Source organism: Pieris rapae, chromosome 15 (assembly GCF_905147795.1).
Source record: "Pieris rapae chromosome 15, ilPieRapa1.1, whole genome shotgun sequence".
Classification (NCBI taxonomy): Eukaryota; Metazoa; Arthropoda; class Insecta; order Lepidoptera; family Pieridae; genus Pieris; species Pieris rapae.
In genome coordinates, this window is record NC_059523.1 from 6530994 (window position 1) to 6819351 (window position 288358).

The 288358-nt window shown below is 32.7% G+C and overlaps 14 protein-coding genes, 1 long non-coding RNA gene and 1 other non-coding gene across 25 annotated transcripts in view; 13 read left to right on the forward strand and 3 right to left on the reverse strand.

Moving 5' to 3' along the window:
- The first annotated feature begins 1744 nt into the window (after window positions 1-1744).
- LOC110996747 (cadherin-23) lies at window positions 1745-44928 on the forward strand. 2 transcript variants are annotated; one of them, XM_022264571.2, is made up of 29 exons: window positions 1745-1856; window positions 13929-14273; window positions 15321-15472; window positions 15916-16137; window positions 16681-16972; window positions 17099-17271; window positions 17580-17777; window positions 18576-18769; window positions 21210-21410; window positions 22359-22473; window positions 23324-23486; window positions 24438-24595; window positions 25176-25331; window positions 25856-26035; window positions 26383-26517; window positions 27169-27353; window positions 27639-27898; window positions 28071-28234; window positions 29052-29219; window positions 29938-30095; window positions 30879-31060; window positions 36127-36356; window positions 36784-36957; window positions 37256-37536; window positions 38106-38343; window positions 41308-41493; window positions 41701-42036; window positions 42673-42868; window positions 43859-44928. In XM_022264571.2, the coding sequence occupies exons 2-29, from the start codon at window positions 14087-14089 to the stop codon at window positions 44182-44184; spliced, it is 5610 nt and encodes a 1869-aa protein (XP_022120263.2). In that variant the 5' UTR covers window positions 1745-1856; window positions 13929-14086; the 3' UTR covers window positions 44185-44928. The 2 variants fall into 2 exon arrangements, with proteins under 2 accessions (XP_022120263.2, XP_022120264.2); XM_022264572.2 differs by lacking the exon at window positions 1745-1856 and adding an exon at window positions 6677-6773.
- Window positions 3862-4954, forward strand: LOC110996749 (prostaglandin reductase 1-like). The gene has a single exon (XM_045631450.1). The coding sequence runs from the start codon at window positions 3912-3914 to the stop codon at window positions 4917-4919; it is 1008 nt and encodes a 335-aa protein (XP_045487406.1). The 5' UTR covers window positions 3862-3911; the 3' UTR covers window positions 4920-4954.
- On the forward strand, window positions 34719-35659 carry LOC123689812. The gene is made up of 2 exons (XR_006750695.1): window positions 34719-34971; window positions 35035-35659. It is a non-coding gene; the product is annotated as an uncharacterized LOC123689812 (long non-coding RNA).
- Window positions 44929-46591: 1663 nt separating the features above from the next.
- Window positions 46592-49498, reverse strand: LOC110996750 (ubiquitin-conjugating enzyme E2-17 kDa). Its single transcript, XM_022264573.2, has 5 exons — window positions 49181-49498; window positions 48626-48689; window positions 48289-48320; window positions 47981-48164; window positions 46592-47906 (listed from the first exon to the last, which is right to left on the reverse strand). The coding sequence occupies exons 1-5, from the start codon at window positions 49202-49204 to the stop codon at window positions 47767-47769; spliced, it is 444 nt and encodes a 147-aa protein (XP_022120265.1). The 5' UTR covers window positions 49205-49498; the 3' UTR covers window positions 46592-47766.
- A 2971-nt stretch (window positions 49499-52469) lies between these two features.
- On the forward strand, window positions 52470-68016 carry LOC110996767 (progestin and adipoQ receptor family member 3). Its single transcript, XM_022264592.2, has 7 exons — window positions 52470-52857; window positions 52936-53159; window positions 54284-54440; window positions 58525-58677; window positions 65716-65904; window positions 66671-66739; window positions 66840-68016. Exons 1-7 carry the CDS (start codon window positions 52786-52788, stop codon window positions 67002-67004), a joined length of 1029 nt encoding a protein of 342 aa, XP_022120284.1. The 5' UTR covers window positions 52470-52785; the 3' UTR covers window positions 67005-68016.
- A 14619-nt stretch (window positions 68017-82635) lies between these two features.
- On the forward strand, window positions 82636-131241 carry LOC110996743 (pituitary homeobox homolog Ptx1). The gene is made up of 5 exons (XM_022264567.2): window positions 82636-82967; window positions 90340-90656; window positions 111256-111381; window positions 115883-116121; window positions 129311-131241. Exons 2-5 carry the CDS (start codon window positions 90461-90463, stop codon window positions 129896-129898), a joined length of 1149 nt encoding a protein of 382 aa, XP_022120259.1. The 5' UTR covers window positions 82636-82967; window positions 90340-90460; the 3' UTR covers window positions 129899-131241.
- Window positions 131242-147193: 15952 nt separating this feature from the next.
- LOC110996773 lies at window positions 147194-170815 on the forward strand. The gene is made up of 21 exons (XM_022264601.2): window positions 147194-147411; window positions 148797-148866; window positions 149400-149544; window positions 151316-151510; window positions 152651-152684; window positions 152995-153055; window positions 155972-156119; window positions 158187-158384; window positions 158706-158819; window positions 159491-159690; window positions 160842-160939; window positions 161580-161827; window positions 162590-162757; window positions 163263-163397; window positions 164330-164467; window positions 164803-165109; window positions 165852-165982; window positions 166585-166771; window positions 167260-167399; window positions 168817-168957; window positions 170495-170815. The coding sequence occupies exons 1-20, from the start codon at window positions 147363-147365 to the stop codon at window positions 168955-168957; spliced, it is 2907 nt and encodes a 968-aa protein (XP_022120293.2). The 5' UTR covers window positions 147194-147362; the 3' UTR covers window positions 170495-170815.
- A 382-nt stretch (window positions 170816-171197) lies between these two features.
- LOC110996765 (nucleoside diphosphate kinase homolog 5) lies at window positions 171198-174518 on the reverse strand. The gene is made up of 4 exons (XM_022264590.2): window positions 174115-174518; window positions 172145-172317; window positions 171819-171964; window positions 171198-171542 (listed from the first exon to the last, which is right to left on the reverse strand). Exons 1-4 carry the CDS (start codon window positions 174250-174252, stop codon window positions 171298-171300), a joined length of 702 nt encoding a protein of 233 aa, XP_022120282.2. The 5' UTR covers window positions 174253-174518; the 3' UTR covers window positions 171198-171297.
- Window positions 171635-171706, reverse strand: Trnad-guc. The gene has a single exon. It is a non-coding gene; the product is annotated as a tRNA-Asp (tRNA).
- Window positions 174519-174664: 146 nt separating the features above from the next.
- Window positions 174665-187481, forward strand: LOC110996756 (mediator of RNA polymerase II transcription subunit 15). Of its 3 annotated transcripts, none has more exons than XM_045631525.1 (10): window positions 174665-175138; window positions 176482-176643; window positions 183022-183315; window positions 183543-183805; window positions 184019-184203; window positions 184283-184366; window positions 184438-184575; window positions 184653-184867; window positions 185210-185401; window positions 186274-187481. In XM_045631525.1, the coding sequence occupies exons 1-10, from the start codon at window positions 174944-174946 to the stop codon at window positions 186625-186627; spliced, it is 2082 nt and encodes a 693-aa protein (XP_045487481.1). In that variant the 5' UTR covers window positions 174665-174943; the 3' UTR covers window positions 186628-187481. The 3 variants fall into 3 exon arrangements, with proteins under 3 accessions (XP_045487481.1, XP_045487483.1, XP_045487482.1); XM_045631527.1 differs by having other exon boundaries at window positions 184438-184551; XM_045631526.1 differs by having other exon boundaries at window positions 176485-176643.
- Window positions 187482-191223: 3742 nt separating this feature from the next.
- On the forward strand, window positions 191224-192773 carry LOC110996760. Its single transcript, XM_022264585.2, has 3 exons — window positions 191224-191437; window positions 191675-192125; window positions 192211-192773. Exons 2-3 carry the CDS (start codon window positions 191687-191689, stop codon window positions 192771-192773), a joined length of 1002 nt encoding a protein of 333 aa, XP_022120277.2. The 5' UTR covers window positions 191224-191437; window positions 191675-191686.
- A 143-nt stretch (window positions 192774-192916) lies between these two features.
- LOC110996761 lies at window positions 192917-196570 on the forward strand. Its single transcript, XM_022264586.2, has 5 exons — window positions 192917-193233; window positions 193357-193566; window positions 193646-194520; window positions 194677-194889; window positions 194960-196570. Exons 1-5 carry the CDS (start codon window positions 193104-193106, stop codon window positions 196568-196570), a joined length of 3039 nt encoding a protein of 1012 aa, XP_022120278.2. The 5' UTR covers window positions 192917-193103.
- Window positions 196571-197216: 646 nt separating this feature from the next.
- LOC123689100 (synaptic vesicle glycoprotein 2B-like) lies at window positions 197217-216790 on the forward strand. The gene is made up of 11 exons (XM_045631276.1): window positions 197217-197251; window positions 209406-209530; window positions 210722-210883; window positions 211244-211406; window positions 211798-211919; window positions 212385-212623; window positions 213216-213364; window positions 214926-215031; window positions 215306-215601; window positions 216029-216156; window positions 216377-216790. The coding sequence occupies exons 2-11, from the start codon at window positions 209443-209445 to the stop codon at window positions 216457-216459; spliced, it is 1536 nt and encodes a 511-aa protein (XP_045487232.1). The 5' UTR covers window positions 197217-197251; window positions 209406-209442; the 3' UTR covers window positions 216460-216790.
- Window positions 197227-216790, forward strand: LOC110996739 (synaptic vesicle glycoprotein 2A). Of its 3 annotated transcripts, XM_045631275.1 has the most exons (12): window positions 197227-197385; window positions 199974-200135; window positions 200343-200505; window positions 200958-201079; window positions 201492-201730; window positions 202174-202322; window positions 203055-203160; window positions 203427-203664; window positions 205689-205746; window positions 205969-206096; window positions 206197-206326; window positions 216509-216790. In XM_045631275.1, the coding sequence occupies exons 1-11, from the start codon at window positions 197298-197300 to the stop codon at window positions 206277-206279; spliced, it is 1536 nt and encodes a 511-aa protein (XP_045487231.1). In that variant the 5' UTR covers window positions 197227-197297; the 3' UTR covers window positions 206280-206326; window positions 216509-216790. The 3 variants fall into 3 exon arrangements, with proteins under 3 accessions (XP_045487231.1, XP_045487230.1, XP_022120249.2); XM_045631274.1 differs by lacking the exon at window positions 216509-216790 and having other exon boundaries at window positions 206197-206548; XM_022264557.2 differs by lacking the exons at window positions 205689-205746; window positions 205969-206096; window positions 206197-206326; window positions 216509-216790 and adding exons at window positions 203945-204072; window positions 204173-204524 and having other exon boundaries at window positions 203427-203722.
- A 1535-nt stretch (window positions 216791-218325) lies between these two features.
- LOC110996741 (WW domain-containing oxidoreductase) lies at window positions 218326-221377 on the forward strand. The gene is made up of 7 exons (XM_045631277.1): window positions 218326-218461; window positions 218585-218822; window positions 219241-219509; window positions 220079-220258; window positions 220331-220445; window positions 220692-220832; window positions 221059-221377. The coding sequence occupies exons 1-7, from the start codon at window positions 218370-218372 to the stop codon at window positions 221281-221283; spliced, it is 1260 nt and encodes a 419-aa protein (XP_045487233.1). The 5' UTR covers window positions 218326-218369; the 3' UTR covers window positions 221284-221377.
- Window positions 221378-223368: 1991 nt separating this feature from the next.
- The window catches only part of LOC110996742, a 72048-nt gene continuing 7058 nt past the window's right edge, over window positions 223369-288358 (forward strand). For 4 of the 5 annotated variants that reach the window (XR_002600299.2, XR_002600300.2, XM_022264563.2 and 1 more), the window contains exons 1-3: window positions 223369-223726; window positions 287278-287406; window positions 288081-288358. The exon at window positions 288081-288358 is cut by the window's right edge and continues 415 nt beyond it. Coding sequence is in view for 3 of the 5 variants with exons in the window: in XM_022264563.2 (XP_022120255.2) it covers window positions 223664-223726; window positions 287278-287406; window positions 288081-288358 (470 nt within the window). In the remaining 2 variants the exon portion in view is untranslated. Of the gene's footprint in view, window positions 223727-251063; window positions 251444-287277; window positions 287407-288080 lie in introns of those variants that run through there. The other variant, XM_022264564.2, reaches the window with a different exon arrangement.

A 288358-nucleotide genomic window follows, 5' to 3' on the forward strand; every position in this document is an offset into this window, starting at 1 on the left:
CAGAAATATAATACAATGACAACAAGGCTAATTGGCGGCCTTATCGCTTTCGAGCTTTTTGTCTTCCAGGCAACAACTGTAAAAATATTTTAAATTAGATAAGGTAAGCAAGGAGTGAAAACATACAGAATAAGTAGTTATTTATACAACACATACATTATACATAGTTATTTAGCAAAAACTAAAACAGGAACAAAAAACGAAACTATAAAAAGGACACGTGAAAAAGAAAAAATTTCCAGCGATTTCCAAAATTACTGTTCATGGCTTTATTTTTCGCTGACTTCTATTTCTTTTATCTTTTTTTTGGGGTGCACTCGACGTTATTTGTACCTAAAATACTAGAATAGAATAATTTGAGAGACTCAGAAATCGAAGAAGAAGCGACTTCTATAGTCTTATAGCGTGGACTATTTAAATGAGAATCAGGTATTGGTTTGCACACTATAGTTAGGTTTGAACCTGCGATTTCCAGTCCGATGATCAGTTATCATTATTTAATCTATGACTACGAAGCATATGGTTGAACGTTACGGTCAACGATCGTCCACCTCGTCCGAGGGAGCGACACGCTTGGCCGCCCGAGACCGTTCCAAATTCAAATGTAGAAATGCAGGTGAAGATGCTGTTTTACTTTTTCATTTATTATAATGTGCCAGTTTCAAAAATCATAACATTTATTAAAGGTCATTTGTGTTTTTCGTACGTAGAAAGTTTATAATGTCGAGAAAAAAGTATTTAAGACGTCATTATAGATATTCAATAATGTTAGCGTAACAGTCTCTAAACTATATTCTTAAGATACATGGTAATAATAATTATAATTGATAAATAGAAAATAAAAACATATTTAATAAGTTCGTGCCCCGTGGCAGTATCTTTAAAGATCATTTCCTCGCTATATTGCGACTGTATTATTTTATTCATTATCTGATCTATATTGTTTGTATGAAACAGATTCGGACTCTTGACTCTCTTCTTTTCTTCCTTATAATCAAATCAAATCATAATTCGTTTATTCAGTTTAGATGCGTCTTAGGGCAGGCTTATGAATGTCAAAAATTCGCGAAAGAGCAAAACTACGCCATCCATATAGTTTACAATATCAAATAAAGGTAGAAAATCGATTATAATATTTACTTATTTATATAGTTTTTTAGTATTAGTAATCTTACAGCTTATATACATATTATAAAACAAAACACTAAGACAATACAGAAAGCCAAAACAGATTACATAGATAAACAATAAATAAATAATATGTATGAAACAGAAAATAAATGAGTGCATTAAAGACAAAACGACATTACAAAAAACTAAAGAAAACTGAAATTTACCATTTGAAACAACAAATAATACCTAATATCTCAAACTACTACTGAAACAAAATGAGAGTCTTCCCGCCTCTTAAAGTACTTCCTCACTTTTTTTTATATCAATATCCTGATAATTGGTGTCATAGTTCGATAAAATCCGAATAATTGACGAATTATGCAGGTAATTCTAGTTCATACGAGGCACATGGAACAATTTCGCATAAGGAGGAGGGATTTTAAGAAAAATTAACGACCGAAAATAGGGGCCATCTATCCGGCCATGAAGATTAGCGTGTAAAAATAGCAAGTCACAAAACTTTTACACTAAAATCTAAACCTGTGAAAACATATTAAACTATTATTTACGAGTGAGAAACAAGTGTGACTAATATACAGCCTATGGGAAATGGGGATGACTGCATACAGGGCTCAGGCAGTTGCGCTTAGCCAAGTGAGGCGAAAGTACGCGGCCAGTGTTGTGAATGGGACGACTTGAATAGTAGCGTTTTTATTGAGTGCGTAGTGCAGAATATATATACCGTAAGTATATACTATAAACTAATCTTGTATTTATTAATATTATTAATAAAAAATAAATTCTACTTTCAGATAGTTATTAGTTAATTAGAGATAGTTGATGTTTATTAAATTTTTTTTATTTAGAATCTTTCAAACAATTGTTACAATATTTCTTATTATTATTATAATTATAACTGCAACCGCTACAAACGTATAAGTTCGCAACTGAATTATTAAGCTTAATAAATTATAATAGGTATTATGATAAAAAATTCATAGCGGGTACTTTATCATCCGATCCATAGACTTTTTATTAAATGAAACTGTTCTTAGTATGACTCACCATCGCGAATTTCAGTTGTTAATCGGTTAATAAATTTAAAAAAGGAATATTAATTTTCTTAGGATTTTTTAATTGAGCTAATTGTCTGTTCTAGTGTACATTAAATATCATACGTTAATTAGGTTTCCTTAATTGAAAGCCCTCTTACAAGAGTCTTTAAGATATAGCCTAACAATGGTATAGATATGTTATTACTTCTAATTTCTAGAGTCTTTGACCCTATTTTTAGTTAGGCAGGCCCAAAACATCTCATCGGATTGCGGTTTGGCAAAACTAAGAGTAAAAACTATAATATCGAAATATAATATCCAACATCAACTGTAATTGTTTCAACATGAAGAATATTTGAGATAGAAATACCTATAGATGTTATTAAGTTGGATAAAAAGGTGACAAACAATTTAATCCATGCGTCAAACTTTTACAAGCGAATTTTCGTGGTAAAATTGCAAAATAAAATTCTTTAATTATTTTTTACAACGTCTAAATCTTAGAGAAGTAATACTTACTAAAGTGTTGGTACATGATACGTAAAGAAAACATAATGTAAAACAAAATGAAGCTCTAATGAGATACAAGTCGTTTTATTCTACAGTAAATAGAATATTTTTCGTCGTATCATTTTTTATAAAATAAATAGAAGATGCCCTTAATTAAAACTTTGTCTCTTGACGTCACAAAACGATAAAGCGATTAGATTTTTACCCAGATATTTTTTATAATGTGGTACTAAAGGCACGTTACTACAGCTATAGATCAGTGAAGCCTTTGGTATATTCATAACCTTTATCTGGAAATTCTGTTACATGTGTCATCAGTATATGATTTAAAGGAAAATTTTCAAAGTCAATAGAATATATACCCTATAGCGCCACGCACAGAATTTACACACACATTCACTTTATTGCGAATACCATTAGTTTTAATCAAACAATTCATAGAACTAAGTAGATCGTGACGGATCACCGATTATGGGTCAGCCAATTTTGTATCCATAAAAATTGTTTATCATCGAAGAAAGTGTTGCCATAATCTAATGCAATAAACCGTAGTGGCCCTAATGTAATTCAGCCATTATTGAAATAGTAAATTGTGATTTAAAATAAATATTTAAGATATTTTTTTTCTTACGATTTTTACCTTATGTAAAAATGTATGCGTAGACGTACGATACCTATTCCTTTTAGTTGTCCTAAATACTGTATTACTAACAAAAGCAATTACGCCTTATCCTCTCGGAATCGACACATTTTTGAGAAACGTATTGTACTAATGTTAAATTAGTGCAATCATGGCTATCATATCGTTATCTATTATTTAATTACAAGTTATTTTAATGCCTATTAATGGAAATGGAAAATAAAAACTTAAAGGGAACGGAACTCGTACTTCTTCAAAGTATGTTACACAGCAGCGATGTCAGGCTGACTTTTTTGCCGACTTGGAAACCGTGTGAAATACGCGTTAACAATAAATTACTCACCTGGTATTTTGAATACCCAAAGAGAGTTTTGATTTAAATAATTTCTAATGGCAATCTTTCATACTCTTTCATTACTATTGTGCCAATCTTCAAAAAATTATTTTATCGATTCCTAGACAAAATCAAAGGAATTTAAAGCCATTTGATTCACCGATAAAGATATATCCGATTATTATATAGGTACCTATCGATATCAGAAACTCGATAAAATACATACCAATCGGTTGACGATAGTCACAGTCAAGGCAACATGGTGAAGGCACGAAAATATGTTGTGAAGAGACAGTTTGATGGAGTCCCGAAGAGAGATGATTTTGAGATAGTGGAATATGAACTACCATCATTACGAAATGGAGAAATTCTTGTCAAGACCGAATGGGTGAGTGTAGATCCTTACCAAAGAGCCTACAATCGGAGATATCCAACTCCCTATGACCAGTTTAGTTTCTTGGTCGGTGTCGTAGAAGATACCAAAAATCCTAAATATTCAATTGGGACAAGAGTTGTTACACATAAAGGCTGGTGTGACTATTCCATTGTCAATCCGAACGAATCCTCAACCATGATTAACATTGTGTACAAATTACCCGATCTAAAAGGTCTGTCACCCATCCACGGCTTAAGTTCTGTTGGTATGGTTGGAGCAACAGCCTACTTCGGACTACTTGAGATTTGTCAACCGAAAGCTGGAGAAACTGTTGTAGTTACTGGTGCAGCAGGAGCCGTGGGATCTCTTGTTGGGCAAATCGCTAAGATTAAGGGTTGCAGAGTGATTGGATTTGCTGGATCTGATGATAAGGTGGATTGGCTTCAAAACACCTTAGGTTTTGATAAAGCATACAACTACAAAACAGCCAACATAAGTGAAACTCTTAAGATTGCTGCTCCTAATGGAGTCGACTGCTACTTTGATAATGTGGGAGGAGAAATAAGCAGTATTATTATGAGTCATATGAATAATTTTGGTAGAGTATCAGTATGTGGCAGCATTAGCGCTTACAATGACAATGTGTCCCAGCTACCTAGAGTGCCTCTTCTGCAATTTGATATCACTATGAAGCAATTAAAGGTTGAAGGATTCCTCGTACATCGGTGGCTTACGAGATGGTCTGAGGCATTTGTCGATCTCACCAAGTGGCTTCTCGAGGGGAAATTAAAAACAAATGAACACATTACCGAAGGTTTCGATAAAATATACGACGCCTTCATCGGAATGTTAGCTGGTGAAAATACTGGCAAAGCAGTTGTAAAAATATGAATAATTATTGTAGATAATAAATTATTTATTTCTTATTTGAATTCATTATTTATAATTTTTAGATACTATTACTATTATTAACTATTATTTAACTTGATATTCAATATCAAAGATATATTCACGATAAATCGCATGTTATAATCAGTTTATCTGATATGTGAAAACTTGCCGGTAATTTTATCGTAAACACTAGGTTCACCAATTTTATAATTCTTAGAAATGGTAATTCTTTCGTAAAAATGGCCAAAGCATATCAAACCTATCAATCAACGCCTGAAATTGAAAAAATCCAACTAAACAGGAACTAGGCGCTCTAATATTAAGTTTTATTATTGAATAATTTAGGATGCTATTAAATGATGTAATTGTAACACACCTTTTAAAAAAATCCTTAAGCTTAAGCTCTGGGAGTGCAAGCTTTGCGAGAGGCTTAAAAATAATGAAGATTTAAATTAATTAAATTAAAGGTAACCTAAATAAAAGGTAAAGGATATTAGTTTACAACATTGCCCCGGAGACAGGATACCGGATACACGGCGGGCAGCGGGACTCGGGGTACGGTCGGTCGCGTCGACACGCTCTGTGCCCGCGTCACTCACCTGTGCCGGAGACCATTAGGCGAATGCCCTTGTATAGCTTTTTAAACTATTGCCCGACTTTGAAAATGAATCGTTATATGGAGGCTAAGATTACTTATCATATTTGCAGTTTAATACATTTGCTACGAATGTAGTAAGGATCATCTTGATCTAATGTCTTATAAACCCTGCCCCATGCAGAGATCATCCTCAGTGAGTCTTCGTCGGCTCTGTGCCTCATCTACAATTGAGACGACGAACGACGGTTTACTAAGGACGCGCACGCTTCCGCTTTCCTTGCGGGTCCCAATGTAGAGCCTGCTCCAGTCTATGATTGGAATCTCTTCGCAGTTTATGGCCTATCCATTGCCACGTTTGTCGCTTGATCTGCTGGCTAGTATAGGATCTACTTACCCTATTTCCTTATAGCGGCAATATGTAAATTTAGAAAAAGGTATTTTGTTTTTTACGTTATGATTTATCACCGAATAAATTTTATTTCTTTCTGATGTATGAGTATTAGTGTAACCGGTTCTTTTGTTGCTTACGAATATTTTTCTTAATTTCGGTGATTGTGTATATATTCATATTTTAATTAAGTATTTTCTAGTCGAAAAGGAACTTGCCGTTAAGCAAAATCGTTCGTGTTAAAAGTAAATGGATTTTAATATCAAATAACGACAAGATAGCCTTCAAATGTTGTATCCATTACTAAAAATCTACATTTACATATAATCAGGGTAATTTTGCGGTTAGTTTTACTATGAAAAGTGTTGAACATAAATTATGTAATTAGAGTTAAAATTCAGAAACGAGACATAGTCAATTCACTTACAAGGGAAAAAATGTTGGAAATAATATTTTTTAAAATTAGTATTATTAACAGCTAACCGGAAACAAAGATGTATATAAAATTGACATATATATATACAAACATATTTCATACTACTGTTACTAAATTCTGATTATTGTTATCGAAACGCACTTTTATTATGAATCTTACAATTTCAAATAAACCTCTCCATAACAAATCCTTCCTTAATATCTACTTAGCTTTTTAATCGATACCAGCAAAACATTTCTCATAATATAATCTAAAGGTCCGATACGAATTTAAAAAAAAACTAGACGTAGTGACATTTTACATTGGCCTTCATAATATTGTTCCTTTTATTAATTACTTATAAATATTTTATTCCTGTACATATTAAATAAAATATCAGTTCAAGTGGACGACGTCGCATATACTGTTGCTTAAGAGTGCAAATAAGAAGCGGTACGTAATTTTGTAAATTTATTGTATTCGATGCTTTGAATTACAGTCATGATTAGGCATTATGTGTTATCCCATATCAATTGATTTGAATTTATTGGTTTTCATATTTAATCTTATCTATAATGATTTTAACACAGTTGAAACTGATGACAATCTATAGTGGAAGTTCTATAAAACTAATATAAGTGTGGATCAGATAATAGGCTCGATAGAGAATAATAAAATAACAAAAATATGTACCTAATACATAAATGCGCTTAGGTTTGGAACGAAGACCTAAACTATTACATATGTACCTTGTTACTATGATATTCCATGATTGTGTTTGTATGTGTGCAAACATGCATCTTTATATTAATTTTTTTTATTTGTTTCCAGAAATTATATTATACACATAATTATTGTCTTTTTTTCTTTACATCGTTAACTTATACAATCATTCCAATTTTAATCTCAGCGAAAGTTACGTATATTTCCTACGAATTGAGCGATTGCGTGCGTATACGCAGTTACAGATGCAGTTTGTAATAGTAACATAGTCTATAGGAAGCCCTGTAATTAAGTGTAATTGTGATACTTTCGCTTATAAAAAGCGGTTCACCTGCTCTGTATCACCCGGACATTTAATTCACTGGTTTATTCTAGTTAAAAGCAGTTTAACCTTGATATAAGCATGTAATTACTATATTTTATTTATTAAATGTACTATAACAACACCCGGGCTCAATATCTAAGTAGATGTTTCTATAGAAAGCGTGTTTTCCGTCCGTTCCATAGAAAAAAATCTACTTGTTTATTTTGCGTAGGATTAGTAGGCGGCAGTAATTACGTAATCTTTAAATAAATTTACCAATAATAAGCAATTATGTATTTATTATATACCTTATTCACCTAACCAAATAATTTATAGACAGACTTCGAAGCTATATTTTTTATATATTTTATTCATCATTTTTTAATGTAAAAATACAAGAAATCTTTTAATGGTTCCTTTCGTTCCTTGACGATTACCTACTTTTTATGTAAATAACACAAATTTAATAAAGGTTTTCTCATGACGTGTTAAGCCGATTTGTGTTCTCCAATTTCAGAATACATAATCGTATTATGTATATCAAGTTCCTGCTTTACTCAAAGCTTTAGCAAACTTTATTATAATTTTTATGAATAATGTGAACTCATATCATAATATAGTTTATAATTTGTATTTCTCACAAAACATAAAACAATTCTTAATTTTCGGGACTTTTTTTGAATTGCACCAATTTTGTTCGTAACTGTAACTTATTACAAAGTTTCTCGCTGGCTCTTTTCGATAAAACAATCAATGAAAAATTATTTGTACAAAACGTATCATACTTTAATGGTTCTATAAGTATTATGGTATATTGATAATTATCGTAAAAATGGAGACCTTTAGTTCCTAACTCTCTCACACCTACCTTCGTTTGAATGCATCCTAACACACGCGATTTATAGATGGAACATGTTAGTAGTGTAATTCTATTTTTGAAATAAAAGTATTTCTTTAGTAAAACTGCCATTGCTTACAACCATTCGTTCCATATAGAAACACTAAAGGCAATAGGTCAGTGATATAAACAATTAGTGAAATTAAAATGATAAAATGTCTAATGAACTAACGGAGGGTTAGCTTTCACTCGTTTCGATGAGCGATTTGAACTCCTTTCTGCGAAAAGTAAACGTCGTTCCGCACATAGAACACAGATACACGAAATTCGTGTATTAATAAAATACTTTCTCGAATGTTAAAGGTTTAACAAATACCTTTAAAAATAACATATAAATTATATTAAATATAAATTGTATAGTTTAATATTTTTACTTGTATGCTATAGAGAAAATGGTAAGGAAGATAAAAGACAAATACGTATATGTATTAAAATATATTTTAAAGTTTACAAAACTGAACTTTTTAACAAGCATCAGCATCAAGTAGTTAGACATCGTGGAACACTACGATATAACCTAACTTAACTTATAAGTAATTTAATGTAATTTATTTACTAATAAGGATATAATATATTAAAAACAATATCAAAACTTTATTGAGCCCGCTCATTGAACCACATCAAAATTAAAAACTACATAACTCTAATGACATTTTCGAAAATTCCCATAGTGCTTAGTATAAAAGCAGGGTTCAATCTCCGCAACTCTCATTCATTTCGAACATCGGCCTTCACACCCAATGCGTCTTTTGTTTCAATCAGACAGGATTCCGACGAACTGTTACATTTCTCATCTACGCATAGATTTTAGGATTACAGAAATGCGGCGGCTGCAACAATAGCTCTTCGAATAAAACAACCGAGCAAGACTTTATTTTTATGTTAAAATAAGCAATGTTTTATGGTTCACTCATATAATTAGGTATTCTAAAGATCTCTAACTATATTGAATAAAAGATTTGTGACACGAACAAATTAAGATATAGAAAAGCCTCAACATCGCAGTAAAGTAGACGAATTTTTTAAATAAATAAATCAGTGGCGTTACATTCTATTTAGGTCTTAGCCTCAGATTTCTGAATCTGTTTCATGATCCTTTTTCCATCTTATCGTCGTTATGTCGTCGCCTTTTTTGGTCTAAGAGATGTCGGTTTCTTCACGATGTTTTCCTTCACCGTTCGAGCAAAATTTAAATTTCCAATACTCTCTACAAATGCTTTAATTTGAATTCAGATGCGTCCTGACCACTGTCTTCTAACGATAAGCTTATATACACGAAATTCATATGTAATTTATTTTACACATTTCACATACACAAAAAAGCACTATGACTAATATCGTTTTGTTCATTTTCTTAATAGATCACATCATACTTACACTTTCATAACCCTTTTCAATTATTTCACCCAGAATTCACATCACTGGTGTCAACATAATGGGGGACATAACATGAGGTCATTTTTAATTACATTTTATGTAACTCATTGTTTTGAAAGCGCGGTGCGTGCGATCCATACAAATTTCAAGCTTTTATTACTCAAAGCGTGTCTACTTGGTAAAATTGCTTATGTAATTAGACAAGCGAGTTAGAGAGGTCCTAAGCCCTGAGCAATGAGTTTATACTTTGTAGACCGTTTGTGTACCAATGTATTTTTCTGTCTATATCAACTATTAACGGAATGGAAAATTAAAAAAAAAACTGACGACTCCTTTGAATTAGCCTACCTCGAATACGGACAGCACACTGCACAATTACTAAGTAATACTAGATTAGGTGAAATAGATTATATATTTAAAAAATACAGGAGTCGATTGCTCAGCAAGCGAACGACCGCTCCGTTAATTAGTTGTAAGTAGGATAATACAATATATAAAAACATTATAAATTTATTATTTACCTACAATTTAACAAGCTCACAGCATACACTGCACGACACTTATATATTTATTCTGAGACAAACATAGGTAGACTGTAAGTAGCTAACACACCCACAGGCCGAATACACCATCGACTTGTGGATATAAGACATAAGAACTAGGGAAATAAACATCTTTATTTCTTTCTTTGAATTATATTGTATCTATGAATAACACAGTCATTATTAGTTTATCAATAAAACCTCTAAACTGGGTGCATGTAGTATTGTCTTTTATTTACATAACTTTTACACATTTAAAGAAAAACACTTTTTTAACGGATTATAGATATGTAAACGCGAAAAATCCCTCACGAAGAAATTGTTAGTTACGTAGAGGAATGTATATTCAAAAATTCGATACCAAAGGATGAGGCCGAAACTATACGGCAGGACATCTCGTGCATACTGCGATCGAGCAAACCGCCAAAAAGAAACCTCACCTTCGCTGAAACAAAGGCTCTCGCGGATCTAAAGGCGAACGAAGATTTGGTAGTACTCCGAGCTGACAAAGGGAACGCAACCGTTGTTATGGATACGTCGGAATATGAAAGCAAGATGGCTCTCCTCTTAAACGATGTCAATACTTATAAAAAAGTCGATAAAGATCCCACAAACAAGGTAATAAAACAAACATCCAGCCTTCTTACTAAATATTCTAAAACACTATCACTAGATGTTAAATCCTTAGCAACAGCCTGTGTAAAACCTCCAAAAATGTATGGATTGCCAAAAATACACAAACTCAACAATCCTTTAAGACCAATAGTCAGTCATATCGACTCACCCACATACAAATTAGCCAAACACTTAGCATCAATATTATCCCCTCTCAGGGGGCACACTAGTGCTTATGTCAAGGACTCTTACCATTTTGTGGAAACATGTAGAGATCTCAAATTACTCCACAACGAAACTATGGTGAGTTTTGACGTTGAGTCACTATTTACAAACTTACCACTAAATGACTGCCTAGATATAATTTCAAAAAGACTTAAGGAACAGAACATGTCACCAGATTATGTAGATATTGTAAAACACTGTCTTACATCAGGGTACTTAATGTGGAAAGATGAGTTCTATGTGCAGGTTGATGGAGTAGCCATGGGTTCTCCGGTGTCACCTATAGTCGCTGACATCTTCATGGAGGACTTTGAGGAGAGAGCTTTGGCCAATGCCCCGGTTAAACCTAGACTGTACAAGAGATATGTCGATGACACATTTGTAGTACTCCCCAATGACAAAATATCTACATTTCTAGCGCATTTAAATTCAATACACAAGAACATTAAATTTACTGTTGAAAAAGAAAACAACAACTGTCTGCCCTTTTTAGACATTTTAATTATACGCAAAGCAGATGGCACACTAGGTCACACAATACACAGAAAGGCAACCCACACAGATAGGTACCTCAATGGTGAATCCCACCACCACCCGTCACAACTGCTCTCTGTCGGTAAATGTTTGTTTCAGAGAGCCCAACGTCTTTGTGATGCGGCCCACCTCAAGGAGGAACTACAGCATGTCAAACAGGTGCTACACCGAAACAAGTTGCGCATCCCCCGGCTGCATCACAGAAACAAAAACAAGACACAAACAGTTCCTCGCCAGCCAGCTTACCTGCCATATGTGAAGGGAGTTACAGATAGAATTAGCCGGGTCCTAAAACGAGCTTCCATTAATACAATTTTCAAGCCGCACAAGAAGATTCAGCAATTCCTAAGACCAATCAAAAGTAACACCCCATTGCAAGATGCAGGTATATACAAACTGGATTGCGACTGTGGCCTGTCTTACATAGGGCAAACTAAACGCAATATGTCCAGCAGACTCAAGGAACACATCGCGGACATAAGACATAGACGACACACAAAATCAGCAGTCTGTGAACACACACTAGATAGGCCTAATCACTACATACGCTTTGACCAACCGAAAGTACTTGCGAAAGAAAAAAGATTCTTCCCAAGATTGGTACGCGAAGCCATTGAAATCAAAAAACACGCCAATTTCAATAGAGAGGACGGCCTAAAATTATCAAACACCTGGGATCCAATAATATCCAAATTAAAATCTCAAAATAAACAACCCGCGAAAATGGAGGACACCGTGAGCAATTTCTGCAAAAACCCTACATCTTTTAGTCGATACCAACTCCGGGGAAATAAATACAGATAACACAACATTTTTCTGCAGCTGTAATACTTTTTGACATTTAACACCTTTGTCTTCAGTCACCGTGACCACGCACGCTGTAAAGCACGCGAAACGTCGGTTTAAATTTAAAATTATGTACAAATAATTATAAGTTTAAATATAAATACATATCTATAATCCGTTAAAAAAGTGTTTTTCTTTAAATTGGGTGCATGTAAATGTCCCAATAGATTACTCGTATCACGCTCAAACTTCGCTGATGGTTTGTGTTAAGTACCTACTTTCTTTGTTGAATAAGGAATATGTTGCATCGTCTAAGCACTACAATCAATTTTAATGCCAATTATAAATCATTACTATCACTACTGTTAATTGAGATATTTTAATGTTCAACAATCACCAATTGTTACAGTAGGTTTTATGTAACTCACAAAAACATCGAAGTACATTTTATTCGTTTTATCTAAATTCGTTATGCGGAATTGGAAATGTTTTAGTGTAGCCGTAAAAGTCGTAACAGAAATCTTTTTATATTCCGTGGAAGTATTTACAAATTTGCCTAATTATTTGTATTACATCATTGACTCAATATTAACAAATATTAAATAACTTATGACTTAAGCACTGAAACGCTGACTTTTGTGAAAAATATTTATTTTATTTCTTTTAAAACTTATTGCGCTTCTAGTGTCGCTTCCATTGAAGTACCAATGACTCCTTTGAGCAATTACGTGGCGAACCTGCGCGATGCCTTTCAGATCATCCTACCACCTTGAATCTTTGATCCTATAGTACCTACTCCAGTAGGTACTATAGGATCTACTACTACTATACTATACTACTAATATTTCAAATAATGACTAGAAATGTTGCAGCGTGTGTAAGGTTTAATCTTTTGTTAAAGCCCTGGAGACTTAACTTGCCAAATCCATAGTAACCGTACAACAATTGAATCGATTTCGAAGAAAAGATAATTATTTTAGGCATTACTGCCATGTGATTGCTTCATGTAGACAAAATTGATATAATAAACATTTGTATCGGTAATTTGTTGAATAGCTCTCATCTCCGAGTTAGACAAGGTATGTGTTAACGAGACAATAAGATACGGCCAGTTAGCAGGCAGCCTTTGACATGCACTGGTTCCCATACCTTCATAACCCAATTAATCTTTTACTAATGCAGTTTCTCTCACTATATTGAGGTAGCAGAAAGCTCTTTTAAATTGTCGTAAGTTCTATATTCGTTTATTTAATTAATGGTGAGTCATCATGGTGGCAATTTATACGAAAATTATAAAGTTACTTGTGTATTGGATTCTTAAATATACCGCTGTTTCTTTAGTACCTACGTAGATATATAATTTGGTACATATGTACATAAGTATAGGTATTGTTCAGCGAGACAGAAAACCGAAATAATTGGTATCGTTTCATCTGAGTTCTATTATAAGTAACAATACTTTTGTCGAAAGTGTTTATTTCATAAGAGCAAATAAAAAATTAGTCCTATGTACTTACAGAACTGTCAAATTACCTCATAATTGTGAAATTTAGCGCGTCCAAAGCAATTAACTAACACCTTTCATTGTCACCTGTCTCTTGCAGTTGCCCGCGAATAACCCAGCACGTACAAGACATTAACAAGCCGTCAACACTTTCACCTGTACAGCACAGGCTTCCCACGGAGAAACCGTGTGAGGGAAAATTCAGGGAAAATGATCTTTTTCACAATAACATACGATATCCGATGCTGTAGGTGAACGATGTATACAAGAGCCAACAATGCAAAAACTCCACCCAGAGTTAGATTAAAAGTGCCACGATTAAGAGACATAATTATATTATTATTTCTGTGCCACGTAGTAAGAGGTAACCGGCCACCCAGATTTCTTATAGATGGACGATCGGAAATAGTTATAAGACTGAAGGAGGGACTGGACACGCCAGTGGGTGAGTCAATTTTTGATACCAACATTCCTCTGTCAAATAGGTTGAGTCAAAACTCTTTGATAATACAATTTATACCAGTATTCGAAAAGTAAATAGTTTCGTCATTTTATGCCATAATTTATGGAAAGTATCAATTATAAATATGTATAGTGTAGAACTTTAAAAAACACTTCTCAGCAAGGTTCAGAAAATAATAAACATATAAAAAAAATAAACTTTAATATAAAAATAATAATATGTGTACTTGAATAACCTGACTTAAGAACATCAACTTGCAGCTTAACCACATTAACCACAGTAATAAACTTATCGATAGATCGATAAAACATAAAAAAAGAATTGAAACTAGAGAAAAGCTTTACGCTAGTAGAGAATTTTTATTTTTAGAGAACAGGGGGCAAACGGGCAGGTGGCTCACCTGATGTTAAGTGATACCGCCGCCCATGGACACTCTCAATGCCGAAGGGCTCGCGAGTGCGTTGCCCGCCTTTTAATAATTTGTACGCTCTTTTCTTTTCGTGCTTCTTTTGCTCTATACGACCCTAAGTCGAATTGGTTCGGAAATACTTTAGTGCGCATCTGGTTCCAAAGCGCTCAGTTGTGGAACGGCTTATAATTATGTATTATCGATTTAATCCTAACTATTTCATAATATTATCAACGCCATCACAAAATGCACAAAGGCGCAATTAATAGCGCTCATTACAAAAGTTCATTGAACCTTAATGTGCATGCTAAGAGCATTTTCCAACAACATTGTGCATTAAACAAAAGTTAAGTTGAGTGTAACACGAGACAGACACCCGGAAATTGGCTTAAGGGGAACTTGTTTCCAAGACAACAAATACACAACATGGGAAGGGAAGCCCTAGTGGTACCACTTAGGGGAAACACACCGATATTATTCATCATACCTATCGAAGTACACTATTTACTTGTAGGTTCTAGTTAAACTTTTAAGTTTATACATACATACATACATTTAACATTTGCTACTGCAAATTTGCTTGGGTTGGGAAAGTTTTTATGCAAGTTTACTTTTTCTAGGTAGCCTAATATATAGACTAAGAGGAGTCGACCCGGACGGTGATGTTTTACAATTTGGTATTCGCAACCAAGTTGGTAGTGATATTTTAAAAATAGAAGCCATTTCATCCAACGAAGCAAATATTTATTTAGTTAAGGAGTTAGATAGAGAGGTAAGTGTTATATAACTCGGTTAGAAATATATAAAAAAAATAAAGGTACGTATGTCCTTTCATATCAAAAACTTTTGTCAATCTGAAAATATACGCCTTTAAGTATTTGACTTTGTTTTTTTGAATCTGTAAATGGAATGAATTGAATAATTTGCATATTTCTGTTTTCTATTATAGACGATAGTGTTAATTAAACGATTCGTTTATCTATCACTTATCGATGAACTGATAAGTCTCCTTGGTAACTAACTTAACTGAACTACTTGTCGGTACTTACACGCTCCGTATTTTAAACGAAATACTTGAAAAAATAATGGTTACATAAACACGTTTAAATGTACTCAATGAAATGAATGAATGAATAATATGGTTTACACATGTAGAATAGTAATTACAGAATATGTTGGTAAGTGTGTATAAACACTTAATAAAATATATTTCAGGCGCGTGACGAATACTCTTTCGTTCTTACCCTAACTGATGGACATTTGGGTGAGGGTAACTTTATAACGCAAAGCTTTTTATTGTTAGTGGAAGACGTAAATGACAACGAACCAATTTTTAAACCCTACCCCTCGGCATTAACAATAAAGGAAAATGATCCTCCAGGAAATGTTTTAACAACAGTTGAGGCCACTGATCTTGATGAAGGAGCCTACGGACAAGTAAGTATCATTTTGTAGTTATGAAATTCAAATAAAACAGCTTAATAATGTTCGTCATTTGTATGTGTATTTACGTTATTTAATTATCTAACTATGTACTTACCACTTTCTCGTATACTTCAAGCGTTTGGATCTTGGAATTCCCGCCAATTATTAATTTACCAAATGTCATTTTAAAATGAGTGTTGCTTGACGATCGTCGGTTAATACTTAGCACTTCAACTCGCCTGTCAATTCTTAATTCTCAAAATCATGTCATTTACCAACAACAACAACAAATATTTTAAAATATATTTTAACTTTAAAATATGTATAATAGTATTTAATATTCATTTTTATATGCCATAAAAATACTACGTACAGAATACTTATTACTTTCTATTTGCTAATTCAGATATGCTTTATTAATTTACTTTAAAACTCCAGGTATATATTTAATTATCTAATAGAAGTTATAATATCATAGAATTATAAAATATAAATAGGTTAATACATAACAAGACGCAGACTAGTAATCCACAAAAAAAAACTGTGTATTTTCAGGTTCTTTATCACTTGCAAGAACTAGATGGTGACGTGAATAATTTTTCAATACAAACAGTCAATGGAAAAGGTGTTATACGATTAATAAATAAATTGGATTATGAAAAAAAATCACTGTATCAACTTCGAGTGCTTGCTGTGGACAGGGCGAACCAGGGAAGAGTAAATACTGGAACTGCTGCTATACTTGTAAAGGTTCAGGACGTGGAAGACCAGCCTCCAGAGTTTGTTGTGGCCACACCAGTTACTCGAATAAGCGAAGATGCACCTATTGGAACATCTGTATTGCAAGGTATATTAATATGCCTTTAGTTTGAGAAACGTTGCTTCATTATTATTATTTACTATTTTATTAATTTTATTTTAATGAACTTAGGGTCATATAACCAAATATACTATTTTACTTGATTTTATATAGTCAGGGCAGTGGATGGGGACCGCGGCATTAACAACAGAATATCATATAGTGTCATATCAGGTGGAGAAGAGCATTTTGAAATCGACAGCAGCTCGGGAATTGTCTACACGGTTAGCTTATTGGATAGAGAAGACCCCAACAATAGCAATGGAGCATATATTTTGGAAATATTGGTGAGATATTAGACTATTAGTATATTTATTAAATCAATGTAATATTTAAAATAAATAGTTAATTTAAAGGTTTTTTTGCAATGTGCCTTGTTTTTAAATTTTATTTTTTGAGATATTATTTTCTAAACTTTTGATTTGAGTTCTGGATAAACACAATGTTTTAATTAGGAGATAATTAAAGTAATAACTTTCCTAGATAAAAAAAGTTGGTTTAATCCTATAAGAAAAATTAACATTGCCACAAATCTATAAATGAGTGTGCCCCATTGCTCATTATGAACTTAAACATATTCTTATTTTTAAACTAGGCTACTGAGGAATCCCACATAATATCACCTTTACCAAGTGCAACTACAGAAGTAACTATCATTGTAACTGATGTAAATGATGAAACACCAAGGTTTCGCAGTGACCGATACATTGGAGAAGTTATTGAAAATGCTCAGCAAAATACACCTATAACCTTTTTAGAGGATGCCATACCAGAAGTGTATGATTTTGACCAGGTAATAAAAATAAAAAAACATACAAAAGTCTTTGACTTATATATTATGAGTTTTCCATTAACTAACACATCAATAATGATATTTACAAAATAAAAATAAAGTAGTACTGTGATATTATAACTATAACTACCTATTTAATTATAATATAATAACTACTATTTAATTGTTTTTTATTATTACTTTGATTGTAATAGGTGTACTTTCAATACAGACATTTTAATTTATAACTAAATGATAATGAATGGGTGATGTGCTTGGGGGCCGTTCATAAAATACGTTCGCATACAAGGGGGGGGGGGTCTGGCTGAGTGTGACAAGATGTGACAAGGGGGGAAGGGGGGTATAGGGCAGCGTGACGTTCGCCGTTTATTACATGACATGAGCGCTCACAAAGGGTTTCTTTGTTTTCTGTGCTCTCGATTCAGTAACAAATGAAAATACTATTTCTCTAGAATTTATCATACTCAGCAGGGGGGGGGTTTAGTTTTTGTGACGAAATATTTCTAGGGGGGGTCACAAAAAGTGTGACACAGTGTGACAATGGGGGGGGGGGAGGGGGTCAAAAATGCTGATTTCAGTGTGACGTATTTTATGAACGGCCCCTTGCAAATAATAATACAATTTAAAATATTATATGTATATGAATTTATTATTCATATAATTAACAAATATAATAATTATCCTATGTGTAGGAAATTATATAATTGATTAATTAGTGTGTTTATAATAAACATCTAATGAATGTTATTTTTTCTTAACACTTTATTACACATATTACACTGTCTGTTCTATTTTCAGGGCAAAAATGGCACATTTGAATTATATTTAGTTGGTGATAATGGAATTTTTGATGTTACACCTTTCAAAGGTATAAATGAAGCATCATTTTTAATAAGAGTCAATAATCCACTCTATCTTGATTATGAGAAGGTAGCGGTGATGAACTTTAGTCTGGTTGCCAAGGAAATTGTTACTAAGGATGCTAAAATGAGGTTTGCATACACACAATTTGGAATTTGTATAGTGCATGTATCTTAGTTGTCCTAAGTTTGATTTGTTGTGTATTGATATTTGTTTTAGAATTCAATTACAAAAATGGAAACTCATTATTATTATTCAATACTTATTTTTTTAAAGAAAAACACTTTTTTAACGGATTATAGATATGTATTTATATTTAAACTTATAATTATTTGTACATAATTTTAAATTTAAACCGACGTTTCGCGTGCTTTACAGCGTGCGTGGTCACGGTGACTGAAGACAAAGGTGTTAAATGTCAAAAAGTATTACAGCTGCAGAAAAATGTTGTGTTATCTGTATTTATTTCCCCGGAGTTGGTATCGACTAAAAGATGTAGGGTTTTTGCAGAAATTGCTCACGGTGTCCTCCATTTTCGCGGGTTGTTTATTTTGAGATTTTAATTTGGATATTATTGGATCCCAGGTGTTTGATAATTTTAGGCCGTCCTCTCTATTGAAATTGGCGTGTTTTTTGATTTCAATGGCTTCGCGTACCAATCTTGGGAAGAATCTTTTTTCTTTCGCAAGTACTTTCGGTTGGTCAAAGCGTATGTAGTGATTAGGCCTATCTAGTGTGTGTTCACAGACTGCTGATTTTGTGTGTCGTCTATGTCTTATGTCCGCGATGTGTTCCTTGAGTCTGCTGGACATATTGCGTTTAGTTTGCCCTATGTAAGACAGGCCACAGTCGCAATCCAGTTTGTATATACCTGCATCTTGCAATGGGGTGTTACTTTTGATTGGTCTTAGGAATTGCTGAATCTTCTTGTGCGGCTTGAAAATTGTATTAATGGAAGCTCGTTTTAGGACCCGGCTAATTCTATCTGTAACTCCCTTCACATATGGCAGGTAAGCTGGCTGGCGAGGAACTGTTTGTGTCTTGTTTTTGTTTCTGTGATGCAGCCGGGGGATGCGCAACTTGTTTCGGTGTAGCACCTGTTTGACATGCTGTAGTTCCTCCTTGAGGTGGGCCGCATCACAAAGAGAAGATTCAGCAATTCCTAAGACCAATCAAAAGTAACACCCCATTGCAAGATGCAGGTATATACAAACTGGATTGCGACTGTGGCCTGTCTTACATAGGGCAAACTAAACGCAATATGTCCAGCAGACTCAAGGAACACATCGCGGACATAAGACATAGACGACACACAAAATCAGCAGTCTGTGAACACACACTAGATAGGCCTAATCACTACATACGCTTTGACCAACCGAAAGTACTTGCGAAAGAAAAAAGATTCTTCCCAAGATTGGTACGCGAAGCCATTGAAATCAAAAAACACGCCAATTTCAATAGAGAGGACGGCCTAAAATTATCAAACACCTGGGATCCAATAATATCCAAATTAAAATCTCAAAATAAACAACCCGCGAAAATGGAGGACACCGTGAGCAATTTCTGCAAAAACCCTACATCTTTTAGTCGATACCAACTCCGGGGAAATAAATACAGATAACACAACATTTTTCTGCAGCTGTAATACTTTTTGACATTTAACACCTTTGTCTTCAGTCACCGTGACCACGCACGCTGTAAAGCACGCGAAACGTCGGTTTAAATTTAAAATTATGTACAAATAATTATAAGTTTAAATATAAATACATATCTATAATCCGTTAAAAAAGTGTTTTTCTTTAAATGTGTAAAAGTTATGTAAATAAAAGACAATACTACTTATTTTTTTTACAATTCTTAGATTAAATTTCTTCATCTCAACATTTAATATGCCTATATCTTGTTATATGTAAAATAACATGAAAGCAATAAGTGCAAAACATTTAATTGCAAGTGGCCGAAGTGAATTTTTGCTACAAAGTTCAAAGCCTCTGTATCCTTGATGAGTTTTAAACAAGTAGGTGATCAGCCTTTTGTTCCTGATACATGTCTATAGGTCTTGGGTAAGATACCAAATTAAGACTTATTACTAAGCATGACTTCCTAATGTCAAAACTGTTGTATTTGACTTGAAAGTCATCTTCTTTTTTTGGTGCCTCTCCATTAGTGGAGGTTGGCCGTCAGTCTTGAAGCGTGTCTTGTCACTCGTCAGATGCAGCAAATCTTCCATATTTGCAATACCCACCTACTCTCTATGGTTGCAAAGTTAGGATTTCTTCCTTCTACCAACACGCCATTTAGCCTTGATTTTACTCAGAAGTTGAAAGTCATACTTAACATTAATTCTGAATCTTACTCTAAGGCTGGTTTGATCATTATAAGTATCCATTCGAAAACACTGGTTTAATATAAAATACCATACATCTTCACCATAGAATAAAGATAATATTAAAAACTATTTCAAAACATTGATCCGGTAGTTGGACTTCCATTGCTTACAGCGTTGAGATTTGCCTCGTAATACTAACAGTCTGAATAAAAACTTAGGATGGTATTTTTTCTACCTTTCAGTGTTGTACCAATAACAGTTCATATAAAGGATGAAAATGATAACTATCCAGAATTCACCCAACAATTATACACAGTGTCGATGCCGGAGAATTGTGCTGTGGGCAGTACTGTGGGAAGAGTGCAAGCGCTTGATCATGATTCTGGCAATTTTGGTACTATGGGGATCAGATATACCGGACTTAGTGGGAGTATAGCTCACTTGTAAGTAGTTTTAATAAAACTGTTTAACATTGCACAAAAATTATATTGAGAAAAATATTTATCTACGGCTGTACGGGATTTGAACTAAATTAGTAATTTTTGATAAGGCAATAAAAAAGACGACATCGCACTGGATCTTTTAAAGTTATAACTTTCTATGGCCAACGAAAAATCTTAATAATAATAATAATAATGCTGGAAGCAGCATCGAGTCTTCTGATGTATATCGTAAAAACACTGAAAACTGTATAATAAATAAATAATATTTTTAAACAATATATAACAAGCAGTTATCCTATATGAAAGATAACTATGTTATAATATAAATAATATGTAGTGATTGCCTGGAAGAGATCGCTCGAAAGCGATAAGGCCGCCAATTGCTCTTCTTTTCATTTAACTATGTTTACTTTATATATTGTAATGTATTGGTTACATTGTCTTAATAAATAAATAAATAAAAAAACATATAATGTGCAATTCACACATGGTAGAAGTGAAACCTTCAAAAACAAAGTTTTTATAATTAATCAAATATAAATTAATCATTTTCCACTATCTAAATGTGTGTGTTCTTTAAAAACAGTATATTTTAATGATACATTTTAATTTATAAGTTTAATATAAATCTTTAATTTGGCAAAAACTAAAACAGCGAAAGTTTGAAATTCGATCAAATGAAAAAGCGGCAGTAAATAGAGGCTGTATAATGCCTCCTATCTCATTTTCTCCCACGTTAAATCTTATGAATTGATGTTTCTGTCTCTCTTTACCGCTGCATCCGGTTTGAAATCACGACGATTCTATAGAAGTTTATCTATCTCATTTTCTCCCACGTTAAATCATATGAATAATGTTTCTGTCTCTTTTTACTGTCGCTTTTCCGTTGCATCCGGTTTGAAATCACAACGATTCTAAAGAAGTTTCACTTCAATAATAATGTTTCAGGTTAAATTTGAACCCAATATCTGGAGAAATAACAGTAAAGCAGGCAGGTGGAGGCAGCTTTGACCGGGAACTGATATCGCAACATTATATTACTGTTGAAGCTAGAGATGATTTGGTAAAGTTATATTTAATTTTATAAACCATTTACACCAGAGTTACTTAAGACATCACTTATAGCAGAATTTAAAAGACCGTACCAACTCTTAAAGGCCGGCAACGCATTTGCGAGCCTTCTGCTATTATATGTGTCCATAGATGGCCGTGATTACTTCTAATTTAAATATGTATGTCGCAGTCAACTAGATTAATAAATAAAATAAAAATTAAAAAGCCTTTTATTTCCGGTATTTAAAGTTTACACTTCTTACAATTTATTTTAGTGTTAGTTCATGTAGTTGAATCTATGTTAGTATAATTTCTCTTTCCTTTACTTAATAGTATGTGTACCTAAATTTCTATATATTTGTTACTGGAACCCCAAGTTGGGGGTAGACCTGCTCCATTTATCTCTGTCTTCAGCTACTTTCCTCCAATTTTGTACAGCTATCGCTTTAATGTCGTCTTCCCATCGTGTAATAGGTCTACCTTTTGTTCTATTGCCTAGTGGGCCTTTCCAGAAAGTTACTTTTTTAGTCCATCTATGATCAGTTTAAATTTGAACTCAATATCAATAAAGAGCGTACAAATTCTCAAAAGGCCGGCAACGCACTCGCGAGCCCTCTAACATCGAGAGTCTCCATGGGCGGCGGTATCACTTAACATCAGATGAGCCTCCTGCCCGTTTGCCTCCTGTTCTATAAAAAAAAAGTTAGCCGGACAACATGTCTTGCCCACTTCTGCCCAAGGCTGTATAGCCTTTTAACTTAACAGCGCCGTTTAACTTCCGGCCAAAAACAATTGTCTTCTTATCTATAACAAGTAAAACCTTTTTTGTGAGATTATTTGATTTATTTAATATTTTTTAGGGTAAAGGCAATAGAAACACTGCACAGCTCATAATAAATGTAGATGATGTAAATGACAATGCACCAATGTTTTTGGCAAACAAATATGAAGCAAGATTGCTCGAGAATGAACTTCAGTTTGAGAATCCGTTGGTTTTGGAAGCTAGGGATTTGGATTTAAATGGTAAGTATTAAATAAAAATTATTAAATTAATTCCACGAATATTTTAATTTTAACGATAAATAACTTAATTGAGGAAATATAGTACCAAAAAATATTACGTAGTTAAACGAAAGAACTTACAACGAACTAAACGAAAATAATTAAAACTATTAGATTACGTATTTTTTTGGTTCTTTTTGAGCATCTAGTTCTATTTTGGAACAAAAGAAAAGCCTTTATCAAAGTAAAAAAATTACAGATTTGTGATTATTATATAACATTTCATCTTTAATAAAAAACATTTGTGCAATTCATACATGGTAGAAGTGAAACCTTCAAAAACAAATATAAATTAATCATTTTCCACTATCTAAATGTGTGTGTTCTTTAAAAACAGTATATTTTAATTATACATTTTAATTTATAAGTTTAATATAAATCTTTAATTTGACAAAAACTAAAACAACGAAAGTTTGAAATTCGATCAAAAAAAAAGCGGCAGTAAATAGAGGCTGTATAATGCCTCCTATCTCATTTTCTCCCACGTTAAATCATATGATGAATTGATGTTTCTGTCTCTCTTTACCGCTGCATCCGGATTGAAATCACGACGATTCGAAAGAAGTTTATCTATCTCATTTTCTCCCACGTTAAATCATATGAATTAATGTTTCTGTCTCTTTTTACTGTCGCTTTTTCGTTGCATCCGGTTTGAAATCACAACGATTCTAAAGAAGTTTCACTTCAAAAATAATAAATTACCCATACAAAAAAGCAAATATTCAAGTTGTTTGTTAGAAAATTTAAAATTTATTATGTCAACCTGCATACCTTGCACCTTCACACAAAAAAAACTTATAAAATTGAAACATATAGATTATAGATATTAATTTGTGGCTAGCATTTGTGGCATATATTTAAGTCCAGTACATAATTTAATTTATAAGAAATTTTAGTATGTATAAATTTTAGGAACGAAAAACAGTCACATAGAGTACGCAATAGTAGGTGGAGACTACAAAAGCAACTTCTCAATAGACCCAAATTTGGGCATCATCACACCCGTCACAGGACTCGATTTTGAGCTCATACCAGGAGATAACACTAACATACGACCAATACATTTAACTGTAAGAGATTCATATTTGACCTTGATATTTTAGAAAAAAATTAGTAACATATTTAAACCTTTGTAGCAGTGTTGGCTTCGTGACTTCAACGTGCGACTCTCATCTCTGATGTCGTTGGTTCGATCCCCAATTAACTTTCTGTCTGTGCACATATGACCAATAGCAATAATCAATAATAATCTTTTATATATAAAATTCTTGTGTCACGGGGTTAGTAACCGAACTCCTCCGAAACGGCTCGACCGATTCTCATGAAATTTTGTGTGCGTATTGGGTAGATCTGAGAATCGAACATCTATTTTTCATCCTCCTAAATGTTAAGGGTGGTCCACCCCTAAATTTTTTTATTTATTTTTTAGACAAAATTTTTCGTTTTTATTTTTTTACGATACACCATACAAAAATACATGCAACCCTAAATTTTCACCCCTCTACCAATCATCCCTTATGTTTTGTTTGTTAATAATAAACTTTAATTTTTTGGCACAAAAACATGGCAAAACAACGTTTGCCGGGTCAGCTAGTAATATAATATATATATATATGTTATATTTTTTTTATGTATTATTAAAATATCTAGGTCCGTGCACGTGATTTCGGATCGCCGCCATTATCGTCGACCGCGCCCGTGACGATATACGTACAAGACGTAAACGATCACGCACCTGCCTTCACTCAAATGATGTACAAACGAGCCATACCCGAAGACATGCCCGGTGGCACTAGTGTTATTGAGGTATTTAAACCATCTATAAAGATTAGTTATATTCATGACCTTAAAATAAAAACTATACTATATACCATGTTGTTTCAGTAATTCATTTGTAAGCAATTATTTTAATTCGTGTAATTTAAACAATAAATAAATAATTTACTAAGAAAAACCGAGAACAATATTAACCGTTAAACTATTGATAAAACATTATAATGGACATCTATAACCTTATTATAGAACCAAGACTAACGGGTTCGTTGCCATGGTTACTATTGTTACGAAAACGTAATTATTGAAACAATCACGCTACTATTTGTTAGTATACGTTTTATATCAACTTTAATTATACTCTCATATTCATAAAAATCTAACAGTAATTGCGCCATTGTAACTATAATATTTATCTATCTCTTTTCATCACAGCCATATTCACTGTGTGGCAGAAAGAGACGAAATAGTAATTTAGTTATTGTGAATATAGTATACGGAAGATCGCTACAACATCCTTAACCATTGTTTCTTACCGATTTTTATATGGTTTACAGGTTAAGGCTCGCGACAACGACGGTTCATCACCAAATAACCGAATCGTGTATCGCATACAACGTGGGGCTAGTGACAAATTTGTCATTGACTCACGCACTGGAGTCATATCTGTGTCTAATGGCTCTAGTCTGGATCCAGATAAAACTGATCCTAAAGTCACGCGATATACGCTTACAGTGGTAGGTATTTTTAATATTCAAATTAATGTTAAATTCATACTACAAAAATGTAGTTTTTTGAGTGTATCTTAATTTTGCGACTAAATATTGTTTTAAATGTTGTACTTAGAATTGAATTGTCAAGTTTTTCAGAATACATATCAGTATAAATCACGTTTTGCGTCCAAATGCATAATTGACATCTTACTGTTTTATTTATAAAATATTCTTCGTCTTCAAATATAATTCTGATTTTTGTTCATACTCACTGTTTAAATATATTTATTTAAAGTTATAAATTAGTCTTTTGTTAGTCAGCTTTATAACAAAATTCAACATATTTTCGTTACGTTTTAAAAACATAATAGGTGGCATTGGACGGCGGTATCGGTGACCAACAATTAAGTGCTGCGGTTCTCGTGAACATAACAATAGTTGATGTTAATAATAAGGCACCAGTTTTACTTGAACCGGGGACTATACAAGTCATGGAGAATATGCAGGTATTACAATCATTAATTATTTACAAGAATTATACAGAAATCTTTTCCATATTTCCATATTTTTAAATATAGACTAATATAATGTATAGTCCTACTATAGCTAAAAAATACGTGAACAGTTTTATATTATAAGATCGTTTGCCTAGATCGATTTAGCGTGCTATTTTGACGTCGACGTCATGTCATAGTTACAGAAGTGAAGTGGCAGAGACATAACGATCATGTTACAAATACTAAAATCTAAGGCCCAGACCTAGAAGCGTATGGCAACACTGTTTTTTTTTTGTTTTGAGTAATTATATGTGAATTTATTTTATAAAATATTAAAAAAATCCAATTGGAGTTCCCATTGAAAATATATAATAATTGTCTATGGCAATTTATAAGTAATGTAAGCTTATAAAAAGCCGCCATCTTGTTTGTTAACTAACAAGGTGGTTTGAATTTAAAGATGTGAATCGAATTCTGTTTGTTGGTGAAAAAAATATGAAAGTAGTAGTAGTTAAGTAGTGTTTATTGGCGAGCGTAACTTTTAATGATACTTTTTTGTAAAATATTTGGGTATTCTTTACATAACGTGCACAAAAACATGTGAATGGACAACATAAGTTTTGCCTTTGAGCTATAGCAAGTTACACTTTTTAATTTAAGGTTGGCGCAATAATATTCCGCGCTTTAGCTTATGACCCAGATGACCAGCCAGTACTAAGATATTCCATAGACAAAGCAAACAGTTATGCCCGTAATGAAGATGGCGTACAAGTTCTACCCACAGACTATGACTTCCTAGCTCTATGGGATTTGAATACTGTAGATGGTTCTTTACGGATTGTAAGGTATGATAAGATTTTTCAATACTCTGTATAGCTGTACCATGTTTTTCCAATATAGACCTAATAGCTTCAGTGTCATGTGTAAGTCTCATCAGTGAGGTCATAGGCTCGAACCCCATAATCATAAATAAACTATCTATCTATGTGCATTGATCACTCTCTTCTATGGTGAAGAAAAACATCATGAGGAAACCGGGCTGTCTGACTGTTTTTATGGGTGCCCGCTTCGTTGGCTTGTTTGCCCCCCTTTTGTAATAAAACATATTAAACAATCTTTACCCATTTCAGAGTTCTTGATAGAGAAAAAGTGGAACTTATAAAACTAGTATTAACAGTAGAAGATATGGCGGCCATACAAAGTGGGCCGAGGCAGCTCGCGTCAACGACCTTAACAATCATTGTGTTGGATCAGAATGATAATAATCCGAAGTTCAGGAAACCATTCTATAAAACATCTATACCGGAGAACTCGAAAAATGGCGCCCATATTGAGACTCTGTTGGCAGACGATTTGGATAAAAATCGATCTATGACTTATATTATCGAAGGTGAATTAAGAGGCAAATTATAATTTTTTTTTAATATTTTTTTTTAATTTAAAAATAATTAAAACTAAAAAGGTTCAATAACTTATTAAATTAGTTTTTTATATTTATTTTTAAAGTCGGGTTAATGTGTATTATGAATACTACATCTATTTTTTTCTTAACGTATTAACAGGTACAAATGCATCATTAGGCCTCGTGCACATAGACAAAAAATCTGGTGAAGTTGTTGTGTCAAACAAAATTGATCACGAAATATTTCCTTGGATCAATTTGACAGTTAAGGCCACAGACGGCGGAATACCGCCGCGACATGCGATGGTGGATTTGTTTATACAGGTAAAGTTATATTTTATTATAAATTTTGTTTCCTCTTGTAAAAGGCCTCTAATCCAAATTCTGTCATCCAATATTTAGTGATAGATTATCAATTTGTTATTATGATTACCAATCTATTTGTAAGTAAATAATATCGTTATTATAACACGATGACACGTTAAAGCAAACATTATTACTGCGTTTATGTGCCCATGGTGCACTGAAAATGTTTATCAAATGAAAAACGGCTTAATGTAGAAAGTTGCCAATACTTGTTGACTGTCGAAGTAGTCTTCGTTCCTATCTTCACATCGTCGCATTCAATGGAACCACTGACAAAAGCAGTTAGCACATTCTTCTATGGCATTTTCTAACGCTTTCAGCTTCAGATCTTCTTCATTTCTCTTTAAAAGTTCAATATAGTTACGCTTATTATCTATTTGTAAATATTTCTTAGTATGGTACGCACTTTGTAAGTATGTGTGTGTGTTACATATCCATTGCCCTCCTTTTGCCCCGCATAACTAATACCGGTACCACCGGTAAATGCAACACCGTAATAAAAGAAGATGGACAACTTTATCAGGAGCTTTGATCGGACACCTCATATCGGACCGGTCAAACTTCCATTAGTATTAAGTATAATATAGATAATTGTCGCGCATCTAATATCGGGCCGACTTATTTATCATATTTAGTTAAGTTATCAATTATTGTAAAATTTAATTAAAGCATTATATCCATTTTTTTTGGGATTCACCGCTGGCCCTCACTTAACTTGTGTGTATTCAAATGATTGTTGGCTTGGTTTGTAAAGAGGTGTATTTGTAAATTATAGGTATTAGATGAGAATGACAATAATCCAGTATTCGAGGTACAGCAATTCGAGTACCGTGTGAAGGAAGATATTCAGCCCGGTACAGTTATCGCAAATATCGTAGCCAGCGATGCTGACTCCAACGAGTATGGGAAGATCACGTATTTACTCGATCGAGTATCGACGCAGGTAAAAAACCTATTTACGAACGATTATTAAAATAAATTAATTTATTCCTAAGTAATTTTAGCGGAGACAGAAAATCGTAGAAATAAAAGGAGTGGTGGTTAAGCTATTCAATCCTGGTCATGCACAAAAATAGCCTTATGTTTTTTTTAATACAAAAATATGCTATATAATGCATGCCTTTCTTATAAGTACTTAAATGCAGCTCCTTACAAACATTTTGTTAAACAAAAAGACTTGGTTATTAAAAGAGTGGAGGAGAATTAATTGCCAGTGCGTCTCATCCTTTCTACGCCTTTGATTTGAGAACTGGCAGTAAATGAAAATTTAGAAGCATTTAAAATGTATTTTTTTATTGACGTTCATAAAAGCTACCATTACACCATGTCCTATATCTTCTTTAATTATATAGGACATTTACGTATTTAAAAAAAAACACTTTTGTTGTACATTGTGTTACCTAAATTAATTGACGAATTTAAAATGTATCAGAGCTTCTTGCCAAAAATGCCTCCCAAATATTAAATCTTTAATCGTTGAGAAACCGAATTATTATTGTAGGGATTTGTGATATACAATAACTTAAGCAGGCTTTTCAATTTAAAATTATCAAACAAATTGGCACGAAGGTTCGTTTACTGCATTTTACGATAGCTTTTAGCCACTATCGACGCCAAATTTCCTTCATTAGTTTTGCTTAGCTTTGCTCATTATTTTTCAGGGAAAATTCCTAATTAACGCTGAAACAGGAGCGCTAACAGTGTCTGAATGGTTGGATAGAGAGACCCAAGCGACCTATAACCTCGTAGTTGAGGCGTGGGATAACTACCAATTCGGTTATCTCAGTGGCGAAAGCAGAAACGCATTCAAACAACTTGTGTAAGTAGAAAATAATATATTTTCTAAAACGTTTATTGTTTTTTTAATATATTTTAAGTAAAATAAAAGAAAGGGTTTATCATACAATTTCTTACTTTTTTCATAGATTAAGTGTCTTTATAGCAAACGATTTGTATTAAAAAAGGTTGTCTATATAAATTATATAAGATATCAAATTTATAGTCAAACAAACGCGTGCACACAGCGAATACGATTGTTAAATGCTTTTATTATGTTTTATGTTAATTTTTAAAGTATGTGCGTACTCATACATTGATGCATACTTAAGGTACTAATACGACTTATTTGATTAGATTTTCCTTTCCTATTTTTACAGTAAGTGAATAGTCATACAATAAAAAACTTCTTATATATAAAATTCTTGTGTCACGGGCTTAGTAACCGAACTCCTCCGAAACGGCTCGACCGATTCTCATGAAATTTTGTGTGCGTATTGGGTAGGTCTGAGAATCGAACAACATCTATTTTTCATTCCCCTAAATGTTAGGTCCACCCCTAAATTTTTTACGTTATTATTTTTTTACGATACACCATACAAAAATACATGCAACCCTAAATTTTCACCCCTCTACAATCATCCCTTATGTTTTTTTTTGTTAATTATAAACTTTAATTTTTTGGCACAAAAACATGGCAAAACAACGTTTGCCGGGTCAGCTAGTATTAATATAAAATTTAAAGTTAAAACGTAATCTATATGTCAAGAAGAACAATAAAATTCTTAAGGACGATCGAGTTATATCCTTACACTTTTTGTTTCAGTGTGACGGTGGAAGATGTGAACGATAATGCACCAGTTCTCAATTTACCAGACGACTGTACGACTATAAGTGAATTTCACAAACATAGAGAACCGATTGTATCAGTATCGGCGACGGATGCCGACGACAACAACTTGCCAAATGGGAGAGTTCAGTTCCATTTGGTTGGCGGAAAGGGACATGGTAATTATATTTTTAATAATGATATTTTCTAGAATTTGCAAAGAAACGTTTATTGCATTAAAGCAGACACATATTATATAAATAATACAAACACAATGAATTTAATCAAAAGCTATACTCTGAACAAAACAAAATTTAACTTAACAGGAATCGTAATGACAAATCCATCTGCGCCGGACGTTTGCACTGGCTGTGTTTAAATATTAAGTATTATTACTTAATAATTAATCACGAAAATTATTGTCGGACGACGGTAGTACATACATATATGTCGGCGTTCCGCCATAATTATCACGTCCAGACTCCATTATAATGAAAACACACAACTAGTATCACTTGATTTATTTATCACACGATTTTAGCACAATAACTAACTCAAAATGCGAGCTGCCATCTTATTTATACAAACCAACTGTCGTTTTAAATTTTAACGTTTAACAACTGTAAATTCATGTAATCAAAATTACTGTACAATTAATTACGAAATATAGTTTAAAAATCAACATTAATATTATAATGAATTTTACATAATTCCAAATGATTTATTTTACACAAATTACTTTACTTTACAATTTATTTTAATAACAAAACGACCATTAATAATAACAAAGTTCGTCGACAGATGGCGTTATTTACAAATATAAACATGGTAATTATTACACAGAATAATGTGTTTAGAATAACAAAACGACCATTAATAATAACAACGTTCGTCGACAGATGGCGTTATTTACAAATATAAACATGGTAATTATTACACAGAATAATGTGTTTAGAATTTACTTTGAAAGTTTCTAAAGTTATATAAAAATCAATCTAAATATTATTAACATGATTTTATATTAATTGGCGCCCATACGGCCATACTGACTCCAGCGCGTCCCTTGCGCTGTTTTAGGTTGTAACAAATTTAAACAAGGCAATTATCATTACAATTAGCCAACACATAAAGGCATTACTCATTACATCTAGCCAACACATAAGGCATCGCTTATCACGAGATCTAGCCAACACATAAGGCATCGCTCATCACGAGATCTAGCCAACACATAAGGCATCGCTCATCACGAGATCTAGCCAACACATAAGGCATCACTCATCACGAGATCTAGCCAACACATAAGGCATCACTCATCACGAGATCTAGCCAACATATAAGGCATCACTCATCACGAGATCTAGCCAACATATAAGGCATCACTCATTACGAGATCTAGCCCACACACAAGGCATCACTCATTTAGAGATCTAGCCCACACACAAGGCATCACTCATTTAGAGATCTAGCCCACACAAGGCATCACCCATCCTGGGTTCAGCCAACAAGACCAGGATCAAGGATACGCATGGTGGCCAGCCAGCGTTTTAGGAAGGATATTGGATAGGTAAAACACATTTTTATTTTTTCATAAACATGTCAATGCATATACATAAAATAATTATTACCTTTAATTAGATTAGTTATTCAGTAATTCAATGCAATTACCTAGATCCAAAAACGTCAGTAGAAGAGGTCGAGGCCTCCTCACATAAAACTCTCCGACAAATCTTCCGCCGATACGGTCAATTCGACTGAAGTATAAACTCATGGCGTTCAAAGAATTGCTCCAATTGGTTACTCAACCAACCACAACATGTAAACCGCCTCGGCCTGCTGACATCTAGACTAAGAATTATAAAGCAGTTCTTCTCAAAAGCAGTCTAATGACAGAATATACCGATACCCGTTCTCTTTAAAAAAAGATATATTAAAAATTAAAACCCACAGTAAAATGGTATCACAAAATACTTGATATATATTTTTTTGTCATCACACTATTATCACATTAGTTATTCACATCAAATTACATTCATGCACCTGATGTTCGTCAAAAATATTAGAAGGTTTAATTTTACAATTACTTTTACAGTTACATTTACAACTTAAATTCAAATCTTAATTACTCATATCTGTAACGTATGGAATGTTTCGCTTATGATGGTTGATATAAAATGCACACTTAAGTTTTTAGTAATGGGCCAAACCCAGCATAATAGAATAAGAACGAAAAGTGGGTAGAACGAATACGCAACGTACGGTAGACAAAAATCACTGCATTTTGATGTGTAGAATGTAACTGAGCTGAAGAGAAAGCGTTTTGGATTGAGTATTCATACAAAGTTGATATTTGTCATGACAACTATGAATAAAATTAAAATAAAACACGTTTATTTTGGAACATAAGATCGTCAAGGTATCACATTTTCCACGTCACCAAATTCGATCCCGTAGGCATCCCTACTCATTGGCAAAGAAGACAGGGTGTAGGCCGAGAGAAAAAGCCGACGTAAAAAACTCTCGGTAATTTTTAAAATAAAATAAGTCATCAAACAATACTACAACGCTCATAGCAAATTAATTAGAAGTAGCTTGCCCAGCACTAGTCCTAGGCCCTTTCATCAACTAGACAATCGCTGACTTTATAGTAAGCCTTTTTACACAGCTCCTCTTTTTAATACATTTCCCAAATTTATTAAAAGACAGATACAAGAGCATCTGGGATTTTATATTAAAGAAGAGAATCCCTTTTCCCAAAAAGAATTAGTAACTAAACCACTCAAATCAAATTTAATTTTTTTTTTTTTGTGAGCAGTTAACGTCTCCAAATATTTGAATGTTCAAATTTATATTTACAACTTTGATTTGGATTTTACTTTGCACTATGTGCAAAATATTAGAGAATGTTTATAATGACCGATATAAAATTCTCTTTTCACTTTCAGCGATGACGAAAAGTAAAAATACATAAATTTACCGAAAGACATACGTAAATATTAAACACAAAAGCTGTTTTTTTTTTAATAGTGTCATCTGATTAGGGAATTCCGTGAAAGCCAGATTCTATATCTAAGCATCTGTAATATCGGGCTCTGCCTAATCTCTAAATTTGGTCTGCTAATATCTCTAACCGCACTTGAATTCAACACGCAAAGATCAACGCAAAGTTGGTTCGTCCCGTTCTTTTTCTCGATTCATAAAATTCATATCTTATTATGACTTTCTCGAATTAATTGACAATTTTAATAGTTTTAAAAAGTCTTATACCTTTCTTTGAACAATTAATTACATATTTTGTTGTAGTAAGTTTAATAAATGAACAATACTTAATAGTTTAATTTAGCGAGTTACATTCGTCATTTTGACGGTAGTAGCAATTTTACTCTAGATGACCCACACAACGGCAGAAATCTCATTTAATAAACTGTGCCATGAAAACCGGTATTATTGTTACTGAATTATGACGAAATAACGTTATGCTTAGACGGATTTCTCACTTTGCAGTCCCGGTAACGCGACAACGACAAACGACCCGGTTTAAGAAAGTGAAACGAACGAATTGATCTTTTGAAGATACTATAACACGGGATCTTTGTAATATCATTATATTTACTCTACTTTCGATTTTACGCCTACGAAATATTATAAGAACTGATAAGAATTTATTTAGTGAATCAGAGGTAATTCTCAGTTACTCAGATCGAAAAAACTCAGGGTAAATACCTGTGATCACCGCAACCATTACCTCGGCGTCGGTAGCATATGGTCGAATCCTCTTAAAAAGCGTCCGTGCCATTATTAGCATACTCTGCGTAACGGCTTGCTTGGTCCGAAGTGTAGTTGCGCCATTTCTGCACGTCATCTGCGTACCGAAATTCGTTGCCAAACGTATGGATCAGCTCCTCCTTCACTTGCTCCCAGGTGGTTGAATGCAGAGACCAGGTGTCAGCCCATGTTTTGGCTCGTCCTCTTAACTGCAAAATGGCCTTCATTCGAGCTTCATGTGGAGGGACCATCAGCTTCGTGATAGTTTCGTCTACGTTAGCGCACCAGTCCCTGATGTCGTGCGATCTCTCATCAGGGTTAAACGGAGGTAGGTAGAAGTCATGGTGCCGTCGGAGGGTTGCATCATCTGCTGATAGTGTTGCTTTCACAGCGCTTGTCGCGGCAGTCTTCGTAATGGAGGTCAAGAGACCCATCACTTGTTCCATAGTGAAGGTCGTGTCGTTTGAAGAGTCCGAAGTCTCTTGGGGATGTGATCCCACCGCTGCTGTCGGCGTTCCGCCATAATTATCACGTCCAGACTCCATTATAATGAAAACACACAACTAGTATCACTTGATTTATTTATCACACGATTTTAGCACAATAACTAACTCAAAATGCGAGCTGCCATCTTATTTATACAAACCAACTGTCGTTTTAAATTTTAACGTTTAACAACTGTAAATTCATGTAATCAAAATTACTGTACAATTAATTACGAAATATAGTTTAAAAATCAACATTAATATTATAATGAATTTTACATAATTCCAAATGATTTATTTTACACAAATTACTTTACTTTACAATTTATTTTAATAACAAAACGACCATTAATAATAACAAAGTTCGTCGACAGATGGCGTTATTTACAAATATAAACATGGTAATTATTACACAGAATAATGTGTTTAGAATAACAAAACGACCATTAATAATAACAACGTTCGTCGACAGATGGCGTTATTTACAAATATAAACATGGTAATTATTACACAGAATAATGTGTTTAGAATTTACTTTGAAAGTTTCTAAAGTTATATAAAAATCAATCTAAATATTATTAACATGATTTTATATTAATTGGCGCCCATATATACTATCACAGACACAAATTTTGTAATTTTTAATCGCGTTGAATCTGCGACGTATATTAAATCCCCTTTGTGTAAGAGGAACATTACCATCTTAGTTGAATAACCTTAGAAAATGGTTTGGTTAAACCTTCGCAAGGAGATGGCCCTATAAGAAAAAGAACATTATTTGACACTACTAATTTAGTAAATATAATTCATTAATTATTAAAATATTAAAGTAAATAACGCCGAGAGTTGGGCATTTGGCTTGTAAGAACAATTTTTGCAGTATAATTCCGTGCGTTTAAATTTGTACTTATTATGACGAGGTTTGGAATGCCGAGTGTCAAAATAGAGGTAACATAAAATTATATTTAATTTATTTTTTTATTTATATTACATTCTAGATCTCTTCCGTTTCGAGCAAGTCGGTGGTGATGCGAATACAGGTCGTTTGTTCGCAAAACAGTCTTTAAAAGATAGATTTGGGAACTACAGTCTTTTGGTGGAAGCGAGGGATTTGGGCATTCCGCCGAATTCAGTTAGAGGCGAACTGAGACTGTGTGTCACAGATTATAATGACCATGCACCGATGTTTGTGCATCCACCGAATAATATTACTATCAAAGTTCCAGAGGTAAATGTTTTCCGTTAGTTCAAATTACACATCTTTAAAACATAACAAAACTCAAAGCACATATTTTTTCTATTGTTAGTGTCGTTTTTTCTAAAAAACGTAGAATAAAATTTTTGAAAAGATTTCTATCATAAGTACACACATATTTATTTTCATACTGTCAAATAGTATTTCATAATTATAATCGTTTGACAAATACTGATGCCTCGCAGTTATTGTCATAAATAGTCCATATTCCTTCCAGTCAATACTTTTAATCTAGTTTTGTCAACATTATAGCGCGTACTTTTAGACACAATATATAGATATTTGACGTTTAAACAAAAAATATACTACTAACCTTCAATAGTAAAGTTTGCTAATAAAGATTACTCAAAAGCACTAAAAATTATAATAGTCTTTAAAATCGGTAATCGGTTTTCCACAGAACGCAACAATCGGTACAATAGTTGTAACAGTAAAGGCCATAGATTCTGATATTGGCCCAAACGGGGCTGTGCGATATCGCATGAGACGAGATCCCACCTTCTCAATACATCCTAGTACCGGCTCCTTAAAGACTGTTCTGCCGCTTGACAGAGACAAACAGTCAGTTTATCAGGTATGTTAAAATTATTAATATGAATATTTAGGATAATTGTTTGGCCATGAAAAGTATTGTATATGTCGCAGTAATCTTGACGCACTTGATTGAATATCGATCTTTAATTAACTGTCTAGAGATTCAATTTATTCTCTGATTTAACTACTTTACTGCGACATATATATCACGCTGAGCTTTCAAGAGAGATAGAATAAATACAACAATATATTCTATCTCTATATATATATAATATTATTACTTTTTACTGCTGAATTTTAAAACCTTATTTAAATCATGAGTTAAATTATTTTTTTAGCTTAGAATAGAAGCATATGATCTAGGTCTACCAACTCCGCTAAGTTCGGAAATTGATCTGACAATATACGTACAGAACGTAGATAACTACAAGCCAAGGTTCCCATACAAACACGCATACATTAATATAACAGAAAATGTTGCCAACTACAGCACAATATTACCCCGAGTTATAGACAGAGATGAAATCGATAGGGGAGATGAACCAGTGTTGCCAGTTTGTTATTATATTGTTGAAGGTGATGGGGATGCCATGTTTCAGTTGGATAGGAGTACATACAGGTATGTTTTTTACATATAAAAGTTCAATAGCGAAAAGGATCTTAAAATGTTTTGATTACTGCATATTCAAGCAGTTTTAACTGTTTTTAACACGAACTTATTTACGTAACTCTATTGAATAGAATAGCTGACTCAACGAATTTAGAGGGAAAACCTAAAAATTTAGGAATTTCAAGGAAAATGCATCTGGATGTTAAAATATTATTTATATCTGGTGTTGATTTATGATAAAAGGTTTTTATTGAATAATTTACTTACTTCAGATCACACACAATTAATAGAAACAGAAATAGTCTTTGACGCCCGTATTTCAATGTATTACGACGTACGGTACGTAAGTTTTAACGTACGGTATTCATGATCACTAAATCTCGAATCTAAATCTCTCTTCACCCTCAATACTAAAAATTTCCCAAACGGCGCCATCCTTAAGATATTTTATATGATACCTTTTTTCTGGAATTCAAAATAATACAAGTATTTTTTTAAACACTTAGTTTTCGATCTGAGATTGTGGATTAATTATTGGGTTCGCGTTAAAATATATAAAATAGAAATTGCTATTTCAGGTTAGCCTCAAAACCGCTAGATAGAGAGCAAAAATCGAACTATACCCTCACAGTATTCGCGTCAGAGGACTGCTTGAACGAACCCAAATATAACGCGCAGACAGACGCGGGCAGTACATTGACCGTACATATATATGTGAATGATGTTAATGATAATTCTCCTAAATTTATGAGTAAAATATTCACGGGAGGAATCACCACGGAAGCCGATTTCGGTATCGAGTTTATGTATGTCAAGGTTAGTCACACAAATCTTTTAACTATCGCTTATATTGAATACATTTAGTTTCTCTCATTTATATAAAATAAAAAATAGTGTGACTGTGAAACATCAATTGAAGAATATTGCCACATTAACATTCAGCCGTAGTGAGCAGGGAAGTGGACGACTTAGACTATATTATACTATACTAGCTGACCCGGCGAACTTTGTTCCGCCTTAATGGCAATAAATAAGCAGTTTGGGTTTTTTTATTGGAAAAAATACAAAAAAATTAAATACCTACATTAATCATTCATTATTATTTCTGTATTTTAGTACATAGGTTGCTCTTCACTTAAGTACCTTGTGATACACATTTTTTCATTTTTTGTTTTATTATCAGGCGCAAAAACAAACAACGCTGATGGTCTTCCGACCCGTGAACATGCCACGTATAATTGACCATGGGAAAAACATGAATGTTCTAGATTTAAACCACAAACTTTTAAGGATTGGCCTTGTGATTTGTTGATGGTCATGGCAAATGCAAGACGTATCGGAAATTGAAGTCTTTTAAATTCAAACGGCATATCGGTTGGGATCATCGGGATCCTCGGAATAAGAACTTCCTCACCTTTGAATTTTCCTATCATTATCGTAGCGTAAATTACATTGTTCTTCAATTTTCTAACCACCAAACGCATACCATTATGTAGTTCAGGTCATCTACATCTTTATTCTTTTTCTTCTTTTTTATCAGTAAGCAATGTAACTCTCATGTTTGTTGTCAGCTGCAGTTTCGTCACATAGCGCCATAGATTTGACGATTTGAGGCAAGCGTTTATTTCGTCGACAGCCGTAGATCTTGGAATTACTGGCAGTATTTGGCGGAAATCGCCAGACAGTAAAATCATTGCTCCTCCAAAACATCTCGATTCATTGCGTAAATCTTTTAATGTTCGGTTAAGTGCTTCCAATGCACGTTTATGCGCCATTGTGCATTCGTCCCAGATGATGATTTTCGATGCCGCTAAAACTTTGGCCATTGCTGAGTGTTTTGCAATATTACACGTTGGTTCTCCAATAGTTTGAAGATTTAACGGTAATTTTAATTCTGAATGAGCCGTACGGCATCCTTCTTACAATGTGGCTGCTATTTCAGAAGAAGCAACTGCAACCGCTATGTTGGATCTCGCCCGAACAGTTGCTAAAACTAATGACATGAGGAATGTCTTGCCAGTTCCACCAAGGGCATCTAGGAAATATAAACCACCATTTTCATCATCGTTTGCCTTCATTAAAGTATCATAAACTTCCTTTTGTTGGTATTTCAACAGGGGTACATTCGTTTGAACTACTAAATCTAATTCCTGGTGATCATATTCACGTTCCCGTTCCAATACTCGATTAAATGCGTCATTCGACAACAACAACAAATAGAAACATTCATCATTCTTTGGATGAACTGTATACATACGACAATACCGAGTTTTATAGTTCTCTTCACTGTTTATACGAATGGGCAATAGCACTATCATTATAATTAAATTGTAAATTGTAAAAATAATTAAACGTATTTATTTAATAGAAATATTTTGAATATTGATTTCTTACAAATATCAAATTGTCATATATACGTCATTACATAGCTGTCATTATACGTCAATTACATAGCTATCATTTGCGTTTTATTATTCCAAGTCTGATTCTTATTTGTTATACCACTTTTTATAGTGACTGACGTTTCATGTCAAGTCCCACGGGAACGCTGTCGAACGGGATAAAAAGTATCCTATGTCCGTCTCCTGGCTCTAAGCTACCTCCATACCAATTTTCACTCAAATCTGTTCTTTCGTTCTTGAGTTATAAGTGGTGTAACTAACACGACTTTCTTTTATATATATAGATAATATCACTACATATTATAAAACAAAGTCGCTTTCTCTGTCCCTATGTCCCTTTGTATGCTTAAATCTTTGCAAATACGCAACGGATTTTGATGCGGTTTTTTTAATAGATAGAGTGATTCAAGAGGAAGGTTTATATGTATAATGACATCCATTAAATAGTGGAGAAGTACTGTTATTTTTGAGGTTTCTGTGTGATGTCGTAAATAATTACATTTTTTCCGCTTACATTGCAAACGCAGGCTGAACCCTACGAGTTTTATCAAAATAATGTACTAAGTATTGTACACATTGAAAAGGTCTACAGAATAGTCCGTGATGGTATATGTCTATCTCTTATGTATATATATAGATAACATAACTATAACCCACATTTTTAAATACAGCGTTCACAGATTTTCTGTAGTGTATTTAGTATCAGCATTGCACCCGTGCGAAGCCGGGGCGGGTCGCAAGTATTATATAAAATATATTATGCTAGAATAATTCGTCGTTAGTTTTGCGTTTAAACACTCGTCCTGCCCACTTCCCTGCCCTCTACGGCTGAATGTAAATGCGGTATAAAATATCGATTAATTTTTTTTTTAAGGTAAAATTATCGTATCGTATTTATTATTTTCAAAATAACAAGGGATAAAGATAAAATTTTCATTATTTTATCGGCATGAATTGCTACAGTTATTTTCTTCTTTTTATATATGCTATCGGTACTTTGATATTATACTCTGTAGATAGTCAATTGCGCCTGCGTCAAACAAATTAGTCGTCAGACATCGTTTTTCAAGTCAAAATCTTTAGATATCTATAGATTCATAGACTTGAAATCTATGAATATTGTAAAAACTCACATAAACAACTAAATTATTAAGAATGTCGCCTAATATGGTAATAGCGCGACGTAGGAATTGAACACGAATGATTGACTAACGAAAAAAGCTGAAGTAAATTTCAATTTATAAATCTAATTTAACATAATTAAGGTAAGGCTCGTAGAAAACAAAATATCAAACACGTTTTTGTGAATATAAAGATTTTATATATTAAGAGTACATATATATATATATATATATATATATATATATATATATTTCAGGCAACAGATTTAGATGAAGCAGAGAATGCTAAGGTCAATTATTATCTCGTCGGTAAAGTAAAGGAAACTCTAACCGAAGGTTTGGAAAAACTATCAGTTTCACCGTTCCTAGTAAATGTGGATACGGGAGCTGTGTCCCTTAACTTTGACCCACAAAAGGGGATGAAGGGGTACTTTGACTTCAAGGTAAATAATATAATTATGTTGATATTTTTAAGAATTTATATGATAATGTTAGTTTGTGGAGGAAGGAAGATGCTGCTCTTCCTTCGTCCTTAAGGCAGGATGATACTTTGCAAATCATACTATATAATTATTTTTGCATTGTTAGATAGACTTTTAAGATCATCTGAATAAAACAGACTAGAAAATAAAATAGATCAAAAATTACAGATATTAGCAAACGACACAGACGGCCTATCAGACGAAGCGCACGTGTTCATTTATTTATTGCGCGAAGACCAACGCGTGCGTTTCGTTTTACGTGCGCACCCGTCAGAGGTCCGTGACCGAATGAACATATTCCGCGAACATTTAGCGCTTGTGACGCAGTCAGTCGTCAACATCGACGATTTGAGGGTACACGAGAATAAAGACGGCTCAGTGGATAATACTAAGACTGACCTGTACCTGCATCTCGTGAATGGTGATGACCATTCGGTATTGGAGGTGGAGCAGGTGCTTCGCTTGGTGGATAAGAATATTGAACAATTGGATGAGTTGTTTAAGGTAAGTCGTTGTCTAGTAAGTGTATTTGATATGATCGCATCAATGTAGAATCGACTCCCGGTGGAGATATCCCAATGTTTAAAGAAAGAGTATCCGTCTCGCTCGAATGCTGGCAATACGAAAAGGGTGTCCAATAGATCCGATGGCTGCCCTTTTTTGTCGTCCCGTAGGCTCGCTTATCATATAAAAAAATGGTTGTATATGGATTTTATAACGGAAATAAGTAGGCGTACACAAGTGCACTCTACCTTACTTATTTTCAGCAATCTAAAAACTGTTTAAAATCTGATTTATGAACACGCCTTACGCAGAGTTGAAGGTGCTCCTGAGACCTAACGAGTTAGTTACACATGACAGTTATTCATTCACATGCCCATCCCACCCACTCATTCGCTCAATTGAACCCACACACTCACTCATTCACTCACATGCACCCACACACTCACGCATTCAATCATATGCACCCTCACATTAACTTATGCACTTACGCGTGTTGTACATCTAGCACATGCAATAGTTATTGTTCAATCAATCGATTTTAAACATTGCACATTTTGTAATTTAATTATTTTTTCTAAAATTTGCCTCTTCAGATCTCTGGTTTTCTGGTTCCTAAAGTTAATGAAAACATTGCAGGATTTCAACGTACTAGACACCCAACCGGCAGATTTCCAGCCCCTGACAGCTGTAGCAGCTGGCCACAATACGATCTACTGGCTTGTATGGAGCACTGTCCTTCTAGCCGCTGCTCTTGTATTGGCAATCATGACGTGTCTCTCACAACGAGCTGATTATACGAGGAAGCTCAAGGCTGCCACGGCGACTGCGTATTGTGAGTTTTTAAAATTCGTTGGATGTAGTTCAAAATGTTTTACTGTACTAGCAATTATCGCAGTACCTGTGTCAGGGTTCCCAGCTCTTCCATAGCAAACTTAATTATAAATTCCGTAATATGTATAATTTAATTACATCTTGTATTTTTTGTTTTTTCAACAGGCCTGTGTGTTTGGGTGAATGTTAGTGAATGAGTGTGTGGGTACAAGTGAGTGAGTAGGTGAGTGAACGAAAGAAATGTGTCACTACATTTAAGGTGTCTTCATAAGCCAGTCCTTTAATCGGATTTTTAGATTGTATTTAGACGACGGTGAGCGGGTAGATATTAAGCAGCCTATTTCATTTATTTTATGCAGATTCCAAAGATGTCAAATGTCAGTTCACTTTATATACCTGTTATAATATATAACCTCCAAAAATACTAGAACCTTTTTCACAAAAACTACTGAACCGATCTTGATGATCCAGTAAAAAAGACTTTAGATAAATACATTTGGAATGTTAACATTCGGTTCGCTTATCACTTAATTAGATTATTATTAACCAACTCCAAAAAGGGTCTTATCAGTTTGACCTGTATGTTATTGTTGAAATTGAATAATTCTTGAGTACGATAATCTATTTAGACTTCCAAGCGCGTGAGCTACGCCTCAATTATAGAACATCATTCGTACTTAAAACTAGTCTCAAAAGCTGTCAAACAGTTTTTTTTCTATTTGAACTTTGACAATGCTCAAGTAGAGATTGTAACCTATTTGAATACGGGCCTTATTTTCGTAAATGTATGTTATGATCCTTTCCGAAGTTATTTTACTTTAGGTACAGTGTCAAGTTTCATCGATATCGGTTCAGTAGTTTTTCAGATATAGTGTAAACAATGTTGAAATCGGATAATTTACAAAAATTACTGCTTTTAAAGTCATACTTCATATAAAATCATCTGAAACCATTCAATGTGTAAAGACAAATTTCTGTATTGCCATATTAGCATCACCGACGCCGGGCGAATCGGACATGACTCTCCGTTCAGGCGGTCGCGTACCAAACACAAACAAACACAGTTCCAAAGGCTCAAACCCAATATGGCTCCACGCCTATGAAAACGACTGGTACAAAGCCGACGACCAATTGAGCCATTCGGAAAGAGATTCCTTAGACGAGAACGCGGTTAACACGGACATGCCGAATAAACCATTTTTCATAACTAACGCTGCGTTCCCAATACAAGCGGAGGAAACAGACGGCAATTATGATTTCTATCAACAGTTGGAACAGATGAAGAACGCTAAGAATATGGAGACCACGGAATTGTAAAAAATTTAATAAAATATATTTAAAAATTTATACGATTATTATTCAATACAAAATTTGTTACTTATTGATACGTATTAATGATACATTTGTGGCAATATGTATTTCATTTGATGGCAGCAAACATACTCCGTAACGAATTTCAATCAGACTAATATTGGCATTCTAAGTAATGTCAATGTCATCCAACGATAAAAAACAATTTGGAAATATTCAATATCCGTAGCACTAATATGAATGTAATAAAACTTCATATAAGTGATACGGTAAATAATCATGTCTAACATGAATTAAGTTCTGAACAGCCATAACAGATGCTTATGGCTTTAAATTAAAATTAAATTTGTATGGCTAATACTGTCGATATCAATGACGCCCCCCGAAGGCAAAACTGTATAAGATAAGCTAGCTTAGTATGCCATATGTAGCTGAGTTCTTAATTTGATTAGCTTTAGTGTGAAATGTAAATTGTGTAATTGTAAGTTTATATAAATTATGTGCCTTGTAAATGTACCTTAATTATAAGTTATCCAGTGTGCCTAGAGGGTGTTTTTATTAATAAAATGAAGATGCGCAGTAACGTTTGTAAATGGTAATCAATATTTTTGTCTTTATACATATACCCAATTGTAAAAGGTTGAAATGGTCCTTCAGTCTTTATTAATAAATAATGATTGGGGCTCACGTGTATGCATGATATAAATTATTCTTATAAATTAGTACTTACCTAATAAACTAGCGTGAATACTTTGTCGTTTTATTTTTCGAAGCTATCGTAAAACTAAAATTACTACTACATATATATTTTGTGTGAAACCCCGCAACCCCTCCAGCCCATGGAGGCCACCATGATTTTAGTTTGTGCCATTCAAGAAAGAACTATTCTAGCAGGGATTAACCCTATGTACTGAAATCATGCGAAAACAATAAACGTTTTTTGTAGCTTATGCAATGAATTATTAATAATTTACAATGTTACGTTGTGAATCCATTTGAAGTAACATTTATGGAATAAATTCCCACAGTACAGGTTTTCTCTATGGGTATTAAGTATTTCATGTAAGCCACAAAGTTATAAAAACATGACAATATCGTCATTATGTAAGATCGATTTTCTTTTGTGACAATAGAAAAGTCGTGTCTGCTTGTATGTAATCATTGAAATTATTAATCGTTATCTTTGTTCCGCTAGAAACAATTATTAATAAAAATGTCAATTGAAACAAAAGGGCAGTAGGTTGTGCCTCTCATTATTTAAGATGCCTACAAATAGCATTGTTAATTTTTACTTGATGTACCTACTAGAATGATTTCATTAGGTCCAGTCGACGCTACACGCAAACATGACACAGGATATCTAGGGGTAAGTATAAAATGTCAAGCATCAGGCAAAATGCTGATCCAGCGTCGTGTCACTGATCTCAATCATTTATGGTTCGCCTACTTTCATTTTCATGCTAATGACGTAGAGTTCATTACCCTAAAATTGCTCAGGTAAAATCTCTATAAATATACCTTTTTGCAATGTTCATAAAAAGAATAAGGAAATTCAGCTCGCAGTTTCGTAAAACGTGTTTCTATTAATATATGGGACACCGTCCTTCAGTTCGTCATTCACGTTGTTTTCTCTGAATTTAAAATAGATTGCCGACGCCTATTGACCAATAATACGATTCATAAAAATTCAAGGAAATTTTTTATTGTAAAAATTGCATGATTTTTTGTTTTTCACCTTTCAGACGTGTTTAAACCCGATATCATATTGGTTAATAATTACAGGTATTTTAAATTTCGAAAAAATCACTAGAAACTACCGTCTTTATAAAAAAATTGGTGTTGGATATAACTACTACGATTAGTACGTAAACCATACAACAAAGTAAATATGTTAGTTTTACCCTAACGGTTAAGTGTAGATCAAACAATGAAAAAAAATCGCATCGATAAAATATTTTACCCGTTAATCGTCAAACCAACAAGAATTTTATGACTCGAGCCTGCAGCGGCCGAGAACAGCGCGTTGAACCAAACACTATTTAGTTTTATAAATTAGTACCTATAGATAGTAGGAGGTACTTTTTTTCGTTTCGTCTTATAATCCAAGCCTTTATTTTATATTCGGTTGAAGCACGTCATAAAAAATAAATCAATGGCGCTACAACCTTTTACGGTATGGACTCACATTTCCGATTCTGTTTTCTGATCATTTGTTAATCTAATAGGCAAGTAGGTGATCAGCCTTGTGACTGACGCACGCCCTCGACAAGCAATGTCATAGCACGTCTTTTATTCTTAAAACTATTAGGGTCATGAATCCAATTTCAGACTAGAAATTTGCCTAATTATGTGAAATGTGTTAACTTTACTACTATTATTATCTAAGTTATTTGGACAAAATAGAAACTCCTGATGAGATATCACATGGAACAGATTCTGTATTTTATTAAAGTGGCTATACTAACCATAATTGCTAACTTATAAATGCAGTTTCCACATTGCCATATCAAAAAAGTTTTAATGTTTTTTACAGCTGCATGACAGGGAGACACCTAAATAAATCTCACATTATTATTTACATACACAATAATTTATTGTTCTTAAATTTTAGTGAAGCTAAGATTGGATTACAATTGAAAAGCGTTATGTTACTGTTTCTCTCCCTGATAACCGAGTGAACAAAAGCTTTCTCTTGCAGCTGTAAAGTAACACATGCCACTAATGCCATTCTGTTGAACCAGCAATAACATGATCCGAGGGTTTGAGGATGGTCTTCATGGATGGGATGACTTGGAAATCAGAACGCAGCTGTCCTTACAACCACAATATATATTAGATAAAATTATAATATAAAGATCGCCATATTGAAAAAATTCTAGATTAAACATAACTTATTATCTTATGAGATACACTGTAATTTATACTGTAATGTTTAAACTATATTGGAGCATGTCAACTGCCACATTTAATATTGTGGATGAAAGAAAAGTTATCACTTTCGTAAAACATCAGTCTGTTCTGCAAATTGCTACATTACTAACTTAGCTGTTAAAAATTAATGTCTAGACTGGGTGAGCTCAATCTGTTCCTATTCTCACATGAGCCCTATTTTCTTAACATTAAAGAGCTCACTTACAAATTCATTGAACAAACCTAAAAAAAAACAGGAAAGCAACACCTCCAAACATATGGCTATTGTAGTTTACAATGTGATTTTTAGTTCTAGTTAAAGTACAAATTCTTTAGAAATTACAATATGATTTTAATGCAAATTTAACTAAGTTTAATTTTTTAACTAAATGAGTAAAAGACATCTACACATCGATGTTAGAACGGAAAGTAATTTAATTTTTCTCTTATAGAAAAGTAATGACAGAAACTATTTTATGTTCGTAATAATATTTACTAAAGATGAAATCTCAATATGATTATTATTGAAGACCATCAAAGAAACAATCATGTGAAAATGACAACATAATTGGAAAATTTTGACCAGGATATAGACAAACGGATAAAGGGTTTGAAAGGGTAGAGCCAAGGTTTTGTGGCGATGTGTTTGTATGTTTAGTTGATGTCACAATCGACTCATCACATGGCATACTTCCTAGTCCACTCTCTGGCTAATTCATTGTACTTTTCTCTGTCAGTTTTGTAGATCCTAGCAATTTCTGGTACCAAAGGATCATCAGGGTTTGGATCACATAGCAGTGAACAGATTGAGAGCAACACTGAAAGTAAAATAAATTTTAAGTTTTAACATACATACAAATAATCTAGCAAAAGTATGCAAGTCAATATTTACCTTTAGATATGGTTAGTGCCGGAGACCACTGTGAGCGCAGAATGTCGAGACAGATTGAACCATTACTGTTTATATTAGGATGGTAGATACGTGTTGTGAATGCAACTTTTGGTGGTTTAAATGGATAGTCTGTTGGAAAATGTATAGTCAAAAAGAAGACACCTCCTTGATAAGGGCTGTCGACCTGGAATGCAAAAATTCTATTCAGTATCTGTAATATTAAGGAATAACTTCGGTTTTCTTTAAAAAAAAACAGCTAATAAGTATTAAAAATTCAATAACTAGTCTTATTTCTGATAAATACTTACTGGACCCATTATTGTGGCCTGCCAGTGAAATACTGAAATAAAGAAAACATAATAAATACCATCATTTTAAACTTCTCTTTGTGCAAACAGTTCAAATATGACTCAGCTGATTGCTGTCTTTGATATTAAAAGTATAAAAAGAAAAACGTATTTTAGCCTACACTTTGAAGTGTATGGGTGTCAAATCGGGTAAATTTGATTTGTCACAAAATATAATTAAAAAAATAAAAATCCATATAACCTACATAAAAATAAGTGATCTTTATTTATAACGGGATATTAAGTAGGAGAGCTTATGACTCATTAGAAAATAGTAACGAATACATGAACTACTTACGATCTTCTCCGTGTGGACCTGCGGAGCATTGTGCTGGAGGGTCCCTACCCAGGTCTTGTAATTCCTGCACAAGACAAAACCATCTTTGTACATGATATGAAACACAATACCTAGATTCGAAACGTCAAACACATCATCAGTAACATACGGCCATTCAACTAAGATTCGCTCAAAATATACATGCCTGTTTTTAAAACAACTATTACAAATACTACTTTTAAAACTGATATATTGGACCTTTATTTAACACAGTTAGATGACAAAAAAACCTCAAAATCGTTACGATTCCGACATTTTATAGTCACAGTGTGCATTTAATTGTCACCAACATGAAACCATACAACACCCATTACTTAGTGAATACGTAAATTTTGTCAAAAAATTAACGACAATTAATTTTAAAACATCATCACACACAGAAATATCCAGAAGAAAATGTCGATAATAGGTATTCACAATGACGAAACATTCACTACGAAGTCTCCTTACATTTTAACAACACCATTTTTACATCTCATTAATAATGAAACTAATAACAACGTTACTTATACGTACCCTATTAATTCGTTTTAACGCCATTTGATTATTTTATAATGAAATAAACCGACTTTTTACTAGACAACGAAACTGTGAGCCAAGGACCTTTGATTAGAGATTGCAAGATGGCTCCCGTCTAAACGCAAAAGTGCCACTTATTTGGTTTTATACAATATTATAAAAATAATAACAAATACGACAAAAGTTCAAATACTTAAATAAAAAATAATATTAACTAATATTAAGAAATAATAAATTTTAGAACAGAGCGCAAGTTTTAACAAAATTAACACACTCGCGACAAATGGAGAACAGCAAACAGGAAAATCGACCATTTACAAAGAACGTTCGTAAGTTGATAGTATTGATGACAAATAATTTATATAACAAAAAATATTTAAAATATTAAGAAATCTATACCCAATAATATTAATAATTATTTAATGATCATAACTAACTTAACATTACAATATTGTTAATTTATATATAAGTTAACTACAAATAATCTCAACTTGGTATTACTATATTTTAAAATATGGCAACCTACAGTCCTACACTAGGACGTGACGTCATCTGAACACAAGTAGGCGCTATTTTTGGATAGATATTTAACCTTAAAATCTTTAAATATGTTGAGTTATTTTCAAACACATTTTTGCAATTTGAAACTTTTTCAAATATCTAAATTATTGATTTGTGTATTTATACAACTCTAGGCTTACTTGTATATTTATAAATTAGCTAAAAATCTAAAAGTTTAAGTACCTGAAAATCGTTTTAACTATAACAGTTATAACATTGCTAAATAAATAATGGTATTACGTGCTGTTTAATGTTAGTTTTTAATTTAAAAATGATTGTTTTAAATTCAAACAATTATGAGTTATATTATTATTCATTATAACAATATTAATTTTTGATAAACCAAATTTTCATAAATTAAGCAAATACTGTTTTATATAAACTCAGTATTCCAATTGTTTACATGTATGTAATAATAAATTAACATTGCAGACTTCACATATCATTAGCCATTAACCCCGTTAATTACTATTATAATACGCTGGAGCTTGACATCTACAAAACAATTATGTGACAAAGTTATAATTATATATAAAACTAATTTATATAATTATATAAAGTGTAATTACAAATTTAACAGGTAATTTTAACACATTTGAACGTTTATCAGGCATCAGCAGACCATAGCAGGACCAAAGCGCGACGAGAGAATATAATCTGTGCATTAAGGAAAACAATATTTTATTTATAAATATCAGTTAATAAACAGTTTTTAAATATTGTGTTTCAATGCTGTTGTATTCTCTAGATCTAATTTTATGATGAGGTGTAACGTAATTTATCTATGGATGTGACACAAAATTGCAAAACTCAAGCAAACTGCGATAATGAGAAATGTCCAAACCATTTCATAACAACATTTTACTATTTCGACAGTAGACAGAAAACATTTCATTAACTAGAAACCCCTTTTTGACTAAACAAATAGACCACAAGTAGTGCCCTTGAAGACGCTACAATATGCTTTACTGGAGTAGGTAGATGTGAGGATGTTTAAATAGTTTAACCCAAATAGGCAATATTTAGAATAAACGACGTTACATATCGGCCAAAAACAAGCAAATACCGGTTGCATGTTTTCCTTTGTTAAGACTATTTAGGAAAAAAAGTTATATTATTTCTTTGTTTTTTCTTGTTCTTTGATTTCCCTTAGAAGTCTTTAAATTTTGGTCTGATATCTCTTGTCTTAACCTATGAGTATTTATTTCGCTACTAATATTTTTACGAAATGTTGCAGTTGATTTTTTTACGGCATTTATTATATTAAAATGTCGGTAGAATTTTGAAACATACTATTTTATTTCATTTATGTATTGCTTTTACGTGAAATCAAATATGGTTTCGTACTTTGACTATATTTCGTTTTCATTTGACTTCTATTTTGATGAGTAAGTTGGTCAGTTAAGTAGAATAATTTATTGAGGCAATCTTAAAAATATTTTTAAGATTACGTTGTTGTTATCGATACAGATTATCATTACAATATAATCAATAAAGATTAGTAATATAATGACAACAAAAATTATAAAGGATTATTGATTTTATATTTTTTCGTTTCGACTTGTATGACATTGCACTTTTCAATTACACAAGAATGTTGTAAGAACCAAAATAGGCTATTTTAAAGTATGACAAATAAAGTGTTAGAGCTAGCGCGCACCGGTGACTTTTGTCAACATGACAAAAAAGTTTTTGTCGCTGTCACGTCACGCCTCCAAAGCGAGGTGCGCTCACGAAAGGTGACAGTGACAATTTTTTTTTAAAGCTTCATTTGGATTTCGACCGTCTCGGTCGTCATCTGTGAGCTTATAAGGAAACTCAAAAGAGAAAAAAAGCGAAAAGAATTTTAACCATGTTTCATAAACTTCGGGAACATCCAAAGAAATTTATTGGGTATTTTCGCATGAGTGTTAGAAGTTTTGATGAATTACTTCGCAACTTTGGACCTGCGTTGACATACGAAAATACAAACATGAGATTGTCATTATCATTATCGATATCCTCTTCATGCACTTTCACGTTTTGCGTAGACGTTGACGCCATTTTTCGTGCGCTAAAGACGACGATCCGAATGCAAATGGCGGAAGAACTACGTGTTGAGTGACAATTTTGTTGCCCGTGCGCGCGCTGCTATAAAAACCTACCGGCGCGGTGACAGTTTCGTCACGGGCTTGTCCGCCGGTCGGCGGACAAAAATGTCACCCAATTGTTACGTCGTAACGTGCGCGCACCTCCATACATACTCATAGACTTGATGTGAGTGACGAAACAGTCACGGTGACAAAAGTCACCAGTGCGCGCTAGCCCTTAGTGAGAGTCACCAATAAAACTTTTTATGGGTGAAATAATTTGTAAATATTTTTATTATGAAAAATCGTAAACAATGATTTTCACGTGTTTACAGGCGTCATCATCGGAACTGGTGCGACGACATTTTTCATAGAAATTAGAAAAGCGTTTTATAAAAAAATGATTATATAATTAATCATTCGATGTCTATGAACATTCAATGTCTATGAACGATACATTTTGATAACATAGTGTCTAAAAGCATCCAAATTTGAGAATAGAGTATAAGACCATAAAGCAAAATGACATATCAGGTATGTCATGAACCCAAATATCATTAATAATTGACATATCTGTCATCTGACGCTTTCAAAGTATTTGTTTAATGATAGTCTATGGCTTATGCACTGATCTCTAAACTGTGGTTTGTTTATTTTTTTATTTAGTTTAAACTTTAAATGTGGTTCAAACACAGTGAAGGGTAGTCGTATAACAAAATACAAAAGGTCGATAGGAAATGAAAATTTCGTGTGTTAAAAATGTTACTATTAATTGTTTCACATAACTTATAAACGAAATATGTGATCTTGTTATTTAATATTCTTACAGCGGTCAAATCGATTAAATGTTTTATTATCAGTTCAAGTTGTAGTAGCAATTAGCAAACGTTCTACGTCTTGTGTAGTATGTACATTAGTGTTAACTGAATTTGAGAACATTTTATAAAATACAGTACCACAAAGCATTCGAAAATGTCTCTTACTATGACAAAAAAGTTATGTGAGAGTCAGACAGAAACTGTACAATTTATGGCAATTGAAAAAGTAAGTTATATTTAAAATGGTCATTCATTTTAAATTACCACATTATAATTGGTTTTTAATCGTTTATCTTTTTAATAGATCCAAAAGAATTGTAATCAAGAAAAAGATTGCTGTAGTGGAAATACATTACTACGGAGAGGAAAAAAATTAGAAGACAATAATAATTTGTCAAAAGAAGACATAGAATATATTAATTACAGGCAACTTCTCAAGTTTGAACAGGCACCAGTGTATCTGCAGCATAATCCGTTTATCAGAGATGGCTACCGGAAATTGCTACCAACAAGACTCTGTTGGGAGAGGTGAGATACTTAAAATTTTTGATGTTCAAAAAACACTTAGGTCATAAATCTATTTAAATCCTCTTAAACCATTATTCTCACTATTTAATGTTAATTGTGTAATATATACTTATAGTTTATTTCTAATACATATGAATTCTAGAATTTCCAGCTACACATTTAAAGATTATATTCTTATTTTTTTAAGTAAAGTCTTGTTCAATTTACTTAACAATCTATTATTCAATTTATATGATTGAGTGTAATATAAGGCCACAATGTGATAGGGCAATTTATATTGTTATGAAGGAACTACAATACCAATGATTACTGAAGTACAAATTGCGTGTCAGTGCCTGGTTTTATATCTGTTTTTCCCAATATAGGGGTGATCTAATTTACATTATTGTATGGGAAAGATTAATCTACGTAAAAGTTTGAAAACTATAGTTAACTTGTCTGATAATATAGTTAGAGTTCCACATAGTTAAATTTATAGATAGTTGAATGTGTAATAAAAATTATAAATGCCACTTGCATCAATGACAAAGTTGCGATAGATTATTTTTATATTTTGCAAATGAAATAAAAATTAATAGAGTGAAGCATGCAATGATTTGATAAGCAATTAGTATTCTGTAAGTAATGTTGTTTTGACATAAATTGATATGAATTGAAATGAACATATCCTCTTTGTATTGAACTATAACTCAAGAGATAGGAAAAAAAGCATATTCTTTGTGTAGTTATTAAACTAAACTAATATAAATAAAGTCTGGCTATCTTTTAATCACTTAAACATATTTAAATTTAACAAGGCAAAGGCCAATTTGCACACAGTGATGAATTTCCTTATCCTAAAGTGTTATAATTTACATACAAATAATGCTTTAAAAAACATATAATCTACAGAAGCTATTATTAGTTTAATGATTAGAACAACTCAAGCAGGCATTTTTTCATATTTTCTAGTAAAACAAGATGTTTTCTTATAACCCCATGATTATTAGTAATTAAATGCGAGTAAACTTTAAAATAATATCTATTTAATAAAGCCATTCCTTTCTACTTCTAGGAGTAATTACGCCTTTGAAATCCAAAGTGGTTGTAAGGGCCACATTCAACTTCTAATAATTTTTTTTCAGCATATTCTGGTGGACGAACGAAACGATGAATATATGGACACACATATTCGGTTTCTTTCTGCTGGGGTCGTTGACAATCAACGATCTTGCTATAATAAACATACATGCAACTGTAACGGACAAGACCGTCGCTGCGATACTTTTCTCATGTTTTCTAGTGAGTACTTTCATTTTATTTATTCATAACCCATGACTATCACAGTTGAGCGCATTATATTCTTGCTTCTAATTAATTTGCTATATTTGTTTTAAATATTGTAGAATTGTTTGATGATTTGCATTTTTTTTGAAAAAAGTACCGAGAGTTTTTTACGCCGGCTTTTTCTCTCGGCCAACACCTGTCTTCTTTGCCGATGACTAGGGATGCCAACAGGTTCGAATTTAATGACGTGGAATAAGTGATACATGATCTTATATTCCTAAATAAATGTATTTTATTTTTTTTATTTTATACTTTTACCCGTAAACATTTCTGAAACATCATATAACTAGCCTATAAATAGATATAAAATAGAAAGCTCTAAAGATTTTTTTTTATGCAGTAATGTTACAAGGATACAAATCTCCTAAAAATTTAAGGGCAATTTTGCATTGAATATTCCTTAGATACAGTTTCTGGCTGACACAAGGCGATTGATTGATTGTCCTTAAAATGTTTTCATCAACTTACGGACCACTTACTTGGCGGTCGTTGTATGTAAACAGAATCTATACAGCCACAGGTTTTGACTTTATTAAGTACTTGTACAATTAAAAAAACCCTAATATACACGTTTACGAGAACATAAACGAAACTGTATTTTAAGCACATATGAACACGTAGTACGTGTTTACATACTTGACATTCTTTTGTGTAATTAATTAATACACATGAAGCAATTTCATGCATATATTTGTGATATGTACGTCATAATTGACGTATTAACCACTAATTCTTATCGCTAATATATTTTATAGACCGCCGTGCTTTATTGTTGAACTTATATGACGTATAACGGATTACGGAAGTCCTCACGACTTATATTTCGATTCCACATTTGACATTCGCTACTGTCATTTTGTAAAACCACTTAATATGTGTTTTTACAAATAATTATAGTATTGTTTATAGTTTTTTATGAACTTTAAGTGTATCTATTTGCTTTGATTTTCGATCAAAATGGATCCTCAGCCAAGTACCTACATCACAAAAAGACGTGCATATTTTCTTGTCCCCAAGAAAAAAAACGTCCACGAAAAGCTTTCACTGTCACTGAAAAAGTAATGATCCTTAATAAAATGAAGCGTCATAACTAAATTATCCGTTCAGAAATATTTAAATTCCTGATATGCTTAGTTTCTATTAAAAAAGTAGTTTTTTAAATATACTATGTACCTACTATAAACCAGAGGAATCGATCCGGAAATATCGCTTTTCCGTATCGAATAATTTAACGTCACTATTTAATACTTTTCATAACGTTGCAACACTGAAATTGTCAAATCAGGAATCGAATTAAAAGTTTTAGTATAGGGTCCATTCCAATAACAAAATCTAATAGGCAAAGTACGCAGATAGCCTCTAAAAATATAAGACTATACGAAATGGTTACCATTGGTTATGGCTCGTAGTTCGGACAAGTGCTGACTTATGTCGACATTTTGTAATCGGACCATGCAATTTACGTAAGCTAAATTATATAACACTTGGTTTCAAATTAGAGAAAAATCTTGTTTAGTCCTATTTGGTTGGTTTATGTGCTAAATACACTAGAAATAAATTATTTCAGAATAATATAAATAACAATTATCACTTCAAACATTTATTATTTATTTATACAGTCAAAATCTATTAAAATATATTATAACTATTAAACAAAGACAATTTCATATGGATTGATCTAAATGCATAATGCGATGTAGTATAAATTTAACGTAGAAGCGGCCTTCAAATATCAAACATAGTAGGTATAGTAACATGCAAAACCCGTTTCAGTAAAGTAACGGATGTTTTCGATGTGAAAACTTTGCGGAAATTAATTTTAGTACAGATTTAATTCCCAATTTTAGTAGTATGCATAAAATTTTTTGGTTACAGATGTATATATAATAAGTCACGCCAAGACTAATATTATCTATTAAAAATCATAATAATGCCACTACACACATTATCATTAGTAATAATAGTAAAAAATACTAAAAACTTTATACTTTATAACAGAAATAGGTTGTGAAAAAATTTATTTTTCTTTAGTCACATTTCGGGAGTCTCTGTGTTGAGTAATTGGTTTTTTTAATGTAATTTTTTAGCTGTTTTTCCTAATTAAATTCTTATGTTTGTTGTTTGTTTCGCGTGTGTTTTTTCGGTTATGCATTCTTGTTGATTTAAGGTCACCTGTTACACAGGTTTTTTTTTGGTAAAGTAAATAAAATAAATGAACTAAATAAACGAACAAATACGACGAACTTAAGTTCCAATAGGACCTTATTCCAGAACATCAATCAAACTTAAATCGAGTTTCATGAGCGTCAGGCCTTTTTCTGTATGATGGTTAAGTATATTTGACTGTGCTTAAGATGAGATTGTGACATGAGATACGAAATAGAAACACTCACGGTGTAGTGTACGAGTATTTTAGTTGTTTTTGTTGTTTGTACCATTTATGTCTGAATATTGAGACATTTCTACGCTGAATTCACAGATTATAAGCCTGATTATAATTGTGTGCCTGATTTTCAACGTTTATTTCCATGGAATTAATAAGCACGGGTCAAGTATGAGGTATAAATCCAAGTTAAATCGAAACAGTTAAATTAAAAATCTATGATATTAAACCTAAGGGCGTAAGTGGCAAGATGAAAGTCATGTGCCGGAAAACAAAAAGCAATAATGACGAAAGGTCAATTATAATGACAATATATAGGTAGTCTTAAGTAATTTTGAGCGGCCATTTTGATTGCGCATTACGGATGTAGATTTTGTATAATCAAACCTTGATTTACTATCTTACTTATCTTATGATTACTATCAATATTATTTCTTTATATAATTATTTCTAGAACATTTTACTATGCTACCTAATTTCCGTGCAATTTTTTATTTTTTTTCTCCTTACAAAAATCTCCATCAGAGTTCCACGAATACAAGAATTAAGAAGTCTTCTAGTCTTGTGCTTAGCAAGAAAATTTGCGATTGATTCTTATTTACAAGGATATATGTCTATTAATTTAATATACATACTAAACTATATTTAAATTTTATATTATAAAACACGCGTTCACCTCAAAGCCATAGTTTTTGTTGAAGCTTGAACAAGTCAAAGTAATATTGAAAAAATATTTCTGATTAGCCATTATTATGGATTTAGAGAATAAAAAAAATTAAAATTGTTGTCAAAATGTCCTGTGTTTCAAACCTGTATTTAGTTTAAATTGTATTTTCTTATAACTGTTTGTTTAAGTGTATTTTCCGTTTTTGGCTTTTGTATTGTGTAGCTGTGGGAATTATAAAAACTTAATACATAAACAGTGCTTAGGTATGATCAGCCCACAAAGGAATCATATCCATACAATGGATTTAATTTGTAATTTATATTTGCGCATTTTATTTTGTACTACATTTAATGTAACCATCGTGTTTAATGATATTTATTTATTAAAATAATACAACCATTAAAACATTTCCATAACAGATTTTCTTGATAAGGAAAAACCCTCTAAGACGCTGACCCCCACTTTCTTCCTGTATAGTATGTTTTTGCCTGCTTATAGATTAGTAATGGTCTTACAAAATGTCATAACTTTCCTAACATTAACTCTGGACTTTCACAGAACATGTGCTAATGGCATGATAAACGTTTGAAATCCATTTCTTGCCTTTGCCAAAATAATCATAAAATGGAAAAGATGATTTAATTTTTATAGTTTACATCTAATCAAGGAGGAAAATGCTAATTATACCTGACGCAACGGATAGCCTTAAGATATTCTGTGTTAGTAAAATCGCTTATAGAAATAAATAAGCCATATACTTCCTTCCCTTCATCTTAGCCTTAATTGAATTGATAGACTTATTATATAATTGATAATCAAGCGTCCTTTACGCATGAATATCAATTATATAATAAGTCTAAGAAGGTGGTAGGTTTTAATAATAATAAATAATAATAATAAAAACTATTTTTGTGCGAGTGTTAAAAACTAAAAATTTGGTGCACTGTAACTTTATATTATTATGCATGATTATTTTAATTTTTTTCTAGATATGCATGGCGCTATCGGCTCTATATCACACGTTCTCGTGTCGTTCAGAGACGGATTACAACACGTTCCTAATGTACGATCTCTTTGGAATCGCTCTCTCGCTGCTGGCTATATACACGTCGGGCATTTACTACGCATTCTGGTGTAATCATGTAAGTATTCGTTTACATATGGCGTAATGTACGTCTTATAATTAACTAGAGAAAGGAACGGGCATCTTAAAAACAATTGCAGTTTATTTATTAGGGCCATAGAAGCTATATAAATTGGTATTCAAATTAAACTTTCATTTCAAGAACTCGAACGCTCTAGGCAGTAGCAAACTTCATGTTGGCGACAATTCCAAATTCAAATGGAAGAAGTTAATAATGTTGGTAGTTGAACGGTCGACCTGTAGAATTATTGCTTGCCGAGGATGGTAAACTCCATACGAGGAGCATTCTTTAGGATAACATTATGTAACTTATGTCACAACCGGAATGTTGTGACACAAGGTGTCGTGCAATTGACACATTAATTAGATATGGAGAAGTTAACAGTTGATCGCGACTTGGTTAAATCCTGATTTAACATGTTATCTACGATCTCAAATGAAAATTTCTAGAACGTTTTTTTAAGGACGATTTCATAATAAATTGTAGCTTCTGTTGTCCCGGCGTAGGTGGTGGTTTCCGATAATAATAATACTCTTAATTTACTCAAAATATAGATAATACTTGCGAATAATTAATTCTAGATGTTGAGTTTATTTGTTTAAAAAATATAAAACTATTTCCTCTTTATAATATTACTATAGATTGGACTTGTTAATAATGTCATGTGTAATTAATGAATGTACTTGGAAATGTCTAAAAAGATCTAATTAGGATAAAATAAGACGTATATTGTGTTAACAACACCACCAACACCTGTTGACCTGAGATTGAGACGACGACAACGCTAACCTAATGACTATGCTATGGGAATGACATAAGCTCACGCTAGTCTGTGAAAAGTGATTTTGTCTCAAGACGCTGTTTTCACATTGTAACCTCCTTACTCATAAAAAAGAAATTATTATTATTTTCTTTGAAAGAATGGTACATTACAGCGTAAACACAACACAGAATATATTAATGATAAACTAAAGATTAACATAACATAATTAGTGGAATTGGACTGTTTTAACTATTAGTCTGTCTCTTTTCTCTACAGCGTTGATAGAAAGAGACGATATACTACTTTACCTAAGTGACGGCACTGTTTTATATGTACAAGGGCTTTTATACACTGGTACAGGTTTAGTTATAATGCACTATCTTTTAATATGTACTCACGTGTTACTACTCGAATATTGCTATACTTATTTTAACTCAAGGATTTTTGTTTGATGTATCGCAGAGAATGACGCTACATATACAATGAATAATATTAATAATTTACACTCAAATATATACTTGTGTATATACAAAACAAATAAAAAACACGCATTTTTGCATAATTAATAAATAAAATGGTTATCTGATATCACTATTTTAGGTTCCTTATGCTATAATTTATGGTCTTTTTTGTAATGTTAACTTATTTCTTACACATATATAAACATTATCCGTCCGAGCTGTGTATTTTGTCTAGCCTCATTGTATTTCTTATGTGTGACCTTTTTAGTGCGACTATAAATAAATGAATTCACTAACGTCACCTGCATAAAGGCAGGTTACCGACGTATTAAACATTTCACAAATATTTTCATCTCGGATGTCAATAAGCGCATGCTTGAATAAGTAAAAGTAGCCGATGGAAGTGAAAGTTTGTGCTTAAATCATCTCGCTTCGCTGTCAGCGTTAATATTCTATTTTGTCTTACATTTTTTCTAGTATGTTTTATCTGGACACTTAAAGTAAAGAGGTACAAACGGTTACACAAAAATCGACACCCATGGATATACAATTGCTTAATTGGTTTCCCTAAGAAACTTATTTCTTTATCTCATCAAACAATATCAAAGTACCTTATGTTAATGGAATGTATACATATGTATTGAAAAAAAATACTGGAAAAGATTGTTTATATGTTTTAGATGCAAAAAGTTTCCACAAAATGGGTATTTTCGAAAGATTTTATTGAATATAAAGAACTCAGTAAAGGTCTTTGACATTGTAATAACACAAAGTACGGAAACTTTGATTACCCTTGAACCGCCGTACATGCTATAATTTATAAGTTCCTTTTCCTGCGTTGAAACGAAGTTTGGGGAACAGAATCTAACCATGACAGAAGAGATAGAAACACGAGAGAAACCGTACAACTTTGCACATAAGTGCGCTGTGTATTCCATAAATGTTACCAAAGAAACATGACAGTTTTTGACAACTTTATACGTTTAGCGGCGAGAGGGTTCAATGACCTAAATACCAATTATATTCATAGAAAAATCAAAATGTATTAATTACAATAGGATGCCATTATGGAATGTATTATTATTGGTCAATACGTTAATTTTATTATACTATATGTAGTATGTATAGTAGTTACATAGTTAATGTTCGAAGTCGTAAGATAATTTGCCTCTGAAGTTGTGAAAGTCTCTACGTCATTTGGCTTTCATTTTTCGGAAATTGCCGCTCATAGGTTTAGGTTGTTGTGAATACTCTTGAATCATTTATAAATAACATTCAATGATAAATTATTGTTCTTAAGAATGATACAATTTAATTTATATTTATATAACTATATACTTCAGAATATCAGTAAAATAGCTATTAATTAACTCATAGCAAGATTTCACCCATAAATATTTTTGTGTTTGTTCAGCTCCTCTGTCCGTAGTCCAACTGGCGTAATCATTTGAAAAATATTTCGTAATTTGTATATAAATAAACAATGTTTTTATGTTTTGTAGTAACTTTTATTTTTAAAAAGTTTTAGCTTCCAATTCGGTCTATCATTAAATTTTATTTGACTGAACCGTTTACTTATAATTAACAATTGGGTACGGCTTTTAGGAATTTTAATTGTGCCTTAGATGGGAACTTTAAATAATAATAAAGCGATAAACAATTTGTGCATTGGATGCGCAAGAGGTTTAAAAAACGTTACTGAAGGATTTTGTTAACTCTGGTCAAGTTACGACGACGTATTTCCGGGAACACTAACGTAATTATTTAAGTAAATAGAGCCTGTTTTATATATGCAACTATTTACAAAAATGCTATTTTATGTGCCACGCGTCGTGAATGGAAAAAAACCGGCGATTTTACAAGTGATATTTAACGCAAGATATTGCGCACTAGACACACTTTGGTATTGTTTTCAAGTCATACTAAAGGCTTGCTCGGTTTTTATTGGTTACATGATTCTAATAGTTTAGTTTTATACAATTCAACTGCAAAACACTTACGGTTCATACAATTTGTACTAGACATAGATCACTGTTTACTTAGTTACTTAGAATGAATGAATGCACAGTTTATTACTTTAATCTAAATCGATTTAAACTTTTACTTAATTAGCTTTCCCTGAGAGTATTTGGGTTAACAAATTCTACCTTCTTCACCATCATCTTCATTTCATCAATGGCCTTATAGCCATATTTATATTTAGACATCGCCAATATATTTCGTTTTTGCGTTCAACTTCAAACCCCTATTGTTTCGAGGTCCTTGACAACTCCATCCCACCAACGCAGCCACGATCTACCGGTTTGTCTCTTGCAAGTTCAGTAAGCTGGGTTCTGTCGTCCGCCGTTCGGTGAACATGTCCCAACTACTTGACCCTGTTATTAAATACCGTACACAAAGCCGTTCCATGGTTTTGAGTTCGTGTATAGTCTGAAGCAGTCATGCTATTTTAATAATTTGTAAGGTTAACTCTATCGATTTAGATATAAGACCTTTTAATGTACTGAGAAATCAATCGAAACAAGGCGTTAAAATTCGTTTGGATGTTTATTGGACTTGCGGCATGCAAGTTGTCGGTTACTTGCGTCACTGGTCATCATTGCCGACAATGCCGTGTAATAAAACCAGTTCGATATCGAATTAGTACGGTGTTTAGTAACTGCATACATGCTTGCCAAACATGTTCTTGACCGTGGTCAATGTATTTGGGCCAAGGATGGGCCCTTGATTATTCGGTCCCGTATTGTATTAATATTCCTGTGATAGTCTATGGAAGATTTCACATCGTGATATAGGATTTGACTGACTTGGATAACTTTAAAAACTAGGATCGTTTTTTTTGTTTAACAAGACGAACCTAGTCTGCGCAAATTAATTCCTTGATTTTTCTTACATATACTCGTATTGGTTAGAAATATAATTAACGTGTTAATTATTGAACTGTGAAATCTACTCTCCATCTCTTTCCTGCAAATATGATCTCCAATGGTTTAAAAAGAAAGCATACTCCGCCCTCAAAGGCCGGTGTCGCAACTCGCAACCATTAAAATGGCTGCCCCATACGGGCTTATAATATAAAGTAATAGACGCAAGCCAAGCCAGCCAAGAAATTTATTCGGACTAACCTAAAGTCTTGTAAATGATATACGTTAATATGTCTATTCTTAAGATAAGATATAATTGATGTCCGAACTCCGTTGTAACCTTTGTGAAAGTTACCACGTCATAATAGCCGTGCTTAATAGCGAATCAAATAGAGAATCAAAAGACAAGTAAATGATACGTGCTTAAGAAATGTTAGGAGCAAAAATCTATATTGTAGTAAAATTATGAATCTGTTTGGTTATTTGCGTTTATATAAAAAAAATATATACCGAATGAGGATATAACGCTATTACTGATCGGAGAATTTTGGAAAGCTACCGTTGAAAGTTACTCTTTTTTTTAATCCTTTATATACGTGTTGATAACGTTTTTTATCGTAGTGAAATTAGTTCTGACACCTAAAAAGATACACTTAATTAATCTTTTGAGATAGTGAAACAAATATATTAACTAAATAAGTATAAATCTGGAACACACGATTATAATTCCAAAATATTATCGTACAAAGACTGTTGATGATTATTAGTTGACATTTGTGGTAGAAAAAAGTTTTTGAAGCGTCATATATGTCGTAGGATAATTTGATACTTCGAATCTTCGCGAAAATCCTAGGGGTTTTGAGAAAACGCGGATAATTAGACATAGGCGAAAAATTATCAAATCTTACTGGACAAAGTCAGGATTTTTGCGAAAATACTCGTTACTATAGCAATATTGCGAAACGAAACGCTGGCTGTTATGAAATAAGAACGCTGATTGGTCGGTCAGCGCGTTCAATAAGAGATCGTCTCTGATTGGTTGACGTCTTAAATGTCAATCATTTGTTGTCGCACGTTATTTGTTTACGTTTGCGTCTGAGTTAAATTGCAGAAGAGAAGGCTGATGAATGAGTGATTTTATCTCAAGACTAATTCACAAGACTGATCATTTCCATTGTTGCACTATTAAACTAATTGTTTACCTAACCAATTTCATCCAATTTATGGATTACACCCTAAAATTGGATCATTTTTTTTACTACGACTGAGATCTCCTATTGTCTGTAGAAAACAACATACATACTAAAATTTTCAATAAAAAGTTTATAAAAATCAATTTAGTGATTTTCCTTTCTCACCTATTCTAAACCTTCATAACTAACTCTATGATACAATACTTGAAGTTAATCATCGGCAAACTAGGAACCAATTAGAAGTCAGCCAGCAAAATTGTAGCCAATCAGTGTTGAGCACATCAAATCTTACTAGAACGACGAGTATTTTCGCAAAAATCCTGACTTTGTCCAGTAAGATTTGATAATTTTTCGCCTATGTCTAATTATCCGCGTTTTCGCAAAACCCCTAGGATTTTCGCGAAGATTCGAAGCATCAAATTATCCTACGACATATATACCTGATATCATTTATCTATATCCATGTACTTAGTATTTAATTTTAAACTAAATTGTTTAAAGTACCTCCACAATAAAATGATGGTCAACATTTATTTAATTATATCCATAAGTCTTTGCGTTAAAATCACGAGGATTACATAATTTTTTATGGTATAGGCTTAACTTACTATGGATGTTTAACGACTTGGTGAATGGATTTATTAAGGAAACATATTGATGGAAACTTTCTGCGAAATAATTAATATAAAACAAAGATCAATTATCACATGAAGTATATCGCTTTGGAGGTATTGTTTGCGATACGATTTCTCGGTAAGGCTTTTGTCTTCAATTATGAAACGTTAATGACTGATTGACACTAAACAACGTTCAGTGTAACACGCAGAATTACGAGAACTGTAGAAATGAAAGGGCCTATGTGTTTAAATGGGACAAAAGTATGATTAGCATTTGCTAATGGGTGTCTATGGGCTGCGCCTTTTTGGGCGTCACGTAGGCTCGTTTGTATAAAAAATATAAAAAAATCAAGTACGCCGGTTGAAAACAAATGTTTAATGTCCTCACGAGTCCCTTTGTGAACGTAAATGTCAAAGAGGTATGTCGGACATCAAAACAAGGTAAACGCCAGCTACCTAGAATGGCTAGATGCCGAGAGTTTATCGCATGAACAAACAATTAATAATTATATTTTGAGAACATCCAAACCAAGACTGAGACTGTTTGGTTGAAAATTACGAATTGGAACATTTTTAGGTTGTTCTGTGAATAAAATTTTTTTTTTTCTCTATATGTACCTCAGAGCTCATGTGATAAGCTTTTTATTAACAAATAAAAATAAGGGTTATTGTAGAGGGGTGAAAATTTAGGATTGTATGTATTTTTGTATGCCATATCATAAAAAAATAAAAACAAAAATAATTGTCTAAATAAAAAAAAATATTCGACTGGATAACATTTATCGCTTAGGGGTTTGAAAGATAGTAGCCGTTACTTAGACCTACTGAATATGCATAATAAATTTCATAAGAATCTTTCCAGCCGTTTCGGAGAACACGAGAATTTTATCTATATAGATATTTTTTTTATATAATAGGGGGCAAACGTAACCGACAAGCTGGTATGGTGAATGTCATAAAAGTGAATCGAGAGAGGTATGCCAGGACCGTAGCAAGTGGAATGGAGCCTAATAATAAAGAAATAATACTTTTAATTTTGTTGTTTGTTTATTAGTTAAACGTATGTTTTGAGCTTGATACCTGGTTCGTCGTATTGAATTAGCCGGGAGCTTGATTTGGCTATGTCAATTATTCCAGGGCCTCCAAACCTTCTACATGCTGTCTGTGACCCTTATCTTCACGGTGGCGATGCTGCTACAGGTGCCCCGTTTTGAGGTCCCTTATATTGTGAAGATGTGTGTGTTCATTGGATGGGCGGCGTATGGTGTCGTACCTACTATGCACTGGACTTATGTTATGGGCGGGTTTCATAATCCTATGGTTGAGGTAAGGAAAACAAAAATATACTACAAATGCAGGTCCTGCTAGTCAAATGTCAATGCTATAAGAGGCATTAGACAATTATCGGAACCTAAACTATAAAGTTTGAAAGGCTGTTTCGCAGGCGTCCTATTAAAAAAAATATTCAATAGCTCATCTTGTGTTTGTAATTTGTATTTTGCACACAATACACACTTGTTAATTGTAATTTACTGAATAATAAGTTCTAATAAATCTTTGTTATTTACCATTACTAAGCTGTTACATTAGTGAGTGGTATCCAAAAAGTGAGCTAAATAAAACCGTTTAAAATCGGTTTGTTAGGTACTATAATGGATTGCATAAGTAAATAAGTGTAAGTTTCGCATCAACACTTTACCGCGTTTTAAAACAGCAAAACGCCATCTATCGTAAGCCTATGTAGTTTATCCCTGACCCAGCCGCGACTACAAAAACAAACAAAGATACCTACCCCATCTTGATTGAATTTTTTTTTATTAAGTGGAACATACTTTAATAATAGTATGTTTCTCTTTTGTTATAATTTTCATTTTATCAGGCTGTAATCCTTATGTTCTAGTAAGAACCTTCTTTATATATTTGAAACAATATACGTCATGAAATCGTTAGTTGGAAGGTTACTGTATAAGTTGTTGAATTATTAATATATTTTTTTAAATACTACCAACATTATTGTTGGTAGTATTTCTTTTTACTTTTTTTACATTACTCTAAAAAACACAATTATCCAATATTCTTTTTTTAATTTCAGATGTTTTTCCCCCGTGTTATTGGAATGTACGTAATAAGTGGAACTGCTTTTGCAATTTATGCATTTAAGGTAATTAAGGCCATTTTTTAATTAAAAGTCCTATATTCCAATTAAATAATTTATACATATTTTGAAATTTTATACACGTAATGTTATTGATTCTTTCCAGATTCCCGAACGTTGGTACCCAGGAAAGGTGGATTACATCGGCCATTCTCACCAATGGTGGCATGTTCTAGTTCTAGGCGCTCTTTACTATTGGCACAACACAGCCATGATGTATGTACAATATCGTATGAACCACGGTTGCGCTAATAATATGAGAATATTCTAGTACGGACGTCCTTCATATTAGAGAATATTCCAAATACAATTCTTTATTTAAAAAATTATGTTGCGTCATTCCAATCATTCAGTATATTCATTTAAAATTTGTTTTTTTTTTAAATTTATTTATTAGCCGGATACAAAGTCCATTGGCACATTAAAATTTGTTTATTCCAATTTTTGCCACATACTAGTATTATTCACAGCTACAAAAATTTTAAATTTATAATAACTATGTTGCGACATTTCAAAATATTACAGCATACTTATATTTAAAATAATATTTGTTGCAATAATCTTGAACATTCCAAATTTAAATATTTTAATGTATTGCATTTTATAGGAAATCTGATTCGATATTGTTCTGCAAGGGGCTGCTCTATAAACATAGCCAATGATCAATGTTATATAAGATCAATTATTCATTGAACGTTAATTCTAGTTAAACAATCCAAACATCATAGTTTGACGTTAAAATATAAGAAGCTAATAATTGCTCTCAAACCAAACGTACCTTAAATTAATTAATAGAATTATTATTAAAAAAATGAAAGATCAAATATATAATATTTTGGATATTGACAACTGTCTACAGTTGTTACAATATGGCCGCAAATTGTTTATGACAGCTATTTTTAATGTCATTAGAATTATATAAATTATGAAGAATTTTGCTCAAGTGTTATTAATAATGACAAAATATTTTTATATATTATTAATTAAAATTAAATATTGAGTTTTAAATTTATTTAGACATAAGCAGCTATTTATTTGTAAATTCCATTTATTTGTCTTGTGAAATTAAATTTCATAACTGAATCAATTCCAGTACAAACATGATTGATGAATTTGTAACAAAATCTCTAAACAAATGATTCAAAAATGTTTGTGCTATTAAGATCTGATTTTTACTTCTTAGCATTTATAATGACCACCTGTGATCACTTTCTTACTTTTTAATTTTTATTGTTTTACGGGGCTGAAATTGGGTATAAATAAAAAATATTTTTATACAATGATTTTTGTTTTTAAATTTTACTTTTCTCCTAATAATGAAAATTATTAAAAGGTGTTAGTTAATAACCACCATTTTCTTGTCACAGTTTTCCAAATAAAACTACATAATTTAACCAGCTTTTAAAAGGTATAATAATAGACTTAACTAGCGCATCCGACATATGTTGTCCTGTACACACGTCCAACAAAAGGAAATAATGATCTAATTGTAAATCAAAACCATTCTCAAATGAACACAAAATCATCAAAATCGGTCCAGCCGTCAACGAGGAGTTTAATTACAAACACACAGAATATTTAAATATAAATATAATAATAGATATACTACTTTTTATAGTAGGTTTTTGAACAGATAATGTATTTTTTACAATATTAAAATATAAAAGTTTTTCTTAATGAGACAGTATTTCTTTAGGCCGGGTACATTTTAATGAGATTTTACTACGGCGTATATCAAATAAAGTTTATTGCTATCATAGTGTATTTCAATGAATTGTATAAAATTGACATTTAGAAGCGTATATAAATTTTAGTTTTGAAGTCAACAACGGAATTACCTGCCATCTTGTGTTCAGTAGTGAAATTTAAACTTGTACTATATTATAACTTGTTACAGCGCCATCTAGCCATATAAGTAAGTACCACGCACAATGAATAATTTTAAGAGATTAATACGTCAAATTTACTTTCTTTGGTAAAATAGTATCTTACCTATTCGACACAAGATGGAACTGCTAACCTATGATTTCCGCAATGATAATTATTATCATTGTTTTGTTTTTATTTTATCTTGACTATCTGCCTCGGTTTTCTAACCTTTTCAAATTTGAACTATGGAATTTTCAAATAATTAATTGAGTTTTCTTTGTATTAATAATTCATTATTAACTACGGATATGTTTCTTTAGAACTTTACGCAACTATTGCATACGACCTATTAAAGCGTTGTATTAAATACAAATTTTGCAAAATAAAAACCTATTAAACAGTGATAATGACAGTACAGTACTGTTTTTCAGTTTTATAATACATATTTTAACGAATTCCATACATTCTGTTTGAAGCGCTTAAATAAATAAATTGTATTATGAAAGCGCCAAAGCTGACGCAGCTTAGTAAGAATTAGAATATTGCGATTAGTCTAATATAGTTATAGTAGTTAACCCGTGCAACAGGCAAGTTTAAATAATACATCAAATATTTTAAACTTCTTTCCTCCTAATAACAGGACTTGTATTGTGTGAAAAATAAGTGTATAGGTCCATACGACGAAGTATAAAATATCTCTAAATTCCCATTTCCTACCAGTTTTCATGGCCGTAGGACGAACGGATTTCCAACTCTCTGTTTAGTCGCCAAGTATTATTTTACCAGGTGGCAGTGAGCGACCTGCAATCTGTGTCCAAATGACATGAAATTAAAATTCAATAAAAAGAGCCTCTAGCAGTAGTGGTCTTAGCAAAACACATAGGTACTTCATTTGCGAGACATAAAACCTTTTTATATACCTCGATATCAAATATGACGGAGACATATACATATAATCAAGAAACACCACGTTATAAATAAAACCCCAGCTCCATAAATTACCTGAGATACTTTTGTCGACAGAAAATAGCAATTCATATGAAATCGTATTAAGAGTTTTGTAAAAACAAAAGATAAATGGGCAATATTTTCATTGCATCGATGAATGGCTCTCTGTTGACTCAACGTAGTGGAAAATATATCGGCTCGAAACGGATTGACAATCCATTTCGATGAACGATGCTTTAACGTTTGATATTTTTTTCACAATTGAATTCATTCGTTTTTGCGTTGCATTTTTAATTGCTTTTGGGAATATTTTAATTGAAATTCAACATTTTTATTTAGACAACTGTTCTCTAAATTATATTGTTGGTGCATATATTACTATAATGCAATAGTACTGAATGCGAATACATAAATTATAATCAATGAGACATGTATTTGTTAAAAAACATCTACGCGTTTTCCAATAAAGTAGTTTAAATCAATATCCAGTTCAGTGAACCAATTGCAAAGTTCAAGATAAAATATCAATTTTCCACATAAGCGGAAATAGAATAAGCAGAGTGAAACAAATTAGTCCCAATATTGTCCCATGGGATGAACTGACGGATTGCGATGCGATTGCCTGCGACACTGTCACCGGCGTCACTGCATGTCATTCGGGGTGACAGCGAGAATGCTTTGTATGTGATTAGCCGATCCTTTGATCTCTTATCTAGATCTAAACTATTAAATATTCTTCTAATATAAGATATTATTATCAATAAAGTATAAGTAGATTTGCCGAATCGGATTACAAAGAAACAATTTCTTTCTACAGAATAAAAACTTTTGAGTTATTCAAAATACAAAAGCATACTAACGAGACTATAAAAAACTCCTAATCGAATGTTCAAAACATCTTGTTATATGGCTAAATACAAATAAATAACCTCTTACAGAATATTAACATTGTCCTCACTTATTCATTCCCAAGTACAAAATAAAGAATAAAATAAACAGTAAAGAATGAAATAAACAGTAGTTATACAGAGCTTGATATATTCGGTAGTGAGTGATTTTTATTTTATTTTTTACTTATGCAACTTTAATGACATTGTGGTTTATGACATTTTCCTTTCAATAATTGTAATGTAGAGGGAGGGTAAAACTTGCTGAGTTTCTGGCCCGTTCTTCTCAGAACAATGCCTCCTGGTAGTTTTGAGAACGGATGGCGTAGTTTTGCTCTTTCGCGAATTTTAAGTTTTTGACATTCATGAGTGTCATGGCCCTAAGACGCATCTAAACTGAATAAACGAATTTTGATATTGATTTTTCTCGATTTGGTTACTAACCAACAATCCGGTTCCTAATCCTAAAAAGCTTTGTTAAGCGAATACGTATTTTTAAATAGGAAATAATGTTTTTCTGTAAAATTTTAAAATAAGACCGTTATTGTCATGTATTTCAGAATAGCATATATACGGTAGAGGTAGGTACAGTATGTAGTATACATTAATAAATAAATAACTATAATAATTATAAGAAATTGGTATTGCCTCAGTTTACGGTGTTGGTTAAAAATGACTACCAATATTCTGGTGGTTTGAAACTAGTTGTTACTTCGATATTCAAACTTCGTCCAGAATGAATTAAGAAAATTAAATCAGTGTGGCTACAACCTTTATCTTCGACCTGGACCATAGATTTCTTATTCTGTTACATGGTCATCGTCAACAATTCATCAGCCTCATGTGCCTAACACCCTCCGTTGACTTTTTGGGTTTAAGGCCACCAGGGTTACTCTCGATGATTTCCTTCACCGCCAGAGCGAATAGTAAATGCGTACTTGCATAAAAAGTTCATTGGTATACAGCCGGGGATCGAACCTTAGAGATGAGGATCCGGCTGAGCTAAGCTCGCCAAACAGCCCGTGCTGAGCTGTAAAGGCCCTTAAGGCCAACAGCGAGATTCCATTCAAAAAAAAAAAAAAAAAAAAACTTAGAGATGAGAGTCGCACGGCGCAGCCACCAAGCCAACACTAGGAAAGAATGGATTAATACTTTATAATAAATTAAAAGCGAATGAAGGGTGCTAATCGTCAATCGCTAATCGCATATATTTATTATTATATCGCATAACATTTGCATAAAGTCATGCGTCTCCCGTCCACGCCCACCAGATGTCACCTTTATGTCGTATGTAAATTTTTTTTCGACAGTGGAAACTATAAAAAAACGTGGGCACGCGCTGTTAAATCACAAACATAAATCATCGTAAAAAATTTAATTAAAACCGGCTAACTGGTTTGCGGTTTTTGGTTACGTTAATATTTAGATTATGCAAAATATCCTGTAACATTTTTAAATCGCTTTAAGAGAATAGTTATGTATTAAAAGTTTACTATTGTCTTAATGTAGATATATCTCCTCATATTTATGAATAGCTAAGGAATTTATCAGTCTTTTGTTTTTGTATAGTGGACCAAGTTTTCGCGATTACTTAATGCCCGTTCGGTCCCAACATTGGTTGTGCGTAGACTTTTGATTCATAATACTACCAAATAAATATTCGAATTTTAAATTACATAACCCTATAAGTACGTAGTGTTCGCCCACATAATCTGCTCAATTATTTACAAACAATTTAGAATTTACGCTCGAGTTTTCGTAACAAATTGCAGTGACATGCATAACTAATACTTCATTATACGTTTTCACGAAATTTCGTGTAACTCGAGTCTTGTAGGTGTTTGGGGAGAAAGGGGATGATTAATCACCCAACATGAATATGTATGAGCTGTCAGGTGCGGGGGTACCTTTAAATATCAAATTAAACATGCGTTCATATATATACCAAATATTTACATATGGCGACCTTTTTATGGCATACAATTTTGAAATTAGAACAATTATTTTTGCTCCAGTGTTTTCTTCTAATTTCTGCGAATATTTTAGTGAGTTACCTGGGCAAATGTATCACGTTGATATGTCGTACTTTAATTTCATTATATTTAAACCAAAAATCTAAGGAAATCTAAAACGTAAAATAAGACGTTTAATTGATAACTTACACAGTACTGTAGTACTTCTAATTAACACTATGACACACACACACACACACATTCTATCCTAATAATCAACGCCATACAATTTTCATACAACTACAACTTTTTTAAGATTACAAGTCTCATATATGAAATTAAACTGGACGAAGTGAACGAAGTTAATTATTTACGAAATTAACGATTATAAATTTACACTATTATCCTAAATAATTTCTTTTTGTTTAATAAATCAAATAAAAGCCGATTATCGAATAGTTATAGTCGCAATTTTAACTATTTCCAGATTTCTTTTACTCCATTTCGATAATTATCTGCAAATATCTTATTTATATATGAAATATAAGAGTTTTGAATAAGCTACAACTAATGACAGAGCAAATTCAATAGTTGACCAAAACACTGTGCGATATTAAACCACTATCAAAACGGGAAATTACAACCATCTATTATAATATCTGCAGGGCATTATCATCTAAATCGCATCGCGCCACCATTTACGCTGTTTAGGTATTTGCACACTATTGTTAGTGGCGTTGTGTATAAAATAAACATTTGTTAGGGAGGGACGCGGCACAATATCGAGCCGCATATCCCCGAATTACCATTAGAATGGAAACGGTTGATGTATGGTCGCGGTATTACCTCCGGTCGGCTTTTGGATATTTTACTATTCACTCGCTAACGGTCGGCCGATGTTATTGCGTACCTTTAATATTCGCAAAAAACAAAAGAGTCCGCCACGATACGAAACTCTTTTGTTTTTTCGTATGCGAAATTTTGTTTAAAAATTCGAATTCTTGAATTCTATTTTTGAAACCTTTTCTGTTTCAATGATAGAATTCTTTCCGTTGTGCGTCAAAATTCAAATTTCGAAACGCAACGTTCCATACATCGTGTGAAAAAAATATGCTAATCGTGAATAGTGAGCTAATTCCGCATTCACAAAAGAAAGTGGCACTCGACACAATTAAATAATAATGCAATCTGGGAATCTGTTTGTTCGGTAAACGCGGGGTGATGAAATCCTAACAGGATCGTGGGTGGGATGACACGGACTTAAATGAGAGGATAGTTGTAAAATAAATAAAAGGCGTTGGGCGCTTAATACGTTGCGACAGTCGGTCGCCGGTCGCGCGTCAGCCGCTTGCAGGTCGCGTGCGCCGCTCCACACAATCTCCGATTCTCCCGGGCATTTATAATTGTAACAGGAAATATTACACGCTAATTTCCTCGTATTTGGGGAATAGATTGATTTTACGGGATTATTTACAACATTGACGAATTGTTAGCATACCTAAGGGGTGAACGTAATTTCTACGTATGGGTTTTATTATCTAAGGATATTATTTTGCTTTATTAAATCGCAAACTTATTTTGATTTGAAAATAATTTATTAATAAAGAAAAATATTTTAATAAATAAAGAATATATATTATGATTTTTAAGGTGTTTGATCTGAAACATACTGGAATGTTTAAAACAAACCTCGAAATCGCTTAGTGCAACGGAGCATAATATTTATAATACATAAATAAGCGAAATTATTTCAATATTTATGTGCTAGAGTTACGAAACATGAAATCTTAATAAATACCAAAAAGTATAAACATTCTACAACTTACAACAATTTAAACCTATATCGTTTTTAAATGTATTAAGAACGTATTTTACTCTTAATTCCTCTTTGTCAAAGACACACCCTTGATTAATAAATTTCTTAATTACACAGGAAAGTGTAATTAAGAAATTTATTAATCAAGGGAGGATTCAAAAAAAATTATTACAAAAACGAGGTTATTCTTGACATCGATTATACATTAATAATAAATAACGGTCTAATAAATATATATCTTTGTTTTATATCTCTGTGTTTTATAATTATCTTCATGGGTACTCAGCTTTTTGTCGGGTACAATATTAGAAAGATATTTAATATATTCTTACGACGTAACATAAGTATGTTAATATTCAGACTCTAAACTTATTCCTAATAAAAGTAATAATAAATTATTTATTTGCAAAGAAAGTGGTACAGTCAGCAATATAAAATTATAAAACAATCAGGCAAATGTCATATTAAGATGGCCAAACTTTTTTGAACATACGGTGATACGTTGCGCTGTCTTCTCTATGATTTTCCACCACACTTCGTCGACCACGTGAATGGTAAAATCCATATAATATACAGGATTTCTTAAGGAATACATTTATGAATCATTTTGCGTAAGGTAAATAGCAACATAAATTTATCAGCTTTACCATCACACTAATCGAACTATCACCATTAAACACCAAACTTGGCTTAATTGCAGTCTTAACCGATCCTTAAGCACGGGATACTACATAAATTCAATTGTAATTATATGTAGTGGAAGTAACTGGCTGAACTATCGTTGAGCTTTACGAGCCATGTGATTGAGTCTATTAGACAGAGACATCTATTGAAATGTAATTAAATTAAAGCTTGCATTCGAAATTTAAAATCGTAGTGCTCACTCATGCCTTTTATTACACTGTTTAAGTACTTTTTGTCTCTTCTATTTTTTTATTTAGGGTGCTTTCAGTAAGTATATATGTATGGAATAACTTAAGCAGGTAGGTATGTTACATTTGTAGGTATAGGAAGATTAGTAAGTAGTAGGACTGATTTAGGATGCTTTCTTGGAGGAAGGTTCTTCTACAGTGTCCTTTCGTATAAGGCTTCCTACCTCATTTTATCCCACGTTAAATCTTATGAATTTATGTCTTTCTCTTATTACTGTCGCTTTTTCATTTCAAATCATCAAAAGTTTAATACTACATTTAAAAAGTGTAATAAGTGTAATTTACATATCATTAATTATAAAATTTTGAACCTCTACCTTTTTTTTAAATTCTTAACTGAACTAAATTTTAAGATGAGAATGACAGATTTGTTTTTTTTTAATTTAAGAAGTTCGATTAAATAATTCAAAAAACACCAAGAGTTTACAAGATAAAATCTCAATTAGCGAATTGTATGCAAGCGGCGAACCAAGTAATTAACTTCTTAAGAGTTAAGACGCTAACGTCTGTCTGTTTTCCATCTTTTACATAAAAGATTTAAAGAAATACATCCAAATACACACATACAGTCCATATCACTCGACATATCGTCGATAAACAAAATACTGAGGAAATTATGATAATAATCTTTAATTTTTAATAACAACTTTTACTCTGTGTTTTTAATGAATGTAATCGATTTGAATTACGAAACATCGTCAATTAGATAAAGCAACAAACGTAGATACGTCAGCATTAACGTTCATATGAAGATCAGCAGACCAGTTGACCTGGCTTGAGCAACTCGCAAACCTGGTCGTGCGTTCAAATAATGGCTATTAGAATAGACTTATCTTTCTATACGCAACACTCGCTTGTACTGTGAAGGAAACCATCGTGAGAAAACCTGCAAGGCTTAGCACAGGCAGGTATTTGCCTAAAAAAATGTGAGCTGTCACGGGACGCCTGGCAGATGTGAAACATCGACATTATTTTGTAAAAGTAATATGCAGAAAAGAACAGATTGTGATAGAAACTAAATATGTCATAATGATAAAATAAAATATTACGATTTTTTTCCAGATAACGATGACTATTTGTTGAATAAACATTATTTTCTTTAAATATTTTTAATGTGAAATTTACTACTGCATTTAGACTGTATATCATATAGCGTGGCGATGCGTCGCCACGGCATGCGTCGCCACGCCAGAAATCGGTTTTACGTGCGGCTATAGATGTTTCACATCAAAAATCAAGAAACACAGAAATCTGACCTAGACATAGGACTGTTTTGTCATTTGTTTACAATCAAGGCCATAGCGGGTTACATATATACATTGAGACTGTCGATACGCAGGAATATCGTAGAGAAAATAGGAATAAATTATATAAATATACACGTTGAATTGTATTTTTTTTCATGACGGTTCAAAATAGATAAAATACCAATATCATTGTATGCATACCCCAAGATCCTTAAATACACTGTTATTGCCATCATTTATTAATTCTTTGAGTTTCTCCAAGAGTAAATTATTATATTGTATGCCACAAACATTTATAATTTTGATCAAAGTAACAAAGGAAATACAGTACTAAGAGCATTATTAAGCGACTGGTAAATATCTCACCCATTGTTGTATTTGGAATCTGCATAATTTAGCTTCATTAAAACAATGAAATGATTAATAGGAGGGATCAAAGTTTAGCAAAGGGCATATTTCCAGTATTACATAAATATGTTTTGTAGATAACTGTCGACGCAAGATCAAATACTATCAACAGTGTTTTGTGAAAACTGATAGAGACTAGACTAGTAGAACTTATTTAAATTTTTAGTAAATTGTTTTTTCTATATTAGCAAGTGTTTTGCTTAAAGGTTTCGTTGGAGTGAAATTTTTACTGGTTTTTCATAGAAATATATTTTTTCTATATTAGTTTACAGCGTATGTATGTAGAAACGTGCCCCATTTATTTATTTATTAAAAGTTTATCATACATGTACGGCATATCTTAAAAACTCTTCCATCTAAAATGTATAACAATTTAAGCAAACAAGTGCAACAATTTTTTTTAAAAATACAATTGGTATATACACATACAATAAAAAAATAAAATCCCAAAAACTTTTGGTTAAGAAAAAAAATTTTTTTAAGGTTATTAAGCTTTCAAAACCCAATATTCTGAATATGTTAAGATCGTATTAAAATACGATCTAGGGAATTAGTTTCTCACTTGATCCGTGTACGACTCTTAATTATGGGTACCTACATATTTTGGTTGCATTAAGGCGACGGCAATCTATGTGCGAAATATACTTGATGCCACGAGGAGGTCCAAGACCTTATCGGCAACATTCGTCAGGCACAGAAGGCTGATGACCGTAAAAAATGATTTTTTCAAAATAGAGACCAGGATTATATAAATGTTTTTCCTAGTTAATATTTTATTTTAATAGTTAGGGTACGTTACCTCCAGGTGAAGTTACTATATTTCGATATATGAAAGTAATATACGTTGATTGATATCTAATCGAAAATTCAGTGGCGCAGATAACAGTTTAGATTTATGACAATTTACGACTTGATAAAACGTGTTATTACGTATACTTAATCCTTTTATTACCTAAAATTTGGTATTTATCACGTGTGCATCATATGTCTCGTAACACCTTAATGGGGCATTGAGGCATGCATGTAGACCTTTACGAAATTATACTTTTTGTAATATTCCAGCTATTTGTTTAATGTTTGACATTTGAAGGAGTGTGACCCAGATTTTAAATTAGTCTTTTTTAAGTTTTGATTTTATTGACTTGTTCTGAGTGAAGTATATTTGTAAATATATATGCCATGAATTCACGATCTTAATTTATTACAAGTAAAATTACATTAGCTAAAATATTCTTCAAATTTTAATATCTTTATTCACCTTCATACCTCAACATTTGAGGTGATTGCGAGACGGAAGATTAGCACAGATTAGCTTTAAGAACTTAAGCCGATGTAGGTCAACCTAGGAGACTACGTCAAATCATAATCAAGTAATTTTCCGTAGTATGACAAATATACCATTGACTGGGGTTTCAACAAATTTAAAATGTTAAATCTTAAATAAGAAATCGTATTTAGAAGTAGTCTTATTTACTTATGCACGCCTGGTACTATCACCGTGACTTAGTTATAAGATGTTTATTTTATTTATTTATCAGACAAAAGACAAGTAAGTAGTATACTCAAAATATAGTACAAGAAAATATGACTACACAAATTTTACACACAGAACAAATTTCAAACTAGCAAGTCATACGTGAGAGGTATGACTTGCTAACACATACAATAAATCGGTGGTGCTGCAACCATTTTAGGTGGAATTACAATCGAATAGGCAAGTAGGTGATCAGCCTTTGGTGACACACATCCGACTTTTTGGGTCTAATAAAAGCCGACTTCTTTACTATCATTCACCGTCCGAGCGATAGTTAAATGCGCACATCATAGAACGTCCAGTGGTGCTCAGCCGGAGATCGAATCTACCACCTCAGGGATGACAGTCGCACGCTGAAGCCACTAGGTAAACACTGCTCTGCATGACATGTTACGGAGGTTATATCTAATGAAGATTTCAAGACATGTACATTCTACTTGTAAGCCGTTTTACACCAAACCACTTTAGTCTAGTCATCTTTTAACTAACACATCTCACTACTATTTATACAAACTCTCCTTCCTCCAATGGGTGGTTAATGGCTAGAATTAATTACTAAAAATTCAAACAAGACATGTTATTTTTGGAATCAATAAATCAATTTCGGTATCATAGTATCATTTCTCTATATTATTTTTTATAAAACAGTGGTCAAACGGACATCCGATTTTAAGTGATGTGCCCATGGACACTTGATGAAAAAGCTCTTTTCTTGAAGGACCCTGAAGTTGTATTGAAGTTGAATTTGTCCGGACTTCAGTGGGCAGCTGGTTCCACATGGTGATGGTGTGCGCCAAAAACTGCCTCGACTGAATTAGTAGGTACTGGGTTAGTTTACAATTGCAGATTGCATAATAAATGATATTATTGAAATATCATAGAAAATCTTGATGAACGGTATCAATTGAATGATTAATTATTAATTTTTCTTTCTTTTCTTTAATATTTTCTTAGTCGATGTAATACATTTCATATTTGCATCAAGTTACCAAATTTATTAATTACTATTTTGTAATATAAATCTCAGCACAAAGACATCATTTAAAACGACGATCTATCCTAATATTGTCTGATACGTAATTTAAAACTACTAAATAGGATATTAAAATAAGAAAGTGTTCAATGACACTACTTATAGTATCTATTAAGGAGAAGATACTCTGTTCTTGTGTGGCTACTATTTGTCATGCTATTTGTATATACTCGGTTAGGTATAGTATACACAACCTGGTGGTAAAAGAAAACCCGGTAGACCGAGGCTGCGTTGTTGGGTGGAGTTGTCAAGGACCTCGAGAACAATAGGGGTTCCCAATTGGACTAGATAGATCGCGATGGCGAAGTGTAATTGAGGAGGCTAAGGCCCACAAGGGGCTGTATAACCATTGATGATGATGATAAAGATGATGATTTGTGTATACTATTGTAATTGAGACTAACGTCCACTCACAGTTAGTCCCTAATTCAAATTGTTATTTTCAATCTCCTTTCCAGGCCTGTGGGATCAAGAAGTTGAATAGCCTTGACATTGACGTGTCAATTGTGCATTTATTGAAAATAAATCCAGAACTTTTTATAAATAAAAACTATAATAACTGTAATAATACCAAATCTATAACTACCATAAAGATTATTCAAGTTCACTATTGGTGAGATTCCTGAGAGACATTTTATAGTATAATTATTGACAGTTTTGTGTGACCGAACATAAACGGTCGCAAAATAATGCGGGTGGACGTTAAGAAATAAATATGACTTGTTAATTAATTATGCAATCATCCTAATCAAACCATCCCAGTCTAATGATAGCCTTCCTAATACCTATTGAGTGATACGTACAAATCTGCCTACAATAACATTAGTATTAATAGGACTTAAGAACATGGATAGTAATCAGCAGGTAATAGTGGATAATATGATTAATTAATTATGCAGGGAACAGAATATTTTGTGCATAATTACAATCGTGCTGAATTAATCAAATATTAACTGGATTTTAGCATTCATATTTATGGTAATTACATGAATTAGTTTTGTAAAAAAGTATATTTAAAATTTTTAGTAGTGTACAATTGTTTTATGAAATACAGTTTCTATAATCCAATTACGTGTTACGAACCGGTTTTTAGAAAAGAAACAATTTTTTTTTCTGTAGACGAATTTTTATTTTGATATTAAAACCTGGAAGGTTTAATTCTTTAGTGACCTCGTTCTTCAAGTTGTCGTTGCCATGCTAATTACATTGCCATAATTTAAATTTGGAAAATCATTATTTTATAATGCATGCACTACTACATTTAACTACATATGCACTCTGTAAATGAGCATTAAGTCAGTAATAATTCCTTGAAAATCTACTTCTAAATCTACTTCATGTTACCTAACTTTTAGTTAGAAGTATGTTTGTCGTTGGACCTTAGGGTTAATCAAATAATGATACAAACAATTGAATTTCGTAAAATTTTAATTGTATTTAACACATCTCTACAGAGTATAAAACAAAGTCGCTTTCTCTGTCCCTATGTCCCTTTGTATGCTTAAATCTTTGAAACTACGCAACGGATTTTGATGCAGTTTTTTTAATAGATAGAGTGATTCAAGAGGAAGGTTTATATATATAATAAAATCCATTAAATGTTGAGAAGTACTGTTATTTTTGGGGTTTCTAATGTGATGTCGTAAATAATTACATTTCCGCTTACATTGCAAACGCAGGCTGAACCCTACGAGTTTTATCAAAATAATGTACTAAGTATTGTACACATTGAAAAGGTCTACAGAAAAGTCCGTGATGGTATATGTCGCGTATATTATCGGAGCTTTCCAGGGACGGAAATAAAAATACGTAATAAAAACCTGCTTTTCATCAGCATTGCACCCTTGCGAAGCTGGGGCGGGTCACTAGCTTAGTATATTTTACACTTTTTTATTTTCGTGTGTAAGAGTTAAAAAAAGTTTTAGTTAGTAAAAGTTAAAATGATAAAAAACACAAGCATATCGTTCAATTGTTTTTAATGTCAGATTATCTATTCCTTAATATACTATTTTTATACTTATCAATAAGTAATACTAATTTTAATAAGGTAAGTAGGCTTTAACATATTACATTAATATAGCTACTTATTGATATTTAAAAAACCTCTATTGATTGCTTCACTAGCACATTATTTTTAGGTACTCATAGTTTCCTATTTCTAAACTTATCTATTTAACTGTATAATGTTCATAAATTATCATTACAATTGATCTTTACACAGCCACAAATAAATTAATTAATTACTACACTTCTATTCTCCTAGAAAAACATGTGGATGAACACAATTGTTGTAATAATTAGATTTTCATAACAACGGTAATTTACTTCCCCGTCGGCATTCGATTCTTGGGCGGCTTTCGTCTATTCGACTTTATTTACACAGATCACATTTTCACAACTCTACAAATATACGATATTAATAATTAAACTATTGGTTTGTTAGGAAAAAAGCGTGGAAAACTGTAAACAGTCGTAGCGTCAAGCCGTCGCTGTCGCATAAGGAAGTTTGGTACGCGGCCGCCATATTTGTCGCCCGTCCCACTCGCACCGCGCGCCTCCCCATTGGCGCAAACACGGCGGTGGGCGGTGCCTCCCGCTCCTAAATGTTGCCAGCTTTTTGAATAAATAATTTTAGTAATTTAAGTAATGAAGGCAATTATGGCGTTGTTTAGCTAAGTTTGCGCGGCAGCGAGTGGGAACTTTATATTTATACTCTCTTTATATACGGCGAGGCGGTTAATGCGCTCGATCTGTTTACGTTGCGATCCACTTATTTATTGCGGCTCGCTGCAGAGCGAGATTTAAACTGCAATCATTTGTTTGCTATAAGGAAAACATATTGCACGATTTAAATAAGCCCCGAAGTTCGGAGCACTCACCAATATTAATTTTCAAGCTTCTTCCAACTACGCACTTTATTGTTCACTTTATCTTTGAATATCACTGATAAATGATAAGGAAATAGTGAAATATTCGATCGTACACATTTCAATTTTGCAATATGAAAATGAAAATGGAACTCAAATTCTAATGTATGTCTACGGAAGTAAACAGTGACGTCACGAAGCGTCACAATGAACCGATAAAAAGTCGATTTTATCCGCATAAGTTCGGCCAGCTGACTGCGTCCCCCGCTCCCGTACGCACTGAAAAATCTACACGAGATTTCAGGGCGACAGAGATGGATATATGCGGGAAATGTACGCGTGTGAGGGGGATAAGTGTATTAGTGCGCGGCGGCGCGGTGGGCGGTCGCGAGCGGATGATGTATAGAGTGGTGGAGTTAGGTTCAAATTGCGTCGGGAAGTGGCCGAGATTAGAGTCAGTGCGGACGGTACCGCGCGTCGTAAGCCCACTTAAGACTGTTTTTAATACTAGTATTTTTTACGCGATCGCAAGGATTTAGCGGATTTCTGATTCGTTCGTGCGCTTTGATTTATAGCTATCGGTTTTGTGTTTACGTTAGTGGTTGACGGATTGTCGCGTGCTCATAATCCACCGGCTTCTAGCAGATTATGACGGATAACAAGAGATTTGGTGCTCAGTGATACAGGCTGAGGAGTTGACCTATTGAATTGTAACGTGTAAACAAACACATTATACTATTGGTAAGATTTTCATAGTTTAATATCCATCCTGTACGCAATTGGCTAGATGTTAACGAAGATCTGATAATTGTAGTCTAGTTTCCAGCCTGCATAGGTTATCATAGATTTATGGGTGGACAGTTAGGTTTAACAATGTGTTTAATTTAAACAGAGCACTCCAATTGGAATTGCCACATGTGCAGTGTTGTCATAGATAATTTATAACCATAGAGTCTAGATAATATCACCCAACTTTATATCTATTAGGTATTATATTATTTTTGTATAATTATTATGGCGGCTTGCTTCGGTTTGACAGTTTTAATAATGTATTTTCAAAACAGCATACAAGCAATGGTGAGAGATATAAATGAAGTAGTTTTAAAGTTTATTCCTAACAAAAATGTTAAAATATAAACCTCGTACCTAATAATATAAGAGAACCAACATAGCAGCTAATATAATTCTCAAATATGGATCGTTAATTATTAAATTTTAAATGTATTAAGTATAGTGTTCAATTGTTAGACATCATAATACCTATAGGATTTGAAAATTCTACTTACTATGTTACAATAAAAGAGATACATTTTTTGTATAATTCGTGTTAGGAAATTTTATATCTTGTATTTTTGACGTATGCTGTAAATATATAACTATTACAAGTCAGTGTTATATTTATATTATTATATAATTATATAAGTAAGACACTAAAATTCCAATATCGATAAAATATATAATTCCAATAATGTTTATCACAATCAAACGATAACGGACGGAAGCGTCGGCTAATGACTATACCTACCTGACATATAATATAAATATTATATTTAGTTTCAAATATTAAGGGTAAACTATAATGTATAAAGTTCCTTTTTTATAAAGACCATTGATCATTCCACTCCTTTATTTAAGGTTCCGTATGTCTCTTTATCACTGCTTAAAAGAAAGGGAGAAAGTATAAAACCCCAATACTTTTAGTCTTTAATATTCACAATCACACACAGATTACATAAAAATGTATCTATTACAAATAAATACTAGCGTAGTTATTTAATTATTTCAAATTCGCAGTGAATATATGTACCTATCACAAGTAATGTCCTTACATACTAAGCCAATAACTATTGAATTTCATAAGTCTGTTTTCGTTTTTGTTTAAGTTTCGAGTAAAAAACTGGCACGGCCGTACAAATATCTACTATGGTTCTCGAAACAGTTCAGGCCACTTTCTTATAAATCTGTAGAAAATAAAATTAGAAGCCTGAATTATAAATTATCAAGCCCATAAACACGGTATATTTTAAATGACATGACAGGACACTGCATCAATTTTTAACGTCTTGCGGCCAAAATTAATATGCAATCTCAATCCAATTTTAACTAAGTATCTTAGATGGACAATTCAATCTATTTCTAAAGAAAAACATGCCAATAGTCATCCCATGGATTGAGATACCAATCGTTCAGACGGTTTCAGAGATTGAAGATTGCCCTCTGTATTGCAACATTGTATCAATTGAATAAATGAAAAACATAGGTATATAAAAATTAGTACGAAATTTTCAATTCTAATAACGAGTTTATTTTTGGTACACATTCTAACCCAAAGAATATAAAAATCAGTAGCGCTACTTTTTTTTTAGGTCTGGGCTTCTATTTGTCAATTTAATATGCAAGTAGGTGATCAGCTTGTACCTGACATACCTACCGTCGACGTTTTCGGTCTAAGGCAGATCGCTTTCCTTACGATCTCTACCTTCACAGTCGCGTTCGAGCGAATGTTAAATGCGCATATAGAAAGAAAGTCCATTAATGCACAGTCACGGATCAAATCTACGACCTCAGAGATGAGAGTCACCAACACACATTCTACATTTTGATAGATACAACGATGATTCCTAATTTAACTACAGAGTTTTCTCCCGGTAGGTACACATTCTGACTTAACTGCAACGACTAATGCGTATCGTAAAAATATATATTATTTTAAACCAAAGATTTGCTTAGAAATATTATAATAACGTATTTTTATAGTATTAGTTCAATGCATAAAAATTCTCTAGAATAAAAACCAATTAACTTTGTAGTTGAAGTTATGCGCCGACGGAAAATTGATTTACAAAAAACAACATTACAAATAATAATTGATTATTAATTTTTTTAAGTACTAGTTTCTTGTTGTACTTGTACTTAGATGCAAATTTACTCCTTAGCTCTAGACTATGTACATAGTTAAATAATCTAAAATGGTACAAGATACATCATAAAACTAAATCATGCCATGCACTCTGTCTCTTTCTGTCGTATTGTATTAACGCTGTATTGAAAACAGACAGATGCTTGAGAACGTTGAATTTTTTATGAATAAAAAGGCTAGTTTGTTATAATAGCAATGTGAAAGAAAATAGTATTCAGTGATGATTAAAGAAAGTTATTTGGCTCTAATTTCAATAGCTTTCTTCACACTAACACTGCGATCAATCCTTTGTAGGTAATTTGCGTAGATTAAACAAGATTTTAACATTCAAATTATATGAGGTAAACATTGTGTTCATAATTCATATGCCAAAACGCAAGCATTGTTTGGCGAAGTGGGTGCAGCGTGCCACTCTCATGCAGAGGTCGCAAGTTCGATCCTCAGCTGCACCAATGGACTTTATTTCTAGCGAAGTAAGCAAAAATTAATATTCGCTCGAGCGGCGAAGAAAACATCGTAAGATCGCTAGCCTCAGACCAAGCCGATGGCGTGTATTAAACTCAGACGAAAAATTTAATGTAATTTAAAAATTAAAGATTTGTTCTATGTATTTTAAAGTAAATATATGCTTGATTATAAATCACTTACACGATTATTAGAATTCCGGTGCATAATTATATCAATTACATATATTATAAGTATCAGTATTTCCCATATGGATAAGAGTACCTACCTGTAGATGATTTACACGGAAAGGCAGTTTTTATTTACATATTATTTAGTAAATAGCGTTATATATTCTGTCGTCACGTGTGGTATACATATAAACATACTATTTGAATAATGATTACGTGTGTAAGAATACTTTTTCGGAGATAAATTTTAATTTGTTAGCTTTTCTTCATATCGCAGATATGATGATGTTCAGGGACTGTTGGCCTAGTGACTTCATCGTGAGACTCTCATGGACTGTCTGTCTATGTCCGTATTGGATAGAAAGTAAGGAATAAAATCAGTCCTGGTACCAGGGCTATGGGATCCGAGTGGAGCGGGGTCATAGTAACGGTGCCTACGAAACCTACTCGGATCCGTGTGAGCGTTCCGTTCATTTTTTAAACCATTGCCATCCCTAGGCTCTTGGATCCAAGTGGTCGGAATACAGCACATTGGGTGTTTTTTTATAGAAAAATAATAATAAACAGTCAAACATATTTACAAACATTAATTTTACAAAATCAAAATTCGCTAAAAGTTTTGGTTTCCGGCTATTACTTTGTATCCATTGTTTAAGCAATCAATAAACAATAAGCTTTAAACGTTTATCACTGTTACAAACCTAAAACAAAGCTGTCCTCGCAAAAATTAATCGCAAACCATTCAGCTCTTTAATAGTGACAATATAATTCTCACACTGAGTTGAAGCCACTTCTCACGAAGTTATCGCCTGCGTGTCAACATCGAAATCATAAAATCATGTTATCAATACAAGATATGAACAGATAGACACAAATATTTACCGATAAGTATCTCGACATATGTTTTACATTCATAGTTGGTTCAATTTCGTGTAATATAGATATGATTGAAGTGCATACACTAAATTAGACATTTTCTGCCATAGAATTTCGCCGAGTTGTTACTAATACATTCTTGGCTTTCTGGAGTCAAATTTATCTCTGAATGTTACTTTTGAATCAATGAAAACGAAAATAAATGTTGTCAATATATATAGTACAAATATATAAACAATTTCTATCAAATCCTGTCATTAAAGGATCTGTAACCCATAGGTCGAAAAATCCTGATTATTATAGTTTTCTTTATATACTAAAATAGTTGTTTTCTTCTAATACATTATAATATTAGGTACATATTTTTTTTTAAATCGGTGGCGCTACAACCTCTTTTAGATCTTGGCCTCAGATTTCTGAATCTGTTCCATGATCATTTTAAATCTAATAGGCAAGTAGGTGATCAGGCTCCAGTGCCTGACACACGCCGTCGACCTTTTGGGTCTAAGACATGTCGGTTCCCTCACGATGTTTTCCTTCACCGTTTGAGTAAATGTTAAATGCACACATAAAAAGAAACTCCATTGGAGCACAGCCCGGGATCGAACCTTCAACCTCAGGTATGAGAATCGCACGCTGAAGCCACTAGGCCAACACTGCTCACATATTGTTTAAGATGTGCAAAATAATAATAAAATTTGACGTGGTAATTTACATGAAAAGTAAATTTAATTTCAGCTTTATTTTGTCCTAACTGGATTTAATATTTGTAGATCGTATTTTGTTTCTTATGCTGCTGTTGGCTTAGTAGCATGCGTTTCTCATTCTTCAGGTCGTAGGTTCAAATCCTGGCTGTGAATAAATGAATTTTCTATCTACTTGCGCACATATCATTCGAAGATTCTCACGTCCTTTCAAATTTAAATTTTAACACTTAAAAATGGGAAGGCCATTGCCCGTGGGCACACAGAATCAGTTATCGTAGATCAACAAAAACAATAGCTATAATGTATATAAGTATATTGATTCTAATATAAGGCTATAAATAAATAAATAAAAATCTACTTGCGCACTTAGTTTATTTAATCAGTGTGTCAGGCACAGAAGACTGCGGTGATCTTCCTTCTGTGCCTGACCAACTTACCTATGACTCACAAATCTGAGGCCTAGACCTAAGAAGTTGTCTGACCACTGTTTTTTTTGTTTTGTTGCTCATTATTATAATTGAAACCATAACTAACTGAAAGATATTTCGTTATTGTATAAAATCTGGCAATGTTTACTGACCGAACGCTTTATCCGTAACTGTAAAACGATAGGAAGAGAATTGAAATAAAAGGATTTCGTAACGTATTCGCGCCATTTAGACTTCGTTTTAATAGAGGTACCCACTTTCGCCAACTTAAATCTTTCGGCTTAAAAAAGGCTTTATATCGGTTTAAAGGGATATCAACGGCTTCGACTCGATTGGGTTTAACTTCCAAATTACTCGCTAAGAATAATGCATTATAAGATTACTTATTGATTTTTATATGACGGCTTTTAGAGTTTTAAATAAGATTGGTTTTGTTGTTAAAAAATAGGCTATATTTATTTCTAAAATATTATATTTAGCATTTTTGCGGGTAACTTAATTCTTAAGAGCAGTAATGGCCTAGTGGCTTCAGCGTGCGACTCTCAACCCTGAGGTCATAGGTTCGAGCCCCGGCTGTGCTAAAGAACTTACATTCTATTTACGCATTCAACATTCACTTGAACGGTGAAGTTCGTGAAGGGCTTGCCTTATACCAATAAGGCAAGCCGGTGTCCTCATCGGTGTGGCACAGGAGGCTGATTACTGAGGTCCAGACCTGAAAAAAGGGTTGTTGTGCCACTGATTTTTTTATAAAAACAAAGCATTTATTTCCATTTCCTTAAGTTCATTTCAAATGTTGTTAATTGAGTTGTATTTACTTATAGCATGTAAGTAGTGGTATGTTAGTCGTCTGTGGTATGGATCTTGGGTAAATACATCCTTTTACCCTGTCTAGATGTCCCTACCTTTACCTAGGCCAATAGCCTTATTATTTATATCTTAATACATAATAAACTTTTTTGCATATACTCTATTGTTGTACGCGATGCGTAAATTAATGTAAATTAATTAAAAATTAAAAGCCCCAATAGATGATCATTAGTTTATGATCACTCCATGTATTTATATATCTGTATTCACACAGTTTATACACATTGTATACGTGCCAATGATGAATAAATAAATAAGAATTCTGCGTTTACTGCACTAGGCGTTATGGCTAAAGTTCTGATATGTAACTACTAAACGAATACATCAACCAAATCCGTGTGTCTTTTCTCGATCTCCCTTTCTCACTCTCTTTTGATCGGTCTCAATCGCTGCACCCTTCTCATTATTCGTCCAAAACGCTAAACTTCTTCGTGACATTTCATCTGTAAAAAAATTTAGGTGTTTAGGCATGGGTAATCCCTGATGCACCTAAATTCCACCTAAGTTCCACGCATTTAAAGCACCTCCCTGACCCGAAAACCGTTCATACACCTTAATCAATTCGCCAACAAATGCGCCAAATGAAAAGATAAATTGTGGATTTTTCCACATTTCCCCAGCTTTATAGGCAGACTGACAACGCTGTTTGAAATATGAAAGTTGGGTCATATATTTCCATCAACCGTTTATAGCGTTATATTTTACAATGTTTACTCCTTAAATCACGTTGATAATAGGTTGATATAGAGCCTTATTAGAAAGTTTGATAACGTTATTGGAATTTACGGAGATTGTAACGTCTGAATCTTCCATGAAAGAAAATATTTTATTATTAATGATTGCTATACATAAACTTAGAGTTCATAAAACACCACAAGACTACTAAAGGCTTAACCTTGGTGCCGGGCCGCACCACAGATAAAATTTAAATTGCTTATAAGCTTAAACAAGAAATAAATTTTATATAAAAAAACTATACGAAAAAATCATATCTTAATTTTATCCATAATACATGTATTTTTTTTCAAACCATAGTTTAAAACCTTTTAGAGATACATCTAGAGGTCCAACGGTAATTACAGCCGTCTTTTCTAATAAGATGGTTCAACTCCTACTTTTTCTAAAAAAGTATAGGTTAAGTTAAGCCATTGTTTATTCGTTGTTTTTTTAATAGATCAAGGGTAGAAAATCAAATACTCCATCAATTTATCGATTCCCTAAATTCAGTTCTTTTAGTTCAGTTATTTTACACAATCTGTATCATTTCTAAAGTTAAACAAAGAATGTTCGTGCGCTCATGAAATCCTACTTCAAGCGGATTTTCGATGTCAAATCGTAAACAACAAAACGAATTAAATTATCTATTGTTATAGATTCTATTTTTTGATACAATAATAATAACTTCTGACTCATAAGAATAAGTATATTTATTTCATTAAAATATTTAAAATGTAATTACATAAATATTTGTTTATTTTATTTATTAATTAACACTTCGTTAATTAATACAATATAAAAATTTAACATAGTTAAATGAAAAGGATAGCAACTGGCGGCCTTTACGCTTTCGGCGTAACTTCCAGGCAACCACTAAGTAAACAAGTAACTAAATACTAACAATACTAAGAAATATTAGCCTTTTTTGACAATATTTATAACCGAATAAACTGTTTCCAGGCGGAGAATGCCCAGCGCATAATTCCGTGAACTGTCAGTCGCTCGCGCGGCCTTTTCGACCCCGTCACCAGAAGGCATCATCATTCATCTCCGCGTGTACAAAGAGGCCCTGGCGGCCGGAATGGAGCCGCTAAGCGAGAATGGGCTTTGTCTCAGCGAGCTGGAGCTCCATGGTGGAGGCCACTTACACGAATCAGTGGCGGCATCTGTGGGGTCCGCCATTTCCAGCTTGATGGCGCCCTTGCATCACGAACCGCAGCATACCCCATTACACCATGCCCCGCCATTGCATCATGAGCCGTTGGAGAAGCTAAAACGTGAGTACGAAACATTTATTAGATTAATGTTTTGGTAGTGCTGGTAACCTGAGACTTAATTGATCCATGTTTCGTTTTAATTTCATATCTAATTAATAATTCTTGTAAATTACGAGATTGAGATGTTTAAGTTAAGGGTAAACTAAATATACTTTGGATATTAATAGAATATTTTTTTTAATTACAATTTGAAATGTCATATTAATTTCTTATTTTTGTACCACGAAATTAGGACAAATAAAAACTATAATACGTGGACACGACAAGTTAAAATAAACCCACTATACAAAAACTTATTAACAAACACAACAATAAAAAGCAAGTAATATACACAAACCAAATTACAAAATACACACACAGGGACTAAACTTTTTAAATTTGGCTTAACTTTGCTCCATACCTTTTTTAATGATTATTATTGTATATGTAAATAAAGAATATTGTAAGTACTATACGTATAAATGAGGAAAAAAAATAAAAAAAATTAGATTAGTTTAATTATCTTTGTACAGTGTCTTAGCTGTCAGAGAATGACAGGCCAGATATATCATAATAAGTGGTGAGTTTCTACCAACGCTATTTCGACGATTCAGGAACCCTTTAAACACTTGTCTAAAAGAAGTTGTCTGAAATGGCACGTGTATATCGATCATGGAATAAAAATTGGACGGGCGTCATAGGCAATGAGCCGTGACTAGATGTGGGTGCAATTTGACATCACTTTGTATACAAAATTAGGGATTATTCACCTCCCTCCTTTCACCATTGAAGAGAGATGACATGCAATTATATCTTTTATCGTTCTATTTGTGATAAGATACACGTGCAGTTATCAAGTATCCTTATGCTAGTTTAATCTTAAAAGAGGCCGATATATGTAGGTTTCTAACATTGATTGTTTTATCTAGATTATCAAGTACCTAATTCGATACTTTAATATAATATGTATTAGTGGGAACATAGTTTTAATGTATTTAAAAGAATCAAGCTTCTGCACATCCACGTTTACCTACATTGAATATATCGTAGCCCATATTTACTTACATAGCTGCCAATCAATAATTATAATATACTTTCAACTACTAACAGATTTAATTGCGACCCAAAAAAAAATCAATTCATACATTCGTTTATCAATCCTCTATAACAAAGATATTCAGTTCTGAAAAAAACGGTTACAGCGTATTCAGAGTATTGGTGACTGCTGGTGAAGCATATTTCGTGAACTCCACCAACTCAGGCCTCCGGGATTTGAAATGCCTTTCATTCTATCCAAAAATAAAGAAAACAGTCAGTCTGTTCTACTCCAAAATATTTATTGCAAAATATTATGTACATTTATAGCTTGCCTTATCCAAAAACAAAAGATCAATCCAGTAAACGTGCTGAATTTGCGGATATAAAGTTTAAATCCACCTGATTATGTATGGAGAACGTATAATAATAGCAACGATACAAGGGACACTAATCGGATAGTTTTTACAAACACATCAGTATCGGATTACGCGCCCCTTGCATCTTTAGTTGTACAATTAGTCGTCGCTTGAGGGTTGAATAACGCACTGAATGGTGCTCTACCTTTTTTAAATAGCACTGAATAATGCTCTATTTGTTTTTAGATATAATTTATCTTGCCGAAAAGTATAACTGTCATTTACACATTTTGACTGTTTTTAATTAATGAAAGCATTTCATATTAAAATAAATAATTATATAGTTACGACATCAAAATACTCTAAAAATATTAATTAATTATAGTTCTTATCTTATTATTGATGTGTCTTGGTTTCCAATATTAATTTATTTATATAAGTCTAATGACGATCACAATAGGCTTTTATTCTAAAAGCTTCGGGGTTGTTGCGAATCCAAATTATTGAGTACTTGAATCGGTCCACGGATGGCGAAGCTATGCTTAACACATTAATAAATTACTCGAGGTATTAATAATCTCCTCTTTCGGATTTTTTCAATTAATTTGAGTTTTTTAGGTGAAAATCTATATATATAAAAGAAAGTCGTGTTAGTTACACCACTTATAACTCAAGAACGGAAGAACAGATTTGGGTGAAAATTGGAATGGAGGTAGCTTAGAGCCAGGAGACGGACATAGGATACTTTTTATCCCGTTCGACAGCGTTCCCGAAGGACTTGACATGAAACGTCAGTCACTATAAAACGTGGTATAACAAAAAAGAATAATAAAACGCAAATGATAGCTATGTAATTGACGTATAATGACAGCTATGTAATGACGTATATATGACAATTTGATATTTGTAAGAAATCAATATTCAAAATATTTCTATTAAATAAATAATTAAATGTAATGATAGTGCCATTGCCCATTCGTATAAACAGTGAAGAGAACTATAAAACTCGATATGGTCGTATGTATACAGTTCGTCCAAAGAATGATGAATGTTTCTATTTGTTGTTGTTGTCGAAAGACGCATTTAATCGAGTATTGGAACGGGAACGTGAATATGATCACCAGGAATTAGATTTAGTAGTTCAAACGAATGTAACCCTGTTGAATTACCAACAAAAGGAAGTTTATGATACTTTAATGAAGGCAAACGATGATGAAAATGGTGGTTTATATTTCCTAGATGCCCTTGGTGGAACTGGCAAGACATTCCTCATGTCATTAGTTTTAGCAACTGTTCGGGCGAGATCCAACATAGCGGTTGCAGTTGCTTCTTCTGAAATAGCAGCCACGTTGTTAGAAGGATGCCGTACGGCTCATTCAGAATTAAAATTACCGTTAAATCTTCAAACTATTGAAGAACCAACGTGTAATATTGCAAAACACTCAGCAATGGCCAAAGTTTTAGCGGCATCGAAAATCATCATCTGGGATGAATGCACAATGGCGCATAAACGTGCATTAGAAGCACTTAACAAAACATTAACAGATTTACGCAATGACTCGAGATGTTTTGGAGGAGCAATGATTTTACTGTCTGGCGATTTCTGCTAAATACTGCCAGTAATTCCAAGATCTACGACTGCCGACGAAATAAACGCTTGCCTCAAATCGTCAAATCTATGGCGCTATGTGAAGAAACTGCAGCTGACAACAAACATGAGAGTTACATTGCTTAATGATACATCTGCTGAAGATTTCTCGGAGCAATTGCTGACTATCGGTAATGGTGAGGAAGTTCTTATTCCGAGGATCCCGATGATCCCAACCGATATGCCGTTTGAATTTAAAAGACTTCAATTTCCGATACGTCTTGCATTTGCCATGACCATCAACAAATCACAAGGCCAATCCTTAAAAGTTTGTGGTTTAAATCTAGAACATTCATGTTTTTCCCATGGTCAATTATACGTGGCATGTTCACGGGTCGGAAGACCATCTGCGTTGTTTGTTAAGTGAAGAGTAACCTATGTACTAAAATACAGAAATAATAATGAATGATTAATGTAGGTATTTAATTTTTTTGTATTTTGTTCCAATAAAAAAAAACTGCTTATTTATTGCCATTAAGGCGGAACAAAGTTCGCCGGGTCAGCTTGTATTGTATAAATAAACAAATTTTTCGATTGTCAAAAAACTGCAAAAGCAACATCGATTAACGATCCATCACTGACGCAAAAAGTCAATTTCAATAAATTATCTGTCGCAGCATCTCTTTCACACCCATGCGTCCCATCTCTTACAAAAATTACCCCCGAAGTCGACGAAGCATTATATTGCGATGATTAGGCTCGCACTTGCTCCGCCATTGAATTTAAATGGGGGATTAAAAATCCACTGCGTTTTATTTATTAAAAGCTATTGTATACGAGTTCATTAGTCAATTGCTGTCATCATTGATCACTGTTTTGTTAAAGATATTTTTATAGTTTGATTTATCTAACGAATATCTAAAGGGCAATGGGATATCACGTAAATACTCCGTTCTACATTTATTTGTTAGCCTTTTTCAGAGAAAATTCAGACTTAAGACGAATCAGCGAAGTTTTCTAGTAGTATGTCATATGGTAAAGGAAAAAATTGTCTTGAAACTGTCTTAGACCTGTGAGTCGACTATATAAGAAATTAGACGCAACGTAAAACCGTCAAAGGAAGCGGCAGAAATAGCTTTAGCACAAGTTGCCTGCAAGAGATCACTTTAATCCGTCCGTTAGTCTGGCATTAGATTTATAACAGTAATTATGTATTTTCATTTCGTGTAAGGAAGAGGAGTAAATAAATAACAAACATATTGAGGACGAAGGACATTGTGTTGAAGTTCCATTTAAGATGTATTACTTAAGTTATCGTGCCATCATTACAGGTGAGTACGATACTCAAACATGAGTTTCCGACCCAGAGAGACTGATTTAGTTTTTATAAGAAGACAAATTTGGTACAATTATTAAGCTGCCTCTTTTAAATATCTATAACTGTATAGAGAATCAATAGCCAGTAAACGAGCAGTAATGTATTTTTATAAGTTTAAATATGAGATGTGATATGCTTAACGTAAAAAAAGTCAGACAGATTGAAAAACTGGGTCATAAGAGACAAGACAAAAGTTATAGACATTACCTCCAAAATAAGAAGACTTAAATAGCGATGGGCTGGACACATGATAAGAGGTAAAGACAAATGGAGTAAGATTGTCCCACGATGGTACCCTAGGGAAGGCAAAAGGTGTAGAGGAAGACCACAAAAAGTGAGAAGACGACATCAGACGAGTGGCAGGAGTGATGTGCAACAAAGTTGCCTAAGAAAGGTATGAATGCAAAAGGTTGGAGGAGGCCTTTGCCGACTGTCAAACAGATCTGCAAAAAACCAGCAAGATACAAAAATTTGAATAGTTCATTTTTCTTAACCTTCAAATACTTAGTTTAATGTAATCTATGTTTATATCTGTACCTAAAAAACTAATATGAATAAAAGGTATTATTATTATGCGATGCAATATGAAAGTGAAGGTAAAAAGGTCGATATTATTAAATAATATACCGATCACGCGAAATCTGGGTATATCCGTCGAAGATTGTTCTCACATCCAGATTTTTATAAAATACGCGAATAACACGTTTCGTGGCTTTAATTTTAAATTGAGCTGGTTTTACGGATTCTTGCTAAAGCCTTCGTTGATTTTGTCTCCGTAGGTGTGATTTTTTCTCGTTGCCGATAACCCCATTATTATGAGGTCGGAAAAAAATCATGAAACAAATTATGGGGGCTTCAAAAGATCATAGGATTTTCGTTCATTCATTTTACTTATAAATTTGGTTGTTTTAAATTACTTAATTTTAACAATAGAATTATTCTTGAACACTTATTGCATTGAAAAAAGTTCGTCTTACAACAATGATCCCGCCGCGGTCGTAGTTTTTTTAGAAGCTTTATTTGTCCCCTCTTAAAATGATCTCTTTTCTTGAACATTTAACTACTTTGAACCTGTATTCAAATGTAAGTACCTAGTATATTCATGAACATCTTATTATATCGTTTTTGTATTACAGAACTGTTACTGAATTGAATTACTATACAAGATTTGTTACTATACTAGCGGATCCGACAGACGTTGTCCTGTCTACACGTCTTTAATTTCAAAATTTCAATTTTTAATAAGCCATTTTGATGAAAATTATTATTCAAATGTTATGACAATATCTAACGATCCAGCACATGGTCACACACGATATAACACAATGATAACAAAACTTTTTTTAAATTTCGGGACAGACTAAAATTAAAATTCGAATATTATTTAAAATTTGACACTGCGATGGTAGCGCCGTCTGTCGGATCCAATGTAAAACATTCCAAAATCAACAACAACTAATAAATTGAAAATTAATTAAAAAAACATTGTCCAGCGGACAAAATTGTGAATCTAAATCATTCCCAGATCCCCTTGAACACACACAAAAAATTTTGTCTAATAAGTCGTTTAGGAGGAGTTCAGTCACATACACACGCACACAAGAAATATATATATTAAGATTATATTTAAAGAAAACACCTTCTCAACGGATTGAAACTATGTATTATTGTAAACTTATAATTATTTTACATAATTTTAAATTTTTCCGATGTTTCGCGTGCTTTACAGCATGCGTGGTCACGGTGACTGAAGACAAAGGCGTGTTAAATGTCAAAAAGTATCACGGCTGAATGAAAAGTTTTATTATCTGTATTATCTGTTTATTACTATATATGATCAACTATTCTAAACTGAGTGCGACCTAAAGTACTTTGAGTGTTACACTATGTGAAACCAGCTACCCAACGAAGTATGTATTACCAAATCAACAGACTTGGTTAACACGTGTTTGTATCAGGTGTAATAATTGATCACTTGATTTTATTTTTTCTAAATGTCAAATGTATTGATTAACATTCATTTACAAAGCTCCGCGAATTGAAACATACAAGCTTTATTTGTTGAGCTTATCAAGTCTCGTGCTTAAACTCATTCCGGAGGCTGAGTGAGACCGTAATCCGGTACAAATATTTGTGTTCATAGTTCGTGTCGAGATTATCAACTTATCTTGGACGCCTAAATCTGACCTGTGTGATAGGGAATTTTAGGGTGTGATGTATGCAAATACACTTTGTATGCACGTGTTTTAGTAGATCTATAAATCATATTGAGGAATTTTTGGGATGTAAGGTTAAGGTTTATGTGATAGAAGCACGAAATATTATTATTAATTTTTTATTATATAATTCTCATTTAATACAAATCAAATTCACTGAAAGCTAGTGTTTGTGTTACGCTGTTAGGAGATCAGTGCTTTTGTTATGAGGATTCAGAATTATAATTCAAATATATTCATATATATTCATATATATTACAATTCATATTCAATAAATTTAAATTATTAATAATAAAATAATAATAATAAAATAAAAAGCCTTTAGTGCTGTTTGTTAATATGCCTTAATATAATACATACAATGAAAATAATTTCTAGTAGCAGACTTATATAAACTACGATCTAATAAGTTATTTTATTTGTTTAATATCACTTACTTTCTTTATATTATATTTATGTCTTAATAATATTTTACTTTTGATGATCTATGTCTAAATTCGTTAAATGGCGGTAATAGCGTACATACTTAATAATATGATTAAAAAAAGACTGACTTAGATACTAGTAGATAAACATACAGTTATCAGCGATATCTTAGTTCTCCGTAGCCATACATACAATTAATATTTGTCAAAGTTCAAAGCTTCACCTATTGCCCTAAACTCAGATTTATTACAACAAAAACTTAGTGAAAAAACGCCGCCATACAGTCTGCTGTCTCTGATCCGCCGTTACTATAAAATATTTTTTGTAACAAAAAATTGCGAACCCCGGTGTCATTTGATTGTAACATCGTTGCCGCTCTGCGTTTTTTTCTTTCTAATAAATTTGTTACTGGCCTGTTCCAAATTAAAAAAAGAAAATGTCTCGTGGTATGTGTTGCTTTTTTCTGTGTTATAGAAAAATATCACAACGATACGACATTACTACCCGTTTATGTCCCTACTATTGTATAATTGTAGTAATGAAAAATACGATATTTATACGCCATTTATAAACTACTGGAGTTGTAGTCTTAAAATAAAACGAAAGAATAGGAAGAAAGAAAGGATTTCTAGATGACTGTATTATATTTAGAAGATTAGAATTGCGGAATGGAGTAAGCACGCAGGGTAGGTACTCCAAGTTTTGCAAACATTCGCGAAAACTTACTTCTTTACAAAAAAACCTTTACATCAACGTCAATATTTTCAAAATCCTATCGAGGGCGTGACGCAGTTTCTGTACGACAGATGTCTGCATCCGCCCCGCCAAATCCAAAAAACATTCAAGTAGGCGTGGTAGCAATAAATTTTGTCAAAATACTCGACAATTCCCATAGCCGCTCTATTAGAATAACAGAACAAATCGGTTTTAATTTGTTAACAGCCGTTCAGAAATGGATGTCACATGTCGGAGTGTGAGGTATGCTAACTAATAAATCGCTTCTCTTCGCCTTCTAATTGCCGATGACAAAGTTTAATAGCTTGAGCACATGTTTATTGGTGTTCAGTGGCCGTATAGTTACTTTTATGAAAAAGCCGTATTATTGGTTTATTAAGTATAAAGTATTATAATCTTCAAACTAATAAGTATCTATATGTATAAGAACTTTTACTACGATTTTGAATAAAACATAGTCCGCCTTCGGTTCAGCGCAGTACTAAAACAAGTTTGACAAAGTTCTAAGCACTTGCCTCGTAAAATAGTTACTTATGAAAAAAATATTAAAAGCTCTCTTAAACGCTGTGTACATGTTAAATACTTTGTCAGACTCATATAACGTTATGAACGCGCTTAAGCCTAGGATTTCTCTGAGATAAATAATGGAACATTGTTTACATATATCTAAAGAAAAAAGAGTTTCTTTGGATAACTCAGTCCAGTGTTTATATTCCTTCCAAAAATGTCTGCATATTTTTTTAGTTCGATTAAAGTGAATAATGTAAATTTTACAATTTGGATCACAGTTTCTATAGACGGAAATGTTAGTTGCTAATTGAGCTTCTGTGTAAAATTGGTGACAGTGCACAGCATGGTATCGGCTGATGAATCGCTAAATAAGTAAACGGGATAAATCAGAAACACAATATTTACGGTGAAAGTGATTGATAGTGTCAGACAGATGGGTTAACCCTTTCACTGCTAACGGGACATCTGGTATACAATTATGGTCACTGAGTGTACATGAATATCTTACTAAAACAATATGTCAAAGAATTAGTTTATTGTAATGTAATTTAATATTCTTTAACAAAATTCTCAAACCCAGCTTAGTTTTAAAGTCAAACAGACCACAATTCTTTCGAGAAAAAATTGTTTAGCTAAATTTTATTTGAGCCTTAATCAATTCACTAAAGGAAGCGTAGCTTAGTACCTACAAATTAACAAATTAGTTAAATACATGTTTTGACATATGGATTTCAAAATTAAACGCGTAATTTCGAGTATGGAGTCCAGATAAGTTACTTTAGATAGTACCCACTGGTACCCCAGAACCGGTGGTTTTCTCGATCAACGAATAACTATCGCAATACAGAGAGAAAAGGCAGCTAGCGTTATAGATACACCACAGGGACCAAACTTTTTTGATTTTAATTATTTTTAGTATTACTATGTAGTTTAAGAAAATTATAAATACTGTATATTTTTGTTGAAAATAATACCGTAATGTATTATTAAAACAAAACATTGCGTAACTGTATAGACGAAAAGAGAACTTTCTCTGATGTTTACGATAATGCATTTCAAAAATAATACGACTCCTATCTCTTGTTTATATTATTTTTATTCTCGCTATAAAAGGGCAGGGTAACGGTTGCTAAAGGCGCTGCCTGTATACGTCGATGGGATAATAAATCTTTTTATTTTATGACAAATTGTTGTCTGAATGTGCCCAGTCACCCTCGCGGTAACAAAAGATCTAGAACAAATAGTAACATAATGGGCTATCATGGTCAAATACAATACAATGTGTAACATACAGAAACATAAACAAACTCATTGTTGGTTTTGGGGCAATTAATGTATCTTCTACAATTTATGGCTCAGCCGTGTGGGAATGGGAATTATTAATTATTGAAAAGAAATCTGTTAATATACGTATTTAGGTATTTTTAAACAAACGGTAGAGCTGTTTAGTTGAACTTCCAACTATGGACACTCTCTGCGTGAGCTTCATTTTATTAAATAGTATGGAAAGATAAACTTGTGGATAACAGTTAATAATTGCCCTGTTCTGTCCTGTTGTTATTACAATTACATATATATGTATATTCTGGGGAGGTCAAAGTCAAAGTAATATTCTTTCTTTATTAAATTCCTCATGAAATAAGCATTATATATTTAGAAAAATACCGGCTAAGCGACTGAACACACATTGCATTTCGCGCGTGTTCTAAAAGTGCCCGGTAATATTAGTGTTATGACTTTACAATATTCTGTGGATTACTCTCCCTTCTATATTTTCTAGATTCGGATTTAAATTAAAGTCGCAAAATACTAATAAACATTAATGTGTTTTCACCCTTAGTCATTTGGTAATCGCCATAAAATCTGTATCACTAATATATTTATGATATTATAGCACCCACTAATATTTATGCAAATTGAAAATATACAGAATGGCATCGTTTACAAACCCCAACCCTAGTGAAGGGCAAAACGACATATGCGATGTGGAATATTTCATTTTACGTTTAAAAATTTTCTAAACCAGCAAAAAGACATTAAATATAACAGATAACGTATTTTTTACAGTTAAATAATTTTTAGAATCATCTGCGCAATTAACGTTTCTCATTTAGAATATAATTTTAAATTTCGAACATAGATGTGTATTCGAAAAATTATACTGCTTTGAATAATGGTTACATGATGCGTGATCTCACTTTCATAGAAATTGGCACGTCACCTTATTTTTGTTGCTTAACGTTTAAACTTAAATTTATTTTGCCTTCTTTAAGCCATAAAAATCACAACCCTTTTATTAAAGCCAGTTTCTTCATTTGTAATAGTTATCCGACCGCACCCTATTCTACTTGTCATCGTTGATCTGCTAGCATATAGAAAAAGTAATTTGTGCCCATATGGGACCTGTGATTGCCTTCTGAACACCCTATATGACCGCTCTTTTGCCATATTTTTCCCCAATTCATTTTCTCGGATATAATGTTTGGGGTCAAGATAATATTATTATTATATTATTAACACAGACCCGGAGGTATTGTAATACCGGTATAGTTTCTATCATAAATAGAAATATACATTGGATATAACAATTGATATAAATATTATATAAAGATTAATCAGTGGCACTAAAACCTTTATAGAACTGAGCTTCAGATTTTTGTATCTGTTTCATTATCATTTGTCTTAGGTGGTGATCAGCTTCCTGTGCCTGACACACGCCGTCGACTTTTTAGTCTAAGACAGGCCAGTTACCTCACGATGTTTTCCTTCACCGTTCAAGCGAGTTTTAAATACGCACATAGAAAGTCATTTAATGCACACCCGGGGATCGAACCCATGACATCAGGGATGAGAGTCGCACGCTGAAACCACTAGGTCAATACTGCTCAAATTATATACCCCATTACAAATCGGTAAAATATATTTTTCTGATAATTGACAGGCTATACTACAATTATTGAAAAATATTTTGCCTATGATAATTACGCTGTATTTCGTTCACGTGAATTTTCTTAGACTGACAATTATAAATAATCACAAGTAAAATAAAAATCAATATTTATCACCTTTGATTCTCTTATTGTACCCATTACCTCTTCGTCTTATCCGTTGCTGGGGTAAAGTTAACTTCACTTATATTGTGGGGGCATTTTTACAAGTCTCAGGTGGTCGGTAATTTGTTTGTGGTGGAAGGGTTAGCTTGATTTATCTACGTAATGGGCGTTTTGGGAACTATTTCACCCTCTGTGTTGAACACACACTAATTCATGTAACCGCATTTTATTTTCTATTCATCTGTTTTTCTTATCTGTTTCATACTGGGACACTTTTTCTCTATCTAGTATAGATAAGATTTTATAAAAAGGAATGATTTGAATGTTTGTAACGAATTGACTCAAACATTACTGAATCTCACTTATAGGTATAATATGGCAAGAAAAAAATAAGGATATATATTCTAAACCTAAGTGAAATGTTTTTAAAAATGACCAGTTGATGTCATATACTCTGTTATCATTTTACTTTCATCAATTCCCGTACACAAAGGGAGCCAGCGATGAATTAAATTATTAAATTTAAATTCAAAAATCATGTAGGTTGCACATTACATTTACTGCCAGTTTTCAAATCAAGGGCGTAGAACGGAAGAGAAGAACTGGCAATAAACACTCCGCCACTCTTTTTAATCGCCAAAATTTTCTTTAACACAACGTACATTGTACATTGGAACATACATGGTAAATGATACATCTTTCGCGCGTTCCATTTTTAAATATCACGGTTTAAAACATCCGAGCACTGACGAAACTAGTATATAGACGAGAAACATATATTATTTATATAACTATTTATGTCAAATCATATAAATAACAAATGTCATTCGCGTTTATTTTTGAATAACGAAACATGAAAAATTTCCAGACGCCTACGTCAGACTGATAAATGGCTTCCGAAAATCCAAAAGGAAGTACAGCTTACTTGGGATTTGGTCTAGAACCTCTCACGTCCCATAACTGCTGCACTCCGCTTTATTACAATTACCGTAAGCCTCAAAGTCCCGCATTCTACAGCTGCCGGTCAGGACCTCATCGTTTTGAACCTACAAGCTAGCGGTGTAAGACTGTTATTCCCCGGGTGAAATAGAAACAGCGGCGGTAGAACTTCGCCCGCAGTTTTGAGCAACTTTGGCACTTACACTAAACATTTTAAGATACAAAATACAACGCGTGAGCGCTCTTCGCAAAAATAATGCGACGTCCGTGCCTCCCGACCGTCCGCTCTCAACATTTATGTGTACGATATGTCGACGGCTATTTGGAATACTAATTGGTCATGTCTAGGGACTTCGTAACGATCTCTATTTACTTTTTCTGCGGTATAAAGCCAGAGTGTCCATAAAATCTTATCCCTACAATAGCGTTTACGATGTGAAGAAATTGGTTGTATTATTTTCAAAGAAAATACGAAAATATTTAAGAAACAGGTATGGGATAATCAATCCTCATTCATGATACTCGCTATGAATGGAACCACTGAAACGGGAAATGATGATGAATTGTAAGAGGGTGTATAGAAAGAGAGGCCTAATATATACACAGTGAGTAACAAGGACGGATAGGGAAAATTAGCGTATGGTTCCGTGTAGCGCTTTCAATGAAGGTTCTTAACGGTAGGTAAAATAGGAATAAAATGGATCGGCCCTAATCCATCAGCCATTTATAACTCACACGCCATTAATTTGACGATAATTCGGCTTGTGCCGATTGGCTGTAGATACAGGTACCTACCGTTTCGCTATCACCGCAGTAGCATTCGATATGCTTATCTTATATCTCGTTTATAACTTCTATTCGATTTTTACGAGTCAATTACAAATGATACATTCCGCAGGTATTATGTAGTTTTGTAAAAATATAAATTTACGATTGATCATACGAAACAGTAATCATTGAATATAAATTGATTGAGCTAATTATTTGAAGTGGAGAACTGAAAATCAAAGTTTACAAAAGTGTGTCTTGGCGCCACCTACTTACTCATCGTAAGTAGCATTTTTATATTTAAGGTGGAAATTGGGTTTACGCATCTCCCGTAGCACAGAGTACGAGGGAATGTGATCTGGCTTTCTTCAGGTGAGCAATACTTAATCCTCATGGGAATATAACAACATTCACTAACATAAAAATACTATTACACATGAACATGATTAAGCATAAATTATACATTATGCTTGTTCATTAATTCTATAGAACAACATTGGGCAAGATACAAATACAGATTTAATAGTTACACAACACAAAAAACAAAAAACTACTAACAACGAAGACTAAATAAATAGTAAATAGACGTCTAATAAAAACACACAAATCCAAAATTTATCATTTTAATAAACATTGGAATCATCAAGGTGGTAAAAGTGGTCCTTATGCATAAATAATTTATACTAAACAATTCAAAGTCAAAGTCAAAATGTATTTATTAAAAAAAGAAATATTAAATGAATCTAATTTTACATTTACTGCCAGTTCTCAAATCAAGGGCGCAGAACGGAAGAGAAGAACTATAAACTCTCCGCCACTCTTTTTAATCGCCAAGTTTTTTTTACACAATGTTTGTAAGGAGCTGCAACCACTACACCATGTTCCACATGACATATTGAGTAGTAAAGAATAAAAAAATAAATTAAAAACAAAGATTTGTCCTATATCAGCAGGAGGCATGGTGAAATAGGAGTTTGAGTTATTCAAACCCAAAAGAACATAGTTGATTTAACTGCGCAGGCGCTAATTAAAGACTTGAGTTGACGCCAGGTAGATAGTATCGGTGACCCCACAGTGGTGCCGTCCTCGATCAACGAATAATAATTTTAATATAGCGAGGAAATGTTGCCAGCGGCAGGGACCCAATTTTTTAAATTTAATTTAAATTAATTATTGTTATAATTACTATGTATGTTAAGAATTGTTAACATAGCCATAATATAAAAGTCAAATAAGTTACCACACTTCCTCACACTATCAACATTGAATCACAGCTTCCTCATCAAGATCTCTTATCAGTTCCGTTGGTCACTGTGGTAGGTGAATCATAATAAACATCGGAAACGGCCACTCATAGCTTCCTAGATTATGTTATTAGGCAGACATCTCCAGCGGTGGTCCAGTTATGGATTAACACTGTTGTTTTATCTTACAAGTACTACTTAAGTATTATGTTACATGAGATTTATATTTATTATAATTTTTATAGTTAAAGTATTCGTATCATCTGAAGTAGGTTCAAACCCCGGCTTCTTCCTTTTTTTAATATAACTCCTTTTTAAAAGACACTTAAAATCATAATTTTATATATTTGAATTGGTCCAATACTATAAAATCTCTTCCAAAATACTCGTATTGTTATGACATCGAAATTATTAGATTAGTTATGACATCCAAAATACTCCGGTTTTGAAAATTTGAAAAAATTATGAACGCCCCACAATTTACATATTTATTATTTGGGTTATTTTTATTCCACTTTACATTACGATTTAATTGAAATTAAACTTTGTACTTAAATTAAAAACATAGTACTAAAATAAAGCGACCCAAAAAGTGTCTTGGCCTCCAAAATATCCAGCGACCTCGTCTAATTCCAACTCCAAATGCTGGCTTTTAGCTCCTACTCATATTCTCTATCAAACAAGCTGTACCTATGCCGACTTACTAGATGCTAGTGGTGGATAAAATAAAACGAAGTGTTAACAGAATTTCCTGAAATAAAAAACTTTCTTCAAATTGATCTTTGTTTTCATTGTAGCTCTTTATTGTAAAATAATAGCCAGTTATATATTACATACATTAATAATGCTAGCCATTGTGTCAACGCAATAAATGATATACTTAGGTGGTTAATATCTTTTGACAACTGGCATTCGGATTGATATAATGCGTTCCTTTGTTTAATGGTTATTAATATTTTCATTGTTGTATGATAATTAATTTGACGTGTATTAGGATTAAATAAGAGAAACATTAATATAATAAGCACTTCATAAAGCTTGTTTATAGCTGGCTAATATATTGGAACGTATGGATTAATTGCAATCGTTTAGTTATTTATTTTGTCGTGTCGGATCGGATTCACTGCGATTCAAAAACTCTAAAGTTAATCCATAGTCAATTCTATAAGAAATACCCAATTTAAATATTGTTAATGTACGCTATGGTATAATTTTAATATTTTATCTGTAGTACCGGATGTGTTAGCAGGTACTTTTGGCGCAATTGACAATTTCGCGGGAAATTTTATTGGTTGGTTTTATATGTGTCTATGTGTTGGAGTATGTATTGGACGTCTATAATACCGTAAAAAAACTAACTTCAAATTAAAAAAAAATAACTTTTAATTTAAACCCATTCGAAACCCTTGGTCTCGATACCAAATGGGACAAAATCATATTATAACGAAATACTAAATTATTTTGGTTCGAACCTTCAATACGTAGATTAAAAATCATCGCCATAAAAATCATTCATTCGTTTAACCTAACCCATATCGTTGATGTATTTTTTTAATTATAATACGTATTGATGTTTTTTTGTTAAAAATATGCCAATAAAGTATTATATCTGATGCGTCAGTTAGATTTAAATTTGGAATTTAGGTTCACGACTAGATATAAAACTGTAAATATCAACTAAGTGTCAGGGTCGGGTCGTAAATTATTACGATAACTTTATTTGCCTGCGCGCGTCTGTTTCGAGCAAATACAACAATTCTGTTTATACTTAACAAGAAATGTATAGAGAATTATACATTCAACTTTTAAATAAGTAGCTTTTTTTGTAGTTAGAATATTGGTGACGTAAATGAAAAACGCATCTTTCATTTGTTTTTAGTTATAAAAAGCTACATATGTCCAGAAATCGGATTTCGATGTGTAAAAAATAGGATATTTTATTTTATATGCTTGTTTTCTACATAAAACTGTAGAGTAGAAATGCAAATTATTGAGTCTAAAATCATAGTTGATGGACAGTTTTCTGTGTTAATCCTGAAAACCTCAAATTCCGACTGAAATCAATGGAGATCAACTTTCTGAGACTAACACTCTTCGTCAGCCTTTGTCTAAGACGTGTCGGTTTCTTAACGTGTTCCGGCATTCCTTGCAAAGACAAGACTTTTTTTTATAAAACAAACGGGCACATGGTACTGACCTGATCTGATGTTAAGTGTTGAGTGCCCATGGACACTCTCAATTCCAGAGGGCTCGCGAAGGCATTCCCGGCCTTTTTTAGCCGACGAGTGACTTGGTACGCTCTTTCTAGAAGGACCTTAAGTTGAACGAAGAAGACCTTTATTCGAACCTACGTTCAAGTCACTGCTCCTATATATACTAAACTTGCTTAAACACAAATGATCCCAAAAATAAGTCTGCTCCATTCCCATACATTACAAAATATATCTTCGAGACTGGAACCTTTAGATATCCTTTAGTAAGTCGCTAATGATACTCTATACAGCACTTAATGGCTAAGTAGCGTAAAATAAAATATATCTTTATAATAAATAGAAGGTAATTAGATTTTCGAAATAAAACACGTTAATAGGATCATAAAAGTTATGAACAACACGACGGATTTAGCGATACCATTTGTATGATGATTAAGTACAATCACAGACAGTATTTATTTGTAATATGCTTATCCAACTATAGGTACTTCATTTATATAACTACCACGCGTGGTAACGCATTCTGATTCCTTCTCAAGAGGCCACTTGAATCTCAGTTGAGTTGCTATTAATACCAAATTACACCAGGTTTTTTTGAGTTATTTCGTTAGACCAAAAAATAATTTCCTGGTTTGTAATTAATCGGTTAAAGCCTTTTCATAGTATTCGCTTAGTGAAATTTTCATGGCAACTATGTTTTTTTTCAGTTGCCCGCTTAGGTGGTTCACATATGTCCCTGAAGGTAGCCAACATATGGGAGTCATAGTTTATGGTCTCACCTCTAAGGGTCTGAATAGTGAGCGTTTTGGGCTTTAATTTACATTTTTACGTCAAATTAGATAAACAAACAATTTAAAAATACAACTATTCTATTTTTACTCGTTATTTCCGTTAAATCCGTGTAATCCCAAAGATTAGTTCTATCATTTAATAAGCACTTAGGATATAAATAATTTTTTTATCTGTTCAAAACCCAACAACGACGGTTACGCCGTTAAGATTCGCTACTGTGGACTTAAATCTAAACTCGAAATTGTGTTTATCGTATTAATGAAGCTTATGTTGCATTACTTTGGATTTTCGGGTTTTAAGATAAACGCCATTACAGCGTTACCGTTATTTATTTACAAGAGGACATAACGATTGTCATATCAACGTGTTATGTGAATAATGACGCGTGAAAGAGACAAAAGATCAAGAAGACAAAATTAAGGCTGGTTTCTAATGAGTAAGTAAAGGACGCAGGATTTGTTAACCTAGGAGTGATATTCAAAACACTAGTCATAATTGGTACTAATAGTTCCTTAGTTCCAAAAGCACATTTTAACAAAAAGTAACTCGTAGCATTTATGATTAGTATAGTAGGACGTAAATAGGTGCAAATATCGTTCCATGAATACTTAATAATATATACAGTATACAATCTCTGTACAAATGATTCTACATCCAAATTAATAAGAGTAAGGGATCTGGATTTTAAACGTCTTAGCTTAACGAAATTCCCAAAACATTTTAACTTCTATTATATTATTCTGGAAAAAAATCTAATATGTATACTTATAAAAATAAATATAATTTTAAAATCAATAATTAGGTAATTGTTTAAACCAGTAATTATAAAACACTTTTTTCGCGACTGTCCCACTCCGTATAGACTTTACAGCACCAATAAAACAATGTGCTTATCACACGTTATCAAAGCAGCAAACATAAAATTTATTTGTACGTGTCGTTTGTACCATACGTTTGTAGGAACCGACGTTTATTTTCTAGCACCATAATTAACTATTCTTTGAGATATAAGAAAACATGACGGCATTCATATTAGAAGTAGACAACATATAGGGCAGTCTCTCCTTGTACTCGTTAACTCATGTATGTAGGACACATTCATCCTTATTTTTTTTTATTATCATTGAGTGTGACAAAACAACCTAAATCCTAACTATTATGACGCCACGAATTTACCAAATTATTTATTAATACTTAAAAGAATTAAATAAAAAGAAGAGCAGGGCTTCTGGTAGCTATATAGCTTCGAGCGATCACTTCATGTAAATAAAATAAATGTATTTTAAGAATTTATAATAATTCATTTCATCAACTCTGGATAACGAAATTGTCAGAGACTATTAAAGATACATATTAAAAACAATTCTAGAAAAACCTAACCTAAGTATCACATAACCGGCCTATAAACAATAAGTTATTTCTTATTAAAACATTTTGATATACTTTGTATAAGTCTGATCTTCATCTATAGTCTAAAACGGCCTTCTGCGGCAAAACAAAAAATATATTTTAGCTGCAATATAATATAGAGTTTTGTATTATTCATACAATATGTTCAATGTCACGTTTTAATATTCATTAAATACAATTAAGTCATTAAAGTATTGAGAGATTACGTTTGTGTATTGCGGAAAAAACTGTTGTCTTGTTTGTTAGAAATTAAAATAATAATATAGTAAAATAGTAGTATAGTATGTGAGGAGTGCTTGCCTTGTAGTTCAACGACCGTCTTACATAGTAGGGACGTCAATTCAAACCCTGGACCAATGGTAATTAAAGCTTGCTCGTAGAAAACAATATAAATACAGAAAACATATTAAAGAAAGGCCTATAATCTGAGGACTTTTATAGTTACTTATTATTAAAAAAATGTGAACAATATTCTATTTGAGAAGGATGTAATGGATTTTGGGCGTTAATTAAGTTTTATTTTCTATAAAAGTATAGCGACTTGCACACGCGTTTTTCCGTAGGTACTAATCAAAATGATACCTTTATAAAAATAATTTTGTTTTTAAAGCGTGTTTAATTGAGGTTATTGGTTCCGCTATCTACGCTGTCTGTAAAATCTTCAAATTATACTACAAATAAATAAAAACAAATGATATTACAAAAGTTAAAAATAATCAAAAATTTCCTGCAATCTCCAAACAGTTAATTTGGCATCAATTGTCAGATCGTGACTTCTGACAAAACAATGGGATCACGCTGACAATATTAAAAAACAATAAATTCCAATAAAGTTCAACTCAGAGCAGTGTTGACATAATTCGCAGTCACAAAGTATTAATTTAATTAAATTGTGGTTGCAAAGGAAATGTTTTACAGGATTTTCTTGCGACCGTTTGGAGTCAATGAACTTTGAATTCATTTCAATTCAGTTTCTAAAATTATTGTCACGTAAAATTGCTTCAGATCTTTTTAATATTAAGTGTTTTGTATTGCTTATTATTATGGCAACGATATTTCTTTTGTTTCTTAAATCCTAAGCTAAAACAATATAAAATAAACATACATACATAGTTATGGCGACATTTAGAAAAACTATACTATCTTTAGTAAAAGAAAATATGCTATATTTGAAACTCATATGTCAAAATAAATCAAAGATTAGTAGTATATTACAACTTAAAATAATAAATAAGGGTGAACACACACGGTGTCAAGCGGCTAATTAGTTAACAAGCGTTCGGGCATTCGTAATTAACTCTTAAACGACGGGGCGTCATTTCCACTTAACAAATATGTATCCTTTTAATTATGTTCACAATATATCAGTGATGAAGTTTTAGAAACGGCATTCAAACGAATCTGTATTATCAATTTAAATTAATTTACATAAACATTACATACTATTTAACAAATCTCATTTATAGCTGAATGGTCGAATGTAGGTGACATATTTGGGCGGCCTTCGTGAATCGCTGGCGCCTACCAAAGGGACTAGACTTTAAAGACAAATTATAGCCAGTCATCTCTCCTAGGTGGTATATTGTACCATTAGATATACATTAGATTTTATCAATTGTTAAAAAAATGACCTGGTAGCTTTAGCGTGCGACTTTTATGCCCGAGAACGTAGGTTTGATTCCTGGTTGTGCACCAATGAACTTTCTTTCTATGTGTGCATATGACAATCGCTCAAACGGCGAACATACAAAGACAAAAAGACAATTACCAAGCATACCTGTGCCTGTTCGCCTACTTGCCTATTAGATTGACAGATGATCATGAAACAGATACAGAAATCTGACCGAAGTAGCTAGTAGTGATTTTTTTGAATATCTCAAGACATCGAAATTTGCTTATTAGGATATTTTCATAATTTATTAGATTTTATATTGAATACAGTGTTTTATTCCAGTATGGGCTGAAACAGGAGAGTTCCGGGACAGTGGCCACTCCTCCCTGACCTCCGGCGGGTCTGGTGTTGACCAGTCATTATATGCACCGCCAAGACCTAGAAGAGATAGAAAACATACGGATGACAGTAAGTTGTACTAAGACCATAGTGCTATACGAAAATACTCACTTATTTAAAATAAAAACAAAATTTAAAATAAATATGGTTCACAGAATTTTCTGCTTAACTGATTTGCAGTTACGAATGGTATTTTTAATAAAGAAATCGGAGCTATCAATTATCTGGAATCTATAGAAAATAAACGTAGATACTAAGTGACAACCACGAATGATCATTCCATGTTAAAAAAAGAGAAAACTTTCTTATAAAGTTAACACAATGTTTGTACTGTGCATCGTAATATATCAATTTAAGAGGGACACAAAATTTTCATCAGCATTTCAACACTCGCATTACCTACTAAAACATTTCAGCCTCTCCTGTAATGGAACCGATAATATTATTTGTGCAACAATACTTTATATATAAAACGTGTTATATATAAATTATTGTCAAGTACTGTGAGTGGGGGGCTAGAGCACCATATTTTATTTTATATAGGATTCTTATTAAGATTCTTTTTATTGAGTAAAATAGAGTCAATTTTACTTTCTTTTCTTATAGGCTCAACACTCGACTTCGTCAATACGGTTTACTCGTTATCACAAAAAGCCTCACACGATGAAAATTAAAACTACGTACACTAAGTAAAGCATTCAAATCTATCAGCAAATACATCTGTTCATTTTAAGACTTCCACAAACATCGCTCACTGGCGCCTTCTCTTATGCATATGGAAAGTAATCGATAAAAATTCGACCTTATGATATCTTCCGGACTAATTATTTCAGCTGATTTTAAGCAATTTACATAATTACGATGTGGATAATTTCATGCATTTATTTATTTTTGTTCGACTTATACATCCCATATTAATATCGACGGTATTGCATCATATAAAGACTGTGTTTATAATATATATTGTATAATTATATAATACATAAAATTGCTCATTCTCCGCTCGGCTAAAGTTTCCAGGCGCTAGGTAAGCATATTGATGCCAATCGAGAAGCGGGTGTGCACTGAAAAAATACACTTTTTGCTGTAGCTGTCTTTAAAATGCGACATCTTTAGACATCTATACTTCAGGCTAAAGCCTATTTATAGCCTCAAGTATATTTTGCCATTGCAGTCGTACTTCTTGCGTCCAACATCAAATACTATTGTTTCGAGGTCTTAGACAACTCCATTAGACCAACGAAGCTTCGGTCTATCGAGCTTTCTCTTGCTACCAGGTTGATTCAGGTCCTTCGTCTTAGGGCTCTGTCGTCCGCCATTCGATGTACACGTCCCAACCAGTTGAGTATGTGCGTTTTATGAACTAGACGATGTTGGCGTCTTTAACGATGTAATAAAGTCCTGTATTATACACTTAACTCCGTCTTCGGAAGCAGGATTTAAAATTCTCCGAAAAATCGTCCTCTAGAAAATACAGGAAGCAAGCTCTTCCTTCTTTCCAGGTTTGAGAACCATAAATGAGCAATGAGGTCGCAGTATAATTTTGTACTATTTAAATTCTGATACATAGTAAAATTCAGAGCTCATTTAAGGCAACTAGTGACGAAAAGTAAACATGATTCGATAGGTCATATATCCTTCATTAAATGAATAGGCGTATTGAAGAATAAAAAAACAAAAGGTGCAAAATTACATAAGTACTTATAGTATAGTTATCGCTGTAAGTGTTATATATATTAACTATTTAGTTACCTTGTGTCGTGTCGGCCGAACGCAAAGGTTGTTTCGAATGATGGATGGGTCGGCGAGGACTCAAAGCGCCGTGATAAGCGTTATCACTCCTATCGGTATCGACGTATCGCTGAGGTAGCCCAGCCCAACCTGAAATATTAATCCTACTTGTTCACTACGTGTATAACCTTGATTGATTATTTTCATATGTCAACGTAACACAAGGAGTATTATCAATGAATTTTAAATTTGGAACAGAATAACATTTGAAATCGCCGATAGAGGCTCAAATGACATGGCCAGTGGCAGTTTATACAGTATTTTGCTTATGACCTGAATATAATTTAACTAATATAATGAGAACATACATAAGAAAAATATACATTTTGAAGAGTGTGTTTTCTGAATTAGAGTGAATTTTCTTATTATTTGAATTGTCTTATGTGATCGTAGAAAACTTCGCATTCGTTGTTTTTATATGCAATACATTGGCAAGTATGTACTGTTATTTTTAGACTATACATATAGATAAATACATCAAATATAGCTAAACGGTGCGGAGTTTATTGGTTAATCGTTAATATAATAATTACAAATGATAGGTTAATTTAAATACATATTCCTCAATCAATATAAACATATAAATTAAATTGTCCATTATTATCTGATCGCGTACGTATTAAATCATAAACTGATGATACGAAGTGACTTACGAAACTCCAGTGGTTTTTCCAAAACTTTTATCAAGTACTTACTTTATTGCCCTGTAATATGCAGATTTCATACAAATATAATATTATTCGAAAAGTTAATCATGTATTTCTGTCGTACTTAGAAAAGCGCGTTTTATAAGAGACTAGACATAATATTACTTTAGGCACTCCTTTAGACTACAGACAAGTTATATAGGTATAGACAAGTGTAATTGTAGTTCTGGGTAATTGGAACAATTTCATACAAAAGCAACAAATAGAATGAGAATAGATCTCGGATACCAATAGATTATATATTGATGCCATAAATCTGCAATAAAACATTGTATATTGAATTAAATATTAATTTACTGAATAATACTAATAATTATTTTTGTTTGATTGATCTCCGGAAAATATAATTAAAAAAGCATACAGTCTCTGTCATTATGTTTTACTACTCGACCTCCAAAGGAGTGTTGTCTTGTATTTTCGGCACAAGTTTCCAATTCTTTCCCGTTATCTCTTTCATTCCATCTTCCTAGGTTGATTCAGTTGGTTTGGTGGGCGTCTTCTCTTTTTTCTTCCCACCGGACCATTCAACTACGGATCTTCTTGACCCATCTGTCAGTAGAGATATGCGTAATTAAATTTGGTGTTAGGACTATCTTTTGCTACCGAAGTAGTGTTGGTACAGGACATTCTCAGAAACTTAAAAGAAAAGTTAGTTCACAATTACTTTCCATATAATTTCTTATTTCACTAAACCCTTCCCTATAAATAGTAAACAATGCAATCGGTGTATTGACACAAGGCTTTAACTAAGCCCTATATACGGCCTGATTGCCATCGCGCCGTTATCAGTAACGTATTGATGTAATAACGCCATATCACTGTTCTACCTTTGAAATTTGGTAGAAATTTGAAAATCGAACTGATACTTTGCATGAAAATTTACCTACAGTATAATATAGTTGAATTACGATTTAGAGTAGTTTTACGATAAGTATTACTGCTGTAGAACCAATGCTATGTTCATTAACGGAAGTCGTCGACAATAAACACATCTAAAGAGTATTATATTAACTATACCTACGTATTAGATGATTCGTAAAACTCAAAAAAGATTTTTATATAAATTCATATTATAGGCTAACTGGGATAGGCTACCGAAAGATCTATGCACTGTCTATGAACTCTAGTCGTGTCCACATGTTTTAAGGACGACACCGCTTTTAATATTTTCGTATGCATGTTAATTTTGACATGTGTTTGTCCAAATTAAAAGAAAAACTCTTAAAAATAGGTTGGATAATTTCTCCAAATCCGCAGTTACGCTTGCTAATTATTAATTATTAGCTTATTAACCTGCTATTGTATTTATCTAAATAATGACTGATTAGGTAATCTGGAAGAAGTCCTTATAATTTATTTAAGAACTGAATGTTTCCTTTTCTATTATTATTTACTATGGAGAAGCCAAGTTCCACATTTACATCTGTTATTCTAATTCTCACGTAACCAAAAAATTTGAACAATTAATATAACAATAATTTTTATACAATGAGGATATATGAAAAAAAAATCATTATCTTAAATATAAATTATTTTATTTTACGTTGATCATTGAGAAAAAACCAAATTACAGCTGTCGTAAACTCCTGCGTCCGCGCCGTAATCCCGGTATTAGTCGGCCATACAATGATTCACAAGTTTTATGTGCGCTTTTACGCGTATTGTGATTGAATAAATTTTAGTAATTATGATTTTTCTTATTGAGTTTTTATTTTACAAAAACTAAAATAAGAAAAGTCTAGTCTGACGTGCTGTTATGCTTTTTAGGTAGGTTTAATATTATATACAATGAAGTCTTAGTAAATATTAATCTATATGATACTGTATATATATATATGCTTATTCATTGGGAGGTATGATAAAGACTGATCTAAAAACAAAATTTGACACTTACAAACATTTTACAATATCGATTGTTATAGAAAAATAAAATTCTACAGAATAAAAAACATAAAAATCATTGTCTGTACTAACTTCAACTCTTATTATTATTACAGACATGGCGCTTAAGAAACTGTAAGCCTAAAATATAAGAAGAAATTTACATTACTAAACTATATTTATTTCTTCAGATCGACCCATGACGGAAGCCACGATAAAAACTGAATCGACGACCCCCGGTGTTGGACCTGATGAGCCTATGGATGATAAAGGAGACAAGAAGAACAAGAGGCAAAGAAGGCAGAGGACGCACTTCACCAGCCAGCAGTTACAAGAGTTGGAAGCGACCTTCGCAAGAAATCGTTATCCTGATATGTCCACGAGGGAAGAGATAGCTATGTGGACGAATTTAACAGAAGCGAGAGTTAGGGTAAGGATGTCATTATAATTAATAAAATATCAGCTACTTGATATATCATGTCTATGTAAGGCCGTGTATGAATAGGGTCATCATCTTCAGATGCTTTACAACGAATAATTTATTTATCTTTATATATATATTTCTTGTGTGCGTGTGTATGTGACTGAACTCCTCCTAAACGACTGGACCAATTTTGATGAAATTTTTTGTGTGTGTTCGTGGAGATTCGAGAATGGTTTAGATTCACAATTTTGTCCGCTGGACAATGTTTTTTTTTATTAATTAGTAGTTGTTGATTTTGGAATGATTTTGCATTGGATCCGACAGACGGCGCTACCATCGCACTGTCAAATTTTAAATAATATTCGAATTTTAATTTTAGTCTGTCCCGACAGTTAGCGCTGCGATCAAATTAAAAAAAAGTTTTGTTATCATTGTGTTATTGTAGACCATGTGCTGGATCGTTAGATATTGTCATAACATTTGAATAATAATTTTCATCAAAATGGTCCAGAATGTTTTAGCTTATTAAAAAAAGTTTGAAATTTTCAAATTATTTATTTATATATACATTCTAAAACAATGTGATACATTGCTTAAGTTCAATTACATTAGAACTTAAGCAATGTATCAAAGGAACAAAAGAAACGGCCATAAAATAAACAAAAAAACAATTTATTAATAATATAAATAAAAACTAAAACTAAAAAGATAAAAATAACAGTAATAAACAAACAAAAATTCAAAATTTGAAAGCAAATAGGTATGATAGCAACACTTTTGTCAATGCAAGTATTTTTAATGTTATATTTGAAGAAGTTTATCATATACATCATGTTAGATAAAATTCTATTTACGTTTGATTGTATGGCGCCCTTGTGTCATTTCTTATATTTCACGGTGTATCAAATTGTTTTCATTACTCGCTTGATGTAATTACATCGGATTCATTACAAAAAAAATATAAGGCTTTAATTAATTTATCTATTTATGCTAAACAGATTTGGAATATTTAAAATTTCAAGTCAACAATTCTTAAGAAATTATTTATTAGTAGGATTACCTCAAATCTATAAATAAATATTAATAGTCTCTTCCCTAGACAGCTTTCCCTAAAACGTTACACATGAGGCAAAAACACGATACCTTTTTTATGGCAACACTAAGGTGCTCAATATCTGAATGTTTAGACTAATCGTTGCATCCGGCGCTCTTCGATATTTTTGTACCGCGTCGTCGGACGGAACACAAAATCCCTTAATCCATTTGGATTTCAGGCGTCTATTTTGGTCTTTTCATAATCCCCAGCTTAAATGTGATCGCATCCACACACTGTCAATAGTTTTCGAGGGCCTGTTACATTCTGTGGTTCGACTCAATTTGTATTATTTAATGTCCCGAATTCGTTAGATACCGTTCGGTTGCTTTGGGATGTAAATAATCACAGAGTAATCTCTAGGGCGTGTTGTTATGCCAAATTGAAAACCGAGAAATTGGTGATTAGACGTAGGAATTTCTACACGGGCGGGCTTTTAAGAACTTTTAACATTTATTTAATGTTTTAAACTTGGTGTTTACTAAGCTACGGTTTGATTGAATAAATGTTGATTAACATAATGAAAACAGCCTACATTTTAACTCAGTTGTACGTATAATAAGCTTTAAATATCTTCCATATATTTAAATTATCGTAGAAAATAATAAAATTACAATACTTTTAGTAGAATTAGGGCCTGTTTCACAATGGCCGGATAAGTTCCAAATAAGCTATTTATTACTTACTAGCTGACCTGGCAAACGTCGTCTTGCCAAACTTCTACCTTTAACTCAGCGCCATCTGTTAGAATTGTATTAAATAATAAACAAATGTTAATGTTATCGTAATTTTAGTAAGGATGCCTATTTTTTTGAAAATGAAATATAGCCTATGTCACTCAGGAATGATGTAGCTTTCCAACAGTGAAAGAATTTTTCAAATCTGCCAAGTAGTTTCGGAGCCTATTCAATTCATACAAACAAACAAACAAAAAATCAAACCTTTCCTCTTTATAATATTAGTATAGATTGGTAGGATAAATAGAATTTTTGCGTTTCACGACTGTCAGATAGCGCTATACGTCATGAAATTCGAAGTATCTTTTTTGGAACTTTTATCTTTCGAATAATTTATGTGTTGCATAGCTATTTGACACTTTATCCATACATTGTGAAACAGGCCCTTAGTCAAATTTGTACGGTGGTGTTGTAATTATGATTGATATTAAAATTTTGTTTGACGATATTCTTTATATAGGTATTGTTAATTAAACTATTATTTCAATGAGACGTTTTTCACTGAAATAACTACAACCTTTTTAGGTCTGACCTCAGTTTTCTGTATTTGTTTCTTTCTAAGGCACGGTTTGCTCATGATTTCCTTCACCGTTTGAGCGAATGTTAAATGCCCATATAGAAAGTCCATTCCACAGCCGGGGTTCGAAAATACGATCTCAGGAATTAGGGTCGCACGTTGAAGCCACTAGGCAAACATTGTTCTTCGATACATTAATATAACAAGGCATTTTATGTGCTTTCTAAGAAAAAAATTCCAACTTGGATATTAGCCGCATATAAATATATTATGTACGACAAAAAAACATTTTGGCACAATCGTAGCTAATTAGTAATTCAATACCTCTTTTAGACAATCGATTAGGTGTATCAGTAAATTGATATTTTCCAATCGACGCGAGCGCAAGTATTTCAAGTGCTAAGTATTCATTACATACTCGTACTCTGTACGTGTGTCTGTTTATGAGAATATGCTCTGAAACGGTCTACGTCTTCATTAAATTATTTTCCTTACAATCTGTGTTAGGGTTGTCACTGAACAATGTTTTTAATACATATAACAACAAATACGATTTTAATTAAATTAAATTAAAATTAAACGAGCTAAATTTTAATATACAACCAAGGTTCTTTTTTGCGTTTATAACTTAAAAGTTTATAAGTTATTATTATATTAAGACGTTAACATCAACCGTTTCCTCCCTGTTCTATAAAAAAAATTGAGACATACAGATTTATGCTTAGATTCAGACGAGACTTAGCGCGAACTATGACTCACGTATGTCAAAATGTATTCCGCTTTTGACTTACGAAACTCATACTTAGTCTAAAAATGCCTTAGACATGAGTATAAAGCGCTATAGTCATGAAAAGTTACAGTAATTTGAGGTCCACACCTAAAGAGGCTGTATCGACACCGATTTATTTTGATTTTTATATAACGCTATGTAATACCTACGAATTGTATATTTAGTATTACTACATGAAGTAATCGTACTAACCTAGTATTTGTATAAACTCATGTATAACCAACCCTAGCAAAGGGATTACCGCCCGTGCGTCCGCGCAACACATCGCGTCAAATAAATCTGTGAGCTCGCACACCGATAAATCGTCGAACATTATTTTTGTAACCCACTCATTAGGGTCATTGCCTGCCTATTGACTCTTAAAATATGTCCGAAGATGTTTTGTTAACCGCATATTGCAAATTGCTACTGTCATCTTTAATGTGTCCATTTATATTTTTTATCATCAAATTTCGTTCAGCTGGAACAACACGATTCCGAATTGCTCACATCTTTGCCAACTTATTGAAGGCATTAATGTAATTTTATTTTCGAACTGAGGTTACACAGTGGCTAATAAAAGTTAATACACACGAAATAATATTGATTCATTTGGTTATTGCTATTTTACTTATTCAGGCAGTTGATAAACTGCGTAGCTACGCAGTCAGACAATAATGATGATGATGATAAAATGGTTTGTAGGGCAGCTGCCCTACGCAACCGTTATTGCGTCTGACTAGACGCACAATAGCTTTTCTAAAATTATTATACCCCTCTATGTGAGATAGATAATTTTTTCGATATTAAAAAAAATAATTCAGTAAGTAATTAAGAAACTTAAATAACAGGTTTTAGGAAGCAATCACGAGCGTACCAATTTTAAAAAGGCAGGCAATGCACTCGCGAGCCCTCTGGCATTGAGAGTGTCCATGGGCGGCGGTATAACTTAACATCTGGTGAGCCTCCTGCCAGTTTACCCCCTGTTCTATAAAAAAAATATAGTACGTAAATTTTCAATACCTATGAAAAAGTCAAATTCATATTTTAAATAATGCTCATAACGATTTTTCTATATTAATTGAGTGAGATTTTTTATTTGGTTAGCTCCTTCTCAAGTCTCCTCCACGTTATGTTATATCCAGCCGATTTCGCTTGCCCCTCTTAACAGTCAAATTGACCCGTGAGGCTCTCGTTCGAAAATACTAGAACACTCTAGTGATGATAAATTTTCCTATGACAAAATTTGGTTTGAAACCTTTTTGGTTATAATTTCACTCTTATTCTTACGCGAGCACACGTACTTTGTTCTCCTTAAGTAATAAATAAAACAAGTAAAGTTGTTACTATTAATAATGACTATTCTATTAAGTGGCGACAAAATGTCTTGATTTAGTCTATATTTATTATCATATATGTCAAAGCATTCTCAGAAACAGAGGGAGGGGCCGTCAAGCCAATCGTCCGTGAAACAACTCTCGACACATTTCATTTGGCAAAACGCGCCGATAGACAGGGCATTAACGAGCCCACTAATATCTGTATTGGCTGATTGATGGATTCATTTAGAATGTTAAAAAGATTATTTTTCCTATTTCTATAGGAAAATTCCTACCAAAGTAGGAAATTAATAAAACATAATTCATGACATAGTTGTGACAAAATTGACCTAACGCTAGTCCTCACTAGGGAATGTGTTTTCCGTGGTACATGTTTGTACCTATTTTTAAAAGAAAATTCAAATTCAAAAATCATTTATTCATGTAGGTAACATAATGTTCACTTAAGAACGTCAATAAAGAAATATACATTGAATGCTTCTGATTTTACATTTACAAATATATGCTCAGAGATAATGTTCCATTATAATTATGAAAGAATTTTTCAAATCAGTCCTGTTTAGTTTATTCGTTAGAAACATGTTTACAAATCGTGCCTACTTCTTATAATTATGTATAATAACTTTAGAAGTATACAGGGTGTCCCACGGCGATGCCACACGGAGGGAAAGTACCTTAAATATTAATGATAGGATATTTTACTGAAAGAAGACATCGTTTAATTTTTAATAATAAGTAGAACTGCATTCACGGATTTTTTTAAAAATCGCCTACCTCAACCGGGAATCGAACCCGCCAAATGTGACAGTAAATTTACATGTATTTTATAATAGCGTTTGAAAGGGCTACTAATAAGCATTATTTTTTCCTTAATAACCTAGCATATTAAATGAAACTAAAAACATAAAATTTTACATTTTATTAAAAAACAATCATTATCAAATGCTCAAAATGTGATCCGTTGTTGTTGTCTGTTGTATACAAATTCTCACTCTTTTAATAATTTCTCTTGAGATTTTAAGAAATGAGATTAATAATCTTCCTGATGCAGATCGACGAAATCTCATATTCCAGCAAGATGGGGCTCCGGCTCATAACAGTAGGAGAACACCCGAGTTTCTTAATGAACATTTTCCTTCCTGGATCGGCACTTTTGGACAAATTAGACGGCCATCGAGATCCCCAGATCTAACACCACTTGATTTTTTTTATGGGGTTATGTAAAAGATTTAGTTTACAGGAACCGGTACAACAGTGTGCAGGAGTTACAAAATGAACTTAGATGTATTATTTTAAACATCCACCATGCAAAAATAAGTAAATCGACAGGGAGAGAAATTATTAAAAGAGTGAGAATTTGTATACAACAGACAACAACAACGGATCACATTTTGAGCATTTGGTAAATTATTATTTTTTAAATAAAATGTAAAATTTTATGTTTTTAGTTTCATTTAATATGCTAGGTTATTAAGGAAAAAATAATGCTTATGAGTAGCCCTTTCAAAACGCTATTATAAAATACATGAAATTTTACTGTCACATTTGGCGGGTTCGATTCCTGGTTGAGGTAGGCGATTTTCAAAAAATCCGTGAATGCAGTTCTACTTATTATTAAAAATTAAACGATGTCTTCTTTCAGTAAAATATCCTATCATTAATATTTAAGGTACTTTCCCTCCGTGTGGCATCGCCGTGGGACGCCCTGTATATGAGATGGTAATACGAACAAATAAAAATGTTATCGTTAAAATATATTATAAGCTCCGAGCTTGAATATTTTACCAATATGTAATACTTTATAAATAAATTATGTTATTTAAAAGTAAATGAAAAAATTTATCACTTAACCAGTGTTTGTGTATTATAACGTCTGTTGAAATATATAAAATAATATTTGGGAAGACTTTATGTTTGTCTTATGTGTATCTGCTTAGTAAGTAGTGAATCCTGAGGTTGTGACTCAAATACTGGCTAGGCACCACTGAATTTATTTTTCTATGTGCTCTGGTACAAGCTAATACGGAATACAAAAAGACGGCATTCAATATTCAATTAAAAAAAACAAAACACAATCAGAGAACCTGTAGTATTCTGACACCAAGGCTCATTATGCAACTGGATTAATACTAGCATTAGATGCAATAGTCTGTGGGATTATTAAAAAGTAGTGAAACTTAAAACTATATAAAGCCGATTCATTTAGGAATTTTTAAAAATAGAACTTTTGTTGATAAAGCCATCAGTGCTATTTCAAAAAAAGAATGTAACGTTTCCGACGACAGGGCGGGCGGCACGTAACATTATTTATTTTACGTGAAGCGCTTATACAGGTTTTTCAGCGCTTTTAAAGCGTCGATGCGTGCAAACAGTTTAGCCTGAACCATTTTACCTAGCACCGAATCCATAGAGTTTAGGCTTTTAGTCGTCTATGTCAACAGCGCTTTTGAATTTAAAATAGGGTGAATACCTGTTAGGAGGTTGGTTCTCAGTAATATAACTTAAATGTAATTTATTCTTGATACTTCCTACTTTATCAATGAGTCTGATAACAAATTTCCATCTAACAGACAAAGCTTGTAAACGATAATTAAATCTTTATTGATAAAAACTCAATATTTGAACTTCATCGGAACTATACAAAATATGCCATTTTGTATGGATGATTTTTGATCAGGTGTTTTGCTAATTAATATTAAATACATTAAGTATACATCAATTAAATTATGTTATATAAACTTTTTAATCAAATACATTTTTTATTAAATACGTAAGGATAAACTCATTACATTGTTGATTACATTAATTATTTTTAATTGGACATAATTATAATGTAAAAGGTGTAACTCAATTGATCACTAAGACGATTGTGATATTCAGTTTGGATTGTTTTTTTTAATTGCATTCAGTAAGAATTCTAAGTCACATATCATAAATATAACATAATATTATTTAACAAAATTGAATATTCACTAATTATAGTATAGTTACCATAATAACAGTATGTGTTACTGTATGTAATCATAAATCCTCATACACCAATACGAATCTATTAGAAAATGCCTGTCACGAAATCCCCACAAGGAAACTACTGTAAAATGTAGCCAATAATCTCACAAAGCATCACATTTGATTTCGAAACAAGATTATTGAGGAACAACGATTGCAAATTCGCGTAATACCGTGTAATACAGCCAATACATTTCCGTTACAGTAAATTGCACTATATTGCCTAGACATTAGAGTTGTTTCTCGCTAATAAAATTTTAAATCGGAGATTCAAACTGTTAGGATAGTAGATCTCTTACCGATATCCTACTTATGTTTTGATAGACCAAATGTCGAGTGTTTTGATCGTGTGAGCCTTGCATAGATTTACGGACGCGTATTCAGTGAATGAAATTTGATGTGTAATAATCTTATTAATCCATATTTATTAAGGAAAAGATTACCTCGTGGTGAGTTTGACAGTTCCCTATGTTAGGTTGAAATAGAATGAATGGGATTAGGAGTTTGGAGAAATATTGGTTGTACGTATGTTTTGTTCAGAGAAAATAGGCTAAATGACACATTGAGCTTTATTACAACTCTGTGATGACAGTTCTACTGTAAGTTAAACAAGGTATTAAATATATAACATCTACGTAAAATATTTATTAGATAACATGTCTATGTGCTCTTCTTTCAGATCTTTTGTAATGTAGTAATTAGTTGACTTAGTTTACTAAAATAGTACATAGCTTAAACTACAATAAAATTCAATAAATAAGTAACTCAATACAGCGAGAAAATGTTGCCAGCTTTAAAGGTACACTGTCGCAGGGACAAAACATTTTAAATTGGTTTTTATTCTGTATTTTTCAATTATAATTACTATAATTGTGGGTTAAGAATGCTGTATATTTGTGTGTTGGAAATATATTATCTTGGTACCTTTTTCCCTCACACTACCACTATGTGGAACCTACCCACTATTTCCGAACGAATCCGACTTAGGGTCTCTTAGAAAAGAGTGTACCGACGCACTTCTTCACAAGATGAGTCTTCAGGAAATATAGACCAGTGTCGATAATTTTTGAAACCAAAAAAAAATTACAGTAGGATGAAACCCATTAGAAATGCAGGGGAATATGATCAAAATGAAAGGAAAAATAAATTACGGTCGATCCGAGTTCGGGAAGTGGGAGGGGGGTGACTTTTAAGGGGGAAAAATTGTTTATCTTGATTTCCGGCGAAACTACCAGTCCTATCGAAAAAAGTTAAATGGCAAAGTTGTAGGTCATAAAAAGATCTACAACTTTGTAATTTACAATTTTTTCACATAACCTCAAAATTTAGGTGAAAAATTCAAAAAACCAAGTTTGAAGGCTTCGGCACTGGTCTAATATGAGTGTTCGCGTATCAATTAACATAACGCACGTGAGCCTTTTGCCCAGTTGTCTATTATTACATAAAAAATAAACCATTTTTGATGAAATTATATTCATTCACCGTCTTTGTCTGGGCACAATGATTGAGACCGATACTTGCACTTAAATTAACTCAAAAAGGATATAAAATTACGAAAGCTTGGAAGAGTTTAATAACATTTCACTAGTACTGAGGGTTATATTAGCAATTTGACGAAATGTGACTGATACGATCCCACTAACATTTTTCTTAGCCACCATTCAGAGGCAGCTTAGCTCCACGGGGTGCATTTAATAATAATCTACTCGATATAAGGGGTGTCTCAGTGGTCTAACGCGAACAAATATTCCTTGAACAGCTTTAGATAAGATTTCTAATATATTTTGTACGTATTCGCATTTAGTAGAATCGTTCGCAGTTCGAATAGTTCGCAGATTTAGTAGAAAACCTACCTTTTCAAGCTGTTTAAATTCCTGTCACCGGTGCCCCCTTTTGATGTTCAATCATGTCTTTTGTAATTATAATTCATATTTTTTTTCTAATTCGTGATTCATGACTTTTAAGTAGTCTTAAAATCGAATGATTTTAGTTCTTTTTTAAATTAAGTTTTGCTCTTAGTATTCCTTTTTATTTTTCCTTACTAGAGGGTGTCTGGATGAGATCGCTTGTTAGTGAAAGAACTGCATAAATATGTATATGTACCAAGTATGAATTGCAATAAAGTGGTAATTAATAATTAAATACTAACTGTTTAATATGTTTATACTTTTATTAATTCGACGTTCATGAATTGAGACTTCAATAAGTTTTTTTTACAATTAATATTTATTAAATTGAATTGGAATTTTAAGAAGAAGAATTGGAAATTCTAATTTAATTTTATAATCACTAAATGTACAAATTGAAAAAAATATACATTTATGTTTAATGAAATTACGTCCACCAAATTTATACAACCTAATTTATATAGAAACTGTGGACGTTATCAGTTAAAGAGATTCATCAATGTCACAATATATTCAACTGAGTACCTTAAGTAGATTTCTTCTCATTGGATTATTTATTTAATGTTTACATAATCAGACAAATAATTACAATAGATGGAAACAAACTGGACACAGATTTTCTGTCCACCAGATCGTCGACTAGATTTACAACTTACACACTAAGACCAGGTAAATATAAATTGACTAGTACTCCGTGGTTTAACTTGCGTTCCGTCTTTTATATGTTGTTGTTTATACGTAGTATTTTACAACGGTGCTATTAGTATATTGCATAAAATGGCAAATGGAGTATGAAACCCAATGATTTCAAACAACACTCAAAACCGTTTACGATGACATCGTTTATAACAACATACCGGTTATATTAACCAAAATCAAAGCTCCCGGCTGAATTCTATTGTAGGTATTTAATAACAACGTCATCGGATCTTAGGACTATCGCTTACGACCAAATATGAGTAGACCCTTCGATGTCGTTAAAATAGATTTTGACTGTATTACTGTTTCCTTTCTGAAACGCGTGCATAAGCCTATTTTCTTTTCAATTTACTCAATGAAATGAGTTTCCTTTGCCTATCCAATATCACTAGTCGTATTTCAAATAAACACTATATTGGCACAGCCCTACACTTCGCACGTGTCAAATCCTAGTTCATATACATTTATACGATCCGAAATGTTTATTTGACTTGTGGGTGTCAAATAAACCAATTCAGTCTATATTCCTATTGTAGTACAGACTATAATCCCTTAACCGAAACTGTGCGAAGACTCCGATAGACCGTCATTTGATTGATGGTAGTAATAAAACTGTGATTCTAGTTTAATTTAAATTTAAGGCAATTTAGTCCTGCTCTGGTTGACCGTAAAATAGGTTTATTATTACAGGGGGTCATCCGTATTAGTCAACAATTACATGAATATATTTGGGTGATTAGATTAAAATCATTACCGTGAGGGCTACAACTATATGAGTATATGAAAATACATTATTACAACTTCACAAAGATATGATTACATTTACAAGAACATCAATTGTAATAAAACAATAAAAAACTAATTTTAGTTAATTCTAATATAAAAAAATTAGTGGCGCTACAACCTCTTTGATCATTTTTTAAAATCTAATAGGCAAGTAGGTGATCAGCCTCCAGTGTCTGACTCTCGTCGACTTTTTGGGTCTAAGACATATCGGTTTCCTCACGATGTTATCCTTCACTGTTCTCGTAAATGTTAAATGTGCACATAGAAAGAAAGTCCACTGGTGCACAGCCGGGGATCGAACCTACGACCTCAGGTATGAGAGTCGCACGCTAAAGCCACTAGTCCAACACTGCAACTCTAATATACCTAATAATAACCATAATAACCATAACCATAAAATGTAATAATTAAAAAAAAATATTAAAAGGAGTCCCTTTAGGCATGGTTCCGAAGATAGTGGCAGCGTTCCCCCTTTGAATAGCTAGGCAAATTATTTGTCCGAGGTAGCTGCGGAGTACCTATACTTATACTTCACAAAGTATAAGTAGGTACTCTGATGCTTAAATATTTGACCTTTATTTTTTAAAAAATGTTACAGAGGCCATATTTATCTGGTAGATGAATCATGAAATGCATAAGCGTAAAAGCGCCAATTTAAACCAAACATTCGAAATTCAAATTTCGTATTGTGCGTCTTTTGTCCTATTTCGCCCTAACAAAATACAAAGCGGTGGTATTCATCTCGTAGAGCATCGTTTATCGTGAAAATAGCGTAGATTGTAAGACACAGGCGCTGTCAGGGCCGATGAAGGTTTCCGCTGTGATGGCTCGCATTAATCTTGCCGTACACGTCCCGCATGATAACAGAACAATCAGCCCCAACCCCTCATACGAATTAGGTATAATCTCTGAATTACTTTAAAACATGAAGTTTATAAAAGCTAACAACTAATTGACATTTATGATGCTTTGCCAATGCGTGCCCAATTTCTGTTTATTTCGTTCCTAATTTAAAATAAGATATATAATCCGTCCAGTTTAAAATATTCATTAATAAATATTGAACTGGACGGATTATATTTTTATAGGACCAGTTTTAGTAAGGAATAGTTATATTCTATGCCGTTTCTTCCAATTGTTTAGAACAACATTAAGAAAAACATTTCTTATTTGGATCTTAAAGTTTATTGTACGGAGAATATTAATAATGATGAGTAAACTATTTTATATGCCCGTAAAAGCATATTTAAAAGGATTGTTTCTTTTTCTTAACTTTTTAGCGTAAACTTTTAGAAAGCTTAATAGCTGTAAGACTATTAAAATAGGCAGACATTAGCATTGATTACGGTTAAATAAAAATTATCACGAAACTCCCTTCGCTTGACGGAGGTAGGGAAGCGTCCTACAATAATATATTTAAAGGATTAGCCTCGCGTCGCAATAACGCGACCCTCCTACACCCCGCTGCGCTGGCCGCTATTCAAATAATGGAAATTATTTCCACATATGTGCACCTAAATAAATATCATTCTGTTGTCATTATTGAACACCCCAACCTTTCTGTGGAGCTATTTTCACCCGTTTATTCGCGGTTACCGGATTTCAACCGAAAAATTATAACCTTCGAATGTATCTCTTAGTGATATATTTAAAATAACATACCTCAAATGAAATTAGCTAACATTTACCTGCCTACGAGTCCACGTGAATTTGCAAAATTTATGTTTCGAAAAATAAACGCTCGTATATGGGGTGGAAACGACCGTTTATGTTCACTTAACCGAGGAAAGAGGGTATTATTTACCGTTTCGGCTGGGTGAATACGCCACAGTGAGTGAGACAAATACCGCTGCCGGCGCAATATTTATTGCAGTCGCTTCGTGGATTGCGCAATTTATCCCGGAGGTGTCGTCGGCGATCGATCGCTCACTGACGGACGTGCCCATACATCAGCGAGAACGTTATCTGTGCTCACGGCGACTTATCGGCCTCACTCCGCCTACGGGCTTTCCTAAATAACAACATCGATTCAAAGGCTTCGCGGCGTGTCCTGAGAGCCGATCGTTTATTGCGGCCGGAGAATTCGCATCGGTGTGGAGATGTTCCGTCCAATCGCGTCGCTCGTTTATCTTCATTTCGCGGCCGCAATTAGACGGGTCGTTGCCTGCGACCGGGCGGGGCCGTCGCCTCCGCTATTACTACGTGGCTCGAATACCCCGCTTCGCTCTGTCAACTTTGTAATGAGTAAAGTTAATAGGCACCCAACATACCCCGCCTTCAGAATAAGTTAAACTTTTAAATACACTTCAGAATATGAACGAAATTTGTCTTGTTACAGGTGTGGTTCAAAAACCGGAGAGCGAAATGGAGGAAACGCGAAAGAAACGCAATGAACGCAGCGGCGGCTGCGGCGGCGGACTTCAAGAACGGCTTTAGTACGCAATTTAATGGTTTAATGCAGCCGTTCCCAGATACGGAAGCTCTATACTCATCATATCCCTACAACAACTGGGCAGCAAAAGTACCAAGCCCGCTCGGCACGAAGAGTTTTCCGTGGCCCGTGAACCCTTTGGGATCCGTAGTACCGGCGAGTCATCATCAGGGCTCCGTGAATTGCTTTAACACGGCAACGTCTATGGGTGGCGTTGGCAGTGGTTCCATGGCTGTTGCCGGGCCAGCCAGTGTGGGGGGTGGCGTAGCACCGTGCCCTTACACGGCTGCACCGAATCCGTACAGCATGTACCGTGCCGAACCGTGTCCGGCAATGTCGTCGTCCATCGCGTCCCTGCGTTTGAAAGCGAAGCAGCATTCATCGAGTTTTAGCAGTGGTTACGGGACGGTGTCTCCGGTGTCCCGTGCCGGGTCTGCCCCGTTGTCCGCGTGTCAATACGCAGCGGGTGGTGTAGTGTCGGATCGTGTGCTTTGAGAGGAGGCCCGCGGCCGCGAGGATTCGCGCTCGCCGGGGCCTTTGCTCGCAGTCGCGCGCGCTTCCTAGTGTCCGCCACCGCGCGCGCAATCAAACGCCGCGCATGGACTGTATTGCCACTTATGGGATTGGTTCGACTGATTATCAGACGAATTCAAATTGTAACTTCAAAGATTATTAAGACGTTAAATACGTAAGTTCCTATGTTACAATAGTATTGTCTTGAATTGCAATAGATTTTCATTGGAAGAAACAACTCCCATAGTGAGCGATTAAAACTGTGAAACTTCAGGCAATAAATTAAACGATTATAGATGTTTTGTAAATATGTAGCTATGTACTTACGTATACCAAAGCGAAGTGTGCAATTTTATAAGCTTACGTAGATATTCGATATTTTATATTTTGACTAATATCGACTGTTGTAAATATTATATAATTAGGTTATTTATTTACGTTTGTTTAATTATAAATTCATCAAGCATTTAAATGTAAATTATTGTAAAATAATATTATACTTAATTGTAGGTATTTTATCTACAAGCATTTGTTTAACATTGTTTTATGTAATGATTATTCTAAAGTACAGTATTGGTAAAACATGAACTATAATGACTAGGGAATTATAAGTGATTGAAGCTTTGTTTTTAATAATTCAGTAATGTAAAATAAAAACTAAATCAGTTGAATTGTAATAATTACTTTTTTCTAAAGGTCTGATCATGTCAACAAAGTATAAACACGGATTTGCTAAAAATTTTAAATATTACTGATTTAGTTTTTATGGATAGGGGAGTAGATGTCTTAAAATTCTCATTGGTATCGGCACGTATCTTGGTATTTTACACAAAAATTGCGATTTAGTTTAGTAGCAAAAACATTAATAACTGGGCCGAGAAAAATTAAAAAAATGTTATTTCAAAAAATATCACGCATAATTGAAACAATTTTAAAAGTCTTCTATAGTAATTACTTATTTCCAGTAGTACTGTGAAAATTGTTATAAAGGAACGCCTTTAAATGAGATTAATGTAACCAGGATCTCATTACTGATACGAGTAATATATTACAATTATATATATTTAACTGTACATAAATGTATTTATAACGGTTTAACGTTTACTATTAGTTCAGTGTAATTAGTTAAATTTTAGAACCCACATCCGTGTGCCTAATGATGATGAAAACCGTGTACCATAGTTGTATATAAAACGAGTGTGAAGGTTTTCATTTTATACATATCAAACGAAATAGCGGTCGGATTATTTTGTAAATGTATTCAACGAAACACTGATTGTTTTTGTAACTTAAACCTCTAGTCATAATAAAAAATTACAGAGAAATTATACTCGTTTTATTTGGTTCTTGTTTCATTCTCCGTTTTATTAAATTTTAATTAATATAAAAAAATCGTTTATTTTTGTTCTATTTTGTAGGTATTACAAAATAGAACAAAAATCTGTGTGCATAGGTTTTTTTCTAGTAGTTCAGTAGTTTTACTTAAAACAATAGAAAATTATATTTATAAAAAGAACACCAAGATTTGCTTTTTAATACAACGAAAATTCTAGATTTCTAAAATATTTCTTTTTAGATTGTTTTAAAGAATAGAATAGAATAAGCCTACGGAACTCCCAAAAAGGGCAATCATTGCAGCCTATAGTCACCCATTTTAATAAATGCGTTGCCGGCCTATTGGAGGACGTATCTCTCAGGAAAACACGTTTCATTATTTAGAGTAACAAATAACCGTTTATTTTAATTCTTTACAAATGTTGACAATACACAGTTTAGATTTGTTAAGTATATATATTTTGTTACTCGATGCTCTTAATCAGATCTTCAGGATCAGTGGCCACCTCCAGCCTTTTCAAAATGCCTCTTATGAGTTTCTTTCTCTATTTGCTTCCTAATATATCTATATATTCTATCCAACTCCTTACCTAGAGCAACGAAGACTGTACGAATGTACTGGTCGTCCATCCAAGCGAAGCCGTGACGGAATATAAGTAAAATCGGAAAATCTTGGGAAGGAAAATCGGAGTAGATTTATAATATTGACATATTCTGTTGTGGCTTGCAACTTCTGTGTTTTTTGTAGCCACGTCTACGACCGTACCCTACAGACTACATACGCTACGAAAAGGATTATCCCTTCATTGTGTGGCTTGAATTAACAGAAATTTGATTTATTATTAATAAATTTGATTACCGTTTACACTCCCCATTTCGGAGACACTCTTCTTCTCCTAAGCTAGCATCGAAACACTGGGCATTGACATATTTAATGACCTTCAGTCTGCGGTCATTTGGAAGGTACGGCTAAATTAGCTTCTAATCAGCTTGGTGTGCTCAGTAAGGCGAGATCTTCACTCCGGGCCACCGCCTGCGGCGCAAGCATTTCCGATCTTATTCGACTTAAGGTCCCTTTATAAAAAAAGAGAGTACTAGTACTTAAAAGGCCGGGAACGAACATGTAACACAAGAAAAGCCTTCTGCCCGTTTCACCCCTTGTATATGTAAAAACAAATGTATTTATAGATAAAGTTGGTATAATTGGATTGAATCCTTATGCTATTTACATTCTTGCTAGTTAAACTTATATGGTTGTGATAAAATTCGGTGCAGCGCTGCACGAGATGTGCATTAAATTGAAATGGAAATAAATTCAACTGTATAAGCTATTTTATAGCGACGCGACTGGCAAGAGATAGATTGCGGTGTCAACGATATTGCCATTACTGGAAATTCAAGTAAAATCGAATATTTTTAATGTTCGACGGTAACATTTATTCATTGTAGGTGCAATATACAGGATATTATGATATTTTGTGTTTAAAGAACTTTATTTCTCATTACAAAAATATATATTTTATTTATATGAGAAACTTAATATGTATATACGAGCGAGATACACGTCGCCATTAGCCGTCTCAATTTTAGTCAACTGTGTTCACTCTAACATGCAATGCATTTTAAAAAGGTTATGACTGTACATGGACTAAATAATAAACAAACCGAAAGGTTTGGTAATTTATTTTATTTATTTATTGTATTCATAATCTTAAATAGAAAAGAAATTGCTGTGGTGAAAACACAAACTGGAGTCTGGACACAGTTTTTCTGTCTACCGGGAGGAACATATTTAAATAATTAGTGCCATAAACACTATAACATTTTTACCATTAAAATTGCACAATGTTCTTAATTTCTAATCTATGCAATACACAGGCAAATAATATTAAAATATAGTTGTCGCTACAACATTTTTAGGTTTTGAGATTTCTGTATGTTTTTTGAAGATCATTTGTTTATCTTAGGCAATGAGGCGACACACGCCGTCGACTTGTATCTAAGACAAGCCGGTTTAATTACGATGTTTTCCTTCACCGTTCGAGAAAATGTTAAATCCGCACATAGAAAATGCAGTTATTCACAAAAAAATCAGTAGCGCTACAACCTCTTTAGTTCTTGGCCTCAGATTTCATTTTTAAATCTAATAGGCAAGTAGGTGAACAGCCTCCAGTGCCTGACACACGTCGTCGACGTCGTCGTCGTTTAGGTTATGCAGTTATGCACAGCCGGAGATCAAACCTGCGACATCAGAAGTTAAGGTCGTACGCTGTAACCACACATCACTGCTCTACAGGAAATGACATACACAAGTCTAAATCAAGCATCAAAAAATCGTAACCCATTGATTGGCGAACTCCGTTGACCTTACGCGTAAAGTATACAATAATCCAACAAATGATTATCAAGGTACGGGCTACCCGGCGGGCGCAAACACACAGTTTCCAGGTGCTTCAATCCAAGCGCTTTAAGGATTTAGTCGAGGATTTGCTTTCAATATTAGCCGTCGGCCGCCGAGGGCAAGCCCATTCCGTTCCGGTCGTACCTTTTTTATTATTTTGTCGCATCGTTTTGGCTCCAAATGGAATCATTCCGCCATCTACATTTTTATTTTTCAATTGCTCACCGATTAGTGGGATTAGCCGGTATCGCTTTCCGATTCTTTGCTTCTTTTGGTGGGAGCTTTCGCGGACTATTGCCGGCCGGCTAATTACTTATGCTGATGTTTTATCATGGTATTATCAGGGAGGCAATTTAGTTCTTATTTGTCGAGTGTAATTACGTATTTGCTTTTTGGTCATGTACTTAACATGTGGTGGCGAGGTATGGGCCATGCGCGTCACGCGTTATCTTTATGGCAGCAAACACTAATGTTGTTTTTTATTTTATCAAGGATTGCTTTAGTCACTGAGGTCTGGGTCTTCGTGTGCCACGTACATGAGATATGGTATCATACCCGTGTTATATTATATTTGCTCTTAACTAACACGCCGGGCGGGTAAACGCTTTCTGGACTGCGCCATCAAAAATGTCCTTTGTATATATTCATAGAAATATGTACGTTCGTGATTACGTACATACGAACATTAAATTATAAAACGCTAATTAATTGTTATAAATGCTCTGTTTCTCCTTAACATCTGGATTTTGTATTAAAAATTAGCAAATAAATAGTAACCGTTGTTCCTATGCCGTAGTTTGTAGACACTCAAAAACATAAAATATACTTACTTACCAACTTAACCAATACTCTTCTTAAGCACATAATAACAATATATTACTAAATTTGAGAACAAAAGAAGATCTGAGGGACGTATGGAGTAGGAATCGTATTAATACAACCATAGTATCTAATTAATTAAAATGAATACAAACCCGAAGGTATGGGATTCTATATCAATAGTTAACCGAACGACGACGAGGGCAAGGTTTGGGTGGAAAGGATCAAATCGGGATTAGAGGAACGACAACCAATCAAGGGTAACTGGACTGGTATACCTACACGAAATAAATGCGGCACATAAAACTTTAAAATTATCATACGAATGTGATCCCAAGCGTTATGGCATAGGGTCGGATTTGGCGTGCATTCCGGAGTTTATTGATGTTTTGTTTCGTAGGGAGGGTAGATGGATGCGGGCGAGGGAGCGATGCAGCCTCCGCAGACAATCTTACAAGTTAATTGTGTTCCGTGCCTGAAGCTGCTTGACTACGAAATAATATCTCCCAGAGTACGTTGTTACGTTGATATTCTGTCCGTTCGTTCAAATAAGCTTTTTAAAATAAGAAATATGTCACTGTTTATATAAAAATGGATGGTCAAATAAAAAATGCTACATCTCCTATTTACAACCTATCTCAGTATGACAAATCAATTTTAGTTGTAGATTATCTTTTTAATAAGGATGTAAATGACGTCAATTGAATTGTCTGTGGAATGGATTTTAAAGGGAAAGATATATGTGGTATTTGCATCTATATTGTGTACAGAGTATTACAATATATAATAAAAATGTTTAATATTTATTAAATGTCTTCGTGATAAGTTTAAAATGTATGCTCGGAATTCGATACTTCCCAAGAAGAAAATACTCATTTATAATTAACGAAAAAAAGATTTAAATTAACTTAGAACTAGTAAAATACACATTATGACTGACACCCTAATCGTTATGAGTATAATTATTGGTCTGTGAAAAGTTGCAGGCACATCAAGCCAGTGTGACAATAATTGAAACAAAAAAAATTCAGATCATTAAAAGATTTAATATCAATACTTGTAATGCGTACACCCTGACTCGAGTAAAAAGTTCAACAAGAACAACATACGTTTTGCATGATATTGTTTTTCATACAACGTTCTCTAACTCTTACAAATTAGTACGTGCTTTAAGACGTAATTAAATGTCCGGTATATCACCGTTCGACTTAGCTTAAGATTCTAAGCATTTCACTGGGTTCTATTCCTAGCGTATGAACGTTATTTAATTGCATCCAATAATTAATCCACAATCTCAGATTGAAACCAATCTGAGATGAGACCGTGACAGTCGATCGATCTTCTATCTGCATCCCAATAACCAAACCCTACGAAGACAATCCATTTTTGGCAACGGATAGAATACAATCTCTTCGCTCTTTACACTCATATTTGATAATCAATATAAACAAAATAAAATAAACAAAACCGTACATACAATATACGTGATTTGATAGAGACGCTCTATTTTTAATAATTAAAAAAAAACTGATGTAAGTCAATTTCATACAAAGATCTATCCACATACACCGATCCAACCTACCATGGGTAGCTTGTATCGACAGATGGCTATTGCAATCCGTCGATTAGTTATTGGCACACTTTTATAAATATTTGGATTAGGATGTCTATCTCAGATGGTCATGATGGATTGAGATAGGTTATTGGGTTTGGGAGTAAAACGAAATTAGTATCCGTTACATAGACACTGTGAATAGATGACAAAATTGCTTTTAAAGTAAGGAAAGAAATACAAAAATCTGAAACCATGCGTAACACCAAGGTAACTTGTATTTCATTTGTTTTTGTTTTGTAGCAACAGCACACATTAACCTCTCAAGTTTATAAATACAAATCATTATTACATATGATATATATTCGAGTGGAGGGCGCTGAAAATCAAGGAGGGTGGGAGGGAATGAAGATTTACGAGCGGAGCATAACGAGGACTAGATGAGGCGTAAAGAACCTCAATACGTCTATATAAATTCGTATATTTTAGTAATTTTTACTCAATTTCATTTTTATAGCTTCAAGGATCAACTGAAGGTATTCGCTTATACGTTAAGTAACGATATTTAAGTTTTAATAAATATAACCTAATCGAATACAAGATATTTTTAATATAACACAGTTTTGCACACTCGCTTTTTGAATTTGTATCCTTTATATAACGAAGATTTTAAATTTTTAATCTAGCGTTTACATTATTTTATTGTTATTTTGCCATTGTGCAACAACTTAACGGAGAAAAATACTACTATTGCCAAAATTACAACATTTAAAACGCAGGTGAAGTAGTAATCTAAATCTAAATCTTAGTATCGACACACCAACATATGGAAAATTAGAAGAGACTATATATGGTAACAGTAACTAAAAGAAAAGAAGATTAAATAATACAGTAAACAACAACAATATATTATATAAAACGAATTAATTTAACAATTTACACAGAAATCTATAATTTATTGTCAGTCAAACATTTGTTTAACATAAACATTTATTTCGTCCGTCAATCCACAGGCTATATGGCTGTGGCTGTGTGACTAATAAAGTACGAAGTGATTATTATTTTATTGTAGTTGTATTGTTAAAATAATAGAAACCTTTTAAAAACTATTTTCTAGCCTTTGTAACTAACAATTGTACCGACCTAAAAAAACTCCAAAGCACTTGTGCCAACCACTGGCACTAACATACACATACATTGTAACATGTTTACTCCTACAAAAAGACAATCCAATAATCCATAATTAACCACTCCCAGCTGAAACGGTAACGGCACACGCAGAGCCCAAACGGGCCATTGCGGGCACAATTTTGAAACAATTACCTTCAGCTCGATATAGTAAGATTAAGAAAGTCCAGGCTTGGAATTAGGATCGAGCGAGGCTTCTTAACAGCCCGACTCCACAAATTGCAAACCTTAACGAGGACATAAAACTCGGCGCGTACTACGAAGACGCCGCAGATTCTACTCAGACTTAGTTCAGGATTAATGGTGTAGAAAACAGATTATCATTGGCCGGATTTCCATTAGTGGAGACCCCTGCCACCGGCGCGTGAAAAGACCTCCGATACCAGCCACTCGATGTTATTATTTTCCACACAACAGAGCTCCCAATTTAATTCTATTACGTTCTGTCGCGTTTGAACGACAGCACAATAAACTTGTTTGAGACGCGACGTGCTGCCGAATTTACTGTATCTGTAAAATGAGGTTATCGGAAATGTTATATTCTCTTTTTGAAACTGATTTGCGTGTTTGGAATACGTAAACTTTTTGAAAATTAATAATAATACTCATAGCATATTTTATTAAAAAATAATATTAAATATTAAAATTTGTAGAACGTTACACCCGTTCCATCGGTACGAATCGAATATAATAAAAAAAATTTTTTTTGTTTTTATAATGTGGAGAAATTTTGATATAGTCCAGTGGCTCTTTTACAATAGTAATCGCGCAAAAGACATGAAAGACTTTTACTAGAATAAAGGAAAAACGTGGAACCGGCACTCGAGTGAATCTAGAAACTACGATTTACAAACCATAGTAACTCAATATTAACAAATCAATCGTCCATTCTATAGACGTTCAAACATCGAAGTAAATAGAGCACGGAGACACGACATCATCAAATCAACATTTGCAGATTCGCAAGCTTTTCTTGCGAGATTTAGAGGTGGAAGGAAAATAAAAAAGTTCGTCGAGGAATCCCGGTTGATCCCTGTTGCCTTTATGGTAATGCCGGGATGCGTGTATTCGACTATTCAATTTATATTTTTTTCCCTTTCGCCTTATTTATCCAATACGAAATTATCCATCGAATTTCTCACTGTATTGTACGCTGTTTGCGAATAAGGTTCCGGTTTGAAAATATCACGGATAACCACGGATTGGCTTTGTTCGACTTCAAAGAAGTTCTTTCAGAAATATTTGTATATAAATTCTCTCTAGCTGAATACAAACTTGGAATATTGCACTAGATACTTTAAATTTATGGCTGCAATGTGGACATGTTTTAAATGTAAATTGTATTTAGGAACCAGTGTTGGTTTATCGCTTTGATATATTCATTTAAAATTACGCATTATCAATTATACTACTGCGTTTTATGATGCATGATACACTTAAATTAATCAATTACCGAATTTTTAACGAGTGTAATTATAGAATTACGTTTTTTTAAAATGCGTTTCATATCGTCAAGTTCGGTCACGGGTTAATGTTATTAAAACTTTGAAATTTTAAAAGTAATTAAGGTTAATCAACTAATTTAAGTCAAGATTTTTTCAAAATATGTACCTATAGGAGAAACATATTCTGCCACAGATAAACAGTTCGTAGTGAAATATTTTTCTGTGGAGTTTTGTAAACGCCAAGACGCATAGGTACTGTGCTGCAATTTTAAAGTGGCCTCATCCGCCAACCTGGAGATTTGTTCGCAAGAGCTCTAACCTTATAAACATACTCTACTGTTACTGTATATATATGTTTGTAAAAAATAAGGTCCCGCACCAAAACATTCTACTTCAAATATAATTTTTAATATTGAGTTTATTTATATAAATAAGAAAACTCGCGTATCAGTGGCAATTTGCTGCCTCTTAATTGATATCAAATTTGTACACCAATAAATCTCTTCGAAAAACAAATTACTTTAAAGCGCTTGGCATTTCATAGTAAAACGGGCCGGTACAAGTAAGCATTCTCAAAATTTAGCGTTGTTCCGCCTCATGAATAAATCATAAGAAATAAGCGGGGCGGACGCCATTATAATTCTACGTAATACATTAAAACGGTACAGATTGCCTGCTCTTAATAATATAAACTTAATGGGAATTAGCACACGAAGGTCTCCCCGTATATTTAACATACAATACATTATGTATGCCGTCTTTGTCTTTGTTAAAGGAAATGTAACTTCACGAAAGCAATGCTTAATTAAAATTTGATCACCAAAACAGTTACAATACTAAATATTGAACTAAGAACTTCTATTGTGATGTGATCTTTGGACTTTCAGTTACAGTTTTCAATATTATGAATAGTTTGATTCCTTTCGAGTTAATCGCTTTTATAATGTTTGAAAAGTTTTCTTTTTATTTGGTCGTACGTACTCGAAGCTCATTGCAGCGGGAACGAGTCCTAAACTTCTAATAGCTTATAATTAATCGCTTAAAATTAAATATCATTAAATTTACATTAATGATACAATCATTAAAAAGATCATTTAACTAAATCAAAGTTGAGTATTCAATTGGTTCCGCAATAGCTAAGTACTGAGGATGCCCTAATCTTGAATAATGGCTTCCATTTATCTTTGTGGCTGTTCACGTGAAATTGAACATTCACCGTTCATTAAATTCCGTATTCGCACGTGTTTTAATGATTCTTTTTTAATGATTCGGCTATCGTGTCCTGGCTTTTTGAAGTTGAATAATGATGAGGATCGGAAAAGCCTAATAATTAACCAGAAAATTATTTGATTGTCGGATGGTCTCGTTTACATTTGCTTAATCTAAATATTAATGAATACACTATGAAGTGTCTCTAACTTTAAGTGAAGGTTTATTATATATTGATAAATAGCAGAGCCGTGTCTGTGGCTTCAGCCTGTCACTCTCATCGTCGTAGGTTTGTCCTTAAAAATGACGACGTGTGTCAGGCACTATTAGATTGACAAATGAATATGATATCTGAGGCCCAGACCTTTGGTTAAACCAAAGGTTGTAGCGGCACTGATTTATTTTTATAAATTTACATATTTCTCTTAGTCAAGTTATTCTAACAGTAGTGAATGAAGAAAGTTGAAAACTAAATTTGTATGAAAAAACGACACGAACTGTCATTTTCATACAAATTTAGTTTTCGAGGATAGTTATTGTTGTAATATACACGTAAATTATATAAAATGCTCAAAGAAACTAAATTTCCAAACAAATAACAGAAAAATAAATGCTTTTCGAAACGTCGTAGGTTCATCTAAAAGCGATTTAGCGTTGAATCTTTTAAATATATCGAGTATTTCAGTGCAATACAGGGTTGTTTACAGTAGTGGGGGTGACTCAGGAGGCAAGATGGCGGCGTTACCATGGCAACGATGCACTGCTTCCTTAATCGACCGTGGCTGCCTCGCGACCCTCGGGGACTCGTTTATGTAATATTGTATTGCACTCCTGAAAACGAATTGAGTTCCACCATCTTGCTTCGCCGCTCCCTAATCCTTTAAATTTTCTATATTTGGATGACTACTGAATTTGCGATAGATGTTTTGTTCAATTATATTGTATGAATAATATTTAGCCTAGGATAAATATGGTATTTAAAAAGTTATACAGAACTTAAGATGCCAGGTATAATGATACTGAGTGCTAGAAAAAGATGGATATAATACAAATGAATCACAAACTTAATAATTATTAGTAATTTAGTAAATGTTAGTTCAAACAATTTTATAAGTATTCTACGCTCGTTATCTATTTTATCGACATAGTATTTGAGCACTCAAAAGTTTTATTTAGTATCTTAACTAGTCATAAAATCTGTTTATTTTATAACAGTGTTTTGTTACTTTGTACGATTAGGGAACTAAGTAGTAGGAAATCATTACACAACTAAACTGAGAATGATAACTATTACTTTATTTCCATCGTAACACAAAACTTAAGAAAAAAAAGAACACAAAAAGTATAAGTACGTGGTCAGACATCGCTAAATGTTTATTTCTTCTAAAATTAATAGTAGTACCAATTCTTAAAAGGCCGGCAACGCACTCGTGAGCCCTCTGGCATTGAGAGTGTCCATGGGCGGCGGTATCATTTAACATCAGGTGAGCCTCCTGCCAGTTTGCCCCCTGTTCTATAAAAAAAAATATTGTAATATCAATTTAACAACACACATGTTCATCACATGCGCTATCATATCTGTCAAAATGTTTCGAAATCTTAAATTTTTTAAATTCTTTTAAATCTTTCACAACGCTGAATTTGGTTTATCGGTGAAAAAAAAAATACCGCTAAAAGGCGTTTTGGTTATAAAAATAACAATATATTCCAACCTTTTAGGTGTGAACATCAGATTCCTTTGTCTATTTCGTAATCATTTATTTTCCTAATAGTATAGACGCAGACGAATTTTTTGCGTAGCATACCGGTTTTCTCAAGATGTTTTCCCTCACCGCGCGTACGTATTAAATGTTAATGCCGGAGATTGCACCTAGGACCTCAGGCATAAAAGCCGCACGCTGAAGCTACTAAGCCATTGTTCTCGGATTTTGGTAAAGGCGGTAGTTGTAGCATTAGTTTTTTTGTTGATAAACGCTTCCCAGTAGTACTAAAATATTAACTAGGGTCTATTATGTTAAGGTTCGTAATACAAAGGTTCATTAGGGTGACCATGGAAGCCGAGGCTAAACCTGACAAAGATATGATTAGTGATTAATTCCTTATTCAATTCGTGTCACTTTGAAAGTAAACACACATATTTACTAAACTACAAACAGTTTGAATTGTATTTTAATAGACAAACCAACTTCGACAACTATGTTGTTCTCTTTGGTGTAGATAATCTTGGACCGTGTAGTCGACGTGCACATGCGCCAATAACAGATTTCAGTTGGCGCCAGGTAGATGGTACCAGTGACCCTGGGGTGATGCTTTCCTCACTTAACAAATAATATGTATAAATAAGTAGGTACCACAACACACACTGCAACCACAGACCGACTTTTTTACATTCTTTAATATTTGTGTGTAATAATAACAATTAATTTATTTTAAAACTTTAAAACTGTCTTATTCACTTTTCATTTATAGCAAAGTAATATTAATTATATGCCAAAAAAGCCTTTAAATTGGTAAACAATTAGTTTAGCGATTTATAGGTACACCTAGTTCCCGCTTTTAAGATCATTTTATCGTCGAAGAGTTAGATCAGTTAGGCCACCGTAATCCAGCGACCGTGCACCGGCGGCCAATAAAAAAGAGTTATAGTTGAGACGAAAAGGAAAGTCTGCGTCTCAGAGACCGTTAGTTAGGGATCAAGGGCTCAGCTCTCGGCGAGCGATAATCATAATTTTTACTTACAAGTAGCATTAGTTGGCGGACGCGACAAATCTTTCCTAACTGCGGGCAACTTCGCGACACGTCGGTCGTAGATTATAGTAGAATGTTGCGTGCAATTGTAAATTTAGAGTGCTAAAGGTATAAAGGGTTTTTGAACTTGAGAACTGCTTTTACATATATTAAATATATACATACTAAGATTTATAACCTTAGTAATTTATATAAACCTCAGTATTCGAAGAAAGTCGTTCTTCAACTATAATATAATAAGGTTTTTTTACATTCACTTATTGTAAATGTTATAGGGGTGGTGAACAGTTAAATTCACGACATGCAAAATAGGATATGGTGAATTAAATTGGAATTGTACTTAAACAATTAATTTACATGTGTATTATAAAAGATAAAGCGATGTTGAACTAGTAGGCTTCAGCTTGCGAGTCTCATTGATGAGATCGTAGTTTCGTACAACAATAAATAGACTTTCTTTGATGTGCGCATTTAGGATTTGCTCGAACGGTGAAGGAAATCTTCGTGATGGTCAATATCAGACCCAAAAAGTCGACGGCTGTGGCAAACACAGGAGGCTGATAAACTACTTTTAAATTGACGGATGATCATTAAACACATAAAGAAATCTAAGGCCCAGACCTAACAAGGTTGTAGTGCCCTTGTTTTTTTTATTGTTAACATCAACCCCAACCGACAAAGGGATATCCTACACATGTTTGTGTGTTTCAATCGAAAAATGCTGATCTTTAATTTTTGAAACTGAGTACTTATGTTATAATAAGTATAAGTTTAAATTGTTTTCCTTAACTCTCTGGTAAAGTCTATTAAAAATATTTAAGTACTAGCTGGTGCCCGTGACTTCATCTGCGCAGGATTAGTATTTTGAGTAGCTTATATTAGTATGGCGTAGAAACTACTGACTATTTAAGATATAACGTAACGTGTAACTCTAGCGGTTTTGGTAGCACACGCCAGAATAGCTGACGGATGGTAGATTTTTCCTACTTAATTGAAATTTTAGACAATTCACATAATATCTTTATAAATTGTAGCCTGTGTTATTCTGATGTATAAGTTGTATTTGTAAACTTTTGTTTCAATTCATTCAGTAGTTTTAACGTTAAAAAGTAACAAACATCCACCCATACTTATATAATATTAGTAGGATGCAGAAACCTATGATTAACCGCTTGAAAATGTCTAATGATACAATTATGTATAAAACTACGTATTTTTATACGAATAAATACTATCAATATTCAATATATATTTTGTACACAAAAGATCTTATATTCCAGTACAAAAGCATGTCACGTGGTTGTATGAACACAAACAGCTATGTCAGTGCTTTAGGACGAGCTATTCAAGTGTTATTCAGAATATGGACGACGGATACGTGAACGAGAAACTATGGAGACTTCATTCGCGCTAGTTTTTATACCTACCTTAAAGTATTAATACTAGGCATAGATATAGGTGACCTAACTGAGTAAAGGATGAATTTTAAATAAAGCTTAGCTAATGGATGTGACCACCAAGTGTCTGGTTTAGTTATCCAGGGATTTAATATTGTCTGTGAACCAAGTACTTATCGATAGAAACTTGTCACGAAATAGCGGCTACAAAATGATTATTTATAAAATAATTTTTGTAAAATATTTTATTATTATTATTGCACAAAATATATTTTTGAGCACTATAGACATATCTGCATCTATTTCATTAATAAGGTAGTAATAAATAACCATTCAGTGGCACAACAAGAATAAATTCTTAACAACAAAAGCAAAACAATAATGCTGAGAGTAACAAATACTGTCATACCTATCAGCAAATTTTACAAGTATTTGCAAATTAAACTACTAAACTCATGTTAAAACTTCTTTTAAAACCTGTGGCTGTATAAATTCATTGCTGGTGTGGGACATAGAGCATATAAAACCAGCCTTATTACTAAATGCTTTTTTAGTCCTAAGCGATGCTATAGGCATATAGTTTAATATAAGTGCTATGTAATATCCCACGAGCTTTATATGCAAATTGTTTTAAAACAATATTTTTATTAGACAACGTCAACGTGCCAAGTGTACTCGAGCCGACTTAAATGGATGAGACGGTGGCAAGATACCATCAGACCATTCAGAAACACTGGCCCCTTGCCATCTACATGGAACCGAGAACAGAGCTGGTACGGCTTGATGCGGCTGAAAAAGCTAAAGCCTGCAAATACAGGCCCCGAATATGATTTTGCCCCATTCGGTGTCGAGAACCTTGGTCCGTGGGGTCCTAACGCTTTAAGGTTTTTTAGTGAAATTACAAAAAGGTCAGACAACATCACAGGATGCCAAAGAGCTGGCAGCTACCTCAGACAAAGAATTAGTCTAGCTATTCACAGGCCAGTATCTGCGGAACCTTGCCTAAAGGTACTCGTTTTAATAAAATATTTTAGTTATTACATTTTAAATGTTAGTTACATTAGAATAATTTAGAAATAAATTATAAGCGGCTCCATGACTTTCCTATGGCGCCCAGAGGCCTGCGAGCGGATTTGTTTTATGCCCGAAGGTTTCGACTTACCGCGACCGAGCTCCGGCGTCTCTTAATTTTATTACGACCCGCTCCTTCCTCGGGGAAACCTAATTGTAGAACAAAAAATATATTCTCTTAGATTTTTTGTTTTTCTCTTTGCAGATATATATAGTAAATAGAGTACGATTGTTGCGTAATATTATTGAAACCAACCTTGATATCGCTAATATTAAAATAATACACTTAATATAGTAAAATAGGTTTATGCTATGTCAGAGTCGTAAGGTAACAATCAAACTCATACTGAAACTCAAAATATCTTTATTCATATAGGTAAACATGTACCTACACTTATGAACGTCAAAAACTTTAATTAATTGTAAATTTACATTTACTAGCAAGTAAAGGGCGTAGAGCATGCAAGAAGAACTCGCAAGAAACTTTCCGCCACTCTTTTCAATCGTCAAGTTTTTAATACAAATTGTTTGAACTGGAGCAAATCAACCCCAAGGATTAGGATCATTTAAGTATTCGTCACATTTATAAAAAGCTTTATTGATTAATTTACTTTTAACGAGGGCTTTGAATTTATTGTAATATTTCTCTAATTTCGTTTCTTTTGTTGTAAAAAATGAACACAATTTCCATATAAGGAGTGGATTATCTTCTGGAACCTGGTTGGTCGTACAGACAAATTAGTGCTATTCCGCGTATTATACTGGTGAAAGTCACCATTTGTTTTAAAATCGTTTACATTTTTTTGTACCTATAAGATGGCTCTAAGAATATATTGACCGGATAATTTCATAATATTAAGTTCCCTAAACTTATTCCGTACCGACTTCCTCGGAGAAATACAACAAATTCCCCGAACAGCCCGCTTCAGCAACACAAATACCTATGATACTTAGCGTACGACATAACGCTGTGAAGGTAGCTATGGTACACAATTTTATCCGTATCCTTATCAGTAAGGTGTCGGATTTTCTTTACTGCATATGCTGCAGTGGTCAGCCTATTCGAAAGAGTCTCTATGTGTGGGCCCCACTGGAGTTTACTATCTATTATTATGCCTAGGAAAACAGTTTTGTCAACAAAGTTTACTTCACTGTCCTTAACTTTCAGGTTACCAATATCTCGCTTTACGCTATTAGTTTTATTCTCATTAACGAGTAAGTTATTTACGTTCAACCAGAGCAACGACGAGCAATATAATTTTTTACATCGCTCAATAATATGTTTTTCCTCATATGCAACCTAGAATTTTACTGACATTTTCTGTTTTAGATAAAGAAAATAATCGAATAACCTATATTTAACCTAGGCTTGACTCGGAAAGTATATAATAAAATGCTGCGCGAGTATTAATAAATACACGCATTTAACTAGTTAATAAAAGTAATAACTACCGGTTATGTACAAGAGTAGGGAGTATTTTATAATTTCTAATAAGTAACTTGAGATTTCAGCCCTGCTGAATATTATATTCATTGTATTTGTGTTGTACGAGATTATACACCTATGATGATTACATTACGAGACGCATACGGATTTTTTTCTTTATAATTAAGTTGCACCACGCTGATTCAAATTATGAAAGAGAAGACTTCCAAAGATCTTAACGATAAAAAAGTTTTTAACGAGGATATTAATTAAATATTCATACATTCATCATCAATACATTCTTAAACAAGTAACTATTAACCTAAGGGTTTGTGCCACCTAGCGATGAGTAGAAAAACTTCTTTTGTTGTTCGTGTTTAGCGCTATCTAGTGAGCAGTGTAGTACAAAGTACGTATTTTATATTTCTGAGGCTACCTTGACAAAACATTATTTTCTTCTTAAACATTATTTAAAAGAGTTTTGAGAATTTTGCAAAACAGTTTTATACAGATTTAATTTTTCGTTTCATTCTTGAAATAGATGCTAAAAAGTAGTTTTGAAATTTATAATCTACTTTTTCTGTGGTTAACAAATTTTTTACGGCAAGTGGCAACTGCCAACTTCAAAGTTCAAACTTCACTCATTATGATTCTGTCATATTTGTGTTTACTCAATCAGTGTCACGAATTTTCACTTTTCAGTTATCCATGATCTGTGCTGTTGTTAGCTAGTGACTTGACAACTTATTGAGCCAAAACGCAATAAACTTTTAACACAAGTGAAAATTTTTAAGTAAATTGCTACCCCATGTAAAGCTAGAAAATTCGTCGAAGAGATCACAACGCACCCTCATCATGGCAAACACCATTGCTGTTTGTCTTTCAATATCTCTTTTTTTAGTTGGTAAGTATTGTTTTATTATTCCTAAGTTAATCGGATCATGTTATTATTGTTGTTGCCCTTGTTGATTTTTCTTTGGCGTAATACAATTTTAGTAGTTACCTATATGCGTGTACAATTATGATTAAGATAATGAAAGTGGTTCTTTTAGAATATTCTAGAAATAAAACTAATATTTTTATAGGAGGGTATTCTAGACTGTGTAATCTCATAAAATACGAGAAATATGCAAGAGAAAGTTGCTTGCTTTTAATATTACAAGAAAGAAAATATTATGCTTAACTTGCTAATTAAAAAAAGGATAATATGCAACAAACGTTTTGAGAGATAATGAATAATAATTTTTATCATGCCAAGTTTGAGTGTAGCATGTTTCTTTGTTAATTACTGGAACAATACTGTTGCTACTTCTAATGTTATTTAATGAATCATATATTAACTACCTATGATTGAAGCACTCTGATTTCCTGTATTTGTAAAATTTTGGCATTATTTTAAATATTACAGAAGTAGTTTATTTACAAATTAATGTTAGTCTATAATAAAACAGTTTAAACATGTGTTTTAGAAAGAGAAAAAGAAAAACAATGCACTTATTAAGTATTTATACATGAGCCTTAAAATATTGTGTTTATAATCTTTGATCATTTAAAAGTAAAGTGTACATCAGTAAATATTTTCAACTAAGTTTAAAGATATTATTTATCTTGTGTAAACAAGTCATTCCTCTATGTATTATTCTTACAAACTATTATTTCATCATTTTTGATTGTCTCTTAAGTATTTAACTGTTTTTATAGAACAGGGGGCAAAAAGGGTCCATGTGTTTGCTCATATGTGAAATAATATAGTGTCCATGGGCGGCAATATCACTTAACATCAGATGAGCCACCTGCCCGTTTGCCCCCTGTTCTATAAAAAAATAAGTTATGTTGTCATATTTCATTTCAAGTTGTCATATTAGATATGGATCTTTATAATATATGATAATTTTTACTCTTTATTGAGTGACATACCACCTTTTATTTTAAAACAATATTTGTTTATTTAGTATATCTTATGTATATTTATAGTCAATGAATTTCAATTTATGGAAATTATGGAACTTTGTATGTTGTGATTTTATGATAACTGATACAGTATGAGTAAATAGCCATATTGTATATTATATTTTTATAAAGTTCATAGAATCTAAACATTTATACTTTTGCTTTCCTAAAAGAATAATTTATTGTTCAGAAATGTAGTGCCTTTTAAATTACTTTTAAGAAGACTGCAAACTTATTAAATGAATATTCTGTTTAAGAATGCTCAAAGCAAGGGAGTAGTAGTATATATATGTAGATTTATAATTGTTTAAGAAAGTGCTAATCTCTTTGTTTTTACAGGTCTGTCTACGGCTAGACAAATTCCCAAAGAATGCTCCAAAGGACCAGAATATTGGTGTACAGATTTAAAGTGAGTGGTTTCAGAAATGATTTAAGTTCTTAATAAATCACAAGTAAACAATCTGGCATTAAAAGTCAACACATTAGTGATTTAACACAACAAATAAGACAAAGAATTATAAATTGCCATTACTAATAGTTCAATAACATAATACACACACTATTAAATTATCTTTTAATGCTTACACTAAGTTATATTTTTAACATTGTCAACCCTCTGTCTTTGCTGATGAGTAGGGATGCCTACAAGTTTGAATTGATTGACATGGAATAAGTGATACCTAGAAGATCTTATGTTCCAAAATAAACGTATATTTTTTTTTTTTCAATCCAACTTAATAAGAATAACATACCTAATACAGTTTGTGATGTTTATGACTTTTTTATTATTTTAATCTGTAAATACAATTAAGACAGTGTCAACTAAATCCAATTGCTTTTTGCACTTTGTGTTTTTGTATATGGGGGTTGTGTTAAAAAAATGTTTAGAATGCCATGCCAACAAATTTTAACTTAAGTTTATAATTTGTTTTCAATTAACAGGACAGCCTCAGACTGCGGTGCAGTGGGTCACTGCATTAGTACAGTTTGGGAGCAACAGAAAACATCTTACGAATTAAACGAAGCCTCCGAGAAAATTGTACGCCTCTTCCGGCAGTTGAAGGATGTTAAGGACCTCATTAATGAGGTGAGTAAATAGTTCTTATCTTATCAGAGGTAGTAAATTCCTTTTCACATTCTACTTGCAAGGTTTAGACTAAATTTTTTATTAAATTTACACCTTTTATATACTTGAATTATATGATTACAATTTCTTTGCGTAAGTACTAGAAAATGACACGATTTGTTTGGGCCCACGATTTCTTATGAAAACATCTCGAAAGCGAAAGTTATTAGTTTACTATATTAAAAATCTTTAATTATTTTGAATTTAATAAACAAATATTTTATCATTTTAGTAAATGAAATGTAAAACACAATTTAAACTAATTCGTTTATTGAGATTCAATCGGATAAAATGCATTTTCTTTTAAGAGTTCATAAAAAATCCTTGGGATCAATCGCGGGGTTAGTTATTATGTATGAGTCATAAATGTTTTGTTTAGCCAATGATTTCCTGGTGCTTGTGGTTTTATCGCCGGAAACAGGTTCATATCTTATACAATAATATAGCTGACGAAGACTTGTTTTCAAAATCAACTATATTGTTTCAATATCATTGAATACATTGGCGTAAGGCGATATTTATTCAGCTGTAGATATTTTCAAGTTATGATAGCGTTTTAATACGTATAATCTTTATACAATGATATTGTGTAGCTTTAAAATGTTACGGCGATAAATGAAATGCAATAATCGTCGGTTGATTTTTCTTATAAATAATAAATGAGTTGAGTAGTGTTATTCTAGTGGGTTCAGCTTGCGACTCTAATCGCTGAGTCGTAAGTTCGATGCCCGGCGCACCAATGGACTGTTCAGTCAATATGCGTATTTGGCACTGGCTCATTAAGTAAAACATCGCGAGGAAACCGGCATGCCTTAGACCTAAAATTAAACGACCTGCTCGAAGGTTGATATCCTACTTGCCTATTTGAATAACGAAACAGATTTTATAGAATTATGAGGCCCAGATCACTAATTGTTTCTCTCCTAATAAAATTAGTGGGCTGTGAGCCATTTCAATAGTTTAACGCCGTTTAGACTGATTTTAGTTTGTAATTGTTGCTTGGATGCATTTTTAAAAATATATTTCCTATAAGTTAAAAATATATTTGAAAACCTCAGGGATATGTAAGATTTAATGGTGAAATTAGAAACTCTTATAATTTTAGTATACACCCATAGCTTCAGAAAAAATCACTTTACGATTGGCGTAATGACATTAGTACTTTCTCATGTGGCCAATACGTCTCAAGGTCCTGACATATAAACAAATATGAATATAATGTTTAATTGGTTTACTATTGACCTATGCATTATAATATACATTTATTTACTATTTCTATAATATTAAACTATCTTGCGTTTTTATCTGAGTATGATAAGGATAACGAATGTCGTTTTAACGTAGCCCCAAAATAGTATCAAAATTAGTTCTGTACTGTGAATGATAAAGCTGTGGTTTAGGAAATTTTTAGATTTTGTTCATTTTGAATCAAAATAACGTTTTATGATGATAAATACTGGAATGCCTCTTAGGAGTAGGTTACCTACGAACATTGCATACAAGAAATTTTCCTATTAAGCCAAAATACACAGAAAATTCGCCACCTTGATGAGATATTTTTGAAATGTAAATATAAAAAAATAAAAATAAAATACGTATATTTTGAAACATAAGATCATTAAGGTATCACTTATTCCACGTTATTAAGTTTGAACCTAACCTAACCTATATGTCAACAACTAGTTCATACAGATATTGAAACGGTTTATGAAGAAATATATTCTTCCCACAGGATTACCTTGCAGCAAGAGTTAACACAGCGTGCCGTGATATATCTAATGCGGCTGTGTCACGTTTATGCAAGAGCAATACCGATGGGCTCGAGGGCTACATAAGCCATGTTCTGAAGTCCGACACCACTCCGGAGATGATGTGTGTGGTTATTGGTATGTGCGGGAATGCGAAAGTGGACAGTTTTCTTCATACGGTAAGTTTAGTATACAGTTGGGGACAACACGGTACCTATATATCGCGATTTCCATATAACATCCATTTCCATATAACGCGGAAATTTGCCAAGTCCTTAGTATGTTTTGCGTGTTCCTTGTTTTTGAATTAAAATCAAATAATTTGTTCGTGTAGGTAACACAATGTACACTTTTGAAAGTCAAAAATCAAAAAAATTGTTCGAATAAACGGTCTCACGATAATACTCATACAACGCCATTCCCTTCGGCTTACCGCGACCCTTAGGTCAACCACGTTATAGGGGGAAAGTTCAACGTTTATATTACATATTATTGTACCTACATGCTGTGAGGTACTTGGATCCAACATAAATCAACATTAAAAATAATAAAATTAAATTTAAGTACTTTTCATTTGAATACATTTATATATTTGTATAATCTTATTAGTGCTCTCTCACGAAAGGCCTCACCGAAATTCCGCCATTTCTGTTTGCACAGATCCTAAGTTAAAGTCGATTCTTAATTCGAACCATTCGGCTATAAATCAGAAAAATAAAATGTTATTGACAGTAATCTGTGTAAAACATGTCTTTATAACTGCGTTACTGCGTGTATGAATTACTTCAAAATAATTTATCAAAAAATGAAAAATTAGATTTCTATTCATCTGTTACGCGATATAAAACATTTTTTTTAATGAAATATAAATTAGAATTAAAACATTTTTCTTTTTTCAATCTTATTTGACTATACACATTTTAAAAAGTAAGTTTGGTTTACCCATTGGTTTCGCGGGAAAACTAACAGTTCATACGGTTTGAACTTCTTGAATAACCCAAATGTCTAGAGCTATGATTAACGGGCATATCGCTTTCTATACTATATTACGACTTAATTAAACTGTAGGATTTCATTATAAAGAAAGGTCTTGGCCGGAATTCTATACGAAGCCATACTCTTTCCTTTAGAGCGGCTTATTTCAGGCACTGAATTGGCAAACAAGTCTACAAGTCTTACAAATTAATTCAATGTAATCAAATAAATGTTAATTTGGATTTTAATTAGTTTTTTTAGACATTAATTAGTTGTTTTTCATTTGGTACTAAATTAATAAATTATCATGTGTTTTTTTTATTAATTAAGGCATTTTTTTTTAGAAAAAAGCGCCCGCAGAACCCAAAGGACACAAGCGTGAGTATTTGAGTGATTTTTTTATTTATACTGATGCGTTATTGAAATTGCATTTTTTTTTATCTGGAAATGTTACGAAGCTATTCTAAGTTTCATTAATAACGCAAGTAAATAAATTCTTTTGCGAACTAGTGAACTATGGAATCGACTCCCAGTGGGGGTCTTCCGTGGGAGATAACCTCCAATTGTTTAAAAAAACTGTATACGCAAAGGTATACTGCCTTTTTTGGGCGTCCCATAGAATCGTTTGAAAATAAATTTAGTTAATGATCTCGGAATGATTTTTTTATAACACTTATCTTTATTTCAGCTCTGTTAGTTGGTAGCGAGAAATGCACTTGGGGTCCATCTTACTGGTGCAGCAACTTTAGGTAATATTTTTTTTCTAAGAATCAACTTTACTTCCAGGATTAATGAGATGTGCGATTATTAATTATTAATAATTACTTTCACCGCCAATTCTTTTAATTCTATCATGTGTGCAGTCGATAGCCCCTATCACGCATCTCAATCCATTTTCGACCATCTGAGATAAACATTTTAATCCAAATATTAATAAAATGTGCCAATAACCAATCGCGGATTGTAATAGCCACTTTACACATATTTACTTTATTTGGTTTATATTGACTATCAAATATGAAAGTAACGAGCTAAGAATCTCTTCGCATTCTATCCGTCGCGAAAAATGAATTGTGTTCGTAGGGTTTGGTTATTGGGATGCAGATAGGAGATCGATCGACTGTCACGGCCTGACAATTCACAATCTGAGAATGTGGATTAATTGTTGGGTTCGGGCGTTAAAGATTTGAACCCTGCAGATACTTCTTACTTACGGATGTTGCAGACATTTTTATAAATTAATGATTTCTCCTAGCGCAAGATTAATAAGATTTTATAAAAATTAGATCAGATGATTTTGCTCTTTGCGCCATTTTGGTTTATACATCCGTTAAACTAGGCCTCTACGTTTTTTAAACATTGTTCAAGTCTTCATACAAACCCAACACTTGTTATAACACTGCAAATTCAGGAATTAAGTATTAGTATATATTTTTTATTATAACATTTTATTAGTAAGAATGTACATGTATAGTGTAATCGTATATGCCATTAGTAAAGGAATATTTGTCACGTTTGTTTGACACGATAAGGGCAAGATATGTTTTAGGCCAGTTTCATTTCTAATTATAGGTATATGAATGCGTATGTGTAAGAAAAAAAACTTAATGGGTTTTGACATAGTTTCCTCTAGGACTGTCTTAGAAAGTCCACGTGATTTTTTGTCTTCTATGTTCTCATCGCTTCTGTGCATTGTATGGGCAAAATCACTACATAGTATAAAACAAAGTCGCTTTCTCTGTCCCTATGTCCCTTTGTATGCTTAAATCTTTGAAACTACGCAACGGATTTTGATGCGGTTTTTTTAATAGATAGAGTGATTCAAGAGGAAGGTTTATATGTATAACAACATCCATTAAATAGTGGAGAAGTACTGATATTTTTGAGGTTTCTAATGTGATGTCGTAAATAATTACATTTTTTCCGCTTACCTACATTGCAAACGCAGGCTGAACCCACGAGTTTTATCAAAATAATGTACTGAGTATTGTACACATTAAAAAGGTCTACAGAAAAGTCCGTGATGGTATATGTCTATCTCTTATTGATAACCCACATTTTTATATACAACGTTCACAGATTTTCTCTAGTGTATTTAGTATCAGCTTTGCACCCATGCAAAGCCGGGGCGGTCGCGAATATAATTCGTTGTCGGATAGAGAATATTGGAGTCTTTAATACTAGTAGGACTTCTATATATCATACACATTACACAAATATACTTATTTAATTTACATATAAATAATGCAGAAATAACAAGTGAGACATTCGGTGTGTGATTCATAATAAATCGCCCCTCGGTACAATGAGGAAAAATGATTACATAAAGACAAGTTACGGCGCGCGCGATTGTCTATTGAGGTCGATTCGCAATTTGATATTGATTTGTTTCCCTTTCAATTTGCTTATTGAATGTAATATGACACTAATGTTATGAAAATAATAGAATATCATTAAAGAATGTTAAACTTGGCTTCAACGTTAATCTTAAAATATTAATTTTAAACAACAAAGGAATTTAGTCTAAACCAAATTCAAAACGGCCGTGAATGTCCGCTTCTTTGTTTGGTGTCTTAGCGGTTTGACTGTTTTCTCCGCCGTTTTTATTTTATTTTTAATAAATAGGTGCTATTTATTAAAAATAAATTCTTATTAAAACCTCCATACTTAATTACACTTTTGTCTCTGTGTTTCTGCTGTGATAAAAGGAAACCAAATACTTTCGTTATTAAGTTAAAATAAGACATATTTTTTACTAAAATTAGGGGTCCTGGTATACAAAAATTAAACCCTAATTTAAAGTAACCTAAGTTAAACAAAGTAAAACATCATCAGTATCATTTTTAATTAAGAACCCTGATCGCTTTTGTATGGTAAATCTAGTTATACTAATTTAAGTGTAAAGTTAAATTTCTTTATCTGACGTTCCACCTATATTCGTTGTTACTTAATAAAGCGCATGAGAAAACGCAATGCTTGATTGCAGTTTGAGAACTAGCCCATTGTTGTTAATGTAATGTAAAAAGATTAAATAGAATTCGTTCCTATTTGTTTTTGTTTATATCGCTGAGACGGAAACAGGTCTTGTGTGGGAAGGAAAAATCTTTCTTATATAGTTATTATTGTTTATACTCTAAATAATGAGATTAAACTTATATAAATTGAAACGGTTGCTTAGTAATATTGAACTAATGAATTCGTCATCGCAGCGAGTTACCTACGCCGGGATTAAAATACGATTCGTAGAATTTAAAATTATACTATAAGTTTAAGTTCATTAAGGATTACATTAAGTTTATGTTATTTTTGTACTTAATATTAGTAGTATACGACCTCCGACGAAGACCTCTAAATTCTTTCATTTATCTCTCATCCTGGCTAATATTTTCAATATTTTCTCGCATCTCTTATTTCCCCTTTCCAAGTTTCTGTTGGGCGTCCTGTGTTTTTCCTTCTCTTCTTCCCTTTAAACAAATCTAGTATTTGTATATTAATTTAATATATTTGATTGATGTCAACGAATGCGATATTTGAAAAGACGTAAAAGTAAAAGTACTGTGTGTTAAAGTACATATCGTCGTCCATATAAATAAAGTAATTATTTTAAATTACTGACTACCAGCACTCCATTGCCCCCTATCTGACCAATCATTTGATATTTACAGTACTGGCCGAGAATGCAAAGCCACACACCATTGCGTGCAACGTGTATGGTCCCGAATGACCTTCCCACAGGATGACGATGGCATCTGTAAGATTTGCAAGGACATGGTGAAGCAGGCGCGTGATCAGCTGCAAAGCAATGAAACACAGGTATATTTAACACCCTTCACTTAGTTATTTTTTATTCTATTTAATAAATAATATAATATATCACAGTATTTTACATTAGAAAGTCGCTGGTTTGTATTAATGTAACCATAGCAGTCTTGATAGGAGCGCGACAAATGCATATAAAAGTAGTTTTTTTTTAATTTAGAGTTTTAGGTGGTAAGCGTTAGGTAAATTCTACCGTGGCTACTTAGACCGTGATTGATGACAGACTCGCAAAGCATTACTATAGTAATAATATGGTTTATTATGGATTTTATATATAATTAAATTCAAATAAATTGTGTACACATAAGTGTAGATAACTGTCTGTGATGTCCTTCTTATTTCGAGTAGAAGTTGATGTAGCCAAGATGAGACTTGCTGCGGGCTCAGATGAATTTCCTCAATATCCCTTATGTCTTTCATCTAAAGATTTGTTATGGGAATATACACGTTAGTATGTAGTTTGGTTTAGTTATTTTCTTATCTGTGGTTAAGTAATATAGTTGACAATACATACAATTTGTAAATTTTTGCGATCACGTGTTTGAACCATGTCGAAAAAGTTTTCCAAGGAGATTCAATTTGACAAAATATGTTCTGAAATTAAAGACATCATCGTAAATATTCTCTTTGTATTTAACAGTATAAGCGATAAATTTTATTTTCTTTGTTTGTTTTGACCCAAAGGTCACTTGTGCCGACGACCGATAGTGGACAATGACACAGAAATCAACATTTATTATTCTTTATATATTTGCTTAGAATTCAATGTCGGATAAAGAGTTATCTAATTCCTACAATAATAATATTAGCTTACAATTTTCCGCTATAAACAACAAAATATTACATATATATAATATACAGTAAACTTATGAAGGGTAATTTATATTTACATGTACAGTCAGTTCTTAAGTTAAGGACGATAACGATAGATAGAACGAATATGGACATGCAGTTTTTTGAACTAAACTAGAGAGAGTTTTTATTATGCGTAGAATGGACTGTATATAAACTCTGCCACTATTTAACTCGCCAAGTTAAATTGATAGATTAGTAAAACTAAAAATATCTGTTATAATATAGATTTGTTACAATACGTATTAGTTTACATAGTTCTTGTGTCTTTTAAACATATAAGATGCTACATACTTATCTTGTAATTGTGGTATGGTATGATATTGGTGGTATACGATGACACATAAAATCATCTTGTTGTTTCATGTAAATTTAATTAATAATAATGAAGCCCGTTTATCGCTCATATTTATAAATGTTAACAATATATACATTTGTTATATAAATTATTTTTTCTTGTTACAAAATATTCTCGATAATAAAAAAAATGATATTTGCGTGTCGAATATTCAAATACATTTAAGTTATTGTATTGTTATTTACAAAATATCTAATATCCAGAACCAATAGCTATAATTAGTATTAAGTGACGTATCCCGTATTTTCAATAACAGCACTGCAAGGATGTGGGATTGATTCAATTAATTTCATATATTTTTCTTGGGGGATTGAATTCCATGATTCAACAAAGGCTTCATATACATATATTGAATGTATCCGCGATCGCGATTAATTCAAAAACTACCAGAACAGATTGACCAATCGATAATGTCTTTTCTTCTGTCTTAAGGCTTTTTTGTTGAAGATGTCGTAAACATTCCTCTCAAATCTACGGACGAATAATATTTTCCGCCAGCACCACAGTTGGCTTGCAAGCTAATACTAAGCATAAAAAATGTCTTTGGCTATTTCACTCTTAAATGTTGCAGCAAAAATTACAATTTTAAAATGTTTTCTAATTAATATATGTATATCAAATTGATATCAGAAATGCATTGATGATTATATCTGAAATTTATAAGGTTTTTCTTAATTTAATAATGCTTTACATTGGATACACATATGGGTTGATAGCGTCTGTGTGCTTTCTATTCTATACTAACGCCACTGATTTTAGGTCCTTGTTTACTATTGATTTAACAAGATCATATCCTATTATTGAAAAGCAAAAAACAGGAAATTCTCATGTATTTCATTTATTTTGTTTAGGAGGAGCTTAAAGAAGTCTTCGAAGGTGAATGTAAATTGATTCCAATCAAGATCGTGACAAAGGAATGCATCAAACTGGCGGACGACTTCGTTCCAGAATTGGTTGAGACTCTCTCATCGCAAATGAATCCTGACCAGGTGTGTTCTGTGGCTGGATTGTGTAACAACGCCAGGATCGACCGGCTCCTTGAAGATTACGTAAGTATTTAATAATAAAGTCATATTACAGATATAAAAATCAATGTCAAAATGTATTTTTTTCTATTCCTAATACGTAATACAAAGATAATACAAAAAGTACACTAAGTTAACATAGTTAAGTAAATAAATAAGTTAATAAGTAATTTTGTTATTAATACCGATTTGATTTTACCCATTATTCATTAGTTATATTCAGATTGTCTAAATTATTCTTCCATAGAACCAAAAATATCAGGCCTAAAAGTTTTTTTTGACAACTGTTTTGTTATTAAAATATATAAGCAAAAATGAGTATGAAATGTAAATAATTTATTTCAGAATGCTACATTGAAGCTCCACGAAGGTTGTACCAACTGTCACAGGACTATAGGCGTGCTAAGAAAACGGTTCGACGTTACTAGCTATGAAGATTTCCTTGTGAAGCTCTTACAGGTAAACAATGTTTATATGACCCACACGAAACAACTGAACAAATATGAACAATTTGTTTTGTAAAATATTGTTATGATATTGTATAATATAGAAAAAAGGATTGTGTGGTTTTATGAAACCACGGTAATAGTGGCGCATTATAGACATTTAACTAAAAAAATTTGGAATAATATTCCATTAAGGGTATAAAATCGCTTTATCAATCTTAATTTTATACTTAGAAAATTGGAATGATAATGGGACTAATAAAAGTACACTAAGTCTCCAACTAATATTTTTATTGAATTCTGTGTCTTAGAGAGTACGACATACATAAGACTTAACAATTATTTAGATTATATACACTACACGGTCAGCTGCTGCAAACTATGTGCGCCGCCATATTGGCTTTGGTTGCTATGACGAGCGCCTTTCACTTTATCCCTACTTCGCGGCCGAACGTCACGCGACATGCGCCACACAGACCAAAAAGTTTGAGACGATACATCGTCATAAAAGTTTCACTTTAAAAAGTTTAGTTTGGGGATTTCATGCTTTTCGAAATTCTTCTGTAAAGAAAAAGTGAATGATGATCTTCATAGGCAAATGTTAGCCTACTAAACTGTTTGGATTACTATACATTGTAACACATCAGAATCCATACTAATAATTAATGTATCTAAACTGTACAGGTCTGTCAACAAGTCGGTTCTCTATCGGACTCCTGCTCGATGCTGGTATTCCAATACTACGAGAACATTCTAGAAGCAATTAAGAAGGACTTCACGCCGCAGGGAGTGTGTCACGTTAGCGGCCAGTGCACACACAGATACCACTCACACGATCTTTACACGTTCAAAAATGATGATCTGTCTGACGTCAAGGCGACCGAGTAAGAAATTAAGCGTTATATATATTTTTTTTTTTATTCATTTAAGTTGGTACATTCTTCTTTTTATAGTGTAAGATTTGGGAACCCTTTTAAGTAAATATACCTGTGTTAGGGTTCCCAGCTCTAAATCTAAATCTAAAGCGTTATATTTTCCATCTCTTTTCCTCATATGAATCTGTATATCGTACTGTTGCACCAACTCAACGATCGTTTCGATCAGTCAGTTTTTGTTCAATAGTTAAATGTATATTTTAGTTCCGACCACGGGCAGCTTTTATTGTTAGTTTAATTAAATTATATTCCAACGTTGGTCGTTCCCACGGATTTAATGTTTTTATTTAGTTTATTTGTTCATTATGAACAAACAAAAAAAAAGTACCGAGAGTTTTTTACGCCGGCTTTTTCTCTCGGCCAACACCCTCTGCCTTCTTTGCCGATGAGTCAACATTGATGCCAACATGCTCGAAGTTAATGACGTGGAATAAGTGATACCATGATGATCTTATGTTCCAAAATAAACTTTTTTTTAATGTATTTTGTGATATCTCAGATTAAAGCAGCGTTTTCAAAAGCATGAACAACGATGGCAAAGGCGTGTATTTATTAAAAAAGTGACTGTATTTTGAATACCTTATACACAAAGACAATAATATAATTATAACAATTCAGTAAAGTCTACAATGGTTCTAAGTAAGATTTCACTCCGGTCTGTATCTGGCCAACCTCAGCCAAACTAGACCCGCTATCTATAGTTTCCTATTTTGATATAATAATAATAAAAGCCTTTATTGCTGTATTTACATATTAGGTACATAAAAGTATGAAAAAACATTAACACTTAAAAATAAAAAATAAATACTAATAATTAATCGACCAGCCCGGTGGTTATACAACTTGTCCTTAGACATAGGCCTTCACTAAGGACTTCCACTCTTCTCTGTTTCGGGCTTTACGGATCCAATAAAGGCCAGCTACTCTTCGCAAATCATCTTCCCATCTTTTCATTTGTCTTCCTCGTTTTCTTCTGACAGTGCGAGGACACTATTCCGTCACTTTCTTAGATTAAGACCGCAACCCTCTACTTTGATATAGATAACATTAAATCTCAGTTGTCATTTGTCAATTTCTATAGAAATGTATATTTATTATAGTGATGTGCCGTGTGAATTCTGCGAACAGGTGATCAAGCATATGCGCAACACACTTGTCGCTAATACCACAGAAGTCGAGTTCCACAGAGTACTTACTGGTAAGTCTTTGACGTATCGACATAATGAATTGCATTGATTTTTCGTGGAATAGGAAGATTGAAAAAGATGAAGGGTAACAAACACGCTAATTGAACACTTGTTGATATATTAATGTGTTATTAGACGAGTGTATTGTACGGTTGACCTAGTGGCTTCAGCGTTTCTCATCATTGATGTCATTGAATTCCGGCTGCATCAATGAACTTTCATTATATGTGCGCGTTTAAACCCTTGCTCGTACGCGAAAGGTAAACATCGCGAGGAAACCGGCATATCTTAAACCCATAAAGTCGAGTGAGTGTAAAAAATGATGACAAAACTACCCATGTCGATTTATGGTATTGTTTTTTATTGTGTTACCTGTTTAATAAAAACTCAAATTACGATTGATTTTTTTAAATATTTTTTGTGTAAAAACAAAACAGCATCAATTTGAAATCGGTTCAGTTGTTTTTCAGCGTTTTCCTAATATACCAAAACCAATTGTTACTCTCAATATTAGTATGTATTAAGAGCCAATGCCGTCTGCCATTACACAATTTTACAAATTACTACTATACTACGTACATTTTACTAGCTTTTGGGTTCAGTATCTTCCGTTTTGTGGTGATAATAACATCTTACAAAAATTACTTTCAGGTCTCTGCAAAAGCACCGGCAAATTCAAGTCCGAATGCCTTCAATTGGTTGAGCAGTATCACTCGACCATATACTACTTCCTCGTGTCTGAACTCAAAGAAGACAAGATCTGCAGCTTCATCGGCATCTGTGGGAAGCCCAGTGATGGACCTGTGGCTCCTTTACTTCCGAAGGAAATGGCCATCAAAGCTATCACCATGTCACCCAAGTTGATCGGCCAAGATGAGGCCGAAAGTTATAAAACAAATGTAAGTTTTTTTTTTATTTCTGGTCATTAAACATTGGTTTTATGCGAACAAATATCCGGCTTCGCAAGGCTGAACTAATTTTTTTATGATTTGAAGTATGTATATGTGGCCGTATAAGTATTGCCTATGCAGATATCCTGCAATTTATATCCCCCCACCTCTTTATGACGTTCATAAGTGTACATTATGTTACCAATATGAATAAATGATTTTTGAATTTTCTTGTCAGCGAAAGTAAGCAAAGCTCTCAAAAATAATAGTACATAAACGTATAAATTTTTTGTAGGAATCCACGAAAATGCATGTCAACCATAGACAATGTCTGGGTAATATCTGTAAAAAAGTAAACAATTACTATTGACCTAATCACCAAATAAGAATATCAATAATATCTTTCTCTTCATAGGATAATTCTTTCAAAAAATCTTGGACTAAATTTGAATTCAGCCCAAGAAATTTCGTATTATATAAGCAGTGTACCAATCGCGTTTCTAACCGTAAAATCATGGATTTATTTCCAACCAATAACCAACCGTCCACTGAACTATTTCCCAACCCATTTGATTTCCTTGAGGGTCCTTCAAGAAAAGATCGTATGAATTTTTAAAAGACCGGCAGTGCGCTTGCGAGCCTTCTGCTGGTGTGAGTGTCCATGGGCGGCTATCACATCAGGTGATCCTTCTGCCCGTTTTAAAAAAAAGTTTTATTTTGAAATGTGTTACAAATAAAATATTTGTATGCATTATTTTGGTAATTTTTCAGCCGGTCCCAGTACAAAACAAGCAAGTCAACGTAAAAATAGTTGGTAGTGAGGCCGTACTACCAATCGAGCGGATGTTTGTGACTTATCCCAAAAACGACGCTGTCTGCTCATTCTGCCAGTACTTCCTTCATTATTTGCAAGTGGAATTGAGCGATGACAACACTGAGGTAAGTGTTATTAAACAGAAGAGGAAAAATGTCAATGTTTTATTTTGCCTATTTAAGTCTTAAGAGTGCAGTTGGGACATAATGAATGCCATGTCAAAAAAGTTTTAGATTTTTACATATTTAGGCACTGGAGGCTGATCACCTACTTGCCTATTAGATTTTAATATGATCATGAAACAGATTCAGAAATCTCAGGACAAGACTTAAGGCTGTAGTGCCACTGATTTATTTATTTTACATATTAAGTTATATTTTTTTTAAATATTAAATAAAAAACCATACAAATATGTATAAACTTAGCCTACAGATACATAAATACCTGTAATTTTTTCTCTTGTAAGTAAAACAATTGAATGTAAAATGATTACAATTCTTATTTATTTAGATTTATAAATCCAAATGTGACATCGGAAATAAGTGCAACGAACGTCATACCCTTTAAAATAGATTTTAAAAACTTTTGTAAACTATAGATTATAATATAATTAATAAAACCTTTTTTTAGGAAGCAATAAAGAAAACAGTGGAAGAAGCGTGCGATGTCCTACCACAATCGATTAACTCTGAATGTCGCCAGTTTGTTACCGAGTACGGGCCAGCCGTTATAGCTCTGCTTGTCCAGGAAATCGATCCTGCAAGCGTAAGTTAAAAATTCTGTATTTTCTTTTAATTATAGCGTTTTTTTTTAAGTTAAATTAGTGTTTTTCGTACCCATAGTCTCTTTCCAATTGTTTAAATGAAATCTTAATATATATATTTCTTGTGTGCGTGTGTATGTGACTGAACTCCTCCTAAACGACTGGACCGATTTAGACGAAATTTTTTGTGTGTGTTCAAGGGGATCTGGGAATGGTTTAGATTCACAATTTTGTCCGCTGGACAATGTTTTTTTTAATTAATTTTCAATTTATTAGTTGTTGTTGATTTTGGAATGTTTTACATTGGATCCGACAGACGGCGCTACCATCGCAGTGTCAAATTTTAAATAATATTCGAATTTTAATTTTAGTCTGTCCCGAAATTTAAAAAAAGTTTTGTTATCATTGTGTTATATCGTGTGTGACCATGTGCTGGATCGTTAGATATTGTCATAACATTTGAATAATAATTTTCATCAAAATGGCTTATTAAAAATAGAAATTTTGAAATTAAAGACGTGTAGACAGGACAACGTCTGTCCGATCCGCTAGTATTATATAAATATCAGGTAACATGACAGATTCTTATTCTTTAATATGTACAATAGTCTTACGTAGATTTGAAGGGCAACTCAAATCATGAGTGCGAAGGAAGTTGGACCAGGTATACACTTCACTTATGTATATTGTTCGAGATATGGGACCAGCAGATACGATTTGGAACAGAAAGCAAACAGGAGTATGACAGTAAAATCTCAGCTCTTAGCAGACCTCGTTCCGATCGTATCTGCTGCAGTTTCTATGTCAGGTATCAAAAGCTGACGCAAGCCAATATGGTGTTTGGTTATAAAAAACTCACCGCCGTTTTGTTAAGCTAGGGGTTTTTAAACTATAATACATTTATATATATTTATAATACTTATATCATTGCCAGGTTTGCCCGGCCCTGAACTTATGTACGTCGACAACAGAGGTGCGCCGTGTGGCCATAAACTCTGACAAATCGAATTGCCCGCTCTGCTTATTTGCGGTGGAACAACTTGAGATTATGCTCAAAGATAATCGTACTGAGGTAAGTTATTTTTTTTCTTTTACAAAAAATTTGGACATTAAAGCATAAGTTATAGATTTGTCTTATTTTTGTTCAATGTCACGAACACGAGTGCGTGCACGCGTACGTGATAGCGTGCTTTTAATTTATTTAAATAGCATGACCCCAATGTATATTTGCTATTCTTAAGTATTTATTAAGATAAAATATATATTATATAGAAAAATATATTATTAATACACATTTTAACCTAACGAAAACAAATACGCCCACTATAAGTGTGTTTTTGATATAAACAATGTAACTACACCGCCAAAATTGATGTTAATTTTTCTTTAACTTGTTGAAATTTTTAGCAAAGCATAGAAAAGGCTCTAGACGGCCTCTGCAACCATCTCTCAGCGAAACTTCGCACCGAATGTGTTGATTTCGTCGAAGCCTACTCCAAACAATTGGTAGAAATGCTTCTAGCCGATCTTAATGCCCAGGAAATCTGCGTTTACCTCAAATTGTGTAAAGATGACGCCAGAAAAACCGATCCCTTTAAATTAACCGGTATTGACAAGTTCCATAAGAAACCAGAGTTGAGAGGTGATAGGAACAATATGAGGCGGCCTATGCTACCGAAGTACATGTTAGAGAAGGATAATGGCGGTGATATAAGTAAGTACATTTGTCTGTTAAATGGCAATCTGTGTCTTTAATTTCAAGGCTTTTCTAAAATCTAATAAATACTTTTTTCTAATATTCAAGCAGATCAAGGTCTTGTGAACTATTCTTCGTATAGCGCCATATTTTTCGACGCTTAGCGATTACTACATATACCGTATATGGTTGCAATAATTTTCTGTTACGCCCTTCTGGACAATCATTTGTTGCTTCGACCAAACCGCACTTAGATTATCTTCATTAACTTTCATATTTCTTACACACTGAACTATTGATGAAATTACGTAATCATTAAGAACAGTGAAATTTATATTTATTACACATATATGTCCTTGTCCTTTAGACTTAAATTTTACGCTTATTTTCTAATAATTTTTATATATTTTTTAAGATTTTAAATTAATTTTTAACTGACACAACGAGGTAACAGCCATATAAAAATAGACATGCAAATTACGTATGAATCATCATCATTGAATCATCTACTCTTGAAATAATTAGATGGTAATAATCTTACTTTTGGGAAGGTGATAAAATATTTTCATACCCTGGAATATGGTCAACAGCTTACCCACACCCATAATAACCCTAATAGTTTTTTTTCGACTAAAAAAAGACTTAATTCATTGATTACCGATGGCCCTATATAACGATACCATAGAGGCAATATAGCAATTATAAGCAATAGTTTTTTGATTGTTATATAACTATAATTCTTTTAATTGGTATTTTTCAGTGACCAACGAGATTCCAGACCATACGGCAAATGGCCGACCAGTGTCTGAGTCAAAACAAAAAACTGTTTGCGTTGTTTGTGAATTTGTGCTCAAGGAAATCGACGATCAGATCAAGGACAAGCATAATGATGTGAGTTTAGTTTAATATGGAATTTACATTATTGAAGAAAAAATATATGTCGGAAAAATATTGTCACTATATCATTGAGTGTAAGATATTGATGTCATTAGCGACTAGCATATGACACGAATAGTTGTCGTACAAAAACACTTGCTTAAATTTAAAAAAAAAGTGGCTTCACTGATCTTTCTTTTAGTCACAATCTACTAGATCCCACTAGGTCCAACCTCTCATCCCTACAATGATGCACTGAATACTCAATCAGTTCTATCTCCAGTGATGCCAATTCCTACCAAATGTTCCCCCTAGGGCCAACTTCAAATACTCCTAAATGTCGATCAAAACCCCTAAAGTTTTTGTTGTACACTTTAGTTTGAGAGGTGATTTCAAATATTTGTTAAAAATACGTTGAAGTAGTAAAAAATACCTGTTTTAATTATGTGAATACATTACAATGATAATAACAATGAGACGAAGCGATTCTTATTTTTTTATTTCCTAACTTTCTTCTATATATTATTCTAACATATATATTGACTTTGTGTCTTCAAAACCACACCCACGAAAGTTGTATGTTAATTTTTATTAATAATATTCTATTCATATTTCAGGATGAAATCAAGAAGATAGTTCTAGGTGTATGCAAGCACATGCCAAAATCTGTACGCTCGGAATGCAATCAGTTCGTTGAGAAGTACGCGGACTTGGTCATCAGTCTTTTGGCCCAAGAGTTGGACGCCGATGAAGTCTGCCGGGAGCTGAAGTTGTGTGACCCCACATCTATGGAGACTGCCAAGAGTAAGTCTTGAACTACAACTTTGAGGTTTAAGTAGCAAAAAGAAAAATAAATTTTGAAACCATATTCATTTGTATTTGAATATTGTATGTTATTCTTAATAGGCCGGCAACGCACTCTCGAGTGTGAGTGGCAATGAGTGTACATGGGCATCGGTTTCACTTAAGAACAGGGTACCCTTATGCTCTACTAATTCCAGAATCCCAGAAGTCTCCTGAGCACGAAAACACCTTAAATTTTACATTTTATTTTATTTATTCCACTACATTTTTCTATCTTAACAGTTACTACTAATTCGATAGAACTCCAAAATAATTCCCACACCAATTATCCTACATAAAAAACATTAAAAAATTAAACTTATATTCCTAAATCTTATAACTAACAATATAGCAAGCAACTCTTGTGAACTCAGCCATTGTACAAAGAAATAGGTCTACCTCAATAGAAATTTTATATATACATAATTTAATACATATTTCTTTTTCAGCCGAAATACTGGATTGTGCAGTGTGCGAGACCGTTGTGATGGCCGTGAAGAAAGTCCTCAATAATGACAAAGTTGATCGCAACATCGTCCATATCGTTGAGAAATCGTGTAACATGCTGCCCGCTAAATATTATAACAGGGTGACTATATTTTACGTATATATGGATATTTTATATTTTTTCCTATACTTCTTGTATACAGGGCGTCCCACGGCGATGCCACACGGAGGGAAAGTACCTTAAATATTAATGATAGGATATTTTACTGAAAGAAGACATCGTTTAATTTTTAATAATAAGTAGAACTGCATTCACGGATTTTTTGAAAATCGCCTACCTCAACCAGGAATCGAACCCGCCAAATGTGACAGTAAAATTTCATGTATTTTATAATAGCGTTTGAAAGGGCTACTCATAAGCATTATTTTTTCCTTAATAACCTAGCATATTAAATGAAACTAAAAACATAAAATTTTACATTTTATTTAAAAAAAAATAATTTACCAAATGCTCAAAATGTGATCCGTTGTTGTTGTCTGTTGTATACAAATTCTCAGTCTTTTAATAATTTCTCTCCCGGTCGATTTACTTATTTTTGCATGGTGGATGTTTAAAATAATACATCTAAGTTCATTTTGTAACTCCTCCTGCACACTGTTGTACCGGTTCCTGTAAACTAAATCTTTTACTTAACTCCATAAAAAAAATCAAGTGGGGTTAGATCTGGGGATCTCGATGGCCATCTAATTTGTCCAAAAGTGCCGATCCAGGAAGGAAAATGTTCATTAAGAAACTCGGGTGTTCTCCTACTGTTATGAGCCGGAGCCCCATCTTGCTGGAATATGAGATTTCGTCGATCTGCATCAGGAAGATTATTAATCTCATTTCTTAAAATCTCAAGAGAAATTATTAAAAGAGTGAGAATTTGTATACAACAGACAACAACAACGGATCACATTTTGAGCATTTGATAATTATTGTTTTTTAATAAAATGTAAAATTTTATGTTTTTAGTTTCATTTAATATGCTAGGTTGTCAAGGAAAAAATAATGCTTATTAGTAGCCCTTTCAAACGCTATTATAAAATACATGTAAATTTACTGTCACATTTGGCGGGTTCGATTCCCGGTTGAGGTAGGCGATTTTTAAAAAAATCCGTGAATGCAGTTCTACTTATTATTAAAAATTAAACGATGTCTTCTTTCAGTAAAATATCCTATCATTAATATTTAAGGCACTTTCCCTCCGTGTGGCATCGCCGTGGGACACCCTGTATATTTCCAAAGTAAAGCATTTATTTTGGCAATATATAGGAGAAAACGATAATGTATAATGACGTCACTTTTGTTATCAGTGATTAGATATTCATTGTATCATAGTATTATTTTGTTTTATAATTACAGTTTGATGTTGTCATTAAAGTTTGTTATAATCGCTATGTAGACAGACATTGTAGAATCACTTTATACAGATCTGTTTCCGCAGAGATAATTTTAGAGACTTTAATGACGTCAAAAGCTATAACATATAGCTATATATTGATTTTTTTTATTTCAGTGTCACACTATGTTAGAGATTTACGGTGACAGCATAATTCATCTGATCGAAGAAATGGGTACGAAGGGCATCTGCCAGAAGATCGGCCTGTGTAGCACTTCAGATGCTGCGTTTGTCAAAATGTATAAGGGCAAGCATTAAGTGAGTGTTGCCGTATTTAAAAATTGAAAACTTAACGACAAAAATATATCCTTAAATATAAGCCGATACAATCTCAAACCTTTACCCAAGTACTGTTTATTTTAATAGGTGTGACACATAATATATTTATTTATTTCGTAATCCTACAGTTAACAATAAATTATATATAATTATAAACAAATACACTGAATATATAGCCAAAGATGGAATACATCATACATTTAACTAAGGGCCTGTTTCACAATGTATGGATAAGGGCCTGTTTCACAATGTATGGATAATTGATGCCAAATAGCTATGCAACACATAAATTATTTGAAAGATAAAAGTTCCAAATAAGATACTTTGAATTTCATGACGTATAGCGCTATCTGACAGTCGTGAAACGCAAAAATACTATTTATCATACCAATTAGTAACAAATAGCTTATTTGGAACTTATCCGGACATTGTGAAACAGGCCCTTAGTCTATTAAATTTATTTAAATAAGCCTAATTTGGCTGTGTTGTATGATGGTGTGAAAGTGAGGGTATGTACGTGATGGTGTGTATTGTGTATAATAACCGTATTTGTTTTTACTAAAGATTTAAATGATACAGTACAGGGTGTCCTATAATATACGTCTAGCTGAAATCGAGTGAAGATACCCATGGGTAACTTCTTCATTCTTAACACTTTTTATATTTTATATATACTTTTAACTTTACAAGTACTTAAGTATCCAAAATACGCGTCCAGTAAATAAGATTTCAGAACAGAAATCCAACTGGAATATAAATGATAAAAATCTCACCTCTCAGCAGAAAAGTACTCTCGATCGTTTCTATGAAAGGTATTTAAAGCAACCCGATATGGTAGCAAATGAAACAGTGTTTGTCTAAATAAAGTTTCCAGCGGTTTGAAAGCTTGAAGGTGTAAGGGTACACTTAATATATATTAATAAAAGAGATATATATATACCTATATCAGAAATAAAAAAGATAAACTAAAATATATCTATAAAGTGTTAAATAAAAAAGGTATATAATTATACATCTTTTATTTGCTAGCTTGGATCAAATCAAGACGATTTGATATTGATAAATTAAAGACACTTTTAATTATCAATCACGTCTTGAAACACTAAATTATATAAATTTTCTTATATAATTTAAATTTAAGAATGTAATCAAATATATGTGGAGTCTAAGGAGACAAGCATGAAATTAAAAAAAAACTTTGTCTGAAATATTACCTATTATATACTATTATTAAAAATACTACAAATTAATCTTTTTATCTGTTTAATCACATGAATAGTTTGATACGAGGAAACTATAGGACTATATCATATAATCTAGAAACGACCTTATAAAGATTTGGATAAAATAAAGATAATAAAAATACTTTGTCACGGTGTGTTGCTATTTTCAAGGTGATTTGAATAATCAAAATATATTAGAAATAATAAAAAAGTTGTTCTACAGTGTTACTGAAAACTTCAACCATAGCAGAATATACTAGTGATCCAAACTATACTTTAATATTTTTTTTCAGGTTAGCACCACGTTATATACCTTCGTAATCTCTTCAAAATAATTTTAGGTTAAAATGTTTTAGAGAATAAATTTTTGTTTTGTGTTTAATGACATTACTCCAACTAATATTAAGCTTTACGAATTATCTTTAATTTTAATTGAATTTAAAAAAAGAACTTAAATTCCATTATGAAAAAGTTCATATTTTATCTTTTTTTAATTATAAACACGATATTGTTTATAACATTTCAGTGATTTCGTTTTTTTAACATGATTAATTAGTCTGTGATAGATAAATCTTTTGTAAACTTGTATGTATAATTAAAGATGGGTTAAAATATTAAGCTGTTTTATTTTACCTTTTTCTACTCATAAGCCAAAAAAATGCATCCACGAGACATTCATATTCTGTGATGTGTTCCCTCTTCATACTTAAAATAAAAATCTATTGAAGCCTTTATTCTAATAGTACTTTAACCTGGGTTCAACATGGTTAAAAAATGTATAGCATGGCAACAAATACTGTAGTAACCTGGTTTAAGTCATTTTTTAAGACTTAAATTTTTATAAAATAAATCCACTGCTGCTTTGCTCTAATTGATTTCATTAAATAATCCTTTTTTGTGTTATTTATATTATTTAAAAGTATTTTAAAATAAATTACGTATTTTGTGAATGTAAATATTATTATAATTGTCTTTATCTATGCTATATAGACGTTATCGTCATCAGTAACAGTAGAAGAGATTCTACATCCAAGTCTGCCTTTCACAGACGTGTGTTTGGAATTAAAATAATATAGTCTGTTAGATAAGTAAGAACTTATTTGTCAGATTCCTCGGAGGGCACTGGCGTTTGACAGCGCACGTCTTCTCGCATTTCCCGCGCTTGAGGCGCTAACTCTGGCGCGTTGGGGTTGTGCCTATGTAAGTGATCAGCGAGCCATAATATTGGTTCAGCGGGTCGTTCTTGTGCCAATGCAGTTAAAGCAGGAAGTAATGTTGGCGTGATGTACTTTTGTATGTAATCGTTCACCTGGCCTCCACGAAGTATGGGACCGACAATCACTGAAAATATTTTAAATAATCATTATGTTGTTTATTTTGCACTAAACATTTATATAAATAACAATGTGCCTCCGAAAAAAATAAAAAAGTTACTCCACGGCGGGGAATCGAACCCCGGTCTCCCGCGTGACAGGCGGGGATACTGACCACTATACTACCGAGGATTGTGACAGTGAATTCGAAATTTTGATTGCTAATATTTTTGCGGTTGTAATATTACATGAAATATAATTTTTATAGATACATTTTACCAATTTAAATTATTTTGAATCTTACTCGTAGGAAAAAAGAAATGTATTTCTCTGATAGCTTCAGCCAGGTTGGCACTGCCGTGGAGCCCATTAAAATAGTCTCCATATTTAGTGCGACGCCCGTAGCAAGCTCGAAGGCTGTCTGGCCAATAAGCTTGAGCTTCCACGACTCTAAAAATATTATTTAACTAACCTCCAAAATAAAAAAAATGCCATATCATGTTCGTTTAAAATAGCTGACCCTCGAATTGACGAATTTACTTACAAACTCCGACCGTATAGGATGTAATATAGTAGGTACATTCAGTATTATTATGAATGGTCGAAATGGAAAAAGATTTTTATTCGTACCTGGCTGGTCCCATAAGGGTTTTCCATCTATTAATGCAGTTTCTAGCTGCAAGTACCATTGCTATTACAGGCCCACTTGACATATGCGCCACTAAATGTGGAAAGTGATGTCTCCCATAGTGACCTTTGTATAGTTCCGCAGCATGTTCTGGTGTAAGCCGAACTTCTCGCCTCTGAAATAAAAATATGATAATATTTAACGATGTCTTAGAATTAAGTTTCCCATATACCGTTTCGTTCTCCCAGTGTGTAGTAAAAATATATCTGTTTAATAATTACTTTTTTCATAGCATACTGTACTTCGAGTGAATTGTCAAAAAAGATCACACGCATGCTAAAGATACAGGTTAAGTTTAATTTATATGGAGTTTGCCATGTCTCTATTTTGTCAAATTATATGAATAGGAAAAATATATTAAACAGGACGAAAAGTCAATACGAATCGTGATTATTTTTTTATGGTTTCCATTTCATAGATAACAAGACTGACCGCTGAGAGGGGGCGCAAAGCAGCATCGCACAGGGCTGTCATGTTTTTATATAAAGTGATAATTAGTTTTAGTTATATATTTAAGTATATTCATTTCAGTTGAAATTTTGGTTTGAAATACAATACCGATACCGTTCGTACTCTAGAGTGTACCTGGGTACCAAACATATAATTTAAACTTGCCCTAGCCTAGAGAACGACTTTAGTTATGGAAATAGTCGTAAGCATCTATCTATCATTAAATGATAAAAGGATTTTACTGTGTTTAAATAATTTGATAATTTTATAGCTGAATATTTTTTTGATGCAATTTAAATGTTATACACAGCCCTATTTAGTTAAAAGGGTCGGTCGCTGTCGGTGACTTAAAATAATGAGTGCACCCCTTGCTGACGTCAATTTTGCATACAACCCTTTCTATCTACTCCGGCCTTCCCTTTGATTTAGCACATCTATGTTTGTAAATGACCTTCGATGCCATTGCAACATACTAAATGTTGAATTTAAATTAAAACTCATACTTATCAATATCTACTCGGATTATATATTTACTATCACAAGTAAATATATAATCCCAAAAAAAAAAAATTACGATAAAACTAATATTTAAAATTTTATACTAACACAAACCGAAATTGTAAGCTTTTGATATAAATTTAAATCCACAACTACATCGAAAATATTCATACTTTTAATTTGCATATTAATTATCAGATATGACATATCTACGTAAATTATTACATTTCTTCATGTTTATATGTAAGGGTGGCGTCATTTGTTCAAAGTGAGTCATTTTAATGGTGCGATAGAGCTCTATGATAGATAAACCCCATTATTTCATGTCCTACATTGTCACGATATCGACTGTGTTGTGTACTAGGGAACCGAGTCAGATTGTGCTACAGAAATATTAAGTTAAATAATACTTATATAATGGGTACTGATATTAAGCACTCATAGTGAAGATTTATGTTTCTACTTTAATAAGTTTTTAATCGTTTAACAAGTTTTATCTTAATGTTAATAGTACTATAAAATATATTTTGTTATATATATATATAAAATTCATAATGTTATTTAGTGGGAATCGAAAATTTTATTAATTTACTTATATTTTCGACTTTATATGCAGACGCAACGGGAACGAAGAAATAAGAACACAATTTCCCCCAAAACTCTTTATTCTAACAACATGGTAGTCATGGAAACACAAAAAAATATATCATGCCAAAATAATTATTTAAAATGCCGTAGGTAAAAAGGAGCAGATTTCTGAGAATTATTTATATTCCTGGGATGTCATTTTTATAGTAATCTCTTATTAAAGTATCCTTAAACAATACAATTTTTAGGTTTTAATCGTGAACAGTGGTTATAAATTTCTTGTATTCACTAGTCATACCTACTATATACTAATCATTCTAAAGAATCCTTTACCACTTCCAAACTAAAAATCATGAACTAAGAATGTAATTCTTACCGCGAGAATCATAAATCCATTACTGCGTATATGTCCCTCAATATCTTCAGCGTTTTCATGAGCTTCAGGCTTTATTATCGCGAGTGTTCGCTCTGAATAGGCTTGGCCGGTAATCGAATCGGTCGAAATGGCGGACATATTTACTTAGTTTATAAATATTCCTTAGTATTTGTGTAAATTTACATATAATCAATATAATGGTTAAGTTTTTTGTGAAACAACTTGATGGAAATACTTTTAATAAAACGAGATGGACAGGAGATAATTTGACATATTGTCAAAAAATTGTGCCTCATTTTTGGCATAAGTGAAAAAACTCCTTGACCCCGTGACGCGACCTGGAGTAATATATACGTAAGTAAAAATCAAGGACAATAGAAAAATAGTTTGAAAAACCATTTTAAAAATCTTTTACTCATTAGATTTCTAAATAAACCTTTATAGTTTTTTAAGTTTTAATTATCTAAATTTGTTAAAAATAAAACTATATTTATTTCATCGTAATATAATTTACATGATAGTTTGCGGATTTAATTTAAAAACTTAATCTACATACTGTCATGTTCACCTCTAATTTTAGTTGACCTATTTTAAAGCTGTTCGGTCCACCTCTGAATTAAGATGTCATAATCAATACAATTATCAATTGCAGACGTGAGACGGGGAAAAACACGCATTTTCCCCGCCACCGGGAGAGGGGTGTGAGGGGTCGACGGGCGAGGGGGGGGCGCGCCGGGCGCCGGGCCCAGTGCCCCCCGAACGCAGTGGCGGCGTGACGCCTCCCCGAGCGATGAGCTAACTCCCGCCACCCGTCGCTACCACCGCATTCATGGACAACTCCTGCCTCCTCGACCTCCTCATCCGGTGCTTCGCGATGACCGAGCCCGAGGACCTCAACTTCACCGCGTTCACGGACCTCTGCCGCCTCTGCTCGCTCAAGAGCGGACCTCGTCTCCACATCTTCGACAAGGAGGCTGAGCAGAGGCAGATACTATTCAAACTTCGCACTTGTCTACCCACTATGGTGAGTACCAGGCACCTAAATACCACTTTAAACTAACCATTTACTAATTTAGCATTCTTAAAGGCATTCGCATACCACTAGACCAGCTTATATCGTAGCATAATAAAGGATTGTGATTTAAGAACGGCACTACTTTATGTAGAGACGGCCGTAGAGAGTCGAGTGCGGTTACCTCGATCGTAGGCGCCTGCGCGCTACGATGCTACGATAAAGAGCTTAGAAGTTATAGATACGTTCTTCATACCTGTTGATTTAAGGTTGCACTTTTTTTTTTTAAAGAAAAAATACCTTTCAAAATTTTGATTATAAAAATATGAATAGTCACTATTGTTAAGAAAACTGTTTAGGAACATGCTGATAAATTATGTTATTATTTAAATCTCTTAAAGTACTCCATTTCGCAATATTTGTTTTTTTTTATGGTAACATGCAACAAACAAATAAACAAAAACTTAATCTATACGAACCACTTCCTCTATTGTTATGGACGTAAGTATAATAAATAAATTTGGATGAATCGTCAATATTAAATTTATTTTTATTTTTCAAATATTTTTTTTAATATGATAATAATTTAAATGCCTGGGCAAGCTTCTAATTGATGAAACGTTTTATTCTATCCATAGTGATATAGCATAGTTCTATATAAATAAGATTTTATTAAACTCTGTATTTTACGCAAACAGGGGTAAGCAATGGTTTAAATGGCGGAAATAATTAAATTTTACCAAACAATAGACATGTTGATCCCAAGGGAAATTACAATTTGTTGTATAACTCATACTTATTAACTTTTATGAGAAACAATCTTTACCTACAAACTAACAAATCTTTAGCTTACACATTTAAAATTTTGTTTACTTTGTATGTTCAAATTTTTTTCCAACTGCTCAGCACAACTATAACTATATAACTAATATGTAAATTATACAAATATTGTTCACAACCTAAGTATTATAAATTTACTGTTTTCTCTAAAACTAAACTAAAAACTAAAACTTTAACTGCAACCCAGTGATTGTATTATTATTATTTAATAACTCAAATACAATGAAATTGTCACACATTGAACGAACGCTGAACGCTAATTTTATACCAAATGGGTTTGTAAAATTTTGTACAAATACCTGTATTTTAACAGTATATTGAAATTAATATGTAAATTATTTGTATTGTACACAAGGATTTTTTTAACTGGGGCAACCCTCAAAAACTCTGATTTGTGACGATTAACATTTAAATAAGTTTGAGTAATGATATTAAAACAACTGTACGTAAAACTAACATATTGATTAATTAAATGTGTATATATGTCTGTTAATTTAATAGTAACGAATCTTTAGCAGATATCGAAAGATGACTTCTTGCCGAAGAAGATTTGTGAAAGGTGTGTCACGAGGCTGGAACAACTCTACGAATGGCGGCAAAGTTGTCTCAACACGGATTCCGTGCTGAGGAATTACGCTGAGTCCATGAGAATCGTCACATCGACTATCAACTTTCAGGTATGGCTTCAAAATGTAATTCGAAATTATCTTTAAATCTGCTAAAACTATACCCGCTCTACGCCCTTGACTTTTTTTGTTCATTTGTTGTTAATTCGTTTTTTTGACGTTCATAAGTGTACATGTTTACCTATATGCATAAAGATATTTTGAGTTTGAGTTTAAAAACGTTTCAATTATAAAAATTCAGTTATGAGTTTTATGGTAAAGATTTATTGTTTGCAAATTTTTTTACAGATATGATATTATTCCTCTTTCATATTATAAATATAGCATTAACAAGTAAATAATATTAAACCAAATTGTCCTTGACATCATTTGATTTCAAATAATATCTTCTATCATAGTTTTAAAACAGCTTTGCACGCACGGGTTTTAAATGAATTCATCAAAAACCGCGAGAAACTGCTAGAATATTACTACCAATTGAATTGTTATGGGTCCATTATTGTTCTGTACATAAAAACCGTTGTACCACGAGTATCAAACTTATTAAATACCCGATCGATACCGTTATCAACTAAGTAAAAAATTGATAAGAATCGGGCTACCGATTACATTTAAGTCCCAATATACACGCCTTTAAATGACAAATAACATGCGAATAAAGTAATAGCTAAAAAGTCAACTGAACTAGATTGAAAACTATATCTTCTATCTATATCCTCAACAAAAAACTTTCACGATCGAGAATATATTAAAAATCCAAATAAAGCATCTTTTTTCATTAATTTCAAACTTTCAGACAAATTAAAAAATCCTTTTGATGCTTACTTCAATCATCACTTTGCATTTAGAATTCATTCGACAAAGAGATTCCCATTTCAAAGAGTTCAAAGACAGTAACTCTTTGCATCAAGATAAAATGAGAAACATCGATAAATTAGACTGCATTGATGTTGAAGCATTGTCGGCCCAAAGAATTCCTATAGCTTGTTATGGCGTGTGCCGGCACGCAGTAATGCACGGTCGGCCCTCTATCGATCTGCAGCGCCCGGCGCTTATCGACCCAACTACCACCCAAGCGACAAATAACCAAATTTCAACCCTATATCATAACCATTACAAACTACATTACCTTCACAGACTCGTACTAACAAAGACAAACGATTTCGAACTCAATAAAAACACATTACGACTCTTTATTGAATACACTCCTCTTGTCTTTAAGAGAAATAGACTATCTACTTTAATAAGGCAGTCGTAAGGTTTTCCGAAACAGCGATACGATTTCGTTTACTGTTGCTACGCATGTCCAGAATGTTTTGTCTTTATTGACTTTTGTATCTTATTACGGCTAAATATAACCGAGTTGTTCGATACGATATATTTCAACGTTCCGTTTTAGGCGCGTTTTGATACAGATTAAGTTCAATAAGGCTATATTGTTAAACTTGGAACGTTTGTCTAATTTGATATGAAACGCGTTGGGTTGGGTGGTATGCAGGCGGTGCAATATACGCATCGGCTCGAAGGTCGAAGGCAGCCGGCTCGGGGGTACATTTAACCCTGACCTAGCGGGTGAAGGATATTCCTACTACGGCCTCCCGCCACCCGACGGGGTCCGCAGCACCCCTGAGCATCACTTGCACTGCGCTTCCACACTCCTAAATGGAGATCAAAAATATACCTATTATGGCTGTATCAGCGAAGGTTGTGCTAAGTAGGTTTCGCGTTTTGGCACCTACTTTGTAAAATAATGTTAGCTATTTTGAAGTAACAGCTTTGACATGTTCCCGTTTACTCACTCATCTTTTGTGATTCTTCATTTATCAAAGATCTGGGTCAGTTTCATGATTAATACATAGTTGAAGTTGGATTTGATTCCAATATCTCGCGCTCTATACTCCAGTGTAACAATGTAAATTAAATATGTATTATTCGTTAGTGAAACAAAGCTGCAGTTCCCTTGAACTTTTAGCCTACACTTTTGAATATTTAATGAGGCTTAAGGGTTTTCTTGGTTAGCTCAGCGATGTTTATTCATAACGCTGAAAATAATACTGTACTGCTGTATTTTTTAAATAAATTTAATGTACTGAAAGAACTGCTGTCTAATGCATTATTTTCACATTAGGCTACGTGATTTTTTGTTTGGTACATTTATAGATGACTATTGGGTAGGATTAATATGGACTTAAATTTGATAATAGCACATCTATTTAACGTATGTAACATTTTTGTCATCAAAAAGCAATTGACTTATACGTAGCTATCGAATTTGAGAAAGTCTACGCCGTAGACGCCGTGCCAAGAAAGCTAAGATTTTAGGGATCCCCTCACACAAAATGCGTAGAGTAAGTGCAGTCGACCGTTGCAAAGGGCAACCTACACTTACCACTTAGAAAGCAACGAGGGTGGCCGTCTTGGGGCCAACATGTTTAAACCATAGTGCATTTCCTTAATAAATAAACAACGTATAAATGTCGTTATTACTTGCATGGGATTTTAGTGCTGTATTACGTTAGTGAACATGGCTGCAGCAGCGTACGAGTATAGCGATTTCCTTATTTGGGTTCGTATATTTTTATATTTAGGACGCTTATATTGCCTTTGATTTAGACGAGTAGGATTACAAAGCATTCGAAACTTCGCACATGTAAATAATGTTTTAAATTCGCGTTTACATACGTTAAAGATGTTTTATTTAAATTTAAAATGACATTTATATTTTGTGTAGGTGTTTAATTTTTATAGTTGTACATACCTTTCGGATTTAACGCACATTGCCCGGTTGTTAACATATATTTTTTTGTTCTGTATGTTTACTAACACATATGAAAAGGCGGAGAAATATACACAAAAATGATAGTTATAATTAATAGGGAAAAACACTTAAAATCACGTGGCGCGCCTTCGGCCACGGCAGCATATGCAGACCCTTGGGGTAGTTTGCTTTTAATCAGTGCGAGATTGATAAGGGCCAGATTCGCCCCCTTTCATATCTATGAAGGGTGGACCCCTAAACAAAGGATTTGCGAATTCTGATCGTTAGAGTGTCCTTCATAATGAGATACTTATGCGTAGGCAGCGTTTTGCATAATATGAAGGGAAGTTTATACAAGAAAAGTATGCGTGTGGAGATATATTGATCATGATCATAAAAAAATTTTCAGTTTGTATTTTCAGTAAATGTAAGATTATAAGCATTTAGCATTGATATATATTTCTTTATTGAAGTTAATAAGTGTACGTTCTGTTGTCCAAATGAAAAAATTATTTGAAATACGTATAGTGTCTATAGAAAACTCATTATTGAACTGGGCAATATACTTGTAATATAATAATATTTTATAAAATTACTTGATTAATAAATGTAGGATATTTAAAGTTCGAGATCATGCCAACTTTTAATCATAAATAAATAAAACTACCTTAGCATATAAAATCATCATAAATTTGTGATTATATCTACGAAAGAAGTTTATTTTTGTACGTTTTTATGGACAAGAAATCTTTAATTTTGCATTTGGTACCTTGCCTATCCATCTAACATGCCCACCCGTTTAGCTATAGATAATAGAAGTGAGCAAATAAATCGATCAATATTGTTGCTTTTAAACATTTATTCATTTAAAATCCGACCAAATCCAGCATTTTATGTCGACAAACTTACTCAAAATTCAACCATACCAATGCAGTATAAAAAATATCCTAAATATTTTTTTTTTTTCAATTATATTTGTAATAACATTGACAGTGTCTAGACAATTTTTCATTAATTTTGAATACAGTTCCATAATTTCCTTCACAACAAAACATTAGAAGCCGTTTCCCTATTTTCTAGGAGTGCATTGAACCCATCCCTTGCCGAATTTAGGCAATTAAACGTAGGGTGTTCAATCGTGTCATGGAATGAAAGTAGGCAGGGGGTTGTTCTCACTTTCTGGGGTGAATGCACTGAGGGTGGTCCCTCCGAACGCATCAAAGACGTTAGGTGGCGGGTAGGAAGGTGCGTAGGCGGAAATAAAAAAGTTGTGGGGGTTTTGCAATGCAATGATAAAAGTGAAATTATGATTCCATATTTCATCATGTATATTCATTCATATTACTTTATTTATGTATATTTACTTTCCATATACGTCGCATATACATTCTAATAATTAATTACGGAAGCGGTATCGGAATGATACGCATCGCGAGATATTGGAACTCCACATTGTCGTATTGGCATAGACTGTAAAGATATTGTTTGTATGTTTGAAATAAATAAATAAATTTAAAAAAAAACATGCAAAGAAAAACACTTTTTTAACGGATTATAGATATGTATTATTATATTTAAACTTATAATTATTTGTACATAATTTTAAATTTAAACCGACGTTTCGCGTGCTTTACAGCGTGCGTGGTCACGGTGACTGAAGACAAAGGTGTTAAATGTCAAAAAGTATTACAGCTGCAGAAAAATGTTGTGTTATCTGTATTTATTTCCCCGGAGTTGGTATCGACTAAAAGATGTAGGGTTTTTGCAGAAATTGCTCACGGTGTCCTCCATTTTCGCGGGTTGTTTATTTTGAGATTTTAATTTGGATATTATTGGATCCCAGGTGTTTGATAATTTTAGGCCGTCCTCTCTATTGAAATTGGCGTGTTTTTTGATTTCAATGGCTTCGCGTACCAATCTTGGGAAGAATCTTTTTTCTTTCGCAAGTACTTTCGGTTGGTCAAAGCGTATGTAGTGATTAGGCCTATCTAGTGTGTGTTCACAGACTGCTGATTTTGTGTGTCGTCTATGTCTTATGTCCGCGATGTGTTCCTTGAGTCTGCTGGACATATTGCGTTTAGTTTGCCCTATGTAAGACAGGCCACAGTCGCAATCCAGTTTGTATATACCTGCATCTTGCAATGGGGTGTTACTTTTGATTGGTCTTAGGAATTGCTGAATCTTCTTGTGCGGCTTGAAAATTGTATTAATGGAAGCTCGTTTTAGGACCCGGCTAATTCTATCTGTAACTCCCTTCACATATGGCAGGTAAGCTGGCTGGCGAGGAACTGTTTGTGTCTTGTTTTTGTTTCTGTGATGCAGCCGGGGGATGCGCAACTTGTTTCGGTGTAGCACCTGTTTGACATGCTGTAGTTCCTCCTTGAGGTGGGCCGCATCACAAAGACGTTGGGCTCTCTGAAACAAACATTTACCGACAGAGAGCAGTTGTGACGGGTGGTGGTGGGATTCACCATTGAGGTACCTATCTGTGTGGGTTGCCTTTCTGTGTATTGTGTGACCTAGTGTGCCATCTGCTTTGCGTATAATTAAAATGTCTAAAAAGGGCAGACCCTGTCTGCCCTTTTTAGACATTTTAATATGTCCAGCAGACTCAAGGAACACATCGCGGACATAAGACATAGACGACACACAAAATCAGCAGTCTGTGAACACACACTAGATAGGCCTAATCACTACATACGCTTTGACCAACCGAAAGTACTTGCGAAAGAAAAAAGATTCTTCCCAAGATTGGTACGCGAAGCCATTGAAATCAAAAAACACGCCAATTTCAATAGAGAGGACGGCCTAAAATTATCAAACACCTGGGATCCAATAATATCCAAATTAAAATCTCAAAATAAACAACCCGCGAAAATGGAGGACACCGTGAGCAATTTCTGCAAAAACCCTACATCTTTTAGTCGATACCAACTCCGGGGAAATAAATACAGATAACACAACATTTTTCTGCAGCTGTAATACTTTTTGACATTTAACACCTTTGTCTTCAGTCACCGTGACCACGCACGCTGTAAAGCACGCGAAACGTCGGTTTAAATTTAAAATTATGTACAAATAATTATAAGTTTAAATATAATAATACATATCTATAATCCGTTAAAAAAGTGTTTTTCTTTAAATGTGTAAAAGTTATGTAAATAAAAGACAATACTAAAAAACATGCAATTATTTTTTCTATAAATAAAATAAAGTATCGCAATTTAAAAAGGTAAAAGACGTATACAATACTTGAATATTACTAGGTCAATGAGTTTAAGCAATTTTGTTATTGTTTCTCTGTATATTATTATAAATAGTTTTGATTTTTGAAACCAAAATCATTAAAATATAATGAAGGATTTTTTTTATTTCAAGCGCATTACATTAAACATAGTTCACACATTTATTTAATACAAAGATCTCAGCTTGCTTGACAACTTACAGTGAATAATTTGTGCAATTCATCAATACTTGCATGTTTTGATGATTTTGTTGATAAAACTTATTCAATTGGTACACATCGATAATGTTATATAAGAAAGTATATACTGATAAGTTTAGAACATGCATTAATTTTACTGATTTATTTTATTACTTAATACCAAAAAAATCACATATACAATAAAAAACAAAAAATCATATTTCAATGTTCTTAACTATTTTTGTAGGACGGCACCGTTAATATGGATAAAATGACAGAAGCACAAAAAACGGCATATTTAGAAGCACATGTAGCAGTTCAACAGCATATGGCCCAAGCTGCTGCTGCCGCTCGCCGTGAGCAACAACAACAGCAACAACAGCAGCAGCAGCAGCAGCAGCAACAGCAGCAGCAACAGCAACAGCAGCAACAACAACAGCAACAACAACAGCAACAGCAACAACAACAGCACCAACAGCATCAGCAACAGCAGCAACAGAATACTACATCAAATAACAATCGACACCACCAAGAAATGCAGGTAACTTTTTTTAATAACATATATTATAAGATAATTTTAAATACACGCTATGTAAAACGCTTAAAATTTTTAACGTTACAAACAATGCATAATTTAATACAGTTATACTCTCATCACGCAAATAAGTAATTAATTTAATAAAATTTATTATGTTGTAAATTCCTACCAAACTAAATAACGAACATGATTAAATTAATTATATTTTAAACATAGTTAATTATTCACAGCAACAACAACAACAACAGCAGCAACAGCAGCAACAACAACAGCAACAACAACAACAAGCACAAAGTGCTAGTACTCATCCAGGTCATCCATCACCACCAACAGTTAGCTCCACACAACATCATTACACTACAATAAATTCTCCAATAAAAGTTCCACAAGTGAGTTCCAGTACTGGTGGCCCAGATTCTACATTTACAGTACCAGATGATGTGGGAATGGGATTTGAAGGAGGAGTTCGTGTCCTACAAAGCCTTGGAAATTGGTAATTATATTCATATCATTACATACACCTGCTTATTTAATTATGGCTTTACCATTTAGTAAATTACCTAGTCTTTACTGAAATAACTTTGAAACTTAATATCAAAGGTAGTAATTAAATAAATAGGTTTTTAATGTAAAGCCAATTATATAGAATATTGCTTAATCATTATTTAGCTCTCCATTATATATTATAATTAATAGACGCTTTTAGTTACGACATCGTCTACAGGTCGCCGGAAGTAACAAATACAATTCCAAGACCGAATTTAATACCATTTACGGAACCATATACTGAAGGTGGATCTATGCACCCTGGTACACGACTTAAAGCCTTACAAGGATCGTCTGTTGTGAGAAAACACCCCACAATCAAACCTACAAGTTCAACGAGTGAAAGTAATATACTAAGTTATATTCATGATTATCTTAGATTTGGGCCAACCCTAGGGACTAATTTTCTATGTGATCGTTTCAGGTAGCAAAGCTTTTGAATGTACAGTATGTGGAAAAGGACTGGCTCGTAAAGACAAATTAACAATCCATATGAGAATACACACAGGTAATATACATAACAATACATTTGAGTAAAATTATAATGTAGGTAACTAACAATAAATTTCTTCATTATAGGTGAAAAACCATACGTTTGCGAAGTGTGTAATAAAGCATTTGCGAGAAGGGACAAGCTGGTACTTCACATGAATAAACTAAAGCACATAACGCCGTCCAATATAGCTCCACTAGGTAAACGAACTATAACTATACCGCGTAAGTAAATGTGACCGAAATACCACTCCTCTTCATGTTATTTATTGGTGAAAGTTAATTTATGTTTTCGTTTACAGCTTTAAAGTTAGATGACGTAAAGCCTCAATTAACAAAACAAGAAGATACAAAACCTAGCCAAGCTGAAATTGCAGCTGCTGCTGTAGCTCAACAGCAGCAGCAACAGCAACAACAACAACAGCAGCAACAACAACAACAGCAGCAGCAGCAACAGCAACAACATTCCCATCAGCAGCCTATACAGGTCTGCCAGGTACCTGGACACAACTTTACGGTAAATCCCAATGAGAATTCATGGCATGGAGAAATTTACGTTCAGTAGAAAATCATGTAGTCTAAATGTTGGCATGACTTCTCTTCTTTTTTTAAATCTTTCTTTGTCACTGTTACTATTCTTACAAAGTAATAAAAAATTATGCAGATGTTTCTTTCCGTTTTTATATCTTGATAATCCTGCCAAATCACGCAGGCTCCGCATGTCAATTGTCAAACACTGTGTTTTTTTATACAATTATATAATTATAATTTTGTATACAATTACATATAAATATAAAAGTTTCAAATTATTTTGAATAATAGGTATTGTTATACGATTTTAATTGTTGCAAAATTGCAGAATACAAATCTAGTCCACACAAGCGCGGCCAGCGCCGCCGTGGCGGCTGCCACAGCCGGCATGGTAGTATCTTGGTCCTGTGAGCTATGTGGTAGACTTTTTGCTACTAGAGAAGAGTGGACCGCTCATGCAAAATCACATTTACCGGACAACAAGCTCTTACAGGACAAGATGCAAGCGACACAACATCAGGTACTATTTTATTAACCAATAAATATGATTTCCTTGATTTCTAGCACGATACAGCTATTTAGATTACTCCACGCTATTGCGTACTCATCCTATTTCTAATTACAGTCTATGTAAAGGACAAATAAATATTAATAACATTGATAACATTTTCCTCTAGATAATTGATGTCGGTCAATGTCTGCTGATATTTCTTAATTGTATTAATCTAGGAAAATAAAGTTGTACTACGCCTGCACGGTCATAGATTGATAATGTGGAAGTGATATAGGAAGTTGTAAATCAAAGTAGATGTCTGGCGTGCTGAGCTAATTAGAAAACTACATAATATTTGTTATTATCGTTGTTTATTTTTTTCCTCTTGACAATAAAGGTTAAACTGGCCACTTAGGTAACATCAAATCTTATTAATAATTAAGACGATTGCAATTTTTAATCCAGTAATTAATTATATTTTAATTCAGAGAATTTTTATTTTATCTGCTTATCCATATCACAGGTTCTTACCTAGTTTGGAAACCAGTCTCCCAATACTGTCACTGTATTATTAATTATTATTGTTAGTGTTAAAGGGAGAAAAATAAATAAATTATTATTATTATTCGAAAGGTTTTAAACACATAGAGCAGGGCCTAGTGGCTTTAGCGTGCGACCCCCATTCCTGAGTTTTATCCCCGGCTGAACACCAATGGACTTTCTATTGTGCTCGGTTAACCTATACGCGAACAGTAAAGGAAAAATCGTGTGTCAGACACAGAAGGCTGATCACCTACTTGCCTATTAGATAGAAAATGATCGTGACTAAACTCGGATTCCTGCGGTTACGCCTCTTGACTCCATCTTAACTTTAACTCATTCGATATCTTATATTTCAGCAACAAGAAAAAGTTCATCTAACGAACCAGGAAAAACTACAGTTGCTGCACCATCACAACCAGAATCAACAGATATTGAATGGGCACGGCATTGCGTCGGCTTCCGTGTCCACAGCAACAGTGGTTAATGAAAATAGTGGTGGGACTTATTTCACGCATGGTCATACACACTATGCACCAGAGAGGCAGCATACACAAGCACATCACTTGTGTCTGATGTGTCGGCAGGAATTCGCGGGTAAAGCCGAGTTTATGTTCCACGTGAGAGGACATTTTGAAGGTAAAGTGAGTGATATAGCGGCGGCCGATGTTCTGGCCAGATCGCTAGTGGATAATTCCGGACTGTGTACCTGAAACGGGTCCACGCCCGTCGGTGCATTTCAATCAGATGTTTACGGGAAGGGCGTGGTACAAGACGACACGATAATGTTAAAATTTTAAATTTAGAATACGTGTCTTAGTAAAGTGCTTATTTATTTCGAAGCCGGAAGTGGTCGTTTATTTCGTCGATACTTTAGAAATCTACGTAAAAAACATAAATTGAATAAAAATATTGGCAAGGCAATTAGAGTATATCTACATTTTGTAATAAAAACGTGAACAATAGAATAACAGAGTTCCTTAATAAGATACATTCGTTTAAATTGTACTGTTAAATTAAATAAAGCTAAGTATAAATATAAGGGGTTTGTTAAAATGCGTAGATTACTTAACAAATAATTTATTAAGGGTAAGATTCAGCATCGAGAATTAGAATCTTATCCAGTATTCGCACTTATAGCGAATCTTACCTTTAATCCTAGAGTGCCCACATTCAACAAACATCTGTTATAAAAGAAATAGCCATGAATACGTGTAGTATGTAAATATATTAAACATGTAAATAATTAACACCTTATCAGTAGAATGTAAATTCTTAGCTTAATCTTGTATTAGTAACGCATTAAAATAATTAGTGTGTTAAATGAAGCAGTAGAGTTTCAATTATTAATGAAAACGTTGAAGAAATTGTTCCAAATAATACAACGAATTTTGACCAAATTATTCGTCTTTACTTATTCAAATTAAACATAATAGTCTCGGCAAATAAATTGTCCAGGAGATATTTATTGCGTTGTTAGTATTTTAACATCGTAGGAGACTGACAAAATTATTTGACACACAATTTTCGTAATAAAAAAAAACATGTACAAAAAGTCATCACATGTTTTGGCGCATAATATATATTTAGTTGATATATAACTTATTAAGTAAAAATATTAAAGTCACACTCATAAAATTTAAAAATCAATTATTCTTATTAATAAATAGTATTATGGATATAATGTAAATATATTTTCTAGTTATCTAGTCAAAAACGATGAGTGCATCTAGTCATTTGTAAATAGTCGACTGCGGTCGTAAAACTAACATAATTAAATTTAGTTATGTAAATAGTTTATAAGTAAACATAGAGTTAGTTTTACCAAAGCCTATTTAATATTGTCTCATCTAAAATACTGCCATGATTTGTCATTTTCATACGAATATGTAATAATTTTAGTTGCTTTTCTATAATCCATGTTAATGTTCATTGATTCAGTATCACTTAAAAGTCTTTGAAGCCGTGAGTCTTAGGCATAAATCGAAAAACTTTGATTTTCTTTCTCTCTGTTTAGCTCATAAATTGGTTAACCTGTATTAATTACAAGGAACGCACAACTTTGTTTGTATACCCGTGTAGTGATTTATGTACCCCACTTCCTTATTATCTCTGGTTTAGATAAATTTAAACAAATAAGATTGTACTATACGTCTTAAGATAATTTTATTCTATTTGTCTTCATTCTTACATAAATTATAACATACATTTGTTTAAAATAGGAAAAACGTAAATAAAAAATATTCTTTAAAAAATTATAGGGATAAATAATTTAGTATGTGAATTAAATTATTTAGAATTTACGTCCTGCAATGACTTTAAAAGTGTAAGGTTTAAACACAAAAATAATAAATGATCATTAAATTCTTTAGAGGCATAAAAAATTGAGTTTTTGAATATTAAATCAGTCTAATTAAAGAAATCGTTGATAACTTCAAGGAAATTTACGTTTTTTCGTATTTACTTCGTAACAGGAGGTACAGACACTATGAAGGAATCGTTAAGATGAATTGTGTTTTTAAATTATTATCAACAGAAGCAATTCGTAATCCACAAAGATCGACTATCTTGGGGAGAACTTGAGACACAGTTATGTTACACTGGTTTATTTTATATAGTGTCAAATTAGATTAACTAATAAAATATATATTAAAAAAATTTAATATTATGTCTCTAAAAAAATTACAGTGAAATGTTAGTCTAGAGATGGAAATCGTTTAGTGTATGAGAAGAAAGTTTTTTAAAATGTTTCTTCAATACTTTGTGCTCTACTTGCTAAATGAACGAATCTTCCATATATATATTATTTTGAGCGTTACTAAGATTACGGATACAATAACACATATCTATATGATATTGATTAGCCTCGGTTTAACTCTCAACCCTTAATACCCGTTTAAACCCCGGATGCCTTTTTTTATTTGCGTAATAAACACTTGCATAATAGATACATTGTCAAATAAAGTGTAGTACATACAACCCTTTCATTTAGAGCCTCTAACGGCTGATCATTTATGTGCCAATTAAATTGATAAATGCTTATAAAACAGATACAGTAATCTGAAGTATTCCTAAAAAGATTTTAAAATATTGGTAATGAAGAAACATTCTAGAACGTATATTAAGGAAATTTTAGTGTAATTTATGTTGAAACGTTCTTGCAAATTCAACAAATGGTAATCAAGAAGTTTTCATATTAAAATACATATTGTTAACACTTTTTATATGGTGTTTAATATAAATTACGCTAAAATTTAGATTATAGTACGAAGTCAGAGCACGATGGATGTTACAAATTTGCGTAGGAATAGGATACGTGTTGCAAAGCACTAGGTGGGACACACTTGCAATATACAAATATAGTTTTAATTGTACAAAATATATATATATATAACATTTGAGTATTATCAGTATTGTAAACGTGTTCTTTATTATCACGCTTGCACCTAATTTGCAACAAGTTTTTAAGTTTATAAACGCCGCATTGTTTGAGGATTTTTACTTTATTGGCTTAAATACTAGACAGACTAATATACAAGTAATTTCGTTAAAACACAATAAAACTGATTTATAAATATATATACTTGTTCCCGAAAAATGTGGACGGATACTTTGATATGAAAAAAATCAGTTGTCTGTAAAGTCGATTTACTGACGATAGTTGAACGTGACAACGTTATAAGAAAATACGGATGGAATGGTTGTATTTTTCAAAAGAAAATTTTAATTTTATTTGTTTGATAGATTTTTCCTATGGTTATATATAGAGATGGAAAAAAGTGAAATCACAATTGAATTGATCAAGTTACATTCATTTGTACTAATAAATACAATTACATATGTCAATTTTTTAACGAACGAATGCAGCCGATTGTGCCTCTCAGTCGCTCGTTTCGCGCTCTCGCTTGCACTTCAAGCCTTAAATTGAACAGAGGTAACGCCGCATGCGTCACGTTTTTTCGTGCAGTCTCCATTGAATTATAAGACGTTGTCACGTCAAACGGAATTCTACAAACGACCTTTAGTAACAGTAGATTATATAGGATAAATAATAGTTTTAAATGTTTCCTTTGTCGCTTTATAGTTTGTTATTTTTTCATTAGAAATATGTATAGGACAAAATTAATATAAGAAATAATTGGCTTTCACAATGATCTCAAATGTCTAGTCGTTTTTAATATTAGCTGTAACATGAAAGTATGTTAAAATAAAATTATATGTATCTATTTATCATTCATTTTACCTTGTAAACATTGCCAATGCAATAAAAAGCAGATATATTATATCTGTTTACGTAAATTATCTTTAAATTTTATACCTCGTGTATAATAGTTGTAAAGATAAAAATAAGTTTTATGTAATTACGTTACATGAATTGTCAAAAACGTGTTTACATAAAATGGAGTTCAAAATAAACCAATATTATACGTTAATAGCCTTTAGGATACTAAGAGCGTAGCGTTTTAGTTAAAGCACAGTTTGTTACATGTAAAATATAATGATTTATGTAAGAATGTTAATATAAGGTTTATAAGTGATAGCTTGTACCATAGTGAGATCTACAGCTTCATACCAAAGATAAAATTATTTGTAACATATTTGTATAAGTTTTTTGTATATACCTGTGTATACAATCTTTTAAATCGCTATAGTTAAGCAACACGAAAAAAATGTTTTCCTAGTAATAAAGGTATGTACGTATCTCTATAACTTAATATCAAACATGCCGTGAAACTAGTTATACAATGTATAAAAACTCTGGTATTCAACTATAATATCTGGTATAAAAATAGTGATACCTAAGTTGAATGTATTTTTCTCAGTATTGAATTCGTAACATGTTGATTACAGACAACATTTGGGTTTAAATAAAAATTCATTCAATATAGGTTCCAATTAAATCTTTATTTATTCCGTTAACGATCAATAAATGTGAAAATTGGGGGGTTATTATAAACCAAGTTATTGTAAACCAAATTTATACATTATATTAAAATAAAACATTTGGTATAGATTGGTCTGTAAATAAGCGATATACTTGATAAATATGTAAAGTCTGCAATTTTAGTGTAAAGTAGTGAGAGTTAAGAAATTAAAGAGTAATGTACGCAAGATGAGTTTTCACTTTTATATTGTTTGTGTATTGTTTATGTATTTTTTATCGAGATAAATAAAAGTATAAATTAAAAAAATAATAATAAGTATGGTAGAACGATTTAATTTACCTAAAGACATCTATTTGAGAAATATAGTGTACGTTAATAGTTATTATTATTAGATATGTATTTGTAAAAAAATACTATTATAATTATTTTTGCTATATACAAGAGACCCTATCAACTCTATAGAATAAAAAAGTAATGCTAAACGTCACAGCTGACAGTATTTAGTGTCAAAATTTTGGTGTTAGATAATGAAGAAATTTATTAAAAAATAATAGTGATATGGACATAACTAAATTTTAGTGTAAAGATTTGGTTAATAAAATTAATGTTTTGAAAAGGTCATTTTCAAGGTGTCAAGGTAAATAAATCCCCAAATCCCCTACAAATATTTTTATTTTTTATATAGAACCTGTTCTAAAAAGTAGCAAACAGGGTCACCTGATGTTTAGTAAAAACATTAACACTGCCAGAAGGCTCGAAAATGCGTTGCAAAAGTCGTTTTAAGAATTGGTAGTCTCCTGAAGTCAAACAATAGTTCAAGTAGCAACAGTTTCAATAAAAAGAATTTTTGTAACTTTTTGTTTTTTTTTTTCAGTTATCATTTTTAATGGCGACTGCCGCAATTTGTCTAAAGTTTACATCTCTCGCTAAAAATAAATCAAAATGTTGTCTTGAGATAGTACCAGAAGTTACTAATATACAAAATATCGACCAAATAAAATGGAGAGAGAGCACTGACTCAATCGAGTATTTGGTCCCGATTACATATAAAATTATACTAAAAAAACACAATACTATAAAAGACAATGACGCAGTGAGATTTTATCACTCTTGCGTCGATTTAGTACCATCATGGTCGCATGAAGATTTAGCTTATGGCGATATTTCAAAGAACATAAGCGACCATTTAATCGATAGAAGCTATAATAAAATAAATGCATGTGTATCTCTATCTAGGCCAAACGCTTTAAATAATATAAATGAAAAACCTAAAGATCTAGACGGTTTAGAATCAAAGCTTGATAACATTTTACATAATATAGACGGTAAAGTAAAGATGAGTTTTATTTTTATTTAATTAATTGTTTTGTTATTTTTATTTTATTTATTTATTTATTTTTGTTTTTACAGTTAAAAGAGATTTTGGTACATGTATAAGTGAAAGTCAATTTAAAAACTCGAAAAAAGAGAGAAACTCCACTCTTGAGTTCAATAATAAAACCACAATTGGAACATTGACGGATGTCATACCGAAACTGTCGTCCAATGAAAGAAAAAACTTAACTATAGTTCCCGTTTGCAAAATTGACACATTCGAAGATATAGTTGATAAATTTCCGGTCCAAATATTAGATTTACCTAAATCCATCGTTCGGTATAACACATTAACAAAACGTAATCCAAAACGAGAAAGAAAATTTGTATGTCAACCTCCGCTGTATAATATTTCGCTCGATTGTAGTCCAAATAACAAAGTTAATTTAAATGCACGTGTATCTTATTTCAAAAGTGTTATGGAGAAAGAAATATTACCCCTTAAAATAATTTTACAAGATATTATTACAAAATGCAGTACATTTGGTTTACTTCACAAGTCTAATTACTTTAAAAATAAATGTATAAATGATAAAATTACTCTTGAAAATAAGATTCATTGTAATCGTGTAGTCTATTCTATCGTGTTTGATGAATAAAATTAAATATGTATATGCTGTATTTTTTCATTTCTATTCTTTATCGGGAACGGTGTTGTTGGTATGTTTTTTATTTATTTTATAAACCTACATTTTATTTAGTTTTAGCAGTCAGTTACTTTTGATTATTTCAGGGAAATGGATTCTACATTCAACAAATTAGTTGAGAATTTATCATTCCAAGTGGTCGCTGGACCTTGCAATCAAAATATATTTGATGATATAACTCCAAAGTCAGTAGGTACGCCGGTTAATGTGAAAGTAAAATTTCGTCATAAGGAAGATATCCATAGAGGAGTTATATCCGTTCCTAAATTTGAGCACATTAAAATGTCCAGAAACTTACGGTTAATTAATAGTGATCAAACTATATTGTCGTTTGATTTTCTTATGGATATGAAATCATCCGAAAAGCCAGCTAAAAAGTCGCAAAAGAAGGTTTTTCAAATTTTTAGACCAGGTATTCTTTTAGTTCTCAAAATATATTTTGAAAGTAAACTTGTACTGGGACAAAACATTAATACATATTTAATGCTTTGTCATAGTGTTTTTTTGGTTTGTTTACATATTGTTGTGGTTTCAGGCATCTGTTTAGGGTCTAAAACTAACAATGATGATGATGGATATCCATACGTACCTCCTATCACAGAAAATGAAAATACGACATTTAGCGCAACAAAAGTGAATCTCATAAATAATAGAAAGAGCTTTGGGTTAAAGAAAGATACTGTACGCCAACCGTTAGTTGACACTGATCGAGCTCAAACAATATTTCTAGGAAAATGTAAGCCAGGTGAGTATAAATGGGAAATGCTGTCATTTTTTTAATACAAAAGATACTATCGCTACTAACATATAAACTTTTTCTATAGGAGGATGTCTTGATCCCCCTTTCGGTGAAGAGAGATATGCTTATGAACCAATCTTAGCTAAGGAAGAATTTGTAAAATATCAATCCATAGATGAGGTAGAAAATAATCAACTATCAGGCCGACCTTATAGTATGCAACTACGTTCAAGAAGTCCGCTGATAGAAAAAGATAAGGATGAAGAAAGTAAATTATTCGATGAGCTTCTAATAACATACCCATCCATCCAAAATTGTAAAGATGACAATAAAAACACTTTAAGGACTAATAATACTATAGAAAATAGGTCCATAATAAGCGCCGATACTTGTATACAGTCCTACTATAAACCTCCTAGAAATAAAGACACTAGTCTATCAAGTAACATGGAAGGAGAAGACATACAAAAAATAATAGATAACGAAATTAAATTAAAACCAACCAATATTATTTCCGCAAATTTGAAATCGCCTTCTAAGGATAGTATTTATGTACAAACAGGCTGTCCAGCGGAACCTGTTCTACCCAAAATGGTTATATTGTCTCCAATTGAAAGTGGTCTATCGTCTTTTGGAAATAATGCACACTGTGTCATAGAACAAAATGTAGAACAAGTAGTAAGCAAGGAATATTTGGTAGATCAGAATATTTCTAGGTTTGAGACTGGGACTGTAAAAAATCAAGAGGAAAATTATTTACAAACACCAAATACAATTTCTCTGTTAAAAAATTCAGTTGAAAAATCTTCTAAAACAAATAATATGCGTATACCGGACATAAAAACATCTCCGGAGATATTTGAAAGTATTAAAAATAACGAAACCAATATATTCAATGAAGATCAATCAAGCAACAAACAAAGAGATGAACAAAGTATTATTGTAATTGCCCCAGTCAGGGTAAGTGCACAACTAGTTGTTTTCTGTTTTGAAAAGTATTCATCATCGTAACATTGATATTTAAAATAATTAAGTATGCTATTTTTAATTTCAAGTTAAGTTTCATCAAGATTATTTCAGTGAAAGTCCTCAAAAAATTAATCTGGTTTCTTTCAGGATATTGAAGAAACATTGACAAATGATGATGATACTGAATATTTACCAAATTTTTATAACGAAAGTGGAACTGATCACCCATCTATTGAATTTAGGGAGAGTTACAGCGATACACAATACTTCAATAAGAAAAATGATATGCTTGACAAATTCGAAAGTCAACTTATTCAAACTAATTTACAAAATCAATCGTCTTCAATACTTCAAGTTAATGTTAGTGATTAAAGTGCCGATTAACAAAACTATTTTATAAAATAATCAATTATTCCATTATTCATTACAGAAATTAGAAATTAAAGAAGATGCTACTAATAGCTTAAAAAGTGACCTTGCTAGCCAAAGGTCTATTCCGAATATATCTTTGATAGCTACTCAAGAAAATAATTCATCTACTGTTATACTCAGGGACAGTATTCGTAATGAAGAGGATTTTAAAATTAAAAATGATGGTGAAAGACCACAAAAAGTTTACAATCTTAACATGTCACCAAAAATAAGTATCACAGACAACAAGGAGTCAAATTTAAAAGAAAATACATTATCTAACAAGGAAGTCGAGAATCCTAGTACAGTAAGAGTAAAAGCAAACGGAAGCGTTTCTAGTGTAAATTATATTGGTAAATCTTTAATATCATCCAACCATGAATTAATTCAAAATCTTTCGTTAACATCTTCAAGACATAGTATGCCAGAAATGATGTTTGACCAAAAACTAGACCCTCATTTAGAATCTACATCCCAAATTACTACATCACAACACATACCTGTTTCACCAAATGGTATTATTGATTCTCCTCAAGCTATATCTCAAGAATTAAAGAAAAGATACGAAAATGATAATCTTGCTTTAAAAAGTTCTACACAAGTAATTTTTAATAAAAATTATTTGGAGGATGATAACATAACGAGAGCAAAAGTTTCAAATTTATCTAATTCTAGCATAAAAGGACCTACAAATAAAACCATGTCCAAAGGTCGTGAATCAAGTTCAATGCACTTTTCTGAAAAGTCTTTAAGTGAAGTCTTTAATTACAAACGTGCAACAAACATGGAACATTATAAAAAAGAATTAGACATGATTCATAATTCTTTTAAAAACACGAATATATCACAACCCAATAATTCTCAAATTACTGAAAATTTCGCAATTCCTGTAATTACAGATTCTATTAAGACATTAAATTATGATGGAACCAAAAAAGATAAACTATCGGATAAAATTTCGCAGGACATTATGGAATTACCAACTACTTTTAAGACAGAATTGAGTGAAGTAGATCCAACTAAATTAAGTCAATATTATGAAACACTAAATGGCTTGAAAGAAAAAAGTTCTGAAGAATTCATAAAACCTCAACTTAAAAAATACGCCAATATGCAAAACAGTTTCCAAAAAACGAGTAAGCTTAACTTAAATTCAAATGAAAATATTCATACATCCTTGCCGATCCCGAACAAAAATAAAACAAATGAAGACACTAAAATTGATGAAAGCAAGTCTTTTTCAATAAATAATGAATCAAAGCAGTTGGAAGTGAAACCGACGACAAATACTAGTTCTAAAGATCGTTTAAAATTACTTTTTAACAATTCTAATGAAGAAGTTAAAAATAGCGATGTCTTTCAACTTGATTTTGCATTGCAATCCTATGTTAACGATGACAAAGAAAGAGCTTTCAAAACAATAGACTCGGCTTCTGCACCTGACAACGATGAACAAGAGCCTATATTACTATTTAAGTCAAAATTACGAGTTAACGAAGACAAAATGATACTACCAATAGATCCTTACACGGATTTTGTTGTTTTATTAAAGAGAAAAAGCGTTATAAACACTGAAGATGCTAAAAAAAAAATTTCCCATGGTACATACATTTACAACATTCGTAATTAAGAACTAATTGAATATATTTATTTAAACTTAACAAATTTTCAGATGCACACCACTTTAAAAAGGAAAACCATAATGCGCGCGTTTATGTCGAGTTTCAAGAAACTATTTTGAAGGTTTACGAACAGACTTTGATTCCCGTACAAAACATGTTACAAGCTTTGAAAGAAGAAGTTGATATATTAACTCGTAATCAGATCGTAATCCGAGAAATGTTAAGAAATAAATCGAAACCGAAACCGACAAGGCTCATAAACGTCAATAGAAGATGTTCATGTTATCGCAAGTGAAGATGACAACTTAATTGTAAATATCACAAAAAGTTAGAATCAAATCTGTCTACAATTATTTGATCAATTGTTGTTATAGATACATCACGAGCATGGAAATATAGTAAATGGAAAAACATAATACTCCCTTTTCGTTATGAGATCTATATATGTCTTCTATAATAAGTCTTTTATTATCTTCATTAAAATATTTTGATATCGGTAATATAAAAACATCACTGATAAGCATACTGTACTGCGGAAAAAACGTAATTATTATAGATTAGTTTAACAACGCGATTTATTATACAGTGCTTAAGTGGATCGGTCGCTTTACGCCCTCTGCTAAAATATTTTCACTATAAGATATAATAATGAAAATGTACAGTTATAATTTGTGCAGAAAATAATACTTATAATGTATTAATTAGTGTTAATGTGAAATACATTCGGACTTAAAGATGGTTAATGAATTAAAAACAGTTTCCGGTGATGTTGCGAATAAAGAAAAAATTGCAGTCGATATCGACTATGCTCTGGATGTAGCTGGTAAGTTGAAAATAATATTATTTCTATATTTTCCTAAATCAAATCTAGTTTTATCGAATGTCAAGGTTAAAGTCTAGTTTAAGCGAAGTCGCAAATATAAGATAAGAATATAATATACTAGCTGACCTGGCAAACGTCGTCTTGCCAAACTACTACCTTTAACTCAGCGCCATCTGTTAGAATTGTATCAAATAATAAACAAATGTTAATGTTATCGTAATTTTAGTAAGGATGCCTATTTTTTTGAAAATGAAATATAGCCTATGTCACTCAGGAATGATGTAGCTTTCCAACAGTGCAAGAATTTTTCAAATCTGCCAAGTAGTTTCGGAGCCTATTCAATTCATACAAACAAACAAACAAAAAATCAAACCTTTCCTCTTTATAATATTAGTATAGATATGATAGATAAATGGTAATTGATATAATAAATATCGTTTATAACAATTTTCAATTTAAAAAAAATCAAATTAGAATTTTTTAAATTTAACATAATATTTATGTTTTACTAAACAAATGAACGGTAAAAGTAATTCTAAAAGTCACCAACAAAGATAACGAAGTATACCTAAACTGTTAATTGTTTTTTTTTACATATTTTAAATATGTATTAAAACATAAGAACATGTATTTCTTCCTGTGCTTTACATTATTTGACTTGTACTCAATTATGTCAATTACGACTGGCATCTCGATAATTTCGTTGTAAATCATAATTTATATATTTAATCAGACAATTACAAGCTTATTGTATTGTACTTAATTTACAGGAGTGTCCTAAATATATAAACTAATATCAGTTTTTAAAATCAGCTGACATAATATCTTGATTCATATTGGGTGATCACAATCTTATTGATTACACTTACGACTTATTACTAATCACTACTACTTCTAACATAATTTTTCTGTTCACATGCTATTCTATTATCTATAGAATTCATCTATTATCTATAAAAAAAATTGATTAACTAACAGATCACAATGCCACAGAAGAAAGAAAAGGTGCAATATTCGCTTTAATTAAAGGGAAATTGTTTTATAATATTTGTGAAGCAGTGATTATACATCACTGACTAATCTATATTTACCCAAACGAATATTTGACGACAGTTTCACATAATTCGTCGAAAACATTATGAACGTTAATCTCCTAAGAAAATAATATAATGAAGATGAAAAGTTAACATTGTACTTCTTATTTTATTTCTAGAGTATCATGACCCGTTTGGCATTTTTTCATTCATTCATTAAATTTCATTTTTTAGATTGCATTTAATAACTGGTATTCATGATCTGGTGGACATCTTAGAAATTATGAAAGTGCATTAGTCAGTTTTTAATTGTAATTTTATATAAATATCTGTTCAATATCAATCAATTGTCTGATAGATTATTTAATTTTAACAAATGCTCCGAAGAGTTGTTTGTGCCTCCTTTATCCCTCCTGTCTCACACACCGTACGAGCCAAATTTGGTCCACTTTACAAGACATTTTCTTTTGCGAACTGTGGAATCAACTCTCGGTAAATTTATTCCTTGGGAGATACGAGTGATGATACGACCTTCAATTGTTTAAAAAATGAGTATGCTCATCCCTTAAAGGCCGGCAACGCACCAACTAAAATGGGTCCCATGGACTCCAAATGGACTTTTTAGGCGTCCCGTAGGTTCGTCTGGTTCTATGCCATAAAAATCATGTTAATAATCTATACAAAAATTTAAATGTAACTTTTTCCGACAGGAAAATAATAAATCTCAAAATAGTTTCGTAGTAGTACATTTTAAGGATAATTTTGTTCTTAAGGAAAATCTCATAATGCTATAATAACTGTCATATAAATCTTAACGCTAGTTATCAAACTAAGAAATGTTTAGATTACTCATTATTTCAAATATAATAAATCACTATGTATACACCATTATCTTATGTGTATGTTTATCTGATCTCTATGAAAATGATGATGCTAAAGAAATATCTAAAAAGTAGGTCCATCGAAATAGTTTCACATTTATACATATTTATATGTATAATAGTAGTTTGTCAACAATTTTCTTGGTGGGTAAAAGTTTTAGCGCGTACGTCTAGTGGTGTGAACACATTCACAACTTGCGAATGACTGGACCGATTTAGACGAAATTTTTTGTGTGTGTTCAAGGGGTTCTGGGAATGGTTTAGATTCACAATTTTGTCCGCTGGACAATGTTTTTTTAATTAATTTTCAATTTATTAGTTGTTGATTTTGGAATGTTTTACATTGGATCCGACAGACGGCGCTACCATCGCAGTGTCAAATTTTAAATAATATTCGAATTTTAATTTTAGTCTGTCCCGAAATTTAAAAAAAGTTTTGTTATCATTGTGTTATATCGTGTGTGACCATGTGCTGGATCGTTAGATATTGTCATAACATTTGAATAATAATTTTCATCAAAATGGCTTATTAAAAATTGAAATTTTGAAATTAAAGACGTGTAGACAGGACAACGTCTGTCGGATCCGCTAGTATAGTTAAATATTGAATGCTATGGATGTTTTATTTAGGTTTTTTTAAGGATGTTTTGTTAAGGTTTAACATTATTTGTAGGTCTCGGGTGGTATAACATTCGCTACAGTCTCTGCCTGGCTCTCTTTCTCATCGCGGTAATCATAGAGCCTTTAGGTTACGCATACATTCTCCCGGTTGCAAGATGCGATCTACAGATGACGGAGGCTCAACGTGGGTTCATAGGATCCATACCGTACATTGGTAAGATCTTCAAAGCATTCATAATGTAAATATAACACATGACTGAAGAAAATATTATTCATTATCTTCACATAAACGCATATATTACCCACACAACCATATTTTGCCTTAGATATTTTTACTCTTTATTTCTAATACATAAAATTAAAATAAATGTTAAATTCTAATCTATCTTTAAGACTTAATTTTATGCATGAACTTTTTTAGGCATAGCACTTACATCGTTTCCATGGGGCTACGCGGTAGACACGCGGGGCAGGAGAAAAATGGTAGTGCTCAGTTCAGCAGTAGCAGGCTTGTTGGGTGTCCTATCGGGTTTTATGCCAGATTTAATCTCATTTACTGCAATTAAGTTCCTTATGTCCCTCTGGTAAGTTAACATTTTTTTAGTCCAACGCATACGTATCTCAATTGTGAAATTGACATAGTATTAAGCTATTGCTTATATAAAGATTTTTAATTCTACTTGAAAAATTTATTTTAAAAATCTTAGAAATTTGCAAATTTTAAATTTTCTTTAGAATCAAAGTTTAAATAATTGATTTTTATAGTTACTAACAGTATATTGCAACAATATGCATTCATTTTTAATTTTATGTATCGTATGTATAGTAAGAATACGTAAAAATTAAACTTTCTTAATTCAAGTGCTTGAACTAAGCTGTGGAGGAATCTCCAGATTTGTATGATTAGCTTTGGCATGTGCCTGTATATGTCCCGAAAGATTTTTTGCCCAGAATCGCACTAATGATCTCTGTACGTACTATGTTCATCACTAAGTTAACGAAAATACTATATAATTATAAAAACTTACAATTTCAGCCTGGCTTGTCCCGCCGCAGTGCCGTATTCGTTTATTGGTGAGATCATGCCTAGCAAATACAGGGATGTTACTCTATCAGTAACCAACGCAATGCAAATATTTGGATCTGTTTTTGTTCCTTGTAAGTAGAAAATCCTGTCAAATTCATTCACATTAACGGTACGATATCGATCCGTACCATGAGTCTATTAAGAGACAGACACTTATGGGTCAAATTTTCACTTGTCAACGACTATTTTCATTATCTGTAGCTACTTCTCTACTGAGCCCCTTTGCTTTGTTCCCGGCTCTGCAGTTGGCAAGAGAAGTTAGGTGCATAGAAGCAATTTGTTGACACAAATAGTACAACCATGCGAAAAAAAACCTTGACACCAATACTTCGAAATCAGCCATCAAAACAAAGAATTATTAGTTAAGATATAATAAGTATTGATAATACTAATTATATCTTACTAATAATTTGGTATATAAAATGTATGTTTGTTAACCTTATTTCGTGACATAGTTCTTTAAGTTTTTCTATTTACTTTCAGTATTAGGCTGGGCAATCCTACCTCTCACATTTAGAGTTGACTTTGGCCTCTACGAGTTCAAGCCATGGCGACTTTTAACTATTATCTACGCACTTCCGTTTCTATTGGGTGCCTTATTGATGTATTTTGGCCCGGAAAGTCCAAAATATCTCATGTCCCAAGGCCGGCATGATGAATCCTTAGAAGTATTGAGGACAATGTATGCGGTGAATAAAAAGAAATCACCAGACGACTTTCCAGTAAGATTTCTTATCACCTATCATAAATAACAGTGCACCAATGAAATTTCAATTTCTTTGTTTAGTACGAAATTTATATTAGAAATTAAATGTTATTGATTTATTTATTTATAAGTCATAAAACAACATGTATGCTTAAAATATACCTACAAGAAAGTCTTCACAAATTTTATACATATACACATCAATTATACTAGAATATAAAATCTTCACTAAAGAAAAAAAACTAGAAACTTAAACCTCATCAAGAGCTTGATAAACAAAATTACCGTTAATGATTGTTGTAAAATACATCAATAGCTTCATTTTTGTTAATAATAGACGAGCCCATAATAAAAATCATTAAATCAAAGTTATGTTAGTACAAAAGCCTATACAAAAGAATTTCCAACTTAAAAATGTGCCTATAGTAACATATTTAATCAAGATATAAATATTTACAGATAAAATATCTACGCATGAATGAAGATCTAAAGGAGGAAAAGCCATCGTTCTTCAAATCTTTAGCCATACAATCGGCACCATTGTTAAAGCCACCATATATACAATGGATGGCGTTAATAGGATTTCTGCTATTAGGAATATTCGCAAAGTAAGTTTCTAATACCTAGGTAATACTGAAAATGTTTAGAAAATTCGATGGAACCACTGAGTAAAGCAGTGGGATCATTCTTCCTTAGGGGTCTTCCATGGTATCTTTGTACGCTTTCACCGCATCTTTAGGGCTCTATTAAGTTCTTAAATAACAAGACAATTAACATACGTTAAGTATGGTTTCGGCTATTAAATTACTCACACATTAAAGTACAAGAAAAACATATACTAAATTATAATTTTATGGTAGACTAGATGACTCGGTGAACTTCGTATCAACTACATATTATATTTGTGTCAACGCTCAATACAGTTTTTGTAAAACAGACAAAAGATCAGACCTCATACTACCGCTATTAAACACACATTTTTGAAGCCATCTATAAATATATGAGAGCCAAATGACAATTATTTTTTTCTAAAAATATTTCCCAGCTAGAAACAGATTTAAAAAATTATATTTTTCTTTTCTATAGTTATTATTTATATATGTTTCATACCGGTGAAAGCTTCCCAGAACTTCCACAAATATTTCAATATCATATTTAAACAATTCTGTGCTGCCATTCTGGAGTTTTAGCGAGCCATCGAACAGAAATTAGTTTTTATATAAAAATGAATATTATATAGTGATAATATTCGATTATTTAATCAGACGATGGTACCGATACTAACTTTTAGTACACTCTTATAGAAGACTATATCAAATAAATGTTATATCTTCTTTTAGCTTAAATGGTCTATACGTCTGGTTACCTGCTGTTTTGAATTCCGTTTTAACTGGCGGAGGAGAAGGCCAAACAGCCTGTCAAGTACTTGCTCAACAACAAAATCAGGTAAGAATTAATTCCATACTACTACATACAGCTGATATACATAAACCATTTACTAAATGAAGGCAGAAAAGAGATAGTTAAGTACATCAGTACATCCGCAAGTGCATCAACGACTTTTGCTTGTAGAAAATCCTTATCCTTAAATTATCACATTTCATTTTAAAGGCAGGAACGCAATCACTGATATGGATGTCCATGGGCAGCGATGACTGCCATTTATTCACGCCCTGCCTTGAAAATGAGTTCTCATACATTTTCTTTTTTAGACAGGCGTTGGTGTGGAATGCATCGAAACAATTGATTCAATGACCTTCATCATTAACGCCCTCTCAGGTCTTGCATGTGCCATTATTGCAATAGGAGTCAGCAGTGTAGTACGAGTTATCGGAAAGAAAAATCTCCTTATAGCTTGTTACACACTCATTGGATGCGTGTGTGTAGGCATTAATTTTGCGACGCAACAAATTTTGTTTGCAATTCTGGTGTCTTCGTTTCCTATCTTGGGTCTATGTATTGGACCAGTTAACGCTTTCGCTGTGGATATTTTTCCAACCAACTTGAGGTGAGTGTAGTTCTTTTGTGTGTTTTTTTGCTACGAGTAGATGCTACCATCATATATAGGTATACCTTCTTAATCGTAGGATTTTTCCTGAGATTTATTTTTTAGGATTTCGTTGATACGACCGAAATTGTGATTTATTTTTTGTTTGATCCTATAAACACGTACATATTAAATACAATATAGATAGAGAAGAATTACTGATTCATAGTTAATATTTTGCAGAGGTATGGCCGTCAGTTTGTCTATGATGGTTGGTCGTTTTGGGTCGGTCGTTGGTGTAAATGTTGCTGGAACATTGCTCAGTTCTGCCTGTGAAGTCACGTTTTATGGATATGGAGGATTATTGTTCTGTAAGTTATGTCTTCTGGAACTACATAGTTAATTTCACGTCTGTTTAGGACGTGAAATTAAATTTTTAAATTGGATGTAAAGAGCCTTAATTATTTTCAGTATGTGGGCTGCTGAGCTTTTTACTCCCAAGACCAACGGCGAAGCCGAAGCAAGATATAAATTCTGTGTCAACAAAGTTGTAGGGAGAATCAACAGGCAACAAGTTAGCATTCACTTTGATAGTTGACACATCAAAAAGACGCTTATACATATATTATTTACTATTATTATCGTTGTATAAAGCTTTAATGTGATTTGTGGAAAGTCAAAGTATTTTTTAAATACCTATATGTCTCGTAGACTACAAATGTTAATTAAGTAATTATAAGGTAAAACAACCCTCATTGTGCAAAGATTTTGTGTATTAGATGTGTGATGTGTTGATTATGCACAATTAAATGTGAAATATGTATTAATGTTTGTGATTGAATCACCTTGCCCGATACCCGTGGACGCTGGATTTCTGTAAGAATGATCTCAATAGATCGCTTTAAAAAGTATAACCGACTCCAATCATACTATAAAGTATTAAGTTAAAATATACCTAATTTCATTGTTTTACCATGACAAATGTAGTCTGTTGGGTTGAGAGTTTTTTTACGGCTACGCACTATTTCATGTATTCCTAAAAATAATATATCTACTTTCATTTTTTATATTGGGTATCAAGATTATTACCGTCGAACTATAATGATGTAACAGTGCTGTCAACATAAACATAAACAATTAGGGTACTTTAGCACTGCTGCGACCACAATTACAAGGACTGTATGGACTACATAATATATTCTTTCCACATCATATACGTACAATACTCATATTGTCTGTATTTTACTTTTTACAGTCTGTTACAAAATACTCACGTGATATATTTCAACATAGGAAATAGAATTTTCCTCTATGAAAATGACAGTTCGTGTCGACATATTTAGTTTTCGACTTTCTACATACACTACAGTAAAGGCATCTTGACTAAGCCCCCTTATTTCCCTAAGCGTGTGCGAACGCAGATATTTGTCTTTTTCATTTGTTTTTATAATATGTTAATTGCTTCTAATTGCGATGAGGACCAGAAGGCGGTTGGAGCTCCTCTTCCCTCCGTGTTGTTTTCAATTTACATTCTCATCCGCCTGATCCGTTCTGCTCTGGGATAAAATTTAGAAATACATCGCCATTATATTGTTATTTTTTTTTACCTGGGGAAACCCGATAACAGTTGACGTGATAATAATATTTTTTTTGGACGTGCGCTATGGAAATACAGGCGTTGCTCAGTGCTCTCTCTCCGCGCCTACGAGTTTAAAATAAGACTCTAGGGTTAAAACAGACTAGTAACACATCAGTTGAGTTTGACTGAATCGATGTTGTCATAAATGCGGACTTAACCAAGATTTAGTTTATATGTAAATAAATATTAATTTAACAGTAAACATGTAATAAATTTTAATAAATTACCCTATAAAAGTAACTATAGTTTTCCTGCAATAATTGCACCAATAATAATTTATGGTGGCTTGGCTTATGCATATGTAATAAATCTATTTTAAGATTTACTAAAAACTTTCTCTTATCTTGGGTCTATGTATTGGACCAGTTAACGCTTTCGCTGTGGATATTTTTCCAACCAACTTGAGGTGAGTGTAGTTCTTTTGTGTGTTTTTTTGCTACGAGTAGATGCTACCATCATATATAGGTATACCTTCTTAATCGTAGGATTTTTCCTGAGATTTATTTTTTAGGATTTCGTTGATACGACCGAAATTGTGATTTATTTTTTGTTTGATCCTATAAACACGTACATATTAAATACAATATAGATAGAGAAGAATTACTGATTCATAGTTAATATTTTGCAGAGGTATGGCCGTCAGTTTGTCTATGATGGTTGGTCGTTTTGGGTCGGTCGTTGGTGTAAATGTTGCTGGAACATTGCTCAGTTCTGCCTGTGAAGTCACGTTTTATGGATATGGAGGATTATTGTTCTGTAAGTTATGTCTTCTGGAACTACATAGTTAATTTCACGTCTGTTTAGGACGTGAAATTAAATTTTTAAATTGGATGTAAAGAGCCTTAATTATTTTCAGTATGTGGGCTGCTGAGCTTTTTACTCCCAAGACCAACGGCGAAGCCGAAGCAAGATATAAATTCTGTGTCAACAAAGTTGTAGGGAGAATCAACAGGCAACAAGTTAGCATTCACTTTGATAGTTGACACATCAAAAAGACGCTTATACATATATTATTTACTATTATTATCGTTGTATAAAGCTTTAATGTGATTTGTGGAAAGTCAAAGTATTTTTTAAATACCTATATGTCTCGTAGACTACAAATGTTAATTAAGTAATTATAAGGTAAAACAACCCTCATTGTGCAAAGATTTTGTGTATTAGATGTGTGATGTGTTGATTATGCACAATTAAATGTGAAATATGTATTAATGTTTGTGATTGAATCACCTTGCCCGATACCCGTGGACGCTGGATTTCTGTAAGAATGATCTCAATAGATCGCTTTAAAAAGTATAACCGACTCCAATCATACTATAAAGTATTAAGTTAAAATATACCTAATTTCATTGTTTTACCATGACAAATGTAGTCTGTTGGGTTGAGAGTTTTTTTACGGCTACGCACTATTTCATGTATTCCTAAAAATAATATATCTACTTTCATTTTTTATATTGGGTATCAAGATTATTACCGTCGAACTATAATGATGTAACAGTGCTGTCAACATAAACATAAACAATTAGGGTACTTTAGCACTGCTGCGACCACAATTACAAGGACTGTATGGACTACATAATATATTCTTTCCACATCATATACGTACAATACTCATATTGTCTGTATTTTACTTTTTACAGTCTGTTACAAAATACTCACGTGATATATTTCAACATAGGAAATAGAATTTTCCTCTATGAAAATGACAGTTCGTGTCGACATATTTAGTTTTCGACTTTCTACATACACTACAGTAAAGGCATCTTGACTAAGCCCCCTTATTTCCCTAAGCGTGTGCGAACGCAGATATTTGTCTTTTTCATTTGTTTTTATAATATGTTAATTGCTTCTAATTGCGATGAGGACCAGAAGGCGGTTGGAGCTCCTCTTCCCTCCGTGTTGTTTTCAATTTACATTCTCATCCGCCTGATCCGTTCTGCTCTGGGATAAAATTTAGAAATACATCGCCATTATATTGTTATTTTTTTTTACCTGGGGAAACCCGATAACAGTTGACGTGATAATAATATTTTTTTTGGACGTGCGCTATGGAAATACAGGCGTTGCTCAGTGCTCTCTCTCCGCGCCTACGAGTTTAAAATAAGACTCTAGGGTTAAAACAGACTAGTAACACATCAGTTGAGTTTGACTGAATCGATGTTGTCATAAATGCGGACTTAACCAAGATTTAGTTTATATGTAAATAAATATTAATTTAACAGTAAACATGTAATAAATTTTAATAAATTACCCTATAAAAGTAACTATAGTTTTCCTGCAATAATTGCACCAATAATAATTTATGGTGGCTTGGCTTATGCATATGTAATAAATCTATTTTAAGATTTACTAAAAACTTTCTCTTTGGGAATTTTCAATTATTTTTTTATCAAAATAAAATAAATATGTACAGAAACACATTCCCGTAAACTTGAAAGTAACGGTATGAATCTGTCAATGTAATTTCTGTCACAATCTACATTCAAAATAGCAGTTTTCATTTCGTTTCACGTGTACTGAAATACACGCTGCCATGTTTCGTTTAACGAATTTCAATACAATATATAAAAAAATTATACTCAGATGCAATTCTGGCAGTCAAAATTACTTGCCGAGGTTCCAATCAAGGACCCCCGAGACACCTACATAATCAGTTTCAACGAATTCAGGCGACGTATTTCTTAATCCAATTTGAAATTACCGCTATACACCTCTTAAATGGGTAATGTAAACGTAAGAACCAGAATTAATCATATGATCAACTATGGTAAATTTGTAATTAATTTGATTTTGTTAAAATTATGTTTATTTTTTCATATAATGTGTACTTATTTAACACAAATAACATAACTTTTAATTTAATTATACATGAAGAGAATCTCTTCTTTAATAAAATCCCAGAGGCTCTTTTATCTCTGCCTTTTAATAAATTTAAGAAACGTATTAAAGAAAAGCTGTGTAAAAAGGCTGACTATAAAATTAGTTGATAAAAGGGCCTAGGACTATTGCTGGGCAGGCTACTTCTAATTAATTTTCTATATTTGTTTAAAAATAAGATTGATGATTTGCTTTTTTAAAACCCTCCGTCTTCTTTGCCGTTGAGTAGGGATGCCTACAGGTTCAAATTGAATGACGTGGAATAAGTAATACTTATCTTAAGTTCCAAAATAAACGTATTTTATTTATTTTATTTTTATTTAATTACTTTACTGTGGTCGATAGTATTTGATGGCCTAAGGGTCTAGAATCTAACATTATTAATTTAATTAGTGTACTTTAATAAAATTGTTACACATGTAATAAAACAAGGAGGTTTTATTTCTCTATATAAAATTCCTTAAAATTTATACTGGCATACCATATTAAATTCTCGCGCCATACGATATAATACAATATATAATATGAATATATTTATTTAAACTAAAAATTTAAAGAAAAAAATTTTTTGACGCACGTTTCTATCGAGTGTTAAGAAACTATTTTGAAGGAATACGAACAGACTTTGATTCCCTTACAAACATATTACAAGCTTTGAACTTAGAAGTTGATATATTAGCTCGTTATCAGATAGTAATCCGAAATGTTAAGAAATAAATTGAAACCGACAAGGCTCATAAACGTCAATAGAAGGTGTTCATGTTATCGCAAGTCAAGATGACAACTTAATTGTAAATATCACAAAAAGTTAGAATCAAATCTTTTTTTAAATTACTTGATCAATATTCCTTGTTGTTTATAGATACATCACTAGCATGGAAATATAGTAAATGACAAAATATAATACTCCCTTATCGTTAAGAAATCTATAAGTCTTCTATAATTAGTCTTTTATTATCTTCATTAAAACATTTTGATATAGGTAATATAAAAAGATCTCTGATAAGCATACGGCGGAAAAAACGTAATTATTATATTATTAACAGATTAGTTTAACAATGCGATTTATAATACAGTGCTTAAGTGGATCGGTCGCTTTATACCCTCTGCTAAAATATTTTCACTATACGATATAATATTGAAAATGTACAGTTATAGTTTGTACAGAAAATGATACTTATAATGTATTAATTAGTGTGAATGTGAAATACATTCGGACTTAAAGATGGTTAATGAATTAAAAACAGTTTCCGGTGAATTTGCGAATGAAGAAAAAATTGCAGTCGATATCGAATATGCTCTGGATGTTGCTGGTGAGTTAAAAATAATATTGTTTCTATATATTCTTAAATCAAATCTTCTATCGAATATCAAGGTAAGAATACTTTTTATATGATAGATAAATCGTAATTGATATAATAATATCGTTTATAACAATTACAAAAAATTCAAATTAGAATATTTTGTAATTTAAAATAATATTAATGTTTGATTAAACAAAAGAACGGTAAAAGTAATTCGAAAAGTCTAACAAAGATCAAATTATGCAAAAACTGTTAAGTGTTTTTTTTACATATTTTAAATATGTATTAAAACATAAGAACATGTATTTCTGGGCTTTACATTATTTGACTTGTACTCAATTATGTCAATTACGATTTCTGACTGGCATCTCGATAATTTCATTTTTAAGTTACAGTATTGTCCTAAATATATAAACTAATATCAGTTTCTAAAATCAGCTGATACAATATCATGATTCATATTGGTTGGTCAATGGTCATAATAAGAATTAATAACACTTATCACTTATTACTAATCACTACTACTTCTACCATACTTTTTGTGTTCACGTGCTATTATATATTATCTATATAAAGAAAATAGATTAACTAACCACATCACAATGCTACAGAAGAAAAACAAACTTGTGTCTAAAGTCGAATCTCAACTACGTGGAGTCTCTGACTGGGGCAGACTAAACCTAGTCCAATTTAACCCCAAAAAGACACAAGTTTGCGCGTTTTCCGCTAAAAAACACCCATTGTCGCTACTCCTCTTTTCGAAAACACTCTCCTTAAAGCCTCAGCCAGCATTGGAATACTTGGCGTTGACATATCGAACGACGTTCAGTTTCGCGGTCACTTGGAGGGAAGGTTAAATTAGCCTCCAAAAAGCTTGTTTTGCTTAGCAAGGCGAGACGGTTCTTCACTCCATGCCACTGCTTGCAACTAAATAAAGCCCAAATTTGGCCCCACATGGAGTACTGTTCTCACCTCTGAGCGGGGGCTAACTAGTACGAAGAGCGGTTCGAATTGTCGACGACCAATCTCTCTCCGAGCGGCGTGATCCTTTGCGATAGATATGGGGTCATTCTACGTCTTCTACCGCATTTACCATGGAGAGTTTTCAGAGGAGTTGGTCGGATCAATACCTGCAGCTATTGATGTTTGCTTTTTATGTTTTTTTAAGGATGTTTTGTTAAGCTTTAACATTCTTTGTAGGTCTCGGGTGGTATAACATTCGTTACAGTCTCTGCTTGACTATCTTTCTCATCGCCGTAATCATAGAGCCTAGAGGTTACGCATACATTCTCCCGGTTGCAAGATGCGATCTACAGATGACGGAGGCTCAACGTGGGTTCATAGGATCCATACCGTACATTGGTAAGATCTTCAAAGCATTCAATATGTAAATATAACACATGACTGAAAAAACAAATATTTATTATCTTTACATAAACGCACATTTTCATACCCACGCATCCATTGTATACCTTAGGTTTAAAGACATTTTATTCTCATAATAGACATTAGTCACCTACAAAAAGAAACATGGTAGAACTTGGATGAACTGTCATTTCCGTAGATTGGGATCACTCATCTTAATTTAAATATGCCTTAGATATTTTTACTCTTTATTTCTGATACATATAAAGATGAATGTATTGCTTAATGTTAAACACTAATCTATCTTAATTAAGATTTAATTTTATGTATATTATATATATATATGAACTTTTTTAGGCATAACACTCACATCGTTTCCATGGGGCTACGCGGTAGACACGCGGGGCAGGAGAAAGATGATAGTTCTTAGTTCAGCAGTAGCAGGCTTGTTGGGTGTCCTATCGGCTTTTATGCCAGATTTAATCTCATTTACTGCTACTAAGTTCCTTATGTCCCTCTGGTAAGTTAACATTTTTTAGTCCAACGCATACCTATCTCAATTGTGAAATTGACAAAATATTAAGCAATAATTTTCAAGTAGAATTAAAAATCTTAGAAATATGCAAAATTTTAAATTTTCTTTAGAATAAAAGTTTAAATAATTGATTTTTATAGTTATTTACCACGAATGTATATTGCAACAATATACATTCATTATGTATTTTAAAACGTTTCAAAGTATGTATAGTAAAAGAAGTAAGAAAGAAGTAGTAGAATATGTAAAAATTAAACTTTCTTAATTCAAGTGTTAGAAGCTTAGCTTAGGCATGTGCCTGTATATGTCCCGAAAGATTTTTCGCCCGGAAAATAAGTTAACTAAAATACTGAATTATAAAAACTTACAATTTCAGCCTGGCTTGTCCCGCCGCAGTGCCGTATTCGTTTATTGGTGAGATCATGCCTAGCAAATACAGGGATGTTACTCTATCAGTAACCAACGCAATGCAAATATTTGGATCTGTTTTTGTTCCTTGTAAGTAGAAAATTCTGTCAAATTCATCCACAGAGATCTAAGTTGTATGATATGAGAAACATTTACAATGAAAGGAGTTGTTGAGCGTTATGGGACGACATCTATCTCTAAGAGTCTGTTAAGAGACAGACTACTTTCGCAATATGATTTGCATTAACCATTTACCATTTATTGGTCTAAGTTCTCACTTGTTTTATACAATTATTTCCTTTACTTTGTTCCCGGCTCGTAAGTAGGTAAGAAAGGTTGGATGAGCAGGAGCGATTTGTTGTTACAAATAGTACAAAAGATCAATGCGCCACCATGCCTTGACACCAATACTTGACTTATCATCGAAAGAAAGACTTTAATTACTTATTATACCTTAAATTTTTTTCGACTTTTGTGTATAAGATATAGAAAAAAGTATGTTTGTTAACCAATATTTCGTTACATATATCTCCAAGATTTTCTATTTATTTTCAGTATTAGGATGGGCAATCATACCTCTCACGTTTAGAGTTGACTTTGGCCTCTACGAGTTCAAGCCATGGCGACTTTTAACTGTTATCTACTCACTTCCGTTTCTATTGGGTGCCTTATTGATGTATTTTGGCCCGGAAAGTCCAAAATATCTCATGTCCCAAGGCCGGCATGATGAATCCTTAGAAGTATTGAGGACAATGTATGCGGTGAATAAAAATAAATCACCAGACGACTTTCCAGTAAGATTTTTTGTCACCTATAACAGTGCAACAATGATTTTTTCATCTTCTTGCTAAGTACGCAATTTACATTAGAAATTAAATGCTATTCATTTATTTATTTATAAGTCGTAAAACAACGTGTATGCTTAAAATATACCTACAAGAAAGTCTTCACAAATTTTATACATAATATACACATCAATTATACTAGAACATAAAAACTTTACTAACAAAGTAATACTAGAAACTTAAACCTCATAAAGAGGGTGATAAACAATATTACGGTTTAAAAAATGATCGTTGTAAAATATATTGTTTTTTTTGTGGGACCCCTACATCCTAGCCTATCAGACACGCAATCAGGTAGATTTGTGACGGAGTTGCTAAGTAGCAGGAGAGTCCCCTTTCCTAAGAAGGGACGCAATTAAGTTGTAAGAGTTATGTTTGCAATTTACATTAGATGAGCTCATAATAAAAAGCTTTAAATCAAAGATATGTTAGTACAAACAGCCTATACAAAAACTACTAATACTAAAAGACTATACAAAATTTCCAACTTAGAAATGTGCCTTTAGTAGGGCCTATTTAATCAAGATATAAATATTTACAGATAAAATATCTACGGATGAACGAAGATCTAAAAGAGGAAAAGCCATCATTCTTCAAATCTTTAGCCATTCAATCGGCACCATTGTTAAAGCCACCATATATACAATGGATGTCGTTAATAGGATTTCTGCTATTTGGAATATTCGCAAAGTACGTTTCTATAATACCTAGGTAATACTGAAAATGTTTAGAAAATGAAATAGGTACGGCAACAAGACAACAGGCGAACAGCGATTTTCCTACAAGTTTGCAGTCTGCTATCCATTCATCTTCTAGGAAAACTGTCGCGAAAAGACCTTTCCGACCGAATAATGAGGCAATAATCTTTTTTCCTTGACTTTCTTTCTTTATCTTAGTTGGCCGATCCTCGTAAGGAAACACCCACAGAACTGCTATTCTTTTGGTTTCAGTATTGTAGCAATATATGCAGTTTTCATCACCTGTGATGATGTCAAATACAGCATTTAAGTATCCGCCCTTGAACTTTTCTAACATTTGCCAACACCAGCCCATGCCAAGGTGTTTCTGGTCGTCGGTTAAAGTATGGGGAATCTGACGTTGTACAAGATGTACCTTGACGTCTAAATGTTCGTGTAATATTTTTTGAACTTAACTCATACCACTGCCTAGGCTTGCCCGTATCTGCTATAGATTACTCTCTTATCTTCCTCTATCATGCGTCGCACAGCAATGATCTTCAGTAGTCGGTGTTAATGAACGTCCCTCACGCCATCATCATTGAGATTGCTACTTTGCGCTTTGCTAATTGCGCTTAAACTCGTTAAATCGTAAATGGTGGCTCGAGATGGGGCTTCATTAAAGAAATGCTAATCACAGCGAAATTTTTCTCGCGTTAGGATAGGAAGCATTTTCACGAGTATCTGAATAGACTTGCCGCTAAATAACAAAAACAAATGACAAATGTATGCACTTTAGTAGATTACTACACCAAGAGTTCTAAAATTGAAGTTAAAAAATAATAATAGATACATATAAATGTTTCTAACAGGTCAGTTCTAAAAATTTTAAGTGTTACCCACGTTACTCCTCCTTGAGTGACTGACAATTAAAATTATACGATAGAATTGAAGATTCGTATATACTTAAATGCATACGTTTAGTATGGTTTCGGCTATTACATTACTCACACCAGTAAATGTCTTAACAAATACTATATTACAATTTTATTGTAGACTGTGTCGTGTCACGTGATTTGTGTCATCACTTAATACGTTTTTTTTTAAACAGACCAAAGATCAGACCTTATATTAAAGCTATTAAACTAATACATTTTTGGGGCCATCTATAAAAATATATGCCAAGTGACAATTATATTTTTTTATATCGAAAAATGGTTTTTTTTAAAAACTCAGTTGTCGTTTTTAGTATTTTTCTATAGTCATTATTTATTTATATTTCACACCGGTGATAGCTTCCCTGAACTTCCACAAATATTTCAATATCATATTTAAACAATTTTGTCCTACCATTCTCGAGTTTAAGCGAGTCAACAAAAAGAATTTAGTTTTTATATAAAAATTGAATATTCTATAGTTTAATTCGATTCGAATTCGAATTTCGTTCAATTCGAATCAGACGATGGTACTGATACTAACTTTTAGTACACTCTTTTTGTATTAAAATTATATATTAGGTTATATGTAATAGATTATAGAAGACTATATCAAATAAATGTTATATCTTCTTTTAGCTTAAATGGTTTATACGTATGGTTGCCTGCTGTTTTGAATACCGTATTAACTGGCGGAGGAGAAGGCCAAACAGCCTGTCAAGTACTTGCTCAACAACAAAATCAGGTAAGAATTAATTCCATACTACTACATACAGCTGATATACACACACCATTTACTAAATGAAGGCAGAAAAGAGATAGTTAAGTACATCAGTACATCCGCAAGTGCATCAATGACTTTTGCATTTAGAAAATCCTTATCCTTAAATTATCACATTTCATTTTAAAGGCAGGAACGCAATCACTGATATGGATGTCCATGGGCAGCGATGACTGCCATTTATGTACGCCCTGCCTTGAAAATGAGATCTCATACGAAAAAATATTTTCTTTTTCAGACAGACGTGGGTGTGGAATGCATCGAAACAATTGATTCAATGACCTTCATCGTTAACATCCTCTCAAGTCTTGCTTGTGCTGTTATTGCAATAGGAGTCAGCAGTGTAGTCAGGGTTTTCGGGAAGAAAAATCTCTTAATAGCTTTTTACACTCTCATTGGATGCGTATGTGTAGGCATTAATTTTGCGACGCAACAAATTTTGTTTGCAATTCTGGTGTCTTCGTTTCCTATCTTGGGGCTGTGTATTGGACCAGTTAACGCTTTTGCTGTGGATATTTTTCCAACCAAATTGAGGTGAGTTTAAAATTACACGCGATTATTATAAAATTAAATTACTTACACAGCTATATGTAGAATATTAACAATAACGGCGTTCAAATGATTGTGATTGTTGTAAAAAGCAACTATTTTTTTATGTTTCTTTTATTGAATGTGAATGTGAATGAATGAATGAGAAATCGTTCTTTTTTAATCGACTTCAAAAACACAACGGCTCCTCGATTCAACGTGTAGTTCTTTTGTGTGTTTTTTTGCTACTAGTAGATGCTTCATATCTTACCTTATTAATCGTAGGATTTTTCCAGAGATTTTTTGTTTTTTTTAGAATTTCGTTGATACAACCGAAATCATGATTTATTTTTTGTTTGATCCTATTAACACGTACATATTAAATACAATATGGAAAGAGAAGAATTACTGATTCATATTTAATATTTTGTAGAGGTATGGCCGTCAGTTTGTCTATGATGGTTGGTCGTTTTGGGTCAGTCGTTGGTGTAAATGTTGCTGGAACATTGCTCAATACTGCCTGTGAAGTCACGTTTTATGGATATGGAGGATTATTGTTCTGTAAGTTATGTCTTCTTTACTGGAACTACATAGTTAATTTCAAAACTACATAGTCATTATCAAATTTCATTTTTTCTGTTTGGGATCATAAAGAAGAGAAATCTCATTGTTCAAAATGGATGTAAACAATTTTTGTTCCTTTGGACTTGACACTTGACTATGTTCACTACTTAGCCCTGACATATATTAATTAGATGTAAAGAGCCTTAATTATTTTCAGTATGTGGGCTGCTGAGCTTTTTACTCCCAAGACCAACGGCGAAGCCAAAGCAAGATATAAATTCTATGTCAACAAAATTGTAGGGAGAATCAACGGCCTCGCAAAGTTAGCATTCACTTTGATAGTTGACACATCAAAAAGACGCTCCGACATTTAGCGGGATGTAATAAGCGAGCACTTTTATCTTCTTATATATTTACTATTATTATCGTTGTATAAAGCTTGTGATGTGATTTGTGGAAAGTCAAAGTGGGTATTATTAAAATATCTACTATGACTGTCTTTGAATGTCTCGTAGGCACCACTACAAATGTTTAATAAATAATTATAGGTAAAACAAACCTCATTGTACAAAGATTTTGTATATTAGATGTGATATGTATTGATTATGTACAATTAAATGTGAAATATGTATTAATGTTTGTGATTGAATCACCTTGCCCGATACCCGTGGACGCTGGATTTCTGTAAGAATGATCTCAATAGATCGCTTTAAAAAATATAACCGACTCTAAACACACTAAAAAGTATTAAGTAAAAATATACCTTTTTATTGTTTAACCATGACAAATGTAGTCTGTTGGGTTGAAAGTTTTTCTACCACTACACTACATTTTTTATATTAGGTATCAAGATTATTACCGTCGAACTATAATGATGTAACAGTGCTGTCAACATAAACATAAACAAAAGGGTAATTTAGCACTGCTGCGACCTCAATTACTAGGACTGTAGAGACTACATATATTCTTTCCACATCATAAACGTACAATACTCATATTGTCTGTACAGTCTGTTAAAAAATACTCACGTGATATATTTCAACATAGGAAATAGAATGTGGAAATTTTAAATCCATAGGTATATGAATATGTTTAAATTTACTTCTTCAAATAAAATAATTTTCCTCTATAAAAATGACAGTTCGTGTCGACATATTTAGTTTTCGACTTTCTACATACACTACAGTTAAGGCATCTTGACTAAGCCCCCTTATTTCCCTAACCGTGTGCAATCGCAGATATTTATCCTTTTTATTTGTTGTTATAATATGTAAATTGCTTCTAATTACGATGAGGACCACGGCGGTTGGAGCTGCTCTTCCCTCCGTGTTGTTTTCAATTTACATTATCACCCATCAGGGGGGTTCTGCACCCGTTTTGCTCTGCGAAAAAATTTAAAAATACATCGCCATTATTAGGGGTTGTGAATGGGGGGGGGGGGAGGAGCAGGTGTAGGGTTAAAAATAAATGATACTTAACCTAACCTTACCTTTTTTATTGTTGTTGTTTTATCTGGAAAAAACCCGGTAACAGTTGACGCGATAATATTTTTTTTAACATCTCCGGCGCTACGAGAAATACAGGGGGCGTTGCTCAGTGCTCTCCCTCAGCGGCTACTGGTTTAAAATAACACTCTAGGGTTACAACAGAGTACAGACTAGTAATACATCAGTTGAGTTTGACTGAATCGATGTTGTCATAAAAGCGGACTTAACCAAGATCTAGTTTATATGTAAATAAATATTAATTTAACAGTTAACATGTAATCAATTTTAATAAATTACTCTATAAAAGTAACTATAGTTTTCCTGCAATAATTACACCAATAATTTATGGTGGCACGGCTTATGCATATGTAATATATCTGTCGCAGCCGTATTGTATAATCCGCCGTATTACATTACGGCTAGTTGTTTTCAAAAACAGAGCCGTTTTGTAATACGGCGATCTATTTTAAGATTAACTAAAAACTTTCCTGTATTTCTGGGAATTTTCAATTTTAGTTTACAGATAGTATGTACTTATTTAAGCTAACCCATATAAAATAACTTATTACTTATCTATGGTCGATAGTAAAATCTAGCTACCAGGCCATAAACACTAAAAAGAGTTGTGTTATTAATATTATTAATTTAATTACACATGTAATAAAACAAGGTTTTATTTCTCTACATAAAATTATTTTATAATTATTTTATAAGAAATTATTAATGCATCACGTAATAGACTCCGACAGTGAAGATGATCTTCCCTCTGGTTGGGAAGAAAAATCTACTGAAGATGGAAATGTTTATTATGTTAAGTAAGTCCGTAATGGGGTAAATTTTTTTCTCAATCGTGTTTATATTATTGATACAGTTTTAGTATATAAGGCACCTAATTATAAACATGAAATAATTATAAGTAATATCATGTATAATTTCAGTTCTTGCAATAAAAAAATTCAGTGGACTCATCCTCGAACGGGCAGAAAAAAAGTTATACCTAAAGATTTGCCTTTCGGTTGGTCAAAAAAGACAGATGAGGATGGTCAAGCTGTGTATGAACATAAAGAAACAGGAAACACCACTTTAGTTGATCCAAGATTAGCTTTTGCTAAAGAGGAAAAGAAGCATATTAATGACTTCCGTCAAAGATTTGATAGTTCCTCAACAGCTTATCAGGTGTGTACAGAATTGAATATTTATATTTATTCTAGGTAGAAATGTACTATTAATGTTTATCTACTCTTAGCACATATATATTATGGATTATTTGTCTCCGTCATTGAGCCATAAAAATTGTCAATTGATGTAAATAATTGTTTATTTAGTATTTTCAATTATCCATAAAATTAAGGAGATTATGACTTACCCTTTTTGATGTATGATAATGAATGTATATTTTAACTGTCTGTCTCAAGTATTCAAACATGCTTAGTGATCATTAACATTATTTGGTAAGTGACTAACTGATAGCCAGTAGAAAAATCTCTATTTTATTTAATCAATGCTGATGTCCAACTCATAGTCTTATTAAAAAAAATGTAAGATATGAGACTAAAATAATCTTTATAACAAAACCATTTATTAATCCTTTCAGATACTACATGGAGTAGATCTATCTGGAAAATATGCTCTTATAACAGGCTGTAATGCTGGTATTGGGTATGAAACTGCCAAGTCACTGGCAAGGCATGGGTGTAATGTCTTACTTGCTAATAGAAATATGGAAGCAACAAAGAAAGCAATAGAAGAAATCATTAAGGAAACAAATGTGTCAGAGGATAATTTGAAAGCAATACATTTAGATTTGATGTCCTTAAACAGTGTAAAGAAATGTGCCTTGGCGGTAAAGGCAGTGTTTTCTGAGTAAGTTAGTATTTATTTAACATACCTAAATACATAATATGTAAATGGGTACTTGTATGCATTAAGAGAATAATTTTGAGCGCGTCATCAACGATATATACGCACAATGGTGGCAGGTTGGTTTAGGCAGATATAGCAAAAAGCTAACTAAAAAGTGGCCGGACAGTATCTGAATGACTGCCAATTTATTGCTTCATTTTGTTCTGCTTAATTGTTTTAATTTTCGATTGTGCCTGGCTTTGGCCCTTCTCCTATAATCTTTGCTCAAACCTTTGAGGCTTTGAGGTGTCTGCTAAAACAAACTGCTTCATAGGAAACCTTGTGTTTAACGCCTCCCAACTCGACCCTAATGGATACTCTTTGTGACTTTCTTTTTTTTGTACTTAGTAATTAAACAATATCAATAAGAGTAATAATATGACTCCCATACTCACCAAACTCAAATGTATGGTTAGAACAATATTAATATGTCTATAGTTTTCTTTATTATATATTAACAGCAATAAGGCCATATCAGTATTTATGGCCTATCTATCAGTTGAGCAGAAATGATACATTTTTTTTTGCAGCCACTTGGACATGTTGATATTAAATGCTGGGATTTTTGGTCATGCATATGAAGAGACAGAAGACAAAATTGACAAGACAATACAAGTTAATCATTTAAGTCATATGTATCTGGCACTCTTACTAGAACCATTATTGAAGAAGAAATCGCGAGTTGTCTTTGTATCTTCTGAATCACACAGGTATTTTTGAAAAAAAATCATGCATAGCTGATTACCATACTACCATTATGTATATCATATAACTTTTTTCAGGATGGCAAATTTAAAGAATGTATTTGTAAATCAAAATCTGTCTTCTCCGAAGGAATGGTTCAGTGCAATGATAGCATACAATAATTCTAAATTATATAATGTTATTACAGCTAAAGTAAGTTAGGTGTAAAATTGATTTTATTTTAATTATATAAAGTTCACAGGTTTATTTTCAATAGTAAACTTGAAAATTATTTGATAATTTTGTTAATTTGTTTTTATAGAATTTTTTTAATCATTTAAATTTGTTAACTCTTTATGATTTTTTTAAATTGTATATATTATATTACCATCTTCATAAATTAAAATAAAGTTTAAGAAATTAATTTAAATTGTTCATATATTATGGCTTGCTTTTCAGGTTCTAAGTGAAGAATGGAAAGACAAAGGAATATTGGTAAATTCACTCCACCCTGGAAACATGGTGTCAACAAACCTCTGCAAGAGTTGGTGGCTCTATAATCTACTATTCTTTTTAGTTCGTCCCTTTACAAAGTCATTGGTAAGTTTATAAATATTTATTCACTTTATTTGGCTCTGACACCAAAGTTGCAGTATATACAAATGATTGTATATAGTTCTCTCCACTTGAACCTTGGATTGACAAAATGCAAACAAGCAAATAGATAGTTTGTTGTAAACTATACAAACAAGAATTACATTATGCAATTTTATGATTATACCACATACCACCACAAATTAAAAATCCGATAAATGATTTATTTTAGCAACAAGCAGCTGCAACTACTGTCTACGTAGCAACAGCTGCTGAGTTAGAAGGAGTAACAGGCTTGTACTTTAATAACTGTTTCTATTGTGAAGAGTCAACATTGGCCCGAGACAAAGAAATACAAAATGAAGTTTTTTCCATATCCCTTAAGATGGTCCAGCAGCGTATGGGTGTAGATGATATACAACCATATTTAGATAAATATTGTTGTTCAAAATCTTAATTTACTTGCAATAAAATATTTCTATTGTTAATGATAATACTAAGTTGTAACTTATATTATATTATGACTGAAATTATATATTTATGTTAATGAATTTGGGTATTTTTACTTATTGTTTTTCTGTCTACAGGATTTAGTGGAATTATATTTAAATAAAGGAATGGTATGGTGAATGGCCTTAGTTCAATTTCATTATGTATTGCAGTGTCCTTACAATGTTTTTGAAATTGAAATGGATTTATTATACCATTATAAATCGTCGATTTAAAGTGATGTTTCTCAGCGTAGTTTCAGGTCCATTAGGAAAATCAAACTAAGCACTTAGCGAAGCTGCTGTGGACCGAACGTATATTTTCTTATTACTAAAGTGATGATCGACGTGGAGTTTGCGATTAGATATTGTCTTTCGTTTACCTGATTCCCAAGTTTACTTGACGATGAAGTTCCTTTACGTTTTCGTTGTTTAAAATAATCGTTATCATAACCTAATTTTTTACGACAAACTTGAGGTCTCGTTAAGATAAATATTTTTATTCTAAACTTTTATTCGCGTTTCTTGTTCTTTGTTGTTGCCAAAGAACGATTTCGGTTCCGGCAGTATTTGTATTTTGTTCTAAATTATCGAATCAGTCGACTTAGCCCCATGGTATTGTTGAATGTTGGGCTGGGAGCTGGAGGCTTGGTCAAGAATCAAGATGCCATAAAAGTAGTGTGTGAAGAAAGTTGAAAACAAAATTTATATGAAAACTAGCGGATCCGACAGACGTTGTCCTGTCTATACGTCTTTAATTTGAAAATTTCAAACTTTTTTTAATAAGCTAAAACATTCTGGACCATTTTGATGAAAATTATTATTCAAATGTTATGACAATATCTAACGATCCAGCACATGGTCTACAATAACACAATGATAACAAAACTTTTTTTAATTTGATCGCAGCGCTAACTGTGAGGACAGACTAAAATTAAAATTCGAATATTATTTAAAATTTGATAGTGCGATGGTAGCGCCGTCTGTCGGATCCAATGTAAAACATTCCAAAATCAACAACTACTAATTAATTAAAAAAAACATTGTCCAGCGGACAAAATTGTGAATCTAAACCATTCTCGAATCTCCACGAACACACACAAAAAATTTCATCAAAATTGGTCCAGTCGTTTAGGAGGAGTTCAGTCACATACACACGCACACAAGAAATATATATATTAAGATTTGTTGATACTAACTGTCATTTTGTAATGTGATGTAAAGGCATCTTGTCTAAGCCCCTGGGGTGGGCGATTGTCTACTTACACTACTCTTAAGATATCTTGACTAAGCCCCCATGGATCAAATCAGTATTCAGTTTTCATCTTTAGCCTTCGACCAGTAAAGTCAATGTCAACAATGATTTTATCATTTTCTGACAGTTATAAAGTGTTGTTTATTTTCATACATGATATTGTCCAACGTGAATGCTTTTCGTGATACTTTATAGTTTTCACCTATATTATCTATTAATAGAATATTCAATATATCCTATAGAGTCCGCGCCACCACTCATTGCCGATGGACGCGGCGCTAGTGTGGTGTACTAAGATGTTGCTAGTGCTAGACGAATTTTACCCCAACATAACATAAATAAGGCATAGATAAAAATTAAGATTTATAAAAAAAAATTATGGACTTTTCATCAATGTTTAATTCATTACCAGATTTTTTTATAATAAGTATGGTCATCGTGGTTTAGTTCCATAATGTCAGGATCGCTATCAGATGTGTCTTGAATTTCACTATCACTGAATGAAACAAACTAAACCACCAGATCTAGTGGAATATCCACTAAGTTGGCAACACTGGGCGGAGATGTCTAATTTAGTTCCAGGGTTCCCGTCGGCAATGAGTCGTGGCGCGGACTATATAACTGAATATAGGTATCACATCTGAAGTCAACTGTCACGAATGTATTAGTATTTGTGACAAAAATAAGACTTGGCTGTATGGACTAAAGTCCTTTGCCTTTCCCACTAAGGATTAATTGAAAAAAAAAAATACTATTTGTGATACTGTCATTATCATCATGACTGACATAGGAACAATGACAGTGCATTGACAAGTGCTAAAAAGTATCGTTTTCTTCTCAGTATCTAGAAAACAGAAAATTATATTTCAATTAGGCTTTATAATTGTTATTTTGTTTATAAAATAGAATCAATTTCGAAGTGATACAATCTTCTATATATTCTAATTTCCCATTGATCTATAGTTCTAGCCAAAGTAACAACAAAGATGTTGCTCCGGACGCTCCCAAGTGTCAATGATATCTCGAAATGAAATTTCTGTAATGTATTCTAGTAATAAAACTATGTGAATTTGTTTATTAGTGAAAAAGTAAGAATGAGCGACAAAATCAATAGGGAATACTTTCCTCCTGGAGCTCCGGATTTCAACTATAATGCGGTAAGTGTATCAATCAATTACGTTATTTACACCTTCTGTATGGAAGTATCTAATTTTAAATTATTGAGGGTGTATCTTTTGCATAGTTTGGTCACAGACGGTATTCATCACTTCTCTATAGATAATATAAAAACGAACTACATTCCATATCTATTATTCTACTTTTAAAACTTTTAATTGAAATGTATGGCATTTTAAGTTGGTTAAATATGGAATATCACCCATTTCAAACATGTTATTCCTATGAATATAATGTATATCCTATCTAACTAGTATAATTAAACAACAATGTCTGTAAAATATAAACTAAATTAAAATTATAGGCTGTTGCAGACATTTAAAAGTTGTGTGAAAATTTAATTTAAGTAACAGGTTGAAACTTTTTTTTATATGACAAGTATAGACATAGTTTATTTTGACTATTGTGTATATTTATAATATTATACATATAGGTATAATTTTGCAGCTTAAGATACTTTTTTTGCTTATAATATAATTGTTATATCTACTTTTGTTATATAAAGGTTAATTACTTTTAATAGTTAAGTTTATAATAACTAATCTAATTTAAGGATCTCTAAATTCTAACTTCTTTTAAGATTATTTAATAATTTTATTAAATATACATAAGTATATATTTTTTAATGCTTGCTATGTAATATATTTTTTTATTACATATAAGACAACTTAATAAGTATAAAGAAGACTGACAAAAGAAGCTTTATTCATTCATTACAGTCAATATTTATAGATTTTTCCATGCAGAGACAAAAAAGGATATTTATGTTGAGCAATATGTGCTATAAAAATTGTTATTGGGTTCGCCACACTCAAATTTTTATACATATAGACAATTAGAAGAAAGTGTTGCTTTACTTTTTTTTGCCTAATATTTTTTTTTATTTCATGATTTCGGAGATTTCAAATCTGCGAAATCATGAAATCAAATCACAGAAATCCATAGAACAGAAATTGTTCTCAAGAACTATGTTAGTATTTTTAGCAATTTTTTAGTACTTCATTAAGCCTGATGGCAAAAGTAATTCAGTACTGTTAAAGATAAAAAAATACCCTATAAACCCTATAGAATGCTGGTCAGGTTTTTTTGAACATATTTTAGGTATTTATATATATAAGTAATATAAAATGAAAAAGTCCTTTAACCATATGTACTGTTACCTTATGCCGCATGCATGTGATTGAAATCAGTAATTATGCGCGAAATTCGCATCGATTCCGTGTTTCAACGCGGGAAGTTAAAAAATAACATTCATTGTTCACCATTTTCTATTTTATCAACAATTCACTGGTATGAACAATAAGTGGCTCGATCCCACGTAAACAATACGATGTGGAGTAGGCATCTGACACAATTTAATTTGTGCGAAATAATAATAATTTATGAGGTATTAATTCTTTCTTAGTCTCTCACGTTTCTACAAAACGTGAAATTATATTATCTATATTCAAAAACGCTAATTTGTTCATTGTTGTTGGACTTGAAGGCGACTGTTACGTAAATAATTTGTAGTGACAGCGCAGTTAATTATTTGGCTTGCACAAAGCCTTATCGTGCCAAGGGGTTTGATTCGTCGAATAGGATTTACATATAATATTTTCACAATACAAAATGCTTATAAAATGCAGAATATAATAGGTGTGTTCAGTTGAGTTTAGAAATTCAGCAGTAATAGGATCGGGGAGTTATCTTGCAAGTTAAAATGAAGTGTCAACAGTATTGCCAATTCTCCGTATCAGACATAAGATATTGCGAATATGGTTTTCACTGTAGGTCGGGAACGTATAGCGATAATATTACTGCGACTGTAGTACAAGTTTTTAAATAGTTTCTATTACATACAGTAACATTAAATTCATACCAACGAAGGTTGCATGTTCAAGGCGAACTCGTACCTGGTGCCGGCTGGTGTTTGCGTGAAATCTGTTATTATTTGAAGTTATGTTCACTGTCGTAAAATGCTCGATGGAATGTAGGACAGATCTTCAATAATCCTAATTTGGAATATATTATCAAAATCGAAAAATATAAATTCGCATGGATGAATGATGAATGAAATGAACATTTTAGAAAATAAAATATATTATGTAACCGTTTCTTTACACCAGTGGCTTACAACACACTTTTTATGTCACACGTATTGGGTTATGTGAAAATTGTATTTTACATTAAACCATAATGTCTTTTATGCAACCGTAATATGATGTTGAATTGCCTCATTACAAATGCTGGCTAATATTCGTACTTTTTAAATCACTGTCTTAGAATTAGACTGCAATAGATTATACGAGTTTTTCTTATGTTCAGAGAATATATGTATCTCTTTTAGCTGTATTTAAAGCCACGAAAACAATAAGGACAAAATAATCAATAATCAAAAACAAAATAAATAAATACAATACCTACCTTACGAATAAGGGTAGTGATAATTTAGGCGTCATATTTTCTTGTAATTCATGTTTCTGACCGCAAGTGCATTGACGTTTGAAGTTGCGGCATCTATGTCCTCATTAGATTTTCAATGGACGATACCATTTTCAGAGCGATGAATGTAACTATACTAATTCGAGTCAGGGTTTCCATCAAGCCGTTGAAATGTTCTCTTGAGAATAAGGCCCAGTTGTCAGCTGTCTAAAATGTTTAAAGAGTAATTCTTAGTGTATCGATAGTGAAATTTATGTGAGTTCACAGAAAGAAGAATTCAGCTTCGAGATCTAGTTGTAAAATGTGATTGACCACGGCGGCCGCGGATGCAAACTACTTCGAGAGTCCTTAACCTAAGTCTTAAAACTCGGTCGGCCTGCTCAGCTAATCTTACAAAAGTATTTAATAATTGTTACGTTTTGGAACTAGATACATATAAGTAGGTTTTTTATAAGGTTACTAGCTGCCCCCGCGAACTTCGTTTCTCCTTAATGAGATTTTACCGAGCCTACCTGTTTAGTACATACCAACACGGAACATTTTGCTATGCTATCACAGAGACTGCTCGGTTTTCCGGAATAAAATCTTTTTAGGTTGTTCTGTGAATTTTTCTCTGTATAAACCTCAGAGTTCACAACATAAGTTTTTAATAATGAAATAAAAAATAGGGGTTGAAAATTCAGGGTTATATGTATTACTAATGTTGTATCATAATTTTTTTTAAATCTAAAATTGAAAAGAAAATTTAGGGGCGGATTATCCTTAACATTTAGGGGGAAGAAAAATAGATGTTGTCTGATTCTCAGACCTACCCAATTTCACGAGAATCGGGAAAGCCGTTTCGGAGGAGTTTAACCACAAACACCGCGACACGAGAATTTTATATATAAGATAAGGTTTTTTATATGATATACCAATACTTTGATGGAATTATTTCGTCTCTAACACTTTTCACTCATAAAATATGTTCAGACCATAAAGTTGATAATAAACATATTTATTAGTTTTGACATGGTTAAATTTATTCGCTACCCGAGTCGAATTCGAGTTACGAAATATAATTATGATTTGTCTTAGACTAGTAGTGTCTTAGAACAGTAGTAACGATAATTTTCATAAATTGATAGCATTTAAATAACAGGTGGCCAGTTAGGTAAGGAGAAAGTAATAACTAGCTGTTTGTAATGTATTAGAACTTTTGTAATCATACAAATTATGAACACGCAGTATGAGAAAACTCTGGCGGCTTGAGCATTTATGTCTTATGCAATTTGTATTCATAAAAAGCAGACTATGATGTACTGTGTGTATTAATTGTAATCTATCGTTTTTCTTGTATTACACGTCGAGTCCTTTTGCATGGGACATACATAAGATCTACACTTGAACGAAATAAATTGTAATGTAGAGAAACTGGTTTCAAATGTAATTTTACATATGTCAGAGTATATAATGTGACGATTCGTTTTATTAGATTATTTCTATTCTATTGATATATATGTATGAGTAGATTAACAGGTATTTTCATTGGTCATTTAATAAGTCTTTTACAATTCTAATACAATTAAATCTTGACGTTTATATACTGTGGTAAATAATATTTTTATGGTATTCATTTATATAACCAAATTCCGTCAGATGTTCTGACGGACGCTGTATACGGTGATCGAAAAAGAGCGAAAACTGATTTCTAAACGGTTACCCACATTTCCTCGTCACGCTACTTAGTCCGGCCTCTCGTCACGACCTGACGAGCGACATAACTTACCATTTGATTTATGACACGGTGTGAGCAAAGATTAATATATTTATGACAAGGATTTAATTACGTCAGTGCCTAATAAAGGGGATGCCTAACAAACATTGCGGTGTGTTCGGTGACCCGTTTAGAAATTTGCGCTGGATTGGTTTTTTCTGCACAGATTACGCTTGCTGTGTACGGAGGAGGGTGAGTGTAACATTGATGTTCTGCGTTACATTAGAACCCGAGTGATCCTTTAAACGTGTAATTATGATAGTTTTTAAGCGTTACATCATCGACAGTAGGCAAGCGTTCACCTTCAGGCAATCGCGAATTTTGACCTTGAAATTAAAAAGCCTGCAGGTTTTAAGTAATGCTTATCCCTACCACGGAGTTATTGCGTTGCTTATAATTACAAAGGCCTAATGTTAAGGAATTCAACATAAGACATTGTGATTATAATCTGAATGTGATTAGCATTTTATATGTAAATTGTTTTATCATTTTAAACTTCAATGTCAAAGCCATCTCTCTATATCTCTCAATTTTATTTAATGGTCTTCATTAAATAAAATTAACGATAACTTATATAATCGTATATAAACCCATATACAGTCAGGAAATTCTTCTCCAGGCTTAGAATTTCTTAAGAGAATATTTTTAAAAATAATGGTATAATTAACTTTGTATGTAAAACGTGGAGTAATGGCGTCTAGGCATCAGGAATGCTTCTGACTGATAGAATTAAGGACCCTAAAATTAAGTAATTGTTTATTGTTGGTTAAGTAAATGTTTTAATTAAAACTGCATATATGCATTTACCAAAAATCTATATTAATATTTTTATAGAAAATACCCTGATAATCGAACTAATCGTTCCTCTAAGCAAAACATATTTTTAAATAAAATACCAAATACTTACACCAACATGCGAATTGGCATAGTCGTTGTCGTATAAGTTACAAAAGTGATCGTGTTTCGCACCTCCTTATAAGTGCCTCTTAGACACTTGAACAATCGCGCTCTCGCGACGGACCAAGCCGAAGTTCGAATCTCATAGGAGACGCCCTGCGCGAGTCGCGGGAAACCCGCCCTTTCAGGCCGAACTAAGCTCGTCCAAACAGTCCGTGCTGAGCTGTAAAGGCCCTTAAGGCCAACAGCGAGATTCCTTAAAAAAATTGTACAGTCGATAGAAGATTTTTCTCTTGAAATTATATAGACAAGCCCTTTGAGCTGTTGCAATAGTGCACTTATGAGTTCATGTCTGCAAGTTGAGTGTCCGACAAAGCTGTTGTCGTGACATAAAACTTGACACTGTAGGCGTGCCAGTTCGCATAGTAAAAGTTGTATATTGTTACAGAATCATAAATTATATCACAAACTAGATTATAAACCTTATTGTCTTTGGTCATGATGTGTAAATTATTTGCGTGACTGCTATTAGTCAAGATTTCTTATATTTTTATATATATTGAAACTCTTTTGTCTATCTGAGAAAAAAAGAAATTGTAGCTTTTTTATTCATTAATGATAACACAATTAATCGTATAAGCCATCAAGTTTTTCTTACTGCTAACAACAAGTTGAAATAGAAATGTATTGCATAATCGGCGATGTTATCTGAATCTGTCGATTTTATCACGCCTATCAAGATCACTGTTAAGTGGTCTCAGCGGCCTAAACAACTCAACGATAAACTAGAAATCTAATTTTACAGAGTATATTTATCGACTTTAATACTTTTTAAAGGCTCAACCACACTCCTGAATACTTGTAGCGAAAGTCCATTGATGTGAATAAGTCAACATTGGAAAACCCATTCATTCACAGTCATCACAAATTTTATATTACATTATAATCATATTCATTACAGCAATTTTTTGAAACCAGCTTAGTGTTTATTTTAGTTCATAAGTGCCCTGCGGTTTATCAATGTTAAATTATTCTCTTTTATAATGTGTGTTTGTATTTTTAAGGTAAGTAAATTAATTATAATAAATCGTTAGCTTGCAAAAAAAGTGTAAAAGTACCTACACTTTTAGTTTGATTAATTATTAATAAAACCGCACAGTCTGCCACATAAAAATAGGCATGCAAATGTCATATTAAGGGTCTGTTTCACAATGTCCGGATAAGTTCCAAATAAGCTATTTGTTACTTATTGGTATGATAAATAGTATTTTTGCGTTTCACGACTGTCAGATAGCGCTATACGTCATGAAATTCGAAGTATCTTATTTGGAACTTTTATCTTTCGAATAATTTATGTGTTGCATAGCTATTTGGCAATTATCCATACATTGTGAAACAGGCCCTTATTATCATAATGTCAATAATAAGTTATTAGTATTGTCTTTTATTTACATAACTTTTACACATTTAAAGAAAAACACTTTTTTAACGGATTATAGATATGTATTATTATATTTAAACTTATAATTATTTGTACATAATTTTAAATTTACGCGAAACGTCGGTTTAAATTTAAAATTATGTACAAATAATTATAAGTTTAAATATAATAATACATATCTATAATCCGTTAAAAAAGTGTTTTTCTTTAAATAAGTTATTAATAATTTTTGTCTAAACATTGGTCTAACTACTTTCCCACAATATCTCACCTCCTACAAAGCATTACACGGCAGTGATCTATAACTTCTAGGAAGGTGATTAAATAGTTCGATAGCCATGGCGTAACAATTATAATATAATTATAATAACATACACCCTAGAGAAACATGCAGGCACTTATAGCTCTGTTAGATATTTTTTTTAATCAACAGAATAATAATAATATAATATATATAGCAAACATTCGTCAAGCTACAAATGTAACGCAAATCAACATGGAGATCTAGAACGTTCCAATTTTCAGTCTAGATTATCTGAAGTAACTTGAACTTGAGTGGTGTAACCAATATTCATCGAGGTGTATTCTATGTAGCGGTTTTTAATGTGATATCCCTGTAATACGATTCAACGTTGGTCTTATAGCAATGGCTTACATCTGTTTTGTTTTAAGTACCGATAGATGTATTATTATAGAGCCCTCCACTCTGTCAGTCACAATAAGTTTTTTAAACCTTTTTGGATGTTACATGTCCTAAATACTTAACTATCAAAAATATAATTTTCTGATTATGTAAAATTAAACTAAATAATGCTGTACAATTACAAAACTAATATCTAAAATAAAAATGACTCACCTAAAATAAATTTTATTAAGGATCATATATCACAATAAGTATAAGATCCAAAATGCTTTGAAAGGGATATATAAATAGAATAAAAATTATATAATTACTAAAGTCACTATTGAACAGATGGAGAGGATGTCGTTAACGGATTTTTTTCTAGAAGGCTTTTAAAAGATGTAGACTAGCTAATCGTATGTGATCCTAAAAAAATCTGCCTAAAAAGGATTATTGGCGATGTTTTAAACTTGAGACTATTGTACCTTTAATAAAACCGGCACATGTAAAACCATAATGTATTCGTTGGCTTTAAAGGATTGTATTGATCGTCTATACTTAACAAATATCTATATTAAAATGTACTATAATATCCACTAAACAGAACCTAAAAGAAAATAATGATAGTAGTAATGGCGTACCAAAGACGCCAAGATGACAAAGATCATCAGTATACAAATCCTTCTGCAAGTCAGTACTTCTCCTTCTTTTAAATAACTTGTGAATTCTGAGTTTTTCTGAAATAATGTATTGTTATTCTGATTGGCGTTGAAAGGAATTGAAAGTATTAATTGAGCCATAAGAGTAACGTAGGTATTAACATAGATTATATAATAAATATAACATTTCAGTATAGATTATATGAAGTAACGTAGTAAAAATGTTCTATGAGGCCTTTGAATTCTTTGAAGTCGGATATCAGATGTGTTTATTTAGTCCCGTAGAAGGTCTGATTCAGAATTCAATGAAGCTTTTACCTTTAAAATGTTACGGTAAAATATAATAATTTCCAAAGATGTGTTTTATTTAAAAGTAGTTAGACAAGGTGAATGATTACTGGGTAAAAAATAGCTTTCATCATTGTTTACATTTACAGGAATGTAGTTTAAACTGGAAAACAACTTTATGACATTGTAAATATACGGCAAGGAATTGCCATGGTATAGCAATTCACGCTTGCTTTACCATTGTTTTCTTTGTTATGGTAACGATGCATTGTATGTATTTGCCCTTTTAAGTGCGATATCGAGAAAAACACTAAATTAGAATTTATTTTAGGTAGCCAAGTCTGAACAAATTTTTCTCCCTTCATTAATATTATGGAAAATATTTCAAACAAACGATATACGTTTAAAGAACTTTTCTTAACAAAATGAAAATTTTATTTTTATCGGAATTGTATTATAAAGCCAATTGCACGTCGCATTTAGATAGCACTTTTAATTTTATAATTCAGTCTAATAAATAATGTGTAATTTTCAACCCTTTTAAATTTATTAAATACAGTAATGTTATGATTTTTTGAAGGTTATTTATTAAATAAGTGTCACAGTTTATACATTATCAGAGTCTTTTTTGATCTTTTAAACGACTTGATGCATTCTGGAAACTCAATGTAACCGCTTGATGACTACAGTTACGTTAAGTAATAAATTTTGAATTTTTGTAGGCTTTATTGATTTCAGTTAAGAAAATGTATTGTTGCCATAGTCAAGCAAAACGTTTTCAGTTTCGACAACAATCAGTCTTTGAGTCCTTAGTCTAAGATTCACCGCTAAGTCTCAACTCTGAATCTTAACCTTTATTTGCAATGTAAAATCATTGTCAATTAAATGGAAAGTGTGTGTGAGGATTTCTACAGACATTATCGATTAATGATGCCATAAGTTGTTCAACATCCTGTCACTACTCGGAAGATTAAACCGGCAACGAAACGACTTAATAGATAACTTACGTTATGAGTTTACATGGAGTTAGAGAAAGTAAATTTTGTTTATGCTACACTAACTATTAGTATTTCATTAAAGATAAGCAAATGTGAACCCTCAAAAGTACGCAGTAAAACGAAACAAATAAAAATCTTAATTTTTATGTTATATATAACCGCTGGAATAGTTAGATAATCAAAGAAGAAACAAAAGACGACGACAAATGGAAAAACATCCCATTTGCCAAAGACGTTCATTTGCTTTTTAAATGCAAGTAGCTTAATAATCCATCTTGACCCAACTCTGCATACGGACTCACCTGTCTACAATATACCGACAACAAATTGTATCACAATTGTATCAGAAACCAGTGGAAACAGATTGTTGACGACAGACATGAGATACCGACTGAAGAGAGTGAATAATATTCTGTGCTTTGCGATAACAATTATTGTTTTCTGGGTTGAAATCGTTGCTTGCAGACGATGTATTGACCAATTAGTTCTTTTTATTAACAAATAGGATGCGTCTAAATTGTTTATATTGCATCGAAACTAGTACGGTGAAAGTGGATTTTATATATGAAATAACATTGTTCTCATTTATTAAAGGTAAAACACGTTATTTTTTTTAATTTTATCCACCTTTTAAAGACTTCACGCTGTAGTAATTCTATAATTCTATTTTTAATGCATTATATAAAGCGTTTTCGTATTAAGCAGGAACGAATAACGGTGCGCCTATTTTTATAAAATATAATGCTTATTTTTTTGTTAAGGCTGGTTATACGTTTAAATTATAATGATAATTGGGTTATATTATATAATAATCGTATTTCTATGATATTTAAATACCCGCAATACGTTTTCAGCCAATTTTGTTCTGGGGTATCCTCAACGTCATCGTAAGATGATATTAATGAAATGAGAAACATTACTGATGGCCACGATTAAAAGCCATAATTACGTCATTATAATCCACGATATTTCAACGATGAGAAATAATACCAAGATGAATTATTAATAGTTTTCTTATGATCGTTCATTATTCACATTCGCACTATATGTAGTATAGGAATAGTTTTACCGAAATTTATAAGTGGTCCAGTTTTTCTAATATTTTTTTTATATTTGCGTAACACTCGGGATAAAAGAACGAGCGTTTATATTGAATTAGTTGCTTTGGTCTCTGGCAGAATGACCAGTGCTGTGGAATATTTTGCTCCTCAGCATATTACAGCAGTCAATTACAGCCACAGAACACACGCGTTACACATTCGAAACGGACCGAATAGGACAAGAGATTTTTTAAAATATTCTTAATGTTTTTGATATCTTTATTTTTTTCTTTGATTATTGTTAATGTTAGGTCTATGCCTATGCCATTTGTAAGGAGAAGACATGTAGAAATTGTGTACGATGTCTGAACAGCACAAGTTGGCACAGCATACTCTTAGTAATGTAAAATTTAAGGTCGATATGATGATATATTTAATATTAGGAAAAAAAATACAAAAACACTAACCAATTAGACACACCTTGAAATGACAAACCCTTGTTGAACACGCATAAAAGTAATAAGAAGCAAAGTAGGTCATTGCATCACAATATCAGGTCGTACTATGATGGCGATTTTTATACGTGTGTTTTTAGGAGACTCCTAAATGATTTTAACGATTCGATGGATCAGTTTTTATATTATTTGTTTATATAGATATAACCAAAAATACAAGAAAATACGAGATTACAAATTTTACATACTTTTACCAAATTACATTATTAAAAAAGAAGTAATGAAAAATGTGTTTTTCATCAAGTCAAATTGTTGTTCCTTTGCCTCATTATCCCATTGCGTCATAACGCAACACGTCTAAGTGTTTTTTAATAATATTTTTTAATGCAAAGTCTTCTGTATAAACAATGTGTTTTACGGCTACAGAGACGGTTATTTGTTTAGTTGTGTAAATTTAGTTTTTTGCAGCAAAAACGCTGCGCGACCACAAACAAAATTGTATTTCCACTTATTCAATACTCGGGGGCTATCTAGTTTTTAAATTGCGTAACTTTGATGTTAGTAACTTCAAAGATTTGGTAAGGTTTTATTTGTTTTGGTAACAATTTGTCTTTAGATTTTCTCTTTATTACAAATAATCGTTCTGCCTAGAAGCACCACAATGGACTTCATAAACACGATAGTCTTAAAAAATGTAATAGATGTAAGTTTTTTTGGGTTTGGTCAAGTTGAGTGGCGCCAATTGCATTTGGTGAGATTGCTGTTTTGTTTCTGGATTGACGTAGGATATCCACGTCTCCTCACCGGTAACAATGTGTTCTTTTGCACACAAAAATCTTATTACAGCGCGAACTTCACTGCTGGCGGGAGAAACGATTATCGCGGACATTGTCTACTGTACGCACAACTAGCAAAATTACTATTGAATCAAAACAACACCTGAAATAACTGCACGAGTAGTGCACGTACAGATATGTACAAGTTTAAACGTGTTATGACTTGTCGATTCTGAAATATATGCGAACGGCCCTTATTTTTTGAATATGCCTCGTATTTCAACATCTTTACTGTACCTACAATCATATAATCAGTACGAAGGCGTCATACCCTAATCGTGCTAAAAAAGTTAGTCGGAGTTTATAAATACAACTACTTACCACTTGAGCCTTCGTTTGGCCCTTAAAGCCAACAGCTAAATTTAAAAAAAAATCGGTCCGGTCAGTCAGTGGTCACGGAGGAAGCGCATTCCTTAAGCGTATTATTATATTGGTAATAAAATATGAAATATTTTACTGATACACATGGCCGATCCTTCGATGTAGTCAATACCTAATAACTTTCATTCCGTTGCGTAATAGCCATTAATTGGACGCAACGTGCACACGAGTGAGCACAAATTCCATAAATCCGATATCATCGTTATTGACCTTTTAAATGAATCTATTGTCTAATCTATTATTTTTAATCTATGAAAATTAATCACTCTAATCGGGCATGATTATGTCATAGGCTTAAATTAGAAAGCCTTGATAATCAGACAAAGAAAATATTATTGTCAATATATGGTTTTTTGATAATTATAATGAAAGTAAGTAGATAAGAACGCGTTTTTTATTAAAAAATATTTCTTACAACTTATAATCTTTAAGTTATTTTTTTTCAACTTTTTCGAACTCTTTAGAATGTATAATAATAAATTGTATTTTTGGTTAAGGGGTAGCTTAAGACAGATCATAGATACTAAAGCTACGTTTTACGGGTGGTTGTTAAATTATTTTTCTAAAATATATCTATATCTATAAACCACTTGAATAATTAATAATAGAGATAATAAAAGTGTGTACGTAGTGCCAAAACATAAGACAATCTTTGTACACAAATTAATAAAAGTTTTAAGGGGTGTATTCAAGCGAGCCAAAAAAATGTAAAACTCGCCAGCATCATAAAATTAAAAGTAATAGTCGTAACAGCCTACGTAAATTACAAAATAGAAATCGCTTCAATTGTTCGGTGCAATTAAATTTGCATGATTCGAGTACATAAAATAAACACCCACATTAATTATTTGCCATACATGGTATCGATTTGACTCAATAAAAGTCGTTTTCTAAAATCTTCCGGTTATTAAGCGCTTTATTGCTTTATTGTGCAATATTGGTGTTTATGACATTCACTTCTATATTCAAATAAGATCTTGTCCTGTAATTGTTAAGCATTTGGGGAAGACAAAATGAATAGTAAACTTTTTTTTTTTCTAGACTAACATAGTTAATAGTAACTAACATGCTGAAAATTTTAAAAATATTTTTGGTACAAATGAATCCTATGCCATTTAGGTATACTGTATATATGCTTAAGCTTGTCTAATACTTTTTGCTTAATTTATTAAAATATTAATATTTCTATTCTATAATAGAAATAGAATTACTGCTCTCAGTTCCTGCTTCATTTAATAACTATTAACTATTTAACTAACCATGCAATATTAAATCGACAACAACAAAACTAGACAAATTTAATTCTTCTTGCTTCTATTCAATTCTTCTTGCATTCTAAATATCTTCTGTGGAAGTGTTTATACCGTACTGATTTAAATTTAGATTGATCTCAATTTACATAGTACTGATTTAAATTGAGATTAATTTAAATTTACATCACACTTATTTCAATGAAGAAAAATCTCTTATTGTTAAATAATATCTGTAGTTACCAGTATCACATTGTTTCCTTGTTTAAATTGTGATCAACCATCAGAGTCAACGACCGTGTCGTGCAGCAACATTACTTGCATATTTATACTTGGCGGGTATGGTCTGGAATGCCAACGTTTTCTTTATATATCACTGTTATATGGCAAGAAAATTAATAAGTATATAACATTGTGTCATTAACCTTAATCTGTTGATTAAGTGAATTTTGGTCACAATAAAACATAAGACAACAATTCTTGGTATATTTAGAGGAAAACTGTCTTCACAGTGTTAGCCTGGCGTCAGTGGCATCAATGTGCCGCGCTCATCCCTGAGGTCGTAGGTTTTGAACCCCGGGCTAATGGACTTTCTATGTAGGCATTAAACATTCCCTCTAGCCGTTGCAGCGCTTGCGGCTTTGCCTTATTAATGTTTAATGAAATTAATCTATAATTAATTTTTATTAAAATTAATTAATTATATTAATGAAAGCATAACGGTGCTGAAAAGCATCGTGATGTAGGAACGTCTTACGCCCAAAGCCAATAACCTATCTCAATCCATTCTTGACCATATCTCAGAAGATAGACGTGTTAATCCAAATATTGACAAACGTGTGCCAATAACCAATGGTAGGTCGGATCGGTGTATGTGAATAGATCTTTGTATGAAAATGTGCCAATATCCTTTCTTAAGATTTTAACTTACTTAAAACTGGTTTTAAAATAATAAAAAAGCTGTTTGATATGTATTAAACATAGACATGTATATTTTAATATTATTGGTACAGTTTTATTTATTTGGTTTATATTAATTGAAGAAATTGCATTCTATCCTTCGCCAAAAATGGATTGTCTTAGTAGGGTTTGGTTATTGGGATGCAGATAGAAGTTCGATCGACTCTCACTGTGTCATTTCATTCCCTACAGTGTTTGACTCCAGAAAGTGATACAATTAAAAAAATGACTGTCTCTCTGACCCTCATGTGTTCCACGTACGTATACGTCACGCGTTATGAGTTTATAATATTGTCATAAGAAAAGATATGATCATCTCTTACTAGGCCATCTGATGCAGATACAAATCTGTCGCGCTCGCACTTGATGTCGGCGTTTATCGGCGAAAGCAGTTGTAAAATCCGCGTGCGTAACTCGATCACGTCTCCGTTCTGCATTTCTATTACATTTTCCATCCCGCAATTTCCAAATTTCAACACTCGCTATAACCGGAGATACACAAAATCGCGTGCCGACACGAACGGTCCACGTGTTAACAAATTGTCTTCTAAGTTCTTTAGTCGCTTATCGCGCCTTCAAATAACGATATTGCGATATAAATTGTTCTCGTGTCATTACGGCGTTTACACAATCGAATTGTCCGGCAATTGCGACAAGGCGGTAGAATTACGTTTAATAGTGCCAAAGGAGGTTTTAATCAACCTTTCTAGTTTGATAGTTTTTGTAGTGAAATATTCGTCTGTGAGTCCCGCCGACATTTTTGACCTATTTTGTCAGGTCGGCAGGGTGGAGCTCCATTAATTATTGCGTGACTGGTGACTTTTCAATGTAACAGGAGTCAAACGGGCAGGAAGTTCATCTGAGGTTAAGTAATACCGCCCATGGATACTTCAGAAAGCTCACAAGTAGGTTGCCGGCCTTTAAGGATTGGTACGCTCTTTTCTTGAAGGACCCTAAGTCGAAATACTTCAGTAGGCAGTTTTATATAGTTTTGGTGCGCTGCGGAAACTGCTTTGAAAATGGCTCAGTTGTTGAATTTCGGACATGACAATTTCGGAATGTCGGATTTCGTATTAATCTACTTAATACAGACAAATGTCTCATGAAGGAATAAAATTGGGTGCTTACGGTAATATCGATTTTCTAAATTACTCTTACTTAGGGAGCTCTGTAGAGACGAACAAGACATTCGTGATTGGAGTCCGTGACTTAGTAACTTTGACGAAATAGCATTTTAGACGTCATGCCACTTCATTTAATTATCTAGTTGATACGAGGTAATAAGATAACTGGAATTCTGCTATTAAATCTTACCGCTATGATTCTTTAATCATTATGCTTGGAGCTCTTTTTGACTATTAATAATTTGTCAGTATGCTCATGGTTACGCCTCTAATTAACAACTAAGTGTTGGTTTTAAATTTAAACTGAGAAACTGTAAAAATAAGGTCTCCTAAGATCAGAGGAAAAAGAAAAATCGATCGTTCACGAAGGATTTTGTGTCTTTGAAGCCGAATCGAATGAAACGTTTCCAAAAACTTTTTTACAAAAAAGCTCAATCTAATAAAGGTAAAGTTAAAAAGTTTTAGTCCACACGCAACAGACGTTCTATGACAAAAAATGAACGCATTATTGAAATGTATTAAAAGACTAAGAGAAATGATACAATTGTGAAAATATTACAGTTAAGGCAGGTTTTAACGTGCATCAACACTATGTGGAACCAGCTGCCCACTGAAATATTTCTGAACCACGCCGAATTGGGTCCTTTGAGAAAAGAGCGTACCAATTCTTCAAAGGCTGGAAACTATTTTGTGAGTCCTTTGCCAATGTGAGTTTTTGGGCGGTGGTATCACTTAAATTCTTGCCTGCATATAGCCTTTGCATTGCGAACTAGTAATCAATGTAAATTTAGAATTAATTTAACTTTTCTGACGTTCATAAGTGTAGTTTGAGTTTGAATAAAAGGAGGCTGAGGCCCGTTTGCCCCGTGTTATATAAAAAAATGTGTACATAACCTTTACGAGTAAAAATCAAAGGCCTACGTCGAAAATGTGTTGGATTTTGACATACGAGATTGCGCTGATTTCGTTTCTGAATATCGCGGTTAGAGAAACTTGTGATTCAACTATAAAGTACTTTTTTACAAGAAAACATATTAAAAAAAACAATGGTAAAAGACACAACTAAATAAATCTTTGGCGCTACAACTGTGTTAGGTATAGGCCTTACATATCTGTATCTGTTTCATGAAAATTTGTCAATCAAATAAAATTTTGTATTTTATATATCGAGATACGAAACCAAAGAAATTATATAATGGGTATATATGTACTAGTATGTAGTATATATATGTATATAGCCTTTTGTTTAATACTGGATGTAACCTACCTACGCATTAAGCTATCACAAAGGTTAAATGATTACATATTCATTTTGACATGTATTGACTGCCGATCACTCTCACTTTAATGCGGATGCAATCGGGTTACCGTGTCACTTTCTTCGTCTACCGTCCGCGTCAGAAACAACACTTAAGCCGACATGTTTAAGTGTTCTAACATAAAGCAAAACACCTTCGGATACAAATGTAAATGCAAAGTAGAAGTACACTGTGACTTGTAGCTTCATTATCAACGGAATGTAAAGGAATCACGTGGCCCGTGACTTAGTTAAGTCGATTCGATTTTTGACTAAACAATATTCATGGCGGGTAGTATAAAAAAGTCAGTAAACAGACTTAGGAATTTAAAGCCAAGACCAAGTGTTTTAGCGCAACTGGGTTTTTAAAATATAAATATAATGCTAATTTAGTCATGAAAATAAATAATACTAATAGCCTTTATTCAGATGTACATTTAAACAAATTTCCATTTCAATCGTCTTCTAGTGTATCTGTGTGCCCTTTTTTGGCAAAGGCCTCCTCCAAATCCCGCCATTCCTCTCTGCACTGTGCCACTCTCTGCCATGCACCACCTGCTGTTTCTTTAATGTGGTCAATCCACCTTCTGGGTTGTCTCCCTCTTTTGCGTTTGCTGTATCTTGGGCACCAGTTAAGCAGTTTTTTGCCTCTTCGGAAATAAATCAAACGTGCAATAATATGATGCTGTACTTTAGGAAAGGGTTTCTATAGTTACGTGCCCCCACACTTACTCTATCAAAAAATATCAAATCAAAACTGAGTTGTATTTCTCCACTTTTTGTATTTCGAACAGAATATGATAATTTGGTTGGAATCAATGAAAGCATTCTCCACTCAAAAACATGTTTGTTAATCATGTCACGAGTGCTCAGTAACTTTCTTTAATGCATTGTCAAATTTCTCTAGCGTCTAATGAGTCAGATGCAAATTAATGTCTGCCATTGTGAGCGATGTTTAGATTGAGACAGTGTTTATTTTTCATTCAATTTATTTGTTTGTTGTGAAACTGTGCACAAAAAACAGTTGAGAAATTTTACGTATGACTCACTTACCGCGAAATAATGCATATTAGTCTTGTGAAATTGAATATTAATTGTAAGAGGATATGATGACGTATTTATATGGTTTTGAATGAAAGTATGTATTTGATTGTAATTTTCTCAAGGTTACTTGTTAGTAAGTACTAAGGTATCAATGTACCTTATTAGCTATGACTTAGCCTACTAATTTCCTAAAACTGGAAACATAAAAGAAGTACTTATACATATATTCCTAACTTAAGGTTCGTTTCAAACATTTTTAAACTATACCGAGAAATACACGGTGTATTACAACTAACAACTACGTCTTTGTATAGAATACCTAATTTAATAAAAATATGTACCTACTTGAAGAAACTATACAGGCGTTTGTACCAAAGATATCAGTAATAAAATCTTATGTGACTGTGATTTCAGTACTAAATATTTCCCCGAATTTCGTTTTGAACTAAGACAATTCTGGCTTCTATATCTATACAAATTGAATATTACTATTCCTGCTCAGTTTTTAAAGTTCCTCGTATATGAACTATAAATATGTATGAGTCAAATTCTAGTGTAGTGTTTGAACTTTTGAATAAGAGCATTGACATTTTGTAATATCACACGATGCAAAGAGAACGTGCTTTAAGTATATTTGCATCAGAAATGAGATCACTTTCGGAAATCCTAATGTTTTTAATTTTATGTATATGAACTTGGAATTTACATGAATTGTTACGTAAATGTCTGAATTATAAAGGTGGTGCGCGCATTCAAATAAACTACTTTATATTTTAAAATACATGTACATCCTAGAATATGAATAACTTAAATAAATAAATAAAAAATATAATGTTTTACTAATAATAATATTTAATATTTATTATATGGTTGTGACAGAATTGATTGTGTGGTATTTTGTGCATGATTATAAACTACTTTTTTTAATGAAAATTTTACTTACACTTGTTGATATTAGTAATATTTATTCATTATTTTAATAACTTTGGAAGCTTAAATCGCACATTTGTTACAATACCGACATAACTAACTAATATTGATAGCCATGAGAACTCCGAATCTGTATTCTAAACACATATCAAGTCGTAATCCCGTTTCAATTATTCTAAGAGCAAAAATGACTTGACAGTAGATCCTCTAGAATCATGGATTACATATAGATTGAAGAATTATGGATTATAATTTCGTTACAGTCTATACAAAGTTCCCATAAAAACAGGGAAAGTATGTAATCTATGGTCAGGCAAGGCCGTCGCGTCACGCCCACGACATAGCTGGAGAGAAAAGTGAAACTGGCGGTGTCTTTAATGTATGAGGAATATATAACGATAATTTGGGGAGCTGTAGACTTATAGATGTATGTCTAAAGTAATGTGACCCTACAAACTATAGCCATTTATAATTCAATCATTATTGTTTGTCTATGCCTGATTAATACCTAAGTAATATGAAAGCTATAGGTAACTTAATAATATATTTTTCTTAACTCGTGAAATTAAAAATAATTTGGTGCTAGGTCTGAATGGCTAGAACTGAATGAAGTTTTTCCGAATCAATTCGACTTAGGGTCCCTCAAGAAAAGAGCGTACCAATTCTTAAAAGGCCGGCAAGACATTCGCGAGCCCTCTGGAATTGAGAGTGTCCATGGGAGGCGGTATCACTTAACATCAGGTGAGCCTCCTGCCCGTTTGCCCCCTGTCCTATAAAAAAAAAGAAAAAAAGAGAATAATAATTAGCCAATTTATAGGCAACCTGCAAGCGGTTGCTTTTACTTATTCCATTACCAGTTCTAAGACGGTTAACGATGATTTCCTTCACTGTACTAGCAGGTATTTTATTCTGACAATAGTAAAATCTTTTGGTGCACAGAGGAAGTAATGCTTGATGGTTTGAGAACAAGCCGCTCAACGTATAGGCTTGCGCTTTACGAACGTTAGAACTACCCTCATGCGGTTTTCTAAGATTTTATAAACTGCTCACTTTATATAAAGCTTGCTGTATGTATTCTATTTTATGTTGTAGCTATTCGGGACGTTAGTGGCAGGCACCGTAAGGTATACAGAGATAGTAAACGAAATATCGATTTGTCTGCGCAATAATTTTCATGTCTAATAGGCGGTATCGTTTTTATTCACTAAGGTCATAAAGAACTCGCAACACGCTCGAAGTGCGTTTAGGGTTATTAATGTGGTAAGTTGGAAAGTAGCGTAAATGCTACCCATTGAAGTATTTCCGTACCAATTGTTAATAGGCCGGCAACACACTCGCGAGGCTGAGGTATCATTTCATATCGGGCACCTTACTGCCCGTTTGCCTCCTGTTCTGTAAAAAAGTCTATTTATGAGAAAGTGGCCAAAAATCGGTCCTTTCAGGTGGGACAGGAGCACTAGCAAATAAGTACCTAGGTCCTAGGGTATTTGTCTTCATGTTTTCCATCTTTGTGGACAGTGGTTAAATGTAAGATTTTTGTAGAGAAATTAACGTGAGTAATCGTCACTGAAACCCTAATGATAAAATCATTGCAAAACAAATCAGACCCATAGTAAAGTTACATAGTTTTATTTTTATGTTAGATTGTTTGGTGAATTTTTCAGTGTTACTTGTAATTTTCTTATGTACTTTTTACCCATAGTATTGTAGGGGTAAATTATTAATTCAGGTTTACTAACCTAGATTTACCTGGAAGAGATCGCATAGTACTTCTGTTGCATCTCTAATAATTTATGTTAATTGGTTTTCTTTGTAATGAAGTTTTAACAAATAGTAATGATTACGCGAATTGCAACACCCTATTTGAATTCAGGTTATGCATATTGTAGCACTTGTATACAACATGGAAATCCATAAATCTAGAATGCAATTTGTATAGGAATTTCACGCATTATTTGAAGCGCACGTTAGGTAACTTAACTTAATCGATGATCTTTCTTATGAGAAACTAGTGCGGGTATTGTATGGATCTGGGTCGGTGTTTTGTTGTAATACTGTTAGACTTCTTAATTATTTATCATCTCGTTAGATAACAAAAGTAGTATAAAGATACTAAATAATTTTGATAAAATCAAAATCAAACATTTATTTAGGTAACACAATGTACACATATGAACGTCAATAAAGAAATACAGTCAAAATCTGTTTTTCTGGGCTACTCATATTTTGTCGTAAAAACCGATAGTCGTAACTCGTAACAGCCGATGACGTTGTTAAAAGTAGGTACCTAAAACAATGTAGCCGAAAGACCTTTGACAATATAAATCAGTAAATCGATAAATATAACCGGTATCTTCTTCTAAATGACGTTAACGGTTTTAACTTTACAATGGTTCAATAATTTTACTTACACAATTTAAGTAAGAAGCTGTAACCATTAAATACATAATAAATAAATAATTAAAAAGTAAAAAAAAATCATTCGAATGAAAGAATCTTCTTTTCTCTTCTTTAAAAGAGAAAGCTATCTAGCTTTCTCTTCGTAAACTGAAAACAATGACCATCCAGAGGTTTTACAGAATAGTATTTTTTAATGTCTCATACAGTTGTGTTCAGTATTTTCAATATTTAAGTTTCAACCTCAAAAACTATACAATATTATGCTTGAAATATAATTATTCAAATAATGTTTGGAAAACTTTGTATTACACTGGAGAATTTTAATTTGCATAATATATAAGAGAGATCTGAATTTATCGTACGCCAAAATGTTTTTCGCTCGGAGCGTAAAAAGTAGTAGCGATGTTCATTGCGCAAACGTGAAGTATATAACATAATATGCTCTAACAAAAGGTGGGCTACTTCCATTCGGCGGCTGCATAATTTCATTACTTCCCTTATAAATGATGTAATCTGAAATCGCCTATTGTACGCTATAATTATAGTATTTAATTATACTACTACTGGTCTTTGCGCTGGGTATCTCAAAATGGTAACTGTAATTATAAAATCAAATAGTCGACAGTTTTGTATGGACCAGAACCTTTCATATATGCCTATGTAATATTTCATATGGTAAAGAACACGGTACACACTTTGACAAAAAGATTTCAGTGCTATGGATTTATTTGTATATCCGTAATAATCATGAAAGAAAACCAATGTCGAATTTTATGCAGTCGTAAAATATGAGCAATATTGAAACGCGTCCGGTCTCGTCCAGCCCTTGCTTGGGTGCGGTACTGTTAACCATTAATAAACACTGGATCAAAGAGGTTCCAAGAATGAACTGATACATCATTTATAACCAGGTATTTCTATGAACGTATGAAGCTATATTTGTAGTGCTGTTGTATCGTTTGTTTCTATATCAATAAAATGTTAAAAAAAAAATTAGGACGCTAACGTCCTACTGTAATTACTTATGTGTTAGGGAAGTAAAGTTGTGAGCTTATATTATATTGCATATGTATCGGTCTTATAAATTGTATGTTCCTCAATTATTTAAAATCGTTCTCACTTATTATGAACTCTAGAGCACTCAAAGCCATATTAATGTTGCAAATTTTCTATGCACCTATCAACGCAACATTGCTTATTAAAAGTCACGTCTAGCATTATTTGTATTGCTATTACGTTTTTCATAAGGTCCAGTTTAGTACTTGTCAATTGTCAGTGGTCGCCAATTGTTTCTTAAACAAATGACTTTTAGAACTCTATTAACAAGCTTCTTTATAAATTGTTGATAGTTGACGATAATAACATATGACTTTGACATGTGAATAATAATGAGCAAAGGCCTTGTTTTATAGATTTTAAATAAGTTTTTTATTAAATTGGTTAAAGGTTATGTATCAATGAAAAGTAGAAGCGATTTCACTTAAACCTATAAAGAGTGAATGATCACAAAATAAAAACGTTAGATTTTTTGTTATTAAAATAGGAAAAAACATGATTGCTCTATTGTTTCAAGCTGATTACGGTAGTTCAAAATAACAACGTACTTCCGTCGACTCTCATGTTTCCAAATTAAAGAGAATTTAATAAAATCTATTTAAATTAGTTTATTTTATATAAGTATATTTAACGTAAACATTGGGGGCAGTCATAAGATGGAACCGTCAGTACAAATGTACAGTTGAAAGAATGAGAGAGCAACTTCAAAGGCATTTTGTTTTTTGGGGTTTTCTGAAATAATTTGTGGGGGTTTTACTGGTAGTTTCCCATCTGGAATTGCAGCAGAGCGGTTGGAGAAAAACCCATATACCCGTGCGTTGTTTATCGAGGTTAATGCATGTTACATCTTCGGCTATTTAAAAAAAGATTGCCGCAGGAGATATAGATGATTCAAAATAAACAACCGGTTCAACAGCATTTGATGACATTAACATTATCTTAACCAGTTGCGACGTATTCACAGTGGGAAAAAGAAAGTTATGTGGAACTAACAATTAATTAAAACACTTGTTCTCAGGATTATTAGTGAATTTTTATTTCCATTCATAATTCGAACTTCTAAGCTTTCAAGTTTACAACAACTCGCAAATAGAATTAGGGTTTTCAACAATAATTGTCTACATTTTATTTGTAGGGCAGTTACTAAATAAAACATCGTTTAATTTATCAATTTATTTAAGTATCAGTAGTCTCACAGCTACACATATATATGTTTTAGGAGTGTGTAGTAAATTAAACATAATTAGTAGCTAATATTTTATTGAGCGGGAAGAACGACCGGCGTTAGCAATTGTAGGCTACAGCTTGTCGCTATACAAACTGTGTGGTTTACAGAAGCCCCTATATTATAAAAGATATAATCAAAATATATGAAATAGAAAATATAAGTCAAATCAGTAGATGAATAGATAAAACAAAAATAAATCGTTGCTAGTGCCATAAAGTCTAAGTCTTCCCGCTTCCTAAAATATATCGTCACACCCTCTTTGTGAAAAATGTCTTCTCATATATTGTATTGTAGTTAGCTAAAACTCGGTACATTGGCGAATTACGCAATTCGTTTTTGTATGAGGCACCAGGGACAATTGTAATTATCTTCTCGCAATTTGTATAAATAAAAAGTTTCGTCTCAAAAGCCACAGTAAAATCTTAATAGCTTGACTACCTATAAAAAGCTAGTTTTAGTTATAACATTAACAATACTAGAATCTACGCGCCCACGTTATTGATCTGAGTCTGGGAGACCTTAAGTTGGAAGTTTTATGGTTTCTTACGTCATTGCCGGTCTTCCTACACAGTGAAAATTACAGTATTGGCAATGCTTCGAATAACTATATATATTATACCTCTGTCCTAATATTTCCTTTTTTATATTTATCTGGAGTCTGGAATTTCGAATCTAATTTTTTTTTAATTTCAAAAACTTCTATCAGCAACTAAAATTTATTATAAAATAACTTTGATTTTGTTCTCTTGGGCCCCACGGTTTATTTGCACAAGCGCAAATAAAGATTAAGATTGGCGTTTAGTAGGTAGTACCGGTGAACCCAGAACCTCACTCAAAAAATACGTATCACCATACAGCTGGGAATAGCTGCCGGCATTGAAGTTACACTGCCGCAGGGACCGAACTTTATAAATATGTTTTAATAGAGTAACACGCAGAGCATTGGGTAAAAAATAATTGATAAGAGGAAAAATAAACAGAGAAGAAGTCCGACTGTATTTCATAGTATAAGAGTATGGTGATGAGCAGATTACATATCTTGCAACAGTGAAGCAGCAATGTTGATATTTTTTGTTCCAAATGACGTAAGTCCAGTGTAGCGATGGCAATCTAAGAGTTAATACTCGGTTTTTGGATGAATACAGATAACATTTAGATATTAAACCAGTTATACTAGCAGCTTAAATAATGCAAAGCCAAGTCGAGAGCTTTCGCTCAAATTGTGGCTTTGTATGCAGATCATGATTATCTCCTTTAAAGTCGACTGTCAGGAGTGTGACCAGAATTTTTCGAAAATAGAAACTATTTTTTTACGTCGCATTTATAATATGTTGTAAGTTGAGAGTTTGTTTGTTTTCGTTGAAAGGGTCCCAAAACAACAAGACTTATTGAAAAATTCTTTCACGATTAGTTACACTACGTTATCACTTATACCTCATGGACGTAGTCTATAGAATTATTTTTTAAAAGTTAGGGTTCTTTATGGAATTACGATATTAACAATATCGTAATGCAAGGTGTGAAAAACACCAATATAAATTCCTTAATGGCTTAGGTGCGGTAATTGACAATAGAACAAACATGTCTGAAAGAATATTCTATTGCATTTAAATGTCTATTAACTAAGTAAAGCGTTAGGCTAGAGAACATCGTGCGTCGTTAATGCAGGTGGAACCGCAGAGTTCATCTGTCATAAATTGCAATAAAAAGTACTAGTGTTTAGTGTAATTCAATATACATACGTTATGAATGACCCTCAAACGATTTTGTTTTAAAAATGATATTTACCCTATAAAGTAAATATTAGTAATAAATAGTTTTAAACATTCGAGATATCCTTTTTTTTATTCGAGGTGGAAATGCATTTGCGCATCCCCTGCCCTAGAAAGTTGCAGGGGTATGTGGGACTCGACCCACACCAAAATCTCTGCTATTCAGAGACTGGGTGAACAATACCCACTAAAAACACCTCGACAAATACAAAGCCGCGTTACAGAGGCTCCGGGGTCGCTATCGCATTCTACCGGGACATTCGAGATATCCTGACGACTACGTGTATTATTACATTTGCTTATTTACCGGGGAGCCGGGACTAGGCAATATCCCTGGCTGGAACTTGTTTATTAAAGTTTAAACTATATGATATCAAACCATCTGTAATTTTAGAAGCCAGTGCTTCCATGCTATCTGATATTTATAAGCATATTTAAAATTTTGCCTCTTAAGAGGGACGTTTCGTCCATAGTGTTTATTTCGTCTTCCGTCTTTGGTTTGAATTCTGATACAAAATATCTAAAAATGTTATTATTTTATGAATCACATTATAATTCACTTGACCTAGTCCTAGAATAGGTTTCAAGCTATGAGGAAAACTAAGTGTTCATTACTGGACTACATCCAGTTTTAGTATTAGTAGGTAAAGGCTTTTGCAAGAAACATGCTGCTGTTACGATGCAAACCAATAATCATAATGCGTTTCGTGCAATATATGTATTGCAATGAGAGTATGTGTTGCGCAAATAGAAGTTTCTATGTTTTACCCGTATCGTTACGCTCCATTGGTACGGATGCCAGGGGAGAAATCTTTAACGGGTCACATTATTAACGGAATTATATACTAACAAAGCGACGTGTTATGAAACTGATTCATATTAAACTTGTCTTATTTGAATTTTTTATTACAAATAAATAATATACGATTAAAAGACTGGCTTCTGACTGGCTTACGTAGAGTTGGATATCCTTTTGAGACCATTTTTCTCTTGACTCTTTAACATCAAGTTAGACATTCATACACACTGTCTTTCACTCATACACCTAGGTAATGCTTTGGTAAAAAATAATTGGGAGATATTTTTGTAAACAGTTTAAAAAAATATTACTTAACTTTATTATGGAGTTAATTATTAAATTTGTTTGTGATTGTTTACCTGGATTTATGTATGCCTTCAAATTCGTGGGGAGCAGCTGTGTAATTTTATACACCTTTCTAGGAGACATATAATACATTATCTTTTGCTGAAAATAGAGTTGCTGTTGTTAATTTATTTGCTTCAATCTTTTAAAAAAGTTATTTATATTACCGAGTTTCACAATTACTCAGTAATATTAAATAACTCAGTGCCTTCAAAGAGGACAAATATTCATTTGATAATTTCCCATTGTTTACGTACCTACTTGTATTTACATAAATTCTATGTATTGCTCTTTATTAATAAATTGTCATTTATTTTATCTAACTAAAATAATCCCTTTTTAATGTATATTTATTTATTAAAGTAATGTTTCATTCGTCATACATATGTACTACTATATTTACAGTATACCTATGTTACAATCTTTTCTAAAATACTTTATGACAAAGTAAGCACCTACAAAAAAAACATATATCAAATAAAATAACAGTGCATTATAAATAATAGTATTTTTGCTTTTTATTAATCAAAAAACAAAATTACCAGCTAATGTATTATGTTAAAACGTCTATGCTTAAATTGGAACTTTGTGTGGGTGACACCAAATTTTAATTGCTATACTAAATTTTAAGTATTATAGGAATATTTAAAAAAATAAACATAATTCGTTGGCTTATGATAATATTAATAAAGTATTTAAAACGGATACAGAAGCGAATTTATAACATTATTTACATAACTCGACTTTCGAGTGCTTTCCAGTAAGACAGCGAGACACAAATAGTTTAAATAATTATCTCATATTTTTAATTATATCTTATAAAATATTCCAGTGTTTTGAATATATATAACCACATTTGTAGACAGTCTTATCTTGATAGTGATGGATTAGGTTTTCTTCGTATTGTTATTGATTACATATTTTTTTTTATATTCATTAAACCAATTTTTCTTATATACTGTTATCGAATACATGTGTGCCCGTCTGTCTAGTCTATGTTAGACGTGACATTAGCCGGCCTTGCCCATTGTTGCACCTTCGCAGCCTTTCGTACAAAATGTTTCGATCAATTGCCATCTCTTTCCTACTCAATGAATATTCTGTCTGACTCGAATTTCCATGCAACGTTCGAGGAAACTGACTCAGCTGACTCCCAGTGATAGGCATTCAAATGTAATCCTTAGTTGCTAAGATTTAAAGCTCTGTTTCGTCAGCAACGCAGGCTGTAGTTACGTGGTAATAAAATCTAGTACTCTTTCCTTCTCTTTTTGTCGGTCTCGCACAGCTGCCTCCGGTTAACCGTCAGTACGCTAAAGGCCTTAACAGTGTACGGACCGCGCTCGCGTTATCAGTTGCTATCGGCTAACGAAAATTGTTTACGATATCGTATTGCTTTAATTAGCAAAAAATATTACAAGAGTGCTTACGTATGAAATTTTGCATTCGGTCAACTGTGAAGTTGGTGTTTTTGTCGTGTCAATAGTGCAGTGACTGCATGTTAAATAGGGTGCAGTAACAATTACCAAGTGAAGTGCGTAACGTGTTGTGTTGAATTCGCGATATCCTCGTGAGCAGAGTGACTGATGGAAAATTGTTTTGTTGTGCGTCAAAGAGGGCGAAATGCTGGCCCTCGTTGTTGCGACTAACGAACGTGGATACCGACAAAACGGCAGAAACAACGCTCCTTGCCCCACAGGTTTGTTCATAAACAGAAAATAATGGTGCCTGCAAAAATACTAAGGATCCACGCATATTGATGTTAATTCTTTGTTTGGATTGGGACTTATTAAATAAAATATAAAATATTATTTATTTGGAATCTTAATTTTGAGCTACTAAGCAGTGAAGGAGAAATGTTTTATAAATTACTGATACTAATAATATTAATGATTTAAAGGTGAAATCATATGTAAAGGGTTGTATAAGTAACAAACGAGTAACGAGAGACTTGGGTTGATTATATGAATAACCAATATTTCCATCGTATGGCCTAGTGCTTTGAGCGCTCAGCCCTCTCTGAGGTTCGGAGCCCGGCTGTGCACTAATGTATGTTTGTGCACATTTGATACTTGGGAGAGAAATTATTGTGGAAAACCGGGAATGCCTTAGACTTCGTCGACGGCTTTTTGTCTACTTAAAAAAATATCATAAAACGTATACATAAAAAAATAAACTTGTATCACGTTAACACTCTGGCATTGTGAGTGTCTCTGAACGTTAGTATCACTTAACATCAGGGGAGCCTCATCGGGTATGAGCCTTACGATTATTTGCTCTCTGTTTCAATAATAATATAAACACAAGTATATCTGTGACCAACACTTAAAGGTCTGTTTTGTTATTTCTCATGGTAAGAAGCTCGGCACTGGCTGTTATAAAGGTTTTTTTTCTATCTAATGCATTCCACGTGTAGCGATGGTCCTTAAATCCAATATCTATTGGGTAAATTGCAAACGTATTATAGAACAGTTTGTTCAGCCAAGTCAATCTTCATAGTAACACTTTCAAAATTTCTATTCTAAAAATCGGAAGTAAAAAATTAATAATTTCATTCAACGCCGGATGACCTACTATTTATGTTTTAAAAGCGACTACCGGAAAATGTTTGTTTTGTTGTGACGCCCACCTGCCAAGCTTAAAGAAACGTAGTTCGGTTATAAACGCAAAATTAAATGTGAAAACATTTTCTTGATGCGTAACCAATCCTGGTTATATAGCTTCAATACAGTGTTTTCGGTCTTCATAAAGGGCGTTATTTCAATATTAATGTTAATAATGAATAGTTAACATTGCCTTTGGATTGAGCTTGAGCTCCATAGATAGAACATGTATATTATGTAAACGCGATTTTGATACATACACTTCTCGAAATTTCCTTAGATGTGTTTTAAAGTTATTGTAGTATATTGAGCACTTTAAAATCGATTTTCGCTAAGTTTTTGTAGTTTAATTGCTTTGTTCAATTTATTTTTATAAACTCTTCGTGTTTTGTTTACCTAGTTTGCTTGTCACATAAAATATATTGTTATGTTATCAATTTATCACTCAGTGTTGGCAAGCTTTTATAAATAAATATTTGGATTGGAAAATTATTCGACGTTCATTATGAAAGCATAAGCCGGGGCATATCTTTAACATTTGCTCGAACAGTGAAGGAAAACATCGTGAGGAAACCGACATGTCTTAGACCCAAAAAGTCGACGACGTGTGTCAGGCACTGGAGACTGATCACCTACTTGCATATTTGATTTAAAATGATCATGAAACAGAGTCAGAAATCTGAGGCCAAGACCTAAAGAGGTTGTAGCACTACTGAGTTTTTTTAAGCCGGGCATAAAAGAGAAGAAATAATAATGATTTCTTCTTATACTGCATCAACGATGCGTATAAAATATATTTATAATCTATGATTGAAAATGTTACATAATTTCTTTTTATTCTGTGTAGTTTAATATTTACATAATGACGCTTTCGCAATGAGTATTAAAACTATATTGGCAATGTTTTGCACGTGTAATGCGATAGCAATGGCTTGAAAACGTGATGGATAGGAACCGACATTTTACTGTGAGTTGATTGTTATTAAATAAATAAAATTGTTGATGGGATCGATGTCGGGCAGTGGGGACGGGGACTGATTATACTTGAAACATTTAGGTTAATAAAAGTGTCTTTTTTATGGCTACTGTGACATGACATGATAATTATTATTTTACACAAACTGTAATCGTATGAAGGCTCAAATATAAAAATAAAATATAATAAATCACTACATTTTAACTTAACTTTGCCTTTGCTGTATCTGTTTCATGATTATATATCCGTATAATAGTCAAGAAGGTGATCAGCCCCCTGTGCCTGACACACACCGTCATCTTTTTTTTTGGTCTAAGGCTGACTGGTTTCCCCACGCGCTTTTTTTCCCTCACAGTTAGAGCTAATGTTAAATGTGCACATAGAAAGTAAGACCAATGGTGCATAGCCGGGCATCTAACCTACGGACTCAGGGATGAGATTCGCAGTTTGATGCCACTAGGCCAACACTGCTTTCAACCTGAACACTCAGATACAGTATTAAATAAATGATGAATGCACTACCAAGGTGCCGATGCCGTGGTGTAATAAAGAATATCAAATAAAAAAAATTACAATTCAGTTTCATTGATCATGAAGGTTGCGTTTGCCAAATTTGACTCTAGCAATTGAAGTAAATTAATTATCTATTCATCTGTCTTGTGTAGGTGTGAGTGGGAAAAGCGTTACGCAAAATTGAAATCAGGTGTCTATAGGCGTATATGACCTCGTAACTGACATTGAGTACATTTTAAAAGTATTTTAAAGTTAAGAAATGTTTGTTTTGCCTTGCATTCGGTTTTGATATAATAAAACACACGAGGAGATGAATCTAATTTTATGAATACCGGGAGACCGCCTAAGACATAATTTGGAAAGGTGACTTGCTTGTCACTACAGCATATAAGCGAAATTTCTGTTTGCCAACGTTACAGTGCGTTACTATTTTGCCTGACGGTAGTTTTAGCAGGCTAAAGCATGTCGTTACTTCTTCATTAATGATAATAATATTTTATATTCTTCGTTGTTCTACCGGTTAATTTGCTCAAAGCGGTCGCTTCGCCTTATTTGCGCCCGTGGCCGCAGCCGCTTCGGCGTAACGCGGTTGGTGTTTAACGGCACTTTCTATCTGTTATCTAGAGATCGCCACGAGGCACTCCCGTATTCGATAACAAATTGTGATTGATAAGGTCTGATTTATCGCCTTGAAATTGATTCCCATTTGTTTTACTTGACGTCTTGAATCATATCGGTGATTGTTGTATTCATCTGTTTACAATATAAGTTTACTTACTTAATTGGTTTTTGTTCTTTTCTTCTTTTATTGTTGTTATAATTTATTTGGCTTTTATTTTCTAGCTTATATTACGTCCATCTATGTTTTTATTTGTTTCAGCTTTTTAATTAACTTACAAAATAGGTTTGAATATGCGATATAATGACCTCATATACTGCTTGCGTTAGTTTTTTTATTCTTTTGTGTATTTTAATAGCAGTATAAAAATCACATTATGTGCCATTTCAACTGCGTAATGTTAGCCTTCAGATTGAGAAATCTTGCGGTCGTATACCATTCACGTTGTCACGTAAGCTACTTTTTGAATTTATATGCTCTGTGTAATACTAACAAAGGTAACACTACTACTTTATAGTAAGAAAAATATAGTATTAATATGCACAGTTTAGTGGTGTATCCCAAATTAGAAGATAAACATTTAAAGAGATTACATTAAATTTTTACCCGTACTCCGAAGCTGATGACGCAACTAAGTAAAGCAGGCTAAGTTTTTTTATTTAAATTTCCTTATTCTTCGTCTACAGGTACTACTGGTTCTTATAACTGACTATATTTGTAAATACAATCATACGTAGGTGACCTTGTGTTTCAATTTACAAGTATTGATTTGAGAATAATTTCCGTTGTGAAGGGAGCCCAAAGGAGTGTTCGCGAAATCACGTCACGTTTGATTGAATTGGGCGAGGATATCGCTCAAGCATGACAGACACCATAGGTTAACCAAATCACTCGACCGATAGTAGATAACGAATTGAGATTTTAAAACCTATATACCTGGTGAGTGTAGTGAAAAGTTTGGTGGTTTGTACGTACAGTGTTGGCCTAGGGTTCAGGGTGTGACTCTCATACGGAACTCCGAACGCCGGCGTTGCACCAATGGACTTTCTATACGGTGAATGAAAAACACACAAACAAAAAGTGACGTTGTGTGTCATGCTGATAAATAACATGGCTAATTATCAGAAAATTAATCATCATACATAGGATGCCCAGAAGTAAAAAGTTGTAACGCCGCTAGATTTTTTATACTTGGATGAAAAATAACAAACAGGTCAATCACGACTTTATGAGGATCTTTACCGTGCCAAAACTTGAAAGGTATAGTCAAGATCTGTTATAACGACTTGGAAATAATAATATTTGGTCTTAAAAACCAATAGTCGTAACAGCCGATGACGTTGTTATTAAGTACCTTTGGTTTTGGTCAATATAACCGGTATTTTGTTGTAAACGATGTCGTCGTAAACGATTTGTAATTGTATCGACGTAGTTCCTGCTAGCGTTGCGGTAACCTAAAATTTTTGTTAATCGACCTAATTGTCAGTTGTCAACACATTTGACAAGTTACCATAGACTTAATGTTTATTCAGTTGTGATATTTTATTTTTGTATCTTTACGTTTTTTATTAAAATCTAGATTTAAGAAATACGAGGATTTTGTATAGAAATAATTATGTAAAATTCAACGATGTCTCGCAAAGTTCATTTACATACCAGAATATATCGTAAAAATGACAAATGACAGTCATTTGACATGTTTTGTTTAACACTACTATTGACGCAAACAGCTTTTCTGACCACGGTTTGGAACTGAGGTTAAACCAAAATTGTATAAACTAAAATTCAGTATAGTAACAAAACTGTATCGGTTCATAAAATTTTCTCATAGTATCGAGTTTAATGTAAATTTTGATTTGTTGACTTCAAAGAACCGCATTGTCACAAAATCTCGCGTTACAATTCTTTATGCCTGACCACAGAACAGATTATGTTTTGATATGAACAATCCAAACGTTTCGATTCACTGACTTGACTGACATTGTTCGCTTTATGAAGGTCACGTTACTCTTCCTCAATGAGAAATACCTACTCTGTGTGCTACTGTAATACGTTAAAATTGTCGCTTGTTGTTGCCTTGTTGTTTTTTCTATACAGATTAAATAAAATAATATATCATCGCTCTGTTTTTAGTTTCTTTAGGCGCGAAAGTAATTTTTTTATGGATGAAACGCAATTATAATAATATTAGCGTCACGAAGATGTGCAGCGTTTTTATAAAAGAAAAAGGGAGAGAGCGATTGAGACAATGGCGAACGTAGCATGGAGCGAGAGTAGTAAACGCAGATTTTTTATTTTTTTATGTTACCCTTTGCAGTGTGAATATATGTATTAGAATCTGGTAGCAGTAGTTATCATATACTGGTACATGATCATCTATTGGGGCACCTTAGTTTTAGAATTTACAAAGAAGTTTAACTTTTGACGTGTGTAGTTTGTACGAACGCACTTTTTTGGAGTGATTGCATTTGTCTCATTAACTCTCTGGCTTTATACTTTTAGTTTTGTTACTATAACAGTGTTGGATCAGTGCCTGCAGGTTACAAATCTAATCCCTGATGTCGTTCGAATCGCGGCTTCACCGTTTGACTTTCTGTGTGCACAGAAGACTTTCTGTGTGCACAGAAATTCGCTTGAAAGGTGAAAGAATTGTGGCGCCCTGGCGTATACCTAAAAAACGGACGGCTTCATTTAAGCACAGAAGGCTGATCATTGATCACATACAATCACATTAGCATAGGGTCGTACTGTGAATATAAATTTTAGATAGTTAAAAGATCCATTGAAATCGGTTGAACTATCATGTAGGAAAAATTTGACCTACATTAGCTGGAGTTAATATTCACATCCCGTTTTATGACAATGACTTTTGTTTTCATATTAGGAGAAGTAGTGCAGCTAAATAATGGTTTAAATTTTATACTCGTGACTGACGTTGGGAAATGAAAATGTAGTAGTAGAAAGATGAAACGTTTGTTGTTATCTGTGGTAGCAAGAGAGAGACGGGGTAGTCTTGTAGGGATCCTGACACCCACAGTTTTTTTAACTTGATAAGACTGATAGAAAATCGATTTCGACGTTATAAATTTGTCGAGTCCCGATTCTCTGTTGGTAATGTGGCCAACTAAGCAGGTAGCTAAGCTCCCGAAAATAAATGATACTTGACAGTCTTGTGATGATGTTGGTTGAAAAGGAACTAATTGTTTTTTTTAACGGCCTGGTCAAAATCCACTAAAATCATCTTGGATAGGTGTAGGTACTTCAGATTGAAGCTGCAGAAGCTATCGCTTTACCGGGGAAGATATCGTTACCCTGTAGGTTGCCTGTTTGGTACTGGAATAAAATTTAAGAGATTGTGGATTAATTATTGAGTTAGGGCGCATATTACTTACAGTAATCTTACAGTAATACTATTAATTACAGCTCAGTAACAAATAAATAACATTTTTTTTTGTTTTTTTTACAGGTAAGCAACTGTACTGTTACAAAATATAAGAATAGAACGCTTACAAACGAAGATTATGAAGTAAGTAAATGTAAAAAATGTTCTACTTTAAGTAATTTACCTAGATTTGTTGCTCTTGTTTGGTTACGGTGGAAATTACGAATTCAATGTAAATTGGACTAGTTCAGTTTATTTTATAACTCTTAATGTAACAATTTACTTAAAGTTTTGTGATGAAGTTGTTTAATAAATTGTTAGGAAATTCGTATTAGATTATCAATAAAAAAGACTCACCGCTATCGGCCGGGCATTCCGTGACTATTTTGAGTCATATACATAATATTTATTTATTCGTAACCCTACAACTAACGTTAATCATATATAAAAAAATCAGTTAAACTTAACATATAGCCAAAGATGGTATACATAATATATACAAAAGTTTCAAATATTAACGAAAGAAAAAGTCAATATAAATTCTTAAATACGTAAATTACCAAGTATGTGCTGTGTGTGGCGTGAATGAGAATATGTACGTCAATGTGTTTGTGTGTGTGTGGTGTGATGCAGGTGATAGATATTCTTAATACTTTTAAGCACATTCCACGATAGCTTAAACAAAACAAGGCGTATGAAACTCAATCAAATTTAATGACGTGGAATAAGTGATACCTGTGACCTGTCTATCTTATATTCCATTGTAAACATATAACCATGTTTTTTTTGCCGCGGTGGCGAATTACGTATTAACTTAAGCACCACCACATTTTTGACATACTAAAGATGTGTTTTGTCATAATTTATTTTGATATGAACAAGTATATCTCGAATTCTGAATTACCCTTCGCCTTGGAAAGATTCAAGAAAGTACCGCGCATTAACAGCAAGTAGCAACGCAATATGTTACGTAGTTATTATAATAGTTAAATATGAAAGAAGCCGGGCTACTAACCCATTTATGAGTTGTGGGCGGTAATGGAATTATGCTTTTCACGCCGTGTTGAGAAAAATGAGTCTTATTGTAATCAGTATGGCCCTTGGAGTTGTAATGCAATGATAATCCAATTAGCTTACTCAATGTTCTTTTTTTTATATAACAGAGGGCAAACGGGCTCACCTGATGTTAAATGATACCGCCGATATATATATGCCTATATATATATAATTGGAATCTGAATGGAAAAAATGTATAGCGTAATTCATTTTTTTAATATAATCTATTCATACAGTTATTAAAACTGGCCTTAAATTTACTAAAAGCACAAGGAAATAGAAGTATTTTGGTATAAACTGTTATTGAACGAGCTCCAAAATTGTATAAAATTAAAAAGTTGTGTAAGTTAATAATAATTTATATTACGTATCAGCATCGTGCAATTCTGAGCGAAATACAATAACGTGATAGACGTAAATTGATACCAATTTTCGAATCACTTTTACTATTTAATGTTTGATGGTATGTTATTGCATCACGTAAGAAACTGAAGTATTTCCGAATTCGAATTACGGTCCTTCAACTAAGAAGGCTTCTGCAAGTGTGTCCAAGGAGGGCGTCAATTGTTTTTTTGTGTTTTTGTTTTCTTGCTGTATTTTTATGATTCTCTTCTGTAGTAGTTTTGTTCTGTATTACTCATGCGACTTGCCTGTATAACCGCTGTTCTAAAATGTGCAAAAAATTTTAGGTTCTTAGTAAAAAACTTTTTTGTAAATTTTGTGCATACTCTGAGTCTTGTATTTTACTAGTAATAGCACTTTCATATCTAAAATTTGAGAGTTAAATGGATCTTTATGGCACATATAAATAAGGCCTACATATTCTTATATGTATACGAGTATCCATAGTATACGTGCCCATTCAAACGTTGGACTCTGTCGCAAGTTTGGTATATTATTAATTGGAGTAAGGAAATTGAGTTATGATAGACTTACGATTTAACTCGCTATTCTACAAAATCCTTTTCCACACTTATTACTATGTTTTAACAAAAATATCCATTCGTCCCTTGTCAAATTTGATCCTGGTGATGAAAGGAGATATCCTATAAATTATAGCTATAAAAAAAGTCGTTTGAATTTTGACGTCATTATTTGTGTAGGTATGTATATATTTGGGTTCAATGTTGAAATTATTTATATTTTGTTTGTTAGCTTCTTAAGTCTTGTTGGTTTTATCACAATGGAGTCTTATCGTTCACTTAAGATCTTGACTTAACCAGACAATTGTCAACGAGAGCGCATTGTTTTGTAAAATGAATATGTATTTAGTTCAAATATCTTTATTTTCTTTTGTAGCTGGCACGTCACTCGTTTCTATAATAAGTTTCTTTGCGTATATTATTATAGTAGTATTATTTTCTTGCTATATTTTACGATTTTCTTCTGTATGTTTTTTGTTATTTGTGGATTGATTAATAACGTCTTCTTTATAAGTATAGTCGTCTAAAATTGGTTTTCTGGTACAATAATTTTGTTTTATATATATGTACAGTAATACCCCGACTTACGCTACCTCGACTTACGCGAATTCGGAGTTACGCGATTTAATTTTCTCGTCTATTCGTTTTTTGTTTGAACGCCGGAGTAAAGTCAAACGGCGGCGTTTGTTTCTGACTCCCCCCGCCCGCATTATTATTCGTTCAGTTTACAACAGGCACAGACGTGTAGTGATGTAAACTGTGTAGGATAGTGATGATGTTCAAGAGCTTGTGGATTCACACAATGAGGAGGTCACAAATGATGAGCTCATATCAATGCGTGAACAAGTCACAATGATGAACAATGATGATTCTTTGGATCCAGTTCAATTGGAAGATCAAATGACAGTTGGAAACTTGACAGAAGCCCTCAGTTCGATTGAAAAAGGGTTAACAATTTTGGAAAGCATAGACTCCATTGAAGAGCGCATTTTTGTTACAAAACATGGAATTAAAAAATTACTAGGATGCTACGAGGAGATATACGGGAGAAGAAAACGACTTTGTAATTACAGTTTATGAAACCTTCTACATCAAACTAACTTCAGATTGCGTTTATACACTCTATTAATATAGTTTGTGTATTATCTAGAATGAGATACTAATTATTTCCTAAATTATTGTTTTATTTAGTCTCCAGTCCCAATTAAACATACTTTGTATGTAATAATATGCAAATTTGTACCCCGACTTACGCGAATTCGACTTACGCGGATAGCGCTCAGTCCCACCTATCGCGTAAGTCCGGGGTATTACTGTAGTTTAAAAATGATATAATTACAATTTTGTATTTTTATTCGTTTTAACAAGCTCCCAAGCAAAAATGGAGAATTATCACTGAATAGCTTTCAAGCTCTAGTTAAATGTTAATTAATAAATAAAGCTTTTTATACATTTGACGAATATTTAAATTCCTTGGGATTAATATGCTCCACCTGCTGTTCTTGCCCGCTCTACGCCCTTGTCTTGCGAACTGGTAGTAAATGTAAATTTAGAATCAATTTAGCATCTTTTCTGTTGACTTTCATAAGTGTACTTGTTAATATATATGAATAAAGTGATTTTGAGTTTGGTTGTTTTAAGTCTTTTTTTATATAGAAGAGGGGGAGACGGGCAGGAGGCTCACCTGATGTTAAGTGATGAGTGATACCTGTGGCATTGAATCTACATGGATTGGTGTCCTGATACTCAATGACAGAGGGCACGCGAATGCGTTACCGGCCTTTTATGATTTGACGCGCTCTTTTCTTGAAGAACCATAAGTTGAATTGGTTCGGAAATACTTCAGTCTTATGAAGAACTCTTCCGCATTCCTACTTTATTCATCTTGCAATAGTATATTATAGATTGTATAGAGTTTGCGACACTACAAATCTTATAACATGTGACAACTGTTGCATAACCGTTTGAAATAACATACGACACTTTAAACGAGATAGTCTAACACAATATTTAAGAAATGTTTCTAAATCCTCTTGTGCAAATACAAAAGATATTATTTGGTAACAACCAAATTTTATCTTTGTGCTGTCATTTGTGTATGATTGAACGTTGTGAAAATATTAACAATAGATTTCTACATGTTTTTACCTGATTCGGGAAAAGATAAAGGCTTACACAGCTTAGCCTTCGTGGTTTGTAAATTCTATTTAGTTTAGTAAACGATTTCTGAGTAATTGTTAGGTTTATTTCAAACTATGACACTAAATACTTCATACATGTATGTCTGTCTGTAACAATGAGTGTGATAATATGAAAATTCTGCCAGCAGGTAGTTAAGTAGAAACTTTTTAGATTTGGTTTAATTTTCTATTTATCAATTTTTAATTATGATTTTTATTAAGTAGGTTAAGAATATTGTAAATACTGTATATTTGTGTGTCGTAAATAGATATGTATGTATGTGGGGGACTCCGTTTCCGCAATTAGACACTTAATAGGTCCGTTGTGCGTGAAAAATAGATATGTATATAATATTTAATTTCTATTACTAAATGTTTACTTTGTTGTCAACAAAGTATACTTCAAATCTGCTGCACTAGCCCCAGCGAGTATGATGTCGTCACATCATGGTGCGCACGCGCAGACCGTGACACCACTTCCGTGGATACTTCCGTCCCCTACTGCGTAACATACCAACGGAAAAATCGATTTATAAACGTTTACCATGCTTTTGCGATTTGTCTATTGAGAAATTGACTATGGATTTATCATATAAATCATTCTTAAATCTAACTAAACACACAGAGTAATGCTTTTACAGAGTAAAATATTTGCGTTTTTTGATGCTTAGGAAATTGGTTTTTGTGACGACAGCGTGGCGACGTCTGCATCGAGGTCGAATCCCTGAGGTCGATGTCGCTTGGTAAAGGAAAATATCGTGAGGAAACTGGCTTGCCTTAGACCCAAAATGTTAAAGGCGTATGTCAGGTACAGGTGGCTGATCACCTACTAGCTTATTAGATTGACAATTGATCGTGAAACATATACAAAACTCTGAGGCCCTAACCTAAACAGGTTTTAACGTCACTGATTTAAAATAAAAACAAACTTCAATAAAATCTTTTAAACACGTTAATTAGTCATAACCTAGGCCACACTGGTACACATCTATCTATGTTGTTTTAGTTATCGTGTGTTACTCCTTAGGTTATTCACACTCGGTACATGTCAATACGTCTACGTCAGGACGTAGGTATACACTTATTAAATACTCGAATCATAAAATAGAAGCAATTTCAAAATGATGGTACCCAATTTATTTTATTGATAGAATTTTTAATGCCGACAGGTAGACATTCCACGCCATTGACACAGGAGATTAAAGGAATTCTTACGATTATGAGATAGATGATGTTGAATGACGAGGTTTAAAGTTCATTATTTAATTGCTTGTCGATTTTCTTATAGATTTGTCTTCGTTTCGTCTTGATAATTGTTTGCTACTTATAGTTATAACCTTCATTCACCAGCGAACAAGAAATTTACTGACCTTAAACTGTATTAACGAAAATTAAGCAATGCTACGTGGTATATTATGTATTTATTGTAAATGATACGCCTTTTTAATGGGCGGAAACAATTACCTAGGTTTCGTGATTAAGACTCCTATGAAACGTGATCCATCTTTGCTTCCTTCCTTTACAATCTCACGATGTATTGTTTATAATATAATATTTGTATTTTTCATGGACATATGGTAGGTAGACATTAGGTGCAAAATATATAATACCACACATACAAAGGTTTGTTAACAAACGCGAGATTACTAGATTGCATATAAACGCAGCAATGAATATTTGCCGTTACGGTAAATTCAATATTTTACGTCTTGGATCAACTGTCGTTGTGCTTGTGAATATGTTAATTACACACACTTTGACGTGCTACAGATTAAATAAACCGCTTTATTGAAGTACAAATCAACTACGGAAATAAACATAACAGTCAGTATAGGTCAGTACAGTAGGGAATTGCATATTTTTAAACAGATTTGCTGCATTTGCATAAAATTATGTAAAACTGTAAAAGTAAGCCTGTTACTAAAATTGATTGACTCATTTGGGTCTATGAACTAGTTTATTATACAAATTTGCATGATCTGTCAGACAATATGGTAATTATCGACCCAAAAACAAGCACAATCAAAACGGTTCTCGTTAGAAGTCACGCGTAGCGCACGTACTAAAAAGCAATAAACTGACTCTGGTACGTTTGGTCCAATGGATATTATACGTCGTATAGAACTAACTCACGTCGAATTAGTGGTGCTCGAAGCGTAAACGCCTTGAAGTGAGATATGCGCATTTAATGTTAATGAGAACCGTAGTAAACCCATACGGAATAGAAAGTGTTGCCTAACAATGCGGTGTGTGCAACCTTTATAAGACACGACGCGAATGCGCTTTAATATATTGCTCATACCGATAATAATCCGCAGCCGATAGAAATTTAGATCATAGACTGAATTAGAGAAAGTGAGCTGGTTCGAGCACAATTGATTGTTAGCTGGGGTGTGACTAAGATACATTGCAATGAATCTGTCTCAAGCACTATTGTATTTTCTTGGTTCATTATGCACGGGGTGTCTAAATAGAATTTCTCCAAACGTGTTATTTCGGTGCGTCTAAATATAGTTTACATATGGCCGTACTGTTTAAGGAAGTAAGTTTCGTTTTGGAGGTGAAAGAGTTGCATTTAAATTTTGAATTCGACCCAGTTTGGACGAATTGTTCCTTGTTTACGTGATCTATGAATAATCATTAAGAATTTCGTTTATGAAAGCTCATTTGAAATTCTAATTGAGATCTCCGTTAAAGTATCTTAATGGTGAAATGTTTTTGATTCTGGCGCACTTTTAGTTGCGTTATTGAGCGTGAGCAAAAAAACTGTATTTTTTTCTCTATTTATCTAAAATATAAATCATGTTGCGTACAAACGTTTTATGTCTGGGCCTCAGATTATGTATATAATAAATAAAATATAAATAAATAAAAAAAGCCCTTTGTTAGCTGACCATTTAACTTAAATGCTATTCTTATCAAACACTAATATTCTTAAATCTAATTATAAAGCGAAAATAATAATAATTTATTCTCAACCGCTTTGGTCAGGTTGTCTGTCGACATAGGCCTCCCCCAATTGTTTATGATTATGTATAATCCCAGATTATGTATAATCATTTTTCAATCGAATAGGCAAGTAGGTGATCGGCCTCCTGTGCCTGGGACATGCCGTCGCCTTTTAAGTATAAGGCAAGCCGGTTTCCTTACGATGCTTTCCTTCACCATTCGAGCTAAAGTTACATTCGCACATAGACTGAAAGTCCATTGGTGCACAGCCGGGGATCGAACCGACGACCTCTAGTTTGAGAGTCGCACGCCGAGGCTACTAACACCAATACCAACACTGCTCTCTAATTATCTACTAGTACAATATGTGGTAAATATATGTAGGTACCTAAATTTATGACCTGGTGTCTAACAGGTAATTAACTTCAGGCGTCGGCACCAAATCTATTTATGCCTTGAGAGCATCGTACCTTATACGTAAATCCAAGATTATGATTCACTCATTGTTCGCCTACGTAATTTGTACCATATGTTGTCGACGTTTTTAATTAGTTAGTAATGAAGCCAGTTTCAATGATAAATGCTAATCATTAGCCTTCATTTGAATATGTTAAGTGTATATGTGATGTGATTAAGCTGTGACATAATATTGTACGTGCTTAATGCTTGTACGTAAGAGCTGCAATAATTTTGCTTGTCAAACTTGTTTAAAGTGTTAATATAGAGTATAATGCAGAAGTGGTTGATAGTATAACTAGGGTTCATACTAATATATTTCAAAATTGCGAATCTTTTTCATCATAGTAGATCAGAAATAAATTTTGTTCGGTAGCGGTTAATGTTAACGTGGTCAGGAATCAGGAGCTTTGACATGAATTCTTGACACAAATTGGAACTTTTTTTTTATTAATTTTCACTCTACTCCCCTGCCATAGTGTCCAGGGACTTTATATATCACTGCTACTATTTAACGCGTCGGGAATTACGCCCCGACTACATACTTTGAATTGGAACTTTTACAGCCTTAGGCCGTTGTTCACAACCGCCGTCACCGGGACGTCACGACGAACTTTTACACAACGTTTGTAAGGAGCTGCCATTAGACCATGTTCCACATGACATATTAGGTAATAAATAAAAAATAAATTAAAAACAATGATTTGTCCTCTATCAGCCGGAGGAATGGTGAAATTGGAGCACGCAGTTACATTTTAGTGGGAACAACACGCAAACCAGTCTGGACAATAACAAACGTGTTTTGTATAGCCGGCACATCGGCCGTCGTAAAACCGTGCCGAGTTCTCGCAGAACTACTCGAAATATCGGTTGCCGGGATGACGGGCGTGCGGTGGACACATGGCCACATTAAATGTTTGTATTGCTAAATTGGCGCCATCATCTCCTTCTCAGTGACGGCGGTGGTGGACAAACAGCCTTACTGAGATTCGGATATCTAATATCAATATTCATCTGACAAAATAACGATATTACAAGTTTGTTATTAGCTGTACTGAATTAGTGTAAATTAAGGATCTTACTAAGTATAGGTATGGATATATATACAGAATTTAAACTGATAATCCGTCTGGCGAAGTCTTACAAAAAAGAATTGAACTTAAATCCGCAAGTAAACTTGGTTTCAATGTTGATCTAGATAAAACTAATTTCCCTTCAATACCGGTTGTTATCACATCAAAGTGCAATGGACTTAATTTGTATGAGTCGAGACCTCCGGTTCAAGACGCCTTCGCTATTAAAGCATACTTAAGTAGGCAATACGTGGTTCACACTCACATTACGTGTCAGCTTATTGACTATAAATGAGATAATGTATGGATGAGATTTATTGAAATGTGAAAAAGACCTGATTTGATTTTGTTCCTTAGTGGTTAGTTAAGTTGATTGGAGTATGATAAATTTGACTAGTATTAAATTTAACAGTAGTTGATTTCAGCGTGTGACTCTCATCCATGAGGTCTGAGGTTAGATCCCTGAACCACCATCACTTTCTGCGCATCGAAAACTTGCTTGTACGGTGAAGGAAAACATCGTGAGGGAACCAGCCTACCTCTCTTGTTTCATATCTTATCTGTAGTATTTTATTTTTTAATTTATGTAATCATTCATAGTTCTTATTTATTAATTTAATAATCTTACAAAACAATAATTACACTTATAATATAGCCAATGATGAAATACATAATATTTACAAAAAGCTTCATTTATGTATTTTACAAAAGGGAGAAAAACCAATAAAAATTATTCAATACATTTAACAAAGTAATACCTAATTTGGCTGTGTTGTGTGATGGTGTAAAAGTGAGGGTATGTATATGGGATTGGTCAAGATGCAGTTGATTTTGCGGTATGGGTATTTTTAACACTCCTTTTAACCATATTCCGCTTCTAAGTCAAAACTTAAATATTGGTCGTTGTAAGTCCGGGCTGTGCGATACGAAACTTAATATATGCTCTTTGGTTGTAACTATCACAAATTGCCTTCCCAATATCTCGAGACACTTAGCTGTTACAACGATATCATTCAGTTCACACATCGAACGTTGTATAATGGTTATGATTTATAGAATGTCATTACTTGGATTGGCCTTATCTATAAGGAAGGCAGCTGTTTGGTTGGCTTGAGTGCATAAGGAATTGTTTCGGATATTATAGTTATTTAAAAAATAGTCTAACTCTGTATTAGGTTTCATTTTTAGTACTGAACGGAAAAATTACAAAGAAAATATTCTTGCATAAATAGTATCTAAGGAAAATATGCGAAAAGTCAAAAAGTGCGACTACGACTTATAGTATGAGGAAGGCAAAATTATTTGCTTTGCTACTGATATTTATCTAAACGGTGCAAGTATTTGTACATTAGCTAAAAATATATTGTTAGTAAAAAAACTTTGTAAAGATGAATCTCAGGCATTAATAATCAATTATCATTGCTTGCTAACACAAATATTATGAATATTAAAATTCAACTTTTGACCTCAATAGTTTATTTATACTTATCACAGTACTTATAAATTATCGAATAAAAATTTTAAGATAATTGCATCATATGTTGAAGTTGACTTGTTTTTTGGTTGGTTTTTATTATTCCATTAGTAAAATTACATTTTACTGTCATTACGTAATTTGTAACAATTGTATTTTTATATAAGAGATATTTGGTTGATTGGTTATTATAACAACTTATTTCTACATTCTTTCTTCAGTTTCGAGTGCTTAGATTAGGAAAGTTGGGTCACTTTTTGTCGCACAAGCACCACTATGTGGAACCAGCCTAAACAATCGCGGGTTTAGCCCAGTCAATGTTCGTGGCACGCCTTAGGTGAGCCTCCTATTGGTTTGACTCCTGTTCTATAAAAAGCAGCATTATTTGAGTTATTTTTTTTTACAAACATGTGGTGAATTTAAAAGTACGTCAGTTGTATTAAGATTCAATTATAATACAATGTACTGACATTACGAGTCAATTAACTGCTAATTTTGGAGTAATTTATTTCGAATAACCCATAATTTGTTTTAAATTGACGTTCGTAATGGCTTATGTTGGTTTTTATGTGGTAAGTTCAGTTTTATAACTTTTATAAAACATATTTTGGGTGCTAAATTGCTAAAACATTTATTCATTCTAACTATAAATACACTTAAAAACTTAAATTCATCTCTATAAAATGAGCATATTGTTGTTTACGTATAACCTATGATTATCAAAGTTATCTCTGATATAAAAATCTAAGTTATAAATATGTTTGAAATATTTACATTTAAGATTCATATCTAATTCAGAACATTCGATTCCTAAACAAGTAGTGTTATTACTGATAACACGCTTTTTGCTTTTTCGGTCAAAATAATTATTCAATAAATATTGTGTTTTATTAAGTTCTTAATGTTATATCAAATCAACCGTCATGAACTGACTGGTCACGTTTAAAAACTGTTTACATACTACTGATATGCACTAAGATATATATTATATACTCATGTTTGTAATAACAGTCTGATATAAAATCATAAATGTTAGAAACATTATATCGCAGCTAACATAACATACTTTCTTCGTAGTTATAATTTCTTATGTCCATTTTAATTCGACTATTTGAGATTGTGATGTTTGTACCAGTATTGTTAAATCGTTGACCGGATATTGGCCACGTCTTCCCGCCAGCTGTTCAACGTTAACGAAATGTGACCCCGTGTGAGCCTGATAAAAAGTATTAATACCCTTTTTAAACTTGGAATCAGTTAAGGAAATTTTACCTGACGGGATTGGGAAGTTTTCGAGCGAAGAATTTATTTCCAACGACAAACTTAGGCTGGAAGCAACGGCAACATAGAAGCAAAGTTTCTTAGTAGTATGTATTTTGTATTTCAATTGTTCATCCCCAACTGATGCGCTGCAGTTTTGTAATACAAACTTTTTTGATAAACTGTACAAAATTATGATAACCTTTCTTGAAATCGGTCTTAATATTGCACCTGGTTAAACACCTCACATAATTAGTTTTATTAATATGAGTTAGTATCATATAGATTGTTGAGGGAAAAAAATAAGTTTTTCTGTATCCTTTGATATTATTAGGGCCGATGGCCGGGTCATACTCGTGAACGGGTGCTAATTGTGGTGACTGGTCGTATATTGTGTAATGGTTGCAGCTCCTTACAAACGTTGTGTAAAAGAAAAAACTTGGCAATTAAAAAGAGTGCCGGAGAGTTTATTGCCAGTTCTTCTCTTCCGTTCCACGCCCTTGATTTGAGAACTGGTAGTAAATGTAAAATTAGAAGCATTTAATGTATATTTCTTGTTTGACGTTCATAAGTGTACATTATGTTACCTATATGAATAAATGATTTATTGAATTTTGAATGATTACTTTTGAAAGTCAAGGCAAACCGGTGTTAACAATGAAAAGCCATTTGGTAATAGTAATTAACACATCAGTACTCCTAACGATCAATCACATTTAAAAGTATTTAAGGTTGCATTTAACAAAATATGTGATTGCTCAAATGGCGGCGATTAAATTTATGCGTTACCTTACTTGCAATCTTTAAGGTAACATTCCTTACGTTTTGCGATACAAAAGGAAATTGCAAAATATGCCTCATGAGTAAGCCATCGATCATCGTTAATTTAATGTGGGTTCAAAAGTTATGTCTGTCTGGTAAATGTTTGGTGATGATTAGTTGTGAAATTAGACAAATTTTAACCTCATAGACACAAGATACTAAATAATTTAGTTTTTAATAGAACGGTACTCATTGGGTCTCGTTTTTAGATCTTTATCAATTTGTTTCTTGTTGGTACCGTAATGTTACTCCTTACGTTTTGCGACGATTATTATAATATACGTGACGATGATAAAAAACGTTAATTATTATTGTTTATAATTAAATTAAGATAAATTCATATTTTCTTTGGTAGTATTTCATATGTTCTGATATATTTTAACATGAAAATGTTGTGAATCATTTATATTTGTTTCTATGTCTTATCTAGTTATCCATGGCTTATTTTTTTTAGTTTCTAAAATAGCTGCCTACTTTTCAGATTTAGTTACTACAATTGAATAAATAACGATTTTTAAAGGTTATAAGAGTTTTAAGGTCGAAGGAAAACCTTAGACGCGGCAATACAGGAAGGATGTAAGTCACAACTAACAACTCGTAACCTTTACAAATGTCAACAAAGCTTGATTGCAATATATCCTTTTTTTCATGCAACCGCGACCGGAAGGCTTTAGTTTTTTATCTAAGGTTGTATCAGGTCTCGATTAATACTGGTGTCTAATACAGTATTGTAATAGGTAAATAGAAATCTAACAAAGAGTCATAGCATCGTAATACTGATTAAGTATAGAAAGCAATATTGTAAGCCAAAAAATACCAGTGTGTGCGTGTCTACTGCTGTGTGTTGCATGTTTTAATGTATGTGTGTATAGTCCCATAACTTACAAGGACCGCCAGTTTTAACCAATTAAACCAAGTGCATGACTAACCCGAAGTAACGGTCGGTAGACCAATGCCATGTGTTACCTAATCTAATTAAGGAACTTTTTATGCTATTTTTATGAATATGTATGTATTCAAGCCAAGGTAATCTAAGGATTCCACAATGTTGTCTACCCGCATACTATATTTGTTTTGTTGGTTACACCTGCATTTACAGTTAACTGTATTACGAAGTACAATAATTTATGTATAATTAAAAATAGCATCTACGGTAAATAAGTCACTATATAAATACGATTCCCGTTACAAATACAATAATTACGTAAAACAAAAATATAATTTTACCCCAAGGTCCGCCTTTTGTATGTAAACACTCGGAGTTTTTGAGTGGCAGGTGAGGCTGTGCAGTTCAATCTATAGTGCAGCTGTCTTTGTTTATCGTAGAAAAGGGCGCCGATAATAGTGTTGTTTTAATGAGAGAAAAGTTGGGTTCCCAAGTTGACTCCTTGTTTTTGGTAACACGTTATTTAGACATTTAGAGTTCACTAATCTCTACAATTAAAGTATATTTTATACAAGTTAGAACAATACTGTATGTTGTATACTAGTTTCATATTTTAATAATAGTAAATTTGTTTATTTATCAACTTGGTTACGCTGGTGATAAAGCATTAGAAATGTTGCAACATTTTTCTAATATAAATTATTATTGTTAAATTTTATTACTGTTCTATAATTACAATTATTCATAGACTTTTTTAATACAGTAGGTAATATAAAAATCCTTTTAGGTTAAATGGTGTTACAAATTAACTCAATTACTAAACCTCTAATATTATTATCCAATGACTTTGTAAAAAATACAAATGTCGACTAAATAATTGCAATATTAAAGTAGTATGTATGGGTGCATCATGCCTTGTGTACTTAATCCAATTATGACGAGCGCATACAACTTAATCCTCACAAATTATATTAACGTACATTACCTTCTTCATACTAGTCTGAATTTTATAGCTACTACATACGTCAATTGGTCACGTAGTGGTTTATCAGGAGAGTGAAACATTGAGGCCCTAGATGTGATCCTTTTGCTGTTGTGAAACCTAATTCAATTTTCCAAATTCATATTTTGCGTTTATTTTAGCATTTAATTATAGCTATATTTAATATAGCAATTAAATGTCTTTTGATGGATGCTATTTGGACCAATGAGTAATTTAAATCTTATTTTTTATAACATATAACAATTGTATCCTATAAGATTTCTTACTTCTATTTTTTTTTTGTACTTGGCGAAATGCATTGCGCATACCCTTTCGCGGCGCGACTGCTTGCTGCGGAAGGGTTATATGGGACTTGCTAGTGTGCATACCCACTAAAACCCCAAGGCGCCACCAATAATCACTTTATGCGGGATACGGTAACAGCAGAGCCTTATCCGCTTCTTTCTTCTATTAAACCAACGATATTCGACGACGATTCGTTTATAACTTCATATTATATACGTCTAATAAAAGTACGTCTGGTAACATAATTGTATACTTCCGATTCGTTCAAGAGTCTTGGTTCTCAGTAATTGATCACATTTAAAACTGAAACATACTACACAAATTACAAAAAATTGGAATTAAAGCACTAGTCACCAACCTATATGTTATGCGTTTTCACTTTTCGTTGTTATTAACTACCTCCGTTATTATTTAGCGTATCACAACAGACGTGATTGCCCGCACGTTTTAAGATCACGTATTTTAATTATTTAACCACCAAAATATAGACATTTCGTAATGTACAAAGCGATTGCTTCTAGTTAATTGTGCGAAATAAATAATTATAGTAGTTCGATGTAACTATTCCAATGTTTTAAGGAGGTTTACGATTTCACATCTTTGGCTCCGTATTTGTATATGATTTCTGAAGATGTTTGAAATTTGGGTGTATCATTGCATTATTACTTAGTGTCTTATAAAATTAAAGTTTATTTAAAGAAAAAAGTAATGAGTGCCAACTATATTATTTTTCTTCCAATAAAAAAAAGTAAGTTTATGTTTAAGTAGATAAAACACGAATAAAATGACATTTTCTAGAAATGTCTAGCTAGATCGATTTATCGCCCCCATAAACCGTGCCGTATACTAAATTTCATGAAAATCTATGGAGCCGATTCCGAGATTCAAATTATATATATATATAATTTGAATTTGAAACGAGCAATTCTTGTATATATATATACAAGAATTGCTCGTTCAAAGATATAAGATATGCCTGTCATTTTAATATTGCTTTAAAGAAACACGTGTAGGTTAAGTAGGTAAAACCTAGTTAATAGTAACTATAACTAGGTTCACTGCATTAGCAACGGAGCTTGTCAAGGTGAACGTCCTATATAGGAATAATGGAAGTATAGTATTGTAGTGATTAATTAATTATAGACGACGGAATAGAAAATATTCTTGCATATAAAATTTCCATAATTATTACAAATAGGTAGTTTAATTCATCTCCTTCCGCTCTTTACATACGGATTTGTTGCTGATTTTTTCATTGGTTAATATGTATTTTTATTTTACATTGGCTCGTACTGAATAAAATTACTAATTATTTAGTGTGAAAACGTCGCTCTATTGTCACATAACTAAGACAAGTTAAATTGCACAGGTTCCCATGAAATAATTATGGTATTTTTGTCCAAGGATTAACAAAAAAAGTTAAACATATATAAATATATTTTGAACTCGTTAGTTCCTTAGTATATCGTGTGTCTTAAGCTTAAAATAGCACAACATCTGTCAATATCCTTTAAAACACCTTTGTTAGCGAGATAAATTATAGCTTCAAGTTAAACACCTGCCCGTAACGGAACAGTCACTTCGCATGGTTGCTTGTGTCCGTACAATTAGTTTTTTATACAATAACGTGCAATTAGATAAGCGTAGCTTGGTTCAGCTTCATGGCAATTTGAAATACATCGATGTTAAACATGAAAATCAAAAGTGCTCAAATATTTCTTTCGGATCGCTAATTTTTATAATGCATTGTGTGAGTGATTATGTTTTATTTGAACCCTCTGAAGATGAACGCTCCGTTAAGCAAGGCAAGGTCTGTCTGATCCGCTTATGATTTTATCATGCCTGTGTTGATAAAAGGATTTTGTACAGTGTATAACCACAGAGTAGGTAGTTTTTGCCGCGCACCATCACTTTGTGGAACCAGCTGCCCACTGAAGTATTTCCGAACCAATTCGACTTAGGGTCCTTCAAGAAAAGAGCGTAACAATTCTTAAAAGGCCGGTAAGGCACTCGCGAGCCCTCTAGGATCGAGATTGTCCATGGGCGGTATCACTTAACATCAGATGAGCCTCCTGCCCGTTTCCCACTGTATAAGAAAAGGAACTCGTATTCGTATTGGGGCAGACATTTTTTGTTCTTAAATACATTTCTTGAAACATTGGTACCGGTTATACATTTTTATAAGAATTTTCGATCGATCGAATTTGATCGATTTGATATTTTTTTATATGGTGTGTCACTAACTATGTTATGCCTTTTTACGTTTCGTTGTTATTACCCGCGTTTATTTAGCATAACAAATACCTAGAAGCAAGTGGTGTACTATTAGCAGATGAATAATTTCATTTTCGTTATATATTAATACTATACGATACGAAACTTGTCATTCTGTTATATTTCTAAACAAAAACAAATCGTACTGTCGTCGACGTTATTTCTTGCTATTTTGGTTCATGATAGTGAAAGCGCGATACGCTTCATTGAACGCAGTAGAAATGATTACTTATAAGGTTTGATAAGAGCACAGATATAAATTATTATTATTTATATATAAGATAAACTAACTTTCTTGTTGAGGAGGAAATTTTGGAAATTAAATTTGGGGATATTATCAGATACATAGAACACTTAGGTTTGATAATTAAAAAGAAATAAAAATTGATATATAGATATTAAATATTTGAATACACTTTAAACGATACATAAGTTTTTTTTTAATACCTTCATCTGTAGTTAACGATGCCATGGTTCGGATTTTAAAAATATATTCCGGTTTTTGCGTAGACTTGTCACGCAGAATAGAAATGCTTTCACTAATTTATTTGAAATTCTTGTCAAACAAGATTTCCAAGTGACGGTTTCTCTATAACTTATGTTCTATTTGTGTAAAAGCGTCACAGAGTCACCTGTCTATATACGCGTAAAAACTATTGAAAACTTGTTTTCTTTCTTCGGGCTCTAGTTTTCTTAGCTGGTTTCTAAAGGCCTTTTTTTAAATTATTATAAAATTTTAAAAATGAAGGTTGTTTGTATATGTCAGAAATAATTTGAAAAAACGATAATACCCGATATACAGACCATAATAATAATTACATATTAAATTGATTATGATGTGTGTTCCCAGGTTTCATTGAACCGATATTTTATGGTATTTCTTTATTATAGTAAAAGAATTAAGTGTTCCTTGATATTAATTTTTTTAGGCAACAAGGCAAGCAACGCGTTGGGAATTGAAATAATTCTGATTTTATAATCCAAATTTCGAATTTATTCATAAAAAACGTGTGTTTTGTAACAATAATATTAAACTTAAAGCAGTTTAGAGCAGTAGTCGCCTAGTGGTTACACTTGCGACCTTCTTTACTAAGGTCGTAGGTTTACGGTTCGTCGTACGGTGAAAAAAAACATCGTGTAGTAGTAAGCCTTCGACCCAAAAGTCAATGTCGTAAGCACAGAAGGCTGATGCTCTAGTTTCCTATTAGAAAAAACAAATGATTACGAAATATGTATATGACATTAGTTAAAACTATATAAAAGTAATTTATAAGTTTGAGACTAAAACCTCATCTAACCAGTGACTAAATCGGAATATGAGTATTCAATCTATAACACTATAGTAACATTGTTTACCGTACTGACTACGAGAATCCTCTAAAGATCAACTTATGCGCATATAAATGATGTGCTTGTGAAATTATCGATAGACGTGAATAAACTCGTGGTATTTAAGATTTATTCGAGTCATTAAAGAGAAAAACAATGTTTTTTCTTACCATTCATTTGTTACGACATTTATTAATTCTTTTGTATTTGTTTTTTTTTTATTAAACTCAAGATAACTTTATTCATATGGGTAATCAAGTACGCTTATGAACGTCTACAGAAAATATGTTATATTGATTCTAAATTCATAGAGTTATACAGGTTTATATAGAGTTATACAAATTGTTTGGAGTATTATGGATTAGAATGATTTTAATAATCGATGTATTGCTTATTTGATTTATCAATGACTGCTCGGAATAGAGTAATGTAGTTATCGCAAGAGTTTAATAAAGTCCTGCAGTGGGCATCTATATTAATTCTCACTCGTTCTGTCTTGAGCACCAGACGTCTGACGCCACGTCTTCAGATCCTTTGTCCTTTGGCAGAGAACAAAAGCCACTAATTAATCATACGTAATAAGTTTGACCATACTTGAATTATTATCTACAGAATAACAATGATTTACAAAATGTAATTTTTAGTTTCGGAAAACACTAGAGACAACCCAACGACATAACACAGGAAATTTTAAGTTTAATAATATTAAATGACTGACGTAAGCCTCTGAAAACATTAATTCAATAATTTCTTTAGTATCCAGGTAGTAGCGGTAAATGTACCTTTGCAACGGTAATTTCATTGTCGTTATTATGATAGTCGCGTTATAAAACGTATTTGATGTAACATAAATTGTGTTCGGTCATTAAGACCGATGGTTGCTCGAGTTCTGCCTGTACCACGTCTCCTTTTGTAAGAACCTGTCTCCACAAACCTTCTGTATATTCTGGAAACCGTAGACTTTTTAAATTTCTACCAATCGTTCTTTGATCCAAGCCCTCCCGCACCAATGCTACAATTTGAGCAGCTTGTTCGGACGAAGTATCCATATTATGGTTAAGAAACTCTCGATGAGTTAAAAAGCTAATCCAACAATTCTGCCTGCTTTGTCAAAAGAATAAAAAATCAATAAGAATCAATTTAAAAAAAAACACGCAAATCATTTATTATTTGTTTTACTGCAGTTCTAATTTTTTTTTATGATTAAGGGCCAGTCTCTCCATATTTATATAATTTAATCTAAAAAGTTTGCATACTTATTAAAAAAACCATTTCAAAGTGATCCTGAAGTTTGAGGCAGTTTATGAGTCCGTCAGTATATATTTCAATATTATTTGTACGGTTTTATTAACTTTATTTGCTACATATTGATTATCAAATATGATAGAAGTGTAAAAAGCGAAGTAGTTGTCTTAGTAGTAGTAGGTTATTGGGATGCAGATAGGAGATCGATCGACTGTCACAGTTTGATCTCAGATTGTTTTCAATCCGAGACTGTGGATTAATAATTGGGTTCGGGCATTAAATAACAGCGGCAATCATTTATAGTATATTTTACATTATTAATTTAGTTCATAACGTTACTAAAAATTGGAACACGTAGAATATGTTAAGTAAGAAAAAAGGTCGTAGATACAAATAAATTTAGCAAATATACAAAGATTGATGTATGTAATTTTATCACAAGATTATATAGCACTTTTTGTGATACTTTTTTGTGAGTACACGGTCGAATGTAATTACTACGTTTCCTAATTTTTTTGTTGGTTACGACGTGTATGACTCATATTTCAATGTGTACGAAAAAATCTACAGAAGTAACTTAACTCGCCTACACCGAGCGAAATGTATACCTCTTTGTTGTTCTCTAAGCTTCATTAGGAAGTAGTTGATAGGTCTACTGTACCAATTATTGCTTTCCGAAAAATAGGACGTAGAACTACAATGTTCCTGACTTTGCCGAATCAAAGAGTTATAATATATCAAACCTACGTTCTCAAAATTGCATTAAAATCTTGATAAAAACACTCATTGTCGACAACTTATAAGCAGGAGATCTAAATAAGGATAGGTTCAAGGAGAGCTATTCTTTATTATTTAACATCGTTACTCATAGCGCAGTGTCATTGTTTGGGAACACTTAAAAATACGTCCGTTGACCTATTTCTAACCCTTATTTCCATACGGGTGATATCGTTATCAATAAGCTTGTGTCATCGATAAAACAGCAAGATCTCTCAGAGTCAGATATAGGATATTTCTTGGGTTTTGCGAATTCTTTTCTTAGATCCTATGAAACATGATGGTTTTACTTTAAAGGATTATCAAGAATATACATAGCGGTAAATCTCCTGCATGATGAGCACACCCCACATACACTCTCTTGTATATAGGTATTACTTAGTTAGATGAATTTTATAAAAAATCTTTTTATAAATGTTTGAACCTTTTCGTTTATATTATGTATGTATGTATTCTGTCTCTAGCTATATCTTTAGTATGATTGCTTTTTGTTATATATAATTTATGTTAGCTTTAGGATTACGAAATTAATAAATAAACGAAATAGTAATGATCCATGATAAACTAAATGATAACGTTGACAAGTATTACCTAACAGTAGTATAAATTAGAGAGTTGAATTAATCTAGCTAAATTGAGTATAGTTTTAAGATATTTGTGTATTAATCGGCAGGTCTTACTGCTCATAAAAGACAAAGTAGGTATTCACAAATTTAGTAATAACTTGTGTACCATGTTAGATAAATCGAATAGACTCTTAAGGCGAAATTCAAAAGCTAACAATGAACTTAAAGGCCGTAATATCAGTTAGTTAGGTGTTTTTTTTTTTAAGATTAACCCATTCCAAGTGAAGATGTATCCATAATTCACCCGTAATTGCATCTACGAGATACCTACTAAACTTTAACAGCTAATGAAAGAAGAACGCTTTTCAATTTCTTCTTTTGTAGTAAATGGCCAGTAATATTGAGCACTTTTGAAAATTTCCTTCTTCCGGTAAAAATTGTCGTTCTTCTGCCGTCAAGAAATTTAACTCTTTGGGATATCCTCAATATACTTTCACTATAATAGGCGCCGGAGTGTCGCAAATCCACCATCCGCAAATATATTGGCGAAAGTTTCAGGGTCAGATGAGGTCAAGGACCAGTTTGTAAACGTTTCGCAATCAAAGAGAGTTGTATCTGGCAATTAGCGCCTATGGTTTTTCTCTAATTGAAGTGGCCAGTCGCAATAACTTTGGGCATTCACAGAACACGAAACAATGAATTTGAGTTATTTAATATATTTCCACAAATCCGTGATTACTTTTTTTTCTTTATTTTATAAAATAATATTATATATCACAATAAAGAGATAAAAAAACTTAAACATTTAACACACATTTTTCATTAGTTATTAGCAAATCTTAAATTATACTACCGCTTTATTTATCCACAATACGTACGTATGTAACTGTGTAACTGTTATAATATGGCTGCTGTCGTTTTTTATTTATTATCTATAACGCAAATGACAGATAACTGAATGTTGTAGTGACAGTACTTGACGTTTAAGTACTTCTTATTTTTTTACTGTAATAGCTAATTCTCTAACGTTTTGCCTATGGGGGAGCTGTAAACCGCCGCTTGATCGACATTGGGTGATAATTGCGCCATTGCCAAGCGTGTCTCACGGTCTAGAGACAGCTTTACTAGCTTTACCTAGTGTGTATATTGTATTTATGTTAACAATAGTATACCTCTGTCGCACACAATGGAGCCAAGTGATGAAAAGAGAAAGAGAGGTAGCCCACAAAAAAGATGGGACGACGACATTAGAAAAGTCACGGGAACAACATGGGGTAGAATGCCCATAGAAAGGCCAGAATGGAGAAGATTGGAGGAGGCCTTTGCCACCTGGCAAACGAACACGCAAAAGTGAATCAAAAGAACAATCTACGAAAAAAGAGGCTATTAAATTAGATTTAAAAAAACCTCCGTCGCAGAGGTCAGTAATTCATTTCGTTGATAAGTATAAAATATTATGTTTTGTTACACAAGATAAATACACAAGACAAAACTCTGATTTTTAAATAAACAAAATATTGTTTGAGATTGGTCTTATTTATAAGCGAATGTGTGAATCTCTTTCATTTCTAATTAGAATTTAATTTTCGCAGCGCTTTCTAATTTCTTTTGATTCTTGCGAGTTAATTTAGACTTACATTTCAGTGAAATTTACTCCAAATTAACGAAAATATTATTTTTATTAACATTTTATTACTTCCAACCTCTTAAAGCATTTTAAGCCAAATTTAATATTCAAAATTCTTACTCCGCTATGTAATATTTTAAAAACTATATGTGATAATATTCAATGTAAAAACAATTAAATACTATAAATATATATGAATAGACTGATTAGAGACGAATCTAATAGGTATTTCTGTATCTTATGAATTAACTTTTTAAATATATACGTAAGTAATAGGGAATAAATTCTACCTCAATTTAAATTATTTTAGAAGATGGATCATGTCTACAATATTGGGCTTTTTTGTCCATAGATTAAGCACCATTAGTCAGAGGATATTTTGTAATGTTCCGCCTTATTGTCTGCGTATAATTGGTTTATCCTTGTGCCTATTCGTAATATTAAATGTTTATGTTCATTTAATGATACGGTAATTTCAGTTGTGCGTGGACGCGTACGAGTCGCAAGTGTTATAATGATTGTAGTAATTTTGATTTGCGTCACGAATATCCTTCTTAGCGGATTGCAATAACATGGCGAATGTATTTGAAACTAAGCTTTATGTCCATGTGTTAAGGTTTATTTTTTAATGTACTAGAAGTCGTGATTATAGACAGGCTTGAGATTAATGTATGTAAAAAAATAGTTTTGGTTTTTCCCCTACTATGACAACATTCTGTCATAGTAGGGGAAAGTCAATAGTAAAGTTAACTAAGTTACTCTTGATCTCAGTCGGGTAGCCTAAGGGAGTGTTGTTTAAAACCTTACTTACTTTCATAACATAAACAACATTTATTATCAATATAGCATGTCCTAACAAAAATGAATATAAATTATCATTCACGTGCCAAATTGATATATTTGTTGATTGAATGAAATTCCTCAACTCGCCAATGATCCTTGGACCTTATGAACTAGGATAATAAGCGGAAGATAAATATATGCTAGTAATTGCGGAAGTATCAAAGATATATGTCTGGAAAAATTTAAATTATCATAGATTTCGCGTACTTAAGTATCAACCCTTTGACACCCAACACTATACACCTCGTATCGTCTTACCAATGTCATTCAATAGTCAATACGAGACTTAGGTCGGAACCTTGATAACGGCGTATAGCGAAAAGAAAATCTCTTTATGTATAAAAGCAAGTGACGCCACAATTTAACAATCATATAGGTAAGTGATCAGTCTTCTGTACCTGACAGATTTTTGGGTCTGAGGCATGCCGGCTTCCTCGTGATGTTTCCCTTAACTATGAGCGAGTATTAAATGCATACATAGAAATATGCATCTATTAATGTACAGCTGTGAGTGATGAAAAATGATCGGATAGGCTAACGCTACGTAAATGTATTATGGCATAAACAAATGCAAACGCAAAAATTGTGTAATAAGGTATAGATCTAAACAGCTAAAGATACTGCATTGGTCTACGAAAAGGCAAATATCAGAGATTTAAAATCCCACATTATTTTACTGAATACAATATTTACAAACCAATATTTCCTAAAATCTTATAAAATTTAGAAATACTGGAATCAGAAATAAAGAGTATAAACTTCATTGCGATGTTGCCAGTTATTTTAAACAGTAAATTTTAATAAGTGCGACATTTGCGATGCAAATGTTCATTTTTACAATACAATATAGTATTTACTATTGAGAAACAAAATGAATGATTAGATTTTCATTATTCCTCCATAGTTTTAGTTCCGGTCAAATCGCCACTATCGCTTATGACTACGTCAAAGCTTCTTGAATGGAGCCTCGTTCTCAATACCCAATACCTTTCCTTTTGCGTCTTTTCGCACTTATCTATGTATTTGTGTCATTGATGTTATCACGTATATTGAGATGACACATGTCCTTATAATATTGATAAAATAAAGATCTTTGTTTCCGTTCATATAAGTATGTTCTTATCAATTACTCATACTGCCAAATTCCATTATATTCATCAAAATAATATTTTTATAAAAATTTACTTTCTTACGTAAGTACTCCATAGTCGTTATTTAATTGTCTCCTATGGTGTATTAGGTATTTATAACGACACATCTATATAATGGTGCACCCTGCTACGTAGTTAATCATTTAGTTAGTATTTTAACTTCCCTTTGGATTTCTGATAGACATTTGAAATATTCCATGACGTCAGATTTGTATATTAATATGAGCCGTAATTTTTAAGGTTTGAAAGCAGTTATTTTCTAGTTTCTATATTTAAAATTCGAACACATTACAACAGATGTTCAATGCATATTCTAGAATGCTATTTACCATCAATGTCGTTCACGAAGCATATCTAAATGGACATTACGAAAGTATCATTAGCCATTTGGAATTTCTACGTGCGTTTACGTGTTGCGTCTCAGTGAAAAACAATTGACGGTAGTTCCGTTTTGTTATGTGATTGTGGGCCTTTATGTGTTACCGCAGAGTGTGTAACTATTACATTAGAGAGTTTAACATTGTAGTAAGGAAATGTATGCATTACAAACATTAGAATAATGTTTTCCCTATTATTAGTACCTACTAGTATCATGAAGATTTTATGTCTGAAACGATTTTACTATTAGACCAATATAAGTTTACATTAATTAGGCTATATTATAATTTTTAAATAATCAAATATATAAAAAAGAGTTTTCGAAGCAGCACCAAGTTGTTTTCGTACGATTTCCAAATATTCATTGAAGACGTCAAGCGTTCTACTAATATTTCATTTTAGTATTTGCTTGGATCTTCCATCTATCGCCTACATCGATATCGATTGACTTCCGTTAATTCGGTTTAAATTCAACAAAGACTATTGAATTGTTAGATACGGTAAAACTTACAAATCAATAATGTGTCTTTTACAATTGAAGATAATATTTTTCTTAATCTTGATTTTTGAGCTTCGAAGGAGACACCACATACCATATGCGTTTTGTTGTGGTTTTGTGACGTCATAGGGAAAAGTGACTTACCGAAACGGGTTAGCGTGGTATTGTGTGAATACACGATAGAATATTGTTTTATATTTTAATATAATATATTTCGATGGATAAGTATAAGATTCATTCGTAATCTATTACGTATATATTTGGAATAATTAATATTAAATCATAAAGATAAATCAATATAGTCTATATATAACCTTTATTACTTCTACAGCTTAACAATATTTCTTTTCATATTTTGGAATTCTTTAAAACAATTATTTAATTTGGGATAATCTTTAGCTTATACAATTAAATATTTTCTTTCTTCAGTATTTTTGAGTTTATCGTGACAAATATCCATATATTATTTTTGTCGCTTTGAGTGTATTTGGGTTGGGCTTTTATCACATTATTTCACAACCAAAAATATAAAAACACTCGAAAACAAAGCCTATTATCAGATGTGACAAGGTTGTTATCAGCACTTGATACCTGCGACATTTTGTTTTGACTATCAATGATAACAATGAAATTCGTATTTCAGCATATGCAATTAATCATTATTAGCTGTGGTTTTCCATCTACAGCCTCTCATATTAACTTCGTACGTAGCTTCTTAATATAATCCACATTTAATGCGTCCAATTAAGTCAGGCAAGATCAATCATTTTATAATTATATTTATTGGTCTCGTCAAAGAGAAATAAATGTATTAAACGTAAATCATTTATGTTAGTTAATTTTTACGGGGTAACTTGGGGGTACTTTCAAAAAATAGCCCAAAATGATGAATATCATTTAATATGTTCTTGGAATTTTGATTTTGGAAAATATATGACAATGATGTATGTATATGTATGTTCTATACATTATCGTGAGTGTATTACAATTATTTCTTTGAGATAGTTACATAATTTTCTCGGTATTTAAAACTTATATGCATGATTTAATAAGTAAATAGTCAGTCGACTTAGGATCGGTAGTTTTCGACATGGGGTGTCTCCCAGTATAGTGTGGTCTATTTATTACGGGTATTACTGGATTAATTAATTAAAATCTACACTAATATCATACGGAGATAAAGTTTGTGAGGTTGTGAAGTGTAATCTCTGGATCTTCTTAATTAATATTTAAAATTATTTAAAGAATAGAAAGCTATAATAAATAAATAACTTGGTATCTGCCAAATACCCGAAAAATTAAAATAAATTAGAATCATTTTTGGTAAGTCGAATTTGAAAAGTAACTCGGAGAATAAATGGTAGAATGAAAACGCTTCTTACGCACGCTGCCTTTACAATAAGAAATATATAATTGTTAATATATATAAGTGAAAAAACTTATGCACTAGAGAATGATTCCTAAGAAAGGTTTAGATATATAAACGTAAGTTTTTAAGGTTTACGGGTAACGTCCAAGACAAGCTAAGCTAGGGCGGGTCGCTAGTTCTTAATAATAGTATTAACGGATTTTTCTTTAGCATTACAAAACCATACAATTTAACGTAGCTGACAGTTGAATGTAATATATATTTCAGTCACTTAGTGAATTAGAGAAACAATTATTTTGTTGGCAGAAACGCAAAAGTCATTTCTTAAGTCAATTAACACTAATGTATCCTGTTGATTACAAAAATAAGTTTTTAAGTAAATCAGCTATTAAACATAATCAGCAAGTTAGATATTTCGTATGATTACTTCATAAATGATTGTAGCTAATAACAGAGTGATTTAGAATTGAAAGCGAAACGGCAATTTAGAATTAACATAATCGTATGGATTTAGCTAGACTAGAAGCTTTCAATACATATTTTAATAGTGACAGCCCCCTCGCATAGCTTACCGAGTCATTAATAATTGCGCAATACCCATAGAGAATAAACAATTGTTAAATTATAGTTAATAAAATAGATATTGGTATTATTAATAACGAAAGCCCGTTTAGTTTCGAATGTTTACAAATATAAAAAACATTTTTTTTTGCTATCCTAATATCCTAGGTTCCTTAACTACCGTTGCTCTTAACCCCTTCAGGGGTCCTCTAGCTTAGCCCCTGACTTTCTTTCTGACGGTTCTGTTTATTCTATTCACCTTTTTTGGAGTACCCTAAAATAATGATTAATCTACATCCAATGTTGTTGTTCGGTAAAGTCATTTAAAATTAGTTAAGTCACGTCTACACGATTCGCAAGTAAGTGCCTTTTCAAAATGGTTACCACGTTAATGATTTCCACTCACACTGCTAATTTGTGCTGCTCTCGTACTTAACTACGAGCTAAATCGACGTTCAACAGCAATTACAATTGAAAACACAACCGTCAATCGAATCACGACTTGTTTCATCAATCGTTTAAACGATTTCAATTGAAAAATAGGAGTCAATTTACGGTAATAAGAAACGCGGTCAGTTTAACGTGCAGTGAAGTTATTCAATTTTGAATTTGGAATACATTTGTTCCCAATAGAATCGATTATTAAAATTTACTTTTGAATTTGGAATACATTGTTTTCTTACGGTTTTTACAATTCTCTTGAATTATCTCTTAGGTATTTTTTATCTATGGTCACTCGGTGACAGATAATTGAAGGATTGATCGATACAAGTATTTTGTGGGATGTCAGTTAAATTGCTATGGAAATAGTGACGTCACAACCGTTAATGTTATTCCTATTCAAATTGTATTGTGTTAGTCATGTCTACTACTAAATTCATTTATACCATTGTAGTCTTATGAACAGTGTTCGAAATTTATTTATGAATAAAGAAACGTGACAGACTCCATAAATACAATATAAAACAAAAAAAATATGATTATAGAAGTGTCCTTGAATTGTTTGACAGATAAGACTATTTAAATAATAACACAGCTAAAATAAAGGGACAAACAACAATAGGCACGAAAATTAGTATTCAGCAAGCTTAGAGTACTTACAAGATGAAACAATTACAACAAATATTTAAAAGGCATTTGAAAGCAGTAGGGGAGCACGAAAACATATAAATTGAAAAAGTGAGTTTTATAAGAATGACACATTCTATGAAATGGATGTTAAAAGAATCAAACTATGAACTTATTATTTTATGGAGTTAATTAAACATTCTACGCGCTTTTGTTTAATTAGTGGTTTCGTCGCCAGTCTTTGAGGGAGGAGTACATTGTAACTTTGAATAGTTTGAGTTCGTATCTCTCAGGGAAGATCCCCACCAAGAGTTCGATTCGATATACACACACACACACACACACATATATATTATTTTAACTTTTTCAAAGAATTTGAAAATATCTTCTATATTAATTTTAAAAAGAAACTTATTGATCACTGAGTGACGCATAAAGTAAATTTTATAGCTTGGCCCGGTGTTTGGTTTTCCCAAGTCAATCCTTTTGTACTGGTAATTTTATACTCTGAAATAAAAGACAGAAGTTTTTATAGAAAATAATGAATCATTATAGTGAGACAAATTGCGGGGTTTATTATTATTGTTTTTATATCTTTACTCTAATGTGTCGTGGATTTGGTCCAGATATCATTTTTTATTTGGGAAAATTAATTGCGCATACGGCGCAACTGCTTAACGGGAGGGTTATGTGGGATTCGTGATTCAGCATACCCACTAAAACCCGGGCGCCACTCAATCAAACAATCGCCTGAGACGGGATGCGGTAACAGCAAAGCGTTATTCCACGACATGCGTTGCGGCGGTTGTGTCTGCCTCTCCACGCCCATTGTTTGTTTGTGATGATACTTGACACAGCAAGTATCCTTCATGGACCGGGCCATCTGCTTTTTATGTTAGATCGGGTCCAGTACTTGCAGGGTTGGATTGCTATCCCTTGTTTGGAACGCATGGACACCTGCATCCCCGCTGGTCCTTCCAAACTCTGCTTCACCATCCACGGTTGCCTTGTGGTATACTTGTTGATCGGTTCTCATGCTTTCATTCGTTCTCTATGGCAAAATCAGCTAAGCATTCATGAGCTTGTTACAACGTATTTAATCACTTTTTGAAAAAAAATATAAACTATTAAAAATAGATTTAAAAAATCATCAAATTTTAAGTTAGGATGATTTTACACTATTAGGACAGTAACGGAGACTAATAGCTAAGTATCCGTTGTCAAAAAGTTGTATTCCGTATGTCAAAATCCAATATGTTTACGACATTATGGACTCGGTATCTTACTCTAAGCTTTTTACCTAGTGTGGGCTTTCAAGTACCAGTACGTTATATATAAGAATAACTGTTTGTTCCCTGTAATTAATTGTTACATATTGTATTTCAGACGGGCGGTGCGGACAGCGCAAGCGGCGGGTCTGGCGGCTCGGGCATGGAGTGCATGCAGTTGCGCTCACCGCCTGGACCCTTCCACTACCTCATCTCGGAGCAAGTTAAATCTCTGGTCGCACTACAGGTTGGTCCATATTACACTTCATATTAATAAAGCTGTAGGAAAAAGATCATGATAAGCAGTGGATTAATCATCCCTCATCCCTGAGGTTGTTGGTCCCAGCTGTGCTCAAATGGACTGTCTATCTATGGCACATTTAAAACTCGCTAGGGTGAAGGAAAACGTCGGTAACTTCGATCCAAAAAGTCGACAGCATATGTCAGGCAGAGTACTACTTGCTTACTAGATTACAAATGATCACGAAAGAGATAAGGAAATCCAGAATGAGAACCTAAAAGTGGTTGTAGCATCATTGGTTTTAGTAGTTTAAAATAACTGAGATGCTTACGATCTATATACTAGGTGGTAGTGCCCGACTGTTTGACACTCCGATATTAAACATGTTGGTATACGACAAATCTAAAGACGTAGTTCAAGGCATAAAAGACTCCGGTTTATTGTGACCATAATGTTATCAGATATTGCAATCTAATCTTGACATCAACATCACTGTATTCAGTGTCATGTTGTCCTATTGTACATACATTTCTAGAAATTGTATTACGTATGCACGGACGCAATCTTTCTATGCATAGTAAAGCAACATATTTCCATCGACGTTTATACTGCATACTATATACATACATACATATATATATATTGGGCCATTATTTAGATGTTTAACTTAAAATTTTCAGGAACTCCAGAATGAGGTCGGCGCTCTACTTGAATTCCGCGACCTCGTCATCGAGACGTTTCCCAACTTACGCTCGAAAATGGCGCCTTCTACGCCGGCCAGTGGCACCCGGCGAGATTGGGAGCCTGGCGTCCGCGTACGACGCAAACTTGCGGCTGGCAGCAGCGATTCAACCCGCGCCAAACCCCAACCGTCCGTGCAGGATTCCGGCTTCAGCACCGAGACCTCTTGTAGCAAAGACGCCCATTCGTCAGCTTCAGCGCCATCCGCATCGCGTTC

Excerpts from the sequence above, each read along its gene's own strand:
- LOC110996749 (XM_045631450.1), top strand. The coding sequence starts at position 3,912 with ATGGTGAAGGCACGAAAATATGTTGTGAAGAGACAGTTTGATGGAGTC.
- LOC110996767 (XM_022264592.2), top strand. The coding sequence starts at position 52,786 with ATGTCTCTTACTATGACAAAAAAGTTATGTGAGAGTCAGACAGAAACT. Across the intron at positions 65,905-66,670 it reads TTCATAATCCTATGGTTGAG|ATGTTTTTCCCCCGTGTTAT; the intron begins GTAAGGAAAACA and ends TTTTAATTTCAG. Across the intron at positions 66,740-66,839 it reads TTGCAATTTATGCATTTAAG|ATTCCCGAACGTTGGTACCC; the intron begins GTAATTAAGGCC and ends GATTCTTTCCAG.
- LOC110996760 (XM_022264585.2), top strand. The coding sequence starts at position 191,687 with ATGGCGACTGCCGCAATTTGTCTAAAGTTTACATCTCTCGCTAAAAAT. Across the intron at positions 192,126-192,210 it reads CATTTTACATAATATAGACG|TTAAAAGAGATTTTGGTACA; the intron begins GTAAAGTAAAGA and ends TTGTTTTTACAG.
- LOC110996773 (XM_022264601.2), top strand. The coding sequence starts at position 147,363 with ATGGCAAACACCATTGCTGTTTGTCTTTCAATATCTCTTTTTTTAGTT. Across the intron at positions 149,545-151,315 it reads TTAAGGACCTCATTAATGAG|GATTACCTTGCAGCAAGAGT; the intron begins GTGAGTAAATAG and ends TTCTTCCCACAG. Across the intron at positions 166,772-167,259 it reads ATCTATGGAGACTGCCAAGA|CCGAAATACTGGATTGTGCA; the intron begins GTAAGTCTTGAA and ends TTTCTTTTTCAG.
- LOC110996756 (XM_045631525.1), top strand. The coding sequence starts at position 174,944 with ATGGACAACTCCTGCCTCCTCGACCTCCTCATCCGGTGCTTCGCGATG. Across the intron at positions 184,576-184,652 it reads ACGAACTATAACTATACCGC|CTTTAAAGTTAGATGACGTA; the intron begins GTAAGTAAATGT and ends TTTCGTTTACAG. Across the intron at positions 184,868-185,209 it reads TACCTGGACACAACTTTACG|AATACAAATCTAGTCCACAC; the intron begins GTAAATCCCAAT and ends GCAAAATTGCAG.
- LOC110996747 (XM_022264571.2), top strand. The coding sequence starts at position 14,087 with ATGTATACAAGAGCCAACAATGCAAAAACTCCACCCAGAGTTAGATTA. Across the intron at positions 26,036-26,382 it reads CGCGATATACGCTTACAGTG|GTGGCATTGGACGGCGGTAT; the intron begins GTAGGTATTTTT and ends AAAACATAATAG. Across the intron at positions 41,494-41,700 it reads AGGGGTACTTTGACTTCAAG|ATATTAGCAAACGACACAGA; the intron begins GTAAATAATATA and ends CAAAAATTACAG.
- LOC110996743 (XM_022264567.2), top strand. The coding sequence starts at position 90,461 with ATGGAGCCGCTAAGCGAGAATGGGCTTTGTCTCAGCGAGCTGGAGCTC. Across the intron at positions 111,382-115,882 it reads TAGAAAACATACGGATGACA|ATCGACCCATGACGGAAGCC; the intron begins GTAAGTTGTACT and ends TTATTTCTTCAG. Across the intron at positions 116,122-129,310 it reads TAACAGAAGCGAGAGTTAGG|GTGTGGTTCAAAAACCGGAG; the intron begins GTAAGGATGTCA and ends GTCTTGTTACAG.
- LOC110996765 (XM_022264590.2), bottom strand. The coding sequence starts at position 174,252 with ATGTCCGCCATTTCGACCGATTCGATTACCGGCCAAGCCTATTCAGAG. Across the intron at positions 172,318-174,114 it reads ATGGATTTATGATTCTCGCG|AGGCGAGAAGTTCGGCTTAC; the intron begins GTAAGAATTACA and ends TTTTTATTTCAG. Across the intron at positions 171,543-171,818 it reads ACATTTCTTTTTTCCTACGA|TGATTGTCGGTCCCATACTT; the intron begins GTAAGATTCAAA and ends AAATATTTTCAG.
- LOC110996741 (XM_045631277.1), top strand. The coding sequence starts at position 218,370 with ATGCATCACGTAATAGACTCCGACAGTGAAGATGATCTTCCCTCTGGT. Across the intron at positions 218,462-218,584 it reads GGAAATGTTTATTATGTTAA|TTCTTGCAATAAAAAAATTC; the intron begins GTAAGTCCGTAA and ends GTATAATTTCAG. Across the intron at positions 220,446-220,691 it reads ATAATGTTATTACAGCTAAA|GTTCTAAGTGAAGAATGGAA; the intron begins GTAAGTTAGGTG and ends CTTGCTTTTCAG.
- LOC123689100 (XM_045631276.1), top strand. The coding sequence starts at position 209,443 with ATGGTTAATGAATTAAAAACAGTTTCCGGTGAATTTGCGAATGAAGAA. Across the intron at positions 215,032-215,305 it reads TTGCTCAACAACAAAATCAG|ACAGACGTGGGTGTGGAATG; the intron begins GTAAGAATTAAT and ends TTTCTTTTTCAG. Across the intron at positions 215,602-216,028 it reads ATTTTTCCAACCAAATTGAG|AGGTATGGCCGTCAGTTTGT; the intron begins GTGAGTTTAAAA and ends AATATTTTGTAG.
- LOC110996750 (XM_022264573.2), bottom strand. The coding sequence starts at position 49,204 with ATGGCGTTAAAACGAATTAATAGG. Across the intron at positions 48,690-49,180 it reads CGTTAAAACGAATTAATAGG|GAATTACAAGACCTGGGTAG; the intron begins GTACGTATAAGT and ends TGTCTTGTGCAG. Across the intron at positions 47,907-47,980 it reads GGCACTAACCATATCTAAAG|TGTTGCTCTCAATCTGTTCA; the intron begins GTAAATATTGAC and ends TTTTACTTTCAG.
- LOC110996739 (XM_045631275.1), top strand. The coding sequence starts at position 197,298 with ATGGTTAATGAATTAAAAACAGTTTCCGGTGATGTTGCGAATAAAGAA. Across the intron at positions 203,161-203,426 it reads TTGCTCAACAACAAAATCAG|ACAGGCGTTGGTGTGGAATG; the intron begins GTAAGAATTAAT and ends TTTCTTTTTTAG. Across the intron at positions 205,747-205,968 it reads ATTTTTCCAACCAACTTGAG|AGGTATGGCCGTCAGTTTGT; the intron begins GTGAGTGTAGTT and ends AATATTTTGCAG.
- LOC110996761 (XM_022264586.2), top strand. The coding sequence starts at position 193,104 with ATGTCCAGAAACTTACGGTTAATTAATAGTGATCAAACTATATTGTCG. Across the intron at positions 193,234-193,356 it reads TTTTCAAATTTTTAGACCAG|GCATCTGTTTAGGGTCTAAA; the intron begins GTATTCTTTTAG and ends TTGTGGTTTCAG. Across the intron at positions 194,890-194,959 it reads CTTCAATACTTCAAGTTAAT|AAATTAGAAATTAAAGAAGA; the intron begins GTTAGTGATTAA and ends TATTCATTACAG.